Genomic DNA, 243,793 nt, shown 5'->3' with positions numbered 1-243,793 from the left:
CCAGAGTGCTTCTGAAACTCTGCCAAGATGAAATAAAGAGCACCTAGCCTCCTTTTGCATCTCAACTTGAAAATGACATTGTAAACTTCGAATTAAAAGATTTAAGAATGTTCTAAATCATTTTACAGGTATTACTAGAAAGAGGGGTTATGATAATTAAGTGAGAAAAATATAATTAAGGTGAATCATAGACTTAAATATGAAAGCAAAACCAATCAAGCTTCTAGAAGAAACTAAAGACTATCTTCATGACCTTGGGGGTAAGCAAAGATTTCTTAAACAGAGCATAAAGAGAACTAATCACAAAAGAAAAAAAATGGACACAAACATTTTTCTTCGGTATTACAAAATTCTGTCCGTGAAAAGATACCATAAATAGAGTTAAAAGGCAGCCTATGAAGTGGGAGAAGATATTTGTGATACATCCATCTAAGAACTCCACGGTGATAAAAAAAAAAAAAAAAGACCCTTACAAATTAAGTTTAAAAGGCAAAACCAAAATTTTAAGTGATCAAAAGACTTGAGCAGACACTTCATAAAGAAAGAAACCCAAATGGCCAATGTGTATGTAAAGAGGTACTCAACATCATTAGTCATCAGAGAAACGGAAGTTAAAAATCACAGTGATAGACAACTACTCACCCGTCAGAATGGCTAAAATAAAAGACTGACCGTACGAAGTGTGGGAGAGGATGTGGAGCAACTGGACCCCCCATATCCTACTGGTGGAATGTAAGTTGGTTCAAACATCTTCATGGGCGACCCTTAGGAAGATGGAGAGTCCTGAGATGGAAGACAACACCTAGTGGTAGAAATAAAAATAATGTGAGCCATGGTTGGGGAGGTGAGTATCAATCTTTCTTATACTTGAGCCCACTTCACTACTGATTGGTGCCCTGGGGAACTCCAGCTGGCCTTTACACAGTCCTTCCCTCCTTGTTCGTGTTTTTTTCCTTCTTCCCCTTGGGTTTAGATCTCTAGGTTTAGGTCTGGGGCCATTGATCTGATTCTACCATCACCACCACCAGCACCACCATCACCCCCAGTTCCAACAAGTTTTTTATTACTTCCAGGGGATAAACAAAGAAATAGCAGGCTATTAGATTTATTCCCAATTGCTGCAAAATACATGCCCCAGCAGCCCTTTCTCATGCTGGTACAGTTTTATTTGTCAAAAGATTCTCAGGCTTAGTATAGACTGAAATGTAGTCCTTCACTGCAATTATTCTTTATTAAGCATGAATGCTTGTGATTATCACCCTATTCACTAAATTATCCTTGATCTTTCTTCACATGCATTGCCTGATTCATCTGTGTGCTTCTGGTGCCTGATTCCTCCTACCCCTTCTGACACCCAGCCCTCCTGCTGTGGCCTTTACAACTGAACAAAGCTCACAGTTCTATGAATTTCTCATTCAGCCAATGGCATCTTTTGCCAAGAACAACTTGGGAATATTGGAACATGGCCTCCTTTCACAGCCTGTGAACATTTCTATGCTTAAAGTTAGAGATATAGTTTTAGAAAGTAAGTGTTAACACCAGGCTCATCTCAATTTTCCTTAGATTTAGTGCATAGTGAACGGAAGTTCACGTGAGTTACTTTCCCGGGCGGAGCCTAATATTTGGGACACTAAATGCTCCCATATGTTTAATTCAAGTGGTCAAAGAAAGAACAGATTTGCACACAAGACCATTCCTAGGAAATTTATCCCTGGGGCACTCACCAATTTTTTTCAGTGTGATAAACCCTGCTAATCTCCATCAACAGATGGAACGTGCAATACAAAATGGAAGTTTCTTTTCTTTTGTTCGAGCCAGATTTATATGGGTGGTCTCTCTCTCTCTGTGGCAGGCATGACTTATTGCCTACTCCGTATTCACTTCCCACTACCACCATCCCACTTTTTCTCTGAATGCAAAACCCTGATTTTGCTCCAGGAAATACTGAGCAATGGATCTACACCAGGGATGGTAATGTCATTCCCCCTGGCCTATGATTGGTCTAGAGATGGCCATGTGACCCAGTTCTCCCAATGAGATGTAAGCAGACATCTGCTAGGTGGAGCTTCTAGACAAGTGGCTGCCTTCCTGATAAAAGGGTACAGGCTTGCTTGTCATGGCTCTTTGCCCCTTTGTCTTTACTTACCTCTTTCCTCCTTCTTCCCAATTATAACACAAATATGACAGTAGAACTACAGGAGCCACCTGTGATCAAAAGGAAGTGGCCAAGTGAAATGCAGATATCAGCCTTAATGTTGTTGAGCTGTTAAGTCAACATCAACTGCCCACCTCCAACTTCTTATTATCTCAGAAAAATAAACCTCCAACAGTTTAAGACTCTAGTTGGTCTTCTGTTCCTTGCAGCCAAAGGCAATCCTAGCAGATGCACTTTGTTTTATCATGGTGAGGTCAAGCGGAAGTGATATTGAGCAGTTTCTGCACATCAGGGGTTAGTCTGTTTTAAATGTGTTCACTCATTAGCCCCTTATTATAACCCCACAAAGTAGCTCTTAGCATCTCTGTCTACAGATGAGAACATTGAGTTCAAAGAGATTGAGGAAAAAGTAGATCCAAGATGAAACCCAGGCTTGTCTGACACCAGTGTCCAAGGGCTTGTTATCCCACCACACTGGCTGCCGACTGTTGGGTAGAGCAGATGGATGCTTGCCCTGTTTTAGCTAAAATATGAGCCTTTGAATAGTTTGGAGTAGGGCCATCTGTTTGTTTGTTTGTGTTTGTTTTTGTCTTTTTTTGCTAATACGCTAAAACCAGCATTTTTCAAAGTGCTGGTCTAGAAGAGGTTTGCTGTCCTACCACTCTCTTGGTTTTATGTATAAAAGTCAGAAATGTATGCTTTTAAAAATGGCAAAGCCATAGGCTTTCCATCAAGGAAAAATGATGCAATTGTGTGTCACTTCCAATTATCTCAAGGAACTCCTGTGGGAGAAAGGAGGAGTCCAGTTTATTAAATAGGAGTACAGTTAGCCCTCCTTTCTATCCACTCCATGTGGGAGAAGCTGAGATTTAGGGGGGTACAACCCAAAGATCTTCCCCCAAAGCCTGACATAGTCTCAGATGTTCACCATTAAAGCTACAAATTGATGAGACAACAAAAATTCCAATTAGAAGATGCACATATTATTATAGGAAATCCGCCCTCCATCTTAACATTTTGCCAATTACTCAGTTTATTGTCATAAACCCTAAAGGAACAAGAGAGTGGATACAGAATAAGAATGTGAACCACAGTGAACCAAAGCGCATGTGCTCAGAGCTGTGGGAGAAAGAGGTAAGTAATGGAGTCAAAGCACTGTACCATTAATAATGCTTTCATTCATTCATTCAACAATTATTTTTAGGCACTATCCAGGTGCTGAGTATAGAGCTGTGAATATGACAAAGGTCTGTCCTCTCAAAGCTTGCATACTGGAACAGAGAGATATGTGAAGAAAACATAGATTAATTTATCTTATCAATATCTTTATAATCTCTGGGTTAATAAACACAAAAAATTTAATGGGTTACAGATAGAGTGACTGGAGAACGAAGGGGAGACCCTAGTGACTTTAGATAGGAGAGTCAGAAAGGCTCCTTTGAGGAGGTAATATTTGAGCAGAGTCCTCAATAATAAGAATGAGCCTGCCATGCAAAGATGGTGGATATAGAGCAGTGTTCCAGACAGCATGTAGGAACAGCATGTGCAAAGGCCCTGAGATCAAATAAACCTGATGTGTGGCCATGATGGGGCATAATGAACCAGGAGGTAGGAGATGAAGCTGGCAGGCAGACCAGATTGTGTAGGGTTTGTTGAGGCATGGAAGTCTGGAAGGCACTGGACGGCTTTACACATGAGTGAACTGATCTGGTTTACCTTTTTAAAAAGGCCACTTTGCAGCTCTGTGGAGAATGGACTGTAGGGAGGCCAAGACTGGAGACAGGCAGACCGGGTAGAAGATTGTTGCAGCAGTACAGGTGATGGATGATGGTGGCTCAGACCCTGGTGATAGTTGTGGCGGTAGGAAAACCGGTGGGATTTGGGGTATATTTTAAAGGTAGAACAAGGCTTGATTTGGATTTGTTGTGGGGGTTAAAGGAAAGAAGAGTCAAAGATAATCCCCAAGCCCCTTGTGGGATGGTGCAGCTTTTACTGGGATAGAGAAGGCTAAGGTGGATCATTTGGGGGAGGCCCTGCGGAAGAAGGTAGGCTTGGGAAACAGGAGTTCTATTTTGGACGTGTTATTTACGAAACACACAAATCGAGTTGCTGAGTGGGCAGTTAAATAATACAGTAACACTCATAATAATAACTATGGTCATTGATTGGGCATCTGCTATCCACAAGGGTCCTCATAAATGTCACCATACTTCACACTCAAGTCTTACAAAATAGATGTGACTACTGCCACTAATCCCAGAAATCCAGATTAGGAAAAACAGCCTTCCCCAAAAGTCAAGCTACTTGTCAAAGATCCCACAAGGGAAATGTGGCAGCCAAGGCATGAACTCAGGGCTTGCAATTCCAAGACCCATGTTCTTTTCCCTGAGCCCACCCAGCAAAAGGGCCCCTGGGAGAGCCTTGAAAATCCTTTCTGAAGCCATTGTGCACATCCGGGGAGGTGGGGGCTGATTTGTAGGGTGGGGCTTCCCTAGGCCAGGCTACTAAGCTTCTTTAGGGCTCATTCCCTGGGCAACCTCAATCCCCTCTTAAGGACACAGGGAAGAGATTTTTCACGGACCAATGAGATTTTTCACCTTCAGTCTAAGTTTATTAAACCTGAAAAGCTCTCAATTTTAACCCAAAGATTGATTCTTTCCCATCACCTCTCTCAGGGCTTTTTAGAAGTTTGACATTACTTGACCATATAGAAAATATTCTCAGATGCACTTGTCGTGAAGGGGAGAGAGAAATGTTCAATTTCTGGGCTGGAGAGAGAGTAATTGTCAATGAAAGTGCATTAAAGCTCCCGCCTCTGGTTATTTAACCTTAATGATTTCTTTAAAAGCTGCTGGAAACCTGTGTGGTGGAATATGGCAAATCTTGTTATTACTCAAACTGAAAATGAACCATGATTCCATCTTCTGAGGGCAGCCACGCAGTAACATTAGCAAAATAAAGATGGATGTCAGAGTGAGGAGCCTCTGCCAAGGTCCTCAGAGGGGGAGAATAAGACACTCAGGAAGAAAGAGGAAGGGCAGACTGTCTCCCTGTTTCCTCACACAGGACGGTGTGAGCCATTCCGTGGGATCTTACAGGTCCACCGGAGGGCGCCAGGACCACTTTATTCCCAGGTAGTATAGCGGATGTTCCAATCTGAGGGATGGCAGACACCAAATTGGGCAGCACTTGAAGCTTGGTCTCTAAGGAATATTTTCTTGTTCAAAACCATACAGGAACACAATCCAAAATTTCAACCTCTTTCTCTATTTTTCTCCCAAATAATTTCAAAGAGAAAAAATCTGGCTCCTCCAACAGAATGCAGTGAATTGATGTTCTGAGCTTGAACAATGCTTGTTTTGCTTTTTACCCCTCAACTATCTTGTCTTTTGAGCTATATTAAATCTGACATTATCCAAGGGCTTTTGCATCCACTGAGTTTTAAATCTGGTACAACTGGTAGGCAATTTCAATGATGTATCTGACAGTCATGAGAATCTGGCCCACTGGACCACCCCAAAGACATTGCTCTGACGATCTTTTCTCTTCTCCTGCCCTAGTTCCTTAAGAAAAGAGAGAATTGTAACTCTGACCATTTTCTGGGTTACGTGCCGTATTTTGCCCACAGTGAATTCAAAACCCAGGAACAGTCAAGCAGCTTCACACATACTCACTTGCCAAGTAAAACTTCATACTGGAGGGGGAGCAAGTGAGGAATAGAGAAGACTTCTGGACTAATTGATTTCAACTTCCTAAAGCAGCTAAGCATACATGGGTTTTGAATTATTGTTTGCAAATCTATACCCACTCCCCAAAATTCAATCATAATGCATTATGTAGATAGGAACCTAGCAATTTCAATCCTAAGCAAGCACTTGTGTTTTAGAAAAGGAAAGTGGGATCATTGGTTTGGTCAGTTAATTAGCTATTGCTTCCTCACCTACTTAGAATTTTCTTGTTCCACTAATTGAATTAATTACCTCATTAACACAAAGACTGTGTTGTTCACACATATTCTCTCATATCTTTATCATAACTGTACATGAGCTAGCTGTATTGTTACCCTTTATTTTCTAGATGGGGGGAAACAGGGCCCAAGGCAGTAATACAAATTAAGATGGAGACCAAATTTTAGGCATTGACATTAAATTCTACATGTATTTTATCCATTACATGGGATCAGCCAGATATGGTCTTAAACTTTTCTTAGAATTCCTTACTGAGATGCTGTTAAGTCTCTTTTAAAAAGTTTAGGGGAGGGTATAGCTCAAGTGGTAGAGTGTGTGCTTAGTATGCATGAGGTCCTGAGTTTGGTCCCTAGTACCTCTTCTAAAAATAAATAAACCTAGTTACCTCCTCCCAAAATAAAAAATAATCAAGTAATACAATAATAAATAAAAATATTTTTAAAGTTCAAATGAATAGCATGATGGTTGGTTTTATTCTTTAATAGGTAGAGAAATCCTGATTGCATGTCTACAAACTATTAAATACTTAAAGACTAAAGGAGAGGCAGTACCAAGGAACTTATTTTACCCAGAGACCAGCACTGTTTCCTGCACATAGTAGGTGATCTATTAAGATTTAATGAATGAGTGCCTTTCTGGGTAGTTACTACAAAATATAAAATATGGCTAATTTTAAAAACATAGTTGGTATAAAACTATATCCCAGTTTCCAAAATGTCAATATTAGCACATGCATAAAGAACATAATCCAGAAAAATATGTACCAAACGTTTAGTGTCTGCCACAACATGATTGAAAAAGAAAATTAATGAAAAATAACATACGTGTAGCCTATTGGTGCTATAGTTAGGAATGGAGCCAAACAGACCTATTTATAAATTCCAGATCCTTCACTGTCCATGGTAGGATTTTGAGCAGATTGCTTAACCCTATTGCATCTTCTTTTTCTCACTTGACAAATGGGGCTAATAATAATGTGCATGTCATTGTATCGCTGTAATGATTAAATCAGATAGTGTGTGTGCACGCGTGCGTGTGGCCTAACATTCAATTAACTATTCTTACTATTGTTACCATTTTTATCTTATTTTCAGTACCATTCCCCCCCCCCATTCTGTGAGCTGAATATTACCACAGCATGACCCACTCTCATCAGCAGATATAATGGAGAACTGGCTACAATTGCAAAAAATCAATAATCACGTGCAATGTGGACCTCAAACTGTTTTCCCCATCCTTTCTCTTAACCTATTCTCCACCCCACAAAAAAAAAAAAAAAACAAAAAAAAACAAAGGAATCTCTGAGACTATAGTTACACAGAAGGAGAAAGAAGGCAACCTACCTTCAGTCCATCTGGCATGTGCCAGTGGCAGATGGAGGGATGGCACTAATGCCTTTTTCTCTGGGTCTCCATCCCTGTCTACTTATTTCCTGACTCATGTCTTTGGGAAGGAGAAAAAAGCTGTCTGCATTTTACCTACCAAAGGCACTCTGGGCATTTCATGCTAAATCATTGTTCACTAACTTTCAGAGCCAAATCAAGAGAGAGAGGAATAACAAGATTTAATTTCTTTTTTTTACATATAAGAACCAATAAAGTCAGACACATTTCAGCCCTGAGACAACCGGCCCCATGGAGGGTTAGGGAGAGGGTGAGGGATTGAAAATTGCAGGATTAAATATAAACCTGCACACTGAACAGCAAGATTCCCTTCCCTCGCTCAGATCTCAGAATGTCCACAGCCAGTTTTATAATACTCACACACAAGGTTAGAAGATCCTTTTTGGGAAAACTCAATAAACTTAGAAGCATCCTCAAATGCTGACATGGGGGAATTATCTGGTGAAACGACTGCCTCTTTCATGATCTCCTGCAAAGGGGTCCATGGATCAGCAAAGCCTCATCTATGAATGTGGAGTTTCCAATCAGGGATGGACTTCTTAAACGTGATTTGACAACTAAAGATCACCTGGCATTTGAGGAAATCTTCCAACGTGAAAAAGAGAGATCAAAAAAAACAGCAAAAAGGATCTTGAAGACAACAGAAATAATGCCAGAAACAGAAGAAAACTTCCCCAAAAAGTATAGAGATAAGAGAAGATATCAAGAACAATCACAGGACAAGAAAGAACTCTTGGAAATTATAACAAACAAATGCCAAAATTAAAATGAAAATATCAAGAAAGACTCCACAAAATTTTAACAAAAAGCAAGAGAAAACAATATGAAAATTAGAGTATCAGTGTAGAAAGTCTGTATCAGATTTGACTAAGATAACAGAAAAATGAAAACAAAGTGGCTTCCATATGCAAGGATTTATTGTCTCTTAAATGGATGTAGGCATGCTAAGGTTGGTATGGCAGCTCCAGAGAGGCTTCTATCTTTTCCCTCTGTCTTTTAGAGCATGTGGCTTCTCATCCTCAAATTCACATCATAGTCCAAGATAGCTGCTGGGGCTCTGGCCATCATGTCTGTATTCCAGCATCAGGAAGGATGATCCAGGAAGGACAGAGAGCACGCTCCCAGCTAAGTCAGCTCCAAAAGCAGTCAGTTTTCCAAGAAATCCTATACCAACTTCCACTTATATTTCACTGGCCAGAACTTAGTAACTTGTTCTCATTTAGCCACAAATAAGTCTGGAAAATGTGTTCTTTTCTCCTGGTACTTTATTCCAACCAACCAATAAGTATTTTCCTACTAAAGAAGAAGGGGAGGATTTACATATTTAGGTTGGCAACTAGCAGTTTTTATTACAGGGTCCAACTTCTGATTAATGGGAAGTCTATGAAGGGTGAACAGAGAAAAAGGATAGGAGGATATTACTCAGAATTAGTACAAAGAAATCCTATCTACCTGTTGGTGAACTGCCAATTATCAATCATAACGAATGAGAAAGGAACCCACTAAGGCCTATCGTAAAAGGTTTTGGCTTACTGGACATAAAGAGAAGATCTGAGCTCTCAAGTCCACAAAGGATTAGGGCTAAGAATAGCAATGAATTTTCCAGTGGCACCCTTGGGAACTGGAAAACAGTGGGGGCAGTACCAGTGACATTCTGAAGAACACAGTTTTCATCCTAGAGTTCTATACCTGGCAAAACTAACAGACAAGTACACAAAGTCTCAACGACTAAAGACTGTGCTAGGGAAGAAACCAAGAAGGAAGAAAATGTGGATCCCAGGAAACAGAAGATCCAGCACGGGAGGATGGGTGGGAGTTCCCAGGACAGCAGCCACTTAGTAGGCCCAAGGAGCAACCAGCCCAGTTTGGAGCAGGAGGATGGAATGGACAGATTGTTTAAAAATCGAACTGAGAAACTAGAGGAGGGCATAAGAAAATTTAGCAATAAATACAAAGTAAACTAAAGAAATTTAAAAAATAAAGCAATTTCAAAGCTAAATCCCCATCTACCATGATAGAAGTTAGAGGATAAATTCTAAAACAATTAATTGAGCAAGAGTACTTTATGCATAGTGTTTAAAATATAGACATAGATAGAAAAAGAAAATGCTAAAAGATTTGAGAGTGGTTGCCTCTGCAGAAAAAGAAAGTGGGAGTTGGAGTAAAGAAATTCTATTTTTCACATAAGCTTTTAAGCACTATATTTAAACTTCTGCACATTATCACTTTGATGTAATAGAAAAAATCAAATTTTAAAATACGAGGATAAGTAACATGTTGTTGTCCTTTCACTAAAGTATCCAAACTATTTCAGTGGTGTCCTTGACTGAAATTACTGAGAAGTAAAATTATAAATGAAATAAACTAATAGGTTAATCTGGATTAGTTCTATCTTTACTAGGAATTCAATATCTCTATCAATCGATCCTATGGATTCTAGACATCAAAGTTTCTATGTTCAAAGTCTATCTCAGTGTCAGCACCTACAAAAAAATGCCATTTTATCTCAAGAAGGTCGAAACCAGACAACAGACACACACACACATACACACACACACACACAGGGCACAGTGGAACAGTCCCTGTTCCACTGATTCAATTTGAAGGCTTTAGAACAAAAGATCCACTGGAATGGTTTATCAAGTACCAGACTATTAAATTCCTGGGTCCTTAGAAACCCAATTTAACTGTTGATAGAAAAAAAAAAATCAAAAAGCAGCCAAAAGCCATTAACGAGATAGATTGTGGAGAGAAAGAATCTGTCAAACTGAATCAGGGAAGGAGACAACTCACATAACATCTCTCCAAAGATAAGTATTATTAGAAAACTCACTGTGCAAGTTTGTCACTAAGAAATCCAGCTACTGAAGCATTTTCCTGGGCTGATAATGGTAACAGAATGTGTGTGTGTGCTGTGTTCTTTTACATGTGCCAAAGTACCCGGACTTTCCCTGACCTTCTTTCTCTCTCTGAAAGAGGAGTTGATTGAAGACCCCAGGAGGTTTTTTCTCTTTGTGGATAACAACTGGAAGACAGTCACTGGGCCTTTAGAGTGTGCATGACAGAGGTGAGCAAAACAAGAGCCACATCAAGCCTTTCTCCTTGATTTTGCTGACGAAGCCGGTGTTCTGCGCTGACACCCCCATACCCCTAAGCAGGGGAAAAAAACAAAGGAAGGTTCCATTTGGTAGACCTGAACTCCATGCCTTCCTTCTCTTTGTTTGCCTGTGATTTGACCCCTAGTGAAATGTCTTTTTATTTTACAGATGCAGACTTTCCACACACAAGCGGCTGCTAGCCCTCAACCTTACTCCAAATAAAAGCTGGATTTGAAACCCGGTTGCCCTTAAGAGTAATGTCACTCCCAGGTTGATTCATCAAGTGAGGAGTGAACCACAACCAAGCTTCAGACGCCTGGGTCCCTCCATCTTATCACTGGACTATGTAAAGACAAGGAAATTCACTCATGATCTAATGTTAAGTGAAAAAAAGCAGAACATGTGTGTATACATATATTTTATATATATGGATAGGGTGTGTGTGTGTATTTCAGAGAAACACATTAAAATATCATCTGTGCTTGTCTGTGTTGTAGAATAATTATGGGTTATTTAAAAATTTTCTGCTTTGTAGTTTTCTGTGTTTTCCAAATTCTCTCTACAGGGAGCCAAGACAATATATTACTTTACCATTAAAAACAAAATAAAAGAAACCTCAAATAGAACTTTTTTTTCTATTTAAAGCAAAAGAAGGCAGATCTCCTGCCTGCCTGGGAGAGAGGGGGAAGGGAGAGGAAAGGGGGCTTATTAAATGGATTCACCCCTATGTGGTCTTTGCCCAAACCTGAGAGATCCCAATGGGCTCTTTTCTCACAGACAGTGTTGGGTGGTGGCCAAGAGCAGAGGCCAGAGGGTGGAACCCATTGTTGTTGTGAGAATGAGTGAATTGACACAAGTAAAGCACTTAGAATGATGCCCATTTAATCAATGTTAGTTTTTTTTTTTTTTCTCAGATACTTTGGCTTTCCCCTGACCCCTTCAGTTCCTCTTCTCTTCAAGACAATGAACAATTATTTATTGCCCTAAAGGAACTTCTAGCATATTTTCCACCTGTTCGCATCTTCTATGTTATGTGAATCTTGGATGTTTGGAGATATACTGGGAGTTACACCCTGAAATTCCTATATGCGTTTTTTTCTGGGCTGGATCACATGGGCCATTGGGATCATAACTGGACTTCCCCGCTGGGGTTTCATTCTGTAGCAGACTTTTCCAGCATCATTCCTTCCCCCATCTTCACTAAGTGCTTCCTGACTATTCGCTTGAATAGCCAAGAAGAAGGATAAATACTTTAAGCTGATTAAGATGTACTTTGATTCATGATCATCTCTTTTCAAGTGTTTTCAGGAGGCAGTCTTTTATTCTTACTAAGCTATAGAGACCTGGAAGGCAATGGCATTAGACAAGCATGCTACTCTTCTTTCCTACACGACTCAGTATCTTTTCTTCAACCTTACGTTGTCTCTGATCAAGAAATACCAGCACTGGAAAAAACAGAAATACCAGTCCTTTTAATGACAGGGAAACACAGCTAATCTGATAGATGTAAAAAGAGTAAGACTAAGATTTCTCTTTTTAAGAACTGGCTAACCGAGGCCTGGCTGTGTCACCTGGTTGACCGTCCTTTCAGGCAGAGATGTTGTCAGTCCCCTTTGTTGCCGTTAGTAATTGAACACCATGTCACATGCCATCCCCCTGTTATCATCTTAATGTCGAAATCCAGAACTTTCAAGCACAGTCAATTCTTGATCATCCTTGCAAACAGGGTGTCTCTGTTTATGCAGTACGAACACAGCCGGCCCCAAATGGCAGACATTTTTAAAGCATGTTTATTTAACCTTGGCCTACTTTTTTGTTTTAACATTTGAAATGTGTGTGGCTGTTGTTCAGAAATTTGCACCACTTGAAACAAAATAACAAAGCTATAAAGTTGAGATCTGACCCAGGAATTGCTCAGAAACTGTCTTTCTTATTCTATCATTATGTTCTAAATGGCTCCACCATTTCACACCATGCAGGTTTGGCCAGGTCCTTTCTCACCAAAAAAGAAATGAAACATCCATTTTAGCTGACTTGTCAACTCTAAGCTATTGTCGTTTGGGTGCAGAATTTTCCCTGGACAGATGAGAAGAAGAGAGCTAGATGTTTTTTGTTAATTAATCAATTAAACATTTATTGAGGACTGACTTGTTATATGACACCCAATGTGCTAGGTGCTGGTGGTATGGAGGCAATGACACCATTTCTGCCCTTAAGGATATAAGCAAATAAATCAATAGCCATGACAATATACTCTAAATGCTGCAGTACACATAGAGGAAGAGAATGTTAAATATTTGGAAGGGACCCCTGGTCAACCTCGTAGGTTCAGAAAGCTTTCCTAGTGTAAGTGAGCATTGACATTGAAGGATGAAGAGGAGTTCTCCAGGTAACAAGGAGGGAAAAGGTATTCCAAGACTAGAAAATGGTTTGGGGGAAGCAGAGCAGGCGAGCATAGGGTTAACCCAAGGGGTTCCAAGTACTCTGGGATAGCTGGTGCACAGTGTGATATGGAGAGGGAAGGTGAGGGATGGGACATGATGTGGAAGGGGCAAATCTTGGAGGACTCTCTACGCAATACTAGGTTAAGCTTTACCTCGAGATCAAACAAAAGTAATTGAAGGATTTTAAGCAGGTGAGTTAGAGAACTAAAATTTCACTTTAGGAAGATCACTATGGATGCAGAGGAGAGTTCAGTTGGGAGGAGCTGGGAGAACACTGGAGCCAGAGACACCAGCATGGAGATGATGGCAGTGGACGAGTCCTGAACTAAAGCAGTGACAGTAGAGAATGACCAGGAAAAGAAAGTGTCTGGGAGGCAGAATGGACAGGGTTTTGTGATGACGGAAGTCAGAGAGAGGGGAGTAGGATGACCCAGGTTTTTGGCTTGAGAGAATCGGTGAGTGTTAGTGCCATTAATAGAAGCAAGTAATCCAGGAGGATAAAATCCATTTTAAAGTGTGACACACCCAGAAAGTCCATCACCCCTTCTTCCTACACCACATTGACTGTCCCCTTTACCCACAGTGTAAAGGAAGGTGACCCTTTTGTGGATGAGGGAAATACTCTGAAATAGCATAAGGGTGTTTGTAAAGCTGAGAACTGTTATTAGTAACGTTTCTCATTGCAAATAATAATTTTTTTTTAGTTGGTGTTTCCAGTGAATGCTGATTAATTTAAAATATAATACAGTAAAACAGGTAAAGTTCTTTACACTTCTTGGCCCTTAATACTAAAACAAAATGCTTTCAATTTTATGAACTTCACGGAATTCACTTCTTGGCATTCTGATAATGACTCAGGCTTGGTAAACATTACTGCCCCCTTTTTGTAGGTGAAAAGACTTAAGATTTTGAGGATCTAACAAGCTACTGAAATAGTAAACATCACACAGCTTGTTGATAATAGCTTGAATCCACGTCTTTTGTCTCCAAGATCAAGGGTTCCTTAGAAGGATCAAAGGTTTTGAAAACTTTCTGAAATATTGTTCAGCAAATCCCTTCTCAAAGTTTCTCAAAGAACAAGTCTAAGAAGGTGTTTCAGAGAATTCCTTGCTCCTTGTCAAACTCCCTCACTTTCCTAATTCTTGAAACCCTTTTCTCTACTGGATCTTTTCTCTTAACCTACAACATGATGGGGTCTCTACTCTCCCTTGATTCTTCGTTCTCTTCTAGATTTAATTCTCTCTCTCTCCATCTCTTCCTGGTCAAAGGTTCTGAAAAAATAGTGCACACTGAAAATATGGTCTACACTCCCTCAGCTCCTTCCCATATTTCAACCCACTAAGATCAGGCTTCTGTTTGTCCTTCTGCACTGAATTTGCAATTGCTAGGGTAACTGATGACCTCCCATTATCACATTTCTTGGCCCTTAAAAGTGATCTTCGTGCAGCAACTCTGTTGGCCACGTCCTCTCTCTCCTTGGCTTCTGCACCTCCTCCCTCCAGGCTCTTTCCTCTCTCCCTCTCCCTCCTCTCCCACCACTTTCATGGGTCTTTCTCTGCCTGTTCAGTAAAGTCCTGTGTTTGCCAAAGGCCTTGATCTTCCTCTCGTCTTATTCTGCAGGTGAAGAAGGTAGGATTCAACCTTTTGGTGTTTGCAGTACATTTTGGAACAGTAGAATTTTTGGAGGCAGCATGATGGGATTAAACTGCATCCACAGGCAGTGAACTATCCCCTGGTCATCCTTTGGCACAGTGCTGATGTTTAAATAGAACTGACTGCTCTCTTTTATGTATGGTGCTCATGAAATCATTCTCAGCCATCTCAGAAACCTGCAGGAACGAGCTCCAGCCTGATGTTAAGCGATAGAATGCCACACCTCTTAACTCTTACTCTCAGCAAGATGGAGCCTCCTCCCTGTGCAGAAACTTGTACAGAAGACTCATGGCTGAATTCTACCTGACAGGCAGCACCACCCTCAGCCCACTATGGGCTTGTGATGCATGGGGTGGTGGAGTAGCCTTTATAGAGGGTGGGAACCACTACCTGAGACACTCACACCCCTCTAAGGTTGTATCTTTTAATATTATTTTTATGGTAAAATATACATAGCATAAAACTTACTCTTTTAACCATGTTAAAGTGTACCATTCAGTGGCTTTAAGTACATTCATGTTATTCAGTCATTACAACCACTTGGTTCCAGAACATTTTTATCCCCCCAGTTGGAAACTCTGGTCACATTAAGCAATCGCTGCCCTTTTCCCCTCTCTCCCCAGCTCCTGGCAACCACTAATCTGCTTTCTGTCTCTATGGATTTGCCTGTTTTGGTATGTCATATAAATGGAATTAAGCACCGTGTGGTCTTTTCGTCTGGCTTCTTTCACTCAGCATAACATTTTCCAAGTTCACCCATGTTGTAGTATGTATTGGTATTCCATTCCTTTTTACTGTCAAATAATATTCCATTATATGGATATATCACCTTTGGTTTACCCATTCATCTGTTGATGGACATTGGGTTGTTCACACCTTTGGGCTATTTTGAATAGTGCTGCTATGAACATTCAGGTACAAGTTTTTATTTGAACTCCTGTGTTCAATTTTGGGGGTATATGCCTAGGATTGTAATTTCTTAATCATACAGTAATTCTATGTTGAACTTTTTGAGGGAACACCAAACTCTTTTCCATAGCAGCTGCAGCATTTTACATTCCTACCAAGTATATGAGGATTCCAACTTTCCTGCATCTTCACATTTGTTTTCCTTCTTTAAAAATGATGGCCATCCTAGTGGGTATAAAGTAGTTACTTGTTGTGGTTCCAAGGTTTTATCTTTAAATGCTAATGGCTCTTAAAACTATACTCCTAATTATTTATGAAAAAGAAATAAAAACATGTATCTATAAAAAGACTTAACAAATAGTAATAAATAAATAGTCAAAGTAGCTTTATTTCTAACATCCCCAGTCTGGAAATGGCCCAAATGTCCACCAACAGGTGAATGGATAAACAAATACTGGCATATCCATGCAATGAAATACTAGCGAGCAAAAAACAGGAAAAAATTACACATAACACATAGATGAAACTTAAACACATGATGCTTAGCAAAAAGGCCAGACAAAAAAGAGTACATCCTATACAATATACAAAGCTCTAGAAAAGATAAAACTGATCAATAAGAATAGTTCTGCCTTCGCCTGGGACTAGGGGTAGAGACTGGCTATAAAGGGGCACAAGAGAACTTTCTTGTGTGTTTGAAATAGTCTATGCATTGATAAGGTAATAGTTACATCAGAGTACATATTTGTTGGCATTTAAAGTGAGTACATTTTATCAAATATAAATTACTTTTTAATAAAGTTGACATTAAAAGTTAAAAAATACATGGACTTTCAAATACTCAGCTCAAGACTCCAACCCTCATTTGTTCACTTCTCTCATAACTTGAGAAATATGTATTGAGTGCCTTTTATGTGCTAGTCTCTGTGCTGTGAAACAAGGATACAATGGAGACAGAGATGGTTCCTAAGGTCATGGATACCATGGTCTAGCCCAGGGAAAAGATGTTAACCAAATCACCAAACAAATAATGGCATCATTACAACTGTAACTAATTCTGCAGTAGAAAGTTACATGGGATGATGAGCTCTTATAGTGGATGTTGAATTAGTCGAGTTTCAGGTGAGCAATGACTGAGTTTAGTTGAGATCTGAAAGATGAGGAGCTTATTTGGGGGATGTTTTCTACAAAGATGAAAAAGTATGTGCAAAGGGCCTGTGACAAGAAAGAATATTACCTGCTCAAGGATCTGAAAGCAGGCCAACATGACTGGAGTAAAGAGATGGAGGGAGAAGGCTGAGCAAGTTGTGCTGGAAACTGAGTGCCTTGAGACAATGGTCAGGATCTTGGTTATTATCATCAGAGCAAAGCAAAGCCACTAAACTACAGATAGTGGGAGTTAAACAGATCAGCTTAGGGTTCAAGACCATCTCTCTGACCACACTCTGAAGAATGGTTTGGAAAACAGAAGAAGGACATTGCAGAGTGACCAGCTAAGAGGCAACTGTGGAAGGACTCTGAGAAGGGTTCTGGAGAAGGTGAGGGGCTCTGGTATCAGGTGGCATTGGTGCAAAAGGGTAAAACCAGATGGAACCAAAAGGCAAAATCCACCGAGAGGAGACGCCATGAGGGAAAGAGAGCTGAGAAGTGGCTAGGTAGTCCAATGGGATGGATGGGGAGATGGGCAACACCGAGAATGGGTCATGTTTGGTAGGAAGACCATGATGAAGTTTCTGGTCCACCATGCTCTTTCAGACTTTCTCTTCATTGAAATGGCCTCCCTTCCCCAGTTTCTGATGGGAAACTCCAGTTCACCCATGGAAGGCAAGCTCAGGTGTTATAGTCTCCTTTCTTTCCCCCATCAGGCAGTTTTCATCATTTCTTCTCCTGTATCATCTCTCTATCCAAGACAAACTCCTCTCTGACATTGAGCTGTAATACTTATTTACAAGCCTGTGTCCTCTTCTAAGCTATTAGTTCCCTGGAGGCAGGGCTGCGAATTCATTTTAGCACCCCCAGAACCAGTTTATTATCACCATCTAAAAGCTGCTCTATAAATACTGGTGGAATTGATGTGGATACGTGTGTAAAACATTTAAGGTTTCCATAGTGCCTTTCTCCTGAAGAGCTCAATAATTCATGACAGATACAAATATAAGTTTACAAGTAGAAGGTATGAAAGGTGAGCATTTGCAGGCATTTGGTAAGCAGTGAGAGAAGGGATATTTGCTCTTTACCAGGCCACTGTATCAGTCAGGAATACATTTGGCCACCAGGAAGAGAACACCTAGTCTCAGTGGCTTAAACAAGCAGGGGCTATTTTTCTCACATAACAAAGAATTCAGAAGTGGGCTGTTGCTGGCTTCAGTTCGAATGCCCATCAGTACCACACTGACTCTATTTCCCACTCTGTCATCCTGATTATATTGACTTTTTGGCCTCATGTTCATTGTCTCTTGGTTGCAATCTGCTTGCAGCATCACTGGTCATCTCATTTGCATTCAAGGCATAAAGAACACGGGAAACGGAAGGTAAGAACCAGCAAAAGATATCTCTAAAGACCCTCAGCCAACTCCTTCTTTCAACTCATTGGCCAGAACTGGGTCAATGACTTCCTTAGCTGCAAGAAAGACTGTGAAATCAGGAATGACACTGTCATGGTAGTCTTGGACCAATCATAACCCTCAGTTCTGTTAATAGGAAAGAAAGGGAGAATGGCTTGGCTATTGGGAAGGTGACTCACAGTGTCTGCAACTGAACAAACAACAGGCATATCTCATGTCACTGTACTTCGAAGATAGTTTTTTACAAATTGAAGGTTTGTGGCAACTCTGCATTGTAAGATGATGGTTAGCATTTTTTGCAGTAGTTTTTTTTTTTAAATTAAGGTTCATACATTGTTTTTTAGACATAATGCCATTGCACACTTAATAGAGTACAGTACAGTGAAATATGCCATTCACACATGCTGGGAAACCAAAAAATTCATGTGACTCATTTTATGCAGTGGTCTGGTGGGGAGGGTATAGCTCAAGTTGTAGAGTGCATGCTTAGCACGCAGGATGTCCTTGGTTCAATCCCCGGTACCTGATCTAAAAGTAAATACATAAATAAACTTAATTACCCCCCCCCTGCAAAAAAAACCTAATACAAATATTAGGAGTTTTATGCAGTGGTCTGGAACTGAACCCACAATATCGCCAAGGTATGTCTGTATTATCTGCCTGGAATAGCTAGTGTTGTTCTATACTTATGTACATCTTGGTGGAGCTAGGTGGGAATGAATCCTTCTCTAATGTCCACAGAAACAAGACACCAAAGACACAGTTATTTCACACAGATATGAGACATTGGGCACCTGCAGCCCCAAATATTCCCACTTTCCAAATATTTCTGTCACTCAACATTTCCCCATCCTTTCCAATCAGTAAGCATTTTTTTCACAAATTATTTTATCCAAGCTAGCATATCTCTACCCCTTAGGATAATAGCCTTTCCATTCAACTACCTCCTGCTTGGGACACTCAGCATAAGACCTGGTTGGAACTCTCTGGGCCCATGGAAATGTCTTCTCTGCTATTTTATCTTTTCTTCTATTTATATTAGAATATTAATAAGTATATATTTAATGAGAACAAGTATTATGGATCCCAAGAAGGAAAGTGTCTGGTAATGTTTTGGATTTTTTTTTTTTTTGGTAGTGATCACCTATGCAAAATGGTTTATGAATTTTAGGTTGAGCACAGTTTTTCACAGTTTTTCATTCCCATGACCATTCATTACGGTTCTAGAGGAGGAAAGGCAGGAGTTGCACAGGACAAACAGGTGGGAAGCAAATATCTCATTGGCTTCCACTGTCTACACCTTCCTCACCTAAATCAAATGGAAGCCCATATTCTTGACAACATAGGAATGAAAGGCATCAGGAGTGAATTATTTATCCTTGCTATAAACATAAGCCCACACATTGTCAGGCTGTAAACACTAGTAATTAAGAAGCCAGCTAAGGACTGCTTGGGGAAAATACTTTTGACAGCAGCTGCCACAGAATCTGAACCTGGAGACAAGATGCCATCCATGTGTGAGATCCTCCCCCTGCTGGCATTAACTGCTCCCTCACCTGTGTTCCCAGGCACCTTATCCAAGCGTTGGCACAGCGCTGAGCACAGGTCTCTCCTCCACTCCAGACTAGTAGCTCCTTTAGCGCTGGAGATCCTGCCTCCTTCAGCAGCGCATTCTAAGGGCCCTGTAGAGTGCCTGGCTCATAGATGCTCAGACACATTGCAGTGAACGGTCCAGGAGTATCCTCTTAGCAACTCCACTAGCTGGAATGCCCAGGATGTGGGAGATCCAAAATCCTCACCAACCAATCATGCACCTAGAGGAATATATACAGCCTCAGACACAAACTTTCTGCGTCTTCCAAGGGGTCTGAACGTGAAGTGTGACAAGGATTTACTGGCCATACCAAGTTCTTTTGGCTCCTCAGACATTTCAATTTTCATTGTCCGATCCCTCTCCCCTTCGGCTTCACCTGGGACAATCTACCACCCCAGGTCACTCCAACCGGTTAATTCATGCTCGCCCTTCAGTTCCTTTGGCCATCAGCTCCTCGAGAAGCCCCCCTCTGTGACCACTCTCTCTTGGTTCTGCATTGTAGTTGCCCATTAGTCCCTTTCTAGACCGCAAACTCCATGAGGGAAAGAGGCGACCTGGTTCTCCTTTGTCCTCACCGCTTATGACGCCGCCAGGAGTATAGGAGGGGTTCAAAATATTTTGGTATAGATTGAGATGAAGGAGTGGAGTGTCCCACCGTGGCGGTGCTGGGCCGTGCGTCGCCCGCGCCACAACTCCGCCTATCTGGGGAATTCCAGTCTTAGGCCCCCACTCTCTCCTCAGCTCAGACTTCGGACTCCGTCCAGGAGAGGCGCGCCTCCAGACTGGGACCCGCCTCCCGGGTTCCAGGGTGACCCCGCCCGCCCGGGCCGCGTCCGTGCGCGCGGGGTGGCGGCGGCGGCTCCCGGGCAGGAGCCGGCGGAGCAGGTGGGGGCGACGGCCCCGCCTCCGCGTCCCGGCAGCCCCAGAGCTGGCGACCGGGGAGTGAGCGGCGCGCACCCAGCGCAGCGCGGCCGCAGCGGCGCCGCCAGGAACACAGGCGCTGCGAGACGCAGCCCGGAGGCTGGAGGCGGCGGCGGCAACGAGGACGTCGGCCGGAGCTCGAGTCCTGTCCTGTCCCCGGCACGGCCAGCGGCAGGTAGCGGCTCTGAGCGCGTGCCCGGCTCGGTGCCTGAGGGAGTGGGTATGGGCTGTGGCGGCGGGTGCTCGGGCCCGTCCCGGGGCGGAGTGAACCCAGGTGGGGGCAGGGGTCCTGCGCGCGCGCGCGCGTGCGTGTCCGGGGACCCTTGCCCCCGGCGCGGCGATGTCCTAGAGCCCGCCGCCCGCTGCCCGCCGCCCGCTGAGCCTCCAGGGCCCGGCGGTAACGGGACGGTGGAGGGAACGAGGTCACCGCGGGGTTGTCTGGTGACTTCCCCCGAGCCCACTCTCCCGGGAGCGGCGCCTGGCCCCAAGGCCGCCCCGACCTGGTCTTCGCCAAGCTCTCCTTCCTTCTCTTTCCCGCTTCACCCCCAGAACAAAAGGCTGGGGTCTTGCTGAGGAGGGGGTCTGTCGTGGGAGCAGGCGCGAAGTGAAGAGCATCTAGGAAATTGCAGAACTGAAGGTGGCTTGGGAGATACAGAAGCCCCCGATGAGGAAGCCAAGCCCAGAGATGTGAAATGACTTGCCCAAGGTCACACAGCTAGTGTGACTGAACTGGGGCCAGAGTGCAGGTCTCGGAACCCCCTTCTGAGTGCTCATCTCCAAGTCCCTGAAGTCAGTAGTTTGCGATCCAGCAATTTAGATCTGGCCACAAACGGACTTTAAAGTTCTTTAGAGGTACCGGGGAGAAGGTGGCAGGGCCCATACCCCTCTCCCCCAGTACACATCAGAGGCGGCTAGGGGTCGGGAGAGCACTGCTGGAGGACACCCCGGATCTCGGAATAGGGACTGGCAGACAGGGAGCCCAGCCGTGTCCCCGTGGGCAGGCAGGCACTGGCTTGCAGGAACAGTGCCTTCTGAGCGTAGCTTGCCAGCCGCGTGGGTGTGCCTGCGGCAGGAGCGGGGGGCGGCGTGGGGACCGAGTGTGCACTGCTCCCTGAAAAGAAGTTCTGCCGGGGGGATGGGAGGTGCTGGGGCTGGGGGCGTTCTGGCGCACTGGGCTGGGACAGGCTGGCAGCATCCCTGGCGGGATGTTTTGTGAGAGCTCTATTGGGAAGGAAAGTTACTCCGAGGCAGGAAGTTGGGCTATCACTTTGCTTCTCTGAGCCTCAGATCACTGGCTGCAAAATGAGGGCTTTGTTCTGTATAACCTGTGTGATTTAGAAAGTTCCTGTCCCTCTCCTCCTTTCCAGAGTCTTTTATCCCTTCAGAGGGAGAATTTGAAGTACATTTTCTGTGGTCGAAACAGTAGTTACCTCTGGGATTCCAGCCTTCCCTGATTTTTTTTTTTTTTTAAAGCAAAGCTAATCATGGGGGTGAAAGTTAGAGGAGGGGTTGCCTTTGGGCCTTGTAATGACCTGGACAGGGAGGGAGGCTTCTGAGGTGCTAGAAGTGCTCCCCTACCTCGACCTAAGGAATGGTAACACAGGTGTACACATATAGATATTTATGAGGTAATTCCCTTGATATTTGTGCACTTGACTTATGTAAGTTTTATCTCAGTAAAAATGTAAATAAAATTTTAATGCTATAGATCCACTTACTGTGGTAGCACCCAGATTAGTGCAGTTTTCCAGCCAATGCATTTTTAAAGATGCATTTAAAAACCATACAAAGCAAATCAGAAAAAGAAAGAACAGGGAGCAAAGAAAGTTCAGCAATACGGGAAATGAAATACATGCTGCTGAGGGCCTTACCAAATGCCTTACGTGTATCAACTCAGATGACTCACAATTCTTTAAGGGTGATACTGTTTTTGTGCCTTTTTTATAGATGAGAAAATGAAAGGTCACAGAGGTTAAATGTGTTAGGGGAGTGGGGTTAAAAACCTGGGTACACAGACTTCAAATTCTATACATGCAACCATAAACACAATTTTCAGCCACCTGAATCAGGGCAGAGCCATCAAGGTGACAGAGACTTGAAGGCTAGCTCCTGCCGTGCCCCCTCTTGGTGGCTTTCCAGGAGTCTGTGTTGTTAATGTAATTGTTGAGTATGAGATTGTGTCACAGACTGAAGTTAGCCAGCAGCAGAAGGGATGGAGGAAGTGTGTGTGTGTCTAAGAACATACAGTTTTAGGAACAGGAGAAAGCCAGCTGGCTCAGCCTGGCAACACTGTTTTTAGGAGATTTATTGTTCAGAAATCATATAGTACGGGTTGTGATTTTGCAGTCACTCAAACACACACACCAAGAATAAATAATATTACTTAGAAAAGATCTGAGAAACCAAAATGTAATCCACTCTAGAGGAGAACATGTAGAATTTTCACCAGTGAGGAATGGTCAATTTTCCAACATTATAGAATTTATGAATATGTTTATTAACGCTTAGGTTAAAACTACAGAAATAACTCAACAGAAGGATGGAAATTTGTTTTCCAGCAAACATGTTATAAATACCCTTGCATTTGGCACAGAAATACTTGAAACTTTAGGATACAGGTTTCGAAAGATAAATCTTGAGAAATATGTTCTGAAGTGTGTTCTTCTAGTGATTTTTATACTTCTGCCTAAAATTCAGAACCTACAGGAGTAGAAACATGTTTGTTTTACCAGCCAATATCGTATTGCAGAGTTGAATGTCTTATTCTTGGAATTAGAAAGTTTTGGTTTGGAGAACCTGGATTAAGTGGGGCAGCTAAAGAGGTGTCTGGATGAATCTGCCATCAAGCGTGATTATGCATCATGAAGTTATCTTTAGGTGAGTTTTGCCATGTCACACTTAGTGTTCCTGCCATCTGGCTGCTGGAATATTTAGAAAGGAATCGTAACGTTTGACTGACTTTGCTGAGAGCATGACAAAACAGACTTCGAGACGGAAGTATTAAATATGAGTTAAGGTTGGTGAGAAAGTGATTAATTACTTCTTATTTAGCTACTGCACAAAACTGAAGAGACGGACGGTTCCCAGCTGATGCCAAGCAGGTGCAGCACATATGTTTTCTCACTGGCTTCAGCCCATAAGTGCGCTTGAAACTTCCTTTGTAATTCTAGTCAGGTCTTTCCTTAGACCTGCCCAAGCAGGAACCTGACCTGTTATGCAGCAGAGGAATCGTGTAGTCAACTGCCCGGTTGAAGTGCCAAATAGATAAAGTGAAGGAGAGCCAATGTGGCAAAGATGCCAGGTGGGCATGATGTGGGCCAGACACTGTGAAAGATTTTCAAGTGCATCTTGAAGAAATATTCAAGATCCTGTGTGGGCAGTGTATTCCAGCATGACACTGAATTTGAGATGGTGGCATCCAGAAAGGAAGTGCCAGGCCTGTCTCTGGACTGTGAGCCTGTTGGCTCCTAGGGGTGGCTAGGAGGAGGCAGTGGGGAGCCTCAGTTCTTGAGCTCCTAGTACTTGTGTCCATGTGAATGCAAGGAGCCCAGGCTTCCACCCACTGTTCCTTAAAAGCTAAGGCTACCTCGTACTCAGTGCTTAGTTGTGTCCGGCTCAGCTAAGAGCTTTCTGCATATAAAATCAACACAACAGCCCTATAAGGGAGTTGATTCTTCTTACTCCCATTATCAGATGGACACAGAGGCCAAGGGCAAAACTGTTCTCAGAGTGATCGTGCCACACCCCTCTCTGGTCTGCCGTCAGCCCACTCATAACCTCGAGGATCCGCCTTTTACTTGTCTGACTCTCCCTTATTGCACGTGAACTCCTGGAGGTCAGGTGCTATGTGTGCTTCATCTCTTTTCCCAGCTCCTGCACCGTGTGTGGCACATGATGAGTACTGAATGAATGAGTGACTGAGTGAATGAATACCTTCATATTCCAAGATCGAAAGCCAATTTGGATTAACTATCCTTTTGATTTCTACTGTCTCATTCCCCCCTGTTAATATGGATCATCAGGCTTGATTGTGCATATGAGATGTACAATGGATATCTCCTTTAAAGCTGAAGGATGCTAATCTTAGCCTGTAAGATCAAAAGACCTCTGCTTCTTTAGAAATTTAACATTATTATTTCTTCTTTTGTAAAATTTTTGTAATTCAGAATGCTTGGGTTGTTTGCATCTTGCATCATCATTTATTTGTTGTACAACCTTGGACAAATTACTTCACCCTTCTGTGCTTTAGTTTTCTCATCTGTAAAATGGGTATAATAATACTACTTATCTCATATTTAGGGTAAATAACTTTAAAAAAGTTCAGTGCCTAAGACAGTGCCTGGTTCATAGCAATGTTCAATAAACTAGCTGTTATTATTTTTATTATTATTATTATCTGATGCTTTTAAAAATTATTTGCCTTAAATGTTCCTGGTTTCATAAAGCATTTGAGGAGTTTACAAAAATAGGGAGTAAACATAAAATTAATGGATAATAAAAGTGGGGTAAAGAGAGCAAACAGATTAGAAAGCAAGATAAAAGCGGAGGTAACTTAGGGGACAAGACTACATCGTAAGGTGCAGGTAATTTCTAGAGATGAGTTTACTATAAGGTTTGGTGTAGTTTCCAGAGATGAGATTAAAAATTTGTCAGAGCTTCCCAGTGGCCAAAACAAAGAGGAAGACACAAATAATTACCTGATTCACAGTGACCAGGAGATAAAAAGGGATCCATTACACAGCTTTTTCTGGTCCTGAAACCTGGGATAGCTTTCTCCTGGCGAATCTTCAGAGCAGTCACTGTTGCAATAGAGATCTAAGTCTTCAGCTTAGTCAGTCCCTGCCATGAATACAATGGAAGTTTGGTGGTAGAAGGTAATAATAAGTGTTTCCTAGAATGTTATTGACTGCAGTTCCAGAGACATACTCCCAGAGCTCAGCCCAATAAAAGCTCTCTGTGAAAGGCCAGAACACTGTGGTTTGGGGTTATGCTATGTCCTTAGCTATGTTTACTGAGTGCCAGTAGTGAGAGTAGAAAGATTCTTTGTTCCAAAGATTATAATTCTTGTGAGTCAGGTGAACAATCCCATCTTTAAGAACATTCGTTCTGACTGAAGCTACTTAAGTGAGCTAGTCAGTTTATTTAATCCAGAAAAGTCCAAAAAGTGTCATCATGCACATATATTCATTAGTGGATGTGTTCATGAATTTTCTTGATACTGGTAGTCCCATAATCTCCCTTTAGGTGCAAATTTTATCATTCACTGTTTGGAAAAAGAAATATCCAGTGCTCTGTACTATCTTTTAAGCCTCCTAATACTTTCAGTACTTTTTGGTAGTAAGAATAAATGATGTTTGATTTTTAAACTTTTTTTCACTAAGTGAAATAATGGTCATGTCTTTTTAGTCTCACTGTATATATATTAGTCCAAATATGATTTGTATCTGCTAGGATTGCATTCAGCTGCCAAAACAAATGAAACAAAAACAGCACACACATCAGAATCTGGCTTAAACAGATACAAGTTTGTCTTGTGGAACTAGACTCCCAAAAAGGGTAGTCCAGGGCTGATGCAGAAACTCAAACAGAGCTATCAGAGAATCAGTCTCTTTCTATCTTCCTGCTTTGATGTCCTCCCTCATCCAGTAGGACATCACCCTACATCTAGTTGCCTCATGGTCACAAGATGGCTGCTGTATCTCTAGGCTTCTTTAGTACAGGCAGAAAGAAAAGGAAGGTGTAAATAGCTAAAGAGTGAGGGGCTTTCTATCAGGGAGGTTTTGCTTTTTTTATATAGAAAGTGACGCCTTCCCCAACTACTTCTGCCTACCTCTCATTGGCCAGAATAATGTCACAGTGTTGCTCTAAAATGTGAAGAGTGGGAAATCAAATATTTTTAGCTGGGTAAATTGCACCTGTCACCCCTGTCTCTCATTAGGGGTTTTGCTATGAGGAAGAAGAGGAAATGGTTATTAGTAGGCAACTAGACGTATCAGCCACCTGACTTAACTTCCATTATTAGCCATGTCCTTGACTTAATTAGAGATTACAGAAGGTGACTCAGTAATTTAAAATGTTTTGCTTTTCTAGTTTTTCATACAATTAACATTAGAGAATAAAACGCACCCAACTGCCTTATGTAGATTCCTAAATCACTATCACCAGCCCTGCTTCTTTTCTAAACTTCAGATCTAAATTTCCATTTGCCAAAAGGACCTCATATATTTCAAATTATACTCACTTCTTCCCGCCCATTCACCACCCCCAACACCCACGCACTTTCTCCTGCCTTCTTTAATTAATGCTAGATGGTCTTGGCAAGGAGCCTTGAGGTTATCCTGGGCTCTTCCTTCTCCCCATTCCCAGTTTTCCTTGGCCTTTCCTTCTCCCTGTTCCCAGATGTCCAAACTATTATCCTCCTTGGCTCTATCCCATTGCTGTTATTCTAATTCAGATGAACACCCATCCTCACTCGCATGGATCCCCAGATCGGTCTACCTATTTGCTGCTGTTTCTCCCTATATTTCATTTTCCACATGTGACCCCCAGGGTGCTGTTTTTAAAACACCAGTGTCTAACATCTCTCCTTTCTTTAAAAGCTTACAGAATGAAGCTCAAACTCCTTAACAGCCTGCCTCCCTGAGCACCATGCTTGCAGGGACCAGTTGCCATACACTCCATATGTGCCCACTCCCTTCAATCATAGAAGACCTGCCCCGGAGGGTTCTTATGCTTTTCATGGTCCATAAGCCATGGAACCAATTAATTACCTTTTCATTTATTTGTTAAGTGTTTTCCAGAACACTTATATTTCTGTTAATATGTTTTGCCCTGGATTCTGTTTTGCTTGATATTAATCATGCTGCACACCAGTTTTTTTTTTTAAATAACAACCTTATTGGGATATAATTCACATTTCAAAAGTCACTCTTTTAAAGTATGCAATTCAGTGGTTATTAGAATATTCACAGAGTTACACAACTATCATCATCATCTAATTCCAGAACGTTTTCATCACCCCGAAAAGAAACCCATTAGCAGTCACTTCCCACCCCCCTTCTCCTCAGCTCTGCCAACCACTAATCTACTTTTTATTTCTATGGATTTACCTATTCTAGAATTTCATATAAATAGAATCACACAGTATGTGGCCTTTTGTGACTAGCTTCTTCACTTAGCACTTTTGGGGGTTTATACATGCAATAGCGCATTATCGGTCCTTCATTCCTTTTTATTGCCAAGTAATATGTCATGGCTTGGCCATACTGCAATTTGTTTATCCACTCGTAAGTTGATGGAGATTTGGATTGTTTCTACATTTCGGCTGTAATGAACACTGCTACTATAAATTCACATATAAGGTTTTATGGAACTAACTTACAAACGATTCATGCCTAATGGACAGTCACGTCTTAAAACTGTTCCTCATTGTGTATCAACCATGTATCAATAGAAGAATTAAACCTTAGAGGTTATGGGTTGGTTTGAGGAGAATTTTTTCACTCTTCTCTTGGTTGTTTTCTGAGCCCACTTGATCAGTCATGCTTGACACTTGTGGATGGCGGTAGGGGTAGTCTCAGCTGTCATGGAAGTCTGCATGCACAGCCAGCCCAGCGAAGCCTCAGGTCAGCTCGCAGGAATGTTCTTTGTGGATCCAGCTAACTTAGCCCAAATCGTCAGGACACATTAATATTTTTCTTTATTCATTTATTCATTCTTTATTCACTTGTATTTACCTTTTAGATGTAGAGGGGTCTCCTAATTCAGATGGGGCAAAGCATTTTTAAGAATACTTCTTCCCAATTGTCCCAAGTAAAGAAAGCAATCCAGGACTTTTATTTTTTAAATTAGTTTTACAAATGGGTAATAATGCCCAAAATACATACTTTAAGAAATGTAAAAAAGATATATAGTGTAAAGTAAGTCTCACACCCCAATCTCAGACTAACTAGTTGTTATCCATTCTTCCAGAGATATTCCATACATACATATGCACATTTACATATACCTGTATTTGTTGGTATACACATATAATACAAATAAAGGCATGCTCATTCTATATACATTTTCTGATGCTTGCTTTTTTTTACTTAATATAACCTGAAGATCATTCCATATTGGTTCCTATAGGGCTGCCATATGTTTTTAATGGCTACCTAGTATGCCATTATAAGATATGAACTGTAATTTAATAACGAGTTCCCAGTCAATGGATTTATGTTATTTCCAGCCTTTGCTATTAAAACCAATACTGCAGTGATTGTCACTGTACACATTATTTCTTGTAAGTGTATCAGTAAGGTAAATTCCTGGAATTAGAAAGTATATTTAAAATATTTGATATGTTTACTCATTGCCCTTTACAGAAGGTTGTACTAATTTATATTTCTGCCAATAATTATGATCTGATTCCTTGCACCCTCTCCATGACACATTTACCAAACCTCTGATCTTCATCAATCTTGGTGAAAAATGATGTCTTGTTGTGGTTCTGACCTACATTGTTTAATTAAGGATAAGGCTGAGCATCTTCAAATGTGTTTAAATGTTATTTGTATTTCCTTATCTGTGAATTGCTTACCCATTGTCAATTTTTCTATTGGGTTATTGATTTTTTTTCTGCTAAACAAAGAATTGCTGTAGTAATACAAACTGTTAATACAGGTAAACTATAAAGTGCTAAGAAATTTAAGTATTTAAGTCATAGCAAACAGGCAATCATTTTGCACTATGTACATATATGAAATCATTACATTGTATGCCTAAAACTAATACAGTGTTGTATGTATACTTTGACTCCAAGCTAAGGAAATTAATATACATAATCTCCCACTTCATCTTCCCTTTTACTTACCAAGTTTGTTAGTTATATCTTTCTATTTTGCCGTGATTAATAATAGTTATATTCATTTCTGTTACCATAATTCCATAGGTGCTTAAGCCTTGGTTCTGTGGTTAAATCAATATTCACTGTCTTTCTTTTTGCCCTAATTTCTCTCTTCAACTCTCAGTTGGCTAAAGCTTTTTCCTATAGTAGTATCTTCAATACAAGGATAATTCAGGAAACATTATTCTCACATGTTTAAAGACATCTGTCACACAGGCTTTTTGACCACAATGACAGTTTGGCTGGGTATAAATTTTGGGGGTCATACCTTATTTCTCTGGGATACTGTGGCATATCTGACTCTGAAACTGTATCATTTTTCTTCAGATATCATGTGCCTTTGAATCTATAGAATTAAACTTTATTTTTGAAAATTTTTCTAATATTATATATTTGTGATTCTATTTTTGAATATATATTCTCTTCCATTTATTTATGTCTTTTATTAAGAGAAACCAATTATTTTTTGTCTGTCTTCCACATCTATCATTTTCTTTCTCTCTAATCCTTTTAAATTCTTCATCTGTTTCCATTTATTTTGCTCATTTTTCTCAGTTCTTCATGGTCCTTGATGTGTTTTCAACAATACCTGTTTTCTTTGAGCTCCTTGTGGTGTGGACTCCATTTCTCTCTCTCACTTCTGCCACATTCTGTTTCATCTTCCACTGCCTCGCCACTTCTCAGAGTCCTCATTTTTCTTCTTTGGGTCCTTATTTGAGAGGGATAATTGTTTCATAAAGTTCTTCCAGCTAATAATTTTATACCTTGTCACAGTTTTCATCTGCTTCATGGCAGTATTTTTTTCTGATCAGTGTTCTTCATCTATCATCTCTCCTTTTTCCTATTTCTTCCCCCACTTTTTTTCCCCTAGTTTTTTGTGTAGATCTTGTACTGGTTCTCTTTACTGGTTCCCCTTTTTAGTATTCATTTTAGAATGAGTTGCATTCTTCTTGGATCAACTATTTGCAGGAGATTTCTTTGAGGTTCTAGACCAGGGAGAGTTCTCTTTGGCTCAGAGAAGTGCTCCTTATTACAGAGGGAGAGAGAGAAAGTGAGTGGCTTTAGGCTGCTCATGATTTACTCTCTCCTTTGCCCCACCTCATTTCTAGCAGTGCACCTGCTGGAATGGCTTGATTTGCCACCTGCCCTGCTCCGTGGTGGGTCGAGGGTTCAGGGTCACTCTTGTGCCATCCTACACACCCTTTTCTATTATTCTAAACAAGTGCTGATGGAGCTTCCTCACCAAAGCGCCAGTGCTTCCTGCTTTGGAGAATGACAGCGTGTGGGCTTTGTCTGAGGTCTGCAGCCACAGACCTGCTCTCTACAACGCCTTACCTGTATCCTGTTTTTGATCACCCTGGACATCCGACAGCCCTGTCTCATTCATTGAAATTCACGGTTACAGAAGTCTAGTTTTTACCGTCCCCACCTTCCCAAGATAAGTTTATATTTCTGAGTTTCCCTTTCCTTACTATTTTGAAATGGTTTCCAAGAAAAGGAAGGAACAGAGATATTTTCACTCCACCATCTGAAAACCAGAAGACTTCCCTGAACTCAGCTTTATTTTGGAAAGTGTTTTCTAATTTGAGACTAAAGCCTCATCTCTGCTGCCCTTAAGGACAAGCATTTCCATTTCCACCATATCCTTAATTAAGAAAATTATATTTGAAAGAACTTCACTTTTTAGAGAGGATCATGTACTAATTTTGATTTCTTTAGAACTTGCCTGAAAGCAATACTCATTTGGTCCTCACATTCATGCCAATCAGGAAGGAAGGAGCACTCTTTCCCTTTTTCTAGATGGAGAAATAGATGGGCAGTAGAGCCAGAGCTAGAGACAAGTTCTCCCAACTGTCGAACTATTCCTCTTTGATTATAGCATTTCTAACACACCAGGTGAAGCTTTTCTGGTGAGCACTGTAAGCTTTGAGAACCCCACATCCAGAATACATTTTATTCCCACGCTAATAAGGTCTGCAATTGGACAGGAATTTCTCCTGCTTTTTCTTCCCTTTCTATTTTAGTTTGTAGTATTTTCCCTTAAAGATCATTAAGATAATTATTTAATCTGTAGACACACAATTTATATACTGTGCTGCTGCCCAGGTGTGTCCTCACCTTTTGCTTGAGCAGTTGGCATGGCCCCTAATATATATGTTTTCTATTTATTCCCCATAGCACTACCAAAGCAATAGTATTTGGCATTACCTTTGGCCTCGGCAATACCAAGATACCTAAGACATACTTCCTATCTTTGCACCTTCGAGGAGCCCGTGGTCCAGTGAAGGAAGATGCACAGACGTGTGAAAGAGAATTGTCAGAGTCCCTAGTGTTATAACAAAATTGCAAACAAAGCACTATAGCAAGAGTTAGCTCTGGCAGAGGGAGAAGAAAATCTGTGCAGAGAAGTTGGCACCTGAGTGTGTATTCAAGAATTCGTAGGAATTTTCCAGGTGGCGAAGGCCATCACACGCAGCCTGCATCGCATGGATCAAGGCATAGAGATATAAAGAGAAGTGCTGTAAGACAGTGTCATGGGTGTGGGGTGGGTAGAGGGCAGGATGCTTAGAACAGAGTGGAGGATGAGATGGAGAACTTGACTCCGTATTAGAGAGCCTTTAAGAAAGGAGTGTGTGTAAATCGAGGCGGTAGTGCCCTGTGGTCTGAGAGGTGAGACCTCCCGTCAGTTTATGAGACTTGGCTGTCAGTGACCTGTGCTTGCTGCCATGGGATGGAACCTGCCTGGTGACAGAGCTGAGGAAGCCTCCTTGCCACAGGCTGTTTGAGGTTCCAGCAGAAGTTCAAACTGGACGGGGGCTGGAGGCACCAGAATCTGTTCAGTCCAGCTCTGGCCCGAGCTGGAGCAGTAGGAATAAGGTGAAAACACTTAAACTAAAGTCTCAGAAGTACAATTTGAAAAGAAAGGCTGTGTCTTGCAGACTGGTTCCCTGTGCCCCCTCCAGTCGCACATTATTTCCTCAGAGATTCTCAGGGCAGCGTTTTTAGGAGTGGTCACAGTCCTGAATGAAAAGTAGATTTACTTTTTAGAAAGTAAAAAACACCCTTTTTGTAAAGTCTACCATCTAAATGACTCATTATTTTATAACATTGATTATGAGTTTCCGTTGAATAATAAACTACTTTTGGATCCTTAAAGCATACCTCGATTTTTCCAAAATTAGAGATGCCATTTTTCAGAAGCGTAGCTATTATATAAAATGAGGCTCACTTATAAATGTGTGATTAATATCATGTATTTTTAATAACCCTTGTTCTTCTTTTAGCTAATTCAAAGGCAGCAAGAAAAAAAAGACAGGAAATCAATGTTTTTTTCTTTTACCCTTGGAACCACACACACACGATTTTTACAGCATTTAGCCATAATTTAAACATCTGAGTCAGTGATAATTATTATCAGTATCTCCATTTTTCCTTTCACCAAATACTGTTCAAATCTTATAATGAATTCAATGATCTGGGAACAAATTTGTGTTTCAATAAGAGTCTTATAAAAGGAAACCAATTTTTGAGCTCATTGTAGGTGTGGCCTAGTAGCTTTCCTATTAGATTGTGCTTCAAGTGTATGTTCATTTTAGAACACACATGGACAATCTGCAGTAATCCTTTAAGCATTTCAGCAGGTAACTATCATATCCTGTCAGGCCTGAGCAGATTCAGCCTCAAGAGTTGTTGTCCTGGCTGGGATTTCTCCAGTGTGGGAAACCCCTCATGTCACCTGTGTGAGAGGTGAATGGGCACTCAACTCGGTTTCTCTTTCCCTTGTGTATGTCAATTCCAGTCCTAAGTACAGTGTGCCATTGTCATGGACCCAGCCTACCAAAAGCAAATGGGTCTGCAGAAGAAGAGGCTTCTCAGGAGAGGGCGCAACTTCCACCTATATGGGGCAGAGCGTTTCATCATCCTGCTTGTCCTAGAATAAGGCTTTTCAAACTTTAGCGGGAACAAAAATCACTTGTTGACGGGATACTCCCAAAGATTCTGATTCAGTAGGTCTGGGGTGGGTACTGTGCCTTTCTGACAAGCGTCCACATTCTAGAGCTACTCAAGGTGTGGTTCCCCAGACCAGCAGTGTTGGCCTCACCTGGGAGCTTGTTAGAAATGCAGAATCTCAGGTCCCACCCTCAACCTACAGAATCAGAACCTACATTTTAACAGGACCTCCCCAGGTGATTGATCCTCCGTTAAAGTTTGGGAAGCATTGCTCTAGATCACTCTCCCCCAAAGCACTGGGGTTTAGGTGTCACTAGGCAGACCTGAAATGAGTTTAGATGGTACATGGATGAACATTTTTATTTTAATAATTATTAAGTTGATCTTTATTATTACCATCTATTTATGGCAAATGATACTGGTTTTCCATTTATGGTGACAAACTTTCTTTTGTAAAATAAACAGTTTAACTAAAAGTAAGTTCAGGTGGTATGTGGATGTGACAAATACTATAAAAGTCATGTTTACAAGTGACTTAAGTTAGCACGGTGCTTAACAGCCTGGACTCTGGAGCCAGACGCTCTGTATTTGAATACCAGCTCCTCTGGTAATTCACTGTGTGAGTTTGGGCAAGTTTCTTAACCTCTCTGGGCCTCAGTTTCCTCATCTGAAGAATGTTGATAATAATAATATCTATCTGATTGGGATATTGTGGGGCTTAAATGGGTTTATATGTGAAAGCTCTAAGACTAGAGCCTGACACATAGCAAGGGCTGTATCAGGGCTAACTCATTTTACTGTAATCTAGAACACAAATGTTCAAGGATTTTTTTATCCTGTGTTGTTTTTATTTTTTTAATCCCCTATCCTGTCCCTTGCTTCCTTGCTTCCTTAGGCCAACTTCCCCCAAAAGGCTAAATATTCAGGGAATTTTGTACCATTGAGAAGAGTGAGAGCAGCAACTTCCATCTGGCCAGTAAGAGGACGGTCTTCACTGAGAGAACTGGTGGGTGGGGCATAGGACCTTCAGGTAGGAAGTCCCGGGAGAGGACTCTGCCTAGAGACTCTGCTCTGAAACAATGAGGAAGTGACAATAGAAAGTGACCACTTTTAAATCATTGTCACCATCACTTGGAGAGAAGCTTTTCAAAAAAAATTCCTTTATTATTTTACTTACAGCTTTGGCAACCTTACCACAAGTGTTTTGAGAACCTTTTTATGTGTGCCTGATATGCTCATGGGCTTTGGTGTTGTGATTTCCTGGCCATGGGCACCTTTGATAAGTAAATGACTGACTGGTAAAGTGGCAGGACCCTGCTGATACCGTGACGTGAGAAATGGACCGCCTCATGGGTTTCCTCCACCTGCATTAATTCAGAGGTGAGAAATCTCTCATCTCTTTCCCTGACTTGACAGCAAGGGACTCAGTGGGACAGTGTCAAAACATAAAAAGTAATGAGTGCCCAGAGAACCTGATTTTCAGATTCCTATTCAAATGTATTTTTAGAAGCAGCAAAAGATGCTTTTGTCAAATAGTAGCAATAATCCTTCTTGCTTTTATTTTTTAAATAGGCACATTTTCTATTTGTGAACAGCTGTAATCTGACAAACTACTCTTGGGGAAAAGAAGCATTTGAGACAAGAGCAACTAGTGTGTAAAATTGTTGACAGTGAGTTATTTCTCCCTGAAATAACTCACAAAGCTCAGTTGGTATATATACATATTTAACACTGCAATATAAAAAGATAGGCAAGCCTAGCCTACATCTCTCTCTGAATGAGAACAGACAGACGAACCAGGTGGGGAAGGAAGGGGAGCAGAGGGGTAGGAGGGGAAGTCATCATCTGCACCAAGAGGGCATCAGTACCCCTGCCCCACCCCTGCCCCACCGGCTCCTGGGAAGGCGGTTGTACTCAGGCAGTCGGTGCATCCTGTGTGACCTGCATACATGTTCTGTTGGCCCACCAGTTTTTAAAAATGCTTTTTGATTTGGTTATCTACATTTCAAAACTGGATTGCACATGAAAATCTGGATTATGGTTATTTTGTGGGGGGAAATGGGAAGATCTGGCCAATACTGGACTTACATTCCCACGGAGTATCAGTTAGCCAGAGCTGAGGGGGCCCTCGTGCGCCAGACCCAGGTCTTCTCTCCTGTTGGCCCCGGCCCCTCCACACCTTATCCTCCCGCTGTTTCCTCACCTCTGAGTTGATGGTCACAAGTCAGCTCCCTGCCTGGAAGTGATGCTGGACAAAGCACTCCTGGCTTCTGGCTGAGGGAGGCAGGACTCATAATGGGAGAGAGTCCTCAGGCATAGGCAAAGTGTTAGAAAGATGGTGGACAGCCACAGCAGGACAGATGTCCACCCCGACCCAAGGAAGGAGACACTTGCAGAATAGCGTCATGTCCTGTAAGACCCTCTGTGGTTCCAGCCTTTTCCTCTTCTCGTCCATGCATGCAGAGCCTCCCAGCGGCTTGCACTCTCCTACTTCTGTTCTCTCTGCTCATGTGCTGCTTCTTCTAACTAGAAACGACTCTCATAGCAACCTTTTTACCTGTTGAAAAGTGCAATAGTTTCTACCAAATATTTATATATTGTCCCCCTTCCTCGTGTATGAATTGGCGATGCACTCCACACCTCTCTTGGGGCGTTTATGCTACTGCACCTTTTATTATAGTTATTTGTGGCAGTGGTGGAGGTGGTGGTGTGATGATGATAAATACAGCTTCAGTTAAGCGTCTGCGTTGTGTCAGGACCTGTATTATGTTCTTCATCTAGTCTTTGTTTTAATCCTGATAACAAACTAAGAATTAAGCATTGTAGCTATTTTAAAGATAAAGGAAATGAGACCCACTTAGGTTAAGTAACTTGACCAAGGCGGCGGAGCTGGGAAAAAACAAAAGCAGAAGTAGAACCCTGGTCTGACTCCAAGACTAGCACTGTCCCCTGTATTCAGAGTCTCACTCGGAAATGGTGTTAGTTCGTTCCCCTCGCCACCCTCTAATGGTGCTTGAGTATCTTACATACATCTTGATGCTATTTTACAGAGTTATTTCATGAGTTGAAAGAAAATATAAAAGCCTTTAAGAATCTGGCTTTTTTTTATCCTAAGCGTTTTTTAATACATTACAGAGCAAAATAACATTTTTAAATGTGTCGGGAGAGCACAAAGCATCAAAGAGCTCATGGGTACAGCCTGTGACTTCCTGGAGCTCTGCATTCTTAACTGTCAGATTTTAACAAATACTTCACTAGATAATTGCTTAATTATTATATCTGTCAGGAAAAAGCCTTCACAGCCATCAAGTACTGAATATAAAAATATCCTTTAATCTTAGAGTTTGAAAAATCATTCCTGTGATTTCAACAAGACAGAAGCCCAGTGGCGCCCGATCACTCTCAGATGTATAAGGATAAAACCAGATGGAGAACGAGGATGCTTAGGTTAGGGAGAAGTACATGGAAGAATTATACTTAACTGTACGAGGTCCTTTTCATTTGAGGGTCTCAGAAATTCTTTAAAATCTTTGCAAAATGAAAGCAGAGACATAATAAGATCTGAATTATACCAAGTTAGTAAAACAAAGAGAGGTTTTAGATCAGAAAGGCCATGGCTTTTTTTTATGCAGCTCTGGTACTTTTTCTGAAATTTAGTAGAAATTATATAACCTCTTTGAGACAAAATTTGCTTATCTATCCTATGAAAATATCAGTGTCTACCATACAGTTGTTAAGAGGATTAAGTAAAACAGTGTATTGTAGGTACCTAATGCAGTGCTGAGTACATATAGGGGGTTTAAAAATTATACAGTCAATCCTCATTATTCATGGATTCCACAGTTTGCTAATCATATGCTCCCTAAACTGTGTCTGTAACCCTGAAGTCAGTAGTCACAGGCGCTTTCATGGTCATTCATGGTCACGTACAGAGTGGGGAAAGGCTTAAGCCTTGTGCCACGCATGTTCCCAGCTGAGGTTGAACAAGGAAGGCAGCACTCTGCCTCGTTGTTCCAGCTCTCTCTCTGTAAACAAGTGACCTTTCCATATTCTACTTAGTGTGATGATTTTCAAATTTTTGTGCTTCTTGGTGATTTCACTTCATTGGTTCCCGCCCCACCCCCCAGGTGTAGTGCTGATGTGCTGTGTAGTGTTCTTGAGCACAGGATGTGCTTTATGGAGAAAACACATGTGTTAGGTCAGCTTTGTTCAGATGTGAGTTACAGTGCCATTGGCTGTGAGTTTAATATTAATGAATCAATAATCTATAGTAAATAAGGTATCTTTAAGCAGACACACAAATAAAACAAAGTTATATGTTAATCACCTGACAAAAGTCTTGTGACCAGAGGTTTACAGGATCCTCACCCTGTAATTCTCCTAGGAGCAATGGTTTGGGTATTTGCTAACTCAGTGTTCTTGGCAACTATAAAGAACATACCACCATGGATAATGAGAATCAACTGTATTCTATTTAGTTCCTGTATTAGGTAGGTTAAATATTAGTAGCTATAACAGATTAACTCCAAACTCTCCGTGCCTGAACACGGAAGTTTTTTTCTCATGTATGTAACGTGTAATCAGGTATTTGGCAGGTCCCTTAAAAAGAGGAGTCAGGGATCCAGAATCATTACATCTTGTGACTCTGCCCACACTAAGAACCTTTGCTTCCACCCAATGGATAGAGGAAGAGAGAAAAGTTATGGACAGAAAGTCTTTATGGACCTGCCTAGAGGTGTAGAGCACGTCACTTCTGCCTACATTCTGCTGGCCAGGGCTTAGTCATATGGTCACACCTAGTAGCAGAGGAGGCTGGAAAATGTAATCTAACATGTGCTGAGGGGTTACATGAATCACTCTAATGCAGTTCTCCTTAAAATGATTTCCTGCAGTTGTTTTTCCTATGACAAAACCCTTAGGTAAGCGACATATACATTTTTGTAAGTTACTCTTCTGATCCCATTACAGTTCTTCACCAAGCAAGTCTGTCTCCTCTCATCTGTCTTCGTTAAAAGATAAAATCCTTATATAATGAGACTTCTATATTTTCTCTTGTTCTATTAATACTTCAGCCACCCCTTTATTCCCTACTGTAAATTTTTGACTAAAATTATTTTTGCCACTGAATTAAGGAGTATATAAAGAATATACTCGATGTCTTCTATGACAGAAAGTGTTAAAATACAAATAACTGATCATTTATATTTGTTCCATCTAATTTGTGGGCTCACATCCAACTTGCTTTAGTGTTCAGCCAGTAGAATGCTAGCTTTGTCTGACCCTATGTTATTACATGTATTAGACTGTGTAATAAAATAATACTCATGCTACCTGGAAGAAGTATTTACTCTCCTCCAGGATCTCTGCCCAATTTTACTATAGTTTTGTGCTTTTGACTCTGATGACTATTTTTTTCTAATCATTCTGCTATCAAGGGAAAGAGGCAGTGACATAGTAATTATCAAGCCCCTTCTTTCAGGGAAGTAACACTGTAAGAAGATTATGGTCTTCTGTAATGATCAACTCATGTCTCTCTTTGGAACTCATATGAAAACTACCATGGGCTTTTCCCCCCAAAAGTTGAATTTATGCATATATTTTATACCATTCAAAATTTTTATACCACTTTAGGGGATTCTTAAACCTGCCGAAAATAGGCCAGTACTATGTGATCCAGCAACTCCAATCCTAGGTATATATTCAAACAAATTGAAAGCAGGGTCTTGAAGAGAAATTCGTACACCAGTGTTCATGGTAGCATTAGTCACCACACCCAAAAGGTAGAAACAACCAAAATGTCCATCAACAAATGAATGGATAAACAAAATGGGGTATCTACATACAATTGAATAATAAGGGATGAAATTCTGTATATGCTACAACATGAATAAACTTTGAAGACATTATGTTTAGAGTAATAAGCCATTGACACAACATTGTAAACTGACTATACTTCAATAAAATATATATATTAAAAAAGAGTAATAAGCCAGATACGAAAGGACAAATATGGTCTGGTTCCACTTATTTAAGACACCTAGAGTAAGCAAATTCACAGTAACAGGAAGTAGAACAGAGATTACCAGGGACCGGGGGCAGGAGGAATAGGAAATTATTTAATTCGTTTCTGTTTGGATTGATGAAAAAACTCTGGGAATGGATAGTGGTGATAACTGTACTTAATGCCACTGAATTGTATACTTTAAAATTGCTAAAATGATTTTAAAAATGATGTTATGAGTATTTTACCATAATAATGAAAAATCACATCGAAAAAAAGGCTGGATGTTAGAGGCTGATAAGCCTGGGTTCCAACCCCAGGTCTACCAGTTACCAGCTGTGTGTGACTTTGGCAAAACTATTTAATGTTTCTGAATGTCATTTATAGTCCAGTGGACTGTGTTAAGAATAAAGTACCATGTTGCATAATTGCTTTTTGCCTCAAGGAGATAAGAATATTAACATGGAATAATACAAATGCAACAGGATTTCAACACTGAAGAAACAGAGGTCTGTTCTGGCCTTCCATTGAGTAGGACAGAAGGAACACAAAATTGCCCAACCTTACCTAAGTCTGAGGTTTACTTCTATGTCTGCTTAAATTGTTTTTAGATTCTCATATAGGTTTTCCTCATTTTTGTAAACAGTTGGGGATTTTCTTTAGTATGAGTTCTAAGTCTTTGCAGTGTGTCTTCATATAGATTTTAAGACACAAATACATATACAAACATATGCACACATGCACACACACACTCTGCAGAGGAATAGCATATTTATCTGGAGATCAGACATCCTACAATATTAACTGAAACAACCGATTTGCAGAATCATGCCCAAAACCCCTCTTGGTAGCAAATACCAGATGTAAAGTATTTGCAGAGAAGAAGTGTCATGCCCCCACCCAGGTGACGGTATAGAAACAACAGAAGAGCAGCAAGAAAAGTAAGAATAACAGCAGAGTGGGAAACAGGAAAATAGGTAATGCCCATGTGAGCCTTGCTGCAGGCAAGATGAGTAACGTTGAGCCTGCCAACGTTCAGAAAAGGTTAAATTTCGTTCCATTTGCTCTGCTTAGGAAAATGGGGGTGTGTTCAGAATATTTTAAAATTGCATTCAAAATGATGAAAGTTTAATGCTAAAGAGGTAGAATCCGTTATTTGAAATACTTATTATGGAATGAGGTGTTGCTATTTATATATTAATATGTTCTATTTATATTGAGACATAAATAGCTAAACTTTATCAGTTTTATCACCTAATTCTTCCTAAAATCTGGCTGCTTCTTTCTGTCTCCGGCACTTGACGCAATACCTGCCTCACAGTGGGCAGTATTTATTGAAAGAAAGAATGGAATGAATGAGTGAAAGAATGAAACTGTCTACAATATGCGTACTTCTGCATGACATGTATTACCCGTCCATAAATAAAGACAGCCAAGTTTAAAACTATCCTTTTTTCCTTTCAGAGCAGAAACCATTCTCTTGGGACCGTTCGTAAGAAAGAGACAGCAGCGCTGTGACATATGCCAGTGCCACCGCCACCACCACCTCCTCCTCTGCCTCCACCTCCCCCACCGCTGGGAGCTCCTCCCCCTCCCCCGCCATCTGCACCCCCGGTAAGACCTGTTTTTTTCAGTCTGGTTCACTTGAATACGCTTGAGCAGGTTTTAAATGTTCAGAACCAGCTCCCGTAGAGCAGGTGGCATCTTAGGTAGCTGGCTCCACGGCTCCAGGGTGGGCCTGCGGCCGCACTGCACAATCATGAGCTATGGTGAGAGCCAGAGTATGCCTGAGGTCATAGATCAAAGGTCACCCCTTATGACGTCAGCATTGCACACTAACCGTACCTGTAGTGCCGGGGCGTAGACCTACCTGAAACTTGGCCCTTGCCCTGAAGAGCATGGAAAGAAAGCCCATAACATGAGTTACATCTGAAAGCTCTCTAACCAATGTATAGAAATAATAGGAATAAATGCTGACGTTCTACTGCTGAATTTGACACAAAGAAGGCATGAAGGAGATGAACAGTTATAAGTGATAGTTTCATGAAACTATCATATGGGTCTTATGAAGGCTTGCTGGCACTGAAAAAGCACAACTTAAAGTAATTTCAAATACCATGTTATACCCGTAAACATAGCCGTAATAAATAAACCTATCAAAACCCATATGGTTGGGAATTTGGGGGAATAAGCCCTTTTAAACGTTGCTAATGACACACAAATACCTAAGACTCAACAAATATTGAATGAATCTTTCTGGAGTGTTCTCGGACAAAAAACAATAAGCCTGAATGTATCACTTTTTCCCCTGGTAATTAAGTAGTTTAATTTTTGAGACTGACTTAAGAATTTAACCCTAAAGGAACCAAAAAAGAAATTTATACAAGGTTATGCACAGCAAAACTATTTATTCTAGTGAAAAATTTGATCTTAAATGGATTGTGAGAACTAAATGAACTGTATTATGTCATGCTGTTAATCAAAAATTGAATTATGCCATAGTGTTAATAAAAAATTACATTTATAACTGTGCTGGCTATGGAAAGTCGATATGGAATCATGGATTAACTACAATGCACATTTTGTGCATCATGAAATCAACTATATATATAATAAATAGCAAAGATCAGAAGAGAATTTTGAAGGCTGATAACAAAATTTTAAATTTCATTAGGGAATTCTTTTTCTTTTAAGATGTTAAGTTCATAATAAATAAAAGTAATTCTACGTTTCATTAATTTTTTGCATTCCCTCCCCCATTCCTAAATTTTTTCTTCGTTTTTTTGCTATCTCGGGGAGGAACAGATCAATTTAGGAGGAAAATAACCATGTAAATTTCAGTATTTTTCAAAACACATTTTTTCTACACTCTCGGAAAAATAGTTACAATGCCTATGATAGGCAAAGAATTAACATCCTTAGAGTATAGAGAGCTCTTGTGGGTCAGTATGGAAAGGATGGATAGAAAAATGGGCCCAGGATAAGACCAGGTGGAAGAAATACAAATGTTTCAGCCTTACTACCATTGAATAAACATAAATTAAAATAATGAGAAACCATTTTCATCTATCAGTTTGGTAATGGTACTTTTTAAATGTTAGCTGGAGTGTTAGGAATCAGGCACTTAACATTCTTTTATTTTTTTGGTGGGAGATTAGGTTGGTTTGTTTGTTTATTATTGAAGTATAATTAGTTTACAATGTTGTGTCAATTCTGGTGTATAGCATCATGTTTCAGTTATACAAATACATGTATATATTCCTTTTCATACTCTTTTTCACTATAAGTTACTACAAAATATTGAATATAGGTTCCTGTGCTAAACAGTATAAACTTGTGTATAACTCTTAATAGGAGCAAAAATTGGTATAATTCCCTAAAACACAATTTCTTAATGTGGATCAAAACCCCTTAATAAGTGATTATACTTGATGACCTAGTTTCACTTCAAGTAATTTCTTTTAAGGAACTTATCATTGATGTACAAAAAATAATTAGCCATAGGGTGTTAATGAAAGCATTACTTGTAATAGCAACCAAAAAAGAAAAGAAAGAATCTAAATATTTAAAACCAGAAAATTCAATAAAAAATTATTATGTAATCCACCAAACAGTGTACTAGGCAGCCACTGAATAATCACATCAAAATTATTTTGTAACTTCCAGTGTAATGATTGACTCAGGCAAGGATCATCCATGAAAACTGAAACCACGTAGTGAAAGGTTTTAGGGTAACAGGATGTTCACAGGATCTCAAGTATCACCCACAGATTACTTCTAATTAAAAAGGGGGAAATGTACTTTTAACATAGATCAAACTTGTCAGGGAATGACCTTTATCACAAACCTTTTCTGTGATGCAACCAGAAATACATAGCATCACTCTGCAGTAATCTGTCAAAAATGAGTGTTCTCTGAGCAAGCAATTAGACACATCCAGAATGTGGGAACTTCTACAACAGAGGTTGGCAAACTAGAGCCCTTGAGCTCGGAATGGTTTTTATATTCTCAAATGGTTGAAAAAAATCAAAAGAAAAATTATATTTTGTGACACATGAAAAATACATGAAATTCAAATTTCAGCCCATAAATAAAGTTTTACTGGACCACAGCCATGCTTATTTATTTACATAGTGTCTATGGCTGCTTTTATGATACAGTGGCAGAACACCAATTAAACAACTTGTTATTCCCCGGAGAAGAACTCCATTCTTCTCACTGGTTAACTGTGTTTTTAAAATTATACTCTATTATTGTTGTATTTTTAATTTCATCAATAATTGTGCAGAAATTTGTTTTCTTTTTTGTTGTACGGTGCTCACAGAGCATCCATGATTTTGCCTCTTGGCCCACAATGCCTAAAACACTGTCTGGCCCTTTAGCAGAAAAAGTTTGCCAACACGTATCCTACAAGGTAGCTGGCTTCAGTCAGCCTTCCTGTTGTCATCAGCAGCCAGTGATCTTGGTCCACTGGCATCCGATCATGTCCCTCCCCTGCATCACTTTTCAAGGACTTCCCATCCCCCTCTTAACTATAGCCCACTCCACCTGCATGACCCAGCCCCTGCCTGCCTCTCAGACCTCACCCTGTGCCCCCCTCCCCATGTCTCCTACTTTAGGGCTTTAGCATGGCTGCTCCTTCTGCCTGGAAAGCTCTTTTGGCTCAGCTCAGATATCACTTCCTCGAGGCATCATTTCCTCACACCCCACACTAGCATTTATAACATACGTTTAATCCCCTCCTTCATAGCAGTTATCAGTTTTTAAGTTTGTTTTTATTTGAAGGGGGTCCACATTTTCTGTTTTGTGGTCTTTTCTGTCCCTAGCGTTTAGCTTACAATAGGCATTGCACTCATTAAATGAATGGATGGATGCAGTCATGAATGAATATCTGTGTAAACAGGGTTGGGAAATGAATTTAAACTCTTCATTAGCAGTGTTCAGGACTTTGAACACCTATGCTTATGGACCAGCATGGCAGATTTTATTCTGTCACCTTTGCAAGGAGGGGGCGTTTTGTGTGGTATGTCTGTAATGAAACGGGTCCTATCAGGCTTCTCCTTAGCTCTGGAAGACCTGGGGTTGAGACCAAGGCTATAAGTTTTTTGATTTTCCCCTCCCAATCCCTCACCTTTCCCCTTCCTGCCCCTCCCATCCTCATCTCCTCCTCTTCCCTAACATGCATCTTGGAACCAAGAGATGGGCTGATGGGGCTTGCTGAAGTTTTGGAGCAGGCTCTAACTAAAAGCCAGACAGCTCTCATCATCTGGTTTCCCTTCTTTTCTTGCCCTCTATTTCCCTGTCTTTTGAGCTTTACTCCTTTGGCTCATCCCTCTGATAGCCAATAACAATTATTGAAATGGCCAGCATAGTACATTGGTCCACTTATAATTATTGTTGCTTTGGTTACAGAATGTAACTTAAAAAAAATCTAAAGAAAATACAATAGTTTTGATTTCTGAAATGAGCAGAATTTTACTAAACTTTTGTTTTCAAATCTACTTTGGCCCCTCAGTAGTGTTCAGGATGTGAAAATAAACTCCTTGAGGTCCTGTGATTTCTGGTTTTTTTGTTGTTGGTGGTGATGGTGAGTTGGGGGGGTGGGTGTTGCCACAGTTGTATAACACTGTCTACAAAAGAGGAAGAGAGTGTATGTGTCTCTGACCAGCTGATAAATTCTTTGGAGTTGGGTTGCCCAGGCAAAGCCTGGCACGAGGGTCATGGCCACAGCAGGAGATTTATTAACTTTTATAAGCATTATTTTTTTAATGTTGCTGTTCAAAGCTTAAACATCCCAAGGAGGAAACAGCTCTCCTAAGGAAGGCCTGTGTCTTATTATCTAAAAACAAAAAGGAAACTGGCTTGATAATGATTTATTTTTCATGAAAAGCAAAACCCTTAAGTAGAAAGACGCCATGGTGCCATGTACTCCCCCACCCGCCTGTTCGACAGGTAATGTTTAACAAAGCGCTGGAGGGAGGTTACAGTGAGAAGCACATTGTGGCCCTTCACTGTTCTGTTCCCTTGTTACTCTTTGCCAGAGCCTTTGTTTGCATTCAGGAAACTCAGTGAGATAATTTTTCTCCTTGTAGTGTAAGGATTGCATGATTCATGGACAAGGTAGACTTTCCAGCGTCAGGAAATACCGGCTGTGCCTTCCATTGGGAGTTTTTCCCACCTCCTCTAGGATGCAGGAGCTCATGTGGTATAAAAAAATGTCAATCTGGGAAAAAAAATTTGGAAAAAGGAGTGGTATCTGAAGTCCCATGAGAGCCTGTTTTGGAGTTTTGTGTTTGCTGTGGTTAAAAAAAAAAAAAAAGGCAGGGTCGGGGGGGCCCCAGGTGGAAGGGGCTCAGCAGAATTGGGAATTACTCTATATTCTGGAAGAGGTAATTTGCATATTGACTGGTGCATTTGGAATAATGAGAGCCTTAAAAATTCTTAAATACTGTCATTCAGATTTTCCTGACACTGGTGCTTTGATTAGTGTTGCTAATGAGGATTGGGGACATTTACCCAGGGCTGACAGTGGACACTGGGACAAGGAGAAGGCTTTTTGCATTAGGCCAGGCTATTAGGATAGTATTAAATGGACATTTGGTCTCTGCTTGAGTTTGCAGAAGTGCGTCTTTGTCTTCCAGTAATTTTAAAAACGTGATTCTCCTTCTCTCCTTTGCCGGTTTGCACTCCCGAGCAGTAGCGCAGCTTCAGGGTAAAAACGAGGCAGTCTTTGCAGCAGGTTTACTTGGTCTGTGAGAGAGGTGTGGCAGGACCTGCCACTCATACTTCCAAAGGGCCATTCAGGATGGTATTTAAATGTGTTTCTTTTTCACAGCTGTGAGGTGGAAGGGGTGACAGGAAAAAAAGGAGCCGCTTGCGATGGTGGGCGGGGGGCAGCCATGGTGCACGAAGAACGCCTGGGACCTGGCAAGAAAAGCCTGCAAGCGCTTGTTAAGGGCCTTTATCAAATTTCATAGGAGCCCGGGCCCCTAAGCCACTCACACGCGGCATCTGAGCATCTGAGCTGAGGGATGTGGCAGGAAGCTGCCATGGGCGGTGAGGCCAAAGGCAGCCCTGAAAGCCCCTGCCATCTCGGTAGCAGCGATTACTAACCTGAGCTTCATTTTGTACCCGGATCTGCTGGCTCTTTGCCTTTGAAATCTTTTACAGGGTAGCTAACAATTCCTAGAAAAACTGCCAGCGAGCCACTGCCCCTAAGCTAGGATTTCTTTTCATACATGCACTGTCATACTGAGGAGGGCCACCATGGTTTAGAGCCAGGGGTCTTTGGAGCCAGGTACCTCTACCCCCAACTGCTCTTTCCTTTCTTGCCATGAAAGGGGGGAAACCCACCAACACCAGGTTGTTGCTGGCCATCAGATATCCAGTCCTGATCTGATCAAAAAAGCTGCAAGTGAGGGGCGGGGGGCCTGGGCCCCTCCTAGCACAAGCACATCTCTGCAGTGGGGTGTTGGTAGCCAGTAAAGTCACGTTTCCTAGGATATTTAATGAAAAGACAGGCAACATGAGTGGTAAAAGCAGGCTACATATGGATAGTGTGGCCCCAACCATATAAAACAAAACAGGACTGTGTGTATTGCTCACTCGTGTGCTCTCAGATGAAGATGGCAGGGAAATAGTCCACGTATAACATGGCTGGATATCTAGGGGCCAGATGTGTGGTTTCTGTTTTTCTTTTCTGAATGATTCTGCATTTTCTCAAGTATCTACATGAAGCATTTATTACTTTTATACTTACAAGGAAAGGTTTTAAGAAAGAAAAAGGAATGAATGATCATTTACCAACTGTTCACATATAGTAATAAGGCACAGGAATAGTAACAGGCATCTACTGAATAGCTACTGAATACCCGGTACTGCGCCAAGCACTTAGCATGGATTATCTCAGTTCCTATTAACAGCAGTCCAGTGAGGTGGCTTGATAGTGCCCTTTTATAGATGAGGACACTGAGGCACAGAGACATTATTAAGATGCCCAGTCACACAGCCAGTAAGTCGTGGAGGCTGGATTCCTCCCCAGGCTCTCTGAGAGCCTTACTGCTCTGTGCTCTACTGCTTCCAAATGTGTGTACGGGTGGAATAAGCAGCACTGATGACTGTAGCATCGAACATTTATGTAGTGATTGCTGAATGCTTTGTGTTGTTCTGAGTGCTTCGCACATGATTGAGTTAATCCTCGCGGTAACGCTTTGAGGCAGGTACTGTTGTTATTCTCATCTTATGGGTGAGTTAACGGAGGCCCGGAGAGGAAGTGACTTACCCTGGATCACACAGCTAATAACTGATAAAGCCATGGTTTGCATGCAGGCAGAATGGTGCCAGAGTCCCTGTTCTGAACCACTAAGCCAGCTGCCCTTTGATATAGGCCTTCTCAGGGATTCCTTGAATTTTCCCCTCCCCCTTGAATCTAAGAGCCAGGAAGTCAGTGGTTTCCCATTCTCACACCTAGGACAGAGCTCCCAGATTTCTTCCTGTATCCCCAAGCCTCCTCCTAAGATTGCTCTTTTTTTTTCTTTTCTTTCCGGTTCCATCATTTCCCCTCACTTGCTTATTGATTTTTTTTCTCCTTTTTTTCTCCTCTTTTCTTTTTTAAGAGGGAAAACATTTTGCAGGCTACTCTCTTTATAAAACCCATGGTTTAACAGCAGAGAATCAGCATTAAAGAAGCAGGTACAAGGCAGAGGAACTTAGTTTTATCTTGTCTTTAGCTTACAGCTGGGCTCTTTAAGGGCTCGGGAAAATGAGGTCTCTGCCATTAACAATTCTGGGCACACAGCGGAGAGTGTAAATGCCTCTGAGCTCAGTGACCGGAGATTGTGTCCTTAACCTTGACCAAGCCATCATGCAAATTTACTGAGCTTTGGCTTCACAGAATTACCCGGCTGTGTGGCTCTGCGTCTGAAGAGTTTAGAACTTAACTCCAGAGAAGACTGGGCTCAGTCGTGGAAGTGCTGAAAGTACAGTTGACTACTCACAGGCCAGAACTTTGTCCCTTGCATTGCTTCTTTATTATGTATCTCCTGAATATGGGATCCTTGAAGTTTCATCTTTAAAGAATCCTCTTGTCTTCTAAATTAGTCACCTGATTTTCATGCTTCTTTGAGCATTGGGCCCTGGATGGGTTTTGCTCGTGCTTTGAGTTGACTCCTGAACAGAGCGAGGGATGAAAGGATCTTGGGACCAGCGAGCAATTAGTGAGTGACTCTGAGACTGGGAGTCTGTGCTGAGGTCAGTACTGGGCACATAGTAGGCACTCAGTACCTAGCATGACTCCCTGAACCAGTGAGTATAGTGAAGATATTTTAATTCACAAAGCAAACCCGCTGTGAACTAACCAATCACTACTTTACATCTTCCACCTGCCTAAGCCTTGAAAGCCAGAACACATTCTATGCTGTGTCCTGTCAGAACAACACATACTCACATTTTACTAAGAATATTTTATAAAGCGAATGCAGTTAGATCAGAAGTAACACATTTAGGGATAGCACAACTTAACACCTGGGTGTTATTTTTAAAGCCATTAATGTCCTTTGGCACAGCACTCCCCATTCCAATTCATTATTGTTTCTAAGAGAATAGACTTGGGAAAGCAACACAGTATTCCCGTCTTGTACATGGCAGCAACAGATTTCCATTTGAATAAGGTCTGTTCACAATGGAGGAGTGTGAATGTGTTTTCAAGCTGGTGAAAGCAGGACTCCACCTGTACCACATACAAGGTGAAAAGCATATCTGTTCCTCCATCGTCTGTTCAGCACTCAGTGTTTCAGGCCATTGGTTTTAGTAGGAATCATGTAATGATGCAGCATGGTGTGATCAAAACCAGAAACCAATACATGTGGGGTTTAAAGTCCTACAGAAACTGATTCCCTGCCGTGCTGTTTATCAGCTCTATGGTGTCAAGCAAATTACCTAGTAACTCTGAGCCTCAGTTTCCTCACCTGTAAATGGGAACAACAACAGCCACTTCCTAGGGCATTGCCCCTAAGAGTGGGAGCTGCATGAAGGGAGGGGTTTTGTGTCTTTTGTTCAGTGTATCCTAAACACTTGAGCAGTGCCTGCACACAGTAGGCATTCGGCGTGTACGTGTTGAATGCCCAAATCGTGGGGTTGTTGTGGGGAGCTTGTTAGACAGCGACTGAAGCTGCTGTTCACTGAATGCCTGCCTAGTCAATGGCAGCTCTGTTATTTCAGGAACCAGGAAACAACTGGGCAGATAACCAGATCTGGGACTGATAAGTTGAGGGCGAAGGCCCCTGAGGTTAGTGCAGGTAGGCAGGAGGTCAGACACCAGATGCCAGTATCAAGGTTGGGAGCCTGAGGTTTTCAAAGTGGGGAGTCAGGCCGCAGTCTGAAAAGAGTCCCAAAACAGGAGGGCTGAGGTTAGCACTTCTAGGTTTCAGGGGTTGCAAGTCCACTGTCCAGCGCCTGCGCCTGTAGCATGATCCTAAAGAGGCAAATGGTTTGCTTTCTCTCCTCTTTCATGCTCATGCTGCGTTGAGTGGCCTGAGTCCATGGGTGCCAGCGGGAGGCACCTGGAATCAACCACAGATTAGAGTGAGCCCTCGGCAGTGGGATGGCGGTTGTGAGTGAGGGGTGCGTGGAGATCTGGGAGGGTGTCCTTTAAGATGCACTCCAGTGAAATGGCAGCCTGGTTCAAATATTTTAAACATTTAGAGGAGGCTCTGTTTTCTCAGCTGCTGTTTAGTTTGTCATTTTACAAGCAGCTTTGGCAGTAGCAGACCAGGCGGCTGCCTAGGGGAAGGGCACACGTTTCCCTGGAAGGTTTAATCGTGGTGCTTGCGCAAGAATTCTAGATCTCCTGGCTTTGAGCCCCTATCGAAAGCAAAGAAGGATGTTCTTGGGGCCTTGCGGCAGCTAAGGGGTGCTCGGGATACGGAGATTCAAAAGCTGTGTCTTGGTCTTTCTCTGCCTGGCCCAAACTTCCATTTAAAACTCTCCTGTTAGACCAAGGGAATTTGAACACTGACGGGATATTGGCTGATATAAAGAATTATAGTTAATTTTATTTAGTAATATTGTTGTTATATTTTACGAGCTCTTTTCTTTGATACTATGCAATGTTAGATACAGGTTTTTTAATAAGCAGGGATTTGGAGGGGAAAAGCAGGTCATCGTAAAGATAGAACAAGATTGGCTGTGAGTTGATAATTGTTGAAGCTGGATAATGCTACGGGAACTCATTATACTCTTCAACTTTGTATCTGTTAATTTCTGTAATAAAAATTTTAATGGACATCAACAACCTTAAAATAGATGTGATTTAGCAAGACCGAAGAGGGAATATGTAGCATGCTTTACTAATTCAAATGGATGTTTGAGACCAAATATTACATGCTTTTTAATTTTTAAAAAATGACCTATGTAGGCACAGAACATCTGCTTAAAATTATCTACATTGTCTCCTTTCCCCACATAATCCAGCTCCTGGTTTTCTAGGGGTTAAGGTTAAGATTTTTAGCACCATTTCCAGCAGAGGTGTCATCTCTAATCATTGAGTTGCTTTATGAAATTTTTCTTTCTCCCAAGACTTAGAATTGCGACCAGTGACTTTGAACGGGAGTGTCAGAGAAGCTGCGAGGCTGGAGGTCACAGTCTCCCTTGCTACTTTTTATTTAAATAGACCTTGAGACCTAGTGCGAACACCAGATAACAAACAATAGTTGTGCAACTTGCAGGTGCTGTTCTCCGCCCTGGTACAAGGACACCCAGCACTAGCTGGTGCCTTCTCCTCAGACAAAGCGCAGAGAACAAGGTGGGAATTATTGAAGCAAAGCTTTCCCAGCCAGCAACTCTTCTCAACACCAAGGTCACCCAGATAGGGAAGGATTTTCACCTTCAGCATTCTCTCCTCTCTGGCTAAGATGCCTCTTGTGGTTATGTGCTGAAGAATTCCAAAGGATAGTGAGGGGAAACGACCTTTAAAACCCACTCTGAGGCAAAACCTTTGGCCATGGAGATAGCTTGGAAAGTGTGTTAATACTTAAAAAACAAAACAAATAAACCAACAAAAACACCCTTACGGGTTCGAGTGGTTGAACAGTGATTCTCAAGAGGTCAGATCATAGGCACCTGGGGACTTTTTTCAACCTCACAACTATGAATTACAGATTTTTACACTTTTGGCATTGCAGACCATCAAGTTTTCTGGAAGATATTATTGGTTTGACTGGAAGAAAAAAAAGTTCGATAATGCTGAGGCTCAGATCTATGACAGGAAGGGAATGCAGTGCCCTGGAGTCCTCAGGCCCCACACACAGGGCAGAAGGGCCCAGCACAACCCACTCCTGTAGCTCAGGGGCCCTTCATGTAAACACAATTTAGGGCTGGTAAATGAGTTGCTTTTTTTGCCATTAATTCACAACTATTGCTTAAAAAAAATGCACACCAAAAGTGCATTGTTGTATCCAATAGAAAGGATTTTTTTTTTTAAAGAAGCCAGTTGCTAAGGGAGTAAGACTCATTCGAAATGTGGCCTGTCTTGGCTCACTTCTTGAAAGGCCACTATGGAGATTTGGACCATGTCACATTCCCTCTCCACCTTGAGAATCACTGCAGAAGGCTAGGGTGGGGATGGGGAAAAGTAGAGAGTCACCACCGATAATAATGATGATTCTGGGGGCCCTGAGAGCACTGTGCCCTGTGGGCATCCCTGTGCCACCCCCGAGCAGTGGGAGGACACCTGCGCTGGCAAGGGAGGCCGCAGGCTTGTGTCAGATGGACCTGGCTTCAAGCTTAGTGGCCACTGGAACCTGGGCAAACCCTTTTAGACCTTGTTTCCTCACCGGTGACATGGAAATAATAATACCCTGTGGGGAGGTAAAGGAATTAATTGAAATGATGCAGGGCACCAGCAGCATCTGCAAGGCATACTTATCTCTGATTTATAGAGGAAGAAACTGAGGCCCAGAGAGGTTAAGTCCTTGCTCAGAGTCACTCAGCTGGTGGTGTCTTTGGACTCTTTGGCCTGTATTCTGTCCCTCGCACCACCTTGCCTCTGAGGCTGTGGTTACGGCAGAGATGGTTGGGGCATCCCTGAATGGCCTTCTCTGATAGTGCTTCTCACATTTCGATTTCCACAGAGACCTTTGCATGACTGGTGTGGCCCTTCTTTTAGAGGTGACATAGCATGATGGTTAAGACTTCTGAGCCAGACTTCCTGTGTGCCTTTCTTGGAAATTGTGTGACCTTGGGCAAAATTACTTAAACTTTCTATGCCTCAGTTTTGTTCTCTGTTAAAATACTACCCACATCAATGTGTTGATGGGAAAACTAAATGAATTAATACATGTAAAGTGCTTAACAGGGAATAAGAACCATGGACGTGTTGGCTGTTGTTGGTGTTATTGTGCATACAGATGCTCTTTTCCCTTTTACTAACATTTCCTGGTTTTAGAATTCATATGAAGTCATTGCAAAACAAAAGCTCACTTTTCACTGCTGCATTCATGTCTGTGAAGCATCTTGCCAAGTTTAAACATCATTACACTTCAGATGATTTGTTTAATGTCTGTCGTCACTGCCCACTGATAAACTCCCTAAGGACGGAGATCATGCCAGCCTTGCCCTTCATGGCATGAGCAGAGCTGAGTATGGTACCTGGCCTTGGGAGCTGCCCCAGAAATTCATGGTCAATGAATGAGAGCAGACCCTCCCTGCAGTTTGCTGGTGACAGCAAAGCTCATCTTACACAGGCAGGCCACCTACTGGTGGTGACATCAACATAAAAAGAATTTGAAAGGTTGCACCAGAGATGTACTCCTCCCAGAATTTTCTCCATATTTATAGAACTCTATTCTGAGGCCTTCAAAAGAATTTTCAGCTGTGGCTCATCTTTAATCTTCAGTGAGATGAAATTGGAAGTTAGAATATGACTTGTGGCGTTCTGACACACGGTATTAACATCTACCAGTAATTATCAGTATTAATCTTTCATTGTGGATAAACTATGTGACAACAAGTGGGCTAATTTGAACATCTGTTTGACCTTGACACACTGTTATAATGAGTCAGGGTCGAATTGGGTGTCCTGTTTTACAAATGAGGAACTTAGACCCATGGAGGCAGGCAAAGGACCGAAAAGCAGAATAAGCAACTAAGCCATGTTGCTTGTTCACAGATCTTCTTGGTAACTGTCAGAGGCACCCAGCAGTGGGAGGTGGATGGTGGTTACACAGCCTCAACAGCAAGTCATAGACCCAGCATGTTGTGGGCTGAATTGTGTGCCCCTCTAAGCTCACATGTGACTGATAGGGCCTTTGCAGAGGAAACTAAGGTTAAATAAGGTCTTTAGGGTGAGCCCTAATCCAGTATGACCAATGTCTTTATAAGAAGAGATTAGGAGACACACACACACAGGGAAGACCACGTGAGGACCCAGGGAGGAGATGGTCGTCTGCAAGCCAAAGTGAGAGGCCTCAGAAGAAACCAGCCCTAGCAACACTTTGATCTTGAACTTCTAGCCTCCAGGACTGTGAGAAAACAAATTGTTTAAGCCTCCAAGGCTGTGGTTCTTTGTTACAGCAGCCCTAGCAAACGAATACCCCGAAACCACTCACCAGCTCCATCAGCTCAGTGACACCCCGCTTCTGTCCTCTCAGCTCCTCCACCACACCACGGGGAAGGGTCACTGGGGGCAAAGCTAGTTCCAGAGTCAGCCACCCCCAGACAGAATCTGCATCTTTGTTCCCTGCTGCATATGCACAATCCTTTCCCCCAAGGTTTGGGGCTTTTTTTCTGTTTTGTTTTCACTTGTTCTGTTTTGCCTTATTTTGTCTACTATTTAGAAAATGCAGAATCTCTGATTAGCAAGGGCCTTCTTTCTCTAAGACCTTGTTTAAAGGTCTTTGAGGCCCTTGCTTCTAAGGACATAAAGTGCTGAGTGTGCTGCAGGAGTAGTGCATTTCAGAATCAATGAGCAGATAGCTTCTATTTCTAGAAGCTTATATGGAGAGCCGTGTCTGATCCTGGCCACCTTAGATCGTTTTAGCATCCAGTACTGGATGGTCTTCCAGCCATCACAAAGCAAACTGCTGTGCTTGCAGGCTGCACAGCAGCTGTTGACTCCCTCCTCGGGACCTGCTGTCCCTGGTTCTTGCTGGAACGATGGGGCTCAGTTATGGCTGGAGGGGATGGTTAGACTCAGGGTAACCCTCACTGGCTCTGAATAGAAAATGGGCTCAAACCCTTTGATGGTCGGTGGATGCGGTAGGATTCGTGTCGTGTAAGAACCTCATGGGCAGTATGAGAAGTTCGAGGAATACTTTTAAAAATTTTAGCCACATTTTCACTAGTATATCTTAAAATTTACCAGTCAATAGGCATGTTACTCTAATGTCTGGGAGGCGGGAGGGTAGGGGTGGTTTGGCAAATCATGGTGTGAGGCTGTGAGATCCCCAGATCAGTGAAGCCCACTGGTCTCTACCTTCAGATAAAACACAGGAAAAGATAAGAATACAAAATAACATGTATTCATTGCAGCAAGGAATAAAGAGTGTAGGTTAACCAGAACTGAGTGATAACAGACCTTGTCATTTAGGGATCAGGTTAAAATAGCCGCCTTCCTCAACAGGGTGGAAGACAGAGCAGGGAGCGCCCAGGCACTCATTCTAAGTACTTAATACACCCCGTCTGCACCCTAGGAGTCCCCTTAGCCTCACCCTTGTCCTGGCTCTGTGTAATTAAGCTTTGCTCCCTTATAACCTAGCAGCTCAGAAGCTAAACCAAGTTGTTTCTTTTGCAAACAGAATCGTGACATCGTTTTTTCCCAAATAATTGAGAAAGATACACAAAAATGAATTTATTCTTGATTTTCTTTTTCTTTCTTTCTTTTTTTTTTTTTTTTTTTGGTTATTCTTCTTGATTTTCATTTCATTATGCTTCAAAGTTGACACATCCATTGTTTAAAATTCTGCTTCTGCAAACTTTCCCTAAACCCTTTCCACAGTACTTGGCTTCTACAATTTTTGTTGTTGTTGTAAGTGTCTAATCATTAGTTAACAAAACAAGTCAAAAAGTTGTGCAAACATCCACCAATTCAGTGATAAAACACACCTTCCAGATCTCCAGCTCCTGGGGACCAGCTGCACACCACTACTGGTATTCTCTGAGACGTCCACCCTTCCTTGAAGCCCCCACCCCATGACTTTGATAACTAGAGTGCTTTAATATTATGATTTTCTTTAAAATATTTCCATATAAACACTGGAACATATCTGTGTGTTTTAAATAGATTTTTTTAAATAGATTTTTTTTGCAAGTCTTAATTTTATTTTTTTAACTTTTTTTTTTATTGAATTATAGTCATTTTACAATGCTGTGTCAAATTCCAGTGTAGAGCACAATTTTTCAGTTATACATGAACATACATATATTCATTGTCACATTTTTTTTCGCTGTGAGCTACCACAAGATCTTGTATATATTTCCCTGTGCTATACAGTATAATCTTGTTTATCTATTCTACATTTAGAAATCCCAGTCTGTCCCTTCCCACCCCCAACCCCCTTGGCAACTACAAGTCTGTATTCTATGTCTATGAGTCTGTTTCTGTTTTGTATTTATGTTTTGTTTGTTTGTTTAGATTCCACATATGAGTGATCTCATATGGTATTTTTCTTTCTCTTTCTGGCTTACTTCACTTAGAATGACATTCTCCAGGAACATCCATCTTGCTGCAAATGGCATTATGTTGTCAGTTTTTTATGGCTGAATAGTATTCCATTATATAAATATACCACATCTTCTTTATCCAGTCATCTGTTGATGTACATTTAGGCTGTTTCCAGTGTCTTGGCTATTATTGTAAATAATGCTGTGAACATTGGGGTGCAGGTGTCTTTTTGAAGTAGGGGTGGGATTCCTAGGTCATATGGTAAGTCTATTCCTAGTCTTTTGAGGAATCTCCATACTGTTTTCCACAGTGGCTGCACCAAACTGCATTCCCACCAGCAGTGTAGGAGGGTTCCCTTTTCTCCACAGCCTCTCCAGCATTTGTAATTTGTGGACTTTTGAATGATGGTCATTCTGACTGGTGTGAGGTGATACCTCATCGTGGTTTTGATTTGCATTTCTCTGATAATTAGTGATATTGAGCATGTTTTCATGTGCCTATTGATCATTTGTATTTCTTCCTTGGAGAATTGCTTGTTTAGGTCTTTAAATAGACAATTTTTAAAAGTAGTTTTGGGTTCCCTGAATATACAGGGAATTCCCTTGTACCTCCTGCCCCTGCAGGTGCACAGTCTTCCCCACTAGTAACATCCGATTTTTCATCAAGATTCAAATTCTGTTTGTTAAAAATTCATTCTCTTTAAAACCATCCCTTTGGTAGCCTTGTTATTCAAACAGAATAAGTACCAAAGATTAGTGGAATTTTTTCACTGTAATTTAAACAAAATAGTTTATGTATTAATTTTTTATAGTGTCTTATATTCATATAATGTAGTCATATTTCCTGCCAGTACAAGTATTACTGGTTCTTAAAATTGAACTAGTATCTGGCACTTCAAAGGCAGTTAATGTTTGTTGGCTACATCGATATTCTGGTCCTCAAAGGTGCTTCAAATGCTTCATCATCTGAACAGACTTCAGTCTGGAAGTACAGCCACCCTCACTGTTGCCGGTAGCCTGGGGGTCTTTAAATGACCTTTCCCTGAGCAGGACTAGAGCCCCTTCCTTGGGGTGAGGGGTTGACTTCACTGAGATGCCAAGCAGGTAGCAATCATTCGTCCAAAGGAAGGACAGTACCTCAGTTTGGGGAAGCAATGGTTGCATCAGTCTACACCACTCCGATTACATATAGCCTCAATCAGCAGGCCTAATTTTAGGAGATGGAAGACAAAAATACAGTTGGGTGAAGTGAACTAAAAATAGCCCCCCCCCCTTTATTCTGTTACGATTCACTTCCTCAGATGATAGGTCTGTTCCATTTCAGCAAAATTCTTTCCCTGTCATAATTGTCACAGAGACATTTTGATGGTCATTAAGAACAATGAAAGCCTACGTTTCATCTTGATTCATTGCAGCTGTCATGACCTTCCATTTATTTCTGCTCTCCTCGAGAATTGCTGGCATTCAGTGAAACAGATGCTACTGTATTTTTAGGGGAGGGTTTGAGATGGCCCCATTTCATTAAAAATACACAAGGAGTGTCATTAGTAAGAGGGTATTGTATGAGTCACACTGTGGGTGCTCTGGCAGGCTCCTTCTGTGATTCGCAGGACAGAAATACTTGTTTTTATTTCAAAATTCACACTATATTTTCACATTAAATAACTAATTTTATTTCAGTGAATTTTTCTGGAGTGTTTATTATATATAAGGCATCGTTCTGAGCATTGGGAAGGTTGATTGAGACAGAATTTCTGCTTCAGGGAACTTACTTGGGGAGGATAGATGCCCATCAAGATGTGAAACATATGATCTCGGCAACTGGCACCAGAATTCTTAAGGAGGGACCCATCTTTGGGAATATATCTTGATAAACTGTGGAGGGGTGGGGTGGGGGTGGAATTTGAGAGCAGGAATGAGGCAATAATAAGAATGACTAAACTGTACCACACGAAACAAGGGTAAGAATTTGCTTTGTTCATAAGGGGTTGAGCAGAGGGAAAAGATAGTTAAGAAGGGAGTGAGAGAAAGGAGCCAGAACACTGGTTTGAGGTGAGTGAGTGGGGATGCTGGGCCAGGTGAAATCTGCCTGCGCTGGGATGATCAAAGGCCATGTAAGGGCCAGGGATGCCCCGTGCTCGGTGCCAGGCTGCTGCTGCTGCTGCTTGGAAAAGGAAGCCCTCCTGTTCTCCACCCACAGTTCAGTAAAGTTTACTGTCTTATGAATGCTTTATGTGGATGTTTTGGGTTTTTTGGTTTTTATTTTGAGGGGGGAGTGGGAAGAAAGGGAAGGATCACAGAAGGCTTTAAGCTGTGTTTCTGAGACTGTAAGAGTAGAGCAGAGATAGGATGAGTGAAAAGAAAATAGGAACCTAGAAGCCAGCGTGCCCGTGAGGCATAAATGCCCCTGAAATTGCAGAAGTCTTTAGGAGGCTTTGGGCTTCCCCAGGGGCATCAAGAAGGGCTCTGGGCCAGTCTCTTCTAGCTCTCAAGGGCTCAGGAAACCTCAGCTGGTATCTGTATACCTGGGATAAACTTCTAAAATGTATGGCTACTACATAATAAGTGGATGAGTTGAAATGTAAAGAATTGATTGTACCTCAGATCAATTTAGGCTTCTCTGGAAGAGGCTTTATAGCTATGTCTTGGAAGATGAGTGTGATTTTAACTGGTAGAGTCGGAGGAAAGAGGCATATTGTATAGAGGGACTGCATGAGGATTGACTTTGAGATACACCAATACAGGGGATGGGGAACTGCACCTGGTGAGTAGCAGGTAAGCTGTGTGGGGTGGGAGGTGGAAACATGGTCAGTTTCTGGAAGGCCTTAAACACCATGCCAAATGAGTTTTATCCCGATTCTGTGGATGTCTCATCTAGATCTGAAGAAGAAAATTGGAGAGACAATATGAAATTTGTTTTTTTTTAATTTTTTTAATAGACTTTATTCTTTTAGTGCAGCTTTAGGTTCACAGCAGAATTGAGCAGAAAATACAGAGAGTTTGCACATAGCCCTCCCCACCCACACATATATACTCCCTTAACCTCAACATCCCTCATCAATGTTTAACTGGAGAGAGGAGATTTTGAAAGTGAGAGGCGTATTATGAGAGCACTTAAATTTGTGACCCTCAGACCTCCCACCTCCGCCTGCACACCTGAAGGCTGACCTGCTCCCACGGCTTAGAAGGGAGCCGTGGTTTGAGTGGTGTGGGGAGAAGTGAAGCCTGGACATGAAAAGTGGTGGTGCAACTAGAAAGGGCGATAGGAATTAGAGACACATTTTGGAAGTGGAGTTGCTAGCAAGTAAATTTGACAAATCACGGAACATCAAACATGTGATACAGGGAGTTTTTGGTTTTGAGGTGGTTGACTCAAAGCGTATTGCTGAGATCCATATCACAAGAGGAGTAAGAGGACTACAGGGCTGTGTGTGTGTGAGTGTGTGTGTATTGGGGGGGTGATATGGGGAAGACAGTGAGTTTGTTTTGGATGTGTTGAGTTCAAGGTGCTTTTGGGACACTTATGTGGGGATATTCAGCGGTTAGCTGGAAACATAAGCCTGGGACTGCAAAGTCAACTCATTCTGAGGTGACCTATGTATTTTGCATTAATGCCAGCAAGGCCCAAAGTAGCTTGAGTAGATTCTAGGTGTTCCTGCTCTGCTGGCGCATTCCTGAACGTTACCCAGCGAGTAACATGTGGAAGTGTCTGGCTACCCTCTGCTCTGCCCCTGCCCGTGGGAGATGCTCGGTGAATTTGGCTGTAGGATGAGTGAGAGCAGCAGTCTTAGATGAGCAAGGAGAAGAGTTTGTACTTTTCTCACAAATTGTGGCATAAAAGTACCTAATTTCCTGTATTTACTTTATATTCGACCTTTTGTCCGTATACATCTAGAGGTAACAGATATTTTCCTAATAATGAAATATAACTTTACAAAAGAGGTTTAAAAAATACACAGGGAAAAAGGCAGAGGGGTGGAAGAACCATGCGGTCTTAATCCTGCCTTCTCTGCCTTCTTTCTCTTGTTTCTTTCTTTTGATCCATTAGATAATATTTTATACTACTTTATGTTATTCATTCATTCACTCATTCATTTATTTAAGATTGTTTTTTCATTTTAGGTATTGTCTCTAAAAATCAGAACTCAAAGCTGTCTTTGTAGAGAACTTTAGGCTAAAATGTTGGGATTTATAGATCAAGAAAGTCAAACAAATACAAATGGGACTCCTGACGTGGAAGGGTCACTAGGTTTATGTGGTGAAAAATGAAGGAACAACATTTACTCCTCAGGTGTTGTGAGATGCACATTTAGATCTATGATGCATTTTGAACTAATTTATAAGGTATGAGGCTTGGGTTTAGTTTCATTTATTTGCATATAGATGTCCAGTTGTTCCAACGTCATTTGTTGAAAAGACTAGCCCTTCTCTATTAAATTCCTTTGCACCTTTGTCAAAAATCAGTTGACCACATTTGTGTGGATTTATGTCTGAATCTCTGTTCTACTCCATTGATCTATGGACCTATCCCTTTGCCAGGACCATGCCATCTTAACTACTGTGCATATAGTCGGTTTTAAAATCAGATAATGTGAGTCCTCTAACTTTTCTTTGGCAAAATTGCTTTGGCTTTTTAGTTCTTTTCCCTTTCCGCATAAATTTTAGAATCAGTACATCTGTGTCTATTAAAAATCTTACTGGGATTTTGTTTGACATTGCATTAAATTTATATATCATCTTGGGGAAAATTGACATCTTTATTATGCAGAATCCTCCAATTCATAAATACAGTGTATCTCTTCATTTATTTAGGTCTTCTTTCTTTTATCAGCATTTTATGGTTTTTAGAATCTGTATCCTGTGCATATTTTGTTTGATTTATGTACTTGGAGCTATTTTAAGTTATCATAAGTTTTTAAAAAATTCCAATTTCTAGTTGTTTATTACTGGTATATAGAAATGTAGTTAATTTTTGTATGTTGACTTTGTATCCAAAACCTTGCTAAACTCACTTACACTCATTTTTTTGTGTGTGTTGAAATTTTTGACATAGAAAATCATGTTGTCTATGAATAGAGACAGTTTTATTTCTTCCTTTCCAACCTGTATGCCACTTATTTCTTTGTCTTACCTTATTGTACTCACTAGGACTTCCATTTATAATGCTGAATAAGAGTGGTGAGAGGGAGTGTCCTTGCTTTGTTCCTGCTCTTAGAGGGAAAATACTTCATCATGAAGTGCCATGTTAGCTGTAGTTTTTTTGTTGATGCCGTTTCTCGAGTTGATGAGTTTCCCTTTCATTACTACTTTGATGAAAGTTTTTATCATGAATGGATGTTGAATTTTGTTGGGTGTTTTTTTCTGCTTCAATGTATGTGATTGATCATGTGATTTTTCTTCATTATATTGTTAATATGGTGGGCCTCATTAATTGATTTTTCTATATTGAACCAGCCTTGCAGTCTCAAAATAAACACCACATAGTTGTAGTTTGTTATTATTTTTATATATTACTTGGTTCTATCAACTTCTTCATAGTTAAGGACAATAACATTTGCCTTCTGTCATGTAACAATAGTTAAGTTTTTCTTGTTTTGTCTCTAAAAAGTCTGTAAAAGTTGAGGCCTGTAGAGGTAAGGTAATTTGCCAAAGTTATGCCACTAATAATTGGTGGGTCCAGGATCCCATTCAAGGTGAGGGGACTCTGGAACCCTCATTTTTAACTGCGAAAAAGGGCTGTCTCCCCACTGATAGGAGGCTGATGAGCCCCTCCATGTGTGACTCACTCTACCAAGACTACTTGACCATTGGCAAACCGGACCCAGACGCTTCCTTAGTGATTATGTCAGCCAGAACAAGATAGTAAATTGTAGAACTGACCCTTGAGCCCAGCTCTTTCCACTGTATCATACTGCCTCCTTAACAACTAGCCTGTGAATATACTTTTGGCAGCCCAACACCACCAAAAGAAGTGGCCAGGGAAGAACAAAGGATGTCAGGTGCATGGACCACCGAGATATCAGGCGGGGAGTGGAGGCCAAAGAAGGACTCCTTGGGTGCTAAATAGGGAAGGAAGGGCCTGCCCCTCTTCATTAGTGGGGATCAGAACTAGAGTCAGGTCCAAGGGTGATGATGGAATTATAGAGCATGTATGCTGAGCGGACAAGTTCTGGTGACCCAGGGGCCCAACCCAGAGAGATTTGGAAGCAGGTTCTGGAATGGATGAGAATATCATCAGGTCCAACAGTGCTGCCCTTGAGCTCAACTGTGGGTCATTGTTTCTCTAGGGTCCAGTCCAAGTCTGGACCCAGAGGCTTCTGTTGCACTCGCCATGCAAAGGACCCAAAAAAGTGACTGTGAGAAAAGAAAGTCTAGATTCATTTACATTATCATCTGTAATAGGTGATATACTTTGGAAACCTCTTGAACATTCTAGAAAGTTTGGAATTTCCCTCCTTTTGGTTATTTTTGTTACCTTTTCCCCTTTCATATTTGAGCTGTGCTCATAATCTTTGCCTATTTCAAAGTCAACAAAGGGTGGCCATATGCTAAAAACACTACATTTTCCCTGAAGCCAGCCAGGAGGTGTGAAAGGAGAGTAGGGGGCTGACACTCGGAAAGAAAGAGGTGGACCTGCAGGTTTGACCCACGCAAGGTTCTGTGTTACCTGAAGAGGGAGTTTCAGGTACAGGCTATTTACAGTTGAGGCTATCAGCCTCCCAGCATAAGGTTACTCTGAGCAGTTTCCATTTTAGGTGCTCTCAGCCCTCCTCCTGCTAAGACGGTTGCTGGCTCACATTTAATGCAGTAATCAGGCGGTTCTCAGAGCCCATCATTCAGCCTTGGCTGTCCTCTCTGGCCCTGGCAAAGGCCTGGCACTTAGCTCCTCGGGCCCCAGCCTCCCCCCTCCCCTCTCTCCCCACCCTTCCTTTTCCTTCTGATGCCCTTCCCTGCCCCGTCCTTCCTGCTCTGGCTGTCACACACCATGTGAAGTGTCATCTGCCATGGTCCCAGGCCAGAGGGCAGTCAGACCACTCCCCCACCCAGCCACAGGCTTGCCATGTATTTCCTGAGTGTTCAACTTTCACTGTTTTCCTGGGTGATCAGGTCAGTACTAAGAAGTAAACAGCATGGTGATTAAGAGACCCTGACGTGCCTGGGAAGGGAGGGCTTGCCCTATGGTAGCGCTACTTTATAACACTGTGGGTAGAAAAATGTTGGTCTTTATAGGTAAACGCAGGGTAGCATACAGAAATGCAGTCAAGCTCAGCAGGTAATATGAATGACTTTGAATTTTTTATCCCAAGGGAAATGGAAAAAAAAACCATTGAAGGTTTTGAGCAAAGTGACCTGATCTAGGTGGCAGGTGCTCTGCTAAGGGTAAGCATGTTGTTCTAGGAACAAAAAAGGGCTCTTTATCTGGCCTTCCAGAATCAGGAGGCTTCCTGGAAAATAGCCAAGAGACAAGTGTAAAAAGGGAAGAGAGATCAGCTCCAGCTAAGGTCCAGAAGTGAGCTCCAGCATGGAATGCTTAAGAAGTAGACTGTCTGGGCTGGTCACTAAGGGCCTTGTGCAACATGAAGGGATTTGAACTTGCTCCTGAGGGCAGGGGGGGAGCCAGCAAAGATTTTTATGGCAGGGAGGAGCATGACAAGTGACACGTCCTTTATCTACACCACTCTGGTGGCTGTGTGGAGGAGGGCAAGACAGGAGGCACGAAAACCAGGTGAGGGAATCCAGAAGTGCTGGTGGCCTATATTAAGTCAGCATCACAGAGATGGGGAAAAGGAGCCAGATTCCAGAGTAATCACTCAGGAAAAAGCAACAGGAGTTTGTGCTTGAGTGGCTGTTGAGAACGAGAAAGAGGGAAGGGTCCACGATGACCTCCAGGTCCTTGGGCAAGGAGATAGCTGCCAGCACACAGCAACCAAAGTGATACCAGTGGATGAGATGACTCTGATGGGTGGGCTTCCTCATGGATGCAGAGAATAGGACCAGACTCACCTATAGCCCACACCCCCAATGAAAAGGTCCTAACTCTGCTTCACCTCCTAATTGGAGCAGGGGCGCTGGGTGAGGCAGCTTTGTACTCTAGGTGACAGTCATGGGTCCATATACGGTTGTCGAAGATACCAGGCTTTAAAAAAGTAGATTAAAAGGTCCATTCTTTTTGTTCATGGGTTTTAATTGCATATTTGGATTTCTGAAAATAAGAAATAAAACCGTTAGATCTCAAAATGCCTCATTCTGGGACAGCCTGACATGTGTCCATTTAGGGTGCAGGGAACCCCTGAGAGGAGAGAGTCAGTGTCCTCTGAAAATATTTCACATCTCTTTTGGCTCTCAGGCTCTCTGTCCTACATAGAGATGGTAGCAGCGGGAGGAAGGCAGTGCCAGCTCTGGCTTTCCTGGGGATTCAGGGTTTTGGTAGTGAAATACAAGCATCCTGGCTGCTGATACCTGTCGGCCCCCAAGTTTGGAGGTGGCGGGAGGAGGCTGAGGGCAGAGGGTGATGAGCAGGCTGTGCACCTGGCCCCCTGAGTACTACTTTGAGGTTTAACAGCCACATTGGAGAAGGTACCTTTAGGAGACTGCAAGGCTGAAACTGTACTGGAATGATAGGGTTTAGATAATCCTTGAGACAACCTGCTAGATTTGGATCAGCCCACTAGATTTTTATTAGTGTTATACATAGAAACTGGTGTCAATCAGACAGACCCCGTAATGGCACAAGGTGGCAAGGTAACCAACAGCAGGAGGACGTGCATTTCATTCCATTTGGGCTGGACTGCCATCCCCCTCCCCAGACTATACTGAAGCCTGATCGACTCATCTGTTGGAACGACCCATGGATATGCAAATGCTTTTATAATTTATCAAGACAAGAAGACAGACACCCACCACCCTTGGCCTGTTTCTAATCTCCCGAGTTCATTTCAGTTTTTCAGCCTTTACCTGGCAGGGAGATGGGCTCATTTGCATTACTATCCTACTACTTTACATCTTTTTGGATCTGGGCTATTCCCCTTGAAGCTCACTTTAGAAGAACTGAGTCAACAAAAGCTTTGTGTGGAACTCAAACCGTCACGCCCAGTAACAGTGTTAAGAAAGAACAGAGCTAACTTTGAAATGATGTTTTAGTTTCTTGTTTTGTGTGTAGGAGGACACGGAGGTGTGTTTGGTGGATATATTTGCTATGGGAAAAGTGTCCAGGAGTGGCTTTTCTCTCTCTTGATTATATTTGTGGTAAAGTTGCCAATAATCAGGATTTACATAAAATAAAAGACCCCCAGAGAATTTTTGAAAATCTTCTCTTTTCTGTGTCTGTATCCTGTAACCACACTAACAAGACTTCTTAAGGTTGGAGATTGAGGAAAGCGAATTACAGATGGTTAATAAATACTGGAGATGGAGTAGAAACAACTGTCACTGTATAATATGGTCTTCAATGTGCGAATGAGGATGTCCTTAGATGTCCTCTTGTACAAAACCCATTAAGCCATGGTCACCTTAGCCATGAAGCTCCTCTACGTCACAGGAGAGGATTGAAAGATACCATGTAATCTCAGGTGAAGGAGAGCCCTCTAGTGGAAAATTATCAGGGCAGGCAGCAGCGCAGGAAAAAAAGCAGAGAAGTCAAAAAAGGAACGTTAGATTTAGTCCAGCGAGTTGAACTGCATCACTGACGCATGATGTGACTGACTCACTACATCCTCGTACTGATTTGAAAGACGTTTATCAACAAGTCTGCCTTGTGGAACTGTCAAGAATGTATTGAGGCTTGTGCTGTAGGTACTCAAATTAAAATCATTATTCCAAGGACATGCAACGTTCCTCATAGCCCTCACCTAAAAAGCTTGGGATGGGCCAGGTCAGGGAGCAGGGGATGCATTTTCGTAATAGATTTAAAAATCGAGTCTGAAGTAGCTGAGATGATTCCCACCTCCCACCCCCACCTCTACCCAGGGATTGTTAAAATAGGGTTTGACCATTGTTCCAGCTGCTTTAAACAGAATGCAGTTCACTGTATTGTTTATCTTGTAACTAAGAAGAAAATTCTGAAGTGCTTTCTCCCCCTAATGCTTGACCATAATACATGCCTGAGATTATAATACCAGATGTTTACAGAAATTTTCATGCTCTCTTGGTCAGATTTAAAAATCTGAAAACTTTGCAGTTTAAAATGATTTATTGGTATTAATGATGTATATAGAGAGATTTCTAAAATCATGTGTGGGGAAATACCCTGCTGTACTCTGCAATTCACACATGCATTCTTTAAAAAAAAATGTGTATCATTAGGATTGAGGCCCTTGCTCATAGCTCTATTATTGACCATCATCCATGAGCCCCTTTCAAAGGGTCAGAAAGCATGTTTCCAGGCAACAAGAAAGTGACTTTGAAGCTTGTGCCCTTCAAAGCCTGTGTAAGATACATCGCCAACCAGCGCGGTAGAACTGGAGGGTGAAAATGCGGACTTGGCACATTTTAGCTAAAACCACAATTGCCTATGTTTCGAGTCTGTGACACTGGAGAGTCTCTAACTGTCTAGTTGGCAAAGCTGACTTGTCATTTTCTGACAAATAGCTGTATGGAGAAAATAGCTATAGCAAGGGCTTCAAGGACCATCTAAGGTCTGCTACCTTCCTTGCAGCCTGCCCAGTGTATTATGCATCCTGAATCTAGTTCATTCATTCACTCATTCATCCACTCATTCTTTCATCCAGTTCTTGAGCCTAGTTTTTGAGCCTAACTGGGGCCAGGTTTTACTCTCCGGAGATACACTGGTGAACAAAACAAACAAGACCTTTTTCCTGATAGGGAGTCCTGCAGAGGTGGTGAACCTTCAACTCATAACCAAAATTGGAAATTTTCCAGGAGGAAAGATAAATATAAGTTTATACACAGTGATAAAAACTTACAGAAGAAAAGGAATATGGTGCCCTGGGAGAGAACCCTGGGTGGCTTTATTCAGACTGGGGGTCAGAAAAGACCTCTGAAATGGTGATGTTTAAGCTGAAAACCAAAGACACATGGTATTCCCTGTACAGCAGGTGCTTAAAAAGTATTCTTTGCTTTGAGAAATGTTTAACCAGCTCTCAGGTCGTCCTAACTGCAGAGGATCCTCCTGGCTGTGACTCCCAGTGCAACCTCACCCTTTCCTTATTTGCCACCAGCCGGTGTATGTTCTTTCTGGTGCTCTCAGGTTCTGGCAGCCCCTGGAGACCCTGCCATGTCAACATAAGCTATAATGGAAGTGAAACAGTTGGCCCTCAGTGCTACTTGCAGAGATGAACAAAGGTTATTCTCATGAATATATATATTACGAAGCGTTTCAGCAGTCTACAGAGCGCTTATCCTAACCGTAGGACCCTGCCCTTGATCGCTGCTGTGGTGCAGAGTAAAAAGCAGGCGGCCTTTGGAATTCAGCAGATCTGGATTTGAACCTAGCCCTGTAACCTTCAACAGAGACTTCATAGTCTGTTTTGTCATCTGTAAAATGAAGGTAAACTCACTGGAAACTCTCAAGGTTTTGTGAGGATTCACGGAATGCACCCAGGCACAGAGTAGAAGGCAGTCACCAAACCTTCATTGCAATCCCCTGGACATCTTTCTTTCTGGATTTGGTCCAGGAGAGGACCTGGGGTTACCAGGCAGGGTGATTATTCAGAACCTGGGAGCAAGGGTCAGGAACACACAGGCAGAAGCCCAGGTAAGTGGGTGGGGCTTACCTAGAAGGAGGAAGAGGGGCTATGCATTAGGGCTCCTTAAGACTTATGGGAGTTAGAGCACAGGAAAGAGTCCTTTCTAGGTTCCCAGGGACAGGGATGTACACAGGATAAGAGGTAAGTCCCCCTCGAGACCCAAGACCCATAGGTAGCTGCTGGAGAGATGGGCAGGGTAGGGCAAATAGGGAAGGCAGTAAACTACAGGAGGAGAAACTTACTGCCGATAAGACGTATGGCTTATCTATGAACGTTATGTGCGATTATGATCGAATCCCTCTTAATCCCTTACAGATAAGTACAGATACTTCCAGCTTGAGAAAGGCAGATCCGAAAGGTCGGAGTGCACTGTTGGCTGATATCCAGCAAGGAACTCGCCTACGAAAAGTCACGCAGATCAATGACCGCAGTGCCCCACAGATCGAGAGTAAGTGAGCCTCTGGGCCACGCCTGCTGAGAGCCAAAGGCAGGCCGCCTGAGGCTCAGCCAGTCACCCCAGGCTTGTTTAGGGCAGGGGCCACAGTTGTTACCCAGGACACACATCAGGCCATCTGAGACCTGCTCAACGTACAGTCCACGTGGGCAAGAGAATCAGAGCTACCCTTCCAGGGCTGCAGATGGTTTCTAGCATATCTACCATCTCTTTTCAAATGCTTAAAAAGAAACTTTATAAGATAACTTTTAATTATGGTAAAATACACATATAAAATTCACCATTTTAACCATTTTAAAGTGTCCAATTCAGTGGCATTTATACATTCACAATGTGATTGCAACCATCACCTGTCTATTTCTAGAATATTTCCATCGCCCCAAAAGGAAACCCCATACCCATCAATATTCCCTCCCTACTCCCTCTGTCCCCCAGTCTACTAAATCTACTTTCTGTCTCTATGGATTTGCCTATTCTGGACATTTCATATAAATAGAATCATACGATATGTGGCCTTTTGTGATTGGCTCCTTTCTCTTCACATAATATTTTTACAGCTCATCCATGTTGTAGCAATGTATCAGTACTTTCCTTCTTTTTATTGTTGAATAGTAATTCATTGGATGAAAGTACCACATTGTGTTTATCCATTGTGTGGCAACATTTAAAGATCACTTGCCCTGTGTCAACATAGTCTTCAAACTCAATGAGAGAATAATTAAAGTCTCACAGGATCATATGACTATAGGCTTCTATGTCTTCTAGAGTATGATGATTCAAAAGGAGCCTTGTGCTTGGGTCAGATGACCCATGTTGAGTTCTGATCCTGCTACCAGACAAATCAGGAAACCTCCCTGAGCTTCAGTTTGCTCATCTGCAAAATGGGGGGGATAATAATACCTGCCTGCTTTTTTTGGGTCAAGATTGTTGAAGGTTTAAAAAATATATGCAGAACTATTTTTCAGTGTAAGGTATTATGTTTCCATATATTTTGCAATCATGCATAATGGTAATTCTCAAAAATAGTCCTAAAATTAATTGTATCGAGTATCTGTAATTATATACGTTAATATGTAAGGGTAGACAAATTATTTTAAGAAATATTTTCAATATTGATTACAATAAAAATTAGTTTCTGGCTAGACCCACTATCTAATTAGTTAAGCCCAGTTAACAGATAAATCCATTTTATTGGACCACACACTTGCTTATCATTCCAGTGAAGAGGTAATGTGTACTGTTAATACTTGGAATAATCTGGCCACATTCATCCACCAGGGGGCATTGCGCCATGATTTCTCTGTGCATATTAGCTTCAGGCTATGAAAATTTTCTGCCAGGAATTCTTGTAAGCTGAATGTCTTCTCATTTTATGCAGTTGGTAATCACACACATCTGGAAGTGAGTGACTTCTAGAATTAGTGACATCTCTTCTCAAGGGCTCACGAGCTCTCTCCTCCATAGGGAAAAAAAGGGGGCAGGGAAGAGCGCAGGGCTCGGGGAGTGGGAGCTGGGGAGACAAAGAAGGAAAACGCCAAAGCAGAAATCACTGCAGACCTTTGCTTCCTGCTTACAAGTTCCGGGCCAGGCTTCGTGGACAAGAGGTTAAAATTACTGCCTGCATCAAATCGGGGGATTTTCTTGGTCTAGTCCTCCCACAAGAGTCAAGCTGAAAACAAGGCAAGCTCTATACCTCCAGTGTTCGGGTTTTCTAACTTGAAGGGTCCTGCCAGTTCCCCCTTTGGCATCTACTAAATGGCAGTGCAGGGATGCCTTGCTTTTGATCCCTTTTCAGAGCGGTCACTACTGATGGTTCTTTGGTGGCCTGAAGAGGGGGACAGACAGGCCTAGATATGAATTTACAGGGCATCAAGGCAGAAGTGCTTGAGAAAGACACCGAGGAGAAGGGTAACCCTGGAGGCAGGAGAAGGGGAAGACAGCCATGGGCAGTGTTAGACCACAGCCAGGGTGAGAGTTGGAGGCTCAGCTCTACTCACATACTTGCCTCTTCTCTTTAAAGATTCTAAAGGAACCAACAAAGAAGGAGGAGGTCCTGCAAACTCCCGAGGCGGGAGCACACCCCCAACCCTGGGAGATCTGTTTGCTGGTGGCTTTCCGGTGTTACGCCCAGCAGGCCAGAGGGATGCAGCAGGTAAGGAAGGGTTCAGGCTGGCTACCTTCTGACCCCTGTCTCCTTACCTTGTGGAACCAATGGGGCAATCCTCACCTGCCATTAAGGTGACATGTTTAGAGTGACAGTCAGGTAGTAGGAGATCTTGTATTTGGAAGCCTAAGCACCGGAAGTTTCCAAGACACAGAATTGTTTTTAAGGGATCTTTGAAATCTTCGTCCTGTTTAAATCATCCTACTGTAATCATTGAAGAATGAGTTACCATAGTGTAGAGTGTCTAGCAGTGGTGTGATGGTGGCTCATGTCAGTCACAGTAGATGATCTTAGTGACATCACTGCAGACTCACTGGCAATGGTGAGTGGTCATGATTCTCCATCATCATATCCGTTCAGTATTGCTGTGTAACAAACCCTACATGTTAGGGACTCTAAATAAACCATTTATTTAGCTTACAGCTCTATGGGTTGGCGGTTAGGGTGGCCCCAGCTGGGCCCCCTCTAGCATCTACCCATAGGGTAGGTGGCTTTGCTAATGTTACATTTCTTGTATCTCTGGTGCTTCCGCTGGGACAGCTGGCCTGACTGATCCATCTGGTCTCTCAGTATCTAGCAGACTGTTCAGGCTTGTTTTCATTGTGGTGGCAGGGTTCCAGCAGAGAGGACAGTCCTGTGCCCAGGGCTGGGAGACTGGAATCCTTGGCAGAACAGGGTAGAGGTGGAATGGAACAGGAAGGCTGGTGCCACACAGCAGACAATCTGATCACTTGAGCTGGTCTTGTCTCAGAGGAGGACAGCGCGTTTATGCTGGCAGGAAACTTGGGGCTGGTCCAGCTGGCCGTCTTGGGTGACAGCTGCTGCACCTGAGGCCTGCAGTGGACATGCGGGAAGAGTGTCTACCATGCAGTTCACTGACACCATGCTGGACAGCGACCGTCATCACCACCCACTCCCTTGGGTTTCTCCTACTTCTACCCGCTGAGCTAACTCAGAACTTGTTTCGCTTCCAGGTGGCAAGATAGGGCAGGGCCCTGGTTCCCGAGCGCCTTCTCCCCGGCTTCCCACCAAAGCTATAAGCAGCCCACTCAACGCCCCCGCATCTCCCAGGCTAGGCAATGCCTCGGAGGCTCATGGCGCTGCCAGGACAGTCCCCCCTCGCCCCAGCATGCCCGCCCCGCCTCCTCCCACCCCGCCCCCACCGCCCCCGCCCCCGCCCTTACCCCCACCCCTGCCCCCGTCCTCCCCCATCAAAGCCCCGCTGGTGTCCCCACCTGGCCCACCAGCGAAAGGGAGCCCCTCAGTGGTTCCATCCCTGGTGGTTGCACCCGCTTTGCCCTGCACACCTCCCCCTCCGCCTCCGCCACCTCCGCCACCTCCGCCAACTCCGCCAACTCCACCCCCGCCGCCCCCTGCCCTGGTTCCCAGTGACAAGGCAGTGAAACCTCAGCTAGCGCCTTTGCATCTACCGCCCATCCCACCCCCGCTCCCTCTCCTCCCACCTTGTGGGTATCCGGGACTCCAAGCCGATGCTGCCAGCCCTGCCCAAGATGTTCAGGAGCCTCCAGCCCCGCCGCCCCCGCCACCCCCACCCCCCCTTTACGCCTCGTGCATCCCCAGGTCCTCTTTGCCTGCACCCCCTTTGCCAGGCGCTAACAGCAGTGAAACCCCACCCCCGCTGCCCCCCAAATCCCCCAGCTTCCAGGCCCAGCCACCGAAGCCCAGCGTGCAGGTGCCACCTGCCCCTCCGGGATCTCAGACGTTCCTGCAGAAGAAAAGGCCAGGCAGAGGCGCCGGTAAGTACTACAGTTCTGGTTTTGGGGTGCTGTGTCAGAGGATGAGTTGACTGTTGGCAGCAACTATGGAGGTGCTTCTGTGGGCCATTTGGGAACAACCGGGGATGTTTTAAATCTTGGGACTTTGTCTTAGAACAGACCTGTTCAGTGCCCCTGTGGAGCACAATAAAAACTTGTTGTATGGGCTTCATACTGGAGGTATTCATGTTAGAGACAGGAAATCAAGAGAGTGAGCCTGGAAGACTTGTTGAAGATCACACAGACCACATTACAGGGATTCTGGCCTTGATCACCATTACTAGCTGTGTGACCCTGGGCAACCACGTAGCCTCTCTGTGCTTCCTTCTTGTCTGTGAAATGGTAATAGCAATAGTTCCCCGAAAATGCATTTGTTGGAACAGTGAGATCTAGAGAAGGATCATTCGTTTTTACTTTGTTGAAACAGTGAGATCTAGAGAAGGGTCATTCGTTTTTACTATCACCATTCAGACTCCAAATCTACTCCCAGGGTGGAGGTGGCTGAGGGTGCAGTTGTTTCCAGAACCAGCTCTCCTGTTTGATTTTTGCCTGACTTAATTACAGTCTGGCTTCTGGCCAGAATCTTGAGTGGCCTCAGTAGATTAGATTAGCCCTTAGCCTTATTTTTGGCAAGTTTTCCAGCTGACTCAAAAAAATTGAGGGTCCATATTTTCAGCCAAACATTGAAAAGAATCATGTATCCAGCAGAGATGATTATGATTGAATATATATGCCCCATGGCTGTGATTTCCATGAAGTGGTAAGGCTTCTATCACCTTCTGTGTCCTTCTAAAGGACACACTACACATCCACACACACCCATGTACACACACATACTCATCCACACATGCAAACACACTCAAAAACACCCACACATACCCTCCAACAAACAGCCACAGTTATACATACACACACATATTCCTCGGTTTTTCAGAAAATCTTTTGATGCAGGAAGTTTCTTAAATGTGTATCTTTAAATTAAGAATGATACAAGCTCATTGTAGAAAAAACAGGAAAAAATTGAAATCACCCATAATAACATCACCCAGAAACAGAAACTGTGTTTCCTGTCTTTTTTTCCTGAATATATCCACATTTATCCATGGTTAACACTATTTTTTATGTACTATTTTCTGTTGTTTTTATTTAATATTAAAAACAATTCCGATATAATCTGATATTTGTCATATCATTAAAATATACCTATGAGCATGTTAATAAGATAATTAATATATACTAGTGTTAGAGATTTAGGTTGATTCCATTTTTTGTTATTATAAATAATATCACAGGAAATAAATACTTTTATAGCAATTGTAGTCACATTTTGGATTTTTTTTTTAAAGATGGGTTCCTGAAAGGGAATTCCTGATACAAAAAGCAAAAATATTTTTAAGGCTTTTGGTTACAGGAAATAAGGTTTTAATCATTCTCTTTCCAGCTGACTAATCACTTATCATAAGATCCAACACTGGTACTGGGGAGCCCCATCTGACACTTGTGATTCTTAAATATTTAAGGCATGGTGGGAAAAAAAACAAACTATGCTTTACATTCAGAGAGATCTGAGTTCAAGTCCAGCCTTCTCATCCACGCCTGTGTAACTTCATGCCATTTTTTTAATGCTCTTGAACCTTGCTTTTTTTTTAGTTTGACAAATGGAAATAGCAATAATAACACATCTCACATAGGATTGTTATGCATATTAAATGAGAAAATGTGCCTGAAGTGCTTTGCAGGTAGCTAGGTCTCGGCATGATTTCCCTTCCTTCTCCCTAACCATGTGGAGGGGCAGCTTTTCACCCAGAACAAGGGTCAGCAGCCCCATAGCCGCTTTATTTAGTCCACTTGTGGGAGCAGGTAAATCCTAGTGGACCCCAGTACAGAGGAAAGAAAGACCAGCAAGGGGGAGGGTGGGGACTGGGGAGGGGGAGGGAAGAGGGTGGGAGCTGCAGGGCAGGTGCTCTGACAGCAGCCAGCCATGGAGGAGAACAGCTGTTGAGCCGGGAGCCATCACCAGCTCCAGAGCAGCAAACCCGAGGCCAGGAATGGATGCAAGTCTGGCCTCTCTCGCTGTATCTTTGGACATGAAACTTAATTTTCCATGAGCAATATGAGGATAATTTCTGCTTCAGGCCAAGCGTGGGGAAGAGGAGGAGGTTGTCATTGTGAACGTCTTGGAACAGATAATAATGGTGCAGTTGTCATCCCTTCAAGAGCGGAGCAACCTGTGTTGATGTGCCAAGACAGTGGGGTTATTAATTGCCAGATGAGCCATAAAGAACAGTCTTGGCAAAGGAGAGTGAGGGTCCCACAGGGGTTGTCAGGAAAGGTTTGATGAGTAGGTGGGATTTGAGTTGGGTCCTGGTGGGCAGGTAGGATATAGATTGACTGGAAGGAGAAACGAGGGTCTGCAATGCAGGGGAACCAGTGTGAACAGAAACACGGGGCCAGGCTCAGAGCCCCAGACAGCTTGTTCATCCGGCCTCCCTCTGAGCCTCACCTGCTTAGACTCTGCAGTGGTTCCCCTGTCTTAGGCTGTCATCATCGTGAATACAATCACAACAGCTAACATTTACTGAACCCTTACCACATGCCTCTGGACTTTAATCAACTCTTTTAACCCCCTCAACAAACCTAAGAGGTATGTATATTATTATTATTCCCGTTTTATAGATGAGAGAACTGAGGCACAAAGAAGTTGTGTTATTATTCCAGCAGGAGAACTGGGAGTCAGTCACAGGCAGGGTGGCTTGAGAGGCTTTTTATCACCTATCGTGTTACATCCAAAGAGCTCAGTATCTCACCTCTTGCAGGAAGTTAGAGCATCTGCCATCCTATATCTAATAAGCCGTCCTCTTCTTTCAGGGACCAGTGGGGGAAAGCTAAACCCACCCCCGGCACCCCCTGCCAGGTCACCCACCACGGAGCTTTCAAGCAGGAGCCAGCAGGCCCCAGCCTGGACCCCGACCCAGCAGCCCGGAGGTCAGCTGCGGAATGGAAGCCTGCATATCATGGGTAAGCGGGGCCCACCATCTGCCGTGCTGGCTGTCAGTGAGGAGTGGTTTCCTCTGGCCTGGGGGGAGTCGCCCAGCCCACAGTGCTGTCATTTCAGAGTCTGTGCTTAAAATCAGGGGGCTCACTCTAGCACAGAACAACCTACAGGTTGTGTTAAAGAGGATTTTTCTTGAGGCTTTCAAGAGGGAAAACCCACTCTCCAACCTTCTGATTGATAGTAGAAAGAGAGAAGATAACCAACATTTGACCTGTGTGCGTGTTTGACTGTCTGTCTGTCTCCTTGGAGAAATCAGGCATCAGCCAGAAAGATAGACTGATTTGGACAAGGTGAGAGGATGGATGGAAGGCCTGCCAGCAGGGGGACAATTAGGACAAAAACCCTGCAATAGGAGAGAAAGTCATCTGGGTCAGATGTGACTAAAAATCTTTGGATCCCTTTGTGGGCTGAGCTACTGTCAGACACAAAGCCTAGATCACAAAGAAGGGCCTCCAAGCATGAAAGGGCCACAAGACCCCTCTCCTCTTGCCATCAGGCACCCAGGGCAGAACCCATTTGCTTTGGGAAGCCCAGGTCCCCAGCTGGGTGCAGGCTGTTCTCTCTCCTTCCTACCAGCCAGGCTGAGGACTCCTGTCCTGCCCACCCCTCCCCAGCATAGTCCTCCCCAGGAGCACAGCAGGGGCTTCAGGCCACAGGACTTTGCCAGTCCCTTGTTGCTGTCAGGTTCCCCACCTCTGACTTTGGACCCTGGAGAGGCCTGTGGTGCTTCTGCTCCCTGTAGAAGCTTGAAGTAAGTTGGAGTAGAGGATGGGGAGAGTCTGTTGATTTCACTTTTCCTGATTCGCTATATCCCAGCTAAACAATACAATCTGAGAGGTGAACGGATGTCTTAGGGGGGATAGCCCTGCCGTTAAAACCTTGCACAGGGGCGGGCAAATCTGTGTACTTCTGGAAGTTGTCAGCACTTGGGTCATCATAGTAACCAGAGTAATTTTGCCATTTCCCATGTGTGCAGATGACTTTGAGTCTAAATTCACGTTCCATTCTATGGAAGACTTTCCTCCTCCGGACGAGTATAAACCATGCCAGAAGATTTACCCCAGCAAGATCCCCAGAAGTGAGTACCGCCCTGATAAGACTCCTGGTTTTCCCTGACTGGCCACAGGCTGTGTAAGGGGATGACCCCAGGATTTCAGTGTACTACTACAAGGAGGCAGTGCTGTTCATACTTTTGGAAGTTTCAGAACATTTATTAGTCCTAATCCCCAAGGGTTCATTTAGAGGCTTCTTACTGAACACCAGGTTCAATTATTTGGCATGGGATGTGGACGCCTAAATTTACCACTGGCCCCTCCCCAACACTGGGGCTTTTGACTAGGGAGCTAAATACCCAAGACGACAGCAAAATGGATCCAGGAACTTTGCATTAATAGTTGGGGAAGAACCCAAACCCCCAGTTCAAAACCCTGACAGACTGTGAAACAGAGAGTGCCCTTAGGTCAACGGTTCGTACCCTGGCTACGCATTAGCGTGACCTAGAGAGCTTTTAAAACTCCGAAGGCCAGGCTGCACCTTGATCAACTAAATCAGAATATCCAGGGTGGGACCTAGATGTCAGTGTTTTTGAAAGCTGCCAGGTGATTCCAATATCCATCCAAAGCTGAAAATCTCAGCCCAGGGAGCGCCTTCCTCCTTCTGATTTCATTGGGAGGCCAGGCTCCAAGAGACACCTTCACTTGGCTGACCTGTCCAGCCCTGAGAGTGGACGAGGAAGACTGGCGGCCTGCCCTTCGTGGCCAAAAGGGCAAGGAGTCAAATACTCTAGGAACTCAGGAAGCAAAGAAAAGCATGGTAGGTGTTGACCGCTGCCTACTAATTAATGTAATTCTTGTCCAGTGCTGATTCAATCCAACTGGCAGAAGCTGGTAAGAGGGAGGCAGAGCCTACAACATGGGGTGAGGGTCCAATGTGTTTGCCACCCCACAACGTGAGTAAGGCCCCCAACCGCAGACATCTGTGGAGCAGCATGGAAAATCATCAGTGTCCAGGGTTAGCCCAAGACCAGGAACCCAGCTTTCTGACCCTCTCCTTGCAGTGGTGCCTTGGCGAAGTCCCTTCCCCAGGGTTCAGCTTCCTGCAGGGCAGACCAAGGAGTGCCAGTCTGCTCTCTGCTCAGGTCCAAGGTCCTCTCGGGGTCAGCCTGGGCAGATCTTTCTCTGCTGGAAGAGAAAGGGAGAGGGGAGGAGAATAAAGATGGACAGAGGGAAATTGTCCCATCTGGGGTTTAAATAAACTATGACAAGATATGGTGGTGGAGGAGACAGGTGCTGGGTCTGGCTCCTGTTCTTGCTCAGTCCAAGCTCAGCAGATGGGTGTGAACTGTCCACCTTGCTCCAGGCACCATGCTGGCACCAGAGACTATGAGGTATAAGAAACAAGGTCCCTACCATCGAGCTGTGACCGTGCACATTCCTGAGATAGAAGTGGGAGAAATTAATCTCTTCACGATGGAGAGTCCTAATGACTGATTGTTTAAAGTGCAGAGGGCACCACGGCAGGTGTGAGGGTGGAGGTGGAGGCTAGGGACCTGAAGGCATAGAGAGAGGTAACATTTCCACATAGGTGGAAAGACATTCCAGGCTGAGCACTGCATGCACCCAGGAGAGAGGCACGATAGTGTTTGGGGCATTTAGGACCTACGAGCAAGTCCCATGAGGTGTGTAAGGGCGCAGGCTGCCTGGATAGGACGGCACAGGCTGCCAGAGATGTTAGGCCTTGAGGGGCAGTGTCAATAAATAACATTTCTTTCCCCATCATGTGGAATGTTTACAAGAGTCACACGGATGAAGATCTAAGTGTGTTTATTGGAGGACAGCTTAGATAACAGCCGACTCCCTAATACTGCACCCTAGCATGAGGCTTGTGCCTCCCCCAGGCAAGGGGACTTACAGATGAGGGGTCTGCGGCTGGCCTCCTGGCAGCCACAGAGCCGGCCTCAGAGAGCTTTCCGCGTGCCCAGGAGGGCAGGACAGGATATTCCTGCATAAATGGGCAGTCAGATTTCAAAGAGAGGACCTAGAAGGGGCCAGGCTGCACATGGCTGGTCCCTTCTCTTCACCTTTCTGGAAAAAGAGGGCAGAGAGAGCCTCGGTGTGTTACCCTATGGGAGGTGCCTATGCACGAAAAGAAGAGGACAAGGAGGTGTGTTTCCTCCTAACATGAAAGATGTCTTCTCCCTTTGAAGACGTTGGAACTTGAACCTATAAGCAGAGAAGAACGGTCAGTAAAATACTAACCACTGCCAGCACAGTAAGTGACCCTATTGTGGACCCCGCAGATGTGCCTGGCATGGTTCCGGGCACTCTGCAGACCTTACCATAAGTCCTTAATGGAGGAAGTTTACACATAGGGAAAAGGAGGTCCAGAGAGGCCAAGTGACTTGCCTGAAGCCTCACAGCAAGTTAGAGGCAGAGCCAGGAATTTCAAATCCAGGTATTTCTCGGCCAGAGCCAGTGCTGCTTCCACGCGGCCACGGTGAACTCTGAGAAGGGATGTGATGAGATCTCCGTTGAGTCAGATGACCGGTAGCTTGATCAGAGGAGGTAGAGACCACAGTCAGGAAAGCTGTGGCCTTGATCACAGTCCATGGGAGGGAGGATGGATGCGGGTGAGGGTGGCCGGGGTTTGGGGATGCAGACCTTGGGAGGAATGGGGGAAATGGAGGGGCCAAGGACTGCTGAGTGTCTGCCTGGGCCTGGATGGATGATGTGGCTCCAAGAAGAAAAAGCGGGAAGGGAGCTGGTTTCAGGAGGAGGCAAGATTATCAGTCAGGCCAAGTTGAGTTGGGTGGAGAGCTGCAAGGGGGAGGTGACCTGGGGCAGGTCAAGCGAGGAGTATACAGGTCTGAGGCTGAGGGGTACAGTCAGGAATGGAACTAGATTTGTGGGTCATTAGTTTGGAGCCCTATCCTAAACCAGGGGTCAGCAAATGTTTTCTTTAAGGGGCCAGAAAGGACACCTTTGACGTTCTGTGGGCCATTTGGCCTCTGTCATGACTACTCAGCTCTGCTACTTTGACATGAAAACAGCCATAGACAATATGTAAGCAAATGGGCATGGCTGTCTTCCAGTAAAACTTTATTTGTGAAAGCAGGTGCTGGCTGGATATGATCTGCTGGCTGTATTTTGCTGACCTCTCTGCCCTAAACCACCCCCAAAAAACAGAATTTTAAAGATCATTATTATCCAGCCTTTCTCAGTATTGTGCTGTGGAGTCCTTCAACCTTCAAACTCAGTACATTCTAGTCTAAAGTCAGCTGCATTTTGAGCCCATGGTGCCTAGTCTCATCCTGAGAGTAGAATAAAAGCTACATCCCCCACAGCTCACCCGGAGGGCACAGGTGGCAGTCTGTGCTGGGTGTCTCTTCTTTCAGAGAGATGTTCAAATCAGTGTCCACGCCAAAATAAGTAATCCCGTAATGATCAGGATGGAACAGTTAAAACCAAAAAAAATCAATGAGCTGTTAACGAACTGACATCCTACAGACTAGAAAGGTCATTTGCCATTTCAAAAAGAATATGCAATTTTCGATTGATGTGGCGTTGGCAGACACAAAATGCTTCAGGAGCCTCCTAGCACAGCTCAGCGAGCGGGTTCCTGCCACCCTTGTGAGCCGTGGCGGAGAACCTTGTTAACTGTGTGAGTGTGAGTATGTATGATACAGGCCATGCCTGTCTGACTGCGTTTCTTCGTACGGTTTTCCTCTTGTATTTCCTTCGTTGACCTGGTAACCCACGATTCGAGTTCTTCATGGTCGGGGAGATAGCGTTGGTTCTGTCAGATGATGTGTTTTCACGCTCTTTTGTAGCGGTTCTGGGGCTCTGTCTCCTCCAGCCTGCTTGCTTTCTCTCTGTTCTCCCGATGCACAAACAGCACACGGATACCCTAAGGCTTAGCTCATCCCGGTGCCATCTTCACTGTCTCCACTTAGCAAGTGAGAGCCTCGTTCTTTGGTAGATGATTTTGTCCAATTTTTAAATGTTTTTAAAAGACATTAGTAAGTTAAACAGAATCACCATCTGACCCAGCAATTCCACTCCTGGGTATATCCCCAAAAGAAATGAAAACAGGTGTTCAAACAAGAGCTTATAGACAAATATTCATAGCAGCACTATTCCCAATAGCTGAAAGCTAGAAACAATCCGAATACCCATCAACTGGGGAATGGATGGACAAAATGTGGAGTAGCTTTGCGATAGAATATTACTGGGCAATAAAAAGGACTGAAGTAGTGGTCCGTGCTCCGACATGGATGAACCTTGAAAACATGCTAAGTGAAAGAAGCCAGACATAAAAGCCACATATTGTAGGATTCCATTCATATGGAATATCCCAAATAGGCAAATTCAAAGACATAGAAAGTAGATTTAGCAGTTGCCGAGGGCAGGGAGTATGGAGAATGGGGAGTGACTGCTAATGGGTACCAGTTTCCTTTTGGGGTGATGAAAATGTTTTGGAACTAGATAGTAGGGATGGTTGCACAACAAAGTGAAAGTACTAAATGTCATTAATGGTAAATTTTATGTTATATGTATTTTACCACAATAAAAAGAAAGTGAAAAAATTCTGTCACTAGGAAACTTTGGGGGAAAATGCCCACAAATATTTATTAACATAATGATGGTAGAAAGGTGAAGTCATCATCATATCGACAGATATTTATTGAGGCCCTTAGCTGCTGGAGATTTAGATAAATGATCCCCCTGACACACCCTTGAGAAATTCACAATTTGGTGAAGGACAGACAGGAGGAGAGACAGACACCCAGACATAATGTTTCAGTCTGGTGTTCCCAGCAAAACCATCCTCATCATGGTCAGCTTAGTGGGAAGGTGGCTGATTAGAAATTTGACTGTTTTCATCCCAACTCTTTTTTTTTTTTTTACTTTTAATAGTGGCTAAAAAGTACGTAACATGAAATTTACCATCTTAATGATTTTTAAGTGTACAGTCCAATAGTGTTAAATGCATTCACATTGCCATGCAACCAATTTCCAGAACTTTTCACCTTGTAAAACTGAAACTCTGGACCCACTGAGCAACTCCGTATTCTCCCCTCCCCTCAGCCCCTGGCAACCACCTTTCTACTTTCTGGCCCTGTAGCTTTGTGGGTTTGACTGCTCCTGGTCCCTCATATAAGTAGAACCATGCAATATTTGACTTTTTGAGACTGACTTATTTCACTTAGCATAATGATGTTCTCAAGGTTCATTCATGCTACAGCGTATGTCAAAATTTCCTGCCTTTCTAAGGCCAAATAATATTCCATTGTAAATTTTTTTTTACCATGTTTTGTTTATCTATTCTTCCATCAGTAGACACTTGGGTGGCTTCCATCTTTTGGCTGCTGTGAACAATGCTGCTATGTATGGGAGTGAACCAGTAACTCTTTGAGACCCTGCTTTCAATTCTTTTATGTATATACCCAGAAGTGGAATTGCTGGATGATATGATAATTCCTTTTTTAATTTTTTGAGGAACTGCTATACTGTTTTCCATTTTACATTCCTTCCAACAGCACACAGGTGTTCCAGTTTCTCCACATCGTTGCCAACTCTTGGTATTTTCTGGTTTTGGTGTTTTGTTTGTAGCCATCTTGATGGATGTGAAGTGGTATCTCATTGTGGCCCAACTCCTTTTTTAAAATAGAGTCATTTACCCTTATAGCAAAACTAGCTACCGTTATTTCTATTAGCAGAGAAACTTCTCCACCAAGCACTGCAGTAACTTTAACAGTACTGGGTGGTTCACGTTATAAAATCAAAGAGTTAGATGTCCCAAGACCGAGAGAATCAGAAAACAGTGCCAGTGCCAGTTCCAGACTGCTTCTGCCTTTGCAGAGGGCAGTTGGGCAGTAAGGACCTCTGCTGGCGAGCTTATCTTAGCCACGCCTGGTCATTGCCCTTGACCACACCCCTCCTTATGGTCTTCCCTGGTGATCGCTCCGGATAAAATAGCCGCCCTTCCTGTCCTGTCACTTGTCTTCTCTTCAGCCGTACCGTTTTCTTCAAAGCAGATATCACCTCCTGACACGCTGTTTATTTACCTGTCTCCTTCAGTGCAGTGCAGGGCCCTGGAGGGCAGGGACTGCGTGCATTTTTACTCACTGCTCCATCTGCAGCTCCCAGCATGGGGCCAGGCACACAGACACTCAATAAACACTTGTTGAATTAATAAATAAGAATATCCACAAATTGCTAAAGCATTTACAGAGGAAACGTGAAAACAGCACAAATCTTCAATAATAGGGTTAAATAAATTAGGGCAGAACCACGGACTGGAAATCAGGTATCTATTAAAAGAGCGCTGTTGAATATTTACTGACATGGGGAAAATGCTACACTACCTGGAGAAGTAGAAACAAAACCAAACCCAAAAAACCAGCATATTGAACGTACATTAAATAAAACCTACATTTAACTTTAAAAAGAAATGATTTCGTGAATTTATCTGGAGACAGAGAAGTGGATAAAAAAAAGAAGAGAGAAGAAGCTAGAAATACACACTCGAATGGTGAAATGCTAGGGTGATTTTTATTTTATTTTTATTTTCCTGATGTGTCACTATTTTGTCCAAGTGTTCTATGATGGATATGTATTACTTTTAATGATCGTTAAAACTAATATCAAAATTCCAGATTACTGGGAGAGAGACTGTGATTAGCCCAGCCCTGTGGAGGGAAGCAAGGCCCCGGGGCACACAGGGGACCCTGTACGTTCTCCACAAGCTGGGGGTAGTCGAGGGGGAGGCCACGCGTCCCTCAGACCAGCATCAGCTACAGCAGTGACAGTGAGGAAGGAGAGAGGCTGGACAGGCGATCTCGAAGGCTTAAATCTGGCAGATACTTGAATGATCATTTCCGGTGAAACCTGGCATTTCCTTTAATTGGAGACTGTAAGGCTTCCCGTGTGAGGACAGGGAAGGCCTGATGAGGGCTTGCAGCCCCGCTCCTTGGTGTGGAGCTGAAGGAACCGAGGCAGAGGTAGAGTGATCTGCCCCCGGGCACAGCTGGTGGCAAAGCCAGGCTCGAGGTGAGGTTCTCTGTTCCATGTCTCCATCCAGGAACGTCCGACGTCCCCTGCACCACACCTGCTACTCTCCGCCTAATGCCACGTGGACTGCACCTTAGAGAGACCGAGTTGGCCCTGAGCTGAGGGTTAATCTGCTTCTCCTAGGAGCCCACCTTCTATCCCAGCCCCAGGAACTGCCCTCTGAGGCTGGCAGGAGTTGTGGGAGGCTCTCAGAGAGACCCAGCTTTGATGCCCAGCCAAGTTTGTAAATCCTTTCTGGACGTTTTCCTAGGCCCTGCGGTATTTAGCCTCTTGTTGGTTGGCTACAGAATGGATTTTTTTTTTTTTTTACATAAAAATATCTCAATGTGTCTGGGAAAAGGTACAAGGCTGGCTTGGTTTACAAATGGTGAAACATAAAGTTGGCAGCCAGCATGGCCCTCAGCCCTCTGCTCCTTCAGCCCACAGACTTTCATCTTTAAGCCTCAGGGTTTAGAGAAGTCTCTCACATCTGGGCTGCTCTGTAGCCAGCACAGTCCACGTTGGTAACGAGGACGCGGCCCCATCCGTTCACCAGGAGGTGGCAGCAGCAGTCCCTTGGGCTGCTCTGTGTGCAGTAGCCACATGTGACTGGACAGAGGTGGAGAAAGTCCTTCTTAGCACAGGTTGGGGCACCCAAAGTTTGCAAAGTTTGTTTTAATGACTATGAAATACTCTTCTGTGGGAAAACAGCCCAAGCAGAAGGGCTGTCCTTGTTGAATTCTAAGAGATTGTAGTGGCATCTCATAAGGGAAAACCCCTCAAGGATATTTGGATTGAAAGTCCCCTAAGTAACCCTGTCAACTCCCGGCCATCCCCCTGTGACAGCAGTGAAATTTCTTTCACAAGAGGCGAAGTTTTCCTTTCTGTTTTGATGAAGTTGATTCTCCAGTAGCTCTGCTGTTATTTCCAGTCATATTTATGAAAAATAGTGGGCACTGCTTACCACTGATTGCCCAGTGGTTCTCCAAGGCGGGGATTTTGCCCCCTTCCTCCCACCACCACCAGGGACATCTGGCACCATCTGGAGACATTTCTGCTGTTGATGCAAATGGTCAGGGGCATGTGCTACTGGCACGTAGTTGGGAGAGACCAGGGACGCTGTCAAACAGCCCACAGAATACAGGCAGCTCCCCGCAACAAAGAACTATCTAGCCCCAGATGTCAATAGAGTCAAATTAAGAAATCCTGGCCTGGAAGCAGGCTTTTCTGTAGTAGACTGGAGTTTCGTAAATCTAAGAACAGTAGTTCCAAGGCCATACTGCCACATGGAATTAGGTCAGGGGCTGTATATCAGTGTCTCTTTATTTTTTACTTGGTTATAAATCTGGCTAAAAATCTAGCAATCCCTATGTTATTTGCCCAAAAATATCTTTATCCTAGAACAAATGCACTCATTCATTTAAAAAGTATTTTAATGAACATTACAGTGCTCATTGGATTAATGTTTTGTAAGTTGTAGAGACCCTTCTATGTGATATGTCACTTAAAAAACTATATCTTACCGTAACGGATTCTTAAGATGACTTATATACTCACTGCAGAAAGCTTGAAAAGGATTTATGAGATTTTTAAAAACAGTAAATCCAAAAGGAATCAACTCAGTTTATTATTTACATTATTTTAATTTTTTTTTAATTTGGGGAGTAATTAGGTTTATTTTTATTTATTTTTTTTGTTTGTTGTTTGTTTGTTTGTTTGTTTATTTATTTATGGAAGTATTGGGGATTGAACCCAGGACTTTGTGCATGTTAAACAGCAGCTCTACCACTGAGCTATACCCTCCCCCATCCAGTATATAATTTCATTTTTAATGGATTTTTTTAAATAGATGAGGTCTTGCTATTTAGACAATTTCTAGCCTGATTTTTTTCTCCTGCACTTCAAATATCATCCCACATTATTTGAGCCTTTGTAGACATTCAGTTGGCTGCGTGGTGCTCCATCATTTGGTAATAAACCGTGGATTTCGTAATCACTGTTGTTGAATACAGGTTATCACCAGCTTTTCAGTATCATAAATAATCTGTGATGAATGTTTCTGCTTTTCCCATTGCTCTGTAAGTAGCACAGCAGCCTGAATTGTTCGGAGGGCTTTGGGACATGCTTATTTAACTCCTAGTCTGTGACAAAAGCAAACAGAAAAGTCTTGTGCCAAATGCAGCAGAGAAAGAACCACAGAGACACCATTCAGACCACCTGACTCACAGGGAAAGTTCGTGAACACCTGGGAATGGGATTTAAAACTTGCCTAGACCGATTAAATCATGTATCTGCACATATACACATCCATGTAAGTAAATGCCAAAAAGTGAAATAAACCTGGAGGGATAAACACCAAACTTTTAGCAAAGGTGACTCTGGGATAGAGAATTGGGATTAGAGAGACAGGCAGGCAGAGAGGAAGCATGTTAGGTTTTTTTCTCTTATTGTCTGTTCTGTATTCTTTGATTCTTAATTATGAGAGTATATTCATATGTAACTTGTGTAATATTTAGACACAATGTGTTTTGGAGAATGAGCTGAGTCCTCAGGGATCAGAGCCTGAGCTCTGTCAGCAGGTACTTATCTTTTACTCCTTTTCTGACTCACACGGGAGAGTCTGGAGATGGCGGTGTGTCCGGAGCTCTGAAGCTCTCACCTGCATTGAGATGCCAGGCCTTAATCACTTGTTCTCCTCCTAACACAGTGGATGGGACACCTCTGTATCCACGGTCTGTGACACAGAAGCAGTGGGTGGAAACACCCAGTCTAGGGCCAGGAGCCTGAGGGTTTCAGGTTGACGGGCTCACGTTGCCCTTGGTTCCTTTGCTGAAGCCCTACGAGCCAGGTAGCCAGAGTTTCTCCGTGAAGACACAGCCGGCCCCTGGGCCAGCAGACGGTGAGATGGTTCCTGTGTCTTTCAGGCCGTACACCTGGTCCCTGGCTCCACGCCGAGGCGGCTGGGCAGAGCTCCGATGACATCAAAGGCAGAAATGCTCAGGTAACACATCCCTCGGGGCTCTGAGTGTAAACCCGGGAATCCTCCTCAGGGACCCAGAGATACTGAGGGTGCGCCTTCCCCTTGACAGTGTCAGGTGTTCCTCAGGGACGGCCATCTGGGGTAGCTCACGTTCACACAAGACAGCTCAGACACTGTTTTCTAACCTGGCCGGAGGCGGCATCTCTCACTGCACACAACAGGGTCTCATCTTTAAAGGCCCTTTTTTTCTTTCAAAACTTTGCATTCAGTCCTACCCTGGCAGCCTTGCATGCATGAGGGAAAGCTTCGGGGCCCAGACCGGGGTGGGTCATTTGTGTACAGCCTCCTGACCTCATCTGGTAACGTTGTGTTTCTACAGTTCTCTCTCAAGACACTCCGGTGAGATGACAGATGAAGCCAATGTCCTGTGAGCCACCTGCGGTCCGGGTGGCAGGGTGGACATCCCCAGGAGAACGTGTGACCTCACCATACTCAAGCTGTAATTCAGCTGACATAGAGGCTCTGACTAGAGCATTTATTTATTGTAAATATGTGGTTTGCACAGGCTTTAAATCAGTATTATAGTCGACTTTAATTTGAGTAATTTAAGAAGAAAACACATCGTTTCTCCATTTTTTAAAATGCATCTTGGCATTCATCTGTCAGTACAGATAAAAGCCCTGACCCCGCCTCCCGGTTTCCATTCCATGAGTGTAAATAACGTGCGGGCTGGCCCTTGCTAGACTCTGAACCGTTCTTAGAAGATCCCTTAGTTTCCCAAACTCATGGTACCCACAACGGCTTCTTCTTGGCATGATTTTATATTCTCATCACACAAACTGCAAAATCAAACCAGATAATGCCTTATAAATGATGCAGCTCACGGAGAGTAGTGTGTCCCCACGCCCAGACAGTGCCACACAGCCTCCAGTGAACAAGATGCCACCTCGCTTCAGTCCTGTAGGACAGGGATTCTTTTGTTGCCTAATGTAAATAAAACGCAAAACAGGCGAGAGAGTGGGCTCGGCCCCTCGCATGCCACCGCCCCCAAGGCCCCTTTTGTATCGAATGATCCTACAAGTAGCCAATGTTCTTACTGTTTACAGTGCCCCGCGACTTTCCTCTGGTCCCTCCAAGTCCCCAGCCCCATCCTGGCAGCCAGGGTGAGGTGAGCTGTATGAAATTTCGGTATTTTCCCTGCAGGTTAGAAACCTGCATAAGTCGTTGTTAGAGTAAATTACTAATTCTATCTCAGAGGTCTTTTTTTTTTTTTTTTTTTCTTCCCCTGAGTGCAGGGTTTTCATGGAAAATAGGACACGAAAAAGTGTAGTCTGAAATGTATTGTGAAATATCCGCCTCAAATATCGTGCCCCACCCCCACCCTTGGGAAACCTGGATCCACCCATCAGGCAAAACCTAGCTCCCTCCTGAGCTGAAGAGAACCTAACTGGTCTGAGACTCCCCCAGGCCCTGGGCTGGCAGCTCTGGCTGGGAGAGGTCTGATTTCAGCCAGCCTTGACTATGTGACCTGTGACCACACCTCTCTCACCCTTTTCCTCCAGCTGGCAAGGGAATGGAAATGGGTTTTTGCTTGCTGCCTGACCCCAGATGCTCCCCATCCTTGGAGGGGAAGCTGTGACAGAGGAAGGAGAGAAAATAGAAGGAAACAGACTAATTCCTGGTCTAGGCCCAAAATAGCTGCCGATTAAAGGAAATCAAGGAGGGAGATGTGGGAAGAGCAGTGAAAAATGTTTCCTCTGAAATAACCCACTCACTCACTCACACCTCAAGGAGGTCATGCCCGGACCCAGCCATCCGAGAAAGGTACACCGTGAGGCGTGTTTTGGCAAGGGTGACCGCACCCACCTAGCTGTTGTCTGGAGCCACGACTCAGAGGGTATCCTCCATCACTGTCGTGCTTTCTCGTTCCAGACAAAAGCCACTGAGCAAGGTCAAGTTCCCTTCTCTGGGGAACAAATCATGCGAAGTTGTGACAGCTAAATCAATGGAAAAGAAGCTTTTGCAGGCCGTCAGCTGTGGGCATAGCTGATTTATTTTATGGGTTCTGCAAGGTTCCTGAAAGGTCAGAATCTTTTTATTATAACAATTTCTCCCACCCACCTCCCAGTTGTACAACATAATTACAAGGGTTTTAATTATCATGATTAAGAAGGCCCTAGACCAAGACAGTTCCACCTTCAGTGCAGACTGCCTGCCCCTGATGAGGTGTTTACACATTCGTGTTCTGCACCTCTGGGATGGAGATTAAAAATAAAACTGTTCCAGGACAGAGGGAAGGAACAAGCAGAAACCAAAAATCGAAATTAGGGAGAAGTCTCAGGAACCTGGCATCAAGTGTCTCCTCCAGACCCATCACTGAATTCCCACCCTTAAACTCCCGCGGTGCCGGCCTCCGGCAGGACAAAGGCATAGCCCCTGGACCACAAACTCGGACGTAAAGACATTGAGTCACAGCGCCCCTACCATCTCGCATATTCTGGCTGGCAGTGTTGTCTGTGACCCCCAGCGTTTCCCGTGTGTTTTATATTTATGGATGTTCCCCTCTGCAGATTCATTTCTTTGTACCTAATAAACTTTAATAGGTGGAAGTGCTTCCAGTCACTTCCTTCGTGAAGCCCATCAGTGGTCACCAGCCCCCGTCGAAGCCGACCATTTTTAGCATTAGAAGGGCTGACGCAGGGCATTTACACAGGACCCAACACTCACTTCAACATCCTGTGTTAGAAACGGGGACTTTCTTTTCAGAGCTGAAATTGCTAACTAAACCACACAATGTTCTCCTAGCTTTTGTAGCTAACTAAACTAATGGGTATTTGGGTAAACCAAGGGGAAAATGTCCTCAAAAGCATTTTGTAAAAAGTAGATAACACTGTATTTATTCAGTTGTATTAGTAGGAAATGGGCAGAGTAGTGCTTAGAAATTCCACTAACCTGTGTGAGAATGGAACAACTTTCAACCCAAAGTGCACTTAGTACCGCCCCTCAACTTAGCAGCGCCCCCTCGAAAAGCTCCTGCATGGAGCAGTATCATCTCCACTTGCATTATCTTGTCCTCAGGTGCCCTCTTTAGAACGTGGTACGGGGGAGAGAAGGTTTACCTGATACGTAAGTTGGCTTAAGGGGAAACATGAGTCTGAACCTCTGTTCTCCTAGTACCTGGGCAAGCCCTTAACCCTTGGGTCACAACAGGCCCAGGCATCAGCGCACACGCACATGCACACACACGCACACTCCAGGGTACGAGCAGTTTGCTTATTACATGTGCAGTCACACGCACAGCTCTCGCTGGCTGCACCCCAGGCACTCCATTCAGATGTTGGCTGAGCTGCTCAGATCACTAGCTCTGCTGCTGGGGAAGAAGGAGAGAGCAGTCATTAAAATTCATAGATGCTCTTGAAATAAATCTCATCTAGAAACTAATTTCAAAGTTAGCTGCTTCACACTTTGCATCTGAATTAGTTAAGGACAGACTTGTTTTATCTGCTGTCTTGTGAGTGGAGGCATAGATAAACTCTTTGATGACCAAAACGGCCCATCTGAGTGGAGAAGAAAAGCAATGGCCCAAGATAACCAGCAAAGTAAATGATGAACTTTAAAGCCATTGACTGAAGAGGCTGGTGAAGCGGCCATGGTTTTAGGCACCCCTGAAGGGGTTTCGTGTGGCAGAGGTGGTGCCTAGAGGTGAGGGGAGCAACTTGACGGGAGGCTGTAGACTCCAGAAGCAACTTCCAAATTCTCAGACCATGCTCCAGGAGGTTGTGGCATCCATCCTTCACGTACCTGTTCTGTTATGGATTGAACTGTGTCCTCCAAAAATGCATACGCTGAAGTCCTAACCTCATACTTTAGTAATCTTATTTGGGAATAGAGTTGTTGCAAATGTAAGTTGAGATGCGGTCCTACTGAAGGAGGGTGGACCCCTAGTCCATTATGACTGGTGTCCTTATAAAAAGGGGAAATTTGGACACAGACACATACACAAGGAGGATGCTGTATGGAGATGAAGAGAGAGATCAGGGTGATGCTCTTACAAGCCAAGAAAAGCTGAAGATTGCCAGCAAACCACCAGATGCCAGGTGAGAGGCATGGGACAGAGACTCCCTCCCAGAGCTGAGAAGGAACCAATCCTGCCAACACCTTGATCTGGGACTTCTACCCTCCAGAATGGCAGGATAATAAATTTCTGTTGTTTAAGCCTCCCAGTTTGTGGTCCTCTGTTATGGCAGCCCTAGTAAAGGAATGAATACACTGTCACCCTGGGGCTTTGTAGGCATTTGTTTATGAAAAATAGAGCTGAGAATAAAGTTTAAACATTCAACTGTTCCTTGCCATGTAAACGGACCATCATCTACTCTGACCTTGACATAGCTCACTTGTTGCCAGTGATGAAGTCCAATTTTCATGAACAAAACATTCAGTTGCATTTTGCCTGTCACGTGGAGACAAAATCATGGAAGCAAGCTGGCCTTTCTCCCCACAAGAGTGGGGAGAGCTGGCTTTTTTCTTAAGTGGCATCCTTTCCTCTAGTGGAGCTGCTGTGGCTTTAAAATGAAGATGCCTGGACATCCATGGCACCAACCAATCTGTGATTCTTTTAATTTGGTAAAATACACATAACATAAAATCTACCATCTTAACCATTTTTAAGTGTACAGGTCAATTGTTTCAAGTACCTTCACAATGTCGTGTGGTCAGTCTCCAGAACTCTCTTACCATCTTGCAAAACTTAAACTCTATAACGCTTAAACAGTAACTCCCCGTTCCCCTCTACCCCAGCCCACGGCAACCACCATTCTACCTTCTAGCCCTATGAGACCGACTACTCTTGGTACCCCGTAAAAGTGGAATCATGTAATATTTGACTTGTTGAGAGTGGTTTGTTTCCCTTAGCATAATGTCCTTGAGGTTCATCCCTGTTGTAGCATGTGTCAGAATTTCCTTCCTTTTTAGGGCAGAATATTCCATTGCTTGGGTGTACTACATTTTGTTCTTCCATTCATTCATTGTTGGATACTTGGATTGCTTCTACCTTTTGGCTATTGTGAATAATGCTGCTATGAACATGGGTGTGAAAACATCTCTTGGAGACTCTGCCTTCAATTCTTTTGTGTATATACTCAGAAGTAAAATTGCTGGATATATGCTAATTCTATTTTTAATTTTTTGAGGAATCTCTATACTGATTTCCATATCAGCTGCACCATTTTATATTCCCACTAACAGTGCACAAGGGTTACAATTTCTTCACATCCTCACCAACACTTATTTTCTAGGTTTTTTTTTTTTTAATAATGACCATCCTGATGAGTGTGAGGTGGTATCCCGTGGTTTTGTGTTTGTTTTTAAAGAGTGAATTCATCCACTGAATGGATAAATGGAGGAAACGCTGAACTGACTGGCTTTTCCAAAGATTCCAGTCAGAAGATATATGCCCTTTTATACACATTTTCTATGTTGTGACCAGTGCCCATTTATTCATGAAACACAAGATAGAAGAGGCCATGGGACATTAATTTTGTTTGTTTGTTTGTTTTTTATTGTATGCTTGATGTATTTAGAGACAATTCCAAAGGCAAGCACTGGATGGGGAAGTTATCTGGTTTGTAGATATTTGTACAAAAGTCTGTTAAGTCTACGTGGTCAGTTCCCACTGCAGGAAACAGAAAGGTTTTCCCTTCTATTATTCCCTGCCCATAGCATTTTCCAGCTTGCACATTTAACCTCTCACAACATGACTGCAAACATGTACGTATTTATTCATCCCCATGAGAAATCGGCATGGGACACCTCGGGATGTTTGGACTATCAGATAAAGCACATTTGATACAAACCAGAGGAGAGGAGCTGGGACTTCGGACCATGTGGAACAAAATGCCAGGGCTACAGAGACACACAGGCAGAGCTGGGACAGCATGTGCACGTGACCTGCCGTTCTTCCCTCTCCAAAGGGGACTGGCCAGCTCGGTGGGTCTCCCTCCCTCTCCTCCCTGCGCTTCCTCCCTAAAGCCCTAAAGCCCAGAGCTCAGCTGAAGACCTTCCCCATCAATGTTCCGACTGCTCTTCAATCAAGGATGCAGTTAGTGGTTTCATAACTGACACGCAGGTCCCACTTGGCTTTCCTGCTGGGCCAGACAGAGCTATGTAACACCTGTACCCATGTGGGACGACATCGGGGAGGAAAGTAGCTTGCTTGATCATTATTTTTTACATCTAATAATTCACCCAATAGTGAAGAAACTTCCCTGTTAATATCTAATAGGCATACACCTGCTCGGTTAGACAGCTCGTAAGAAAGACTCATTCTAATAATAACACTGTCTTATGTTATTGGGCACTAAAGAAATCACCGTAATTTCAAGTATACCCTTATTCTACCTAAAATTCCAAACCACTTCCAAAAATGAGAGTACTACTTCCGCTCTGCTAATTTACTTTTACTGGAGCCCCCGCCCCTCCTCAGAGGATGAGCGCTGTCTTCATCTGTGGTAAACCCCATCCATCTACTAGACAAGACGAGCTAGCTTCTGTTTGGTTATGGGGCGCAGGGGTAGGGGAGAGATTCTGTCCTTTATGGCTATGTCTTCTTTCTGCACAGGCATGCATGGTCCCCTTCCCCTCCCCCAAGTCTTAATGGATACACAAATGGAATTTTTAGGAAGCTACTTACATACTGACCTTTACACATTATTTTCATAGTTCATCTTGAATATTCACTTTCCCCATACTGCCTTTAGAAAAGCAATCCCTGGTCAAGAAATTACCCATGTAATGATAAGCATTTGTCAAAAGCAGAGCCTGTTAGGAGCGTTTAAAAACAAACAGCAGGCTCAAAATCCAACTACATACTGCAAGCCGTTAGTGTAAGTCACTAGAAGTGAGTGCACCCACACCAGTGGATTCCTCCTTCTCTTCTTGTCTTTCCCCACGCATCCCAATGCACAAAGACTGTCCGCTGCTATTACTGGGGTTTTAACTGTACATAGACCATTTAACATCTGCCAGGCTGTGGCACAGAAGGGCTTCCACGCCCCCTAGTGGTAAGATGGTGGCATCACAATTGTGGTGTATAGCGTTAGCCAAGACATCTAACTGAAGTTGGCCCATCTCTGAGGTTGCTGGAGTACGATCAACGTCCCTAACAGGAGTAGCCATTATGTTTCCCACCGCAAGGTGGCTGGGTAATGGCGTAAGGCTGGCTGGGTTATCCATGACCTTTCTTTGGCCCATAATAATGAAAGCAGGCCTCTATGTAATCTACTTCACTAGTCTCCTTCTGCTCAAACCCCTAATCACCTTGGGTATCTCAGACATGCCAGGTCTGATGAAACGTTTCCACAATAGGTTAATAGGTGGGGGTGAGACCACATGGTGAAATTTTAGAGTGGCTTTCTGCATCATCTCGTTTTAAATAACCCCTCAGCAGGCAGGCTTCGAAGGGAATGAGGAACCTACGTCATTCTCAAGCCTCACCCTTCCTGCCCAGCAGCTGCAGAAAGACGCTCTCAGGATGGCCACACCACCTAAGAGGGGACCCTAAACTCAGCCACAGTGAGAGCCCAGGCCAAAGCCCAACAGTACTCGGCAAGCGCAAGCCCAGTGCGTGGCTGCTGCCGGTAACTGTCAGCTCCAATGGTCCTCCCATCTCTCGCCGCCTGTAGTGAGTGGTTTTACATACAGAATGTGCAGAACTGCTGGGCAAAAACTCACGGTGCTCTGATGCTGACACCTTTACAGGCAAGTTGGTGGGAAAAAAGATCTGTTCTAATAAAACCTGTGACCCCGCTACCCGCCCGTGTCTGCATCTGTGTATGGGGCCCAAGGCCCTTTCAGCTCTCACGGCTGACGATCCACTGCAGCTGAGGAGTCACTAAGTCACTTCCAAGATCACGGACACTCATAGTATTTCCATTTGCAAATGCCTACCAGTGATGAAGAGGAGCAGGCCCAGATGGTACAGGTGAGGCCAGAGTAACTAAACCCCTGTCCTCCCAGTAGCTGGTGTGTTAACACACACTTCTATTCATCATCTCTGTCCCTTTCCACGTTCAGAGCCGTTGAGAGTTTCGATAGCTGGAGATAAGCCTCAACACCACCGCCACCTGCCCACTTCAGATACTAGGAAATTGGGGCATGAAGAATAAAGAGAGGGACCAGCAAAAGCCAGCTGCTTCCTCCACAGGCTGGGCAGGGAGGGCGGGGGAGGGACAGTCACCCCGGGGAGAAATGCTTCCCCATCCATCTGTCCCCTTCCTGCCCTCTGTCTTCCCCAGGCTGAGCCCATCTGGTCTTCCCTGCATGCCTTTCTGGGCTCTGCTGGTAAGTCAAATCCTCCGTGCACACCCGACGTGGGAAACAAATCAGTTTAATTAAAGTCTCTGCTGAGATAATGGAGTGGCTGCTCAGATTCCAGCTACTTAACTGGAATCTAAATAGTTGAGAGCTTCTCCTTTTCTTTCCTTCATTAGCTAAGAAACTCGCAGCTTTGTGGGGTGGAACTCTGCCATAGGGCCATGTAATGAATCCTAACTAGATGGCAGTCACCAGCCCCAGCATCACTGGTACACAGCCGCACCCGTGTGGCGGGGAAGCCATTGTGCAGGGACAGCTAGTGCCTCCTTGGAGATGCACGCGTGATTTAGGGACAGTGCCAGCACGGCTGCCTCTGGATCTGTAAAGCAGGCAGGGTCCCGTGACACAGGTGACCAGCTCTCCCACACGAGGAAGCAGCGTGGGGCTGCCGCACACCAGCACTGCCCACAGAGGCCAGGTTCCTTCGGATCCCGGGAACCGGGATGGAGCCGGGGCTGGAGCTGAGCAACCCCAATCCCTTCCCACTTGTTCCATCTCTCGAAAGACACAGCTGGAGACAATCTGCCTCGGAGGCCTGCACTCAAAGTGAGGGAGGCCAGGGAGCCTCCTTCCCGCACACACACAAGAGCCCTGGGCCAGACCAAGAAATGCCTCTTGTTAATCTGAAAGAAACCTCTACTGAGAGGAGTAGGACTTCAAAAGATTTTGCTTTTCCCGCAAACCTGGCACAGTGGAGCCTGACTTTCAAGGTTTGATGGACTTAAGTCCTCCTGTGAAAAGGCTAATGTGTCCATTGTCACTGAAATACAATAATAGCAGCTTAAAATCCACAATGAGTCATACAGTCAAACAACAGGCAAGCGGGATACACGTTACACTGCAGAGGAAGGGGGCGCTTCGAGATTCAGGGCAGAACACAAGTTAACAGTGCGACTTTAACACATCTGAACGTTCTCATTTCACTCTGACAGGAGAGTGGTTTGTTTTGCTGGTAATTTAGTAAGGTGGGAAGTTTTAAATAAGAAGGGGAAGGGGAACGCTTACTTCACTTAAAGAACTTAATCTCCGTGTCAACACAGTCATAGAAGAGATCCCCCACTTCAGTGGGGTCCAGGGGTTCGGAGCTGGTCAGGATTTCTTCCATGGCTTCCAGGCCTTGCTTCTCCAGTTCCAGCATCGTCTTCCTCAGCTTCTGGCCTTGCTCCTGAGGGAGGACAAAAACAGTGGGGGTCACTGCAATGGACACCGAAAGGGCCTAAGGGCCCATCCACCCCATTCCATCTGTCTCCTATGGGACTGCCATAGCTATGGTTCTAAACGCCAGTGTGGTGATGTCACGGCTCTGCTCGGAATACTTACACAGCTCCCACCGCCTTGAGGATAAAATCCGGGCTCCTGAGGGGCATTCGGGAAAGGCCCTTTGTCATACAAGGCTCTTGCTTGCCTCACCTCTGGCCCTGCCCCCACATCTCCTTTCTCCTCAGCCAGACCCAGCTAGCTGCCGTCCTCCGACCCTCCAGACTCTCATCACCACAGGGCCACACTGCTCACCCTCAGCACTCGGTCAGCCTGTGCCCATCTTCGGGCCTCTCTGAGCACCCTTCCTCTGGGCTCCCACAGCCCGGGCCTTTCCTTCTGCCATGGCTGTTCTCGTCCTGTCTTGTGAGGGTCTGTCTCCTTGCCTGTGCCCCCATTAGACCACCATCTCTCGGGCGTGAGAGCTGGGCTTGTCTCTATCCTCCAACACCTGGGACAGAGGAGGCACTCCCAGTAAATGCTGGTGGAAGGAGTAAGTGGATCAGTGAATAAATGGCATGTCAAGCACCGAAGGAGTTTTTTTTCTGAGGTGTGAGAGCTCTTCTTCCAAGTGGGAATCACTCATTTACAGAGGATGACAGTGAAAAGCTTTCATTTGTCCAACTAGTCCCAGAACGGAGGCGCTGCTGGCACCACCCATCCCCCTCTTCCTACTGCTGCCTTAACTCAAACCGCCGCTCATTTCTAAATTTCAGAGTCCACCCAGACTCGTCAGTCTCATCTCTTTGAGATTTTCCGTAGGACACCTCAGAGCACACGGCCCTTTCTACCTCTGCCTTCAGTTGCCAAACATCCACAAAATCGTGCACCGCAGAGTGACGTTTTCACTCTATTCGGGCTTAGTGTCGTCCACCCAGAAAGCACGCGCTGTCAGGAACCAGCGGGGACAGCCCGGGACAAAAGTCAGTGCAGTGTGGCGGCGGCATTCATAGATCCAGGGAAACATGTGGCAGGGAGGACAGGTATGAAGTGACTGTGCGACTTTTACATGTCAAAACGGTCACCTCTGTGGCACAGAGAGCAAGTTCTGGAAATAGGGAGACTCCCTCTCCCCGAGATACGTTCTGAATTCATTTGGATCTACTGACAACCCTACCTTCTCTGTGTCCTTTTAAGAGAGTCCAGCCGGCGTATGTAAGAAAGTAATAAGCTCACCTGGTCCACACAAAATGCATGCACCAGTCTACCTAAAAGACGTCCCTTTCTTCAGGACAAACTGGACCTTTACAAGCCATTAGATACGTGCTTGGGAAGCAGGTGAGCGTCTAACAACCACGTTCCTTCCTTCTTCCTTCAGCAAAATAGAGACTTGGATTTTATATGAAAGCCCATCGCTACTGGCTGCCGTGGGCATATGCATATGGAGCGCCGCTCTTGTCTGAACCGATGTCTTGTAACTTTATTAACCAAAGGGTGGGCGAGGGAGGGTTGCACTTAGAAGAGTAACTATTTTAAAACTAGGAACTGTTTTAAAAAACTTTTGTGTGTGAAAAAAATACGTACAGAACATGAAATTAATCATTTTAACCATTTTTAAGTGTATGCTTCAGTGGCATGAGTATATTTACATGGCTGTGCAACCATCGCCACCATCCATCTCCAGAACTCTTTTGAAGAATCACTTTTTTTAAAAAACAACATACAAGGGGTGCATATACCTCAATGACAGAGAGCATGCTTAGCACGCACGAGGTCCTGGGTTCAATCCCCAGTACCTCCGCTAAAAAAAAAATAAGATTACGATTGCATCTTTAAATAGTGTTGCCATCATGTATAACTTTTTTACCTCCAAAAGCATGCAAAGAATTTTTGACTGCAGAAAAGCAGTTCCCCTGACTAGAACTGCACACTTCCGTTATTCCTGGATAAACAGCAAATGAAAGAGAAATATTCAAGCCCACTGAGTTCCAGAAAAGCGCCCAAAGCGGAGGCTTTGTTTCTCTGGGTCTCAAGAGGCTGGCGGACCATTAACACCAGCGTTCTGGGAAGGGCCTTGGGACCTGGGCTTCTGGGAGCAGCCTTGCTGGAGAGGAGGGAGATGAGCTTGTTAACCGCCTCCCTGCCTCCTTCCCCGCGACCTCGCCCCCTCGGGGTGCACCGCCAGGCTCACCTCGTCGCTCTCCAGGACGGCGCGCGCCCACTCGTGGGCCTTGTACAGCTCGTGCCGGCGGTCTGGCTTCTCCTGGAACCGAGGCTCCTTTTTGGCAGGGTCATCGTCCCCGAAACAGGGAGACTGTGCTTTGGGGACAAGTTTTACATCTTCGACAAAGATGAAAGGCTTGAATATGGACCTGGCGAGAAAGGAAAGGTGCTTCAGCCGGACTGAGAGCGGGGCTTGCGGACACCAGAGGCTGAGCCCTCGTTCTGCCAGCACTCCCCGGGCCAGCTCACGGAGCGCGGTGGGCGCATGCCAAGAGAGACACAACTGCGTATGTCAGTGACTATTTCAGTAAAACGAATCGCCATTTATGAGCTGCAAATTCTATTTACAGCGAGAGACAACAAAACAGACTGGCTTTGCTCCAGGAAGGCCATTTGAGAGCCCCTTTCAGCTACATACAGTAAGGCAAATAGACACACAGTGTTCTGAGGAAAGGGTGCCAGGGTCCATCAGGCTGAGCTGGTCTTTCTCTACCATGGTCTGTGGAAAGGGGCCTCCTGGAAAGGTGGGCTCCGAGACCCACTCTTTTTTTTTAGGTTCTCCCTTATTTGAAAATGTTTAGGGTATCTCTGAAAGACTTAGGGAGGAGACAGATTTAAAAAAAAAAAATCCCAGGGGCCCCAGAGAGGGCACACCACAGAGAACAGAAGTCTGGTCGTGTGAGAGGGGAGCGAGGGCATAGAGGTGGCTAATGCAAGAACCCTCCGATGCAGCTCTTTCGGCACGAGGAGGTGTCTTAGGGAACAGGGCTGTGTGTGTGAGTGTGTGCGTGTGTGCGTGTACCTGTGCACACCTGGGCACATGTCAGCATACCCCCTAGACATACACACCCCTCTAAACAGCCTAAGGAACTGCATCCTGGGATCCCAGGCCAATACAGCTGAATGTATGTAACACTCAGGAGAGAGCCTCACTGGCCCCGCTCTGCACCCAGAAAGAACGCGGCTGGATCAAAGTGCTCTGGGCAGATCACAGGCACCTCTGGGCCCTGAGGGTGGCCTGCTTTCCATCACACCCCAGGGGGCACCTGCAATAACAACTGGACAGAATGAGACACACAACCACATCCCGTGTGTATGGGTCGGATTTTGGTTATTTTTCTCTCCTCTTAACTGGTGCACCTTGGCTTATTCTGTGCCTCCAGTGGGTTAGAAGTGAGCTGGGATGTTGACTGTCTCAGCCCCAAGGTGCCTGGGCTAAGGTGCCCAGAGCAGCCTGGCCAGTGTGCCTTGCAACCATTTTCACGTCTGCCTTTGTCTGAAAAGAACTGGGAACCCATGACCCCTGTACCCAAACTATGTCCTTGGACTCGAGGCATTGGCATCACCCTCGGGCCCCACCCCCATCCTGCTGAAAAGAAGCTGCATGTTAACAAGGTCCCCGGGGGATTCATGACATCCAAGTCCGAGGAGCACGACCAGAGACGTGGTGATGAGGAGTGACCTCTGAGGTCAGTTCCCTGAGGTTATCAAGGAAAGGGGGCTCAAGTGAGAAAGAAAGACCCTGATCACAGCACGCAAGGTCGGGCTCATCCTCATTTACTCCGAATACTGAAAGCAGTGAGACCTTTGCACCCCAAGCTGGCGAAGTGGTAGCACTGGTTAAGGATAAGTGCTGTTCTCACAGGTGACGCAAACACACACAGGAGGCTGGGCCCATGCCGGGTCCCATCCGCCAGGATGCACAAGGCTCAGGCAGGTGGCCTGGACCTAATTCCTGTTCTCCTGTTTTCCACCGGCCTCAGGACACGGGTGATGTTCACTTGCGTGACTGATGCTACCCTGCACAAGCCCCTGCGCCCCACCCCTTTTCTCTACCCCTCAAAAGCCCATGTGGGAGTGATGTTTTCATCGAGAAACCTGTCATTTAATTTCAGGAATGTCAGTGCTTTACTTACTGGGTGACTCACAACCATTCTGATTCTGGCCTCGTGGGGGAGAACCGTGGCCCTGAGGGGCCCCAAGGGGACTGCTGACCTACTATTCCGGGTCTTTCTGCCTCACGACAGCGGGGACAGGGAACGGGGCTGAGTCAGGATGGGGGTGCATGTGCCCTCCTCACCTCTGACCAACCATGGGGCGCGTCATCTTCCCTCTCTGTCTCTCACCTGACTGAGACATTCTCTAGCATCCCTTTCAGCTTCTAAAGCTGTTGTGTTATTTCCATTTCTATGTCATGTGGCCTGTGGACTTGGGACTCTGACTCCACGAAGTTCATGCTAAGCAGTCGTGGTCTTCTGCACCCAATACACAGATAACAGCACAACAAAAACACAGACCACTCTATCACACTCATTGGAATGTGGAGGTTAGTTTAACATCAGTGAGCATGTCTGATGGGGTTTCTAAGACAGGAGGGACCAGATGTTAATCCCTCTCATCTATCCATTTTAACCTGAAAAATAAATAAATAATAAATATGATCAGGTTCCCACAATATTCTAAAACAGCCAAAGCTTTCCAAGAAATTTTTTTTCCAAAGTCTATAAGGAGTTGCTGAAAACATGAAGCGTAGATTTGTCAGGTGGTAAGGGAGATTTTTTTTTGAGGTTGAATAAATAAAAATTACTGCCAATAATAAACTGCAATAATACTTATATGCCAGGATGTAGGAATTATGTATAATTCAGTCTTGATAATTTGTGTCTGTGTATCCAGAAAAGGGCAATGAGGATAACTCGGGTTTCCAAATGTTCTGATTTCTTGCTGATCCTTACAGAAAATCGCATTAAAAATCCAAATAGGAGAGAAGATACTCTGACATTTTCCCACACTTGAACCTCAGATGGTAGCTTCTCAAATGCCCCTCGAATGAATGGATGCTCATGAATGGCCCAGAGAGATGAAATGACTTGACCAAGGTCACATGCCCAGCTAGTGGCAAAGTGAACTGCCATCTGGGTCATGACCCCCTCCCCGCACACCCAGCCAGGGCGGGGCCCACTTCATCACCCACGTGGAGTCTCCCACCCCAAGGATGGCCAAGGGGATGCAGCTGAGGGGGCTCTAGAAAGCTAATTCTGCTCTGTCCTCAGAGCCGCCTCTCAGACTGACCTTCAGAGAAGTCACCTAACCCAGAGCTGGCTCTGGTCACCCACCCCCTCCACGGCGCATGTAACCTGAATACAGGATGATAGGCCCCAAAGGGGAAATGCTTCCAACCGCAGAGTCAGCCCAGCAGCTGGTTAACAAAGAGATTTAAAGGTGGCTGAGCTATGCGAAAGGGATCCTCATGAAGGGCAATTAAACAGAGGAAGCCATGAGCATCACTGAAGGAAACAACGTGACTGCACCTGTCAGTGCTCCTTGAGACAAATCCAAGGTCCAAGGCACGCAGCCTGATGACACAAAGCCAGCCCGGCTTGCAAGGTCTGTCTGAGTCTACAGGATTTCACCTTGGGTGACACTTTGAGTCACAGCCAAAAAACGTGCTGGAGGCACCTTTGCCTTACCAGTCCTTTTTCTCTTTCTTAAACCTTGTGATGGACAGACTAAGCCAGTGTAAAAAAAATCTGTTTTCCTCTCATTTGTTTCTTCCTTGGGAAGGAAAACAAAATTATCACGAAAGTCTCTAACATTTTATAGTATATCATAATTTTCAAAGTGCTTTCATGGTATTTCACTCATTCATTCATTCATTCAATCAATCTGTGAATAATGCTGAGTACCAGATACTATTCTAGGTACTGGGGATACAGCAATGAACAAGGCAGGGCAAAAACTTCCGTCCCATTTTACAGATGAGGCGACTGAGACTCACAGAAGCTAAGTGCTTTGTTCAAAAGCACATTCCTAACATGTGCCGGATGTAGAACTAAATTCAGATCTTCTAAATGTAATGTCACTTTCTCCCTGCTACCTCTCACCTGTAAATCCTTCTGTGGGTTTTTAAATACATATACACATGATGCTACTGCAGAAAAAAAAATGCTTTTTGTGCTTTGGGGTTTGGAATTTTAGTATCCACGGCCAGCTCACACTTCTGACTTCAACCATGGCTCTGTTATTATTGGAGATGCAGAAACTCCTGGAGCAAAGGAGCCAGGCTTCTCCAACGCCCTGGAGTCCCCGGCAGACCCGCTGGCACAGGAGGAGCAGCACAGAGGCTCCTGCTCAGATGCACCTGCCCAACTTTGAACCAATCTGAAAAGAGCCCAGAAGAACCAGTTTCTCTCAAGCGCAGGTGTCCCTCTGAGCGGTTCATCCATGGGTCACCCCAGATTCAGTGAGTCACTTTAATCATATCGCCAAAGCTGCATCTGGCTGAGAGCAGAACCTATTCGGGAAGGGTGTTTCCTTTTAGAGGGAGAGAGAACTAGTGCTTTAGGAGCGTGGGACACCCTTAGAGCTGGATCCGGATACCCTGGGAAGTTGAGAAAAGTCAAATCCATAGGGTGGGAGAGAGGAAAAAGATAGTGCTGGGAGAACTGGGAATGAAGCTGGAGGAGGTGATATCTTACACGGGGCCCTCAGCTCTGTGTCTGCCCGTGCAGGCTGTGCCCCGAACCGCATTTACATCAACTACAGTGTCTAGGGCCCCTACTGTTATCGCCAGTAACAAAAAGGTGCCACTTGTCACTAACACTTGAATTAACCAGATGAGACAGTCTCAGCTGCTGCAGGGTAGCCTCTCAAGCTTAGAACACTGGGCGAAGAGGAGCACACACACGCGCGCGCACACACACGCACGCACGCACACGCGCCCACACGCACACACGCACACACACGCGCGCGCACGCACACGCACACACGCACACACACCCCACGTCCCTTGCATCTCCCCAGCTCCTTGCCACTACAGTGGATCGAACACCCTATTTTCCTAGAACATCCTCCCTATTTTCTGTTTCCCAGGCTTAAGTACACACCCTAATACGATTAAAGAATGAGTCAGGAAATAGCCTTCTAATACTTAGAATGGAAGAATGTTTAATTCTCTCCCCTTCTTGGTTTATCCATCCAGCATCTTGAGTATCTGTGTGTTTTCTCAGATGTGGGGTTCTCTCAGTGATGTGCCGGTTTGACAACCGTATCTCTGAAAACAATAAGCCCTAATTCATGGTGTTTGCCGATTTTGACAGTGTAAACACACACATTGTGGCCCATTTCAAGCTACCGACGAGACGTCGCTGAACACAGGATTGGGAAGAGGTGACGTAATCAGCTCTCACAGGCTCCGGCACGCGGCAGCGCTCGGAAATGTCCGTCTCCAAATGCTAAGCTACCTCTCTGCTCTTTCCTCCCCGATTCCTCACATCAATGTAGCTTTGACAAGTACTGGCCCTCACTGAGGAAATGGCTTGCAAAGGTCAGACCCAGTGCACTACAGCCAATCAGTGTCACTATAATATGGATGACTGAGGCACCAGCTGACTCAACAGACCATTAATATGATGGAATTTGCCTTCTCAATAACATTAATTAAAGGTCTTTTGCACCTCCCTCTCTCTCTCTCTCAAACTCTGACTTTTGCATCTGCTTCCAGCTCTCAAACTTACATAGTACCTGGCACATATGAGGAGGGAGGGAGGAGAGAAGGGAGGGACGGAGGAAGAAAAAAGGGAACGCGAGAACAAGTTATTTCGAGAAAAGGATCTATAATTAATGCAGTCAGCAAAGGGGCGAAGTGCTGAAGCAGAGAGAACAGTAGTAAGCTCATGTCCTTTGGTTTCCAGCACTAATTGGGAGGATAAATAATAGAGTCTTCTTTGATCATAATCTTTTGCAAGTCCACTGCTTTGAAACTATTTCCTGCAAACATCTCCTTAATGTTTTCAGCATTAGCAGAAGCTGGCTAAAATTTCTCTAATTTTATTACCTAAAAACCCAGGAGTAGGTTATTATGCCTCCTGGTGACAAAATACAAAATGTGAACATGCCCAATTACAAAGAAACACTAAAATGTTGAATAGGGAAAAAAAAACCTATGATAGGTCTGTAGTCACAGTAGGAAATGTAGCTTGTTTAACCATAGGCAATAAAAATGAACATCTTCCAGGAAGCCCTTAATATCCTTTAAGGTCTTTTCAATTAATTTAACCATGAATAATTTTCTTTTAAAGTTACTTGAAATTTCCACTTGAGATATTAAAAGGCTATTTTCCAGCTCATTTTTAGAATTGTGTTAGGCCGTGTACTTTAGTCTAGGAAACAGAACTGTTTCATCTTCACATGCTGACATCACAAAGCCCTGTCTTCTAAGCACAATTAGAGCAGGTGTCTGAGACTTCAGGAGCAAAGAGGGTTGGTGCGGTCATTCTTCAGTTCAACCCATGCCTTCAAAGGCTTCTGTTCCTAAAGAACAATGTCCAGATACCTTGGCAGAGCTGTCCAGATGGGTTCTAAATGCCCACATGCACCCTGTGGGCCAGCAGAGAGGGCTCACAAGAGGCTGCTGTGCCACCAGCAGGTGAGGTCAGAGCCCACAAAGTGCAGACACCAGGGAGAGGAAGGACAAGCCCCTAATCTGATGGGCCAAAAAGTGGGTGCTAGGGGGCCATGGAACCAAGAACAGGGGATAAAATCAAGAGAAAGCAGCTGGAGTCAAACAAGAGGCATGTCCTGAAAGGTTGTCTAGATTAGTGCTGAGCGGTTAAGGCTTATCAAGAGAAGTAGCACGCTGGGCTTGTGTACTGGGATGTGTGTACTGGGGTGGGGGTGGGGGGAGCTGGAGGAGGAATGGAAACTTACATTACAAGAAGATGCATAGCTGCAACTCTGTGCCATCCTATGCTGTTTCATGCTGCTCTGTGAAGTTCCCCCTTCATTATCTCCTTCGTGCCTCCTCTTATCTTGTACACACTTTGTCTCTAGTACTCTACAAGCATAATATTTGGTACATGACAGGTGCCTAATGAGCATTTGTTGAATGAATAAATGAGTGAATGAAAACTAAGAATAGCTTATGTCAAATATAATAGTCCTGCTAGTATTGATATTGGCAATAGTGAGGCCAGAGAGTCAGGAAAGGTACTTGGCTTCTCCCTTGAGTCATCTAAGACATGGTCCCTAGCTGGGCACCAGCACTGTCTTGTATTCCTGAATAAGAGGAGGATAAATATTTTTGGCTGGAAAGCTAATGAAATCAACCAGCTACAGATTCCCTAGTAGCGGAGTGCAAGGTTTGACACTCACTCAACAATGTTTGACTCAAACAATGATGACGGTTCCCAGACAGTGGAAGACTAGAAAAATACTAGAGCCCTCCTGGAATGAGCAGTCTTCTAGAGCTTTCCAGGCTGAGGACCAAACTTACCTGACAAACTCCTAAGCCCACCTTAAAGATTCCGATACAATAGGTTTGGGTCAAGGCATTTGTATTTTTCAAAAATCCCCCCAAGTGATTCTGATAATGAACAGATTTAGAAACCACTGGATGGTTGTGTCTACGCCGCTGACAATGTGATCTGCGATGTGCCTGACTGAACGTTACCCAGGAGAAGAGCTGCTGTCTGCCCGCTAGATCAGAGACAGTCTTAATGAAAAATAAGTAGATCTACTATGCATTTACTTGCATTATCTCATTTAATCCTCCCCCAAAGCACATAAAAGTAGGGGTTGGTATTCTGTCCATAGTTCAGACACTGAAGCTTTGAGAGATTAAGGAACTCACCAGCTATGAAGTGACAGAGGTGGAATTCAAAATCCTGGCAGTTCATTCTAGAGGCTGTGTTCTTAAATGCTGTGCGGCAAAACCTCTCTGCTGAAGAATGTGGGCAGAAAGCAACTCTCTAAAACACAATGTTTTAAAGAAGAAGCTAGTGCACTTGAAGCTGCTTCAATCTGCATTGCCCTTGGACCATTTTGTCCTCTGACTCATGGGAACTGGTTGTTCTGATCAATCGTTCTGATCCATCTTGGGCACTCCTGTATCTCTCTGTCTCACTGGGTCTTATTTATCTTTACATCCCTCACATACAGCACAATGCCTGGCCCACAATATATACTAATAAATGTTTGTTGAATTTAAACCAATCTGAGTCCATGACTGTGATGAACACTTTGTGACTAAAGCCAAGAATGTCCCTTAATCAAAGCTCTTTGTGCTGCACTGGCCACCATGAAAATGACTGAAACATTCGACTCAGCTATACAGGGGAGGTACAGGACCTCAGTGTGTGATTACTAGAAGAGCTTTCAAGGGAAGCACACACTTGCCACCTGCATGACTGTGTCTCAGACAAACCTGGAAGGATCTGGGGTCCCTGTAAAGTAGTGAATGCATGGCGAGCTTCTGTTCTGAGGCAGGACAGACACTATGCTGGCCGTGGTCAGGAAAGACTCGGAGTCAACACAGACCCCGCTGGCTTTGTCCCGCAAGATGTCAATCATAGTCTGCACAGTGATGCTTTCTGTAAAGAAAAAAAAGAGAGAGAGGGGAGGCAAGCTGCTAACCAAAATCCGTCAGCCCTTCCCTTTTGGGTAATAGAAACCCTGATATTACAGCTGGGAACAGAACTGCCCAACTACAACTGTATTTCCCAGCTTCCCTTGTAGCTGGGTGTGGCCACGTGATAGCTCCTGACCAACGGGAGGTGAGCAGAAATGATGTGAGCAACCTGCCCATAACGTCCGTAAAGAGGAATGCTTGCCCTTCACATTTTCCCCTCCCTTCCTGCTGGCTGGGAGATGCCAGTAAGTGGACCACAAGAGGAAGTCACAAATTTGAGGCAGAGCAACCCACCCCCGACCCCTGACTGTCCATATACATCTGGACTATAACATGGGAGAGAAATCAATTTAACCCACATTATTTGGGGGTCTCTTTGTTATGGCACTTAGCAATTTCTCAACTAGCACAGCATGCAATAGAATGATATTCATAAAAAAGTATGTGCAATCTATGCAGTCCACCAGGCAAGCTCTCTGGTACGATCTTGCTGGTTAGTCAGTATTGTTGTATTTGGAGAATGACCTCTCTGCAGTGGGGAACATACACAGAGAAGTATCTAGAATATTTAGAGCCATTAGAACTATTGTCTCTGACTTCAGATAAGCGGATTAACAAGTCTTTGACTACAAAGGATTCCAGTCCTACATTTTCTCCCTCTATTATAATTTTATTGAACACTATTCTTTCAGTCTGTGCTCACAAAAATCAAATCAAAGCACCACATAAGAAAAAGGTGCCTTAAACTTCACTAGCACAACTCACACCCTCTTTGTAAATCTCTGTTAATAACACGTCACACCTAAAAATACTGACAGTAAGTCCCTAAGCTCTTCAACTATCCAGTGTTCAAATTTCCTCACTGTCCCATAAATGAGTTTATTGATTTAAAACAGCATTCAACAGGTTGACAATGTCTCTTAAATCTCCTTTACTCTCTGCCTCTTATTTTTCCCCTTTGCATTTTATTCGTTGAGCCATTTCTCCTGAAGCCTTTCCCACAGCCTGGACTTTGCAAGACGGACTTTACAGATGGTGTTATTTGGTATGTGCCTCCATCCTCTGTAGTTCCAGTAAATGAGCAGCTAGATCCAGAGGCTTCCCCAGATTTAGACTTGACATTTTGGCAGAACTACTTCACAACTGTTACTCTGTATTTTTATCAAGCTAGGGTTTCTTTTATTAAAAATTTTTAGAGTTAGTTTTAAAATTCCATTTTAAAATGGATACTTTCCTACCTTCCTACCCAGAATATTTTAATTGAGTTCTACAGCAAAAGCTCTGAAGTGTTCTTCAGGAAAAGGTCAGCAAACTTTTTCTTAAAGAAACAGGAACTATTTTAGGCTTACGGCCCATGTAATCTCTGCCATAGCTTACCTGTTGAAACTGCTCAACTCTGCCATGTAGCATGGAAGCAGCCATAATATAACAGCTAAATAAATGAGTGTGGCTGTGTGCCGATCAAATTGCGTTTACAAAACAGGCCCTGAGAACAGGTCACAGCTTGCCAATCTCTATTTGAAATGACCAAACACATGTATCACTAGCAAATGTAAAATGTGGTCATTGTGGCTTATGTGGAGGGGTTTTCCACTCAGGCACAAGAGAAACAAGCTATCCAGTCACCACATTTACCCATAAATTGATTATGATTAAGTCAATGCTGGGTGGAAGGCAGAGGGCTTGCGAAGGGAATTCAATTCAACAATTCCACTCAACAAATGTTCATGGAACAAAGACCCATAACAGGTGTCACAAGGTGATCCTAAGATGAGGAAAAGACAACACCTCTGCCGTCAAGACCCAGCAGGCTAATGGGAGAGGAAAATACAGGGAGAGGCTAAGGCAAATACACTAATGCTGAGGTATAAGCAAGGCTGCAATAAGTATCACAAAGACAACATCAGCGTTTAAAGGAGAAACAGAAGCAGGAAATGTCCCTGGATGAGGAAGCATCATGTAAAAATAAATGCAAACTGCCGTCCTGCCCGCACGTCAGGGGCTTTAGCACAAGCCGCTCTCTATATACAAGGTCTATTCTCTATTCCTCCTCTTGCTCACTCTCCTAAGTTCAAACAAGGTCTCTGAAATTGCTGCAGGACAAAGGATATGCGAGGGAGAATTGTAAGGGCTACACTAACTCACCTTCTTGCTTTTCTAAGCTGTCTTTGCCTGAACAGCAGGCTAGATGGTCATCAGCTGGAGAAAAAACTTCAGAAAAATTGAACTCGTCCTCTCCGGTCCACCAACCTTGACTCTGCGCGTAACTCCTGAGTTCAGGATGCTCTGCGTCGATCTTAGTTGTGAGAGAAAGCTGATTGCAAATGCACTTTACTCCCTCTGTAGAGAGTGCAAAGCCCAGTTACTTAGAAATAGATGCATAAAGACTTAATCAAGAAATGGAAATTTACAGCACATCTCTCCCCTGCAACTTGCCCTTAACTAGAGGAAGAAGATTCCATTTTTGAAGAGAGAAACAGACGATCCTTGGCCCTCTTTTAAGATCTCCCAGAAGGTATGACCAGTCCTGACCAGCCATCATCACATTTTAAATGAGCAACAGTCACTTATCTGGCCAAATAAACCCCAAGCAGTTACCACTTACAAGAAAAGTGAAAGGTTCTTTGAAAGAGGCTCTGTGCTACTAACAAGACTTACAAATGTCACAGCTATAGACACGCCCTCCTCTCCAGTTTAGTCTTGCTTCACCTGAAGGAACAGTTTACACTGCCACCCTCTGCGCAAATATATATATGGTTTTTATCAAAAATAAAAATACGATACCTCTTCATTCAAATTTTTTTCAGTCCCGACATTTAGAAAAACAGTGACATGGAAATTGAGTTGTTTTCAAATAATGGAACATACCTGCAAATGTGTGTGTGTGTGTGTGTGTGTGTGTGTGTGTGTGTGTGTGTGTGTGCATGCGCGCGCACACGTGTGAGTTTGAGAAGTTTCTGGGATGTCATCATTATAACTAAGAACTGGTTGCCCAATTCTGCCCAAAAGCCAGCAGTCAGTATGAAATATTAGAAGTGTACTTCCCAAGTGCTGACAGCTCTTGGCTCCAGGCTCAGAAAACCCCAAGTTCCTCTCCAGCAGCAGAAGCCCAGCAATGAGAGGCATGTGACAGCCTGAAGAGGCAGCACACAGAGGGGCTGCAGGAGCAGCATGGTTTCCGTCAGTCCAGGCAACATCCGCCCCAGCCTCTCCTGTCCTGGAAACTCCCCGCCGGCCACCCCAACTCACCTGTCATTTTCTCTGCAGCCCAGTACTTCCCCACGGTCTCAAGCACCCAGGCCTCCTCACAATCCACAATCAGAAATGCACTTTGGAAGCTGTGGCAGGAATTTGCATCTTCATAATAATTCCCACCTTGTCCGTGTTCTTCCAACAAGGCGACGATGACATCTAAGGCTTCTTTAGCTGTCGTCCCTCTCTCTAAACCAAGCCTGAAGCAAGGAAACCAGAAGTATACCTCAGCCATTTTGCACCACCTAATTATTCCTGGAGTGATCAAAGGCTGGGACGAGGCCGGGTTTTGAAGAAAGCCAACGTATGAGACTACATTAGATGCTTGGGCCGATACACAAACAATTAACAGCACTTGAACTCAGGATAAATACACATCTCTCACACATTCGTTTCAACAGCGTGGAGATGATTTCTGTCTCTGGACACCCCTCTTCCGTACAGACAGAAGAGTCCGGGGCCCAGCAGCTTCTCCGTCTTGGAAGGAGGCTCGCCAACTTCAGAGAGCTGGCCGGCTCAGCTCCAGCCCTTGGCGAGGCCCTCCTCGGTCCCTTGTTCTCCCCCGCTGCCTCTGGGAGAAAGGAAGCCTCTGCACAGCCCAGCTTTGACCTCTATTATTCCAACCAGGTATTCTGGTTACCAATAAAAGTCTTCCAGAGCCAGCCACTGTCCTCTGAGCACGCAGTTCACTCACGATCTCATTAGGAGTGGGCAGTGGGTTAGGATATGATCCATCCCTTTTCTACACATTTCTCCCTCCCACTCAGCCCCCCTCGGCTGGTGCGGCTTACGGCTTCAGCCATCTGAAAGGACGTATTTCGTCCAAAGTGAAGCAGCAATCTCCTCCCAGCCCTCCCAATTCATAAACCCCTGAAAGAGGACACAGAAGACTGCCCTCTGGGTGGCCTTGGGCAGCAGGTTACATAATATACTTGAACTTCAGTTTTATATCATCTCTAAAATAAGTCCCTCCATCACTGAGTACTATGAGGATGGGTTTCATGAGATCATGAACATGAGCATGAACATGAGCATGAACATACAGAGTACAAGGGCCCAGGGCCAAGGACGTGGTCAGTAAGTTTCCAGAGGCAGCACAGTGAGGCAGAGAAGCAAGTGACTCGGGGACAAAGGGGCCTCACTTCCAGTTCTGGTGCTGCTGCCCACCAGCAGGACGATCTTAGTCATGGAAGCTTTCTGAACCCTGATTGTCTCATCTGTAAGGTGAAAAACAGCACACCTCCCCTCTCAGGCTGATTTGAAGGAGGAGGGCACAAAATATATACTCAGTAAACGTCTATTTATTCATCTCTTCATTCAAATTGTAATTCTGGCGGCAGGAGCACGGAGTCTTAGGACAGTGGCTATGGAGCCCGCTAAGATGTTAGCACAGGCCAGTTCTGGGTAAGTTCTCAACTTGAGAGGCAATCATTATAGAAATTCACCCAGCCTGATTCTTCCTGCAGGGCGTCTCCCTGTGCTGCCAGGGAGAAAAGAAGACAATGCGACTACCCGCTAAGGATGTATCCTTACAAAAGGCGTCTTTTCATAGATCATTATATGTCCATTCATTTGGCATTTCTCAGTTTAAGCTTATTTAGGAAGACTTGGTGACAAGGCAATGCTTGGAGAGGCTGAAGCCTGAGACCTTAGGGGAGTGAGAAAAGGATGAATTCATTAGAAGATTGAATTAAATCGACTCTTCTGTAGGTTGGTGCCATCTTCTCCAAAGAGAAGTAGCAGAAACAAGCTCTCACCTTGAGGATCCAGAGCAAACGCTGTGCTGTGAGTACCTCTCCTGGCCCAGAGCTGGGCACACAGGAAGGCCCCTTCCTCCTTACCACAGCTCCCTGGTGGCTCCGGTCACACTGCCTCACGTACCTATCCCAGGCAGAACCCTGTGCCCAGGGCCTTTGCCAGACCCCAACTTGCAAACAAACACATGCTGGGAGCCTGTGAATACTAGCCTGGGGCAACAGCACCAACTTTAGAGGCCGAGACTTCTCTTTTGCAGTTTCTCACTCACTTGCTTGCTGTTCTGCCTGTTGGCGTCCCACACTGAGATTCCCAGCACCTGCATCTGCCCCCAGTTGCCCTCCCACGCTGACTTTGGTGCTGGCTGTGCACAGCATCAGGGATGGGGGAGCGGGTGCCCAGGCTCAGTGATCATCCACAGACATGATTCTGACTTTCCCCCTTGTGCCAGGACCACGGGGAAAAGACACTCCTTCATCCCACCTCTCCACTCCCACGTGGTCTCCTGCCATTGGATGAGAACAGGACCACTGCTCCACAGCACCAGGGCTGTGAATGACGGGGGGGTTACACCCTCTCCACCTGAGGCTCAGAGGTACGGATGCAGCAGGGCTGCAGTGATCCAGGCCAAGTCAGAGCATCAAGAGGCCGATTTTAAAGCCTGTCTCGACAGTTCCACCTCCTAGATGCGGCAGGTTCATGTGGTTCAAAATGGCAACAGAGCCTTTCTGGCCTCCACACCTACTTTCACTTTGGCTGCTACACCTCATTACCAGCTGGACTGGTGCAGGAAAAGGGATGAAATTAACTAGGCCAAGGTCAGGGTCTCGCTCTGACATCCACCTTTAGCACAATTCAAGTCCTTCCAAGGTACATACTTGGTCCACATTGTTCTGGGTCTTGGAGTTACATGCTCCCAAATTCAGATCCTTATTTTTTACGGGAACTCCCTGAGAAAATTCCTATTTGGGGCCTCTGACTCTCTCACCGTTTTGTCAAGCTCACTGTGTCCATTCCAGAAATGTTAACACAGCTTACCCAGGAAGACGAGGACCGTCTGCACTTCCCCTGCTGGGACCCCATGTTCAGGACCTCTGCTTGCTTGTCTTTTCAACATCTATGCCTCCATTGATTAGGGAGACCCCTGTGCCCTTGTACCCCAATGAAGGTAAAAGTTATAACTAGAATTACTGTGGATATATAATTACTGTCTAGGGGAAAGCCATAAAAATAGTCACTTCGCCTCTTCCTTTAGGGATGAGCCTGGGGTTTCCCAGGGGTGCAGATGCAAATAACCTTCCTTCTTCCCCACAAATCCAGGGGTCTGCAAGGCCCTTCTCAGTTTATGACTTTTTGGACATTGAAAAGAGTCCCAGCCTCCAGCCAGAGGGACGGAAGCAGGAGGGAAGCAAGTGGATGTTAAGGGCTGCATGGATTTGGGAGAAGGGTGTAAAACCTTTTGACTAATCTCCATCTCTTGGTGTCCAGAGCTTCCTCTCTCGTGGCGAAGGGAAGCAACGTGACATCTGTTACAGAGAGGAGCAGCCTCCCTGAGGTGAGCAGCTGCAGCGCACCAGGCTCTGCAGCCTTGGGCAAGTCCCTTAACCTCTCTGAGCCCCTGTATCCTCGTCTACCAAACAGAAGTAATCAGGTCTACTTCCCTGGATTGTTGGGAGAGAACATTCTTAATACACCAAAGAGAAGCCCCATATCCATTAGGAATCACTCCCCATCCCCGACTCTGACCCCGGGCAACTGCCAATCTACATTCTGCTTCTATGAATTTGTCTATTCTGGATGTTTCATAGAAACGGAATCATACAATCTGTGACCTTCTGTCTGGCTGCTTTCACTTACTGTAGCGTTTTCAAGATTCGTGATGTTAGAGCGTGTATCAGTACCTGATTTTTTATTGCTGAATAATATTCCATTGTGATTTATTCTTTTTCCCATTACCTCTGAGTTTATACCAAAAGGCACAAGGCTTCTCTGGAAGGACTGCATGACCAAGTATGAGGTTTGGAGGGAGATATGCCCCTTCCCCCTCCCCTACCTGTTCTGGGCAGTTGTTGCAAAGAACCACCATGCAGTACCTGACCAGATCCATCCCCAGTAAGGCTTCCGTCTCACTGGCTGGCTCTCTGGCATTGATGGCTTCGTTGGCGATGCACACTCCGTGTTCATTGGCTCCCATTTCTGCCCCCCAAAGCCAGGCAGGTCTGCTGATCACAATGGCATGGGTCCTGGGAACTTGGTCGACTGAAATGTAAGTGCACTAAAGAATGAAGACAGGAAAGAAAGGGCCATCACCTGTCAGGTACCACTTAGTTTTTACCCTGTTATTTACACTGAACCGCCTCATCGGTTACAAACACAGCCAAGAAATAAAAGGCCTTGGGAACACCCAGACTTAAAAGACACGGCACATCTCAACGCAGCTCAAAGGTTTCCACAGTGAGCTTCAGTCTTGTCACTCTCTCAGTTTTCAGTCTCTTTGATTCAAGCCAGTCTGTGCATAATGCTTACATCTGCAGTGGTCCATCTTCCGGTACTAGGTATTCTGCCAATCTCTGCCCCAAATAATCTGAATCTAGTCATTTCAATAGGCACAGATGGCCACCAGCATTTCAAAGAAGCATAGCTATTTATTTGCAAAAATCGTTCTAGATTAGCGGCTTTCAAACTTTTTAAAGGTTATAGAGCCCTAACTATAAAAGAAACTACCTGGATGCCTAAACCTAGAAGGCAGATAAAAGGAAAGATGCTTTGTCTAAAGAAGGGAGGTTCCCTAAGCCTCCTGCAATGATCCCTAGGGCTCTCTGGAACAGTTTGACGAGCTGCATGATTGCTCTGGTGGTAGAAAAGAGAACATGATAGTAACAATTTACATTTAGCTAATGCATTAAATGTACACCCTCTTATCCACTGTGCATCCTGGTCTGTCCCATTAGATTCCCACACTAACCCCACGAGATGGACACATAAGGAAACAGTCCCACAGAGTCTTATTTCCAACTGCTGTCACAACGGCGGTACACACCACTTCGAGTGTGTCTTACCTTCTCCACGCAGCTGCATCTTTACCTGGAAAATGAATAAGCCATTCAAGATCAAACTATTTCTTTTGAAGTATGTTTAGCCTCAGAACCCTTCCTCCATACAAACTCTTACAAAAAAGCCTAAAGACAATAAAGCCGGTCAAGGTGCACTGAAGAACAGGCATGCGACTGGGGTTGGGTAACTCAGAGCCTTTTCCCTCCCCATGCAGGGCTCCCAGGAGGACTCAGCTGGGGCAGGTGGAAAACCACTGAACTAGGTTATCTGTAGGGGCCTCCTGATGCTGACATTCTAGCCGCCTATGACACACGCTTCGCCTGATGGATGCAGTGTAGAACTCAGGACTCTAAATTTACACAGAGCTTCAAAGCTCTCAAGGGAGAATTTTATCTGCCGCAGCAGCCATTTACATTTTAAATTGGGCAGCTGAAAGCACTGGATCAACAGCAGCCTTAGATCTTTTTTTGGATTCAAGACCCAGTTATATTGACCAAATGCAGCCCAGAAAGTTATTCTGCATTGATTTTCCATAATCTCTAAACAAACCTTAGGTAAGAGCTGAAATGCGTGTAGCATGCACATTCTCGTTCATGTGACACCCGGATCTTCACAACCCAGGTTAGGTGTTGCTGTGCCCTGGGATAATGTTATTTCACTTGAGAACTATTTGTAAACTGAAAGCTAATTAAATATGGAGGTTGTCAACAGACTCTGGAATTTTTCATGGCCACACTAAGAATAAAATATACTCTTAAATGGTTTCCCTTATTTGGTTCCCCAAAGTTATTTACTTAAAAAAATGATTATTTTAGAGCAAAAAGCTGACCAAAGCAGTAAACAAACTATGGTCTTCTGTGCTCTTCTAAACGTAATTGAACTCTGTATGTTAGAATTGTACTATTTCATGCAAAAATAGACCAGGTATTGATCAATGCTTTCCAAAACCCCTGTACCCACTGAGGTCCAGTGACAAATTTGTCTTGAAGAAAAAAAAAGAGTAAATGAGGAAGGAATCTCAGATTCTGAAACACTGATTTATCATAAAGTCTTTTTTTAAAGGCAGGAAAAAGCAAAAATAAGAAAGGAGTTTATTAAAATATGAAAATGAGTATATGCATGTATATGCATGACTGGGACACTGTGCTGTGCACCAGTGATGGACTCACTGTAATTCACCGTACTTCAATTAAAAAAATAATTACTAAATAAATAAATAAATCACTCATTAGAACTGGGAAAAAAAAGAAAAAGAAAGGAGTTTATTTGGCTTCAAATTTACTCTTCCACATTCACTCCCATTTCACCAGCTGTCGACTGAGCACCAACCACACACAAGGCGTTTTATGCCAAGTACTGCTGGCAGACAGATCAATGAGGAGGCCCAGTCCCTGTCCCTTCAGCTGGTAAAGGAGAAGAAGGAACACACGCAAATGACTAGGACCACTCGGCCAGCTTCGGGGAGTGTCCCTGAGGCCTGTCTACTTACTAGGCACTGCATCGTACCAGGTCCTCTGCCTTGTACTTCTGATCCACCCGACCCTGCTGTCTTTTTCCTTTCCCCATGCCATTCCGCTCATCCCCTTCCAAAATGCTATATAACTGACTTGTGTAGTGTCTGTGCTGGGTATGTACGCCCTCTCCCCCAGCGAGAATGTAAGCTCCATGAGTGACACAGAAGGGAGGGAGGGCGGTATCTCTGTTGTTTAGTTCATTGACATATCCCGAACCCGGTACGTACAAGGCATCAATAAACCTTTTTTTGAATGAATGAATAACAAAGGTCAGAGGGAGCATAACAGAAGTTCAAAGGAAAGGGAACACATCCAAGTGGCCAGAGGCTTTATCAAGTGAGTGACATTTGAGTTGATCTTGAACAGTGGCCCTGACATCAAGGTGTTCCAGCCTGAGAGAGAGATGGGGATGTCAAGTGTGTTCACAGTTTGGGGAGGTCCCCCACTCTGCCACGCAGGGGAGCTGTGATGGCACCGAGTCACAGGACTGCAAAAGCTCAGGAAGTGCTGATTGATAAAAATGCTGAAAACTGAATCCAAGAGACCGTATGGTCTTCGTGGGAGTTCAAAATATATACAGCCAACCTGACGCTTTTCAGGCCAACGTCAGAATAAAGGGGAAGGGAGGAGATCCCCGTGTAGCCAGATGGGCTAAATCAGCGCCTCCTCAGCACCAGGCTGAAAGCCGATGCCCCTGGTCCTCTCACAGCTGCCGAGCAGGGGAGCAGGAGGTGGGTGTGTGTGTTTGCAACCCATGCCCCTTGGGGCATCTCCGTCAGGGACCACGGATGTCTGAGCCTAACAAGCGCCCCCTGGGCTGCGGCACACACGCGGTCCACTGTGTCTGAAACCTGACTAGTCACACCCAGTTCTGTGAGGGAGTGGGGATGATGGACACACTTGTCTCACAGAGATCAGTTATTCAAAACCCCAGTTTGGGAGCAAACTTCACAAATAAGGAACACTTACACAAGATGTAATGAGCTAAACTTTGTCAAGTCAGCCACCTAGAACACGAAATTCACAGGCAGTCATTTTCTTAAGGAAAATTCACCACCACTCACAATTGTCATACAATTAATGAGGAAGAGAAGAAGTGGGATTTGAGGTAGCAGAGAAGGTTTCTCTGCGGGGTGGGGGTGGGAGAACGCAAAAAGCTTCTGAAATCTTTCGGCATGGGAAAACAATGGAGTTCTAAAGCCAAAATTCTTAGCCAAATTTCTATTAGGAAAAAAAAAGAAAAGAAAATGTTCATCACTCAAAAGATCAGTCTTTACAGGGATGGTTCTGGCCTCAGCTTCGGTGATTCAGCTGTTCACGTAGCTGCAGAAAAAGACGAGTAATCGGTCTCGCTGCCTCACGGCCACTCTCCCTCCCCCAGCCTTTAGGAAAACAAATCTTTCAGCTAGTGTGACTTCTGGGTGCCAAGGCCACTGTAAGAACGCCCAGGGTGGGGGAATGCAGTGAGGCATGAGGTTTTCAAGGTATTGCCCGTGCTGGGCTTGCCACTCTCAGGTGGCTCCTGGGGACACACGCCAGGTTGGAGGAAGGAAAGATAAACCCTGACAAGTCCTTGGAGACAGAGACAAAAGACAAGTCTTCTGCAGAGCAAATGCTTTGCTATTTTGTGTGACTGGGTTCAAAATGAAAAAAACAAAATCAGCTTCACGCAGTCGCCCACCCCTCGCACATTCCAGCACACACAGTTTCTGGAGATCGCCCAGTGAAAGGGGAATAGAGACACTCACACAATAGATGTTTCACTGAATGAAACGCAGCCATTGTGCCTCTCCTACTGTAACTCGGAGGGTGAAGGCAACCCTGGCACCACTTGCGAAAAGCACAGTGAAGTGAGTTGATGAGTCAGCTGGACTTCTGAGGGTGGGAAACAAAGGTCAGGAAAATGGGATGCTTTAGGGAAGTATGTCTAGTTTTAGAAAATTTGTGACCCTAAAGCAGCACTGCTAATTATCACTGAGGTTGTTTGTTTGTTAAGCCTTTTTATCCCAGCAACTTGCCTGCTACTTGACTGGGTTTTCAAAATGTGCCCTTAGGGCTCCTTGAGTCTTAACAAAAACAAAAGATGTCCACCACATTTAAGAAGAGCTGCCTTTTATTTCCCTGAAGCTGTAAGATCATTGAGGATGGACAATGCAAAGGCCTGGGGTCAGAAATAGGCTTGGGAAAGGAGACAGGGATGGAAGGAAGCCCCGCCTCCCCCCCCCCAAGCCACTCTCCCATGGGGCAAGGGCGATGCTCTGACTCTACAGAAGGCTGGGGACTCCTGCCCCTGGGGCTGAAGAGAAGAAAACAGGAAAACAGACAGGAAGAACAGCACACAGTCTACCTAGTGGCCATTGAGCTCTGCTCAGATTTCTTTGATTCCAGAATGACTTGTGCTCTCCTGCTGTAAGGGGTAACCTTCAGAATTAACATTCAGACCACCAGCCCCCAGCTGCCCCACCATGTACACACATACCCCACACAACACAAATACAGCCGCCATGTGGACAACGTTACTAACAACAGCATCAGCTATCATAATTGGTCACTTTCCATTCTTCTTGCAAATATTTTCACTGGGGAAGAAAGGGAAATGAGCCACCAACAACCTACCTCAAATTGCGAAAGTTACATAACCTCACTGAGGATACTGATCTCATACAGAACTTCATATAGTGGGAAGTAAAAATAACTTTCAAAAAAAAGGAAACAGTGAACTTTGAAAGGAGGAAAAAAAGGATGTAAGATTTATTACATAATAAGAGAACCTTTCAAAAAACATTACGTATCAAGTCTGACTTGGCTATCAAGAATTCTGTCACCACAAAGTATGCTATTCTCTTGGGCACCGAGTATAAATAATGTAAACTTTGGTTGAAATCCACTGCTTTTCCAGGAAAATAGCCTAATGTTGGATTCACTATTTTCTTAAATAGAAGGTTTAACCATTTAAGAATATACTCATCCATGAGCACGCATACACACACCACACACACACACACACACACACACACACAAATGCCCGCATGCACACACCGAACATCATAATCCAGGAAATTATCCATCCATGTCCTCAGCACCCCCACCCGTAGGGAGAAGCAGGGCCTGAGGTAACGGGGATGAGTTCTGTGATGCACGGTGGTACAGCATCCTCGGGGAGGAGAGAGGGGCTTTCACAAATAGATACGTATTTATCCATCCATCCCACTCTGCAATCAAAGAGGTGTTGTTAAAAACCCAGAATCCACAGGAAAAAAGGTGAACGAGCAAAAAATAAGATGCTCCAATCTGCCAGCTGTGCAGCTGGACAAAAACATGCAGTGTAATTTTGGAAACGGAGGGCTCTGCACCCTAGGACCTCATCTGTTATTCCTCCACCTCAGGCAAAGTGAGCCTGACACAGAGCAGAGGACAGATGGACGGGCAGACTGATGGACAGACTGAGGGAAGGAGAAGGACGAAGCGTAGGTAAGGGGATGAACTGGAAGGGAAACGGATGGACCAGCGGGAAGGGTGGGTGGGTGAGCAGATGAGTAATCATGGTGACTTTCTGCACATGGGTGTTCTAAGAAAACGGGTTCCAGGGACAGCAACGCTTATGTAAAAATGAGATTCCTAGGGAAACTGCAGACTACGTATGTTTAAAATGTCATGAAATGGCTGAGGAATAAATAGGTTTTTATGAAAAGTTCTCACTCTTCAAAGTTTTTCTATATGCTAATGAGGGCTTTTATGAAAGTTACATGATAATTATTGTGGCTCACAGGCCCAAATGTTGGAAAGAACTCATTATTCTGTACTTGGGACAAGAACTGGGGATGGCGACAGGTGTAACTGTATGGGAATTAAAGGGGTAAGAGTAAGTTTGAAAAGCAGGTTTAGCATATGCTAAAGACAGGAGCTTGGGAACTGAGACCTGGAGTCACAGAATCTCTTAACATTAGTCAATTCTTTTTAAAAAAAAAGAAAAAAATACCTTTTTGCACAGTGTTCTGTTTGGTGTTTAAAAAGTGCTTTCACATGTTAGCTCACATGTACTTTACAAGAACCCAGTAAGGCAGACATAGTGTGTGCTATAATCTCCATTGGGCAAGTGAGGAACTGAGTCTCAGGCTCAAAGGTCCAAGGTGCAGTAAATGAGGAAGGCAGAACTAGAACCCAGGACCCTGCCTCCTGAGCCAGAACTCAACCTTCTAGTTTCAGGTGATTGTAAATTTCAACTGATTTATAATAGCAGAACACACTTAAAGTGCTATATGTTCATAGAAGGGTGGTAGGCTAGAGGGAAGGGGGGCTATTAGTGCTGGGGCCTTGAAGGATGCATAGGAGTCTATCAAGTAGATGACAAGAGGGGAGAGGAAGGACATTCTCAGCAAAAGGATAGGAAGAGCACGAGTGTTGTTTGTTCAAGCAATGACAAGCAGCTCAGTGTAACTGAAGCCACCATGTAAGCTAGGAGAGGAGAACTAAGAATGAGAATAGAAAAGTAAGCAGGAAATTGTACAACCCTCATGGAGGTCAATTATTACAAAACGTTTACCCTGTAACCCAGTGATCCTGCGTCTGGAAGTGTATCCAATGACTAGACCTACACGTGAACAGAAAGACTGTACAAAGTTCTTCATGGCTGTACTTTCTAGACTAGCCAACAGTCCAGGTATCCACCAATGAAGGACTGATATGGAACATCTCCACAATGCACAACAATCAGCTGCATTAAAAAAAAAACTCTATGGACAGCTATAGAAAACTCTTTAGAAAAAATGTTATTAAACAAACAAAGCAAACTGTAAACATTAATTGTAAGTTTGAAATTATAGATTTAAGAAAATCAAGCTTCGGAATAGTGTATATAATGTGCTACTTTAATGAAAAAAGAAAGGAAGGCTACACATCCATATTGATTTGCATTTGCAAAAAGCACTGAAAAGGTGTGCAAGAAAATAACAGAATGATTTACATAAGATGGGAATCAGAGAAGATAGGGGAGATTAAGATTGCTCACTGTAAACCTATTTAATACCATTAAATCTTTGAACCACATCAATACATTACCTATTCAAAATGTAAAATTACATTAAAACGTAGCTTTACCCAAATGAGTTGAAAATTTATGTCCACACAAAAACCTCCATGCAAATATTTATAGCAACTTTATTCAAAATTACCAAAACTTGGATGCAACTACGATGTCCTTCAGCAGGTGAATGGAAAAATAAATTATGGTAATCCAGACAACAGAATATTTTTTTAGTGTGTTAAATACTATATATATATTTCAAAATTACAGTCTCTGGTCCATAATGTCCTCTGTGGGCTAATATGAATTTTTAACACCTTTATTATGTATGATTCCTGTACAGTAAACCACACATATTTCAGATGTACACTTCGATGATTTCTGACAGATGTGTACACCAATGAAACCACCACCTCACTCAAGATAGCTAACATTTCCATCAGTCCCCAAGAGGTGCAAATTTCAAATTCCCAATGTACCCCTTCCCACCCTCTTTACCCTCTGGGAACCATAAGTTTGCTCTCTATAGACAATGGAATATTATTCAGACCTAAAAAGAAATGTTCCATCAAGCCTAGAAAAGACATGAATGAACCTTAAATGTATATTACTAAGTGAAAGAGGCAATCTGAAAAGGCTACGTAATATATGACTCAAACTATATAACATTCTGGAAGAGGGAAAACCATGGAGACAGTGGAAAGATCAGTGGTTGCCAGGGGCTGGGGAGAGAAGCGATGGCTAGGTAGAGCAGGGAGGAGTCTTAGGGCAGTGAAACTACCCTGTATGACACAATAATGGTGGATACATGACATTATACATTTGTCAAAACTCATAGAATATCCAACACAAAGAGTGAACCGTAATGTAAACCATGGACTTTAGTTAATGGTGATGTTATCTGTACTGGCTCATCATTTGTAACAAACGTCCCACACTGATGCAAGATGTTAATACTCAGGGAAACCAGGGAGGCAGGGGCATGGGGTTGGGGATGGTGAGGGGTTATACAAGAACTCCTCTGTACTTTTTATTTTTCTGTAAACCTACAACTTCTCTAAGAAAAAATGGCTATTAATTTAAAAGAAAAGAAAGCAAAGTGAGCAGGGTGCCAGTCGGGAAGAGTTCGGAAAGGCATACAAATCAGCCTGGACTTTCATCCTATAAAACCACCACCAAACATTTTAAAACAGGGCAACGACAGAGCTGTGATCTGGAAAGAAAATTCTAGTGACCCTGTAGGGAGCAGAATCCAGGGGAAAGAGACCTGGGCACCAATAAGCAGATTAAAGCAGAAGAGATGGGGGTGGGTGTGAATGAGCCAAGGGCAGCGGGGAGGAGATGGGGACACAGGAGAGGACGCAGTGAGACCCAGTGACGCTGACCCTGTGCATCCGTGGATTAGTTGAAACGGAGACCAACGTTCCCTGTTAGTTTCCAGGTTAAACTATGAGCCAGACAATAGTGCTGTTAGAAGAAGAGGAACAAATGATACGGGGAACATGAATTCAGCTTTTGACCTGGAACGTTATTTTGCCTGCAGAATATTGACGTAGAAATGTGCACAGCCAACTCAGAGCACAGACAGGCAACTCGGAAGAAAAGGTCAGGGCTGCCTCAGGGACTAATTCTGGTGTGTATCAAACTCACTTATTTATGCAAGGGGACATAATTTAGCCTACAGTGTATTTGAGCATTACTATACCATAGGTTAACTAGTGAAAAAAATCTAATCCATAAAAAAAGGGAAAAAAAAAGAACCTAATCTATTTCCTAAAATGACTGTAACCATGAGAGTAAAATATATAATGATTTAACCTATCTTCCAAAAAGAAAACAATTTTTTTCAAATATTTACTTTAGCCATATTTACAAATGGCTTTGTGCAATACTGTAATTACTATGGCTACTAAAAAAATGACCCCAAAACTTAGTAAATGGTGTAAAACAATCATTTATTATGTTCACCAATTTGATGCGTTGGGAATTTGGACAGGGCACAGAAGGGATGGTGTGTCTCTATCCCACAGTCTGAGGTCTGGAATCACTGAGAGGTCATTGACTCACATGTCTGGCAGCTGACACTGGCTGTAGGCTGGGGGACCTTAGTTCCCTTCTATGTGGGCCCCACCCCCATGGTCTCTGTACGTGGACCAGTTGGGGTTCCTCCTAGCATGGTGCCTGGGTTCTCAGGGTTGAGTTCCAAAAGAAGGAGACAAGTGGGAGCTGAATCCTTTTAGGACCTGTCCTGGAGGTCACACAGCATCACCTCCACCATGCCTCACTGCATGATGCCATCACAAGCCCTCACCAAGATTCATGGCAGGAGTAGGGGGCATAAACCCCCCACTCGCTGGAGGAGCATCCGTCACACTGTAAAGAGTATGCGTGGAATGGGATTTGGTCCAGCCTTCTTTGGGAAATCTGCCCACATGAAAACCATTTCCTTTCACTCTGGGGGAAAGATAGAAACATTTAGAGGAGGCAGACAGGGAAAGTCAGTAACAACTCAAACTAAGCAAACTTCATCCATACCAAATCCACTCTGTTCCAGGAACACAGAGAAACATTCATATCCCAACAACATGGGCATTCAGACATTAATGAATACCTATTTAAAACCTAGCATGGTCACCAGACAGCCTGCTACTCTTCCGTGCCTGAATGAAAGCAAAGTCCCAGTGCAGTTTAGGGGTTTGGACCAAGTTAGTGCAACATGAGAGGCAAGTGGTACTGGCAAAAGTCCTGTGGGAGACAGTCTGCCACTGCCCCACCACAGGCTCATGCCACGTCACGCTCAACTCTGCCTGTTCATCTCAGTGCTTCTGAATGTACCACCTACCACGAGCAGCCCCTTGAGGAGTTCTCTTGCTCTTTTGTGCTGCTTAATGCTTTTAAAGGACTGAAACAGATCTAAAGATTCAGGTAAGAGAATGAAGCACACATTGATGAGTACCCATTTAAAACTCAGCACAACCTAAATCACCAGAAAAATCAGTGTATTTTATAAAGCATAGAACACCAAAGAGTAGAGATTATGTCAGTGGCAGGAGCTTATAATTTACCAGCCCCAATTTTTTTTCTCCAAATTCTTCATCCTTTAAGAAGCAACTACCATGTAAACACACAACTAAATATACCCTAACCAAGAAGTTTATTCCATGAATGAAAAGATGGTTCAATTTATCACTAAACAGAAAGAAAAAATCAGGGGATTACCTCCATAATCACTGGAAAGACCTGTAACAAAATGTAACACCTATTCCCAAGGGTTTTTTTTTTTTAAAGCACTCAATGTATGAATTGATGTACACTTTCTAACACTACAAAACTATATAAATCTCTGTTATAAAGCCAACATCTTACTTAATGTGGAAGCACTAGAGGCTGCCCACCTCAGGTCAGGAACAAAGGCAAAGATGCCCACTAGTTCCATCACTGTTAACACTGAATCCAAGCTATAAGCCAAACAGAGAAGGAAATAATTAGAGATATAAGAACAATCAAACTATCTCTATTTGCAGGTGTTACAACAATATACCTGGAAACCCAAAGAGAATTAATAATGAAAGCTGACACAACATTGTAAAACGACTGTAACTCGATTTTTAAAGTTAATAATAATAATAATAATAAAAGCTGATGCAACTATTAAAAGAATTTAGTAAAAGAGCAGAATGTAAAATTAACAAGAAATAGCCATCATGAAAGTCTGACCACACACTCTGGGAATATGGAAAAACAGGCATTGTCTTACACTACTGGTGGGAATGCAAAATGGTACACCAACTCACGGAAGGAAATTTGACAATATCTAACAAAATTACATACCTAAATATCTGTGACTCAGAAATCCCATTTCTAGGCACCTATCCCAAAGAAATACTGACTAAGCAGTTTTTTTAAGCCCTCAAAATAGGAATTGATGGATATCTTTTAACATGATAAAAATACATAACCAAGACGAGATCCTGTGACAGATGCACAAGGCTGTTGTTTGCTTCAGCACTATTTGTTACAGCAAAAGGCTGGAAAACAACCCAAATGTCCAGCAATATGGGACCGATTAAAGTTTGATTACACCCATAGAATGGAACACTACACAGCTCTAAATGAGGAATAAAGAATCTCTTTATAGACCAGATGGAGTGGCCCACAAGATATGGTTTTAGTTGAAAAAAGCAAAGTGGAAAAAAAAGTATATATAGCATGCTACTATTCATCTAAGAAAGGAGGAAAGGGATGGGGGTAAATACGTGCATGCATATGTGTGTGTGTAGTTTGTTACGTATACATGTAATTTTTTAGTTTCACATATACTTTTATTTAATCCTCACAAAATACACACAAGAAGTGTGTGATTACTTATCTTTCAAGGGAATCAACTTTCACTAACAGAATAAATAACTTCCCCAAGCCACACAACTGACTAACTTCACAGAGTTTAAAGAGATTCTCAGATTTCTGACTCTACAGTGTACTCTTTCTTATGCTGGCTAGCCATTTCTTTCCCAACTAGAGTTTAAGTTTATATGTAATTTATTTGTAAATGGAAGAATAAACCAAAAAACTATAGAAGGAAAAGGAAATGAAGTAAATGATACAAAGATAGAAGCTAGACTTCTTTGAATATATAGTATTTTGTAGACTTGAATTCAGCACTGTGTAAATATTTTACTTAATTATAAAACATGGGGCACAGCAACGAATATAGAATTCTCCACGTGACCAGTTTTTAGGGGGTACAAACAAATCTAAATGGAAACAGGAATTAACAGAATCCACATGACAGTTGTGATGAGTGAGCAGGCTTCCACCTTAAGACATTAAGGCGCCGGGCAAAGCCAGAGAAAGAGAATACATGCTAATTGAGAGCCCCTAACATGTGACTTACCTCCACCTTGCTCTCAGGGTCGTGATCAGCAGCTGAGAAATACACAACCTCCTGTACTTCATCCCGGGGCCGAGCTGAATTCTTCCCAAATACCACCTGACCGTCCTTCGCACGTGGCGGGAAGGCCACGAAACAGTAACTTGGAGGAGCTACAGCCATCCTGAAAAGAGAGAATGCAGAGAGAGGTTGGGAACAAGCCTGACGTGGAACATTCCACCAGTGAGGCCTTTAAACGTATTTCCGCAGCTAACAGAGTTTCAGTATTGAGCTGTGAGCAGCTAGCTCATCAAGAGATCCCCGCTGGCAAATGAAGGTGGGGCGCCTGGAGTGGAATTACAGAGCTACCAAGACCAGATATGTTTAGTACTCCGTGGGATTAAACGAGCTCAGATTTGCAACAAACCGCAGTGACAGCCAAAAGTGCAATGACGTAGGAGAAAGGAAAGGAGGTTATTGTTCTGGGCAGAAAACACACACACGCTGCAATCTGTCACAGTAGCAGAAAAATAAATAAATATACCTTGGAACGGTGCACTACAGAAGTGCCTCCCGCCTGGAGATGCACGGCTGCTGTGTGATAGATTTTGGGTGGTGATGGGGAAATGTGCCTAGAAATAAATTGAAAGAGACTCCCCCTCTTTTACATATCTTTCCTTTACCTCAATGACATAACACTCAAGCATCTTGGCTTCCCTCCCACCTCTCTAGCTGCTCCTGTGAGCATCCTCACTGCTTGGTCTTTCCTTCCTCCTTTAATGCTCTTTCTCCCTGGGAAAACTCATCCACACCCAGAGCTTCCCCTGTTATTTATGTACCAATGACCTTCCCATATAAATCCAGCCCAGTTCTCTTCTTGAGCTCCTGACCCATAGACCCAACCTGCCTGATACACAAAACTGATTTCATCATTTCCCCCAAACTGGGTCCCTTTCCAAGGTTCCACATCTCTGCGGCCAGCCACATCGTCCATTCCACTGGGGCATCTGGGACTCAGGAACTATCCTTATCCATTTGCTTCTCCATTACCTAACATATTACCAAGTCTTGTAAATTCGATCTACTGAATCTGTATGGAAACTCTCCACTTCTTTCCATCTGTACTACCACCACTCTGCACCTGGCCACCGCCGTACACTAGCCTGGGATCGGGGCGCCTTAGGACTCTAGCTCCTAAGGGGTCAGCTATTATTTCCCTTCCAAAACATTCTTCACATTGCACCCAAAGTGACCTTTTTAAAGGCCAATTTGATCATGTCATTCCCAATTAAAATTCTTTATAGTTTTCCCACAGCTCTTAGAATAAAGACCAAAAGCTGATCAAGCTCGTGCCCTCTCCCCAGCCTCATCTCATACCACTCGCCCTTCTACTCTCTCAACTCCAGCACACATGCCTTTTTCTAGTTCCTCCAATACTGTCTGGGCCTCTGCACATGCTGTGCCATTTCCTGAGCATGCCTTTCCCTGCTCCCTACATCAAAACCATTCGCCTACTTAATTTCTGCTCCTTCACATACCCACTCAAATGTCACTCTAATTTACATTGTTGTGCTATACAATCAATGTCCGAAATATTTGTGTAATTATTTTATTACCAACAATCAATAGTCTTTCCTCGCAAAGTCTAAGCAATATGAAGGCAGGGACCATGTCTCTTTTGCACACCTCTGTAAACCCAGTGCTATACAGTACCTTCTGCAGGACAGACGTTCAATAAATAATGAAACAAGTGCTCAGTCTTTCTTTCTAATACTCCACCAAGCTGCGGCTGACTCTCTACAGCTCTTTCCCATCACCATGCCTCTGCACCTGGCTAGAGTGCCCTTCCCTGAGCCTTTGTGCATTGTCCTTCAGGATCTGATTCAAAATCTCTTTCTTTCAGAGAGCCTTCTATGAAGAACTCCGTCATTTTCTCAGCAGCCATAAGCACTTAAGCATCTCGTTTGTCCTAGGATAATATGCCTTATAAATGTACTGCTTCAGCTTTTCCAAATAAAGCTCCCTGTGGGCAGAACCCACTGCCACCCAATTACAGGAGCTCCTTCACCAACCTCTTGTATTATAGACACTCAATAAACATTATCCCGTTGAACCAACTATCGTATTTGTGCCATCAATTGCCTAACTTAAATGTGTTTTATTTTACGAACCTAAAATACAGGTGAGAAGTAAAGCAATATTCTCAGAAAAGCGACTGGGATTTAAAACTCAGGCCTACCACCCACAAGCTGTGTGACCTTGAGCAAGTCGCTTTACCTCTCTGAACCTAATGTTTTCCCCAGCCCACAGATCTATCAGTGAGTCTCAAATGAAATGATGCTTGAGAACATATTTTGCAAACTATGGAGGTTACATGAGTATAAAATACTTTCTTTGGGTTTTGATTGTTCAAAAAGAGCAGCAGTCTAAAATTCCTCTTGAGCTAGACAATTAAAATCAGCTCACCTCACTCATAATTGGAGTGGTTATCAAGTTGCAGAGTCAGCAGACTTCTGCGTTTAGAAACATCTTTGTGAAAGACCATATTGCTACACCTACATCCAGCTATTTCAGGTTAGTCTGTACACATACAGGCTGGGCTGTCAGAGTTCTTCCCTGCGTGGCTTGCGGCAGGCCCCTCCTCAGGGTACGGAGAAGCGGAGGGGAGTCCATAACTCTGAAAAGAACTCCCTCCTAGCTCAGGAAATACCCCCCAGCTCCTAAAAGGCAGGAAGATAAAGAAAGAGACTCCAGTCCTTACTCCCCTTAACCTTTTCCATTTTCACAAAAACCACATTATCTTCAGACCTGCAACATAGAGATAAATCAGGACCCTGTATGTGTGAGAAAGATCTACAATAATTATAAGATAAAATGCCTCTTAAGAGGGCTCCCAGAATTTGGAGGTGGGAGGAATTGCTGGCGGATCCAAAAAAAGTGAAACAGACCCAAAAGAAGATAAGCTGAAACAGGATGCATTTCCCTGTGTTTGCATGACTCTCACGTGCAACATGACTTCCTTTCCTCCTTCATTGTTGGGCCAGGTCAAAAGTGTTGGTATCTCATCTATGAGCAGGGCTTTGAATCTTAAAAACATTAAAAATCCACTGGTCTAGCATTTACAAGATGTATCTGCAGAAAACAAACAACACCCACAGGGCTTGACAAGCGCTTATTCTTCAGCCTGAACATCGCTGGGTCAGCAAGCCATCTGAGTCACTTGACCACGACAAATACATAGGCAGTGGAAGACCATGGACACGTAGGCCCAGGGAGGCTGGCTTTTCCGCTGAATTTTGTGAATGACTGGAAGTGCCAGGAGGGAGCGGAATTTTAATGCCTATTTTTTTTTTTAATGCTAGATCAATCAGCAAACTGCTTATCACAACCTGTAGCAAACTAGCCAAGGCTGACTGTCCATTTATTTTTCTTGGATCATCATTCTACATATCGACTAGTCCCAGGGATGGCTGAACTCGATCCTTTTCTAGTCTCTAGATCAGGGCTGTCTAAAGGAACTTTCTACAATGATGGAACTGTTCTATCTCCACTGTCTAATTTGGTGGCCACCAGCCTCAAGTGGCTATTGAAGTGTAGTTGGTGTGATTAAGGAACTGAATTTTTAACTTTCTTACAAAGTTTAGTTTAAATTTAAATAGCTACACGTGGGCAGTAGAAATCCTATTGGACAGAGCAGCGTTACTGACTTCCCAATGAACCTAGAAATAAAGATTTTCACGTTGAGGTTTCCAGTGATCCCAGCAGTACTTATTTGTGAGGGTCCTCCACTTATTCTAATAAAAAAAAACATGGCATCACTCATATAAATTGAATAGGCAAAGAGGAGGCAGAACAGTCTTTCCAGAAGACTGAAGAAAATAAACATTAGGAAGCAGCCACTGAACTCCCCAGGGGAACTGCGTTTAAGTAAGTTCTTTTCTCCAGAAGCTAAAGGTGATCAGAGCCCTGGAGGACGATTTCGTCTCCCTTGATGTGAATCTCACATTCCTAACTCTGCATACACCATCAAAGCGGCCCTCACTGCCACCTGGAAATCCTTTGTGTACTTGTCCGGTCAATTCCTCTCTTTAGCTCCTAAGTGACCTTTTGATACCTTCACTTCTCTTCAAACCTCCAACGCCTCCTCTAGGTGGATGTCCCACCTCCTATTTCATAAGGGGGAGGGAGATTGTCCAGAGGGTGGCTTTGCAAGTTTGAAGGTCCTGTGGCTGGACAAAGAGGAAGGCGCCATTAAATCAAAAAGCCGGTGCGGCTGAGGCTGGTTCCACGTTGGGTCTTGAAGACCATGGCAGGGATTTTAGTGTCTACCCCATAGTAAACACTAAAGCCACTGAAGGTTTTCAAGCCAGGTTTTAGGTTGGAAACAGAGCCAGGGCACACAGACAGCTTTTCAAAGAAGCTGGTTGTGACAGGGAGGAGACAGCACAGTGGATGGAGATGAAGGGCTGGGCAGGCAGTTTCGTTTCTACCTATCGACTCTAAGGAAATGACCGGGAATATGGGCAAGATTTACTAACACAAGTGTGCATTGTAGTAGCATTTACACAGGTGAAAACCTGATTGAAACTTAACCATCCATTATTAGAGAAATGGCTAAAAATGTATGCTACATCTATATGGTGGAATACTATGAAACCATTAAAAATGTTTGTGAGGATACTGGCCCTAGATAGTTAGATGCTTGTCAAAGGAATGAGTTCAAAGAGCCCAAATGTTTGCTTCTTCCTGTATATACATAGAAAAGCACTAAATTCTTTAATTTGAGATGCCTGGGTTTTTTTAGATAACAAGTAATCTTTCATTGTTCCAACTACCTGGTCTTTGTTATAAAGCTGCTATATATGTCCTAGCTCCTCCCCTTCCTCTTCGGAGCAGTCCCTCAGAGCGATCTGAGAGGCTGTCATCCCAGCTTCAGTTCTCCTGCCAAATAAAGCATAACTCTCAAAAAAAAAAAAAAAAAAAAGTTTGTGAAAAGTTTTTCATTGCATGAAGACATGGTTTGGGGAAGAAATGATTTAGGGAGATAATGGTTTAAATTATCTTAACTATGTAAAAATATGCATAGAAAAAGACTAGAAGTGGTAGCCTGACCACTAAATTCTTTCCATTTTTTCAGTTTCCTACAAGTACGTATACTTATATATTCACAAAGAAAAAAGATTAAAAAAAAAAAAACAAGAGATACTACTGATTTAAGAATTTTATTTTAAAGCAAAAAGTCTGGCTCTATTTCTATGTCCCAACATCTAAAACTTCAAAACTGGCAAATTCTTATTTGAGTTAGAGTTAGGACATTTTTTATTCACTGTTAATATTTATTCTCTATTACTTTCTTTTACCTTTTTTTTTTCTTTACAGCCTGTCCAATTCAGGGTTACTCAAGGAGCACACAAATTTTCATTACTACTATTTACACAAAGAGCAGGCAAGCCTCCTACCGTTGCCTCTTTAACAGGAAAAGAAAAACTGGCCCGTCAGAAAGTCAGTTTTCTGCTGACCCTTAGATGAAATTCTTTTGAAACTGATTCAGGGAATCTTCATTTTGCTCCTATTATTTGTCAAAATACTAGCTAACATACCAGACATTCACACTAAAAAAAAAAATCTGACAATTTAACTCATCTATATACTGTATAAAACATACATTTTGATATCTCTGTTTTACAGGATTTTTATAAACTGTTAAATTATTCATGTATGACATAAGAAACTGACTTTACAATCTCCTTTTCCCTCTATTAATCTTGTACAGCATTGTAAGATGTCATAATCTCCTCCATGAAGAAAAATAAACTAAAATTTAATTAACTCCCAATCACACATGCTAATGCAGAGATTTACTGCATAAATTTTTTTCATGATTTATATTCAGCTTTGGAAAACAGTATAACCAACGGATTGTCTATCATAAGTACACACTACTTAAACCAGCATTAAAATCAGTGAAGAGTGCTTACTCAGAAATAAAGCTCTGATTGATGGCTTTCTTTTTCACTTGCTTGCTTTGAGACACAATCCTGAAGCCATTTTCTGAGCCACGGGGATCCAGAGGTGGGGCTGGGGGTGCAGGGTTACACTACAGCCTTAAAACTGAACCCAGGAATGTCTGAAGAAATGCTTTCCAAACGCATGTTGTGGCCCTTTTGAGGGGCATGAAATCCATTTAATGGACATGATCAGCATTTTTTTTAAAGAGAATATATGCATCTCATGTAGTAAGGGGAACTGCTGGTACAAGAAACTTTAATTTTAATTAAATACACATATACACATGCAAGTGTGTGTACGTACCAGGCTGAGATACAACATTTCTCCCTTACTGTGGGTTTCAAGCAAAAATCTTTAAAAGCAACAGGCTTACAGGGCAGGTCTACTGAATAAAGCTTTTTGTGGTAAATACCAATTAGGATTCTTGCCAGGTTAGCAATAAACTAACAGTTCCAATTAATGAAATGCCAGTTTAACTCCCATAGATTAAACTGACAGGCATTTCCTAGGAAGCGTTTGTTAAGAATATTTTAGAGTACATTTATCTGTACTTTATGCTAAGTAGAATAAGCCAGCACAAAAACACCAATACTGTATACTTTCACTTACATGAGGTTCCTAGAGTAATCAAATTCACACAACCAGAAAGTAGAATGGTGGTTACCAGGGGCTGGACCAGGGAGGGGCAGGAGCTGGGGGGAAGATGGAAAGTGGTTTAATGGGCATAGAGTAACAGTTTTGCAGGATGAAAAATTTCTGGAGATTGGTTGCACAACAATATGAGTATTCTTAACTAAGCTGTACACTTAAAAATGGTTAAGATGGTGAATCTTTTCTTATGTGTATTTTACCATAACCAACATTTTTAAAGAATTAAATAGCCACATGTGGCTAGAGGCTGCATTACTGGACCGGGCAGTTTTAGATACGGTGCTACAGCTGTGGTAAAGTATCCCTAAGCCCAATTTCTAACCAGCATTGTCCTCCTTATCAAAGTCCTTTCTGGATTCATGACTTCCTCTGGGGAATCACAACTCCTGAATCCCTGGGGCTCACAGCGCAGGGGCTGAGTCTACCAACATTCACTCTCTGACAGTGACAGGAGGCTGGGGACAGGCTTGGGGGGCTGGGGCACTGTACCCCTGTCACTAGGAGACGGCTTATAGAATGTCTGGACAAGGAGGGAGGAAGCCGCATGGGAAAAAAGGTCTTTGTCCTCAAGTTCAGTGAGTGGTTATTGAAGGGTGTGAATGCTCCAAGCCAAGCAGGGGTTTTCTTGGCCTGACAGCTAAACTGCCCTGCCCTTTTGTCTCGATGAAGCCACAGTAGCCATCAACAGTCACCTTACCCAGTAATAAGGAAGTCCTCAGTTGCCTGAGAGGAAGAAAATGACTGTCTATAGAAGCTATAGGCTTATTAACTATCTTGCAAGTAACTATGACAAAGTGCCTTTACTTACACAGAGAAATGAAATCCCAGTGTGCTTACTCCAAGCTCCCAGCTTTACTGAATAGACTTGGTAAGTTTAAATCCAATCTCCATGAATAACCACTTCCAGAAAAGCAAAGAAGAATGTATTTTAATCTATCAGTTTATCGATAAGTTCATTTTTTTTAAATTATTGACATTCCTGCTGAAGTGAAACCAGGACAAATGATACTTACAAATTCATTTTTTCTGTCCTATATCTGCTGTTGAGATAGTGAAGAATAAATAAGGTGTCTGGGAAAGGAATTTCCTAACTGAAAATTGGACGGTAAATGCCAGCTGATGAAAGGCGAGTAAATTAGCTCAGACTCATCAAGCTCTGCCTGAAAAAAAAAGAAAGATTCTACTGAGCGTTTCATTGAAAGCACAAGACAGTAGAGCACGAAGCTTCAGAACTCCACAGCCAGGGATTTTTCTAACACTCCATCCCTTGAATGAGGAATTATCTAATGGAAGAAAGACCATATAGGGTATTAAGTAAGTAAGTGGGCTTTGGAGTCAACCTCAAATCTCAGTTCAAATCTCAGCCCCATGTCACCTTTCTGTAACAGGGATAACGACAGGATTGCAGTGAGGTTTAAATGAGCTGAAACTTCAAGTGCTCAGAATGCCATCTGGGACCCAGCAAAGATGCATCGCCGTGAGGATGAGAAAAGGTACGTGATGAAGGCTGTTCCTTCGTCAAGGTCTGATCTGTTCAGACTTCAGAAACTTGGCTTTTTCCTCGTAGTGTCTAAAGGCTCTTTCACTTTTTGAAGATGGGCTCCATTGTAACTTGATGTCTTTTAAGAGCTGCTTACTACTCCCTTTTTCTAATTTCAAAAGCAACACCTATCTCTGACAGCTGACTCCGAGGTATTCAAAGGCGCTGACATACTTCTGAGCAGCATGGGGTGGGACGGGGCGGCAGGCTGCACATTCTTTTGGTTTGGTCCAGAGAATTGGCCTAAAGAGTGTTTTGTTTTGTTTTTTTTAAAATCTGAATTGGCAGCTAACATTTTTAAATCTAGAGATTTTCCACAGAAATTCAGATGCTAGCATTTCTTGAAAACTCAAAAGATCTGGCAGCGCTGGGTCCACATTCTTGCATGACAGCAAGACTGGAGCTGAGTAAGGGCTGCTGCCACAGTCCCCTCCCCTCTCTGACACTGAGGCCGGTGGAAGTGCCGGCTCTCATCACCCTTTTGCTTTTTTTTCCTTTCTTTTTTCAGTGTCAGGTCAATTGTACTCAGAGTACAATGCCTGCTTGGCCCTGTAGCCCCAGTGTGTACAGGGGCAAGAGAATGACACACTTTAGAGACAAACAGACTCTTGTTCATATCCTGACTCCACCCACTAATCATGAGAAACAGGCAGGTTATGAACTCTCTCTGAGCCAGAGCTTCTGCATGTGAAAACGGGACTGATCCCCCATACAAGACCTAACACTTGTGTTTATCTTAGAGCGCATGGAAAGTACTCAGTCCTGTGGCTGTATACAGTGGATGCTCAATAAATGTTAAATCTCCTCCCTCCTACTACTCACTGGTGACGGGTTTGCCACTTTTGCACCAATCCCTACTATGGTCCTTCACCCTCTCACCAATGGTTTGCACCTGGCTTATCAGACACACATTCCAATGTGTAAGTAAAATGTGCTTAAAGGATCAGATGGGAATGGTGGAGCCTCTAGACTGGACCGACCATTAGTTTACAGAGAATACAAAATGACACCCTGGGGATGCAATCAGCAAAATCCAGACAATGAGAAACTCTATAGGACAAATCTGACTTCTTCAACCAAAACTGCAAGGAAAAAAAGATGAAGAGACAAAGCTACTTAAGAGACAGATCAACCAATTGCAATGAATGGAACTTATTTGGATCCTGATTTAAAACAACTGTACAAAAATTTTGTAAGACAGCTGGGGAAATGTGAACACAGATTGGATATTTAATGATAGTAAAGGAATTAGTGTTAATTTCTTAGATATAATGATACTGTAGTTTTGTCTGAAAAAAAAGAGCCCACATTTTTAGAGATACACACTGAAATATTTTCACGTGAAATGCTATAATGAAAGTAACTCAGGGTGAGGAGAAAGGGTGGGAAATTCAGATGAGACAAGATTCACTATGTAATAAAGAGGACCAAAGCTGGGTGATGGATATATAGTGGTTTACTATACTGTTCTCTTTTCTATATGCCTGAAAGTTTCTATAATAAATAACTTTTAAACGGTAATGCATATAAGATGTTTAAAATTCTTTAAAGGTTAGAAATAGCACTGAACTGATCTAATACAGGAGTTTTCTTGGAGTTACAACTCATGAGTAACTTATTTGGGGGCTCAGAGTCCCCCTTGAGGAAGGATTATTGGGGCAGGGAAGATGGGGAGGGATTTCAGTTTGGATTGGTACATTGGTGCACTGGGGGAAGGGGCGAGCCCCTGGCCCCCTCTACCTTGCTGTATCTCTTTCCCTCAAGTTTTAAAAGGCCTGTCTCTGCTCATTAGGCTGAGAGCCCCATGAGGGCAAGGACATATGTGTAAATCCTTATTTCCCTGGCACCTGGCACGTAGGCTGGCACATAAGACCTCGATAAATGTCTGTTGAGCAAATGAAGGGGAAGGAGTTACCTATGTTTCATCTTCAATGAGAGAAAAAGGGCAGGAAACTCTGACCCTGACAAGGTGCTCCCAAGCTGTGGTTCAATCCATGGGCTTCTCATCTGACCACACAGCCACATGGTCTGACGAGCAGATACCCAGACATTCTTCCTTAGGGAGTCTGATTCAGTGGGTGTAAGCTGAGATCACAGGAAGGGTATCTGTAACAAATGCCCCGCTGATTCTGATGCAGTCAGTTCAGGCTGGTGTGGAATATCCATTGTTACAGGTTATTTAACCTCTTTTCTTCTCAAAAGTATCATTCATTTTTTCTGTCTGGCTTTTTTCTGTTTTGTTTTGTTTTTTTTTTTTAACTACAGAAACTTTCAACATACACATATGAGAGAAGAGTACAATAAACCCCCTTAAGGCATCAACCAGCTTCAAGGGCCATCAACTTTCTGCCATCTTGCTTCTCAATTTTATTTTTAAGGAAACCATTTAATTTTAATTGAATGTTGCTGAATTCAGCAAGAGCACTGGCAACGATACTCTGCCTTCAAGATGAAGGTGGGTGAAACCCATCCCTGGTTGACTTGAGAGAACTATGACAAATGAAGATGTAGGAGGCTTTGTTTTCTTGGTCTCTGGCTTTAAAAACAGGAAATCAGAATATATGATAATCAGGAAGATTTGGATTGTTAATTGTTATTTAAACGTTTTGCATTTTTCACTACTTTAAAGAAATAAAGTCTCACCCAAATCTTTAAGAATGCCTTTTTAAAAAAAAAAAAAAAATGTTCTTTTATTTAACAAAGACACAAGGTAAATCCTTTGGGGACAATCATGACTCCTCTGCCTTGGATAGAAAGTGAGAATTTAAGCCAGAAAAAAAGAAGAGCTAGATATCACTTCAAGTAGCTGAAGATTTCTAAATCAGTAGGACCCACTAAGAAATATCCTTTGGATGCTTTTTTCTTAATGATTTAAATGATCACAACCTGATTTGTTATTCCATCCCCCAAATACTGCAATTTAGGTTAAGATTAGCAAAAGGAAATGAAAAAAGTGTCTATTTCAAATTTGTAAAACTAAAATTCCAGGTAATTAATGACTATTTAACTTCACCATAGTCCCTGATAATTTAATGGACCACTGCTGCCTCATCCCCCTCTCCCGAAATACAGCCACTTAGATGATCATAAAAATCAAAAAACAACAAATTTATGATATGTAATTTGCTACCTATACATATGGAAAGCTGGGAAATATATAAATACACAGGAACAAGCTGGTGAAATGAAAAGAGATCACACAACTATATATGGTATCATTCAAATTCTGTATATTATATAGCTAGATGATGCAAAAAGGTCATAAGGAAATGAGAAAAAAATTTTAAGATCAATAGTATTCCTGGGCTGTAGAATCACAGACCATTTATTAATCTATCTATATTGAGGCATTTTCAAATTTCCCACATGAAAATACAGAATTTGTAATGAAAATGTTTTAAAAAAGTAAAGGAAAAGTTGCAATTGAAATAATCTATTACCCCAATTCATTGCAGCTAATAAATATGGCCTTGCAACAAGGGGCGGAGGAGAACCCCACAGCTCAGCCATGGCAACTGAATTCATTTTATCTTTTGGCCGCATCTGATTCTGCCTCATTTTCAAGATATGGTGACAATGAGAAATACAAATTAAGCAAAATTTTAACTTAATGAATGATTCCTGTGACAGCCTAATAACTAAGGAAACCCAGAGTTTTCTAAAGACGAATAGAATGTTGCGCTCCAAAATCTACACTGATTCATAGGATAAATTAGGGGTAACTGGTCACTTTACAAAAGTATTCTTCAAATCACTCCAGAATTTCTCTATCATGCAAAATATTCTAATATATTTCCCAACTTCTAAACGTCAAAAAATTTTCAGAGACACCTCACATGATCGTAGCTGGTTGGGAAAAATATGTAATGAATATATGTTACGAATTAAGCAACACTCTCAGTGCATTGATATGTACTAACTGGCAACAGAATCCTTATAATCTGAAAAATAATGGTGAAGATACTTATGGCTCATTATTTATTCTGTGTGTATTTAATGTTGGGACATGTGGATTCAAGGACCACCTTCAAAAACTCCACCACACCCAGTGATCTGTCCATCGCTCTGGTGCGTTTAAAATATGGTACCACTCAAAAGAAAACTCAGGCTGCATGAGTATCTCTTTTACGAGAGCTCTTTTAAGAATTTTAGAGTGAGTGGAAGAGAAGGGATTAGTTGAATGGCATCCATTTCTCATGGATACCACAACTTTTATTTTAAATGCAGGAAAGAGTAGATAAACAGCACAAGCAGGATTCATTTTTCATTCAAGCTAGCCAAATTAGAAAAATATAGTCAGATCGATCAAGTTCATTGTAAGAAAGATGGCAGGTGGGAAAACAGGTTTCCATCTTTTACGGTAATATAAAGAAAGAAAGAAAATGACTTGCATCACACTAATAATATACATTAGATCTGTGCAGTCAGGATAATCTCTCCAAGTGGTTACATAATGGCTCTTTAAGAATGAGTCAGAGAGACACAGATTCCCAGTGCAGTTACTCCACGTGCTAAATTCTTCATCTGTAAAATGTGGCCATGATGTCTACCATGTGTTGTTATGGGGGTTAAATGAGATAATACACGCAGAGTATCTGGAATAGAGAAATGTTTAAGAAAGGTTTGTTCTTAAAGATTAGGGTTATCTAGTAATTAAAGATAAGGGTTCTGGGGATATAATGATTATGGAGATAAAGGAAGAAGAATGTGTTTGCAACAGCCAGGTGTGTACGTGGTTAGCTGCCAAAAGCGCTCCCTATGGGAAAGATCTGGGAGCTACTGAACAAGACACATCTAAGGGTTCTCTCATTTCCTTCTGCTCTCATTTCTGACATTGCTGCCATTGTGTCCACTAATTTGGCAAGGTTGCTTTGAATTATGACTTTCCTATTCCCACCATCAGTTTTCCTCTCCCATATAAACAATGCATTGTCTCTTCTGATCTTTCCCCATTAATGTGATTTGATATGTACCTGTTAACTCTGTAAACTGGGATTTTAAGAAATCTTCCCAATCACTCTTAAAATGGTGGTTTACACTCTATCACTGTTGAAAATCAGCTAAACATTCATTTCCTACAGAAGAAATTGATATCTTGCTAGTATGAAATCAGAGTTACTTTATGCCTAGCAAAATGGACTTTAAAACTACTTTGTAAATGTCCATTAATGCTAAAGCTATTTGCTGTGTTTTCACCATTAGGAAATTTATCACATTTTATTATCAAAAAGGAACATACACATGAACAGATTAGTGTGTATACATAAATACACAAATATGTGTGTGTACGTACACATTTATGCAAATATAAGTATATATTACAGATAGAAGGAAGGAAGGCGGAGAGAGGGAGGGAGGGAGAAGGGAAGGAAGGAAAGAAGGAAGAAAGAAAGGAAAAGAAAAGGGGGATAAAAGGACATGGAAGGATTAATATCTAACTGAGAGTTAAAAGTGGGACTGAGGGTGGGCCATAGAGACAGAAACTTCACATTTTACCTAGTTATATCATTTTAAATATCTTTTTAGCAAGCTCAGATTACTTTATTGGATTTTTAATTATTTTTTAAAATCTGATTACGTTAGTGCTTAAGAAAGGAGATTTTAAGACATTTCATTTAATTCTTTCAGGTCACTAGGGCACTGCTAAATGCAATTTTAAAATACACTGAGGTTTTATTTTAAGAGGAGAAAAAGATATTAAAAGGGCCTTTGATCACTACATGATTTTAACTAGGATTTTTAAACAGTCATAGGAATTACCAGTATGTACTTTGAGCCCCTAACCACCTACAAGCACTATGTGCAACCTAAGGGAAAACGGAGCTGAAAAGATCTTCTCAAGGTCTTTATCATCTAGAAGAGGCACTCATGTACGCAACCAAGAGAAGAGGGCAGTAACCCCACGTAAAACAATGATGTGAAATGCTTATGGGGCCTTTCAAGAACACCTGGCTCACCTTAAGCCCTGGGAGATTTAGGTTAAATATATAAGCATTAAGAGAGAAGAAGAAGGGACCATTAACCATCTCAAGCTCCTTCTCTCTGCTTCAGATGAGGCTCAGACTGGAAGGCTCCCAGCTCCCTCCCCTTCCAGTCAACCACCCAGTTCAGTTCATCACCATCTCAGACTGGTTGGGAGCTTCCAGGGGAGAAAGGACAGGTGGATGTGACTGACACATACATCACTTCTTGCCTTCTTGCATCTCAGGTAGCTCGCCTGTCACAGAGGAGATGGGAGCAGGTGGTCTTAGCCATGCCTTCCACTGACAAGAGCTTTGTAACCATCCCAGACTGTCGCTGAGAAGAACGTCCCATGTAAGACCGAGGTTGGGGGCAGGTCTGAGAGTGAGGGTAGAAGAAACACGGAGAACGATGGAGAATGATGGAAAAGGATATGCTTACCACCCGGGACAAAGTGCTAGAGGACTGCGGCCCATCTCCCGCACAGATAAAGCAAGTAGAGTCCCCAATATCTCTTTTTCTACATTTCTTGGCTCTTCCATTCATGTGTTTTCCAAGATGAATTAAACTATTTAAAAAATTGGCAAAATGTTTCTAGCGTCCCTTTGGGCCTATGACTGGAATTACACTACTGGCTTCATAGATTCATCTGACAGGAGTAATTAAAATAATCAAAATCATAAAATCTTACATTTTATGTTAGAATATTAAGCATTCACCACATGCTCAATAACATGCTAAGCAATATATATATATATATATATATATATATATATATATATATATAAAAATATGTAGTATACATGAATAATAAAATAATTTAATCTACACAATAATCACAAAGGCATTATTATTTCCATTTTAAAGATGATAAAATTGAGGTTAATAGTGGTTAAGTCTTACCCAGGGTCATATAACAAGAAAGTAGTGGAGTGGGAAACTGGACTCCCCAGACTCCAAAATGTCCTTCACCATGAGGCTGCCCTGACTCCATCTTCCCAACCAGAAGCTGGGAGCATCTCTTTGTCGGTGTGAGCTTTTTTTCTAAGTCCATCATTGGCATTCTGTAGTTTTCTTTATAGGAGTTCTGCCCGTTTTCTGGTAAGTTTACTAGAGAGAGATGTACAAATCCTCAATGAAGAAAACTGTAAAGTTTTAAGGGGACATAGGAGAAGATTTGAAGAGCAGGGAGAAATTCCTGTTCTTTGCTGAGAAGATCCAATGCCATAGAGATGAGGTGTCAGTCTTTCCTAAATTAATTCAGAGTCACTAGACAGCAATCAATTTTGGATATAACCTGACAAAAATGATCCTGAAGTTCATCTAGAAAGGATGTATGGGATGAACCAAGAAGTTTCAGAAATGAAAACCAATGAGGAAAGTCTAGCCCTGCACAGTATTAAACCACATTATTAAGTTTCAATAATTAAAACAGGTGGATACTGATGCAAAAATAGACTAAGAGAGTAGGAACTTGTGAAATACACCCGTATAATAAGAGGAAATTAGTATACGATGAAGGCTGAATGTGAAACTGAGGTGCAGAGGTGTATTAAACAATAAACAGTGCTGGGATAATTGACTGTTTGGGATGGGAAAAGGAGGGAAGGAATCTATCCAGATCCCCAACTCACTCCTAATCCCTCCAAAATATTAAGACTGATAATTTTAAATGTTTAGAGCATTTATAGTGGTAGTACCAGAGGAAGGCTGCTCTTATGGTTGAAGTAAAAGTTATCTCAGTGCGTGGTGTGATAAAGTTATGTAAATTCTAACAGTCCCTTGTGTTTTCTAATATGCTCTATCTCGTCCCACAGAAACCACCTAGCAAAGTTAGCAAACAGCTCCTGTTCATCCCACTTTAAAAAGGAGACTGATAAATGCTTTGATGAGTGACTTGCTCATGGTCACACCCCTAGTCAGACCTAGAACCAGAATTAGAACCAAGAACTAGAACCAAGGTCCCCTGACTTGCAGCACTGGAACCTCTCTTTGTATGAGCTGCATTCATCTCCTTGCGATGTGTTTGATGTGTTTGTGAAACCAGCTGTATCAGAATGTGAAAGTTACTTTCCAGTGTGCTGTCCATTTGTGTCCACGCTGCCCTTTCACCATCCTGGTTACTGTCCCACCACTGTAACCCCTGCCAACCCCAATTCCACTGACTCCAAATCCTACATCACCCTATACTCTGCTTTTTCTGCTTCACAATGTGTGGTACCCCGGCATACTCTCCCTCTCCGTCTACAACGTGTCCCTGAGTACTCGCTCCCTCTAGTCCTTCTCCACTCAGTACCTCCCCTCCAGGGTCTGTTCAAGTTTCTCTCTCCTTCCACATCCAGTTCTATGAACAGTATCACACACCGCAACCCACCTCTACTTTCTGTTAATGACCTAGACCAACACAGCCCAACAGAAATATAATGGGAGATAGATGCAAATCGCATATATAATTGTATGTTTTCTAGGATCCACATCTAAAAAAGTAAAGGGAAATGGATGGAATTATTTTAGTAACATATTTTGTTTAAAACCAATATATCCCAAATATTAATCCAACATAGAGGCATACCTCATTTCACTGCATTTTGCTTTATTGCGTTTCAGAGATAATTGCGTTTTTTATAAATTGAAGATTTGTAGCAACCCAGCAAGGAGCAAGCTTATTGGTGCCATTTTCTCAACAGTATTTGCTCACTTTGTGTTTCTGTGTCACATTTTGGTAATTCTCACAATATTTCAAGGTTTTTCATTATTGTTCTATTTGTTACGATAATCTGTGATCAATGATCTTTGATGTTACTATAGAGAAAGGATTACAACTTGTGGAAGGCTCAGATGACGGTTAGCAGTTTTTAGCAATAAAGTATTTTTAAATTAAGGTATCAACATTGTTTTTTAGACATAAGGCTATTGCACACTAATGGACTACAGTACAACTATAAGTTTTATATGCCCTGGGAAACCAAAGAATTTGTGTAACTTGTCTTACCTCGATATTTGCTTTATTGTGGTGGCCTGAAACCCAACTTACCATCTCTCCGAGATCTGCCTGCATAATCAACATAAAAACTATAAATGCACAGTACCTGTTTATTGAAATTCTCTATTTGCAACAACATGCATGAACCCAGACGGTCTTATGCTTAATGAAATAAAAGTCAGACAAAGAAAGACAAATACTGTATGTTATCACTTCTATGTGGAATCTAAAAAAGAACAAACAAATGAATATAACAAAACAGACTCACAGATACAGAAAACAAGCGATTATCAATGGAGAGAGGGAAGGAGGGAGGGACACAATAGGGTGTGAGGATTAAGAGGGACAAACTTACTATGTATAAAAAATGAGCAATCCCCATTACTTCCATTAAAACAGATAAATAAATAAACCTAATTGCCTCCCCCACAAATAAATATATAAGTAAATAATTAAAAATAAGTCCCCAGGATATACTGTACAACACAGGGAACACAGCCATTATTTTATAATAACTTAAAATGTAACATAATCTATACAAATATTGAATCACTATGTTGTACACCTGAAACTAATATAATACTGTACATCAACTATACTCCACTAAAATTTTAAAAATAAAATTATTAATGAAACATTTTAAATTCTTTTTTCATAAAAATTTTTGAAATCTGGTGTGTATTTTACACTCACAACACATCACAGTTCAGACAAGCCATAATTCAAGTGCTCAAAAGCCACATATGGCTAGTGGCTAGGGGCCACTGGATTGCACAGCACAGACCTAGGCTCTCACTCCAAAGAAAATGCTTCCAAACTTTCACAGTGACTGATTATTGCTGGATAAAGGGATTGTGGGTGATTTGCTAAAAATAACTTTGGCTTATCAGTATTTTTCACTGTTCTCCAACAAACACAGATTGCATGTGTTTATGTATTTTTAAAACTTGCAATTTTAAATATCTTTGACATATCAGGAGAATTTAAATGAATGAATCTTCGCATTCATGCTCTAATGAAAGTTATTTTTTTAATGGCATGTGTGGCATCAGCGTCTGTCTTCACTTCAGCATACCCAGCTAGCTATCCGTAGACCTAGCTCCTATCTGCTTCACCATCGTAAGTTATTCTCCCTGTTCCCTGCCACCCACCTACCTCCTCCTTCTGCACTTCACTGGATTGAAGGTACAGAATGCCCAGAAGAAATATTTTCCATTCCCTCACCACCTCTGCACAAATTCTAGCCCACACACAATTTCTAGTTCTGCTTTAGTAGAACTAGGATCACTGGTATATGACTCAAAGAATTCAAATTCAAGTTCTAGAAAAAGCCTCTGCCTTCAGGGCTGCTTCAAAATTATTTTAAAACAGGTTTGTTATTTACTATTAAAGTTAGATATATTCAAATGCTCTTATATCTCTCACCTTGGTTTCTTTTAAAAACCAGACAAGCAACAGCAGCAACCAATTTTTTTAAACAAAGAATGCACTTCTCACCTCCAAGATTTCGATATAAAACACACACACACACACACAAAAACCCCATAAAATCATGTTTTTGGTGCTTAAATACTGAAGCGGTCTAGTCCCTGGAAAAAAGGGGCCATGACATGGACACAGCTTAAGAAGTTAGGTCTTAAGTCAGGAAACTAAGGTGTAGGCACTTACTTTAAATACCTATAGATTTTTTAATTCATATTAAAGTTTGGTTTCACAAAGTGTTTGCCATCCTAGTAATGACAGGTTTGCCCTCTTCTCCCAGGCTTTGAAGGGTGGCATGCGGAACCCTAAAACGGGGAGTTATGAGACCTGGATCTCTGTCCTCACTGCCAATTGCCAACCAGCTATATGACCTTGGGTGCAGTCCCTTTACCCTGCTGGATTTAGCCTCCAGGTCTGTAAAGAGGAGGCTGACGGTTTCTCAGGCTGCTTCCAGCTCACCATTCCTGACCTTTGCACTAATCTTCCTCTATCCCATTATCCCTGAAACATTTGCCTCCTCATACATCTCCTCCTTGCTCAGAGAGAAGATGGCTGGCAACACAGCAGTGAATGGGGGGGAGGGCTGTTTTAAAAAAATGAGTCAGAATTTACCATTCTGTAGTGCCTCAGGGCTTGCTCATGGTGTTAAATCAGTTCTTTCAAAGAAACTTGCTCTAAGGACTGCTATTGGTTATATGAACTGTTCTTAGATAATGTTTATACTAGACATTCATCTTTGACAGCCACCTGTAGGTACGAAACAACGCAGAAGTTATCAAACAGGTATCACCAGCCACAAAAACAGACTTTGGTGAAGCCAGAGAAAATCAGATCAAAATCCCAGAGAGATTTAATCAGGTCTTTGCACCAGCTTTTGATAAGTTAGAAAAGATAATTACAGCTTCCCAAACTTCCCACTTAAACTCCCCAGAAGCTTGCAGCACCCTAAAATCGAGCCTGCTGCAAGAATCACTCCCTACCACTTAGGGCTGGCGGCAGCTATACCCAGGAGAGCCTTCCCTCCCGAAGATTCCCCTCACTAAGGCTTAAGTCAGGGGGCAGCTGATTAGCTGTGGTCTGTGCTCCTTCCACCTGGCCTGATTTTTCATGCTGCCATTTTGAATTAACACAGGTTTCCTCTGCAACTAATGCATCTTCTAGTCAGGCTTGGAACACAGTAGGCACACACCCACACGCACGCACGCGCAAGCGCACACGCGCGCGCACACACACACACACACACACACACACATCGGGAAGCTGTGCATCAGCATAATTCAAGACACTTGCAAGCCAGAATTAAACAGCAAATCCAGAAAGGCCGTATTATTTGAGAACCTTACCAAGACAGTTTCGAGTCACAGCAAATGACTGCTTCCTTGTATGCACTTATTTTTAATGGACATTTTAATCCCCTAAATCCTAGTTCTTGTCAATTCTCTAAAGTTCAAGCGTCCCTCCTGCTTTGCAGATCACACTAGTCTCAGACCTCAAGAGTGATGTCGCCCGATAATCTGCGCCCCGTCAGACAAGCGAACCGAGGACGTAAAGGCAAATTGAAGTGGATAATCATCTCAGAAATACCAGGGCCTTTTACCAATAAATGCTCCGGCATCCCCCACCCCCAAGAACCGCCCCGGGTGTGGCTTAGGGGTGGGGGTGGGGGGTCGTGTCAAGTCCTGCGGCCTGCAAAGACCACAGCAACAGCCCTTAAGAGGAGGGTAGTCCTCCGGACACGATTCGACGACCGGGGACCCGGTGGATACGCGGGCAGAGCCAGGCCAAGGGCAGTGGGCCCGCCAGGCAGCCATGTTCGCGCGAGCCCGCCGGCGCGGCAGGTGCGTTACCTCCGGGAAAGGTGCCAGGTCCTCTCGGCCACCAGCAATGCGCTCGAGCGAGCCACGAATCCCCGGAGCGGCCTGCGAGGTGGCGGGGGACGTGGCGGGGGGGGTGGGGTGGGGGGCGCACCGGCACACACCCCAGCAGGGCAGCAACTTGGATATTAGGAAACGAAAACAGGAAAAGCGGCCTAGGGGGTAAGGAGAGTTAAAGGAGGTGGGGAGAAGGATGGGTTGGGGTGTGGAGAGCTGGGACAGGTTCCAACCAGGCTGCAGTGCCCGCGCCCCGGGGTGGGGCGCCCCTCTCCTGCGCCCCCGCAGCCTGTAGCCGGACCCACCCCCAGCCCGGGGCTGAGGCCCCCTCTTCCCTGCCCCTAGAGACCCCAGCCAGCCCCAGCCAGCATCCGCCGGATTCGGCCTCGGGTAGCACTACCCACGAGTTTGGAGGGACGGCGGGAGGCGACCAAGCACAGGAGACGGCGATGGCGGATCAGGGTGAAACCCGCCGGGGGAAGCGGTTGCAGATGCCCTCCGCTCCCAGGGGTGCCTGCCACGGCTCACCTACGGGGCGGCGGGCTCCGGGCTCGGCTCTGCGGTGCTGATGCTGCGGCCGGCAAGGGTGCGGGTGCTGCCGCGGCGGCGATTACTGTGGCGACATCGGGGGCTGCAGCTGCAGTGGCGGAGGCGGCCGTCGGCGCTTCCCCCTCCCCAGACTCCCGGCGCTCGGGCCCGCCGCCCCCTGCCAACAGCTGGCCGGGCTCACGTGACCGCGGGGCCCACCCCCAGCTTCCCCCCACCCCCACCCCGGCCCAGGGCCGCGCTGCACCCGGGCGCTCCGCCTGGTCTGGGAGGGCGCGTCTGAGTAGGAGGGGCGGTGGAAAGGGCGAATCTCGACGAGGAAAGCGGCTCCCTTCTGCGCGAGTTTTATTTCTTGGTTAGCCGGGTGGCAGCTTTCTTGAAAGGGAGAACTCCGGCTTTAAGTAGCCAGGCCTTACTTTCTCCGGCGCCTCTCCTGGACTCCGCGATTTTGGTTGCTACGTGCGGGCCTCGGTGCCTAAGCAAGATATCCCCGCGGAGAAACGTGTCCGTACTTTTGTTGATTCACAGGTCCAGACCGACTCCCTCTCTGGGTTTAAAGGTGCGATTCTGTGCCATGCGGATAAGCGAGGCCCTATGCCTTGCACTTGGACACTAAAGCCAAAGAGGTTAAGCAACTCGCCCAAGGTCACACAGCAAGTAGCAGAGCTAAGATTCCATACTTGGGTTAATGAATCCACAGACAGATGACAGATGTGTTGATGCTGGCGTCAAGGTCATTGGTCAGGACATGACCCTCCATCTATTACCTGAACACAAACTCTACCTTTTATAAATTAGTAAGAAATGACCATCTCAAGGGATTTGAAGAGATCGTTCACAGGAAAAGAAATGCAATACGACTCAGGCACGTGAAAAAATATTCAAGCTCTCCTAACTGCAAATCAAGTACGTATACAAAGCAGCATTTTCCACCTGTCAGATTAGCAAAAATCAAAAAGTTTTATAACCTCCACGGAGGACAATTTGGCAATACCTCCCCAAATAACAAATACATACATAGTTTTTGACCTAAAGATTCTGTTTCTAGAATTTATGCTACAGATATACCAACACAGGTGTGGAATGATATGAGTACACATTCATTCATTGCTACATTATTTGTGCTAGCAAAGATTAGAAGCTTATGTCTATCAACAGAGAGTGGTTCAAATAAATTACAGCACATCAGTACAATGGAATATTATCCAGCTATTTTAAAAATGAGTTACATCTATTTCTATGTACTGATATGAAAGATTTCTAACCTATTCTAAAGGGAGGGGGACATGTGCAGAACATTGTGTAAATATGTCATCATTTGTGGGGAAAAAATATCCCTGTATTCATTTGCAAATGCATAGGCTATCTTTGGAAGAATACTGAAGAAACTGTAAGAAACTGTAATAGTAGATGCCACCAGGGACCAGAACTGGGTGACTGAATGCAGGGGAGAGAAGGAGAGTTTTTTTTCACGTCTTTTAAAATTATGCCTGTACTTGTGGTTTGCCACAAGCAAATGGATAGTGGGAGAGGGCTGGGGGAATCACTACAGATACTGCAGAATAGAGCAGTGGTTGTAGACCCTTGGAGCACAAAGGGATCAGGTTATGCCTTAAGTCCAAGCAAGGAAACTGTCCTTTTAGTTTTAACCTTTGTCTTTATATTATAGTGGATTGTCTCGGGTTTTGTTTAGAAAGAATATAATTGGATCTTGCTTTTCATTCAGTCAGATACTCTTAGCCTTTTAATTAGAGTATTTAGATCAGTGGCTCTTAAATGGGGGCAGTTCTGCTCCTGGGGACATTGGCAATGTCCGGAGACATTTTTGTTGTCACAGTGGCAGAGGTGAGGGAAGTCTCTACTGGCATCTAGTACATAGAGGCCAGAGATGCTATTAAACATCCTACAGTGCAAAGTACGGTCCTCCACAACTAAGAATTATCTGGCCCTGAGTTTGAGAAACTGGTTTAGACCATTTTTATTTAATGTAATTATCAATATGATGAGTTTTTAATGTAACATCTTGCTACTTCTGATTGTTCTATCTGTTCTTCATCTTTTTTTTTTTTTGTTTTTTTGCCCTTTACTTGCTTTTTCTTGAAGAATTGAGTATTTTTTCATATTTCATTTTATATTCATGTTTGGTTTATTAGACATACTGATTGTTTTATTTTTTGATTACTCTAGGATTTACAATATGCATCTGAAACTTATCACTGTCTACCTTAAAATAATGTGATTTCAGATATAATGCAACACACTTTCAACAGTATGCTCCACCCCCCATCTTTACCGCTATTGCTGTCATTTTTTGTAGGTGCAGGTTAGATGGCAATGAGCTCTTTCATGTTTTATCTGAAAAAGTCATTACTTCACTTTCATTCTTGAAACATTTTTGTTGGGTACGTGATTATTCATTGAGAGCTTCTTTTCTTTCAGAACTTTAAAAGTATCATTCTATTGTCATAAGACACTGTCACAAGACTTGCAAAAGTTCTGAAGAAAAGTCTGTGTTTGATTGCATTTCTCCCTCTGTATATAATATGTCCTTTTTTCCCCCTATGACTGCTTTAAGAGTTTTCTCTTTAACACATGTTTTGGGCAATATGATTGTAGTGTACCTTGTTCTGTTTTTTGTTTTTTGTTTTCCTATGTTTATCCCATCGAGGCTTACTGGTTTTGGACCTGTATATTTATAATTTTCATCAAATGAGGAAAAATGTTGGCCATCATATCTTTAAATATTTTACCTATTATTCACTGCCTCTCTCAAATTAGAGACTCCAATTATAGATATACTAGACCACTTGATATTATCTGACAGATCACTGAGGATCTATTCTTTCCCCACCGCACCCCCCCACCTCCACTCTTTTTTCTCTCTGTGCTTCATTTTGAATAACTTCTCTTGATATTTCTTCAAGTTTTCTTATCTTCTGTAGTCTCTAATCTAATCTATTTATGGTTAACACTATTGAAAGTTTTTTTTATCAGATATTTAATTCTTTACCTCTTTAAGTTCTACTGGGTTCTTTTTATACCATCCATTTCTCATACATGTTTTCCTTTAAATCTCAGATCATAGTTATATTTTAATGGCTATTTTAAGTCCTTGTATGCTAATCCCATCATTTCTGTCGATTTTTAGTCTTTTACTGATTGATTTATCTCCTGCTTCTTTGTCTCATTTTTACTGAGTGTCAGACTTTGTGAATTTTATATTATTGAGTGATGGGTTTTTTGTTAAATTTCTTTAAAGGTTGTTGGACTTTATTCTTAAGAATAAGCTTCACCATTTGGGACTTGTTTATAAACTGTTTAGGACAGCTCTAGGGTAGCCTTACCTCCGTGGCTACTTTCACCCTTTTACTGAGGTATGAGTCACCTATGGGCTCTAATGAATGTTCCAAGTAATCAATAAGGTGATCCTGGCTGCTAGGAACTTGGACAATTCCCAGTTCTGTGTCAGCTCTGGGAATGTTTTGGTGCACAGCTCCCCAGTAGTTGTTCTTTCCTCAGGACTTATTCTTTGCCCAACCTTGTGGTCATACACCATATGCAGACACTGATTGGTACGCGCTCAGTGACTCAAGGAAACCTCTGTGCAAATCTCTGAAGTTTTTTTTCTGTTGAGTTTCTTCTTCTCCACAGCTCAGCCCCACAAATTCTAGCTGCTTTGACCTCTCTGAATTCTGATCTTTGTTTCCTCAACCCCACAAGACAACTAGGCTCTGTTTTGTTTTCCCTTCTTTTTACCACGTACAGTGCAGGAATTGCCTCCAGGCAGAAAGCTCGAGTCATTGTAGCTCTTACCTCATTTGTTTCCTTTCTCTTGAGAATCACAGTCCTGATCTGCCTGTTGTCCAATGTCTGACAACATTTGTTTCCTATATTTTGCCCAGTTTTCTAGTTGTTCACAATAGGCTAGCAAGTCCTATAGCAATTTTTCCATCATGGGCAGATGTGGAAGACTAGGAACACTAATCTTAATGCCCCTAAGAAACCAAGTGTCCTGATGCACAATCAACTAGACTCCTAATTTTAAGAACTACAAATGCAGAATTTACTTACAGAACTTCTTCAACACAGCGATTTAACAAGAAACCTTTTTTGAAGACCTGTACCAGGAATTGCACTATTGCTCCAAAGATTAAAAAGGCATATCATAACCCCACCTCTCAAAAAGTCAGAGACCAGCAGGGAAATTAAGTATAGAGGTGATAAGCATATATTGTATGTTGCTGTCAGGGTAACATAAGAGTTATATATAGATAAATACATTAACATATTGGGAAATATAAACAGGTTTAAAAGGCAGTCATAAATGAGGGTTACCCAAACCTAGACCATCAAAAAAAATACATTGATGACAATTTTGCCTTTTCTTCTAACCACTATTATTGATTATCTAAAGAACCCCATGTAATGATTTTGAGGAGCTGAAGTCCATGTGTAATTGAGAAATGCCTTTAACACGTTGCATGTAGAGGTATTTTCCACTTAGTACTTCTTTTAGTGTATACTTACAGCAGGAGGAAAAAGATCTGTCACTGGGTAACTCTCTTGGGGATGAACGACAGACAGTATTATGTGAACGAGACACTTATGTATGGGTAAGAAAGCCTGTGTAATTCCTTTGTATGAAATCTTATGAGAACCAAAGAAAGGAGCTGACAGAAAAGGCATGGGAAAATGAGAAAGAAAAGCACTTAGTTAAGATTAGTCAGCCACCTGCCTTAATGCTATGACAACCATGTTTAGGAGGTTAGTTTTCTGAATTCGGTTACCATAGTAACAAACCTTTAGAGTGCCCTGAAATCAATTTACAGAATTACTGTCTGTATTGAGTATAGGCAACATTGAGAGATTATAAGTATTCAAATCTATTTTAAAATCATTTTTAGGATTTAAATGATCTGTCGAGCTCTTTGGATATGTAATTTAGACAACCATAAGTTGTATTTTAGCAAAAAGGTATAAAATCCTATTCATTATAATTAGGGATGGGTTTATAAGTTCAATTATTCAAATGTGTCATTTCAATGAGTGGCTCCTATTTAATTTTAAATAAGATAACAGTTCATGAATGTTCTGGACCTGGTTTTAGAGACAAATTATGTATGCTTTACATTCATCATGGCACCTCTAGAAATCCATGGATTCAGCCAGCTGTACAGATAATTTAAAAGGAAATTGCTGAGACTCTTGCGATCATCAAAGAGCAGACTAGAGGATTCTATGATCGCACTTAAGAGCTTCAACCTAATCCTTTGTTGCTGAGATGTTTTTCTAGTTTACATGTGTGGAAAAGGTTAACCTCCTGCTATGTACGTTTTTAAAATAGGGCTTGTTTTTAATATTATAGTGACACCTGAGGCCACCTTTTAAGAGATGAAAGCTTATTTCAAATTGTAAGTGTTGAGCCTCTTATATTGGCAATTTAAACACCACTGCTCACTTGAGATAATACATGACTTCAGCAGAAGTTACTGTTAGTTATTCTCCAGTTCTGCACAGAACAAAACAAGGTCTGTCTAAATTGCTGTAGGAATTTTGGGTTCAATTAAAGGATGACTTCCTTCGTGCTGCCAGTGATTAAACAATGATTTCACCTATTGAGAGAATGTATGAAATTTCTGACTGTAGAGATTATTGTTTGGGATGCTCTTCTATTTTCTATAAAATACAAAAAAAAAATGGGATTAAATTTTGTTTCTTGTTAGACTAATTAACTGACTTTCAGAGAACTGGAAATAACCTAGGTATATAGAGATATTTTAATTTTTAAATTCCTGATGATTCTTTAGTCTCCTTTCCATAGACTTTCTACCTTAATCCTAAACCAAGCCCTAGGTTTTTACTATTCTTATTACATCCCTCACACCATTGGTTCTAGCTTTACTTGTGCAAAGTATTTGATTTTTTGCATATATAGAACGATCTAGTCCTTAGAGCTGGAATCTTTATTTGGTTCTCTTTGAATTTCAAAAAGCACTTACATTTTTTGAAACAAAAATTAAAAGCAGAGATTACTTCTCTGTCATATGAATTTCTCAGATCACTGATTTTTCTTTACACTGAATGTAAAAAAGGATTGAGCTTTAAAAATTATTAGAAAATTTCCAGAACAGGCAAATACTTAGAGAAAGTAGACTGATAGCTTAGGGAGGGTGGGGGGAAGTGGGCAGTGACTGCTAATGGGTATGGGGGTTTCTTTTTGAGGTGGTGAAAATGTTCTAAAATTGTGGTAATGGGTGCATAACTGTGAATATACTAAAAATATTGAAACATAAAAAAGTCATTGCACTACAAATTAATTTTGTTAAAAAAATGAAATAAAATATCCCAGCTGAAAAAAAAGAAAGAAATATTAGAAAACTGTAAGATATTGCCCAGTTCAGGGAAAATATGTGAATGATAAAGAGTTAATAGTTTTAAAGAATTATTGCCATAGTAGTAAAATGTTCGGAAAAAAAAAGCCTAGGAGCACCATTGATTTACTGTTCAGTCTTAATGTGAGTAAGAATTAATTAACTTTAGTAGGCTGCTTAATTGTCTTTAAAGACTATGATTCAAAAAGAAAACCTTGACTAATACTGTATGTGGCATGACATTTATTAAAAGATTTTATACTATAAAATGTAGGCAAAATAGTGAAAGGAAAAACTTAGGTAATTAGTCTCAAGGAACCAGTGGTAGAAAGATAGCAGAAAAGAACAATTATGCTGGGAGGAAATTTGGCCACTCAAATGAGGACTTCATCGCAAGATCCTTTTTAAATTCTTCTCTGTTTTCCTGCAAGTAAAATGCTGTCTCTTATTTTAGGGCAAATCTGAATTTTTACTACTCTTCTTGGTTATTCTACACAAGTATAATTACTTATTTAATAAATTTAGCTGTTAACTTAAGAATCAACTTTAAAAAATCTGGAACAGAATGCGTACTGTACAAGATAGCTACACAACGGTTCCAGGAGATACGATCATAAGGGCAAAGAACCAACAGTATGTGGTTGAATGTTATACTGTCCTAGTCCCCCACCCAGAGGTGAAAATTACAATCAGAGTTACAGTAACATAGAATGCACTCCGGCAGAGTGAGTCCAACAAATGAATGAGAAAATGCTACAAGAAATGAGAACTAAGCCCCATTGGGTCTCCCTACCCTTACTTTATTCTTTATAATAATGAAAACTATCCCTCAATACCTAAATTTACATTGTGCCTGGAATTGTTCTTGCTGCAACTGTTTACTGAAGAGAAAATGATCTTTACCCTACTGCAGTGTGGAATTTTAAATTAATGAAATGACTTGTAAATTCCCAGAAATCCCCTCGTGGAATATAATTTACCTGCTATTAGAGACAAAAGGGACAGCATTCACTTTACTCTGGATTTTTAGAGTAAGACCTCAGCAAGCATCTCGTGTCATTTGTTTTTAGATCATAAAATAAAATTGATGGTAGTCTAGCTCACAGGCACTTAGACTGGCTTTGTAAATTATTGGCTGACTCATACTCACTAAAGTCATCCATTTTATGCCAGAGGCTTTATCAGCAGTCCAGGGACACAAAGAACTGGTAAACAAAAGAATCCACAGAGTGTGCTACGTGTTGCAGATCTCCTGGAATCTTCCGACTGTTTTTATCCTTTCCTTAAAAATAATCTATGTATATCAAAAGGAGCCACTTAATCCCTTGGAAACCCTCAGGCTGAAAGGGTAAAAAAAGATTATTGTTGGTTTTACATGGAGAACTACTGGGAAATTTTACCTAAATTATAAGTGAACCATAGAAAAAGTAGAGAATGACAGACTCCAAATTGACAAAAGAGAAATTTGACTGCACAGTGGTTTCCAGAGAGCATTTCAATGACCGTGTTTGATATAGAACTCTACACACACATACATATACATATGCACACACACAATATACAGTTTACACTGTATGTCTATATATACACTACACATATACACATCTATATATTTTTCAGAGAATAGTTTTATTTTTTCTAAATCTCAACTGTATATTCTTCCAAAAGGGTGGGTTGTAGATAATTCTGAAAAAATAATATAGAAGGGTAATTTGGGGAAAGTCTGAAGGTTTTTTTTCTGGTAGACAAGATGTTCACCAAAACATATTTACTGATCATCTAACTTACTGCTGTAAAAATTCATAGTCAGAAAAAATGTCTAACCCTGGGGGAAATAGTGTCTCCACACAACTTATCCTTTAACTGTGTATTCATTTTTAGGCACAATGAGTTGCCCCAATGCGCAATGTTTTCCAGAATGCAAAAAAGAATATTTGTAGAAGAGAAAAATACAGGAGACTGTATATTCAAGGGCAGAGAATTAGTGAAGTTAATTGTCTTTCAGATTAAGGTTCTTAGACCACCTATATCGGTATCAGCTAGCAAGTGGGATAAAATGAAGATTCATGGGCCCAATCCAAGAATTCATCAGAATCTCTGGGGAGAGGGTTAGGAGCCTGCACTTTTAACACCGAGCCCATGTGATTCTGGTGTACACTAAATTTGAATCACTGCTACATTTCTGCAGCCTTTAGGAACCAAACTATGCCTCTCACTGTGTTTGAAGACTGAGCTATGAAACCAATGTTTGCTAAGGCCTCTTTCTGCTATTAGTCTGGACCAGGTTGCTGGAGGTAGCAGAGGCAAAGCTGAAAGGAAAGGCATAATAATATTTTGAGAAGAGAAAAAGATTTACCTTCAAATAAAGACTCCGAACCCATATGTAAGAATGTATGATTTTCATTGTAGTAAAGGGAATATGCAAACCTTACTAATAAGAATGCTACAGATATTAAAAGATAGAAGTACTATTATAATTTTAATGTTTTCATGGGCATATGATTTTATATTCATGTTTGACATTTTATATTTCAGTTCAAACTAAAGTGGGTAAGAAACAAAACCAAAATAAAACAAAACCTCTTATGTCCAAGTGCTCTGCATCTCTGGAAAATACGTCCCTTGTTATTTTTTCCCAGAGTTATTATTATACTGACGATTTGCTTTTTTAATACAAGGTGAGAGGTATATTCATCCCATAACATTCCACCCAGTTCCTTTTTATTCTCTTGCAATTTCCAAACACTGAGATCCATATCTTCAATTCAGTGGAGATATCACATGCTGATGTTTATATTATGGATGTAAGCAATATCCTATGTCATGAATAAGATGAGAAGTACAGATTCATTTTCACAAGGAAAGATTCAAATGGCTGATCACCCATCTGAATCAGAAATCATTGTTTCTTGTGATATTTATGGCAACCCAGCATTTCATTTAATTACATAAGGTACTTTATAGCACTAATTTACTTAGTAGGCATTAATCATCATAATGTCCACCTGTGACACACAATAAAATTCCAAACCAAAACAATAATAACTACCATCAAAACAAAACAAAACATCACATACACCTTCTCCAGCACCAAAAATTCACCATTAACTATTGTCCTTGATGCTCAAGGTTTGATGCTTATTTCAAAACAATTTTAACAAACCACAGCTTTCCTTACAAATATGTACAGAGTAGACAACCAGAGACACATTCAAAATGTCACCATACCCCTCTCCCCTCACTACCTGTCTATCTTCCTCACTTAGTTTCGATGTAAAACCTAGACTAACAGTTAAGAAAATCAATAAAGCTGCTGAAGAAACTGGGGCTTGAAGAATTTTCCACAAAACCAATTATTTCCCAAATAAACTTTATTTTGGAAAGAATACCACAACACAGTTGTATAAATTTAAATATGACACATTTTAGCAAATTATATACAAGTGAAGTCACAGTTTATGTCTGATTATTCCTCTGAATGAAAAGGTGCAAAGATAAAGCTAAACTAAAAAGGCAGATAACTTTAAAACAACTATAACCTATTTATATGTTGTCATTTTCATACTGTGTCTAAATATTTAGATGGGAACTGATGCCAATTCACACAAGATAAAGAAATATGCTACCCGAATAACCAAAATTCTTTTCACTTTTTTTGCTCTACCATAGATAGCAAGAGTAATGTTTATATGAAGTATCACCATATGACAAGCTTTCCCCTCCGTAGCACAGAGTACAACTTTCTGTATTGTGGTTTGTAACTCTTCCAGGTTGAGGAAAACAGCAGTGACAACTTAAAAGTTTTCTAGATATAGCTGATGTCATCTGAAAAAAGTGTTATTTATGTTCTTCTCAAGAAGTTTGTTTTAATGACAAAAATGTCAATATATAATTGGTGAAAGTAGTCTGTATAGGATGTAATAATTTTTCATAAGTCTTAAAAAAAAAAAAAAACACCTAGAGGTAAACAGGAAAGAAAGGACTAAGACACACCCCTGGGCTCTCTTACCGCACAGGGTTTTTGAGGCAATTCAGTGCTTAGCCCAAGATTATTCAATGAAACCAGAGCCATTTCTGGATCATGGGGAGAATTCAGAAACACCAGAAACAGCCAGTAAACCATCTCAAAGGATAAGGACCCAGAGACAAAAGAGTTGACTGCTAGGAGAGCAAATTGCAGAGAGAATTAGGTCCAATGAATTCAAAGAAAAATTTCACTTTTTCAATGGTAAAAGGCAGTAGAAAGATATTGAACTTGGGGACTGAAATATGGTTCTACAGGTTCACTGTTGACCTTGGGCACAACCATCAATCTCTTTGAATGACAATTTCCTCAACTTTTAAATAGGTACATTAAGATCTACTCTCCTTTTTCATAGGCTTCAGAGCATTGAGAATCCAACAATGAGGCACTTGAGATCACTTTGTAAGCTTATAAAGGACTATTCTTAGCAAACAGAGATTTGGGCGCATTGTAAAAGTAGTAAGGAAAAATTCCAATTTAAAATAAAATTATAAAATCATCAACTCTTTGAGCCAGGATAGACCTCTATTCAACAGTAGCTGCTGTGGGTCTGCCTCATTTTTTTATGAGGCAGAAATGGGAAAATTTTGACTGGCTTACTAAATTTCTCTTATGAAACAATGTAATTGTAGTATAATATACTAGTTACAAACTTTATTAATTAAAGAACCAGGAAGGGTAATCTGCCAGCCTTAAAAAACACCAACTCCACACAACTCTCTACCTCCTCTACAATATTTTGACACGTATTATCATTAAGACATACACACATAAATAATCTGTCCTAATAACCATGATAGGTTATTAGTCCCTAGGAACCCAACCTTACGTAGATTAAATCCTAGGCAGAATATTGCAATGTATACATATTTATAAATTATTACCTTTGTTACTCACTTCAGCATTGTCCATCTCAGTAAGGCAGTAGTTCTTAACGAGTTCAACAACCATTTTCCTCTCTTCCTCAAGCAGAGACTCAGAGGCAGTTACAGACAGCACTGTTTCATTATAACATGAAAATAGTAAGCCTTGGGCTATTGCAAAAGGCTTTTCAAATATCAGTATCTAACTCAGAGAAAACAGAGGGAAGAAGAAATAGAGGGGGCTGATTTGTGCTATAATCTAGTCTTATGTTGGGCATGCTCCCAGTTGCAGTATTTTAAAATTACAAGTAAGCAAGTAAAACATAAGGCTTCATATGTGAAAGTGGAAAATGGTCCAGAAGTCTTATATTCAAAGACAAGTCATTTTTTTTCTTCCCAATAACTCACCAGAAAGAAATGGGTACTGAGAAACCCTAAGGAGTTCTTCAAATAATATTTGGAAAATTATATAAAAATAAAAAACAAAGCCTGAACAGAACATTGTTAACAAATAAGACTTTCTTTAAAAATGGTTGTCCTCTCTTTTAAGGATGGATGCTATATAAAATGGGCAGACATGTCTCTATAACTCATCATGTTTATATGTAAATTCTCTGGCAGATATAAATCCATCCTTGTCTTCATCTTCTTTATCAAAAATATCCTCCACCAAAACATCATGATGACTTTCATTTACCACCGCACCATGCTTTTCAAACTCCTTCTTTAAATACACTTTAACCTACAAAATAATGGATCACATTAGTAATTCTAATTCATAAGATGCTCACATCGAGCCAATCAATATCACAGACCGGATGAGTAGGGCATGTAATTATATATAACAACTACTAAACAACTACCTTATGATATATTTCTAATGATAGTAAAAGAATTGTAGGGAATTTTTCCTCTCAAAAGCTATAGCTATACTGCTACAGTAGAGACATAGGATATTTCTGAGACAAAGATAAGGCTTATATCATGTGAAAAATGCACATTAAGCATATTATGTGCTCTTAATCTGAGTCTAAATAAAGCCAAGCATTTGAAAGACCGCTATTTTTCTATCGACTGAATTATCCAGATCTTGTTTTCTAATATGACCACATGACCCTCCAATCTTAGAAATTAAAGCAAAATCCAGCTTGATGAGTACTTAAGACTAAAAACTTCCATTTTTAACACAGATATTTAAAGATATAAGCAAAAGACTGCTCCCAGTTACCCACTAGAGTCACCACAATAACAATTCAACCTGTATTTTCATTTTTAATCACATCCCTAACATTCCTTCTGTTAGATCAGCAATTTCAAATCCTCTATCCGCCCCCTACCACAAACATGCAAACATATGGTGTATATTTATTTTTAAGATTAAGGGGATTTAATGCTGTTGTTTAACAAAAAAAGAGGGAAGGGGTGGTAATGAAACTATGGATTAAATGTAGAATATATCCCAAGTGTATACTGTGTGAAAAAAATAAGCTGCTGAACAGTATGTACATAGTATGCTACTTTTTATGTAAGAAAAAGGGAAATCAGAGTATATATTTCATATTTGCTTGTATTTGCATAAACACTGAAACAAATGAAACTGGATACAAAGCAGGGAGGGTCATGTGGTAGAAGAGGACGTGGGTGGGAGAGTGACTTCTTAATAAATATCTTTTTATATTGAATTGATTTTTTGAATCATGTGAATGTGTTGTATGTCAAGATTTTTTTTTTAAATGAAAGTGAATTCAAATTTATCTTGGATAGAAAAACGTCTATGACATAACACTACGAGGTGTTACAAATTTGTAGCTGTGACTCATGACCCTGTGGTTTATAACAACATAGCTTATTCACTCATTTCCTGGCCTTAATCATTAGAGTGAAATTGATCAAAACATAAGAAATAACTTGATTTCTGAACCAGCCAAGCCAAAATGGAGAGTATAGGTAGACAAAAAACCAAGGGATAGTTATCTACCTCCACTTCTTTCCCCACAGCAGCCAGACTGAGACAGCTATGTGTAGCAATGGCTGCAAAAGCCTAAATAAATTACAGGGAGAAGAACTCTGAGGGGGCTAGAAAAGGTCTCCAGCTGTGGAAAATCCAGACTGGAATCTCCTTTCTCCAGGTGTTAACCTGAGCAGAATTGGGCACCTGATTTGCTTGCTGCTGCTAATTGCTAGGAAATCACTAGGAAACTCATGTAACAGCCAGTCTAAAGTTTTAAACAGAAACTGTCCACATGAGCAATTTTTCAGGATCTCTATGTTTCTTACGCAGTAACTCCAAAATGGGAATTGTTTTAGCAAAACAGATCATTAAAAACTCAAGGTGAGGCCAAGAAACAGTGAACCCTAATCATTAATGAGAAAAAAACCAAAAGAATGAATGGTGTTTTTTAAGTCTCAATATATTTCTCTCCAAAACAATGATTTCTTATGAAAAAAGTCACTTTTCAGAGCATCAGTATTTACGAAAACTTATAAATAATATTTTACATAAATGTACATTTTATTTTAAAATATATTCCTTAAAAAGTGAGCTAAACAAAAGGAAAGAAGAGGGAGGAAGGATGAGAGAAAGAGAAGGGAGGAAAAAAGGAAGAAAGGAGAAAAGGAAAGAGAGAGAAAGAGGGAAAGAGAGAAGAACAGAAGAAAGAAAAAGGAAAGGTCACCTCATCTTTAGAGAGTTTCCAGTCATCATTAAGATCCATTTCTTGGAATGATTCATGGGATCTCGGTCCATTTCGAATCTCCAGGAGATCAATGTTGAATATCAGCGTACTCTCTGGGGGAATTTTCCCTGACATGAGGAGAGAGGGGGTTAAGTTGTATTAAAAAGATCCCAAAGTTTTGATGATAGAAAACTTGTGGTACTGGACAAAATATTATTTTAACCCAGTTAAAAGAAGAGCCTTTCTAAGATTGTCCCATATGATAGAAATGACTTATAGTTTACTCAAACAAATAAAATAAAGAAGGAATAATCCAAACCAGTAGATCAAAAGCAGTCTGTTTTTGACTTTGCAATTTATTTTACACACACACATACATATCCACACAGATACGCCTAATGATCTGCGTATTAAATTTCAAGTATAATTAAGATATTGCATATTATATGTCAGGAATGACTTAATGGGCTCTAGAAAATTCAGAGTTAATTATAGTACAAGTGATTGACTAACTGAGTCCGAAAGACCTGGCCTGGAAATACATACAAGACCACCATTTCCACCACTGGGAGGCAGTATATAATTGAGTGAGCTCTGGTGTCACACTGTCAGATTGAGGCTTACATCTGCCCCTTTAAGGCTCAGGTTTCTTATTTGTAAAATGCAAATTCAACACACATTGAGGAAATTCCATGGTGGAAGGGAGAAATTAAGAACAAATTTCTGAGAAGGGAGATAAAAAATCTTTAAAAGTGAAAAAAGCTTTGTTAAAACTCCAGGGACCTAAAACAAAAATAAATCAAAACCAAAAACTTCTGGGAAATATGGACAATTTTTTTTTTTTTCAATTTGTTTCCTTACAACTGTATTTAGCCTACAGGTCTGGGTAAACACAAATATTTCTTCCCCACCCCTTCATCCCATGTATTTCCATGAAAGAACATTTGTAAGCACCAGAAGAACAAAACTTACACTGTGTGCCGAAGCTTACCATTCCAGATCTAGACAGAGAAGGGCATGCATTAGAGGTCATCGATAAAACTGGTGTCTTTCCAAAAGGAGGCATGCAAACATGGTACTAAAAAAACTACAAAATTAGTGTTTAAATGCGTATTAGCAGAATTAGTCTCATGGCATTCTGTTTGAAGGGAATGAGTCAAATTCAGATCTCTACTTGTTATAAAGTAAAATCAAGTTGAATATAGCATGGAGAAAGAGAAATGGACTCATACTATATCCATAAATATTAAAAGTGAGACAATAAAGATACAAGAAAGTGAAAGAGTATGTTTAAACATCAGAGGAACATTTTCTAGATAACTTGATTTTCTCCTCTAGAAGGATCATTATTAAAATAAGAATGGAATTTGGTTAGTAACTCCTATTCAGTGCATAATATTTACATAGCAAGATGCATTTTAGCACATGCAATGCTTAACCTGTGGCACTTATTTTCTCCTCTGGTAACTGGGGCTAGGAATCCCAATTCCCACCTTGTAAATGGTTACAGTTAGACCTAAGGATGCTGTGAAGTCTCTATTTCTACTACATCAGTGGTTCTCTGTCCAGTTCTGATGATTTCTTAAAATTTTTTCCTCTTCATTATGTAGTATGTGCCCACTGTAGAGAATGTGGAAGAGAGAACGAGAAACAACTTCCTGTACCACTATCCATTGTTAATATTCTTATTTATTTCCTTGTGATTCACTTTGTATGTGAGGATAAAAAAGTCCTGGAGATGGTGGTGATGCTTGCACAACAATTTAAATATACTTAATGCCACTGAACTGTACACTTAAAAATGGTTAAAATGGTAAACACTGTTTTGTATATAATACCACCATAAAAAAAATCCCACAATATTGGTGAGCAATACTAATAATAGAGATGAGATTATAGAATATTTTTTCATTGTTAGCTCATTTGACTTTTTACATACTATGGCTTTAATTGGCCATTTCAAATGATAATCAAGACATAGTTACATTTTCTAAAGGTATACAAGTATTTACTTCTAGGAAAAAAAATACATAGCAGTTACACTAACTTCTGTCCATAATCCAGAGAAGAACTCTAGTGCTATAGTAAAAATGTCAAATTGTTGTTACCTTTTCCTTCTTTTCCATATCCCAGGGCAGGAGGAATGATAAGCTTTCTCTTCTCTCCTGCACACATTCCCTTCAAGCCCTGGTCCCAACCTTTGAGAGCCTCTAGGATGCCCAGGGTAAACCAAATAGGCTGACCATTGTTATGTTTGTGACTACAATAAAAACAAAACACATTAGAACTCTTCAGTAACTTTATTTTTTTTTTTATTGCTGTGGTGTAATTTTTCCACCCATGAGTGATTAATTTTATTAGTTTGGAAATTAATGAAAAACAGCACACATGCATGCACAGGTCAACTTTATAGTAATTCAACTCACTGCCCGTCTTTCTTGATGCAAATTTCACATAGCTGACCCAGGTAGAGACAGCAGAGAGAATAATAAAATCAGCTGTCTGAACATTTACTGTATACCAGATATTCTCTTAAATGCTTTGCTTCTTTTAAGTCTAACACTGATCATATGAAGTAAGTGCCATTATTACCCCATTGTAAAGATGACGAAAGTGAGGTTAAATGTGCCAGGATTTGACTTGGCTCCAAATTCAAAGTCTTAATCACAAAGTGATGCTGTCCCAGGAAGGCCACTAGGGTACAGAAGAGGGACAAAATAATGGAAAATGGATGCATTTAGGAGGGAGGATGAGAGGCTAAGGAGAATTTACTGCCAACACTCATGGGTCCATACCCATATGGACAATGGGAGAGTCAAGAACGTGGTGTCTTATGTCCTGCCTACAGCCTTCCCTGATGTACAGCCTGCTGATGGCTCTGATAGGTGGAATAGGCTACTTTTCAACCCCAAATCCCCACTCAGATCCTGGTCCAGTTCTCTCCCAGGGAAGCCTGGAGGAGTGGCCCCTCAAGGACTAGAGAAGAAGGGAATGGTCAGGATATCCTGGCTCATGAGCTGAAGAGAGGCCAACCTGGGAAAACCAGCCTGCCGAGTTCCTGGAGGGGCTTCAGGGCTGAGCAGTGTCTGAGCCCCCATTAGCGCCCTCTTAATGTACTAAGGATCCTATTCAAGGATATCTTATACGTGAGAACTAGCAGTCACTCTACCAGGCTTCACAGGTACTATGGTTACTAAATCTAGGTAAAGGCTGTTAATTCTTTTCCTTAATTTCCACCCCCCATGATCAAAGTAGCAAAATGGCAACTGGAGAAAACAGGGGAAGGCTAGAAAAAAAATAAAGAAAAGAAGAAATAATCTACCACCTCACCCTGCCTACAGTTTGGGCACATTTCTTGTCATGGCTAAAGGGTTTAGGCTATTTACCACATAGGATATGGTTCTCAAAACAATGAACATGCTTTATAAACTGATCATACTTCTTTACAATACTCAGAGTTAGCAGGTCCTGGCCATTTACATGGAGGCTGCACGACAAGATTCCCCTCTTCAGGTACTAAACCACTAGTAGCAAAGTGCTAAATCATGTCCCATGGTTACCACCGAAGTCCACATAGGCTTTTGGTTCTGAGACATGAAAGAGATCAGGCTGGGTCTAAAAGAGATCAAACTAAAAATAAAAATGTAATTGAAAATTTCAAATGCAAATCATAGTACTGTTTAATGTCCACAGTGGCATGGACCTTGTTGATAAAAAGATAGAAAAAGATAGGGCTATTAAGAATTCTATGGCAAGCCATCATCTTGGAACTTTTTGCAAGGGCTAGCCGAGTTCAGAGAAGAGTGTCATTGACTTCAGAACCTCATGACAGACCAGATCTGAATGCCTAGTAGAGGCAGTCTGTCAGAAAACGAGGTCTAGGATGGGCCATGAAGCTTTGCTGCTTCAAGGATGTCCTCCATTCCTCATTCTCCACTGGGGAACCTCCACCCATCTTTCAAGGCCCACCTCAATTATGATCTCTGGGAAGGCGTTCTCTTTCCCCATCTCTCAGAGCCTGATTAATTCCAGAGTCCATTATGCTTTGTGAGCACTTTGAACATTTTGTACTCTGCATCCTGAGTTATTTGTCTTCCTCCCTGCTGTAGACAGTGTCCTGCTAGAGCACATGAACCCTCTCTTAGTTACCTTTGCATCCCCAGGGCCACTTAGTAAGGATTTGATAGATAGATGAATGAATGGATGTGGATGGAAAGAAGCCAGATTTTTTTAAATCTCGCTACAATCAAGCACAGGGCCTAACATAAAGAAATGTTCAACAGATACTTTTGGAATGGAATCAGAGAACCAATGCCTAACTGGAAACCGTTACACTTGGAAAACATTTCCATGTTGCAGTTTCCTTCTTTATATAACAGAAATAATGATAGTGTAACCACCTGAAAATCCTTCACTGTAGGTATTGGATTAATCTTCCATGACCACACCCATACCCATCAATGTAGTCTTTGAGTTTCCAGAAAGAAACAAATAATGAAACAAATCATGGTCCTGTGCCTTGATCAAAATGTCATCTGTCAGAACAAAAGTTAAGTTAGATCAAAGGAATAGCATTAACATACCCGACAACAAGCAAAGAAGTCCTTGTATGTCCTGTTCATGAAGTTGCTATGAAAAGTTTAAGTAAATGTCACCAAGTAAAAATGGAATCGAGTTATTTTCCCTCAGGAACAAAGTTTGAGAAGTGAGAATTCCGTTAAGCCTCTTCTACTTATTGCCTAACTATACACCTAGATATTTCACAGTAGTTCAAAGATTTTAGTTCTAATTTTTACAAAAATAAAAAAATACTGCTTTATCCTGACTACATGTTTCCATTAAGACCTTCAAAGGCCTTGTTGTATAAGATTGGCTTTAAGTAATTTCCTTTCCCCAAAGAAAGAAATTAGATATTTCAGTTTTTTAAAGGAGAGGTAACACCTGGTACATTCTGCTATTCTCGCCCAAGAGCTGGCCTAGGTGTGTGCATTCTTTACTATTTCACCTGCAGGGTATAATTACTTACGTGGAGTGAAATAATGAGCCGTCCTTTTCTAAGTAGCCTTCATAATGGACCAACATCAAGTCCCCTCCTTTGGTCTTGCGATGGCAGATGAACGGCTTCTGGAGGACTTCAATCTTCACTTCTGGTTCAGGAATCAGAGCCCCACTCAAAGAAGTGACTAACAGCGTCAGGATTGCGTTCCAAAAGAAAAACCTCATGTTGCCAGAGCAGGGAAGAAGTTCCTACAAAAACAGAGAAAGAGCTCCGGACCTCATAGAGTTAAGAATGTAGTTGAAGACTTAAGGACAACAGCCTCTGGCAACTTCATGACTCCCAACTTCCTAGCAGACGTGGCACAGTCACTACCAACAACTGTCCCACGCACTATGAACTCACCTCTAAAGAGTTAAACCCAAACCCGGGCCTGAGTGGCTCTTACAGCTAGGCCGCCTGAAAAGGACGGGTTCCTATTGGCTTGTGGTGCTGTCTCTCAGGCGCCTCTTCAGCCAATGACGCTGCAACAATGTTAATTTATCTCCGGCCCAGAGGGGCGTTACCCCAGAGGCAAACCACCTGGAGTGGTTCTGGAGCCCGGTGGTTCACAGAATTCCACAATCTCGGACTTTGGGAGAAGGTGGGGCGCGGAGCTAACCGGAAACTTCTCCGACAGGTTCGCAGCTGTAAAGAATCCTGCCTGGGTGAGAGGTCGTGGGGCCAGGTAAAACAGCAGAGGTTTCAAGAAAGACTCGTTTATTCTCACCGTGGGTGAGAGGCCCTCCCAATAGTAATTGCTTATTAGCAGTTAGCTTACGGTATGAACGGTAAAGACTTTAACAGCTCTTTAGGTTTCACAAAGTGCTTTCCAGTGTGTGAACCTCACTACACTGCCGGTAAGGTAGGTTCTTTTATCCCATTTAAAAGATAAGTATATTTAGGCTAGGAGACGTTAAGTGTCCTGTTTAAGGTTGTTCCGGCCCCCAAAGCATTTGATCTCTGCCTTCAAAACAGGTCTTCTGATGCATTCTACAACACCGCATAATGTTATGGCTGCTAATAATTTATCGCTTAGATGACCATACTTTCGGGGGTCAATAATAGCCTCTGTCAAGGATAACGACTTGCAGAACTCCGTTTTAAAGAAGAAATAGTAATCATAGTTATGAGTTACACAGGCTCATCTTAGTTTAAGATTTTTAGGTTTAACATTTTTTCGCCTAATTTCAAAAGCAATACATGTTCATCGTTGATTTGGAAGAACCTGGAAAGCAGTAGAGTTTCCAGTTAAAATACAAGAGCCGAATTAAATTTGAATTTCGGATAAGCAACGAATTAATTGTTCTTGTATTTTTATTTGCTATATCTGGCAACCTTACACCAAAGAAAGAAAAAAGATCGCCTATAACGCCACCATTCACACATAATCGTCTTAACATTTCGGTGCACGCTTTTGTGACATGCACAAATAATCAGGATCCTATTGTATACTGTGTTTCGTAACCTGCTTTTACCACTTAATCTATAGTTAACGTCTTCCCTAATCAAATATCCTTCGCACAGTACTTTCTAACACTTTAATATGCATAGAATCCCTTGGGGGATCTTGTTAAAATGCAGATTTCGATTCTGGAGTTTCTGGGCTCGGGGCGAGATTTTGCAATTCCGACAAGCTCCCAGGTGGTGTCAACACAATACGCTTCCTGCACCGAGGCCTTTGAGTTTAGACGTCTGTTTAAGCGGGCCCCACACTGTATTCTATCGCGAAATTCCCATCATCCCCGTACGCCCTATTGCTGGTACCTCAATAGCCTTGTAGTGTGTGGGATCAATTAGCCTTGAAATAAGAATTGGACCCTTAAGACTAGAATCCAAGGGGCACCCCAAGGCGCTAGGGTAAATCCCAAATATCGGGAGGAGATTACCCATTTACGGCTCCATTAAGTCAGGACTGTGTTCCACTGTTGTCCCAGAGGCCTCCCTCCTCCCTTCCCACCCTTTGCCTATACCCAACCCTGCCTCCCGGGGCTAATTTTCTCAGCAGGCCTCTCCCGCTACGTCAGTCCCGCGGCCGCCGCCGCCGCCGCCGCGGTCGCAGCTAAACTCCGGAGTGGATTTTGGGAACGTGCGCGCAAGCGGTGCACTGGGCATGCGCGATGGGGCCCCGGGCCCGGTGATTCCAGGACTCAGGTAACGCGTGGTGGCGCCGCCAGCGACCAGCTGCCTCACTCGCAGCACTTCAGTGGCTTCAGCAGCCCCGCGGACCCACCCAGTGCCTTGGCCTCCTTGAGGACAGCGTGCTGGCCCCACCGAGCGGGGCCACCGGCCGGCTGCGTCCTCACGTGCGGAGGCCGCCGCAGTGACCCCGCCCCCGGGCCGAGGATGTGAGGCCCGCGGCGCGTCCCCGCACCCGGCCCGGGCGCCGGGAGTGGCCGGCTCGGTAGCGCTGGGCGATGGCCCTGCTGCCGGTGCTCCTCGCCTCCTGGGGCCTGGGGCAGTGAGGAGGCCGGCGGGCGAGGGGAAGCGGCCCCGGCGCGGCGGGGGCAAGGGTACCGCAGGCGCCATGGAGGGGGTGCTGTACAAGTGGACCAACTATCTGAGTGGTGAGTGAGGGGCGCACCAGCGTTCCAGCCCTTTGTCTGAGCGGCGGGAGGGCGGCGTCGGGACGCGCCTCCTGGGGGTCGGGGTCAGGGTCCCTCCTGAGACCAGAGGCCTGCGCGGACCTGGAATATTTCCCCACTGCAGTACTGTGTCTCCCGTGCTGTACAGACGCAGCCCCCTGCTGGTGCTGGGTGGGGGCGGTAGCTGCCCTTTCACCTCGAGGGATGCTATGAAATCCTGAGGTTTAGGGTGAGTTGAAAGGTACTATGCCCTCGGTGTCAGCGGGAGGGAGGCGCTGGTTCCTGCAGTGGGGGCCTTTGGGAATCTCTCGAATTCTGGCAAAAGAGCGTGTCTCGGAAGGTTTCAAATGAATGCCAGCAATGACATGGAATTCCTGAGGTGAAAGGTCCATTTTCAGACAGATGCTCCGGTGCAAACACTTTCCCTTTGTCACCGGCAGAATCATTTGTGTGCAGACCAAGGTTATCAGAGTTCCGTCTCAGCAGTTTCAAAGCTCTAAAGTATTTAGTATTTCACAAGGTTTTTGGTTTTCTCAGTGAGCGTTTCTTTTTGTTTTACAGACTCAGAAATTACTGTAAAATGCACGCAAGTATTCGCAACTCTTTTCTTGCTCTGCTGGGCAGAATGGCTTTAAATAGTACCCCGCCCCCTTTCCAATTTGTGGAAGTATTTTTTTCATATCTTGAGAAGGTCATAACTATTCAGCTGTGAATATGATTCAGAACGAAAATTTTCATAAATGAGTATATAAATAAAAGCCTTCTGTGTGCTGGAAACTGTGCTAGGCACTTTTTTGGAATGAAACTTTTTATTATGGGAAATGTGGTAGGCACTTACAATTTTAATAGCAATGTACTTGAAATATTCCCAGTATCTCTTAGAGTGGCGGAGATATATTTTCCCACCCTAGAGACCCTAGATTGTAGTGTGATTCTCTGGGGTGTTTTAAGGACGTTTGTATCTGGGAGGATCAGTTGGCTTTGATGAAGTTACACTGCACAGCTAAAAGTGCACCTGTTGGGTGTACCCAGAATCTCTTCCCTATGCATAGTGGGTTAGAAGTGAGTTCTGTTTCTTTTTCTTGTGATCCTTAGTAGAAACTGAGTGAGGAGAGGTGTTTTAGAAGACCTGGCCTTTGCTTTGAGGACCTTCATTTTGATATTAAGAGGTTGTATTAGATGTGGATAACTCATGGCTGGACTTCGGTGAACGTCAGAGGCTAACACTCTGCTGACCTAAAGGGAGGGTGCTTGATCAGTTTGCTTTTGAGATATCTCTAAGTTCTGGGGTGTATGACCTTGTGCCCTTGAGTGAAATTTGGTCGTTGGTCTTGGTCTTTCATCCCTTTCCATTAAACAGGTTTTTTAACTTTTTTTCTCCATCCTCAACATTCTTCCTTCTTTTTCTACATCTCTCTCCCTCTCTGTCGTTGTTCGTTTGCCTCTACTTTTTTTCCCTCTTCTCCTCCTCCCTTATGTATAAAGTTCAGTCTCTTGGTACTGTACCTACTTCTCCGTCTTGAAATACCTTTTTTCCCCCCTGACTTTTTAATGTATCCTTCAATAAAGCAAAATTTCTCTAGAAGGATCCTTTGGAGTCTTTGTCATGTGATGCCTGTACCATCTGTTCTATTGGAAAAGAGTCTACTTTTTTCTGCCCCAGGTAGGAGAGTTTAATTCTGTGAGTGGTGCCAGGATGGAAGCCCTAAAGAAAAGGGGTACTGGAGCCATTGCCAGAGATGACTGCCCTTACATCATGCTGATTGTTCCCTTGGCCCATGAGCCGCCTCCTAATGGGAACACTGTACGTAGAAGCCCATCATACCACTGGATATACTTAGAATTATGGTTCAGCACATTCTGCTTCTTTATTTTATTTTATTTTTAAAAATATTAGAATTTATTTTATTATTATTATTATTTTTAACAATATTAGAATTTATTTTATTATTATCATTATTTTTAACAGAGGTACTAGGGATTGAACCAAGGACCTTGTGCATGCTAAGCATGCGCTCTACCACTGAGCTATACTCTTCCCCCTAGCATATTCCCTTTCATTAGGAGATAAATTTACTTTGGAAAGGAACAGTAATAGCCTAGGAGGAACAAATGCATTCTTGTTTCTTTCACCCTCCTATGCAAGTTAGTCTCCCCCAAAGAGCATAGTGTAAGGGTTAATGACAAGCTCTGATGAAGACATCACTACTTCTTCTTCTGAAACTTGTTTCTAAAAGTAACATTTTTTTATTGTTTTGCACATAGTAATTTAAAAATACATATAATCCCAGTCCAAGTTTTTGTTCGCTCTGAATTCTTCTCCAAAGGGAGTACATAACCTATTTATGTCTGTCTTGTCCACAGCTTGATATGGGATGTCTTGTGTCCAAATTCAAGTGAAGAAGTTAGGAAATCAGTTTATCAGTTGATCCTTTGATTCCTTGGAGGCTGTTAGTTTCATTCACCACGTACTGTGTGCTGGGCACTGTGCTAGACACAGGGCAGGCAGTGTTAAACAAGACAGACGCTACTCCTGCCTTCCTTGAACTTACAGTCTGGTGAGGGGAGACAGACATTAATTGAGTAAGTGATTAGAAGTAGGTTTCAAGTGTGTGTGATTTGGCTGGAGAGGAAGGGAGAGGCTAGTCATGGTCATTGGAGAAGGTTTCTTTGAGGAAAAGTTTTAAACAGAGCCTGAAGGATAAATAGAAGCTGGGTAGGTGGTGAGGCCAAGGCAGAGGGCATTTGGAGGCTATAAGGAAGAACTTTTTAGGCATAGGGATTATCAGTATGAAGGCCCTAAAGCAGAATAAAGACTGGAGAGTTTAAGGAAAAGAAAGAAGACACAAATGGCAGGAGAGCCGAGAAGAATGAGGCTCCATTGAGACTGCAGGAGGGGTGGGGGTGGCCTGAGATTGCAGGGTCTCATAGGCTGGTTTAAACACTGGAGTGATTGAGTGTGTGTATGTGTGTGTGTGTGAGTGAAAGAGAATTGATGTGATTGTTTAAAAGCTCACTTTGGCTACATTTATTGTATTTTGCCAAGTGATACATTTATTTTGTGAGCTTCTCTTGTCTCTTGAATTAAGCTGTTAGGTATCAATTACTGAAAGTTGGAAACATCATCAGTTACTGAAAATAGCAGCATCTGAATTGTTTGCATGGATGTACTACTAAAATACAGAAAGAAAAAGGGAAGAAAAGTCTCTCTTCCCTAGTATTCCCTAATATACTGGGCACACTCAGGTACCCTGTGCTCCATCAGATGAAAAAATAAAAAAGAACTTCTGTGTATTTTCTTCAACAGTCTGAGCCATCCTGTCTTTTGAGCAGCAAAACATTTGCTATTCTGGGATTTAGTGTCCCACTCTCTCTTCACATTAGAATATTAAACCCAGAATGGATTAAACATTTCATAAATACCTGTACTGTGTGAGACAAAACGCTAGGTATTGAAAATTTATTATCTGTATCTTTCAAGCCCTAAAAGTTGGTCAAAAGATATTAAATCTGCCTGGTTATGTGCTAACACTCTACAGTAGAACACTAGATGAGGAATCAAAGAGACCTGAAGTCTGGTGGCAGCTCTGTCACTGCCAGCTACAGAGTCACTCTATCATTCTGAGCTTCAGTGTCTTCCTCCATAAAAGTGATGCGATTTACCAGTTAGTAATTTTAAGAATAGTAAAACACTTTACATTTATAATTTTCCAGGTACTATTCTAGATATTTTAGATATTGTGGATTAACTCATTTAATCTTTGCAGCAATGTTAGGAACCTTTATTATTCTCATTTTCCAAATGAAAACATTGAGACACAGAAAAGGTGGAGGAAGGAAATGGCCCAAGGTTGCACAGTTAGTAAGTGGCTCCTCCAGTGCCAGTACTCCATTACATAATACTTGTAAAGGTCCTTCCTGCTTGATCATTATATAAATCTAGCTGATTCATAATGCACCTATATTTAAAGTATGTTGACCTAGAATAACAGACTTTATTTGGCAGTGGGAGGTGGGGAGAAGTTCAGGAGTGAGTAAGACTTTGCCCAGTGTTGTGCATATGTTTTGTCACGAGGAAGTTTTCTGAGCTATATTGTGAGCTTTCTAGTTTGCAGTTTTAGGTCCCTTTCCTGCCCACTCAGCAGACAGGAGGGCTGCTGCCATGATCTCTGGCCAGCTGCAGGCTTCTTGGGCCCCACCAGTGGGTTAGAGCATAAGCACATTGCAGCACTGCATTCCAAAAATAACAGAAGCTTGCATCATGCTCACCAGATGGTTGTCTGAGGAGATGCTATAATTTTGCTTACCCCCAGGTGAAAGAAGGTGACGCTTGTCCGTGTATGTTTGTACTGTGTAAACAGTGCAAGAGGACATCTGGAGTGTGAGTGATCCAGAATAGGATCCCATGGTCTCACAACCACTAGTCAACTTTTTTTGTTATTGTTCTTTTAACATCTTTTTTGAGATATCAGTTAACCTATCATGAATTTCATCCATTTAAAGTTGACTTGTCAGTGGTTTTTAATATATTTACAGAGTACAACCATCACCAATTTTAAAATATTTGCATTATCCTAGATTAACAACAGGTTTTTAACGTATAGCACAAGGAACTATATTCAGTATCTTGTGGTAACCTATAATGAAAAAGAATATGAAAACAAATATATGTATGTATATGTATGACTGAAACGTTACGCTCTACACCAGAAATTGATGCAACATTGTAAACTGACTATACTTCAATTAAAAAAAATTCACATTATTCCAGAAAGAAACCCAGTATCCATTAGCACCATTTCCACCCCATCCCCTCTTGCTTTTGGCATCCACTAATCTTCTGTCCATATAAATTTGCCTATTCCAGAGGTTTCATATAAATGGAATCATACATTATGTGATCTTTTGTGACAGGCTTCTTTTACCTAGCATGCTTTTTGGATTCATCAATGTTGTAGCACGTATTAGTACTTCATTATTTTTTATTAACAAATAATATTGTATGGATATATCATTTTGTTTATCTGTCCATCAATTGATGGACATTTGGATTGCTTCATTTTTTTGGTCTTTATGAGTAATGATGCTTTGAACATTTGTGTCAAGTTTTGTGTGGACATGTTTTCATTTCTCTTGCGTATAAACCAAGGAGTGGAATTGCAGGGTTATATGGTAACTTTTAACAGTTTGGGGAACTGCCAATCTTTTCCAAAGTGGCTACACCATTTTATATTCATGTTAATGATGAAAGAATGTTCCTATTTCTTCACATCCTCACCAACACTAGTTGTTGTCTGTCTCTTTTATTATATCCATCCTAGTGAGTGTGAAGTGGCATCTCAGTGTGGTTTGATTTATATTTCCCTAATAACTAATGATGTTGATCAACTTTTGCATGTGCTTATTTAACCATTTGTACATCTTCTTTGGAGAAATGTGTCTTCACATCATTTGCCCATTTGTTATTTGAGTTATTTATTTTTTCATTCTGGAATTGTTAGGGTTCTTTATTCTAGATACAAGTTCCTTGTCAGATACATTATTTGCAAATATTTTTCTGATTCTGTAGATTGCCTTTCACTTTCTTGATAATATCATTTGTAACACAGAAGTTTTTAATTTTGATGTCTAGTTTATGAATTTTCTTTCTTTTATTGCTAGTGCTTTTACTGTCATATCTTAAACCATTGTTTAACCCCAGGCCATGAAGATTCACTCCTGTGTTTTTTTCCTAAAACTTTTTATAGTTTTAGCTCTGATTTAATCTCCCTGAGCCTCAGTTTTAAGGTGACAGCAAGAATAATAGCCATAATAGGTTTGTGATAAAGATGAAATATATTTGAACCTGCCTGGTACATAATTCACTTAAGCATAGGTTAATTGGATAGCTGTTTTGATTAATGATGCCAGAAAAATTCAGTTTGTATCACCTATGTGCAAATTGTGGTTCCTCATGGTTTTCTGAGAGTATATGTATCCTGAATTCCTTACATCTTCCTTTTGGAAGTTGGAGGGGTATAAATTATAAAGGAAAAGATTCAAATAAACCATCACAATTTTGGAATTGATTCTGCAGTCATATGACAGTCATCTTTTTGGATGACTGATTACAGATCATGTAATTCTGTATACCACTGATCTGCATTTTTGCTTCCAGCAAAAATTAATTAATAATTTGTTAAGGAACAGAAAAGAAGTGAAACCATTGCCTCATTGGCACTCCATCAAAAGCAGTACCAGTTTTTCCCTTGATTCTGATACTTGATACCGTTCGAGATACTAGGAGTGATTTGTGGAGTCTTATGCGATTGAAGTGGTCTGGGGACTGAAGAAGCCTGAGGATCATTGTTCTTGGACAGTACTCTCAGTGTTTAATCCTTACCACTTCCTGTTAGCTTTACTTTCAACTTACTTAGAATTAGGCACAAAAGCTGGTTAAATTCCATTAGGAATAGGTTTGAGACAGACCAAAAAAACTGGCAGTGGAGCTGTTTTTGGACAGAAGACAGATGAATGAGACAATAGGGAAGGTAAGTCCAAAAAATACCATGGTGCTTGGGCATTTTTCTCCCTGGATCCATTTTGAAGTTGGCCTTGGAGGGTGTGAGAGCACCAGGAGAGAGGGGGAAATGGATAACACTTAACAGGTTAGCCAGAGAGGGCTGATGTTACTCAGTATTCCTGTCACATCAAAGGAAGCAAAATGTCACTTACTTGAGAATCTATTCCATGTCCTTCAAATAGAATTGTTCTTATATTGTCCAAGACAAGGATGGCTGTTTTGATTTTTAGATACCAGAGAAATGGTTTCAACAGTCTACTTTTTTTTAATTGACTTTTTAAAATTGAAGTATAGTCAATTTACAATGTGTCACTTTCTGGTGTAGAACATAATAGTTCGGTCCTACATATAAGTACATATATTGGTTTTCATATTCTTTTTCATTATAGGTTACTATAAGGCATTGACTGTAGTTCCCTGTGCTATACAGTATAAACTTGTTGTCTATCTATCAACAATCTACTTTTAACAGGGTCTAATAGCCCCCAATCAGTCAATCTTTCATTCACTAAGAATAAATGATAAGAAACACTGAGTATGAACTTGTTACCAGACCCTGTGTGGGCGTTGGGCATACTGTTTTAGGTAGGATGACCCTTATTCTCAGGGAGATCATAATCTAGTGGAAATCTTTCTCAACTGTGAAAATGTCCTTCCAGCTGAATTTGTGATTTTGACCTTTAAGCTTTTATGTGATTGTTCTGAGGCTGTGGCTTGACAGGGCTTAGAGGGACCACATTGCATATAGCTGGTCCCTAGGTAAAGTTAAATGTTACCTATCACCCTCTGGTGTCTTTACTGGAATTTTAAAGGTAAATTTGGGGTCCCCCTGGCCAGCTGTAGTGTTAATCTTTGGTCATCCAGGTTCATATCACAGATGTCCTATTGCTTTTCTGTCTCTGCTGGCCAATATATACAACTTGAATGGAGACCAACCTTTAAACTTCTGAGACCAGTAAACGCAGCCAGAAATTAAGAGAGAAGAAACTAAGAAAGTGAGGAAGGTGTAAAACTTGAGGAGCAGGCATACCCTTATCAAGAAAAATACAGAGAATCCTTTTTCAGGAGTGGTCAGGGAAAACTTAATGGGGGAGGGACCAAAGGGTGAGTGGGATTGGTGTGGACAGAAGGAGGAAGGGGAAGGAACAGAAGGGACCCTCAGGGAAGAAACCAGCAGGGCTAAAGAGGAGAGTTCTTTTTTGGGAGCAGAAGGATATGCTGCAGTATTGTTGGGGTGGGATTAGGTTATTAAACCCAGCCAAGCCTGAGAATTTAGAATTGGTATAGTAGGGAGTCCCTAGGGATTTCTAAATAGGAGGAAAGGACAGTAGAAATAGTACTTGAGGAAGATTTCAGCCACCTGAAACATGATAAGGGAAGGAGGGAAACTGAAATACAGGGTCAAGATGATGTGGGAAGGGGAGGAGGGGACACATTGTTCCACATTTCATAGATGAATAAACCAGAGCTCATATGATAAATAATTAACTTAGAATAAAATGGCAAATAAGTCTTGAGCCAAGTCTGCCTGACTCTTGTGTCCTTTCCAGGACTTCATGCCCCAGTGTGGCCACAATGAAACATTGAGGCCAAAAGTAGAAATGCAGGTGATTGGATAGGATTGACCTGGAGGAATGGGGCAGAAGTGACTCTCACGGTTGGCGCTAGGATGATAAAAGTATGCTGGGTTTATTAAGAGGGGCAGTACAGTCTGAAGGAAGGTGACATATTAAACCTTGGATACTCAGTTTAGTCCATCTGTCTTTGTTTGTAATTTGGAAAATAATGCCCAAAGAACTTAAGTGATGTGCTCAAGGTAACACATCTGAATGTTAGGAGTATGAACTTGAACCAAAGTTTCCTGACTATTTTTTTGAGTAAGGTGATCGTGGGACATATAAGAGGTCATTGCCTTAGAACATAAATATAATAAATAACTAGTTTGGTAGCCCAGAGCACACAGAAGAGGTGACTAACAGAAGGTTTTAAAGAGAATTTGATATCATATATTGTAATTACAGTTAATCTCCTCACCATCTGCATGCCTGACTCCCCGGTAATGGTTACTCTTTGAGGGCTGGGATCTTCTTTTCTCTAAATCACTAAGCCTGGCAAACTGGAAGTGCTCAAAAATGCTTTGTGAATTAATTAATGGTAAATTAAGAAGCCTATAATTTAGCTAATGCTTGGTTATTATCTGTTATTATTAGAGGTGCCTCTTCTTCCTGCCTCCCCAGCTGCAGCAGAATTCTTACTGACAAACCTGGCAGAGAAATCCAAGGCTTTGTTATTCGCTGTCCTGTCTGGAGCTTCCCAGGGGAAGCTTAGTTATGGGGTAGGGCTCTCATGAGGTGAAGAATGGCTGAATACCCAGGGCTGGACAGTGACAACACTAAGGCCATGGAAGTCAGGGGTCAGTAACCACTTTGTTTCAATTTTAAAATGCTAGATTTTTTTCACTATTAACATATCTATATACCAGTCATAATATAATATGTTATAATCATCATATGATTATGTGGGTTATGAACACAGCAACAATAATTTATGGTGGATAAATTGTCTTTACTCACCACTTCAGAAAGATTGTCAATCCTATCAAGAAATTTAATCTTGCTTTGTTTTCTTGACATTAGTTACTTTGTCTTGATTCTAAGAAAGAATGTTTTCCTGTTACTTTGAATTAAGTTAGAGGTTTACAGGTTTTTTTTTTTTTTCGGTTTACAGGTTTTGAAAGCTGAAGGAGATTGCTAAAGACTATGAAACGTGCTATAATTCTGTAGAAAAGGAAACTAAATCCAAAAGCAGTTAGTAACTTATTCAGCCCTTTTGCTTCTCCTGTTCTATACCTGCTTAATTATAGTAACTAGTTTTTTCCTGTTATGGTTGATGAAAAAGCACCTTTCTTTCACTTTTTTCTTTACTCTGACTTAATTTTCTATAGTGGATTTAAGTAGTTATAGTTCCTTCTAAGGTTTTATGCATTTCTAAACAGCATTTCATTATGAATTTTTAAAAATTCACAAAGTATTGATGTTTTATTTTTATCTGTGTTTTCTCTGTTAAACAGTAAGATTGTAAACTTCTGGTTTCCCAGAACACCTAATTGGCAACATTTCTAAAGAAGCTCTGATAGGCTTATAGGCAGAGTGATACAGCCTAACTTGAGGCTGACATTTCACTTAGTAGGCATCCCACTAGTTGTTCTGTTTAAGAGTGTTATTGGGCCAAGATAGAATAAGCCCACTGTAGCCTCTCTCCTACTGATTACAACTGATAACTCAGAACAGAGTACTAAAGGAACTACCTGACTCTGGGAAGTATAATAGGCAGACTGGAGAGAGAAGACAGAACTTGAGTGATCAACATGATAAAGATCAGCACTCTTGAAACAAGCAGAAGGGTAGAGATTCTTGGCAGAGAAATATAAACTATTAAAAAGGACTAAAAGGACATTTTAGAACTAAAAAGTACAATATCTGAAAGTTTAAAAAATCATTCAGTATATGGGCTCAGTAGAATGCAGATGACACTGGAAACAATCAGTGAAATTGAATATATATCAATGGAAATTATCTAGTCTGAATAACAGAAAAAAATGAATAAACCCTCAAGGACATGTGGGACAATAGCAAAAGGACTAATATTCTGGCATTGGAGAAAGGAAAAGGGGAAAGAAGAAAGAAGTTGGTGAAGAAAAGGAGTTTGAAGAAATAGTAACTAAAAATTTCCCAAATTAGGTAAAAGCTACAAGTTTACAGATCCAAGAAGCTCAGCAAACTAAGCAGTATAAACTGAAAGAAAGGTATATCCCCACATATCATAATGAAACTGCTGAAAACTAAAAAAAAACCCCTCAAAAGCAGCAAGAGTAGAAAGACACAATACGTATAGGGAAACAACAATTTAAATATATCTAGGATTTCTTTTCAGAAAACACAGGACTAGAAGACTGGAATACCATCATCAGAGTGCTGAAAGAAAGGAATTGTCAACACAAAGTTCTATATCCAATGAAATAGTCTTCAAGGGTTAAGTAAAATAAAAGCATCCTTAGATGAAGGAAAATTATAGTAAGTGCTAAAGGCAGTTCTTTAAGCTGAGGGGAAATGGTACCAGGGGAAAGTTAGCACATCAGGATTAAAGGAAAAGCAACAGAGATGATAAATATCTGGGTAAACATAACAGATCATTTTTCTCCTCTTAATTCTTTAAAATGTGTATGACTTTTGGAAGCAAAAACCGTAACATTGTCAATGGGGTTGTTGATATGCTTATGTAGTGTATATGATAACTATAACAGTGGGAAGACTAAAAGGACTTATGGTTTTAGGCTTGTATGTTTTACTTGAAATGGTAAAGTATTAATTCTAAATAGGCTGAAAGTTAGATATATATTTCATAAGCCCTAGAGCAACTAATTAAAAAATACAGACAGGTAGAACAAAAACTCCAATAGATGAATTAAAATGGAATCATATAATCCAAAAGATGGCAGAAGGGGAGGAACAAAGTAACTCCCCACACCCTGAAAAAGAAAATAAAACAGGAAACAATCAAAAATAAAACACTGGCCCTAATTCCAACCATATCAATAATCTATTAAATGTTAGTGGTCTAAACAGGTGAATTAAAAGACACAGATTGTCATGATAAAACAAGACCAAACTATATGCTGTCTATGTGAAGACTACTTTAAATACAGAGATAAAGAAAGATTAAAAGGATATATGAACATCGATGTAAAAATTCTCAACAAAATATTAGCAAATTGAATCCAAAAAATATTTTAAAATTATACACCATGATCAATTAGAATTTATCCTAGATGGACGAAGCTGTTTCAACATTTAAAAATTAATTAATATAATTCATCACATCAACAGACTAAAAAAGAAAAAACACACAATTGTATCAATAAATGCAGAAAAGGCATTTGGCAAATTATTTATGATTAAAAACTCAGTAAACTGGGAATAAAGGAGAACTTTCTCAACTTGGTAAAGACTGTCTACAAAAAACTAACATACTTAATGGTGAGAAACTGGAAACTTTCCCACTAAGATCAGGTACAGAGCAAGGATGTCCCCTCTCACCACTCATTTTTAACCTGATAGTGGAAGTCCTTTCTAATACAATAAGGCAAGAAAAGGAAATTAAAAGTATACAGATTTGGAAGGAAGACATCTGTCTTTGTTCACAGATGACATGATTGCCTATGTAGAAGATCTGTAAGAATTGACAAAAAAACTGGTACTAATAAGTGATTGTAGCAAGGTTGCAGGATACAAGATTAATGTGCAAAAGTCAGTTGCTTTCCTGTGGAATGAACAAGTGGAATTTGAAATTTAAAACACAATACCATTAGCACCCCAAAATGAAATACTTAGGTATAAATCTAACAAAGGATGGACAAGATCTATATGATTGAAAACTACAAAACTGGTGAATGAAATTAAAGAAGCTTTAAATAAGTGGAGAGCAATTCCATAATCATGGATAGGAAGACTCAGTACTGTCAAGATGTCAGTTCTTCCCAACTTGATCTATGAGTTCAATGCAATGTCAGTCAAAAATCTCAGCAATTTATTTTGTGAATGTCAACAAACTGATTGTAAAGTTTATTTGGAGGAGTAAAATACCCAAAATAGCGAACATAATATTGCAGGAGAAGAACAAAGTTGAAGGACTGATGCTACCTGGGTTCAAGACTTAAACTATAAAGCTTACTACTATGAAGTAGTCAATATTGTGTGGTATTGGTAAAATAATAGATAAATAGATCAGTGGAACAGAATACAGAGCCCAGAAGTAGACCCACATGAATGCAGTCAACTGGTCTTTGACAAAGGAGCAAAAGCAGTATTATGGAGCAAAGATAGTGTCTTCAACAAATGGTGCTGGAACAATTGGACTTCCATATGCAAAAAAAAAAAAAAGTAGGCACAGACCTTACACCCTTCACCAAAATTAACTCAAAATGAATTACAGACCTAAATGTAAAATGCAAAACTATAAAACTAGAAGATAGCGTTGGAGAAAATCTAGATGACCTTGGTTATTTTGATGCCTTTTTAGATGCAACCTCAAAGACACAGTCCATGAAATAAATAATTGATAAGCTGAACTTCATTAAAGTTAAAGACTTCTACTATGTCAAAGACAAAATCAAGAGAATTAGAAGACAAATCACAGACTGAGAGAAAATGATTTTAAAAGACAGATCTGATAAAAGGACTGTTATCCAAAATATACCCCAAACTCTTAAAGCTCAGCAATAAGGAAACAAAGAATCCAATCTAAAAATGGGTGAAAGACCTTACAGACACCTCACCACAGAAGATGTACAGATGGCAAATAAGCATATGAAAAGTTGCTCCACATCTTGTGTCACAAGGGAAATGCAAATTAAAGCAACAATGAGATACCACTATGTACCTATTAGAATGGACAAAATCCAGAACACTGACAACACCAAATGTTGACAAGGATGTGGAGCAATGGGAACTCTCGTACATTGTTGATAGGAATGCAAAGTGGTAATAGTGCTTTAGAAAACAATTTGGTGATTTCTTACAAAACTAAACATACACCTACCAGAAGATTCAGCAGCCATATTCCTTAGTGTTTATTCCAAAGGAATCAGAAAGTTAGTTCTACACAAAAACATATACATACAAAAACCTGCACAGGAATCTGTATACCAGCTTTATTCATAATTGTTGAAACGTGGAATCCAAGATGTCTTTTAGAAGGTAAATGAATAAACAAACTGTGGTACATCCAGAAAATGGAATATAATTCAAAGCCTAGAAGACGAGCTGTTGAGCCATGAGACGACCTGGATGAAGCTTAAGTGCATATTACTAAGTCAGTCTGAAAAGGCTACATACTGAATGATTCCAATTACATGACATTCTGGAAAAGGCAAGATTATGGAGACTATAATAGATAGTGGTTGCTATGGGGCAGAGTGGAGAGTGACTGTTGGGGAAGTGAATAAGATGGGTATATATCATTATACATTTGTCCAGACCCATAGAATTTACAACACCAAGAGTGAATACTAAAATAAACTGTGGACTAAGGTGAATTATTGTATGTCAATATAAATGGTAAAAAATGTACCATTCTAGGGAGTGATGTTGATAATGGGGAAGGCTATGCACATGTGGAGGCAGGGTGCACATGGGAAATCTCTACCTCCCTCTCAGTTTTGTTTTAAGCCTAAAACTGCTCTAAAAATTTTAAGTCTTTTTAAAAAGTTAAAAAACAAAAAAGATAGGAAAAGATATACTATGCAAACACTAATCAAAAGAAAGCTGAATTGGTTATATTAATATTAGGCAAAATAGACTTCAGAACAGAGAGAATTGCGAGGGATAAAGAAGACATTGTGTAATTATAAAAGGGTCAATTCATCAAAAAGACATAGGAATCCTAAATGTGTATAGAACTAAAAACAAATTGTCAAAAGTGTATGAAGCAAAAACTGATAGAACTGAAAGGAGAAATGGATCCACAATTATACTTGGAAACTTTAACATCCTTCTCTGAGTAATCTATAGAACAAGTAGACAGTAAATCACCCAAAGATATAGAAGATCTGAACACTATCAACCAACTTGACCTAACTGACATTTATGGAAGAACCCCCAAACAGCAGGAGAATACCTTTTTTTTTTCAAATGCACATGAAACATTCAGTAAAATTGGCCATATTCTGGGGCATAGTAGAAACCCTGCCAAATTTAAAAGAATGTTCTATATCTTTACCAGAAGTAAACTAGAAAGCAATGACAGAAAGATGTAGAAAATACATGCACATTAGGAAATTAAACAGTACACTTCTGAATAATCCATGGGTCAAAGAAGTCCCCCCAAAAATTAGAAAATATTTTCAACTTAAACTGAAAACATAACAGTGGTTGGCCAGCGAGGGAGGGCATGACTACCAAGAGGTAGCCTGAGAGAATTTTGGGGGCAGGATAATACAGTTTTTCTGTATCTTGGTTATTATGGTCATTGTTAAAAGACTGTGCATTTGTCAAAACACAGAACTGTTAACCAAAGAAGAAATTACACTATGTGTAAATTTTTAAAAATATTTAAAATATTTCAAAATATTAAAAAACTTACGTTTCTTTTTAATGGAGTACAGTTTTTGTTTTTTTTTAAGTGATGTGTTTGGATGAGCTTCTTGTCACGAGAATTCTAAGAGAAAAATAAGGGAAGCTACAGTATTTTTAGTCAGACATGGATATGACTCACAAGTAGTCACTTTTTTGGTTTGGATCTTTTAAAGAATAAGAGCATCTCTAGAAATTTTTATTTTAAAATGGTGGCTGTTGTGAAGTAGAAAAGGAAGAAAATATAGTGCAAAATTAGCATGCGCTATGCCATTTCAGACCCAAATATAGGTGCATTTTTTTTTTGAGAAAATTGTGCTTATTGAAAAAATATATATTGTTCAATATTACTTGAACTGAAAAGAGAATTTTGCAAACAGTTGGTCAAGTATAAAAAGACATTTGCGCTACGTGAGAAAAAATTAAGCTGGTAACAGTTTTAGAAAAATGATCTTCAGATCTTTAATTTCTTTGAGTAATGTTTTCTAGTTTTCACAGTATAACTTTTATACTTCTTTTGTTAAGTTTTTTCCTATTTTATTCTTTTTAATATTGTAAATGAAATTGTTTTTTAAATTTCACTTTTAGATTGTTCATTGCAACTGTGTGGAAATACAATTGATATTTGTGTATTGGTCTTTTATCTTGCTGCTTTGCTAAACTCATTTAGTCTAATAGTTTTTTTTAGTGGGTTCCTTTTTTTTTTTTTTTTTTTAAATATACAAGAGCATGTCTGTGAATAGAGGTAGTTTTGCTTCTTCCTTTCCAATCTGGATGCCTATTAGGTCGTTTTGTACCCTAATTGCCCTGGCTAGAACCTCCAATACAGTGCTGAATAGGAGTGGTAAGAACAAGCATTTCTGATCTCAGGGGAAACACATCCAGTTTTTTGTCATTAAGTATGATGTTAACCATCGGTGTTTTATAGGTGCCTTTATCAGGCTGAAGATGTTCCCTTCTGTTCCTAGTTTAAGAGTTTTTGTTATGAAAGGGTGTTAGATTTTGTCAAGTACTTTTTCTACATTTAGAGTGCTAATCATGTGATATTTTAGAAGTCTTTTATTTACAGAAAAATCCAACTCAGGTTTGAAGTAGAAAAAGTCCAGAGTATCTTATCTATAGTTACGACATGGTCTGACTGAGGTATTCAAAAACTGTCATCTAGATCTGCTGCCATTCCCTACCCCCTTTCCTGTTACCTGTGAATCATGTTTAGATCCATGTGATGGCAAAATGACTGCCAGAGGCACCAGGCAAACATCTTTGAGGCCAAAATAAAGAGAGAGACAGTGTGCATTTCTTCACCCTTCCCCAGTCCCAGCAAAAGTCCCAGCATTATTTCTGGTTGCGTCACTTGTCTGTCTTGGAACACATCATTGAGGGCAGGGGATGTGAAGCTTCTTTTACGCCTGAATCACATGCCCACCCTGGAGCTGGTCAGCCCCACCCAAACTACATGAACAGAGTTGGAAAAGGGGATTTTCAGTAATGGAAATGTGGGAAGTGGATGCTGGGTTGCCAAAAATAAATGTCAACTATACCTTATGTAGTGAAATAATCCAGGATAATACAAAGTGTGTGAAATTGACATTTAAATCCTGTTCACCCCTACCCCACCCCTGGCAGCAGTAGCTTATATGAGCTAAAACTTTTTCCTACCCATTGAAGTTTCTTGTCTAATCTTCCAAGCAGGGAGTTTGACTGACACCACATTCCATCTCTAGTAGAGTATGGCAAAAAAAAGGGAGTGGTGTTGGACAGGCAGGTAGTCTAGGGGTAATCTCACAGGTCAGGGACTGGAACAGACCCATAGTTTTCATCTGCTCTCGTTACCTTGAATATTTTATCATTTCCAAGTGTATTAGTCAGTGTTCTCCAGAAGAACACACACACACACACAAGGACATTTATGATAGGATTGGCTCATGCAGTTATGGAGACTGTACCACAATCTGCTTTCTGCAAGCTAGGGAACCAGGAGAGCTGATAATGCAATTCAGTCTGAGTTCAGAGGCCTGAGAATCAGGGGTGGTGGATGGTGCGAGTCCTGGTCTGCATCCAAAAGCCCAAGAATGAGGAGTGCCAGTGTCCCAAGGTAGGAGAAGATGGATGTGTCAGCTCAAGCAGAGAGCAAATTCACCCTTCCTCTGCCTTTCTGCTCTATTCAGGCCCTCGTTAGATTGGATGATGTCCATCTGCATTGGTGAGGGCAGTCTTTACTCTGTCTACTGATCCAAATGCTAATATGTCTCAGGAACACCTTCACAGACACACCAGAAATAATGTCTTACTAGCTATCTGGCCATCCCTTAGGCCAGTCTAGTTGATAGGTAAAATTAACCATCACGCCAGCCAAGGTAATAGCAGGTTAATTTAAAACAGGAAGTAAATTAATGGCCTCTTTGTTATCCATGCCTTTTTTCTCATGCAATTCATCCATCATTCCTGAGCTGCATCTGAGCTTCCCAGAACTGAACATCATAAAAGAGCAGTGTGTCTTGATGCTACTCTGGACTCCCCACTGCTGTGCCATTAATTCTTGGATAATGGGAATGAGACTTTTGCAGGCTCTTAACCTGCTTTCTGAAATTCTAGGAACTGTGTGTGTTAAAGAAAAGTTTTTCTTGGTGGTAATTTTTGTAGTTACAAACTGCAGAATAAAATAATTGAACTTCTTCTAGTGTAATTATAACTTCTCCTAGATGAATACAGAACCTCTCACAGAAAAAGTGTTTCAGTTACTATTATAGTTTACCTGCTACTTTTAAAGTGTGCTGCAGCTGTGCTGGGTGTGTGTGTTTGGGTTGTTTGACATTTTTCAGATTCCTGTAAGGTAAGCCTAGTTTAGTACGACATTTTTTTCAAGTTTTAGGCTGTTTGTTTTTTCTCCCCCGACATTTCAACAGCTCTGAAATCAGGAAGTATCTTAGAATCAGTGCCATGTCATTGCTTTATGGGCAGGTTTTTTTCTTTCTTGTGTTGTATAAAATAATAGTCTGTCTTAAAATTGATGGTGTGTGATGGTTAATTTTCTATGTCAATTTGCCTGGGCCATGAGGTGCTCAGACCTTTTGACCAGACATTATTCTGGGTGTGTCTGGGTGTTTCTGGATGAGATTAAAATTTGAATTGGTAGACTGAGTGAAGTAGATTGCTTTCCTTAATGTGAGTGGGTCTCATCCAATCAGTCAAAGCCCTAAATGCAACAAAAAGGCTAAGAGGGCACGCCTCCTACCTGCCTGTTGAGCTAGGACATTGGTCTCTTCCTGCTTTCTGACTCTGACTGAAACATCGGCTCTTCTTGGGTCTCACGCCTGCTGACTTTTGGACTGGAATTACAAATTTGTTTTCCTGAGTCTCTAGCTTGCTGATTACAGATCTTCAGAATTTCTCAGCCTCCATAAATGCATAAGCTGATTATATATAGACATACATACATAGTGTTGGTTCTGCTTCTCTGAAGAACCCAGACTAATACAGATGGGATCCTAAATTTGATAAAATGTGGTAATTAAGGGCAAGTGGAAGTCCCTCTACTCAAAAGTCATGGTGGATTTGGAGAGTGTTCGCACCAAACATAGTCATAGGAGTTGAGCTGTAAGCGAGACATGCTACTGTTCTATACCAGAGCCTTCTAACAATGGAGAGTCAGCGTTTGGGGGTTGTTATGCTGGGAGGGATAGTGTAGAAGGACATAGTTTACTTCCCTGTTCTGCTGTGTACTTCCTGTGTGACCTTAGGTAGGTCACTTAATCTATCAGGGACTGGTTTCGTTTTCTGTAAAAGGACCTGGTTGGACTAGGTGATTTCAAAGGCTTCTTCCATTTCTCAGGTTTTTAAGAATTGATTCTTCTGTTTCAGTGAGGGGAGGTGGCCTAAGGTATAAATAATGCAAGGGCTAAAATATCAGCAATAATATCTAATTCCAGGAATGCTGATTGTCTGCTCAGCAAGACATAGTCTGATGCTCAGTGTGGTTTCCTGGATTGTAATGTTTGTGCCAAGAACAGTGGCCTTCAGGTTTGTATTTCCATAGAATTTGAAGCCAAAGTAAGGAAGCATTGCCTTCTGAAATAAAATTTACAAGTTCATCCTAAGAGGTTTTCCAGCCAACAATTGACTTGTATGGGTGTTGAGATAAGGCTGTGGGGCTCTTGACATCCATTAAAGGATCTAGGTGCTTCCCTGGGAAGAAGTACCCAATATAAGATGTAACAAGAGGAACATAAGCCATAGTTTTAGAAAACATTGCTGATCTTTGGTGAGAAGGCTTTTAGGGCAGGATACTTCAGTGACAAGTATGAATTATTAGAGGATAAATATTGAGAATTAGTGTTTATCCAGTTTTACTTAAGGAATTGAGAGACATGATACTTGGCAGGCCTGAGTATTTTGGTTCCTAGAAAAGCAGACTGACGAAGTAAATGATGAGGGAAACATCTTGCCTGCCACCTGACTCCTGTGCCTGAGCTTACATTTAGTGCTGACCGTTCAACCTCCTGATTACAAATGTAGTCTCCCTGTGCTGTGATCTTAGGCTGTGAGTGCTCCAGGAAGTGTACTAATCTCCTATTATAAAGTAATAAATTGGTACTATTTTGACATCAGTTGGTGACTTATGCATCTGGTTTTTGTGAATCAGTTCCCAAGGGCCCATCAGGTATGTATCTGAGCAGCCCTTGGGGCTCTGCCTTCTCTGTCTCCGCCAAGAAGAGTCCAGTGAGAGAAATGTATCCTTAAAGGGCTATGGCATTTCAGAGAAAGAAAAAAAAAAAATCCAGCTGAGGAGACTTGACAAACTCATCAGTAATCCTATCACTATTTATTGCTGATCCTTCCAGACTTCTTTTAAACAAAAATGGTATCAAACATACAGATCTTTTCTAACTGACTTCTTTCCCTTAGAATTTCTCGCGGAATGTAGGTTCCTTGGAGCTGGGGTCCAGCATCCTTTGTTAGGTCCTGTTTCTATGTCCTGGGGGCTGTCATTGAGACCGTGCTCTTGCTTCTGTTTTCAGGTTGGCAGCCTCGATGGTTCCTTCTCTGTGGGGGGATATTATCTTACTATGATTCTCCTGAAGATGCCTGGAAAGGTTGCAAAGGGAGTATACAGATGGCAGTCTGTGAAATTCAAGGTGAGAAACTGAGAGAGTTGCAGGTTTTATTTTTCTTTTGTCTCTCCCCCGAAATAAAAAAGTTCTGGCTTCTGCTTGCCTACTCTGCTGCTCCCCTAGTACAAAGATGTACAATATTATGTCCCAGAAGAAAGCCTTGCAGTAAGACCTAAAACTGCAGCCAGTTTTTACAAGGAGGTTGTTTAAGAGATAGTCAAAATAAATGAGAGAAGTGTGCTTAACTACACACTTAGTGCTCATCCCTTAGGCGCCTGCTCACCTGAGGCCAGGAGCTGTTTGCAAAGCTTGTCCTTTCATTGCGGCATGAAACACTTCTGTGTTTAAATCAGGACACACACCTCACCAGCACCACCATACTCAAAATAAAACAGGCAAACACCTACCAGACCTACAAATAGCCTTTATTTCTTGGTTTTGGGAATCTTGAGACAAAGTGAGAAGATGTGGCTCAGAAAGTGACTGGAAGAGAATATGGGGCATGGGGTTTGGGGGTGAAGGAGAGTGTGGCTTGCTTGTTTCTTCTCCAGAAGGGCTCTGAGGGAATTCTCACATTTTTAATAGGATTAGTGAAGGAAAGTAGAAAAGGAAAAATACTGTGTTCTTGATTGCTTTCCAATAACCCAGGGAGATAAAGAGTGCACCCTTACTTGTTTGCATCAAGCCTTTTGGGCCACAGAGCAGCATGCTTTACACACACACACACACGCACCAAAAGAGAGATTTTCTCTCTAATAAAAGATCCTAAGATTTGGGTGATTCTTTTTTAGGGCAGTCTTGGTGAGACCTTGGAGCCAATTGCAGAGTTTTCCCTCTTCATCAGCAGAGGCCTCTGGGAAGAGATAAATAAACTAGGAGATGTAGTAAGGGCTGACATTCTTTCTTGGAAGAAGTCCTCAGCAACTGGCCCTAGTTCAACTCAAGAATCTGGGTGGAGTGGAGGCTACCCAGATAGGGCTCTTCTATGTTTCTGACCTCCGGCTGCCTTGCTCCCAGTTCATTCTGTAGATAACACACGCATGGACCTGATAATCCCTGGGGAACAGTATTTCTACCTGAAGGCCAGGAGTGTGGCTGAGAGACAGCGGTGGCTGGTAGCCCTGGGGTCAGCCAAGGCTTGCCTGACAGACAGTAGGACCCAGAAAGAAAAAGGCAAGTATTGATTGTCTTCTGGTGTGGGAACCTTGGGGATCACCCAGCAGCACCTCTGGGTTCCCATATTTGCTATCTTGTTTCTGACCACCTAGCCATAGCCAGCTTTTTGTATCACACAAATGCTATATATGTCTCAGTGGAATTTAAACAATCTGTACCTAACTCTTCTTTTTTTAGCATGTGTTAGTAGAAAGAGTGCAGGCTTTGGAGCCAGGTACAATTGGGTTCAAATCATCGTTTTGTAGGGTACTGGCTTTGTGACGTTGGCATAGATCATTTAACCTTTCTAATCTTCAGTTTCCTTATATTTTAAAAAGAGGTAATTACCTATCTTAGAAGGATTACCATGAGGATCACTGATGATATGAAACTGCCCATTACCTCATCTGGCACAAAGTTGACCTTTGGTGAAGAGTAGATGAGCCAGAGAAGCCTTGGATCTGGGTACTTTCTGCAGTAACACCTCGCTTTCCCATTCCTTTTCCTGAGTTGGGGTAGATACTTAATTGTCAGGTTGCTGCTGCTTAATGCTCTTTAACTCCACATCAGTAAGTCTCCTGAGAACGACGGCGTAACTTTCTATTTGGACTGAGTCACAAGTCAGGGCTACTGCCTGAGCTCTGGGTGCTGCCTTCCCATCTCCCCCCGGGTGTATATTTGAAGAGGTTGGTTGGAGAGAGAGGCCTGTGGGAAAAAAGTGTTTCAGGGGACCTTTCTCATGACATGTATGGCAGATGTGCTTAATTCTTCAAGTAGACACAGTAAAATGGCTTCTTTATTGGTTGTTTTTAAATGCTAAATCAGGAGCAAATTCTAGACACTGCTAGCTTTGACTCAGATCAGTGGTAATGTGCAGCTTTTTCATGGAGAAAGAAAGCAGAGGCAGTAATGATTGTAGCTGAGCCCTCAGCGCCATGGTGGCTGGATGCCGTGCTAATGAAGGAGCAGCAGATGTGCAGAGGGTGCCATTAGCTTTGCAGGCTGCACGCTGGACCAGTCCTCTGAAATAACAAGCTGTCTTATTACTGGTAATTGCTTGTTACAAAACAGTGTTCTAGTTTTGAGCACTGTGTTAATAAGTATATAGCTGTGACCACATTTTACAGATAGGAAAATTGTGAGGCAGAACTGGGACCCAGACTGTAAACTCCTGACTCTGTTCCCAGTTCTGATAGAAGTGGATCAGAAGTATATTGCCTCCTTTTTCCTGTACTGATGATCATTAAGTATGTTGACTCAAGAAATAATGTAGATTATGTCAAAAGACCTGAATCTCCTTTTTCTTGCTCCCAGAACTTTACTTATATCTGCAACTCATGCTATAAGCATCTGACTTTAGGTATAAATTACATTTCACTTATCTGTGTAGTATACTGACTAGTAAGTCAGTTATTCATTCTGATCATGACATCTTCATCATTTTGTTATTTAGAGTTTGCTGAAAACACTGAAAACTTGAAAACCAAAATGTCGGAACTAAGACTGTACTGTGATCTCCTTGTTCAGCAAGTGGATAAAACAAAAGAAGTGACCACAACCGGTGTGTCCAGTTCTGAGGTAAAATACCATTCATCTTAGCCACGTGGAAAGTAGCCCAGATGTTGCTTACAGGTGATGCTTACACAATCCCTACCTTGGAATTTACTGTTTTTCAAAGAAAAAAGGTAACAAAATTCAACAGAGGAGAAATGCGGGCATTTCAGCCTATGGAAGTCTTCCTTCCTGGGAAGAATTCAGGATTAATTGATAACATTTGGAACTTTTAACTTTAGTATTGATGTATTAAGATGTGTTTCTCCCCAGTTTGTGTCACTTTTTAAGATACTTTTAGAAATCTTAGCTGTCTAACAGAGTCATTTCTATACTACTGATGTGGCTCCCAAGATGCCAACATCGTATCTGTCAGTGATGCGTATCTGTCCCCTTTGATGAGACTGTAACAGGGTTTTATTTCATAATGATCATTCTGCTTTAGTGTAGAGTAGTGCTTTCAAAGGTAAAGGTAGAGATGCAACTTTATTTATCTCTGTCATCAGCAAGAATTGCAATTTTTTATTATTTATTACTGAAGTTGCTATTCACTCACTCTAAAACATTTGTTAAAAGATCTATCTGGTGTTAAGCTATGTATTGAATGGCTGACATTAACCAAAGAGGGGTATCTGCTCTGCTTGGAAGGAAGTTATCTGAAAAACAGTGCCTGCAAAGTGAAGAACCTGCAGACTATAATTAATGGTTTTAAATTACTTTTCTTAAGTACTATAGGACTATGCTACATAGTAGGGTATGCGTCCTCAGGTTTTTTAATAAACGTGGTTTAACTCATTTTCATTCACTTTTTGGGAGGCTTGCTTATTCACTCAGCACCTGCCTGTTGTATACAAGACACTGTGCTGGGGGAGGGAGGGGGAGGAGTACTAAAGAGCATTTCAGTCCTGCTCTTGGGATGTTATAGTCTCAAGCAGTGATTCTCAACCCAGAGCAGTTCTGCCCCTCAGGAGACATTTGGCAGTGAAGGAGACATTTTTGGTTGTCACTACTGAGGATGTGCTCTTGGTATCTAATGGGTATAGAGACTAGATGCTGCTTAATACCTGCAATGTATAGGAGAGCCACTCCCCCTGCATCTCCTGCTCCAATCATTAGCCAGCCCCAGTGCCAGTTGTGCCAAGGTAGAGAAGCCCTGGTCTAGAGGGAAAGGAAAAAGTGAACACAGCAATTTTTAATTCAAAGAAGTGTTTATAGTAAGTGCCTTGGGAACTTGCTAATGAAACTGTGCTTGTGATATTGTGATTTATAATAAGAAATATATGTTTGGTCTTCATCTAGTTTTTGGCACAGAGATCCTAAAAAAAAAAAACTCATGGAATTTCCTGTGATAAGAGTGATAATAGTGTCTTTTGTTATGTTAATGAGGTGACTATTGGACCGTACACAAGGAGGGGGTTGTTGGAATCTTCAGTCTATGGCAGGTCAGTCAGTAGCATAAGTGACAACCTGGACTTGCCATTGGTGACTGAAGTGGGGATGGGGAGCAGTCTTGTAGGACTGAGCACTTAACCTGCAAGAACTGACGCTATTTCCGAGTAGATTGTGTCAGAATTGTGGGATACCCAACTAGTGTGTGAGAATTTCTTGGTGGTTTAGGAAAAAACAACACATTGTAAATAGTGTCTGAATCATAGTGGTTCATGACCAGTAACACCTAGCTTGTTAGAAATAAAAAATTGAGGAAAATATAGAGGCCACTGTTAAGGAACAAAATGCAACTGAGTAAAATTTGAAGATCGTATTGGCTTTATTCAGCAATTCATGAATTGGGCAGCATCCCATCTAGCAGATAGAAAGGAGCTGTGAAGAGCTGTACAAGGCTAGACATTTTTATAGCCCAGAGTGAACAGGAACAAGGACATTATACTGTGCATTTGCTGTTTGGGTAAACAGGGTTACTTTTCTTATGTGGAGCAAAGGGAAGTCTTGGAGCCGGGTCAGGTAACTTGTGCTGAGCAGTCTAGCACTGATTGGTTGACCTAGGCCTGCCTTTTCTGGGAGAACCCAGGACGGAAACTTAGCTAAATTTTCTGTTTGCTGATATGAGGCCTAGCATGAGTGACTCCATCTTGGGCCCAATCTGGTTACTTTAATACCACTAAGATGTGCTTTCCGTATTCTTCTGTCAGGGGCGGCCTCAGTTTCCTGAATGACTTACTAATATGTATATCCAGAGGAAAATCACCCTGAACAAGTGAAATAGTAGTTTGGAGGTAAAAAAAATGATTAGATATTCAAAAGAATTCCAGTTCCACTTAGACTCATCTGTAATGAAAGTGGAAAAGACCGGTTTTGAAAGCAAACCACATATGATTTGTTGTTTCTAATGCTTCTGTTCTAGAACCTCGTTTTTACTCAGGCAATGGGAGACATTTTTCCATTGACGCCACGGTCTTCAGTCTGTGTGATTCTGTTTCTTGTCTGCCACCCCTTATAGACTGGAAACTCCATAAGGGCGCTGCAGTCAGCACCTAACGTAGTACTGACATACAATATTGTTGAGTTGAAAGAAGTTGTTGCCTTCAGTTGGAGTGGTGGGTGAGCATAAAGGGCAGCTTGGGGGTAAGGCTTGTGTATGGTTAATAGATAAGTTGGACTTGCTCAGTCTTTTTCTTTTGTAACTGATACACATTATTTGTCCAGCAAAATAAATGGGAACATTATTACTATTATCTGGTGGATTAAAAATCTCTAAGGGCATTCTCCAATTGTGCTTTTTTTCCTTTTGGGTACAGTAAAAGAATCTTCCACTCTGGTTGTTTCGTAGGAGGGAATTGATGTGGGAACTCTGCTGAAATCAACCTGCAATACTTTTCTGAAGACTTTGGAAGAATGCATGCAGATCGCAAATGCAGCCTTCACTTCTGAGCTGCTCTATCGCACTCCCCCAGGATCACCTCAGCTGGCCATGCTCAAGTCCAACAAGGTAACAGTCCAGCTCAGCTTGCCTGCAGCAGGGCATAATGAAGAGTTAAGAAAGTGATATACTGAGCTGTGTTCTCCATCACCCTTTGGCCACTGATAAAAACATTTTTGTAGTGGACTTTCCTTTATGTCCACTTTTATATCTGCCCTCAGTCCCTCATATGCAGTCAGTCACTGTTGGCAGTTTTACCACCTCAACTTGTCTGTGATGTAGCTAACCTCTTCTCCAGCCTTCGTGTCCAGTGAGTCTTGCTGAGGTGGGTGGTGGCCTTCTCACTAGTCACCTTCAGCCTGACCGACCCTTCCAGGCAGCCTACTGCATATCTATTCATGCAGTGTAAATTGAACCGCTTTTCTGAAACCTTTCAGTGGCTCCCTCATTGCCTACAGGTTAAAGTGAAACTTCTGAGTCCCTTCCCACATCACCAACTTCTCTCTCTGTCATAACCTGCCTTGAACGTGTTATGCTTGTAGCCCCCTACTTCTTTGTGCCATTTCCCAATGCCAAGAATGCCCTTCTCACCTGTCTTTCTGTGGTTAGCTCTTATTCATCCTTCAAAATTTAATCTCCTTCCCTGAATCCCTTAATGGGGCCAAGAGCTCCTACTCCGTGCAATCTCCTGTTTTAGCTTTACTCTATATTGAAATTACCTTAGGGGCAGGAACCCCATACTGTTTTCCTTTATATTTCCAGTGTTTGATACTATGCTGTGTCATAGTTTGGCATTTATTAATGTTTAATAAGCATAACTGTAATTACAAGAAAGCTAACCACCAAGGATTTAACTATCATAATTAGGCCCTTTGAAAGACCATCTTCCTTTTTCCTAGAAATTTGGGTAGCCTTCTTTGAAAAACTATGACAGACTGGTTGGGATTAATGATTCCCTCTTTGGGGAGGACCTAAAATTGTTCCTGTTGAGTGGGACAGTATATTATGGTCATATTTACCACTTTCATATATAATAAAACTCTAAATATGCTCTGTTGGAAGTTTAACGTGTGAACTTTCATTTCTTTGCTTCTTTTAAAGATGAAACATCCTATTGTGCCAATTCATAATTCATTGGAAAGGTACAGTAACAATTTTTTGTTTTTCCATCTTTTTAAAAATATAAAACTAAGGATATTGGTATTTCTTGTTTTTTTTAAGAATATTTTTATTATATGGTGGTTTTTCTCATGATTTGAGGTGATAACAAAAGGAAACAGTATCTGATTTTCCTCATTTGAGTGAGCCTGAAGCATTGCAGACCTTTCCTTTGCACTGACTACTAGGGAAAATGTTTGCATTTCCCCAGGATATGGATCTCACACATCACATCTAGTAACTTTTAATCTCTGATGTACTGAGTGTTGGAACCTCCTGTCTAACAGAGGAGCTGAGCATTAATTTAAGTGTGCTTTTATCCAGAAAAGACAGTGCTATTTTGTTTTGTTTAAAAATTAAATATTTTAGGTAGCTTTACAGGTTAAAAAAAGAACTTAATATCAAAATCTGAACTATTTTTTAAAGAATACATTTACACAGTCGTGTTCCTATTATTTGGGGTCTTTATTCAGTTATTATTTCATATAAGCATTCCCGAATTTTGACATAGTCTGTATTTGTCCTTCCAAATTATTATTTAGTATTTCATCTTCTGATGTACTGTTGTTTGCTTCTTTAGTACAAGAATTGTTCCCCAATTTGGTTAATAATTTTCTCCTGTTCTAAATATTTCTACTAGGAACACCTTTGTAGATTTATTTTTTCTTTTGAGGTATTTCATCAATATACTCCTACGTTTTTAATTGCTAAGTTGAAATACAGTATTTCTTTAGAAAACAAATGCTTTTCCTAGAGTCACTATGTAGCCTGGACCTTTTTCCTTTATTCTTATAAGCAGAAAATGGTTTTGTTCTAACTTGACTGGGTCTGGTTACTTATAATAAGATGTTATGACTGTTCCTTTAACAGAATCAGCTATTCTAGTTGTGTATTAAGTAGCCTTTTCTGTTACCCTGAAGAGCAACAGATGCTCAGCATGTATTGTGTCCTCTGGGTTTTTTCTGTCAGACATAGGTTGCAGGGAGTACTCTCTCCTGACCGCAGCTTGTGGCTTCTAGACAGTTAAATGCTAGGCAAACAAATGAAAGTGGCCAGTGATTAGAGAGCTGGGGACAGAAAACCTCCCAGGAAGAAGCTGGGGAATGTGAGGAAAGTGTTAAATGTGGTAACTATAGAAAAACCGATTGAAAACCAAAGAGCTGTCAATGACTGTTTCCTGTTGCTGGTGGGGAGCAGGAAGTTTGTATCAGCTGAAGGTGACGAAGAGCCAGAATGGCTCTTTGGTTTCTGAACTTCAGCCTGGAGACAGGCCTGCTCCCAGCACAGGCAGGGGCTGAGAGACTTGACTTGATTTATAATTCTACTTTTTTATCAATGTTAGAAGAAGTTGGTTATTGTGAGCCCTTCCCCCATCCCTCAGAATAAGATCTATCTATGCAGTCTGTTTATTACCAATTAATTGGACTTCTGGGCTTTTTTCAAACTTCTGAAAAATTTTAGGCAAATGGAGTTAAACAGTTTTGAAAATGGATCTTTAAATATGGAAATAAATGATGATGAAGAAATCCTAATGAAAAACAAGAGCTCCTTATGTTTGAAACCTGCAGAGACAGATTGCAGCATATCAAGTGAAGAAAATACAGATGATAATATAACAGGTAAAAGCTAAAAAAGTCTGAAGCAAACCATTGAATAAAAGGGTTGAGGGGGTTTCATTCATTGTCCATGATGTGACACTTGTGGGATTGACCTCAAGACAGGAATACCAAGGTGGCTTCTGAGGCAGATGTTGGTTAGGTAAACAGGTCACTTGACAACATTCTGTCATCCCATCTGACCCCTGTGTTGAAAAGACAGAATGAAGAGGAATTTTCCCACTGTTCTTAGCTGTAATATTCATGGGCTTCAGTGAGTTGTAGCTGTCTGTGCTGACTTTGTAGACAGTATGAGTATTTCACTGGCCTTCCACTCTGAATCTCAAAGTCCCTTGAACTTAGACTATGATGTGAGACTAAAGAGTGTGTAAAGTTATAGCAGTTCAGTTTTCCATCCTCTTGGTTTCTGGTGAGGCCTGAGGATGTCATAATTCACCAGCCACCATTAGGTTTTCACCTGGCTTTCTCTGTGTTCATCAGGCCAGATCCCCAAATTTCAGGTAATAGCCTGTAGTTGAAAATCCTGCCCTTTTGAATTTACTAATTCCATTGGCTCTAAGCACTAAAACCAACTTCAGATCAGTCCAAGACAACTGTATTAGAGCTTTTAATTGTGTTGTAAGTGTGTAATAAGTATTTTGGAAACAAATTTTTTTAAAAAGTTTCCTCATCTCTGATGAGTTGGGGAAGAAGAGGTATTTTCATAGCTGTTAATTTGCAGCAAGCAATCTATGCATCGCTAAAGTGTCATCCTGTGAGTAAATAATAAAGACAGGAGAATTTCTATTAAAACAATACTATTACTTGACCCAGTAATTTTATTCTAGGAATTTGTCCTCAGGGAATAATGATATTTAAGGACAAATGTCTGTGGAAGGGATGTTCTTTATGACATTACAGTTAATTTTCATTATTCATGGCAGTTATGCTCTGTAAAGTCACTGCAGATACTGAATTAGCGAAGACTGAATCATGGCTCCTAGGGGAAATACACGGTTAGGTTCCTGCAAGCCTTTCTTCACATTTTCATCAACTGATCAGTACATCATGTTGTTTTATGTGTGTTTCTGTTTAAAGACACCTTGTTTAATATATATTATTGATTCATTAACTTTGAATCCATGGCCAACAGCACTATAACTCATGCCTGAATGAAGCTTATCTTATATAAGCTGACATAACACGTGTATTTTCTTCATAAGGCATATCACAGCCTTGTGCTTGGGAATGTCAGATGGCACTACACTTGGGGGTCCTTTTAGACAGCAAAATCAACTATAAAATGCACAAAAATGCAAAAGACATGGCACTAAACAAACATATTTGTGTACATGGGAGCTGAAACAAGAAGGCAGAGTCTCACGTTGTTTGACCTCACCTGGGAACGTGCATGGCAGGTAACTCAGATTTTTTTCAGCACTCTGCACATGTCCACAAATGACTACAAATTTCCACAAGCATTGATTTTAGTATTATGAGTAAACTTTACAAGAAGACAAATCCACAGATGCAGAACACACTAATAATGAGGAGCAACTGTATTTATAATACTAAAATTTTAGAAACCACCAAATGCCCTTCATATAAGCATGATACAGTACTACATGGTTTTTTTTAAATCATGTTTTGAAGAGTACTGAATGATAATGAAAATATTCCTGATGTACTGTTCGGTGAAAGCAAGCAGGATAAAAATCTGCATATATTTAAACCCAATTTTGTTTATATGTGTATATGTATGTGTATAGTATTTCCCTAAGTTTTCTTTCTGTATACTTTTCTGGGTTAGAAATGTTCAGCAATATACATACACACCCATATATATGTATGTATATATATATTACTTTTTATAATAAAATAAAACGTTAGTAATAGGTATCTTGTACTTTGCAGTCCAAGGGGAAATAACAAAGGAAGATGGAGAGGTGAACCTGGGAAATCATGACAGCGACGTGGCAGAGCCAGAACCAAACTCCTCAGGCAGCTGTCCAGAATCCCACTGGGAAGAAGGCCAAGAAGTTATCCCAACTTTCTTTAGTACCATGAACACCAGGTATTCTATACTCTCTGAAATTACTGACAGCTGGATACAGATTTTCTTCTGGGAAATCCATCCTGGTGTTCCTTTCAGGTGACAGCGTATTCTAACAGAACGGAGAATATGATATACCAAGTATTTGCTTCACTGTTGACCTTGTCTGAAGCAGTGGATAAGAAGGAATTGGATTGTGCAAGCACACTCTGTCAACAAATTTTAGCTTGCTTTGGTGGATTATCTTTGGAAAATGATTTTTATTAGATCGTATTATAATAGAAAAATAATCACTGGGGCATATTTGCGAAATCAGGTTAAATGATTTGACCTACAGAGGGGCAGCTGTTTTCATGACTCTCTGAACTGCAGAGTGTTCTAATGTTGCATTTTCGATCTTTCCTCTTCTGTATCACCAAATTGTTTAGCTTTAGTGACATTGAACTTCTGGAAGACAGTGGCATTCCCACAGAAGCATTCTTAGCATCGTGTTATGCTGTGGTTCCAGTATTAGGTAAGATTGCTGGATCTGCCTTAAATTCATTAGCCTCTAGAATCTATTTCATTGCAGTTATTTTGTAATAGAAATGTCCTGAAATACATATACAGTGCGGTGACCATTCTTCTTACCTACCTCTTTATATCACCAGCCACATACAGTTAAAACTGTGTGGCCTTAAGTATTACTGCATATTCTCATTTCATTTCTAATTATGACTAAATATCAATCTCAGAGTTGTGTAATTAAAAAAGGGAATTCTGTTTTCTAGAAATAGTAGTTAAAAAGAGGAAGTCAAAAGTAGTTGAGGAATAGACCTTCAAATCCATTGGTACTATGAAAAAATTTTACCAGCTAAAACTTTTCTGATTTAAAAAAATTATAAATTTATTTAAGTTTAAATTGCATTTACTTTTATAGTACTAAGAATTGCTAATGTGTTGAAATTTGCTGTATAATCCATTTAATTATGTATCTTTTTTTTAAAACAAGGTATAATTTATATAGAACTTAACTGTTAAGATTCAGGTACTTTTGAGAAATACATATACCTATGTAATCCACACCTTTATCAAGACAGAGAATATTTTCATCACCCCAGAATGTTCCCTGTTCCGGTCAGTCCCCAACCCATCACCCAGCCCAAGGCAACCATTCTGATTTCTGTCACCATAGATTAGTTTTGCCTGTTCTAAAATTTCATTTAAATAAAATCATGTTACGTACTCTTTTGCATCTGGCTTTTTCTCTCGGTATAATGTTTTCATCTTTGTTGTTACGTGTATCAGTAGCTGATTCCTTTTTATTGGTGAATAGTATTCTGCTAAGTGAGTATACCATAGTTTGTTTATTCATTCTCCTACAGATTAACATTTGGGTAGTTTCTTGTTTGGGGCTATTATAAGTGGAATTGCTCTGAACGCTTTGGTGACTGTGGACGTATGTTATTTTTCTTGAGTAAATAACTGGGAGTGAAACTGCTGATTCATAGGGTTTATATATTTAATTTTGTAGGGAGTGGTTGCACCATTGTACACTTCCAGCAGCCGTGTATGAGTATTCTTGTTGCTTCACATCTTCACGAGCACTTGGTGGTATCAGTATTTTTGATTTTGGCCATTCTTGTGAGTGTTTAGTGTTATCTTGTTATGGCTTTAATTTGCATTTCCCTGATGACTGATGACATTGAGCACTTTTTCATCTCATTATTGGCCAGTGCTATCTCTTCCATTGTGAAGTCTGTTCAAATCTTTAATCCATTTTTAAAAGTTGGTTAATTTTCTTTTTATTATTGAGCTGTAAGAGTTCTTTGTATGTTCTGGATAACATTTCTTTGTAGATACTCATTATGAATGTTTTCCCTCAGACTATTGCTTGCTTATTTCTTTTGAAGAGCAGAGTTTTTAATTTTCATGAAATCCAATTTATCGATTTTATTTCTTTTACAGTTAGTGCTTTCAGTGTCCTAAGAAATCTTTGTTTATCTCCAAGGTCATAAAGATAGTGTCCTGTATTGTCTACACTCTTTAATTTTGATTTTATGCTTACATTTATGATCCATCTTGGAATTAGTTTTTGTATGTGATGTCAGGTAAGGGTTGAGACTCCTTTTTCTTCTTCTTCTTATGTCTGGTTGTTCAGGAACCATTTGCTGAAAAAATATCTTTTCCCTTTTGCATTACTTCTGCAGCTTTTTGAAAACCAATTGACTGTATAAATGTGGGTCTGCTGGACTCTCTTCTGTTCCAATGATTTGTTTCTTTTTCCTTATGCTTGTACTACAGTATCTTAATTACTGTGCCTTTATAGTAAGACTGGAAATCAGACATGTTAAGTCTTTCAGTTTTGTTCTTTTTTTACAAGATATTTTGGCATTTCTAGGTCTTTTGCATGTCCATATAAATTTTAGCTTTTCAATTTCTATTAAAAAGCCTGTTGGGATTTTGATTAGGATTACATTGAATATGTAAACCAATTAGTAAGGAATTGACATATTAAACTACATTGAGTCTTACAATCTGCAAATGTGCTTTATCTCTCCATTTACTTAGGTCTTCTTTTCTTCACAACATTGTTCTGTATAATTTTTAGTGTAGCAGTTTTACACATCTTTTGGTAGGAATAAATTTTAGATTTTTTTTGTGCTATCATAAAAAGTATTTCATTTTCCAATTGTTCATTAATAGCTGTTGACTTTTGTATGTTGAGTTGTTTTTTATTATCATGAATGAGTTAATTTTACAAAATGTATCTTCCATGTTTATTGAAATTATCATGTTTTTTCCTGTACTGTATTAATGTAGTAAATTATAGTGTTTAGATGAATTTAAGCCTGCTGTCTGGCTCTGTGCTTGTACCATCTAGCTATTTATTTCCTATTTGTCTCATCTGTTCTTTGTTCCTTTTTACTCCTTTCTTGATTTCTAGCCAATTAAACAATTTTTTTTTCAGTATTCTATTTTATTTCCTCTTTTAGCTTTTTAGTTACCTACGTTTGTTTCTGCCTTTCTTTTGGAAAAGTCAGGTATTTTTTAGAATTTTATTATATTTTCTTTTCCGACTTTTTAGCTATACCCCTTTGTGTAATTTTTTTAGTTGCTCTTACCCAACAAAAATATTCAAACCACATATATAATTTCAGAATTTCTAGCAGGCACATTACAATAGCAAAGCAAAACAGAGAAAACTAATTTTAATAATGTATTTTCTCTAATTTAATATATCCAAAATATCATCTCAACATGGAATCAATATAAAAGAATCATTAATGAGATTTTTGCATTCCTTTTTGGGTACTAAGTCATTGAAATCTGGTATATATTTACACTTACAGTAAATTGCAGTGTGAAATAGGTATATTGCAATTGCTCAATAGCCACACATCTAGTGGCTACCGTTTTGGACAGTGCAGCCCAAGGATTACACCATGCGTTCTAAACTTAGAAGATTATCCTCCCCTGCCCTTCGGACCTTATTATACTTACTCACCTCAGAGCAGTGCAATAGGAAAAGTCGTTGATAGTGTCCTAGAGGCCTTTGAAGGTTATGTTCAGACAATGATTTAAAAGCAAAAAATGGAAGTTGAGGGGAGGGGGATCTGTTAAATCCGTCGTTAGTATAAAGAATATTTTCCACTTGAAAGAATTACCTTTTCAAAGATATTTTCAATCTTTTCTTCTAGACAAACTTGGCCCTACGGTGTTTGCTCCTGTTAAAATGGATCTAGTTGGAAATATTAAGGTGAATATTTGAGCTTGTCTCTAGAGACTGTGTATTTGGAGGGAGTAGTTGCATGAAATTTCATTCAGAAACAAATGATTGCTGAGTTTATACTCAGGATGAAAAGTATAGGCCAGCTGTGAGAACGTTTCTCACGAAAAAACTTTAAAAAAAACTTTAAAAACAGTAGTTTAAAACCCTGAGACTAACTATTTAATTCTAGCATAAGCCTCATAAGAATTCTCAAATAAAAGAAACACATTATTAAAAATAATTTTTAAACACCCATTACTTTGAAAACACAAGGAAGAAGCTAATAGAGGCCTGCTTGACACACTTATGTCTCCATAGTAAACTGCCTTGCTTGATTGCTTTAGCATTTTTAACATAGATTGTTTCCCTGCTTTTCCTGCAGAAGGTAAATCAGAAGTATATAACCAACAAGGAAGAGTTTACTACCCTCCAGAAGATAGTGCTGCATGAAGTGGAGGCCGATGTGGCCCAGGTTAGGAACTCAGCTACAGAAGCCCTCTTGTGGCTGAAGAGGTAAGGCAGCAGGGTTGGGGCAGCAGCCAAAATCCAGCTTAGTTGAAATGTTGCCGGCAAAAAAATTGTTATGCAAAGGAGACTACTTCTGAGTTAAGGCTATAACCTAACTGTACAGCCTTTTCTAAAAGGCCTGATGAATAGAACACCAGCTTCTCCTCCCCTTCATGGTGATAAATATTGTTAATAGGAAATGTAAGATAGGACTCTTAAAGGACAACAGAGTTGATTGGTTTGTCTTTAAGTCAGTATATCACAAACTTTAGTGGCATCAGAATTATCTGGAGGGCTTATTAAAAAAACACATTGCTCCACCCCAAACCCAGAGTTTCTGATTCAGTAAGTCTGGAGTGGGCCCCAGAATTTGCATTTCTAACAAGTTCCCAGGTGATGATGAAGCGGCTTGTCCTGGGACCACATTTTGAAAACCACTGTTGAGGTATTTCACATTAGATGGGTCTAGAGCAAGCTAAAGGGAATGACGGGAGAAACTCAGAAAGGACTACCATGTCACTTGTTTATTGCTGTGCCCAAGGTACTACTGAAAAAGAAGCTGACGCCTGCCATTTCTCTATACCCATTCAACATAAGTGAACTTTGAAAAGAATATTTCTTCCTCTTTTTTGTTTTAGAGGTCTCAAATTTTTGAAGGGATTTTTGACAGAAGTGAAAAATGGAGAAAAGGACATCCAGACAGCTCTGAGTAAGTGTTTTTTCACATTTTGATTGATTAATTGAATAAGATGTGAAATGGAGACCCCTGGAGGAGGAGATAGGGTGTGTTTTTCAAGATTTGATTTTGTTTCTTTTCAATTTCATTATTATTTATTAGTTGTTTCTTACATGCTTTGTTAAAAAATAACCCGTGAGGTAGTGACCTGGTAATCTAGATCTAATGTATTAAAAATTAGTGTATCTTAAAGAAGAACTAAATTAATAGAGAGCCATCTCTTAATCTTAATAGGAAAACCTAATAATTTTAAGAAGCTAGTTTTTCCTAAAATAATCTTGAGATACTATGTAGTTTTCTATAATCAATTTCCAAAGAGAAGCTAGTTTTGGAGACCATAAAAGAGAGGGTGTGGGGAACCCTGGGAATTTGCTCTGGAGTGAGATGAAGGGTTGGTCACCATCTTGTACTCTTCAAGTGCCCTGAGTGCCCCATTTTTGTAGTGCTAGTTGAGACTGGGATGAAGGCCTTGGTCAAAGGAGATTGTCCTATATCTTCAGCATCTTAATGCAGTGACTGGAGCATTATAGGTGCTTAATAAACATTGGATGGGTGGGTAGATAGGTGGGTGGATCAGTGCATGTATCAGACCACTTTTGGAAAACATTGACGACTTGGAAGCATCTCCACAGTGCTCCTAACAGAGTGGCTGAACTCTCAGTCTTGGCCTCTAGGAAGTCATTTCCGGATGGGTATTGAGGCTTTGGCAGGGTGGGCAATGGGAATGAAATTCCATATTAACTTTATTAGGATGTAGAGAAGCACAGGGTCAAGCTTTAAGCAGCCATGATTGCAAATACTGAAATGAATGAATTAGATGCTTCGTTGGGGAAAAGGAGCCAGTATTCATTGCAGCATTTTGTCCATGTTGGGGTAAGTTCTTTTCCCTTTTATTAGTCCTCTCTGTGGATCATGAGTCCTGACAGATCTTGCCCCCTCGTGATATTCCCAGGTCTCCCTGTCTAGAAACTTACTGATGTGCCAAGAAACAGTAAAAGCTGATATTTCTGTAACACCGTATAAAAAATTTAGAAAACTTAATCCTCACATTAACCTGTTTCTATTGGTTAGGTAATAGAAATTCTGAAAGATTGAAAGGCATGTTAAGACCACCAAGGACCTGAAGCAGGGTCACTTTGGGGTCCTTGCCTCAAAGGTCCTCATTTCTCTCACAATATCCCTGAGCTATCTGCATTTCTCATACATCCCTGAATTTCTGGGACAGTCTCAGTTATATTCTCCCCTCTCTGTCCTGATTTCAGTACTGAAACATGATTCTTGGGTATCTATCAAACTTTATTACTCTATGGAGTGATTAAGATCATGGGCTCTCTGGATTCCACCACTTAATACACTGTTGTGTTGTGCCCTTAGGCAATTTACTTAACCTTTCTGTGCCTAAGTTTCCTCATCTATAAAATGGGAATGATGATTTGATTTCCCTAGTAAGATTGTTGTAAAGATTAAATAGGTTTAATTCATGTGAGAAGATTAGAAAATTGGTACATAATAAGCTCTTCGTAGAGGTTAGCTTCTATTATTGTTTATATTTTCATCATGATATACAAAGTTGATAACCTGCCAGAAAATGGGGTTTATTTGTCCCAAACTACAAATGGAAGGTTTACAAAACTCAGTTGCCAAGCCCGAAATTTCTCTCTAGACTAACTTCTTAGTATGGAAATTTCACACTGGGAGGAAGACTTCACCACCTGCAGGAAACACAGAAAATATGGAATTCAGCACTGTGTGCAGACTCCACATGTCACAGGATGCTACTGCTTTGTTGTGGCTATCTGTGTTAGGGGAAGTGGGGAATGCTAATCTCATCACCCCTCTGCTGGAGCTGGGGTGGAGTAGAAGGGACACAAGCAAGTGAAAAGAAAAGCTTTGCCCTTGGAGGTGGAGAGGAAGTTAAGGATATTCCCTTTCTGCCTTGCCCCCATCCCTACTGCTGCCCCTTTTCCTCCCCTACCTTTTACTTGATTTGGAGACTGGGCCTGGAGATGTTGACTTTGTGAAGAGAGAGGAGACTTGAAGGGTAAATGCTGCTTCAAAACTGAAATAATTACAGCCAATTTCAGCTTTTCCTTCTCTGTCTTCCCCTATGGACTACTTTCAGTGGAAAGGAAAAGAGGACTATAAATTTTAGTCATCCTGATGCTCAGGATTATTTCTGAGGATTTCATGATTTAGATCATCTTTGCTTATGGGGATCCCTAGTTTCCTGCTGCTGTTCAATGTGGAGAAAGTTCCCCTAACCACCCTCTTCCCCTCTAGACATAGGCACAGTAAACTCTGTGCAGACAAAGAGAGCTTTATGAGAAATGTTTACACATTAACTATTCAGAACTCACAGACTCCTTGATGCGTATTTCTTCTGGATAAATGGCTTCTTTTTTCTCATTTTGAAATCACAGCCATTATAAGACTGGTATCTTGTCTAAAATGAGGGAGTTTGGGTATACAGGTAAAAGAGAAGGTATGTGCAATTTATATGCCATAGATAGGCAAATTAGCTTACATTTTTTAAATTCTAAAATTGATTTTGAGTTATTGTAATAACAGCTACCATTTATAGAGCACCCAGTGTTGGGGTGACACTAGGTTCTCCATAAACATTTCACTTAATCTTCTGAATAAGCCCCTTTTACAGCAAGTAAACTGAGGTTTAGAGAGAGTAAGTATCTTCCTTAGTGTCTCAAATCTAGGTCAGTGGTTCTCAAAGTGGTCCAAGAACCCAGCATCTTCATCACCTGGAAACTTACAGAAATACAGACTACCAAGTCCCACCTGACATCTACTGACTCAGAAACTCCAAGGTGGGGCTCAGCGATACATGTGTTCACATATCATTCAAGTGACTTTAATCCATGTAACGTTTGAGACCCGTTCATCTAGAGCTGAGATGTTGACACTCACCTGTCACTAGGCTACATTTTTGTTATCTGGGAATTTTGACTGCATTTGAAGGCTGGAATTAGTTAGCCATAGCATCAGTTAATTTTGCCTCCTTTTCATGATCATTAGCTGGTTCTCCAATGACTGGAAATTTTTCTAATCTCAGAACATCGAAACAGTTAGTAGGAATAAATTAAGGATAAATCTTGGATGGCACCCCTGAATTTGAAAATGCTGCTTAAGAAAGATTTTGATGTAAATGCTCATAAAACTTGTATAATCTTAATGGCTTTGGAAATGGGAGATGATACTGAAAAGTCCTAAATGACACAGTGGAAGCCCTGACATCTATTAACTCTCTGGAAGATGCATGAATAGTCATGGTATTGCTGCAGTTCTGTGACCTAGAATGAGTTTTCAGCATCTGGGCTTGGCCTTTATGCTGCCTCTTTTTGATTTGAGTCATCACTTGGATTCCCCATAATGATGGTCAAAATGGAATATTTTGGGTGGTCTCATGCCACAAGCTGCTGTGAACTCAAGAGTCCTCTGACATTCTCTAGAGACCATTCTAAGGGAAGAGTTGGGCACACAAGGCAAATATGTTTAATGGTCCACCCTGTAGCTGAACCCCTCCATTCCCAGATGCCACATCAAAAAGAGCCTTTAGAAAGCATCCTTGTAAGTAAAAGGAAGAAAAGTTGCTCTGCCATTTCATGCACCATTGTCCTAAATGTTACGGGCTCTGCACTGTTCCCTCAGCGGGATAGCATATTGCCGCATCCCTCGCCTCAGAAAGATTCCTTAAATGTCAGGTCACATTAACCTAACCAAGATCTCTAGCACCAGAATAGAAGAAAATTTAAAGGATACTTAGTTACGTATTTAATATGAAAGGCTTTCACAGTCAAGGAGAGCTGTAAGAGAGAAAGTCAGAACTCTTAATCAGATATTTGACACCAAGTCATAACTTTACTAATTATTCTGAACATACTGAGGAATATGAATCGAGTCATGCCGTCTCCAGGACTATTCACAGCATATGCCTCTAATGGCAGAATTGGTTTACAATACAAGTTTTCATCTCCATGGTGCCTGAAGGTAACAAAGGATATTTCTGGGTACTTGTTTGTCTCTGTCAACTGGTTATTGAGTTGGCTTTTGCCATACAATTCATTTTGCCTGAAGCTTAGTCACTATAAGGAATTTGAGGGTAGTTTCCTACTAGTAGTGTTTTTAAAATTATGTCGGATATCTACCATTTGACCAAATATACAAATACAATACCATCTACCACCTTGTGACCACATTATTTCCTGAGATCTTCATCCTGAATATGTAGTTTATCATCATATAATGAGTGTTTTTATACTTTTACTATATATATATATCCATAAACAGTACCTAATATTGTATTGCATATTTTAAACTCACGTACATGGTGTCATACTATACACATTCTTCCTTTTTCACCGAGTATTTTCAGATTTATTCACTGCTTAGTCATTTTCAGACCTTCCTTGGTTCCTGATTCTTGCCTAAGGACTGCCTAGTTTAGTTCATTTGCAAAGCTGAGATGATCATGGTTTCCTGGGCTCAGTGAATGATTGATTCCACCTTTTCTGGCTTTGCTTATCTACTTCCCAAGCTCTCTCCTAAAACTTCGATTTGTGTTTCTCCTTTGTCCTGTCTTACAGCCCAAAGGAACTTTACAAATCCTTACTGATTCTAGATTTACAATAGAGAGACACTGTTGTATGTTCTGTTCCTGGACAGAATAGTTATCCACTAATAGTAATGGAAAGTGTTCTCGCTCAGATGCTGTAACAGGTTTAGGCATAATCTCTAAATACCTGAGAAAGTTTCCAAGTAACTAGTAAAGAAATCAGTGTGTTGTTTCCATAAATAGAATAAGATTCCAATTTTTTCAAAAAATGGCTAGAAAAAGGCACATTTAAAATTTTTCATTATTTTATATTGTCACAAAGAATAAACATTAGTTTTTGTCAGAATGGTTTAATGTGACAAGAATGCCCCAAGTTCTCATTTTTTTTAGCTTTGTGACCTGGGCAAGTAATGATCTCTTTGGGTTTTCTATTTTTTCATTTGTAAAAGGAAGAGAATTAGGCAAGGTGCCTATTAATACTTCCTACTCAGAAATTTTGACTCTGTTTCTAAGGAACTGACACATCTCAAAGAACTGGGAGAAGGGTATCATTTATGTCTTTCAGAGGCCAAAAATACTTCCAGATTATAGAACATGCATTATGATAATGAGTGGGTATTTCAGTGAAGATTAATGTATTTCATTATCTAATCTTCTCTAGGTAACCAAAATAGGTCAGGCTTAGACTTCATTTTATTTTAATGCAGCATCACGTGGCAGAGATATTTGCAGCCCTAGAAGTCAGCTAAGGACTTTTGTCAGGTCTTTTTCTTTTCTTGTTTTTTTTAACGAGTTTTATTTTATTTGTTGGTTTTAAATTGCAGCAGTGGCCTTCCTAGGTCTGGGTCAGGACCCAGACTAAATTCTCGGACTCCCTCTTCTCTCATTAGACTGCTCGGCCCGCGTTTTGCCTGGTGGGACTCGTCTTCGGCTAGGTGCAGGCACAGCACAGACAGCCGCCGCCTAGAAGGGCCTGGATTGTGCTGCTGCACAAACACTCTTCCTTAGACCAGGCTGCCCATGCTATTTGGACTCTTAGCATCCTTGTTTTTCTGCTGTCCCATAGAAGGAGACGTGCAGGAAGGTTTCTGGGCCTTTTTGAATGGTTGACTTCACTGGCAAAGTGTAAGAAAAGTAGAAAGTCTGTAAGGTTGGAGTCACACCTGATCCAGAGCCCGTATATAACAGGTACTTTGTCTGCCACGTGAGCTTGAGCTGAAGGCTCAGAGACCAGGACAGCAGTCAGCGATGTTTGCTGCGTACCGTAAAGAAATGTGTCTCTCTTTTTATTTCCTTACCACAGTTCCAGATCAGGGTGATCATGACTGTTAGTAGAAGAAAATAATACTGTGTGTATAGGAAAAAAGACTTAAGGAAATATGCCTCCAGAATTTCCATTGTGGTTATCTCTGGGAGGCATGATTACAGGTTTCTTTAGTTCCTCCCTTTTTGTATTTTCCATATTTTTAACAATGAGCATGCAGTATTTGTGAAATCAGAAAGGAAAAAAAAAAAAAAGCAGTAAGTATTTTTTTTTTTAAATTACCACTGTGCCTCAGGTAGGAAGTTCAGATCCTTGACATGGCATCAAAAGGTGCTCACAATTTGGCTCCAGGCCCAGTGATCTTCAGCCCTGTTTCCCCTTCATGCCACCATCTCTCACAACTCCATGTAGCTTCCTCTGTCTGAAGCCCTGGCCCCCACCCTTTTCTCTGCCCTACCCAGCCTTTGAGACCCCTTTGGAGAATTATCTTTGTTCCCTGTACTCCGAAGCTGGATTTATCTCTCTCTTTCCATTCCTGTAGCACTGGGTACAGATCTCTATTATAGCAGTTGACAATTTGCATAATAGTGATTTGTCAAAGGCTGGCTCTCTTATAAGCCAGTGAACTTCCTGAGGGCAGGGGACTGAGTTCAAATCACCCAAAGATCCCTGCTGCCTTGCGTAGTATGGAGTGTGTGGTAGACTCTCACTAAATTCTGGGTGAATGGAGCAGCTGTTCCATCATGGATGTCCACCAGCAGGTTTTAATGGCACTGAATTTCATCTGTTTACTTTTAATAGCATTTAATACCTTGCCTGGATTAGGATCACAAGAAAGTGTTCCCACTATCTCACCTCTGTAAGTCACCTCAGGATGCTTTCCGTGGATCTGTACACTATCTTGCCAGCTCACATGGCTTCTTAGATGGCTGGAAGGTTGACTGTCTTGCTGATTTACCTCAGACACGGTGCCTGGTATTTCTGCCTGTCTACACTATACACTGTGTGCTAGCAACCGTTTCTTCACTGAGGTCTTCCATACCATCTGAAGTGTCCCTGATACCATCTGTCCCCTCAGAGAATTGGATAGGTTTTAAGTGTGGCTTACGTTGAAGACTTGTATCTTTGACAATGCCGTAGTCTATTCAGACTGTTCTCCTAAGAAAAAGGTTAAATTTAATCTTGAGTTCTCCTTTAGACTGTTTGTAAGAGTCCTTTCTCCACTTGAATTTACTGATTTTTATCATTTCTGCTTTAGCTTTACCACACTGGATGCTGGCATTTCAACCTGTTTCTAAAACTTTAGATAGCCAGGGAAATCTGTTATATTTCAAATGTACAGTCTTCTTTTATATAAAATACAATTGTACTTTATGCAAACTTAAATTATGTAAAATTGATAGTATGGTATGCTAAAGTATCAATAAAACCTCACCCAAATTTTAAAAATAGAAGTGGACAAGAATTTCATCATTTCATAGCTAGAGGGCTTGTATGAACTGTAAACCACATGGCAGCACCATTTTGCCCAGTAAAATGCAGATACCTGATGTCCTTTGGCAGTGTTCTGTGAACTACATTTTTTTTTTTTTTTTTTTTTTTTTACTACATAGGAACTTGTGGTTGTGGTTTCGGTGCTTGCTTTTTTGTTATTTTAACATCTGATCTTGTTATAATTTAAAATGTTTTTATATTCTACTATAGTGTCTCCCAGTCATTGATTAAATGGTGGTGGTGCTTATACCAGTGCTGAAGCTAGCACATGAAAATAAATAAGCTTGGAATAAAATTTAGATGTGGTAAAACATGACAAAGGTCAAACAACCCCCATGACACTCTGTGCTGTAATTGAGGAATGTGAGCACTCTGTAGACCACTGGAGATGACGCTGAGAAAATAAAATGGAGGATTGAAATAAAAATGCGCTGTGATGTAGAGGTGATGTAGAGCTGTGCCTCCTGAGAGTGCCTTTACTCCTATAGAAAAATCAGTTTTGAATTTTGCATATATTGAATTATTCAAAGCCTTCGGGAACACATCCCTTGCATAAAATGCAGTCATCTTATTCTTGAGATTTTTTTTTGTAATTAAAATTATATAGCAGTTTTTAAATCTCTTAAAACACATTCGGGCAAAGGTAATAGTTTTTTTATCTTTAAAGACAAGGATATGAATGATTTTTATTAATCGGCCTCATCAGTTAATTTATAACTAGCTTAATAATTTCAAGCCACTCTTTCCATAATGATTTTAAAGGTTTCTAGCTTTAATACTGTATATCAGGGTCATAGGGACATCTGGGACAAACATTTGACATCCCACAATAGAATGTTAGATTCGAAGAGAACCTTAGAGATCATTTTACAAAGCAGGAACAGATGGTTAAAGAGGCTGGCGAAGGGACTGGCTCTGGGTCACCCAACATTTCAAGGAACTGTGTTTTTATATTTTTATGGTGTATTTTTTAAATTGTATTTAGTCTCTATTCTCTAATATCCTTTCTTCCCTCTTTACTTGGCATATTTATACTGAATTTTCCAACTATGGTAATAAGCTGAAGTTTGGATATTCTGACTCAGAGTAAGAATGGAAATACCAATTTTTCTTTTAAAAATCTGTGCAGACTATTTTCCTACTCAGGACCTGTGGGATAAATGATCTTGTAATTCAAGTTTTTTCATCAGTTTCTAATACCAGGAGGAATGTGCTACTACATACATTAGAAAGGACATGATAAAAATAGCATGTCAAATTCTAATGAAATTGTTCCTCATGGAGTTTTTCTTCTCTTCAAGATAATGCATATGGTAAAACGTTACGGCAACACCATGGCTGGGTAGTTCGAGGGGTTTTTGCGGTAAGTAAGCTTTCTGCCTCCTAATGTTCTCATGGTCATGGCTAGTTGTTTTGCTTTGTATTGTGTGGTGCTTCTGTTTGCTTTGTTTTTGAGAGTAAGAACAAACAGTTGCTTATTTCATTTAAGTCTGTAGGTCTTTTGTTGGGTGGAAATGTTGGCATTGAAAGGTGAGGCGAGACAGAGTGTGCGTCACCTTACCCAGTTCCTGTGGAGACTTGTCTCGAAAGTGGGTGCCTGTCTGATAGGGCAGTGAAGAGTGTCAGTGCAGGAAGCTGCCAGATGCTCACCCTTTGAAGGGAACCTGGTGGCAGTTTCAAGCCCATAGCTCCCTCTGCTGCCTGTAGTCAGTCCTGTTAATTCTCAGATTTTAGTAGATATTTTTTTCCTAAATTGAATTTTTTTCTCAAATATTAACTGACCTGGGTTGCCAGTGGCTAGGGCTAGGAAATCTCTTCTCACCCTGTTATTTTCTTTGTGGAGGTGTTTGTATTCATATGTTTTAGCCCCTGTTACCTACCACTGCCTCCTTCCCTGCGTGACCTAGGATGAACACACACTTGGGAATCCTAGCCCCCTAGACAGATCACTTAGCCTGCTTTGTAAAGTAGCAGGAATAGATGTCCCCTTTATGTCCGCAGTAATACTCTGTGATCCTCCTGTCTGGGGAGGGGTCAGCCTTAGATGCAGCCATGAAAAGACGGAGTCTTATGTAGTGGTACAATAGGAAATGCCATAGAATGAGAGTGTTTTGGGGAAGGTCAGGGATTCAAAACAGCCTCCAGAATGATGTCGTTTACTAATTTAAAGCATGGGAGACATCATTTGCCTAACGTAAGAACTGTTTAGGTCATGATTTATTAGGAGGCAGATAAAGAAAGTGGGAAGAATTTACCATGGAAGAAATCAAATTTTAGTGAAAGTGAAACCTCTGAAAGCATAGAGATGACTAGCTCCATCCTACTGTTCACTGGAATAGGAGCCAGGCCAGTTGCAGCCACAAACGGCTCACGCTTACCTTCAATGCATGTTTAATAACAGTAATAGCTACCATGTGGCTGTTGGACACTTACTGTGTATCAGGCACTGTGCCAGGTACTTCTGTGTTCATTATCTTTGGCAATCCTCAGGATTAAGTCCCACTATTTTACAAGTTCAGAACTGTTAGTTCCAGTCCCAGAGTGAGGCAGTGGCAGAGCCCAGGTTGCTGTCTCCAAGGCTGGTGCTTATCGCCCACATCACAGCTCTCTACAGTGAAGACAGAATAACTGAGAAGCTGCCAGGGAGAAATTAAGTAGAGGATGCTGCTACATTCATTGATCTCCCTGAGTAAATACTGTGATTGCTTGCAGGTGCCTGACACCCAAGTTCCCTTGGTTAGATGACACAGCATAAAATCATTGAGTTGTACGCTTTATAAGAAACGTAAATGTAGTTTGGGGTTTTGTTTTGTTTTTTTTTTTTCAGTTTAGAAGGCTGAGTTTGATCCTAAAATAGTGATGATCCAAGAGATGTTGCCAACAAGGATGCAGCTATAACAAAATTTGTCACAAACATGAGTATCAAAAAACTTTTTAACTTATAGCATTTTCCCCAATATACAGTAATTTAGATTCATTGTAAAAAACTTTTAGAAATCATATAAGAATAGGAAGGGGAGAAGTTTAAATTGTCCATATTTTCACCACTCTATGATAATCATTTTTTAACATTTTTGTGTTTTACCTTCCTAGCTCTTATTTTCAAATATTTTTATATATTCCTTTCAATATTGTTCTATTTCATTTTATATTTTTATATAAATATATATCTATTTATAGATGTCTATTTTTATATCTACATGTTTAAATTATGTGTATAATTATTTTTATTTTGTATATTTACTGTCTATGCATATAAATTTTTTGACATTTAGCTGGTAGTATCATTTTGTATTCTTTTCTCCCACTTTTTTATTTTTAATTTTTTCTAGTTTTATTGAGAAATAATTGACATACATTATTGTATATTTAATACATACAGCTTGATAGTTTGATTTACACATACTGAGAAATGATTACAATAGGTTAGCCTAACATCCATCTTCTCATATAGATACAATGAAAAGAAAAGAAAAGAAGGAAAGAAAGAAAGAAAGAAAGAAAGAAAGAAAGAAAGAAAGAAAGAAAGAAAGAAAGGAAGAAAGAAAAGGAAAAAAATTTTTCCTTGTGAAGTAAACTCTTAGAACTTACTCTCTCAACAATTTTGCTATATGTCCAACAGCATTGTTAGCTGTAGTCTTTCCCACTTGTTTTTAGGGACTGCATAATATTTCCCTAGTGTCGAGGTACCATAATTTATTTGCCCAGTCCTCTATGTTGGAAATTTAAGCTGCTTTAAGTTTGTTTTTACAGATAAAACAACATCTGTTTGTATGCATTTTTGACTAAAACTCTTATTTCCTCAAAATAGGTTCCTAGAAGTAGAATTGCTGTGTCTAATACCAAGAACTACAACCACCACTTAGAATTGGAGCACTTACCAGTCACTAGATGTTTTAAGTGCTTTACTTACGTGAAGTTATTAATCTCGTAACTCTGAGGCACATTCTCTTACTTTCCCTGTTTAAAGACAAACCTGAAACACAAAGAGGTGAAGTAACACACCCGAAGTTATAGAGTAAGAACAAGTTGAAGATTCTTGATATTGTCAGTAATTTTTAAAGTTGCTAGTTTTTAAGAAAATAGATTATGTTCAGCATTTGGCAACAGCCTTATCAGTAGAGGAACTAGACAGACCCTCTCAGCCTCTCTCCTATTGTTCTCCAAGTCATCCCTACTTTGGAAAGCTTACTGAGTTTTCTAATGTGCTAATTACAATAAGCAGGGCCAAATTCATTTAACTGATCTTGGTTGCTCAGGGGAACATCTTTTACACTCAAGGAATTTGACTTATTTACCAGCCAAGTAGTGTGAACTTTCATCTTCAAACAGTTATGATCTATGGAACTGATGCCCAGTCCAGGCTCTTCCTCTTTGGGGCTTCCTCTTCAATTGAGTTCTGTCATTGTTTCCCAAATAGGCTCGACTGCATCACAGTCCCCTAGGAACCTTTGAAAAATACACAGTCCTGGGCTCCACTCTGGAGAAACTTTAAAAAAATTTTATTTTACTTAAACAAATGTACATAGAGTTTTGCTTAGTTTTGTTTTTAATCACAAAGTCCAAAAAGGTTATAATAAAAATAGCAGTCCCTACCTTCTGTTCTGTACTTCCCAGACTCTCTGAAAAAGGCTGCTACTTAAAACTGCTTTGGCTATTCCAGTACCTCTGTACTTCTAAAACTGTTTACTATTATTTGTGGACTTCCTAATTTTAATTAGTTTATCAAATTTAATTAATGTTGACTTTCTGTTATGGATCAGAATTTAGCTCTCTTAGACCTCACAACCTCAGCTCTTCTGCCTCCACACTCCCTTTATATCACAAGTTAACATTATGGTAATGACCCAAAATTCTGTGACTTTTTGTTCTTTCTTATGTGAGTTTTCTGGTTTTCCCCACACCATCAGATCTCTCAAATAACCGTCATTCTGAGCTCACAAATGTTATCAGGTTTTGTTATTTTTTTCTTGGAGTCTTCCATTCCAGAGCTTCCTAAACTCTTATTCCAGTCTGAATTGTTGTACTGCTATTACCCTAGGATGTTTCTTGACAAGTTTTCCTATACTGAACCCCCACCTCATCCTGTCTTCATTTCCCAGGTCCTGTGACTTCCTGTTTCTTGATCTAACCCCTCTTTTTGATGGTATCCTTACATGAGTAGCTTCCTAAGAAGGGTGCAAGGGAGCTAAATTTTTGAGTTCCTGCATGCCTGAAAATGCCTTTATTCTGCCCTTTTTTTCCTAGAGTGTTGTTTTGGCTGGTGTAGAATTCTAGGTAGATAGTAATTTTCTCTCAGAACTTTGAAGGCATTCCTCTGTTGTCCTCCAGCTCCCAGCGTTACTTAAAATCTAATGTCATGCTACTTCCTGTTCCACTGTGGTATAAACTATTCCTCACTTCCTTCTAGATGCTTTTAGGATCTGTTCTTTATCCCACATTCTAAAATTTCACCATGTTTTCCTTTCGGTCTTTATGATTCATTCTGCTGAGCACTTGGGTAGGTCTTTAAATCTGGAGACTCATGTCCTTCAGTTCTGGGAGATGTTCTCACACTGTATTTTTGGACAGTAGCTTTCCCTTCGTTCTCTGCTTGCCCCCTTGTACCCCTACTGCAATTTGAGTATTTATTATGTGCCAGTAGAATAAACACATCCCACATGTCCCATTAATCCCTCAAGTAAGGAAAGTGGTACCGGTCCTCTTCTACAGACGAGGAAACTGAGGTTGTAGGATTTTAAATACCTTGCTTAAATTCTTCAAGCTAATATGCAAAAGATTTGAGATTCAAGTCCAGGTCTCCTCACCCACACCTGTGCTTTAACCACTGCATGGTAATGCCACTTTCCAATTGCAAAAAGGGGGAGGGTTGATTCTCAAAGACTTTCAATATAAGGAAGCTCAAGAAAGCAACTGCAGAATGATAATTCAAGATTCCAAAAAGTCTCCACAGATCTCAGCAGATCCAACCCAAGAGATGCCAGATGGCAGATTTTAGCAAGCTTACAGAACAGTTGGCCTGCAAAGGGAGGGGAGCTATAAGGAGCTTAGGAAATCTTCTATCAGGGAAGTAGAGTGGTTGGTGGTATGGTTGAAAAAGCATTGAGATGATCCTAAGTTCAGATCCTGGCCCTGGCACTCATTAGCTGTGTGATACCCACCTGAAAAATAGGAATGTAAATTATACAGGGTTCTTACAGAGATTAACTGGGATAAAATATGTTAAAGCATCAGTGCACAAGCAAACAACAAATGTTAGTCCCCTTCCTTTTTAGAAAATATTCAAGAATACAAAAAGGAAATATTACCCATGTAGGGGGAAATAGGAGATATGCAAAGAAAGTATATGGAGATGAGACACAAATAGGGTGAGGCACCCTGCAAGGCCGGCCATGTACAAACAAAGGCAATGGTCGCACCATGCATACAGGTAATTCTGAGCACTTCAGGGGAGGAGTCTAGATCACTGTGAATGAGAAGAGGGCTTTTCTCTAACTCTTCTTCTCAGCATTCCCTGATGTGATGGCATTATTCATCCTCAAGATGGCCCAAGTACACACTCGCTTCTTCTAGCCTTGATATTATTTGATTTGGTGCTTGAAACATAATTTTAGAGTCCACGAATTGAAAGGATATACTCCTATTTTCTCTCTCTTGCTCTCCTCAGCTCTGTGCATGTGTGTGAGCGTGTGTGCACGCATGCTCTTGTGCATGAGTAAAGTCTGCAAGAGATGTGGTGCAGATTCTCACGGGCAATTCTTTTGCAGTTAGCTCTGAGAGCAGCTCCATCCTATGAAGATTTTGTGGCTGCGTTAACCATAAAGGAAGGTGACCACCAGAAAGCAGCTTTCAGTGTTGGGATGCAGAGGGACCTCAGCCTTTACCTCCCTGCCATGGAAAAGCAGCTGGCAATACTGGACACTTTATATGAGGTCCACGGACTGGAGTCTGACGAGGTGGTATGACGTCTGGAGGACAGCGCCGCCTCTAACTTCAGGGAATAAAGTTTGCTAAAGTGTTTTGTTGCCCTACTTAATTTCCAGCAGCAGCTTCCACCCTCTCCAATCCCTGATTTGAGGGGATGGAGAGGAGGCAAAGCCTAGTGCTTTTATATATAATTTTTAAGTGCATATGTGTTTTATGTGTTTAAAAATCAAGGTGCTATCTATTTCAGTTCAGAGGGCCTTGTGGAAACCAAATCATAGCTGTTTCATAGACTCGAACAGCAAGTTGTACAAGCAGATTTGACAAATGAATTTGTTAGTATTGTGTTTTGTTTTGTTTTTAGCTCTTGGTTTTAATGGGCCACCCAAACCCAAGTTGAAAATGAGCAAATTCTTTATCAAGGACTGTAACTCATAGCCAGTGTTTCAGTCAGTTTACAGCTAGCCTAAAAATTTAGAGGGAGCTAAGCCCCTTTGTTACAGCTGTTGAAATGCAGAGTTTGCTATTCGCAGACATTCTTTAAAGAACCTCTTCTCTGTGGCTCTGTGGGCCAGTAGAGCCTGTGTCGTCAGGACGTCCAGGGCATTGGTGTGACCATGCCCATGTGGGAGGTGGACGACATAAACAGCAGTGCCCTCTCTGTTTATGGGCCAGGAGACCATTGCTCCGAAGAGATGAGTGGTGTCCTCCTGCTGGAGGACAGTACGGGAGGGGTGGGACTGATCATCTGAGGTGACCCCTATCTAGTGCACACCTTTTGCCAGCATGCTTTCTCCTGTATCCTCTCAGTTGGACATCACAGCAAAACCATGACATTCAAGGATTATTACCCAATTTCGAAAGTAAGGTTTAGAGATTGAGGAACTTACTCACAGTCACACAGCTGCTAAATAAAAGAACCAGATGACTTCCACGTGTGATCTGGACCACCTCTGCATCAAAATCACATGGAGCGCTTGTTCAGAAAGCAAATTCCAAGGTCTTATCTTAACCTGAAGGACTAGAATTGTGGGAATGGGACTCTGGATAATAAATCCTGAATTTGAGTAAACTTCCCACGTGATTCTTGTGTACACAGGGTTGAAGAACCACAAGACTGAATTTTAGATTACAGAATTCCCAGTCTTCGGCATGAACTAAATGATACGCTGTTTTTTTCAAAGAGGAAGAAGCAATAGTTGATATAAAGTAGTCAAAGGGAGAGTGAGAAGTGGAGCAAGCTTACTCAGCATCTTTCTTAATTGAACCAGCCTCGGTGTCCAGCCCGCAGGCCTCGGTGTTGCCTTCAGGGACCACGTTCTGAACGTGCTCCCCGATCAGTCTCGGCTCAGTCACCAGCAGTGAGTGCAGAGCGAGCTAAGTGCAGCTGCTTATCAGTCTCAAAAGCTTTGGGACCATGTCAGGGTTTAAAGGTAGGATTTAAGCCTTGTAAAACAACCTGTGTAGGGTTCTCCTAAATAGTGTGATGCCAGGCCTGTGGCCCTAGCCTCTCAGTAGGCCAAGCTTCCAGGGATGCCCTCCCCATCAGAGGGTCCTGGCTTATAGCAGCGGAAAGGGAAGTTCCAGCATGAAGGGGTTACCAGGGGAGAAGGTGAGTCCCTTTGAGGGGCACAGTGATGGTGTTCCAAGGGCAAAGAGAACCCTCTCCTCAGATGAGAGGTTAATGTAGGGAGGGGTGTTGACTTTGTCTTTTGTCTGTCTTTAAACAAATGGACATTTCTGTAGCTCAGATTAACGAAGTAGGTACTCTGCTCCATAAGGATTTCTGGAAATGCTTACATTTAGAAAAGCAACCTCAGACGTTTTAAGGCTGGGGAGAAAGGGGTGCTAAAGTGATGCTGATTCTTTTGTGTCTCAGCACTGGCTGTTGGCAGCTACTGAGGTGTGTGTGCTGCCTTCCCCTACTCGCATGAGTAATGAGTGCGGCTCTCCTCCTCTGGCTGGTGTGAGTGTGATGGCAGGACTAGAGAGTACTTTAGACCTCCTGCCCTGACACAGCCTCCTAAAAGGGAAGAAGAAAAGGCTGCCATCCTTTGTTTTGCCTTAAATGAAGACGCATTAGGCATTGTGCCAGTGGGTGGGATGCCGCCAGGAGAGTTGTCAGTGTTGTGAAGTGTGACCGTTCTGAGCAGATGCTCATGCTCTCCGTCACCTCCGGTGCACCTGTGTGGTCTCTTGGGAAGGGCTGAGCACACTGAAAATACCTCAGATTTCCCACCGAGATTCTGAATACACACAGAAAGCAAGCTGCTCAGCGTGGCCTTTTCACGTTTACATAGGTACTGTCTTGGTGTGCATGACCCAGTTTTCTGGGAAAGAAGGGTTTCAGATTATCTGGGATCATTGGGAACCCAGATCAGAGTAGCTTGAATAACTTGAATAAGTTATGCTTTCTACTCAGTACGTTTCCAGCCCTACAGAAAGGGGGCAGTATTTTTGGTAGGTATTTTCCTCACTGGAGCATATTAAGTTTGCCTAAGATGTGTAAAGCTCTGGAAACTGAACCTCACAGTAGATGATAAATACAACTTGACCTGAAGCCCAGCACAGTCAGAGCTTCCTCCTGGACCTACAGTATTTGCTTCTCCATCTTAGTTAAAGTCATCATCTGTGCTAATTTGTAGTTACTATCTAAGAAGAGGACAAAGAGAAAGGATAGTTAAGGCTTTCTCTCTATAATCCTCCAAGATTCCTGGGCCGTCTAAGCTTTCTTTCCCCCTGACAGTGAGAGGAGGTGGGAAAACGCTAGTACATTTGTTGGCAGAGTAATCACCTTGCTCTCATTGCTCAGACATTTTTAGGATTCCTTTTCTATAGCAACCTTTTGAGAGCTCGTCAAGGAAAGGCAGCATGTCTTCTAGATATCAGTACAAGCTACGTAACATTTGGACGACCCCTTTCAAGGTGTTTCTGTCCACAGAATTTCATCATATCTGCACTTCTCCCCACTGCAGAAGCCAAGGCCTTACACTTAGAAGGGATCAGTGGGTATTTGTCACACCAAACAAAATCCTTTCAGTGATGGCAATTTTTTGTCTTTTGAAAGTAAATGTAATTCATTATAGCTAATCTTGGCAAAAAAGTTAGAGGGATACCTTTTGGGGACGAAACCAACCTGTGACTACGAGGTAAAGGCGATTTTTCTCATCACCTCTTGATCCCGCTCCACAGGGAGTTCTAGAAGTGGGGCTCTCGGAATGTTGAGCGTATCAGTCCCCAGGAAGTTGACTTTGAAAGATAGTGTTGATTAGAATGGGTATGTAGTAGCGCAAGGCACATTGTCGTCATTATTTGCATGTCATTCTGCACATAAATCCTCCCCAAATGTCATAGTCCACGGAGAGGGCTATCTGAACTCCACAGTTCAGCCCTGCTGCTTTTCTCTCCTCTCCTCTGCTCCTCTCGATGGCCAGCAGTGGCCCAGCAGAGTGCCAGAGCGTCCCTCCTCTAGCTGTTATGCTCCGTTCCTCAGCAGCACCTGGGGCACATATACGGAGCATTGGTACAGGCCTAGCCAGGGTCAGGTGCCCTGTCTATGGGCGTTCTGTTCCCCTCCCAGGCTGCAGGAGCTTCTTAAAGAACCCCTGTTCGCATTTGCAGCTGTAAAACAGGTGACCGCCGTGGTGTGTGGCATCTAGTAAAGGTGATCTGTTATTAGATGAGTTCTGCTGGAAAGTTTTGCAGTCTTCTCTTTCTGATTATTAATTGCGTTTATGTATATATCCAAAAAGTTAATGCTCTCAATTTTGTATTCAAAAAACTTTTTAATTAAGAAAAATACATGTTAGGGACCAATAAATATAGTTTTCTTTATTAAATTTAAAATAAGTAAAAGCTGGAGCAAGAGGTAGCGTATTAAGGAAACTTAATCTGATTGTGAAAACAATTTGTATGAAGAAATACCATTTAAGTCAGTAGGGAGAGTCAGAGGGTCATGACCAATACAAAATGATGTGATTTTGGAAAGTTTCTGACAGAAAATTTGTATGTTCTTTTTTTCTAAACGACCATGTCTTCAAGAAGTTGGTTACATAATGGTGCATTTCTGAATCATCAATTAAAATCAGTTGCTTCTGATTTTAGTCATAGGTTTTACAACTCTTCATCTTCCCTGCCCTCATGTTTCATTTCTCTTTTGAGGGTGAACTATCAACCTTTGAAAAACTTTTAAATTTAGAATTTATAAATACAATATATTTTAAGCCATCGATCTATTAACTGAGCTAATGTGCTTGGTCTTGGAGGGCCTGACTCAACGCTCTTTGTGATGTGGTGGAGTCTGTGCACAGGCTTCAGGGTGTAAGGCAGCCTGTGTCCCTGTGACGTGCACAGAGTAGAAACACACCCTGCTTCGGCACAGCCCTTTGTGGTCTGCAGTTGCTTACTCAGGGGTTCATAATAATGACATAAAAATACCCGCTGTCTAATAGTATTTTAAGACTGCTTATCTATTACAAGGGTGTTAGGGTCCTTCAGCAATTCCACGAGCATCCGGTCCTCTAGACCTCCTAGAAATGTCCTCAGTCCCAATCCGGCATAGGCAGTAGCCTGTGTACAGAGGCCATCTGCATGATTTCTCGTTGCACTGCTGCATCGCGGCACTCGGGGCACGATGAAGCTGTCGTTGGCAGTACGGTTGATGCATGCATCGATCTTTCTTCTCCACTGTTTTACATAGCCTTTCATTAAAAGGAAAAAACATAACCACTACTCTGCAATGCAAAAGTTTGAAGATTCTTTGGTTACCCTTTAAATCACTTCTCTTTCAGAGGAAGCACATTTCCAGCTAAGTTATGTGAGAACACAAGAAAGAGATCTTGCTTGTTTTAAGCGCCATCCTTTCTACTTTATATATTTTAAAGTGTGGTCAGTATTTCCTCCCTGTGCTTTATAAACAGAAACTACCCTGGGATGGTTGGTATCCCCTGCAAAGCTGCACAGAGAGCCACACAGACTCCTGTGCCTGTGTGTCTAGTTATAGGTATGTAAGGAGTCAGTGGTGACAAGAAGGGTGATCTAGGAGTAATTCTGTTGCTTCCCAGAAGGCTAATGAGCCAGTCTCATGGCATGTTTGATGTGTCCCCTGTGTCATGACAGTTTCACTAGAATGTCAGTAAACAGCCCAACTACCTCATGTGAAATTGGCTGTAGACAATCTGTGTCAGATGAGACATGTGTTATGGTTGATTTAATCTGGTTAATAGATGGACAGAATGATGTCTCTAAAGAAGAAACACGTTAGACCAGATGCCAAAGGCTACAATGTACATAGATTTCCTTGGATTACTTCTTTAAGTCAACATTTAATTCCACCCCCAGTATTCTTATCTTGAATGTTTGTGGTTTCATAGATCCATGCACTTTGAATATCTGTCATGTGCCGTCTTCTGTTATGGTTTTTGTCCTTCAACATTACGAATGAGCTTTATAATGACACCAGAAAGCAAGTGGTTTGTTGCTTTCTTAATTCTGATGGACTTTTACTTAGAATATAATGTGTTGGCGCCTGGAGGAGCAACTGATGAATGAAAATTTCATGTTTAGGTTTCATGTAAAACTCTGTCCAAGTTATTACTCTGTATCTTGTGGGGAGGGGGAAATAAGGGAGGGATTTACTTTTTTTGCAAAAATGTTTGAAGACATCTGTCAGATTTTATATTCGTTAGTTATAATAAACTTATTTTTAAAGAATTTTATCAAGTGTTTTTCAAAGACTTTTGTTTGGGTTTCTGCTTAATTGAATATGCCAATAGTAAGTATCATTTATGGAACATATACTATTTTCTGGGCATCATTCCAAGCTGTTTACAACTATTGACACATTTAATCCTCCTAATCACTCTACAGGGCCAGTATTATTACTGTCCTTAAGTTACAGATGAGAAAACTGAGGCACAAGGGAATTGGGGAAGCCCCTTGTCTATGATTCCACAGCTGATGTATCATGCTGATTATTAAATATTTTTAATGTCATCCAATCAGGAAAGTATATAGAACACAAGTTCACAGAGAAACAGAAATAGTTGTCAAATAAGATAAGAAATATGCCAAGGATAATACACCAATACTATATCAAAGCAAATAAAATGGTCTGAACAGAGCTGCCCACTTTAAGCATGAGCAAATTTAAATAAAATGACCTGGTAACCACATAAATATGCTACAGCCAGTAAAGGGAGCAAAGTGGGGAACAGACGAAACCAATAGGGAAGAAAAGCTAACCTAAGAAACAAAAGTTCCTACAGGTACGTTGTGTTTTCAAAGAACATGAATTCAATAAAATAAGAGCTCACATATAAGCTGATTAAACAACCGAACAAAATAAAATAAAAAAGGCAGATTGCAGAGCTAAAGGAAACAACTTGGCCAGAATAACACTATTAAGAACAAATAAATGAGTCAGAAAGAGCAAGAAACATGGTTGAAAACTGAACTGATGATAGAAGAAAAGGCTTGAGATGACTGCAAGTGAATGAAGAATTAAAAAAAGTTTAATTCTTGAGAGGACAACTGTAGGAAGACAAAGATACTCTAACAAAGGCATAACTAGTGACCAAAAAAAAAAAAAAAAGGAACTAAAAAAGTGCTGAAAGATAGAATACAGAAACATTTTCCTGAAAAGAGGGAATGAAACTTCAGATTGAAAAAGTACACTGTGTTCTAGAATCTTACGGAAAGCAGTTGACACCAAAACATACCCTGATGAAGTGAATGAACTTCAAGAATGATGAAAGAATTCTTCACTGATGAGGAAGAAAAAGCAGGTCACCAAAGGGTCTCAAACTTCTTTACCGCCAGGAGGCAGTGGAGGAATGTTTCCAAAGTTCTGAGTGGCAAAAATAGTAACAAGTATATTATTGCCAGCCGAGTTGTCAAGTATGTCAAATATTCTTCAGCATGCAAGAACTCAGGGAATACAACCCCCATGAGCCCTTCTTAAGGAAACCATTTGATAGAAGAGATGCATCAAGTGAAAGGACTGGTGGTGAGCACTGAATTTATATAAAGAACCAAGATCAAACTGGGAATTACAGATACAGATTGCAAATACTGTAAACCTTAGGAATATAACTGATAAGTTGGGGGTAGAGAAAGGGAGGTGTAAGAGTGCCAGTCTCCTCTTATTATCGTAGCAAAGAGTTGATACTGTCTAAAATAAAAAATCATAAATATATATATATATATATTATATATATATATATATATGTATAAAATGACTAACCAAGTTTTTTGGTAATTTTTAAAAATAAGTTTGAATGGATTTTTAAAGAAATATCTGTTGAGATAAAGAAATATTTAAAGTTTAGTAATTGCTTCAGTTTACTCTAGTTTCTTATCTTAAATACAAGCAAACTGCCTGAATGCTTTTTTAAAAAATTAATGTGATCAGAAATAAATATGATAAATAAAAATAAATAGGCGTCTATGTTTATAAAAATCCCCTCTATTTTTATCTCTCTCTGTGTAAAAATAAGTCAGAAATGATATTTAGCTGAAGTTAATGATGGTTAATTTAAGTGGGTATTGATTTAGTTTTACTTTTTTCTTTGTACTTTATTATACTGCTTGACTTCTGTTTGATAACTATGCTATCTTTTTATTTTAAAATTGGGAGGCAGGGAGCCTACTCCAAAAAAACAGGTTAAAAAGCATTGTATAGTGTGGTTAGACCTCTGGTATATGCTGTTCTTTATAGTGATATTTGCTTTATACGTCCTAGCAAGGTACTTTAAATTTTTAACTTAATCTCGCTACACTCCCTTTCTTCTCACTGGTGATTTTTCGCTCATAAGCCGCTATACCTTTCCTCACATATTAATCACCTAAATATCCCAGCTTCTACAACTCATTAGTGTCATATTCTTTGGGTCTAAGGGGGAAAAACAGAATGCTAGTATGATGCCTACTGACTTGCCCAGTGCATCTGAAACATGAAAAAAACAGAAAAAGAAGCCATTTGGAGTGGCTGACAGTCATCTTACAAGAGGAAGCCAAAAAGACTCAGTAACTTGGGAATTTTGCACATAAATTGGCTGCAGTCCATCAGAGGAGCTGAAAGGTTTCTTTCTTTGTGCTTCTGTGAGCTTGGAAGTGAAATGTCAGTCCTTTCTCTGCCCAAGTGAAATTGCTGGGCCGTAGAGCTGTAGCTCAGTATTAGCTTATGCTGATCAAACTCAGCTGCCAGGCATGGCAGATGCGGGAATGCAGTAGTCACCTGTCTTCAGTAAACATTTGTTTTAAGGACCGTTCAACATGGGGTTGGTGGAAACCCGTGGAAGCCCTATATTCTCTTGTGGCATGTGTGAGAGCAACCCTGGACCCTCTCTCTGTGACACAGTTTGATCAAATCCCAAATCCTTGATGTGATTAGTATAAAAAAGATGATCACCAGATTGCAGAACTGAGAGACGCCGTATCCTGCCGTGGTCATAATCACTATCCCAAAGGCTGTTATCAGGCTACAGTTAGAAATTGTGAATAACGTGTATAGCACAGTGTCTAGCTCAAGATGAGAGTTTCAAAAATGATGGTGGTAATGATTATAGTTGTTATTATTACTGTTTGAAGGGGAAGTAAAACTTTAAAGGCCATCATACCTTGAGCTTTCCTGGCTGAATAAGCCTTTTATTATTGGGGCTGCTTGTCCCTGACCTCATAGAGGATTCAGTGCTGTCCCTCCGGCAGGCCTCAGGCCCCTCCCTGCCTCCTTCAAAAAGGAGACCTTCACCTAATCCTGTTTCCACGGAGACGGCAGCATTTCCTCTTCCTTGCCTGAGCTCTTGAGGGATGCTTCAGAGCTGTATCCTATTTGGAAGATTCCAGAGGAAGTGCTAACAGCACATTTGACCTGACACTTTCTATAGAACACTACCCTGCTCACTCCAGAGGATATCCAATACATTTTTCTGCCCTAATATCCTATCCCCTTGTTCTGGACATTCTCATTTCTTTGAGTGACAGCCCCTTCACTACTCTTGAGTTCTGATTGGGCTGCTGATCACAGTGCCCAGCCCTCTGGCCACAGCAGTGGGCATGTGATCCATGTGATCTGGTCTAGGCCCATCCTGGGACTTCTCCAGGACAACTGTCTGGACACTGGGAGAACGTGTATCCCTGTTGTGAACTGCATGTTTGTGTCCCCCCCCCCCAAAAAAAAAATTCATATGTTGAAACCCTAACCCCCAGTGGGATAGTATTAGGAGATGGGGTCTTTTGGAGGCGATTAGAGTTAGATTAGGTCACCAGGGTGGGGCCTACATGATAATATCAATGCTGTTATAAAAAGAAGACCAGGAATCTCTGCGTGACCAAGAAAGCCCCTGTGAGGATGACAGAACCAGGAAGAGGACCCCGACCAAGAAACCAGACAAGCCTGATCTCAGACTTCCAACCTCCAGAACTAGGGGAAATAAACGACTGTTAAATTTAAGCCACCCAAACTACGGTACTTTGGAACAGCAGCCCCAGCTGACTAATACAATCCCTTTTCTCTCAAGTTACCATCCTGGGGTGACTGAAGAATGACTCATCGGGAGCCCGCCTCCTTCCGCTGCGTGGAGGTCTGCACCAGCGGGAAGAGGGCAGCAGAGAAGTGAGAAACGGCCACACAGAGGACAGTGGGTGGGGAGACTGGATAAACGCAGTGGAGTGCTAGATCCCGTAAGTCTGGGGCCCGTGCACACCCAGCTCTCCTAGTCATGCAAACCAATACCTCCCCCTTTATTTAGAGCTCATTGGAATGAGGTTTCTGTAACTTGTAACCAAAAGAAGCCTGAGACATTTTCAGATGAGTCCAAGACATTTGCCTTTGGCCAGATTATCTCTCATGCCTTCCGCCTCCACTAATCTGTGGACGTGATCTTTTGTGGTTAATAGAAGAAAAATGAGCAACGTGCCGAAACGAGGGTCCAGTTAGGTCATCACTATTGTGCTGCAGCAGCACAGGACACTGGGCTGCGTCTTCGCTTTCTGTTAGCCTTTACCTCCTTCCTAAATTACAATATTAATAATGAACTTTTATGTATTACCCAGAACTGTGTGAAGAACTTCGTACAGAGTGTCTCATTTAACCCTCAGAATAACCGAGAAAGTTATTTATGTATGAGGAAACTGAGGCTTAGAAATGGGGGAGCTTGAGTGTGAGAGGTGGAACTGAGCTGGGAGCCCAGACAGGCGGACTGCAGAGCCCACATCCTCATCACTGTGTGTGAAGTAGGAGAGCGCAGACACCTGGGGTCAAATCCCAGCTCTGCCTCGCCCTGCCTGCGGGGCTCCAAGGCTCTGTGCAAGCTGATTCACTTCTCTGAGCTTCACTTTCTCCTCTGTAAACCAAAAGATGACGCTCCCTGCTCTCGAGATCCTTGCAGGAATTAAATGAGGCAGCATATGAAAACCCCCTGGCATGTTGCCTTATCATCTAGACAGGCACCAGCTTCCAAGTATTTTCATCATGGCCCATGTTCGAATCTCCTAAACACATAGTGGGTGCTCACATTTTGTGCAGATCTTCTGAACCCTTCTCTTCCTGGGTGTGAGGGTGGAAACTGCGTGGGACTAGAATGGACAGATCAGGATTCTGGTTCTGCCCTTGAAATTTACACTCTGGATCACCTTGGGCAAATCATTTAACCCCTTGAGTCTGTATTTCCTTGTCTGTAAGACGGAGATGGTGTTGTCATGAAGACTGAAATGAACACCTTTACAGCAGATAGCACTGTGCCTGGCACATGGCGAGTACTAATTATGCTGTGCTGGTGGAATGGTTAGAGAGGTGCTTGTTCCTGACAGGTAGTTACTTCCTTCTCAGCTCACTCCAACCGCCCGTAGACACAAATGAAATTACATTATTAGGAAGAACCTCGTAAACTGTCCATAAATGTCATTACTTAGAGTACACTTAGGGCTTTTCCTTTTAAGTTCTTTTTAGAAATTATTTAATTTAATCTGTGAAATATTCAGGACTGTTAGGAGAGGACATTCCTATTAAAAAGAGAATTATTTAAAATATCTTATGTTTTAGAAAATAAGATGTTTAATCACACACCCAAACCAAGATCTATCTAATGTAGTCCCTTATTGTCCCTGCGTGGTAAGGCTGAGTTCTGTTGGCAGAAGTGTCTTCACAACCAGGCAAGAAACAAAACACTGCAAACAAATGAGTACCTATGATGTGCAAGGCACCATGGTAGATGCCTTGCAGACACAGAAATGAATTCCCGCTCTTCAGGAAACTTCAAACTAGACATAGAGATAAGACATATTCCTGAGTAACTGTGTTACAAAACAGAATGTAATACACGCTCTACAAGAAGTATAAACAAAATGCTTTGGGAACCCAGTGGGGAGAGTGTGTCCTTTTAGTTGAGGCCGTAGCTCAAAGGCTCCCTAGAGGGAGTGGCAATGAAGCTGGGGCATAAAGAACGTTGTGCCAGTTCGCACTCTTTTGGTTGCAAATGACCGAAGTCCTGACAAACACTATCCACCAACTCAAACTCTTTGACATTTCGGGCACACATGGAACCTTCACCAAGTTAAACCATGTGCTGGACCATAAAACAAGTTTAAAGCCATTGATGTGAAGAAAGATTCTGGGAAGATGGAAATGGCAACAGTTAGATTTTTCAGTCTCTGAATTTCCACATAAAAGCAGACAGAACAAGATAGCAAAACCAAAAATTCATGAACATATTTTACTACAAAGCTAGGTATGTTTGTTAGGGCAATAGCAACTTAACACAAACTAGTTGGCTTAAAACAACAGAAATTTATTCTGTCAGTTCTGGAGGCTACAAGTCCAAAATCAAGGTGTTGGCAGGGCTGTGCTCCCTCTGAAGCCTCTAGGGAAGAATCATTCTTTACTTCTTCCTAGCTTCTGGTGGTTGCCAGCAGTCCTTGGTGTTTCTTGACTTGTGGCAGCAAAACTCCAGTATCTGCCTTCATCTTTACTTGGTTGTCTTCTCCCTGTGTCTTCAAATCTCTCTCTCCTTATAAAAATACCAGTCACTGGGTTTAGGGCCCACTGTATATTCTGTATAACTTCATCTTAACTTGATTATATCTACAAAGACCTTGTTTCGAAATAAGGTCAAATTCACAGCTGCCAGAAATTAGGATTTAAACATATCTTTTGGAAGTACACAATTCAACATATAACACTAGGTGGCATTATACCTAACAATATGATAATGAATGTTTCCCCCCCAGCAAAGATCAGGAACAAGGTAAGGATGTTTGCTCTCAACACACCACTTCCATTCGTTATTGAAGTTGAGGGCCTAGCCAGTGAAATAAGGCAAGAAAACAAATAAAAGTTATACAGATTGAAAAGAAAGAAAGGAAACTTTTTATTTGCAGATGATGTATGTAGAAAATCTTAAGAACTCTACAAAGACAACTAGAGCTAATAGCTGAATATAGATGTTTGCAGCATACAAGAGCAATTTCTCAAGATAGAGAAATAAGTTGTACTTCTGCACACTAGCAAGAAACAATTAGAAAATGAAAATTGAAAAACAGTGCCATTTAAAATAGAATAAAATAATCAGGTATAAATTTCATAAAATATGTACAAAACCTCTATATAGAAAACTGTAAAATGTGTCTGAAACAACATATAGGAGACCTAAAATAAATTTTAAAAGTTATACCGTATTTATGGGTTAGAAGATCTGATATTGTCACCAGCTAGGTGTCCTTCAATTCAATTCAGTTCTGACACTATCTATGTACAGGAAACTTCAGATTCCAAGGTTAAAGGCTCAGTCCCTCCACTTCAGATGCCCATCACAAGTCCAGGTTGTTACCTGTGCCTCTCACTGAAAACAACCCTTTTCCTGCATTCAATTAATTTGCTAAAGTAATTCACAGAACTTAGAGAACTGTCTCACTTACATGTACCAGTTTAGTTATTATAAAAGGATATAACTCAGGAAACAGCTAGAAAGAAGAAATGCAATATATTTCTTATTATATATCACAGTATCACAATGTTAATTTCTTCCAAAATTGATCTAAACATTCAACAGAATTCCAATAACAATGCGAGCATGTAGATATGATACCAAAAGCATGAGCAGCAACACCAGTAACAAATAGATAAATTGAACTTCGTCAAAATTAAAAACTTTTGTGCATCAAAGACATTGTCAAGAAACAGAATGGAAGAAAATATTTGCAAATCATATACCTGATAAGGGACTTGTGTGCAGAATATAAAAAGAACACATAACTCAATAACAAAAAGACAGACAACTTGGTTAAAAAATGGGCAAAAGAGAAAAATACATTTTTCCAAAGAAGATATATAAATGGCCAATGAGCACATGAAAAGATGCCCAACATCATTAGTCATTAGAGAAATGCAAATAAAAGCATCAGTGAGCTATCACTCCATACCTACTAGGATGGCTATAATGAAAAACAAAACAAAAAATAGAAAATAACAAGTGTTGGCAAGAATATGGAGAAACGGAAACAATTGTACATTGCTAGTGGGATTGTGAAATGGTGCAGGTGCATTTTACAATTTGGCAGTTTCTCAAAAAAGCTAAATATAGAATTACCATAAGACCCAGCAATTCCACTCCTAGGCATAGACCCAAAGGAATTAAAGGCAGAGACTTGAACAGATATTTGTATGCCAGTATTCATTGCAGCATTATTCACAATAGTCCAAAGGTGGAAATAACCCAAATGTCTATCTGCATATGAATTGATAAACAAAATGTGGTCTATACAAACAATGGATTATTCAGCCATAAAAAAAAGAATGATATTCTGATACATTTATAACATGGATGAATCTTGAAAACATTAAACAAAATGAAATAAGCCAAATACAAAAGGACAAATATTGTACAATTACACTCATGTGAAATATCTAGAGTAAGCAAATTCATAGAGACAGAAGGTAGATTAGAGATGAGCAAGGGGGGTGGGAGGAGGTGGAGTGGGGGGTTATTGAACACTGGTTATAGAATTTCTGTTCGGGATGATGAAGTGCTCCAGAACTAGATATTAGTGATATTTCTACTAAATTGTGAATGCACTTAATGCTTACTGAAAAATGATTGCAACGGCAAAATTTATGCTGCATGTACTTATGATTTTTTAAGATTAGTGAAGTAATATACCAAAAATCATTATATGAATTGTACACTTTGAATTGCATACTTGAATTTTATTCTTGATTGGTACACTTTAAATAGGCAAGTTGTATGGTATATGAGTTGTATCTTGATAAAACTGTTAAAAATAAACCAGTAGAATTTTTGTAGAAATTGATTCTAAAATTTATGTGGAAACGTATTGGACCTAGCACAGTCTTGAAAATTAACAAAGTTGGAGGACTTGTATTAGCTAATTATAAGACTTTCTATAAAACTGTAGTAATCAAGATGGTATGGTATAAAGATTCAAGGAACAAGAGAGTTCAGAAATAAACCCACACTTATATAGTCAATTAATTTTTGATCTAAGTGTCAAAGAAGTTCAATGGTGAATGGAAGATCTTTTCAACAAAAAGTGCTGGGACCACTGCCTATCTATATGGAGGAAAATGAACCTCATTCCATACCTGACACCACACAAAAAGAATTCAAGATAGATCATATATAACTGAATGTAAAAGTGAAAAGTTGAAAGAAAGTTTCTATGAACAAACATAGGACACTATCTCTGTGCATCTCTAGTAGATAAGATTACAAGTGTATGTAAATCATATTTAAATTTTTTAAGTTATGCAGAAGACACGTTCTCAGGAACAACAGATTTAAAACAGCAAGATCAGATTAACCAGGTCAAAACAGCAAGTTCAAAACATGAAGAATTACCTCAAATCAGTTAGAAAATACACAAAATACAATAGAAACAGTCACAAAGGACATGAGTAGGTAATTCACAAATGAAGAAATAAATACAAATGGCTAAAAAAAAAAAGAGATGAGGTTGTTGAGCATGGCTTCATATGTTTACTGAACATTCATTAAAGATTCCTCCTCTGGGTTTTGCTTATTTGTACCTGTTACCACTTTTCTCTTGGGTCGTTTATCCTTCAGTTCTAGTTATATTGGTTATATAAAGAGCAAATATCTTCTCTTGATTGATGGCTTGTCTTTTCAGTTTGTATCTCGTGCCTTTTGTTATAAAATAAGTTTTTTATTTTAATGTAATCAAATGTATCATTTTTCCTTTATGACTAGTGTTTTTTGGGCTTGGTTTAGAAAATAATTCCATATTCAAATAATACTAGAACATCATTGATATTTTTCCCAATAATTTTATAATTTTTCACCTTTTGGTCTTTAAACCATCTGGAAATTATTTGTGTATGGAATGTGGTCTGGGTTAATGTTTTCTTTTCCTTATGGATAGCCACTTGTCTCAGCATCTCTGGAGCTATCCTTTTCCTATAATTTAAATGCCACCACTGTCATAGATAAGTGAGTTTAATACTAGACTCTGTTCTGTTCCATTTGCCTAATTTTCTCTCTCTAGACCAATACCACACTGTTATTTAAAGAAAGTGATGGTATCTGTTGGAATCGGTCCCCCCTCCACCCCCAAACACACACACACATCTCGTGTGTCCTCTTAGAAGAGTTCTGGCTCTTCTTCATCCTTTAATCTTCTGTATGAATTTAAGGATCATCTTGCCAAGTTCTGAAAAATATCTTGTTGGAATTTTTATTACAGTTGTACTGAATTTATTAGACTGCTTTGGGGAAAAACTGCTGTTGCTACAAAAGTGCATCTTCCCATCAGTAAGCATGGTTTTTATTTCCATCTATTTAGGTATTCTACTATATGTTTCAATAGAGTTTTATAATTTTATTGATAAAAGTCCTGTGCATCTTTCATTATATTTATTCCTAGGTACCTTAGATTTTAGCATTGCCATTGAAAGTATGTTTTTTTTAAATTACAGTTTATAATTTCTGTTGCTGGTGAACAGCATTGTTACTGATTTTACATACTTGTTTTGTCTTCAACAACCTTGATAAACCCTTATTTCTAGTAGTTCATAGATTCTTCTGTATTTCTTATTTTTTCCTTTTCAATCTTTATAATTTGTATTTCTTTTTCTTGTGTTATCACATTAGTGAAAAATTTAAGTAAATAATGTTGAATAGAAGTGTTAATAGAACAAATTGTTATTGTGTTCCTGGTCTGAAAGGGAATACTTTCAGCATTTTACAATTGTATATATCTTTTGCTATATGATATTGAAAATTGCTATAATTTTGGTAGCTACCATTCACCAGGCTAAGGAAGTTGCTTTCTACTCTTTGCTATAGATATTAGTTATGAAACAAGGTTGAATATTATCAAAAGTTTTTCTACATTTATTGAGATGATCATGTGGTTTTCTCCTTTAGCCAGTTAATATGATAAATCTCATTACTAGACTTTATAATTTTGAATCCAACTTGGTATATTTTGTGTGTTTGTTTTTTTGGGGGAGGTAGTTAGGTTTACTTCTTTGTTTACTTTTAGAGGAGGTATTGGGGATTGAACCCAAGACCTTTTGTCTGCTAAGCATGTGCTCTACCACTTGAGCTGTATCCTCCCCCTGATAATGATATATTTTTAATAAGCATTTCTGGGTTTGGGTAACTAACATTTCAGTTAGGATTTTTGCATCTATATTTAGAAATAAGATTAGCCTTTAATTAATACTTTCTCATACCATCCTTATCTGATTTTGCCATCAGAATTATTTTACTTCATAGAATGAGGTGGGCAGTGTTCCCTCATTTTATACTCATTGGAACAGTTTGTTAAGAAAACAATGATCTGTTCTTTGAAGTTTGGGTCTGACTGGTAAAGCCTCCTGGGTTTAATGGGCTGTTTTATTTTTTGTTTCTTCTTCCTTTTTTTTTTTTTTTTAAGGGAGGAAAGTGGATTTTAAAACTTCTAGTTCAAGTTATAAATCTAACCAAAAATATATTTCTTCTTGAGTAGTTTCATTAAGTTATATTTTTCTAAGGAACTATGGATTTTGTGTATATTTTCAATTTACTGGTTGTGAATGTCAAGTACAATTGTGCAAAAGTAACCCTGAGAGCTTATTCTGGGTAGACTGGACAGGAAGCCAGCGAGGCCTGTCCCCACCTGATCCGAGAGCACCCTAAATCAGCCTTCCCAGCCCCACCACAGATCTCCAGGTGCTGGGCAGCTGGCTTTCTCAGCAACCGCTATAAACATCAAGCGCTTGAACCCAGATTACTCTGCCAAGCAGTCTGTTTGCCTCCCACTGACAAGCTCATCACCAAGGTTGGGATGTGACTCTCCATGCAGTGATGGGAGGACAGTGAACCACATTTCTTATCTCTTCTTGCTGACCCTTGTGTTGTAGGTTTCCCCTAAAAGAACATGTTCGTTATCTCAAACTGCATCACACTGTGGAATCTACCCTGAGCCCAGAGACATGTCATGTGGTGGCATGAAGGAACCTACCTCACAGCACTGGTACACAATTGTTCTTAGTATTATGATTATATCTCCGCTATTTATAGTTTATAATCCATGTGTTGCTCCTAATTATTTGTGCCCCCCACCCCATCTCTCTAGATCAAGTGCACTAAAGGTTCACCATGGTTAATTTTTACTTTTGTTTTGGGATGATTTCAGATTTATAGAAACATTGTGAAGATAATACAGAATTCCTATATTGTCATCACCCATCATCCCTAATGTTAGTACAAAGATCATTCAGATCTTACCAGTGTTTTCACTATGTTCCTTTTCTTTTCCAGGATCCAATCCAGGATACCACATGGCATTTAATCTCATCTTACTTAATTTTTCAAAACACAATTGTATTGAGTAAAATTTACATAGTATAAAATTCACCCATTTAAGGTGCACAATTAAATGTTTTTTTAAAATCATATTTACAGAGTTATGCAGTTCTCACCATAATCTAATTTTAAAATATTTTCATCACCCTAAAAAGAACCTTATGTCCAATAAGCAGTTGTTCCCCATTCCTCCCTTCTGCAGCCCTGGGCAATGAGTAATCTGCTTTCTGTCTCTATGGATTTCCTATTCTGGACCTTTCATAAAAATGGAATCGTACAATATGTGGTCTTTTATGACTGGCTTCTTTTCCTTAGCATGTCTGAGATTCTTCTATATTGTAGCATATACCAGTACTTCATTCTGCTTTATTGCTGAAAAGTATTCTATTGTATGGATGTTTATCCATTCACCACATTTTGTTTATCCATTCACCAGCTGATGGGCATTTTGGGTTGTTTCCATTTTTTGACTGTTATGAATAATGCTACTATGACTATTTGCATGCCAGTATTTGTGTGGACAACATATGTTTTCATTTCTGTTGGATATATATCTAGGAGCAGAACTGCTCAGTCATACTGGTAATTCCACATTTAATATTTGGAGGAACTGCTGAACTGTTTTCTAAAGTGGTTGCAATATTTTATAATCTACCAGCTATGTATGAGGGTTCCAATCTCTCCATATCTTCACCAACACTTATTATTATTTTTATTACTGTGGCTGTCTTAGTGGATATGAAGTCGTATCTCACCATTTTGATTTGCCTTTCCCTAATGACTAATGATGTTGAGCATCTTTTCATGCACTTATTGGCCATTTGTGTATCTTCACTAGGGAAATGTGTATTCAAATCCTTTGCCCAATTTTTAATCATATTATTGAGTTGTAAGAATTCTTTACATATTCTTGGTACAAGTCCCTTTTCAGATACATGACTTTCAAATATTTTCTTGCAGTCTCTGAGTTGTCTTTTCACTTTTCTGGTGTCATCATTTGAAGCTCAGAATTCTGTCGTTTTGATGAAGTCTGATTTTACAATTTTTTATTTTGTTTCTTGTACTTTTGGTATTATATCTAAGAAGACATTGTCTAAGATCATGAAGATTTACTCCTATGCTTTCTTCTAAGAATTTTATGTTTTTAGATCTATGGTTCATTTTGAGTTTGTTTATATATATATAAATATATATATAATATAAGGTAGGGGTCCAATTTCATTCTTTTGCTTGTGGGTATCTAGCTGTCTCAGCAACATTTGTGGAAAAAAAATATTCTTTCCCCACTGAATTTTCTTGGTATGTTTGTCAAAAATCTACTGACCATTAATACAGCAGTTTATTAATGCCACGCTATCTTGAGTTCCAGAGTAAATTTTGAAATTGGAAAGAGTAAGTCCTCCAACTTCATTATTTTTCAAGATAGTTTTGGCTATTCCATGTCATCTTATTTTAACTTTTAAAAAATAACTTTTGGTTTTGTGGTTTTTCTCTGTTTCTTTGTTTCTCTGTTTCATTCATTTCTGTTTTGATTTTTGTTATTTCCCAGCTTCTACTTTTAGGGGGCTGTCATTTCTTTTATTGCTTTCAGGCTTTCGTCTTTTCTAGTGTTTGTAATTAAGGCCATAAATGACTCAAGTTCTACTTTAGCTGCATCCCACATGTTTTATTATGTGTTGTTGTCATTGTCCTTTAGTGCTAAATATGTACTTATTTCCCTTAAAGCTTCTCTCTTGACACATAAACTATTTAGAAGTGTGTTTTTCATGTTTTTTGAAGGGGTAGCTTGTTGTTAACTAATTTCAAATTGTAGTACATTGTAGTCAGAAAACCTTGACTTTTTTGGTACATACTGAGTCATGCAAATTGTGTTGTTTAAATCTTTCAAATTCTGTTTTTGTCTGGCACATCCTGAACGTGAATTTGTCCAGTTTACCACGTCATTCTGTCAGTTGTGCTATCTTTATTTAGTGCATAGCGCATCCGAACTGTTGAATATTCCTGATGAACTGTTCATGTTTTCAGTTTGCAATGACCTTTTCCAGTATCTAAAAAGTTAAACAATTTTGAAGTCTTTTTTTTTTTTTGTCTAATAGCAACATAATTATTGTCTTTTGGTCTCTGTTGTGGCTACTGAGTAATGTGCTGTCAGTTCTTTAAAAATATGTATTTACCTGGTATAATTTTTTTGCTGTTCCATTATAGTTTTTCTGCATCATTAGATTTTAAGTGTACCTATTGTGAACCAGCATATGGCTGAGTTTTTGTGTCTCATATCTGAGCCTATTTTTCAATTCATGGATTTAGTACATCTATATACATACACATTTGGAATATATATTATAGATATATATTGATACAATATGTAATTATGTATCTATTTCTACCCACATATATAGTGATACAATTTGATAGGCAGTCTTCTAAGCACTTTGTATATATTAACACGTTTAATCCTCACAACACTCCATTGATGTAAGTACCATTAATACTCCCACTCTACAGAGGAAGCAGCTGAGGCACAGAAATATTAAGTGATTCACCCCAGTTGACAAAAGGATTGTGAAGGCAGATGAAATGTTATAGAGGAGATAATCCTGGAAATTCTAAGAGGGCAAACGGGGTTGAAGGATGGAAGGCATTCTTGGGAGACCAGGGTTTTCACCTCATAGTAATCAAGCAATCGAGCAAGTGGGTGGTATCATCCAGCTAATAGGTGATGGGGCTGGGATTTGAACCCAGAAATTTATCTCCATAGTCTGTGCTCATAACTACCATGCAAAGTGCCTTTCATTGGACTTACTCTTTTCTTGGTGTTTTAAGTACATCTTTTGGACCTTTAATACTTCCAGACATGATTATTTTACATTCTCTTTCAAATTGTCATTCTGTTATGTAAAGTTTTAGGGAATCTTTTGGTGCTATTTATGGTGTCTGCTGACTCTTATGGTGGATTTTATTCTTCAGCATTTCATCATTCTTGTTTGTGAGCTCATCTTTGGAGAAGCCTGTTTTTCTGTGAGAATCCCCTGTGGCCTGACTTAGGAGTGTGTCCCTCAAGAACTGCTCTGCTTTTGCCATAGAGAGATCACCACACCTGGACCAACTTTTTGGTCATTTTATTACCCTGGAGGTCATTTAGCATCACAGTTCCTGGATTATCTGTAAATTTAAACCTCCAAATTTGAGGGAGAAACAAACCTGGAGATTTTGTTTCTCAGATGGACATTTTTCTCACCTAGGCAGAAGCATGTAAATACCTTTTTGTCCCTCAGTGGATTGATGTTTTTCCTCATCTGCTCTGTCAGTGAGACTACAGTCCTTTAAAAACTGCGTTAGGAATACAGGACCCACCCCCAACATCCTTGCCATTCACTTTCCTATTTCTTCCTGACACTTTTGGACTTTCCCTCCTCTCTTACCAGTTCACTCAGGGGTTTAAAATATTTTTGCTATATTTTATAAAGCATTTCTAGGCAATGTGGCAAGAGAGCTTTCAGATGATCTTTTCCCCTTATTTTATCGTTTGAGAATTGGAGGTCTCATTCCGCCCTTTAAAAAAGCATGTTGTTAATTTTCTCTTGACAAGAATAATAAGAAAGTTTGGGACACGTATTAAAGTGTTAGAAGGAAAATGTAAGCTACTCATGATAGCACTGCCTAGAAGTGATCACTGTTTATTGTTTCCATCTTTTATTCTTATATATGTCTAGACATGTGCGTGTGTGTGTGTGTGTATGTAAAACTGGATCTATATGTGTACATCTGTTTACTGCTTTTTTCACTTGATATATTATATTTTTATTATGTCATTAAAATTCATTAAATTTACTTTTCTGTACCCTGTGACCTAGAATTAACAAAGGGAATACCTGCTCTAAGAGCCCTACAATCCTAACTTTGTGCAACTAATGGATGCCTTACGTTTATGGCAGGAAAAATGTTGACTCTCTCCCATAGAGCTGATTTCATTGATGATTCTGAACACATTGATTATATTGTCTGGTCTCCAATTTGCTGAAACTATCTGAGATGCTCCCCTATTCTAGCTTTCTTGTTGCGAATGGCTTACTTAGTGAAGCTTCGAATGTCTGAAGTGGTTCCCCCAACACAGTTGCTACATAAGGACTGTGAGAGAACAGAATTTAATAGCAAGTTTCTCCATGGGCCAGGGTATAAAGATGGTTTGATACCAAAGTTGAGGAATGACAGGCATGCATGATGGAATGGCATTCTCCTTCTCTCCTTCTAAAAGCAGTCTGGTTTTAAGAGAATGGGTGTTGTGTTTCACTTGGTCTTGCATATGCAGGCCTAACTTTGGCACAGCCTTTCCATCTGCCCACAAGCATCCGCGCCACAGTTGACACAAGGATTATGGAAGGCAGATGGAACGTTACAGAGGAGATCATCCTGGAAATTCTAAGAGGCAGGCTGGATCGAAGGACAGAAAGCAGTCTTGGGAGACTTCCTTTTTCTGCTTACAGTAATCAAGGAATCAGCTCAAACTCATGCAGCCTGATGAAATGTACATTTCCTATAAGTTATGCTTTGGCCCTTGCTGGTTAAGCCACCTCTATGCAGTGTGTCAGCCAAATGGATTTGAGCTCCAAATCAGGTTCTTGAAACTCAAGTAAGTTCCAAGTTAGGCTCTTGAAATTTATAGTAGAAACGATAGTTTTAAAATCCAGCACTTTTGGCAGTCGCTCTTCCTTAGGCAGCAGCCATGGCAGGACAAGAGGACCCGGTGCAGCGGGAGATTCACCAGGACTGGGCGAACCGGGAGTGCATTGAGATATGTCTTGCCATTCAAGACCCGCAACATTAAACGAGAAATTGACAGCTCTTGAGTGGAGAATGGAGTACGTTGAAGCCTGGGTGACAAAAGGTGAGGCCCTCCCCTCGAATCGTGCCACACTGCTGCTGGGAAGTTGCTTCTGCAGAACACATGGCCCACGTGGGAAAGGCCCCAGCAGCCTTCAGCTCCTTCCTCTCTCCTTACAGAACAACAGGTCTTCTTCTTGTTTTTCTTTTTTTCAAAAATGTGGCCTTTGGGCTCTGCCCTGTACACCCAGGAGCGTGAGGTGGCATGTTGGGAGGGGCCAGGGGGACTCTCGGCAACAGCGTTAGGCGTTTCTACCTTTTCAGAAGCATTTTGCAGAACTACTTGTTAACGTATTTGAGGCGCTAGGAGCCAAAAGCCTGAGACTCTGTCACGGTCCTCTCCACCTCTCTCTCCCTCTCTCAGCCTTTCCTTGCAGCTCTCTGTTGCCTCTGCATTGATTCTACAGTCTTTTCTCCTCCCCACCTTTGGCTGGGGGTGGGGAGCAGTCCTGGCTGAGACCCTCACACCCTGGCAAGGCGGCTGCCAGAGAATGTTATTGCTAACACACCAGTTTCTTGTCCTGTGGGGGAGGTCAAGTCCAGGCCCCACTTTGGCTTGAAAAGGGATGTTTTCAGAGTTTTCTTTCTGTCATTTGGGGTGTCTTTGCCTCTCTTATTTCCGTAATAAATTCCTCAACTTTATCTGACTGCTGTGATTGTGGTGGGGGGAGGAGCAGAGATTGGGGCTCACCTATTCCACTGAAATCTGACGTGTGAGATTCTTATCCTAACAGAAAACTTTCAGAGGTAGCTGTTTGATCAAAGCCCAGGTGGCGTATCAGCTGGAGCCCCTGCGTTTGGACTTGGAGCTGACTGATTCATCCTGGGAATCATCTGGTCATTCAGCAGGCATTAACTAAGTACTTACTACGTAGGCATGTTATGTTCCAATAAAAGATACAGTGTTGAAAAAAAAAATGCAGCACTTTTGATTTACAACAGTCAAAGGAATTTCAGGTTTCAAAAGGCTCTCCCCTAAAAAGATCAGTGCACAAAGTTTATGTTGTAAATAAGACATTAGAAAGAAATCAGAAGAATAACTAGACGTCTCTACTTCCTGCAGATTAGGGTTGCCCAGATTTTGTCAAATCCCTTTTTATTCTAAAAAAAAAAAAAGTATAAAAAATTTAGATGCTAGTGAGTTCCTAAAAGGGACACAAAGCTATCTGATAGTGACCGAAGAGCTGTGGAGAGCTGTTGTGCAGAATCAGGTGGCTGCAGAGGGGCTGCAAGGACATGATGACCCGGGATCAGATGGCTGATGCATTGCACCTCAGTTACATCTCTCTCCAGGGCTGAGCATGGACCAAATGCCTCCTCTGACAGCAAGAAGAATGCCCAAGAAGTCTGGATATGACACTATGGAGGGAAGGAAATGTGTGAGAATATCCTGAATTGAGTGAAACCTAAAATGCCTAAAAAAACTGAAATGACTGAGTTTACCTGGAGCTTCACTTGATTGCTTTTCTGCCATCAGGTGGAATGAGAGCTCGAATTTAATTTTGTTACACGGAAATGAAGTTCAGTCATTTGCCCATTGGAGTTTGGTGACCTATGAAAATCTTGCCCACCAAACTTTGAGAAGCAATATAAAGGAATTGATTCTAAGCCTGTAGGTGAGTGTCTCATGGACTCCAAGGAAAAACATGTGAGCTGGGCTCAGAAAAGACGAGACCTAAGAACTGGAAAACCACTGAGATCTCTTCTCAGCTCAAATGGCTGCTGCTTTCTGCATGTCTACTTCCCTCTTCGCTCTCTGAGGACCAGCTTTCTATACTTTGCCCATCCCTATGCCAGAATATAGTGGTATTTAGATCCTAAATTATGTGACACAGTTCTAGTCACATACAGATTCAAACTTTCTGTCTCTTGGTCTCAATTCCAAATTCTTATACAAGAATCTGATTGGCCCACTTGAGTCCCATGTTTGCCTCCCTCAGTTCAATCAGTGCTGACCTGAAAGGCCATGGCCTGTGGTACAAACATGGCTGTTGTGGGCCCATCATCCCGGTTCAGGGCTCTAGCAGCTCTCAGGGAGCTAGAAGTGGCCGTGAGCCGGGAAGACAAGATAATGACTCATTCCCTGTGAGGCTCGTGCCTCACTTCTCCCATCACAGAGTAGGAGGGACAATATTTGTGATATCCCCATTTGTAAGTGAAAGCAAAGAGAACAACATTATTAACTCCCCTTCATGTACCAGACACTGTAGCAAGTTAGCCGGATTATTTTAGCTCACCCTGAAAACAGCCCTAAGAGGTGGGCATTTTAATTTCCATCTTTACAGATAAGAAAATTGATATTCACAGAGGTTAAATCTCATAGCTAGTAAGGGGCAGAGCTCAGATCTGAACCCAGACAGACCCAATGCTGCAGCAGAGGAAAGAGCTATTTATTAAGATTGAGATAATGTCTGAAAGCTGTGCATTACATTCTCAGCTATTAATAAATTGCCTGGGACAGTATCTGACATGGAGTCAATGCTCAGAATTAAAAGTCTCATTAATAAGAGCACCTAACTCTTCAATTACAGCAGAAGTCTTCTCATCGCGAAGTGTCTGGCTCACATGTATCCGCCAAACACCTCTGGGAAGTGGGCACCCATCTGCCTTAAGAGGGTTCTGCCAAGACACGTTTTATTAAAAATGAAAAGGGAGATGAAAACGGCAGCTGATACCAATTTTAACTGCCACTGACCTTCAGCCACCACTTGGTGCAGTGGATCAGAGAGCCTCTAAATCTTCCATTGCTGCTCCACGTAGAGGTGTGAATTTGCCAGCTTACGGGCCTGTTGTCATAGAGTCTTTGATTGTATCTCTGTGTTTTGATCTTCTGCCCTCCTGAAGCTAAATATAACTCTTTTTCATTGGTGCTGAGCTCACACAAAGCTCAAAATCTGTTCGTAAATGTTTGCCGAATGAAAGATTTGTCAGCAGGCAATGATTAATCACCTACTGTATAAGAATATTAAACCTCTAAGATACAATCCATGCCTCTGAGAATAAACA

General features: G+C 41.5%; 5 protein-coding genes and 1 long non-coding RNA gene across 11 annotated transcripts; 3 read left to right on the top strand and 3 right to left on the bottom strand.

Moving 5' to 3' along the window:
* Nucleotides 1-648: 648 nt before the first annotated feature.
* Nucleotides 649-31,736, bottom strand: LOC116664746. Its single transcript, XM_032482951.1, has 4 exons — nucleotides 31,715-31,736; nucleotides 21,640-21,772; nucleotides 19,751-20,917; nucleotides 649-802 (listed from the first exon to the last, which is right to left on the bottom strand). Exons 1-3 carry the CDS (start codon nucleotides 31,734-31,736, stop codon nucleotides 20,206-20,208), a joined length of 867 nt encoding a protein of 288 aa, XP_032338842.1. The 3' UTR covers nucleotides 649-802; nucleotides 19,751-20,205.
* On the top strand, nucleotides 20,749-91,556 carry WIPF3 (WAS/WASL interacting protein family member 3). 2 transcript variants are annotated; one of them, XR_004321436.1, is made up of 10 exons: nucleotides 20,749-20,884; nucleotides 41,013-41,162; nucleotides 68,225-68,357; nucleotides 70,384-70,515; nucleotides 71,502-72,284; nucleotides 75,171-75,320; nucleotides 76,334-76,435; nucleotides 86,333-86,409; nucleotides 86,768-88,212; nucleotides 88,321-91,556. XR_004321436.1 is itself a non-coding variant. In XM_032483786.1 (9 exons), exons 2-9 carry the CDS (start codon nucleotides 41,070-41,072, stop codon nucleotides 86,789-86,791), a joined length of 1,494 nt encoding a protein of 497 aa, XP_032339677.1. In that variant the 5' UTR covers nucleotides 20,749-20,884; nucleotides 41,013-41,069; the 3' UTR covers nucleotides 86,792-91,556. The 2 variants fall into 2 exon arrangements, 1 of the variants encoding a protein (XP_032339677.1); XM_032483786.1 differs by having other exon boundaries at nucleotides 86,768-91,556.
* Nucleotides 91,557-91,922: 366 nt separating this feature from the next.
* SCRN1 (secernin 1) lies at nucleotides 91,923-147,284 on the bottom strand. Of its 2 annotated transcripts, none has more exons than XM_032483784.1 (8): nucleotides 147,079-147,284; nucleotides 126,078-126,237; nucleotides 113,686-113,867; nucleotides 109,835-110,037; nucleotides 108,731-108,925; nucleotides 106,382-106,547; nucleotides 98,147-98,327; nucleotides 91,923-95,923 (listed from the first exon to the last, which is right to left on the bottom strand). In XM_032483784.1, exons 2-8 carry the CDS (start codon nucleotides 126,234-126,236, stop codon nucleotides 95,765-95,767), a joined length of 1,245 nt encoding a protein of 414 aa, XP_032339675.1. In that variant the 5' UTR covers nucleotide 126,237; nucleotides 147,079-147,284; the 3' UTR covers nucleotides 91,923-95,764. The 2 variants fall into 2 exon arrangements, with proteins under 2 accessions (XP_032339675.1, XP_032339676.1); XM_032483785.1 differs by lacking the exon at nucleotides 147,079-147,284 and adding an exon at nucleotides 146,527-146,614.
* LOC116664899 lies at nucleotides 115,537-120,556 on the top strand. Its single transcript, XR_004321435.1, has 3 exons — nucleotides 115,537-115,615; nucleotides 115,734-115,735; nucleotides 120,543-120,556. It is a non-coding gene; the product is annotated as an uncharacterized LOC116664899 (long non-coding RNA).
* Nucleotides 147,285-156,820: 9,536 nt separating the features above from the next.
* Nucleotides 156,821-166,406, bottom strand: FKBP14 (FKBP prolyl isomerase 14). Its single transcript, XM_006185487.3, has 4 exons — nucleotides 166,056-166,406; nucleotides 163,138-163,289; nucleotides 161,030-161,157; nucleotides 156,821-159,096 (listed from the first exon to the last, which is right to left on the bottom strand). The coding sequence occupies exons 1-4, from the start codon at nucleotides 166,250-166,252 to the stop codon at nucleotides 158,938-158,940; spliced, it is 636 nt and encodes a 211-aa protein (XP_006185549.2). The 5' UTR covers nucleotides 166,253-166,406; the 3' UTR covers nucleotides 156,821-158,937.
* Nucleotides 166,407-166,607: 201 nt separating this feature from the next.
* PLEKHA8 (pleckstrin homology domain containing A8) lies at nucleotides 166,608-218,178 on the top strand. 4 transcript variants are annotated; one of them, XM_032483781.1, is made up of 14 exons: nucleotides 166,608-166,752; nucleotides 188,359-188,475; nucleotides 189,469-189,624; nucleotides 191,060-191,184; nucleotides 193,946-194,104; nucleotides 195,137-195,177; nucleotides 196,655-196,812; nucleotides 198,703-198,862; nucleotides 199,270-199,355; nucleotides 202,522-202,580; nucleotides 202,975-203,105; nucleotides 203,738-203,808; nucleotides 212,462-212,523; nucleotides 217,928-218,178. In XM_032483781.1, the coding sequence occupies exons 2-14, from the start codon at nucleotides 188,454-188,456 to the stop codon at nucleotides 218,123-218,125; spliced, it is 1,428 nt and encodes a 475-aa protein (XP_032339672.1). In that variant the 5' UTR covers nucleotides 166,608-166,752; nucleotides 188,359-188,453; the 3' UTR covers nucleotides 218,126-218,178. The 4 variants fall into 4 exon arrangements, with proteins under 4 accessions (XP_032339672.1, XP_032339673.1, XP_006185548.1 ...); XM_006185486.2 differs by lacking the exon at nucleotides 166,608-166,752 and adding an exon at nucleotides 168,178-168,631; XM_032483783.1 differs by lacking the exon at nucleotides 166,608-166,752 and adding an exon at nucleotides 168,178-168,631 and having other exon boundaries at nucleotides 217,932-218,069.
* The last annotated feature ends 25,615 nt before the right edge of the window (nucleotides 218,179-243,793 follow it).

Source organism: Camelus ferus, chromosome 7, assembly GCF_009834535.1.
Source record: "Camelus ferus isolate YT-003-E chromosome 7, BCGSAC_Cfer_1.0, whole genome shotgun sequence".
Taxonomy (NCBI): Eukaryota; Metazoa; Chordata; class Mammalia; order Artiodactyla; family Camelidae; genus Camelus; species Camelus ferus.
Note: the sequence above shows the minus strand (reverse complement) of the source record. Positions and strands in the feature narration are given on the sequence as shown.

Coding starts and splice junctions, on each gene's coding strand:
- FKBP14 (XM_006185487.3), bottom strand. CDS start 166,252: ATGAGGTTTTTCTTTTGGAACGCAATCCTGACGCTGTTAGTCACTTCT. Junction 161,158..163,137: donor ATATGGAAAAGAAGGAAAAG/GTAACAACAATT, acceptor TCCTCATGTCAG/GGAAAATTCCCCCAGAGAGT. Junction 159,097..161,029: donor GGAAACTCTCTAAAGATGAG/GTGACCTTTCCT, acceptor ATTATTTTGTAG/GTTAAAGTGTATTTAAAGAA.
- PLEKHA8 (XM_006185486.2), top strand. CDS start 168,592: ATGGAGGGGGTGCTGTACAAGTGGACCAACTATCTGAGTG. Junction 188,476..189,468: donor GGCAGTCTGTGAAATTCAAG/GTGAGAAACTGA, acceptor CCTTGCTCCCAG/TTCATTCTGTAGATAACACA. Junction 203,106..203,737: donor GCCCTCTTGTGGCTGAAGAG/GTAAGGCAGCAG, acceptor TTTTTGTTTTAG/AGGTCTCAAATTTTTGAAGG.
- WIPF3 (XM_032483786.1), top strand. CDS start 41,070: ATGCCAGTGCCACCGCCACCACCACCTCCTCCTCTGCCTCCACCTCCC. Junction 68,358..70,383: donor CAGTGCCCCACAGATCGAGA/GTAAGTGAGCCT, acceptor TTCTCTTTAAAG/ATTCTAAAGGAACCAACAAA. Junction 76,436..86,332: donor CCCCAGCAAGATCCCCAGAA/GTGAGTACCGCC, acceptor TGTGTCTTTCAG/GCCGTACACCTGGTCCCTGG.
- SCRN1 (XM_032483784.1), bottom strand. CDS start 126,236: ATGGCTGTAGCTCCTCCAAGTTACTGTTTCGTGGCCTTCCCGCCACGT. Junction 113,868..126,077: donor ACCCTGAGAGCAAGGTGGAG/GTAAGTCACATG, acceptor TTCATTCTTTAG/TGCACTTACATTTCAGTCGA. Junction 106,548..108,730: donor CAGCTTAGAAAAGCAAGAAG/GTGAGTTAGTGT, acceptor TTTTCTTTACAG/AAAGCATCACTGTGCAGACT.
- LOC116664746 (XM_032482951.1), bottom strand. CDS start 31,736: ATGCCAACTGCTCAAGCAAAAG. Junction 21,773..31,714: donor GCCAACTGCTCAAGCAAAAG/GTGAGGACACAC, acceptor CTCCTGCCGCAG/GCACACCCACGCGGCTGGCA. Junction 20,918..21,639: donor ATCCGGGGTGTCCTCCAGCA/GTGCTCTCCCGA, acceptor CCACTCCCTCAG/GCACCGAGCCGGGCACGCGC.